The following is a 232,572-nucleotide window of genomic DNA, read 5'->3' as shown; positions in this document are numbered from 1 at the left end:
ATAATTAGCCCCAGACTACAACTACATGCTGAAATGCTAGTTTGCACAACTTTATTGTTATGTTATTTGGTAACTTCACTGTCAGTTGGAATTAAGCGCGGTATAAACACTTTTATTTGTTAGACAATTATATGTACCTATTTCAGAGTAAATTTTTTAATCTAACTGTAATCCGCGGTCACGGCGGTTCACTCGCATATACGTACAGTTTTGAGGCTAACTACCTCTTACATAGGTACACAAAACCCACCTTTTTATAGTTAGAATTAACTGTGTATGAAAGGATTTAGTATTAGATACATGGAATTATTCTTTCCTTAAAATAGCAGTGTAGAGACGAGGTTGCATGTTTTAGTTTGAAAGATCTGATAAATAAACTGCTTGGGGTAACTTCAGATGTCCAGAGTTACACAAGTAGCAAAGGAGCTTCTATCTGTTAGTAAGTTGCAACTGCCGCTGATGGATAACCACCCCGCATTAAGACCCTACCTGAGGTCGGCCGCAGACGCGTTCCCACCTTTGAGGACTACGTTTGAACGCCTTAAACCAGAATACATCAGGACTTAACATTGCTGTTATTACTCTGAAATAGGTACCTGTGACGGTAGTGCCTGTAGATTCAAACTAGAAAGGGTTATACTAACTCTAAAGTCTATATCCACCCAAAGCTGCAAACTCCACCCTCTTGTAATATACTGCCTATCACTCAAAGTGCACAACCGGATATAACACCCCCCTAGATAAAGCTTAGCTGTTCTAGTAACCGCAGTAGACGAACATCTCAGGAAGACGCTGTTTCCCATCTCCTCGGTTTAATCCCTTAGCCTCTTACAAGATCTACGTAAATAGAAGTGATGCTATTAGAAGATTGAGTTTTCTTCAACGAGTTTAAATCTTAAAGATCTTTAGTCTATACTATAATAATAATATTATAAAGAGGAAAACTTTGTTTGTTTGTTTGATTGTAATGAATAGGCTCAAAAACTACTGGACCGATTTTAAAAATTCTTTCACCATTCGAAAGCTACATTATCCACGAGTAATATAGGCTATATTTTATATGAAATATATTTGATAAATAGATTTTGAGGCGGTACAAAGTTTGCCGGGTCAGCTAGTATAATAATAATTCCATAATTATATTGAAAGAATAAACCTATTTCTTCTACCGATTTACTGTTTTTTTATTCTCGCGAAAAATACAACTCCAAAGTCAACAGCGTTTTCTTTTATTTTTACACGCTTTTTATTAGCTTCACCTGTATGTTTGTATGTTTGTTTGTATGTTTGTTTGTATGTTTGTAACCGACTTCTTTGGGCGCGATTTTGACCCACTTTAAACGGCCAGATTTCGTTCAAACTTTGTAGATTTATTTCACAATTATACTATTTACTGTTCCTTAATTGATTCCTAGATTCATTTAGATTTTCTACTTTTTAGTTAATTTTATCATAAAAGCGTGTTTTTTAGTTTTTTGAACTATATTTATTATTTATTTATGCTATGATTATACACTCTTAACAGCCAGTGACTAGGTAAATAAGGACTTATTATTAAAAAAAAACATGAATATAACGCAAAATAATTAATTACCTAGTATTATTTGAATAATAATAATAAAATAATTTGAATAGATTTCTAACAGTATCTATCTATATAGATATCTATATCTACAAGTAAATTATTTCTGTTATGTAATAAAAGATTCAAATTCAATAAAACCGCATTATTTATTCTTTCTGACAATCCATTATATAGTTTTCCGTTAGACTGCAACTCACCAGCAATTAAATCGACTTGTATTAACATTATTAAAATGTATTAATATACTAGATAGATTTCTACCTATTTCAAGTAAATATACACTTACATATCTATATCTATATCTATATCTATATCTATATCTATATCTATATCTATATCTATATCTATATCTATATCTATATCTATATCTATATCTATATCTATATCAACATCATAGAGAATTCTCGTGCTATTTAGTCAAAGCTACAGCCCGTTACTTGTCAGCCATATTAATAAACAGTAGCAATTAGCAATTACATACGCGCTGTTATTACCTTATTGCACACTGGAGGTTACCATCGCAATAACTGTTACAGCAATAACAATATGTTTCGAAATATATAGTGTTTGTTTGAGTTGTGTCCCTGTGAAGAATATAAATATGAAAGTTATTGGTTTTAGATGGAAGTATGTACATTACTTATTGAGTGAGAATATAGTTTTATCTGAGAAAAAATGCCTTTTGAAGATTGTATAAACCTTCTCTGTTCGATACTTTGTTTGTGCGCTACCGTCACATCTATTTCTATCTTATACCAGCAGCGTTGACCGCTGCAGTGTTTTTGTTTAAAGGGTTGTAAGAGAGACATACTTTTTCCATGCGTTCCTGCTTAGTCGTCAGCGGTAGCGGCGCATCCGTGGCCGACCTTAGGTATGAATATCTAATCCTATCTGAGGTTTATTACAGATGTCCATGAGCGGCATTAACCACTTACGATCAGTTTGATTGCATGCTCGTCTGCTACTCCTATATTATAAAATAAAACTAGTAACAGTAGTGTTAAGTACTGCTGTCTTCTGTCGTAACTAAGGGTGCAGGAGCCACTTGCCATGAGATGGACTGCATGCTCGTCTGCTACTTCATTATCTGGCTGGGGATAGAATACAGAACTTTTTGTTTGACAAAGCCGTGCACGTGATACAATGTTTTATTTATACACAATCGCTAAGACCCAAGAGCTAACATTTTTTTTATATCAATTTATACCTAACGATAAGGCAAACGGGCCACCTGGTGGTAAGCAGTCACCGTCTCTTATGGATGTTTGCAACACAAGAGGAGTCGCCAATGTGTCGCCGGCCTTGAAGGAGAGCTCTTTTTGCACCCCGCTTGAAGAGTCTGTTATAGCGTTCAGGGAATACCTCAGGAGTCATTCAACAGGAGTCATTCATCAGTCATCAGTCAGTCAGTCAGGAGGATTCATTCCACATTTTCCACGTTCGCGGCAAAAATGTCCGTGCAAACCGAACCGTGGAGAACCGCCACGGATCCAGTTGATGTGGATGGAATCTCATCCTTCGGCGAGTGGTACGACGAAGGAAGGGTGATATAGGCACCAGATCGAACAGTTTTAATTACTTACAATGTGAGTTTCCTTGAAATATACTCGTAGAGTCCCTATAATCCAGGTTGAGTTAATTTTCCCGATTGAAATGTATTTGGAGCATGTTCTAAAATTAATCCCGTGACGTTTTTGCCTGAACCCCTGTAGCTTTCACTAATGTCATGGTAATGACATGGGTCTCAGAATCAATCAATTTGCTTCAAGATTTAATGTTTAAGTTAGATTAGGTTAAAGTCAATTCCATAAAACCACGTTATTCACCACGGAAAATATAATAATTGGTTAAGTGCGAGTCGAACTCGTACAAGGAGGGTTCCGTACAAATTTTCATTTTTTAGTATATGTTATCATAGCATAGTTGAAGGTGGTAGAACCCTTTGTGGTTCGACTCCGGCGGCACCACCGCCACACCTATTTCTACCTAATAACAGCAGTGTTAAGCGCTGCTGTGTTCCGGTTTGAAGGGTGTGGTAAGGGAGACAGACTTCCGAGGCGTTCCAGCTTAGTCCCTAGGGGTAGCGGCGCATCTGTGGCCGACCTCATTTAGGAATATCTAATCCTATCTGGGGTTGATTATTGATGTCCATGGGCGGCAGTAGCCACTTACCATCAGGTGGACTGCATGCTTGTCTGCTACTCCTATATTATAAAAAAAAATAGCCGCCATAGAAGTAAATGTATTATGAAAATTTTAACTGTCTATTGTGCTTCAATAGATAAAGCGAAAAACGCCGAATAATAGCGCCGAATTGTAGTATTTTATGTTACAGAGACCACTCTTACACATACTCTGTAAAAAATCAAGTGTCTACCTATTAAGGCTCAAGAGAGAGAGTCCTGTGACAGACGGACAGACAGCGAATTTTAAGTAATAGGGTCCGTTTTTTGATTACGGATCCCTAAAAAGTGTGTTAATTTATGTCTATATCCTCTTTATAAGCCGGAGGATACAAAAGTTAAATGTTTATGCTCATTTAACTTTTGTAATACAATGTGTACAGGACCCCGGACGTGACAAAATTCGTAATGAATAACGTTGATGACGTCACGATAGGTGGTAGAATAAAGTCAGGTTTGGGAATAAAAAATGGCGTCTATTGTGTTGTGTAGGGATCATATTGTTATACGTCGTAACGTAAACAACGTCACATATTATGGTATTATATTTTTTTGGTATTAAGTTAAGATTAAAACTACTTCGTGACGGTTAGAGACGGTTAGAGTCAACTTACCCTGATGATGCTTCGTTTTGGAACGAAACACGTGTTGGTGGTGGTATGTATGGTGGTGTATATTTTTAATTTTAATTTTTGCATCTGCACGCATCCTTTGAGGACATACTGCATGGTTTAAAATATATACCCAGGGTGGTACATACTGCATGGTTTAAAATATATACCATCATACATATTTGTAGCGGATTGTTGCGAAGTAGTTTTAATCTTAAGTTAAAAGCATGGATTTCCGCAAAGTAACGCCTGATACAATTAACTATTCTTTTTGGTATAATATAGGAGTAGCAGACGAGCATGTCCATCAGTCAGTGGCTACTATTGCCCATGGATATCTGTAATGAACCCTGAAGTTGGCTACGGACTCCTCACTTAGTCCCCAGGGCTATCAATCCGTTAGCCCTGAGGACTGAGTTGGAACGTCTCGGATAGGTAAGTTTGCCTTACCACCCTTTTTTTTTTTTTGGGATTTTTACCGCACTAAAACCCCCCCGGTGGCCTTCCTCTACGTTGCCAAGAGGACTCCGGGATCTCCTACGGAACGCAACCGGAGTCCTCTGAACGCGTCGCCCCTTCGGGCTCCACCCAGGTAAGCTCCAGGACTCGCCACACCGTCTGGTGTTTACGACGGTATGCAACCACACACACCGCCGTCCTTCCCGGAGTTGCTTGCCGGACGGCTCGACCTCCCAATCTTGCCGCCCGCAACCCCGTAAGCCCCCTTTTAGTCGCCTCTTACGACAGGCAGGGGATACCGTAGCCCTATTCTAGTCCCGGGACTACAAGGACACCGCGCCGGGAGGCGCTATCTGCGCCTTCGGCGCCTCCTTCTCCGCGCGGGATCGGCGCGCTCTCTGGCCCGTTCGGCGTCCTCCTTGGTGAGCATAACGCGCTCGCAGAATGCAACCACGCTATCCCACGCCTCGCCAGAACGGACCATTGCCGCGACGACAGCCTCCGGGGAGAGGTCTGGTCCTATCCGTTGCACCAGGATCCGCCGCTCGGACTGCCACGCTGGACAGTGCTCGAGCGTGTGCTGCGCGGAATCCTGGGCATGCCCGCAGTGGTGGCACTGCGCTGTCGCTTCCCTGCCTATTCTATGCAGATACTCACCGAAGCAGCCATGTCCGGTGAGCGTCTATGTCAGCCGGTAGGTGACGCATTTCCTCCTTTTGAGCCATGCTCGGAAGTTGGGCAGTACTGCACGGACTACGCGTTGGCGTGCGCCCCGTGGCTCCTGTAGCCGCTCACGTCTTAACGCGCGCCAGCTGGCTCTCGTCCGAAGCATTTTAAACGTCTGAGGATCAGCCTTACCACCCTACAAAACAGCAGCGCTTAACACTGATGTTATAAAGTAGAAATAAGTGTGGCGCTGATACATTCCGAATCGAACCATAAAGTGCTCTACCACCTTTAAATTTCAAGATTGACGAACAGTTTAGCTCCAATATTTTAGTAGTAACACTCTATAGCAGTAAGTAACTTTTTTATTTCTTTTTTTTTTCGAGGGGGGAATCCTTCAAAAGGTACCCGAAGACGTGGGAGCGACGCCGGATTATGTGGGATTTTTACCGCACTAAAGCCCCCCGGTGGCCGTCCTCGGCGCTTGTTGGAGAACTCCGGGATCTCCAACGGAACACAACCGGAGTCCTCCAAGCGCGATGCCCGGATCGGGCTCTGCCCTAGGGGAGCGTTTGCTCCTCCCACAACATCTGGTGATTACAACGGTATGCGACCACACATACCGCCGTCCTTCCCGGGGTAGCAAGAGCAGTAAGTACCTTACCTACCCTTAGTACCCTTTTACGTTTTGACAAAAATGACTGTTTTGGTATTTGTTTACGTATTTGCCCATACATTTGCAATCAGCGCTCCAAGCGGACTGTATAAGACTGATTGGAAATTTATGGGAAATACGTAAACAAATATAAAATATACTAAGGGTACAGAAGTGAAATAATTAACTTTAACCTTTTCTTTGTTAATATCTGTGGCTTCACTGACATTTGACAATAACTTATGATAGAATCGGAATACGGACACGTGTTACAAAAAGGACGTCATCTAATGGTATTTAAGGTCCTCTAAACACAGAGCAAAGGAAACAAAGAGCTCACGACAGTTCGAGCGAAGGCAAACTTGAACTAATGGCGATCAAATGAAACCTTTGTCAGTGGGAGTAGGGATGGCGATTCTTTCAAAAAAGATCGATTCTTGAATCGACCCTAATCGAAGTGCAATTGATCGATTCACTAATAATCGAGGACAAAGAATCGATTCTCAAAAATCGATCTTCAATCGTTTCAGTTAAAAAGGGCGAACATAGCTAAAAAAAACACTGAAAATCTGATATCTGCTGAAATCCGTATCGGTCAGCAAAAAATGTATTTAACACATTTAACCAACTTCGAAAAGATCGACTTTCCGTTTTCTAGGATGAAAGATCGATTCACTGAATCGATCCATTACTGAAGATCGATTAAAGTAATCGATTTTTTTGGCCCAAATGATCGATTCTTCGTTTAATCGATCTCAGATCGCCATCCCTAATTGAGAGTGCCTACCTACTACCTACCACATATTATACACATTATCGGGGTCTTTTGGGGTGGGTCTTTAGGGTTCTATGTTTTGTCGATAAACTAAAATGATTAATACGAGTTGTTGAGTTAGCTAATGTCGGTCTCGGGAATTATTCGAAATATCAACACATTTTCCGTTCGCTTATGGCAATTTAAATCGGTTTTGGGAACAAGGCACTTAATTTTTCAATCATGAACGTTAAACGTACCGTGACAAAAGTAATAAATAATCTTCTAAAAACGATCATGACTTTTGACTTTGCCAAAAATGTTATTTATACTTTTCAGCCGCTTGCTAGAGGCAGAAAATAGGCGAGTAGGTTATTTAATAAAGATAAATTTAATATGTTTTGAGCTTCTTTTGGTACATTTTTTCTTTTACAAAAGTAGAACAATCAAATCATAACAATTATATTATTACAACTTATTTTGATATTTGTTACAGTGTTATGGGTTTGATTGTATGTATGGTCTACATCTTAGGTCTTTCTGTAACTGAAAGAAATGGCCAACATTTAGAATTACAATTTACGAGAAAAGAGAGTTTTTTATTCGTTCAAATACTAACCTTATTGTACGTTGATAAACTGTCTTTTTTTCGATTTGCCCTCAGGTACGATTATTTTTCTTTAGAGTGTATACTCTGTATATGTTATAGAATATCAAAGAAGCTAAATTAACATAAATCTATATGAAACGTCAAAGGGAATACCAAACAAAAACATTAACAAAGCTTGTTTACTCTAAGAACGTTCGGTATATTGCACGAATATAACATGATTAGCTACAAGACAATTGGGTCGGGAAGCAAGTTAGTGCTCATTACAGCACCCGTGTCGAGTAACTGAATTGCAATTTATTGCTTTCTCGTTGTTTTTCATAATTTATAAGATTAGCAGAGCGCCGTCGCGAGCCCTTTATAAATTTCAAATAAGCTTGATTTACGGTCTCCGTAAAAACTGATGTTTTAATTACGTTTGAACTTTGTTTTTGTTTACAAATGTAATATTGTTACTTTGTTTTATTACCGTACTCACATGTGACAAGTCAAAATACAGCGAATAATATTAAATACACGTAACATAATTCTTCAAATATTGTAATACATAATGCCATATCTATTTACCTCTAGTTCCTTCTCTATAATATGTGGTCAAGAAACATACATAAAAACTATATTTTGGATTATCGTCTACATAAAAAAGTTATACCAAGGTATAAAATGCATTTGACAGCAAGAAAGACTTCTTTATTAACTTTTAGCGAGAAATTATGACATTTCAAATTTTACAACCTGAGTTTAAATTTTTTCAAAGTATTGACGAAGTAAAGGCTATGAATTGAAATCATATGCACTTTACACCAGACTTTATATAATAGAATTCACTAAAAACACAAGTAGATTATGAATAGACTGAAACCACTTTCATACTTAGTATTAAACATTTAAAAAGAAAGCCAAGTTATTTTCTACTATTTACTTTTTCTTTAGACCACTTTAGACGTATTTTTCCTGAGTGCCCCACGTCTTGGACTTAGACATTCAACGGACACAGTGCCGTCCACTCTGAGCTACGTGATCCGCTTAGAGAGCTCTTTGCAGAATGTTATTAAATAATGACACCATTGATGTTAAGTAACGTATATAGAAAATGCGTTTCGACCGTTAAATTACTTTGTTAATTATTTTGTTTCATTTTTAATTTCATTAGACCACTTTAGACGTATTTTTCCTGAGTGCCCCACGTCTTGGACTTAGACATTCAACGGACACGGTGCCGTCCACTCTGAGCTACGTGATCCGCTTAGAGAGCTGTTTGCAGAATGTTATTAAATAATGACACCATTGGTCTTAAGTAACGTATATATAGAAAATGCGTTACGAACGTCAAATTACTTTGTACGTTAATTTTTTTTTCAATTTATACTTTCATTACATTATTTTAGATGTATTTTCCTCAGTGTCCTAGTGCTAAACTTAGACGTTTAACGGACAAAGTGCCATCCTCTCTGAGCTACGTGATCTACTTAAAGAGCTGTTTGCACAACTTACGGCAAATACGTTATCCATGTTATTAAATAATCATGCCATTAATGTAATGACATGGTGATTATGACTTAACAACGAATGCGTTATTAAGTTAAGCAAAGAAAATGCGTTACGAACGTCAAATTGCTTTTTATGTTATTTGGTTAAATTTATATTTTAATTAGACCACTTTAGACGTAGTTTTTCCTGAGTGCCCCACGTCTTGGACTTAGACATTCAACGGACACGGTGCCGTCCACTCTGAGCTACGTGATCCGCTTAGAGAGCTGTTTGCAGAATGTTATTAAATAATGACACCATTGGTCTTAAGTAAAGTATATATAGAAAATGCGTTACGAACGTCAAATTAACGTACAAACGTTAATTTTTTTTTCAATTTATACTTTCATTACATCATTTTAGATGTATTTTCCTCAGTGTCCTAGTGCTAAACTTAGACGTTTAACGTACAAGGTGCCATCCACTCTGAGCTACGTGATCTACTTAAAGAGCTGTTTGCAGAACTTACGGCAAATACGTTATCCATTTTATTAAATAATTATGCCATTAATGTAATGACATGGCATTTTTAAGTAATAATTCAAAGAAAATTCGTTACGAACGTCAAATTACTTTTTTATGTTATTTGGTTAAATTTATATTTTAATTAGACCACTTTTGACGTAGTTTTTCCTGAGTGCCCCACGTCTTGGACATTCGACGGTGCCGTCCGTTGATAGAAATCCGCTTAAAAAGTTGTATGCAGAATGTTATTAAATAATGACACCATTGATGTTGAATAATGTACATATATAGTAAAAGTGTTATAGGCGTCAAATTACTTTGTATGTTATTTTGTACACAGGGCAAATACGTTATGCGTGTTATTAAATCATGATACCATTGTAGCCATTCGTTTTTAAACAATGCTTTATGAACGTCAAATTACTTGTACGTTATTATGTTCCAATTTGAATTTCATTAGATCACTTTGGACGTATTTTTCCTGAGTGCCCAAACTTCTTGGACTTAGACATTCAACGGACACGCTGCGGTCCACTCTGAGCTACGTGATCCGCTAAGCGACCTGAGCTTTTATAGAGAAGGTAACTTTGGGATGATCCTACATACCTGAGATTTCTACAGGAAATTCTCAAACAAGTTTAGCCCGTATAGAAATCCGTACTTCTACGGTATGGATGTTGGACAGTTTAAACCATTCTCATTTTGTAAGAAGATCCGTGTCCTAAACTAATGGGTTGGCGATTATGATACATGACTTCGAAAACCCAGAGGTGCCAGATCCGTGACTTCTTGTAAAATAGCACACACCTTAAAGTTCTCCCGAGACCTGCACAAAGATTACAAACTTTTTTTTTATAATATAAGAGTAGCAGACGAGCATGCAGTCCACCTGATGGTAAGTGGCTACTGCCGCCCATGGACATCTGTAATCAACCCCAGATAGGATTAAATATACCTACCTGAGGTCGGCCACAGATGCGCCGCTATCCCTGAGGACTAAGCTGGAACGCCTCGGAAAAGTCTGTCTCCCTTACCACCGTCCCTTACCTTCAAACCGGAACACAGCAGCGCCTAACACTGCTGTTATTAGGTAGAAATAGGTGTGGCGGTGGTGCCGCCGGAGTCGAACCACAAAGGGTTCTACCACCTTCAAGCTACACTTAGATTTTTAAAATCAATTGTTAACCACTTGGATATTACGTAACGACTTAAACGCTAGGGAAGGTGGGGGACTCACAATATTTACGACGTTTTTCACTCCTCCGGCAGTTGAATTAACATTTTTATGGTTGAACAGCAAATGGCAAAACCTTGCCGGTCATTAGACACTCAGGGAAACTTTACGCTCGGGCGCGCTATCGAAATTGTTGTCCCTGATTTCATATTAAACTCCAAGAAAGTGGGAACGTTACGGAAGATTTATATTTTTACTTTGACCAACAATTCTTAAACGACGGTAAACAATCTCATTGTTAAATTGTACTGCTTTATCTTTTATCTTTATCTTTACGAACATCAAAGGTTTGTGAATTGAGATTGCGTTGCTACAATTCTAGACGTTGTGTTTGTTCTTTATTTCAAAGTATAGTTTGTAAATATAAGTTTCATTATTTATTTGTTCTACTCTATTCCATTTCCATTCTAGTATACTTTCCAGTGAATAATCCAAATTGAAGAATTTTTTGTACGCAAATATTTATTACTACGTAAACGTGTTAGGACGTTACAAACTTCACTTTTTTGCACAAAACTGCAATAACTATAATACAATATTCTTACACAGCAAACAACATTTTCAAACTATCAATATTCAATTCAATCCATCAATAGACTAAATCATTAACTTCTTGTGTAACTTCGTAGCAGAAAAGCTCACTATCGACAAATAAATATAACTTCCGAAACTTAAAACAAAATAAAAGAAAGAAAGGATACTAATATGTACTTCATTTCTTACACCAGAAAAAGCACATTAATGTCCTCCTTACCGAAACTTTCTCTGCATCTGTTGAGACTGAAGACATAAATGAGCTGGTAATGACTTTCGGATAACCAGCAAGCTAAGAATAAAGAATAAGCGCCAATTTTAGCTCTACAAAAGCGTCAGATGTTTATAAACTTTACAGTATGATTGTTCAAATACTCTACTAACAAAAAACCAACTTTAAAAGGAGCTTCTGTATTCAATCGCTATGTATGTAAGTTTGTATATCCGCGATTCTCTCGAAAACTACTGGTCCAATTAGGATAGGGTTTTGGTTACTCAAAAAAAGTAAAGTAGAGTAAAAGAAGGTTAAAGTAGATATGTATGTCTCATCCTTTGGACACGACCTGCGCCCAAACGACTTAACGGATTTTAATATAATATATCACTGGATTCAACCAAATTGTGAAAATGATATAAACTATGTTTTTAAGCAGTCTGGATTTTCGTAGGTGTGCAGGTCTCCTAACAATTCAAACCGTCCAGCAAGCGACCCCGGGAAGGACAGCGGTTTTGTGTGGACGCATATCGCTGTAATCACCAGGGGATGTGAGAGGAGCGTAATTGCTCCCCCCAGGGCAGAGCCCGATAGAAGGGCATTGCGTTAGGAGGACTCCGGTTGTGTTCTGTTGGAGATCCCGGAGTTCTCCACCAAACGCTGAGGACGGCTACCGGGGGGATTTTAGTGCGGTAAAAATCCCACATAACCCGGTGTTACTCCCATGGCGTCGGGTACCGTTTGAAGGTTTCCCCCTCGTTAACAAAAAAAAGGTTTCCTAACAATGATTTCGTCTGTAAAAGCAAATGATAATTATTTTGTAATACGCACATTAGAAAAATCAAAGGTGCCAGTCTGGAAGTTAAACTTAGGACCGAGTTTCTAAGTTTTACTAACAATTAATAACACAATGACATTCACAGTTTATCTATACGATTACCTAAGATATTGAGTGGTTTAGTAAATAATGACAGATGCAAATTAATTACGCAATCACGTAGCACCCGCACATTGTTTGTGTAGGTGACTGCCTTGATTCTTATGCCAGGAAATGTTTCTTCGTTCGTATCTTATAGTTCTATCGCTAGGAAGTTCAAGAATGCAAATATGAATACTTATTGGCGTTTTGTTTACTATTGAGGAAATTAAAAGAAGAGTAGTAGGTACTATTAATTATATACTTAGATAGTGAAATATTCTAAAATGACGTCGGTTAACATGTTAAATTGAAATTTATTTCTCACGGTACGTATATCTGACAACTAAAATAGCTTAAAATACTCTCTTTTATAATTTTAATATTATGACGACATATCGAATAGTGTGACGTCATACTGATTTAAAGCCATGGAAAGCTTTTAGGCTGGCTGACACGGGTTTACAGCGTTACAATTTTTTGTTACAAACTCATAATTCCACAAATTTTATAAAGTATACTAACGTATTATATGTAGTATTGCAAGGGACGGAAGGACTAATTTCAAGGGTTCAGTTTTGAACCATTTGAATACAGAATCCTAAAAAGCAACGCAAAATTTCAATAAACTTAAATTAACTTGTAAAAACAAAAGAATCTGCATTTGTTTACATGGTTGAACACAAAAAGAACGCTTAAGCAGACGCAAAAAGTGTAAATGTTAAATAATACCTCTGTTGCAAACTTTCGTAAGCAGATTCTCTGCGGAGTTTTAAAAAGTGCCGCAGGCGACAATCTTCAGAATTTTAGTTGACATCTAAGTTTAAATAGTTAATAACTGTCGCGAGTTCTCTGTTTTATGCGAGTGGTATTCGAGCCTCTTAAGCATAATGTTGCATAAATCTTCATTCTTAAGAAAATATATCCCAAGTTTCGGCAGATTAAAAGTTCTTTCCGCCTACCTACAGATAAATAAATAATGTGGTATATAAACAAAGTAACAACAAACTAACTAACCTAATTTATAATAAACCAGTTTAATTATAGATTGCTATAATTGAAAATGTATCAGTTAACGTGGATAGCGTGTACTGATAATGGGCTAATTTAATGAAAGTACGTATTAGGTTTAATTAAAGTTTAATTTTAATTAAAGGTACTTAAATAGTAAAGTACGTTAGTAAATCCTTATCCTTTATTGTAAATCCGAAAGTAACTTTGTCTGTCTGTCCCTTCTTCACGCCTAAACCACTAAAGCGATTGTAATGAAATTTTGTAAACAGATTGTCTGAGACCCGAGAAAGGACATAGGATAGTTTTTATCCCGGAAATACCACGGGAAATAGGGATGGCGATCTAAGATCGATTAATCGGAGAATCGATCTTTTGGAACAAAACGTCGATTATTTTAATCGATATTAGTACGAAGTGAATAGTAAACTATGCATTTGATCAAGTGATGATCTTTAGCAAAGTTATTGTTCACGAGCCCACGAAGGTCTCAAAGTTGGTACGACCAATTTTCGCCAGATGGCGCCACTTTCATTCCAATGAAGGTACGAATTTTCAGTTTGATGTATGTTCATATGTCATATTATTTTTTTTAAACGCTGGCGAAGCTGCGGGCAAAGACTAGTTTATTGTAATTCGAAGCAACATCCTGACTGAATTCGCAAAGTGTAAGACAGTCAATAGGGAGGCGTTCTTCCTTAGTTCTTAATGGTAACAATTACATGTGACACGACACACCCGATATTAAATGAGTTACTTCAAATACTTATACGCACAATTTTACCACAATCCTGTTTTTTGCTCCTTTGATAAAAAAACAACTTTAAAAACTTAGGCTTTTACTTTAGGCTGGTGGAAATTTGAGCAGCTGGGAATGCTCAAATATTTATACAATTTGTGAGCTTTTGGGGATACACTTGTCTTACAACTTTGCCTTAGTAACTGAACTATCAGATAAATTTAGAAAGTCTTAAAGATTATCTACTTTATGCATGAGTATAATAAGCATGCCTCACTTACCTCAACCTTTATTGCGGTAAAGAATAGCGGTTAATACTGCCGTTATAAGACAGAAGTAGGTGTGGCGGTGGTGCTTCCACAAGGGTTCTACTACCTTCAAAACTATAGATAAATTCAGGTATTCATCACTACTATAGTATATAGAGCAGTGACAATGTAGTTGAAATTTGGCCCCTCAGCCGGGAAATCCGAAACGACTCGTATATTCCCAGGCACGCACCTCTGCTTTATGTGTTTATTAGAATATGTATTTATTAGAATTTCAAGGTGGTAGCCCTTTGTGGTTCGACTTCGGCGGCACCACCGCCACACCTATGTCTACCTAATAACAGCAATGTTAAGCGCTGCTGTGTTCCGGTTTGAAGGGTGTGGTAAGGGAGACAAACTTTTCCGAGACCTTCCAGTTTAGTCCTTAGGGGTGGCGGCGCATCTGCGGCCGACCTCAGGTAGGAATACCTAATCCTATCTGGGGTTGATTACAGATGTCCATGGGCGGCGGTAGCCACTTACCATCAGGTGGACTGCATGCTCGTCTGCTACTCTTATATTATAAAAAAAATTAAATCATCACCTATGATGAACGAAAATCGTAAAGAACCTATACGCTTGATTAATTGAATAAGTCTTCAAAATAATATTTTGTATCTTAATCATAAGTTATTTTTATTGTCTCGTTATACTTATTCTAATTTTTCCAAAAATATTATATCATTACGTTAAACGGAACCTCGCGTGGCCTGTGCTCTTTATTGTAAGAACTTTAAAATTTAATGCTTTCGGGGTAAAAATACGTAACTGGTGCTACTTTCCTAAAATATTTGCGCAAAATTCACGTTAAAATACATTAGTTTACATATAACATACTTTTCATTCCATGGAAATAAGAACTTTGAAAAAGCCAGACTTTTCAAAATGTTTTATCAATATTAAGTAGGCCACGGTAAAATAGTTCACGAACCTATGTACTTTTTGATTAATCACTTTTTTGGTTTCATAGGTATTGACAAGTTCTAGGTGGAGCGGGAGGAGCGATATTTGCTCCTCCAGGGCAGAGCTCGATAGGGGCACCGCGCTCGGAGGACTCTGGTTGTGTTCCGTTGGAGATGCCGGAGTCCTCTACATTGCACTGAGGACGGCCACCGGTAAGGTTTTAGCACAAAATAAAGAGTTTTAGTGGGCAACAATCCCACATAACCCATCGTCGTTCCCACGGCACTGGAGGTTCCCCCATGACAAAAAAAAGTTCTAGTGTTATCAATAAAATATAAAACTATGAATATGTTGTTGTGATCGTTGGCCGAACTCGTTCGCATAAATGTTACGTCTGTGACACGCCCACTGGGAACATAAAGGATAAAAATATTCTATAGAAAACGGAGACTAACAGTGTATTCATGGATGTCAGTTTGAAAACCGGCGACGCTCATTCAGCCGCATTGGAGATCGAAGCATTCAATGGCAGACTTTAGTTTAACTATTATAATCCACAACGTCGATCACCCAGAATGCCAGTCTTCGGAAGATGTGATTTGTAAAGGGGTTAGCTGTGGAGTTTCTATCATTTAACTGTGACAAGTATTTAGTATAGTAGTATCGGATCGAGTCACATTCGGAAAGGAGAACCGTGCTCAGAAGTGAGACGGTTAAGACTTGACGACGATGAAAAAGATGCAATCGATTTATTTGTTTCTAGAACTATGACACTACAGACAGAGCGACAAACACACAAACAAGTATTAGAAGTTATTACGCATCTATTTTGCGTCATGTGTTAAAAAGAATAGCTACCAAATTATCATAATCCTAATGATTAATATGCAGTTAAACCTTAATAAGCCTAACATATCGTATGTTACCACAAAAAGTTTAGATGTTTTATATGGATCGTAGCAAGTACTTTGAAACGTAATTACGGTAGATAGCACTAATTAGGCCCTTTGATTTAGCAAACCAAACGGCTTTGCGCGCACAAAAGGCGCCCGAAGTGTGTTGGTGACGAAGTAAGCTTTCCAAATCCATCTAGAATTATTTTGTAAGCTGAAACTCAGACGTAAATATTTCGTGGTTTGTTTAGTAATGAGGCAAACATTTTTCTTGTAAATAAATGTAATTGGGGGCAAATACTGACAACGTATTTGCGCAATTGCCTTAGTATAGTTGAGTAGGTACATGATGTGTTTTAATGAAAATAATTAAAGGGCTTTATACGACACAGGGAATAGTTTAGGGTTGTTACTTTACAGGCGTGTTTTTTTTACCTTTGCGAGGATATGAAGGTATTGGTATTTGTTTTAAGATTTTAAACATGAGCTTACCAACATTTTTTGATCCCACTGCTACGGTATGACCTCAACATCTATTTCTGTCTTGACTTAAGCAGCCATGTCCATTATATTCTGTTCTGAGTAGAATAGTGTACAGTAGACTTACATGAAGTTTTCCAACTTAGTTCTAAGTAATGTACCTAAACTCTGTTATAGTTAAAACTCTAGCAGAATACAACTTGATATAAAGTGAATCAAAACACTGTCCTTTCCACAAATTTTGAATACAGCCTTTTATGCACGTTTTCGAGCAAAATATCAATTAACGATCAATCAATCATTGTGAATGCTATAGCAAATTTTCGTAAGCGTTTCCGCGCTTCGGAGAGCACGGTAAGCAGGCGATCCCGGTTATTATCATTAAGGGCCAGGAGGGTTAAAAATAAACCATTAACTTATATCTCTTTTAATCTGCTTATACTCGTAGTACGAGTACATATATTCGAAACCGTATCTAGTTGTTGAAGTAGTATTTTCAAGTTATGTCGTTAAAAATTAATAGTTTAATTCCTTCTGTAAACTTAGGGGGGTAATACATGAGCGGCAGTCTGCGGTGTTACATGAATAGTATACAAAGTACAATTTATGTCGACGACTTTAGTAGACTGTCACCAATGGTCAACGACATAAGCTGTCCTTCAAGTTGAACCTGTTATAAAATAAATAAAATTGAAGACGACAATGTTGTAGGTAATGCCTATTATTAATTACGCTCATTAAATTCAGTATTCTACCTACCAAAGATCGAATTTGACAATATCTAGTAGACGGAAAATGGCCTTTGATATGTAAAAAATGGATATTAGGTATATCTTACCTACTGGCGTTTAATAAACGGCATATGTGTTAAAGTACCTACCTACTGGATACCTACTATTAATTTGTTCATGTAATGTTTATTACGCTTAAAATAGCCGAACGTATGCGAATTGATGCCTTCGAGATGTGGTGCTGGAGGAAAATACTGCGAATATTCTGGACAGCTCACAGAACCAACGCTTCTATCCTACAAGAACTTCAAATCACATGTCGACTCTCAACCATCTGCCTCCGCAGAATTTTTGAACTTTTCGGCCACATTGCCAGGAGAAGAGGCGAGAACCTGGAAAAGCTTCTGATAACCGGAAAAGTTGAAGGCAAGAGACCCCGGGGGCGTAGTCCCATGCGTTGGTCTGACCAAATCCACACAAATCTCGACACCACGGTATACAATGCTCTACACATAGCCGAAAATAGAGGCAGATGGCGCGAGATCATAAAGATACAAATGACTAATAGAGACCACGACCCTCAGCATTGAGGAGAACGATGCAAGGAGGAGGTAATGTTTATTACATGTAACAGACATGCCTCCTTACCAAACAAAATTCTATTACGTCTGTTAAGTTCGCGTCGCTAATATTTCAAATCCAAACTGTCATTGCAATATTACTTATGATAAATGATTCGAATGCGACTTGCACCTGAATATTTGAACAAAGCAAACATTTCGCTGAGCGTTTCATAAGCCGTATACATTATACAGCGACTTCTAAGTAGGTAGGTTAGGTGGTAGAACTCTGTGGTTCGACTTCGGCGGCACCATCCTCACACCTATTTCGACCTAATAACAGCAGTCGCATTTGTCGGCGACCTCAGGTAGAAATCTAATCCTATCTGGAGTTGATTACAGATTTCAATGGGCGTACCCACAATGACCCACATACCATCAGGTGGACTGCATGCTCATCTGCTAATTTTATATTATAAAAAAACCACCGATCATGGACGTTAATTGTTATAAATTTATTAGTCCATAAAGAATCTTTATGTCAGTACTCATGAAAACCTGCCACCTTTTTTATACTCAGTCGTTTTATAAGCCTATGAAAGACTCAGTCGTATGAGAACACACCTGTCCCATATTCCGTGGAATAAAAGTAAAACATTGTTACGTAAACGCGTTTTATGCATGTACAGTCAGCTCCAGTAGTAGATAAGTAGACCAGAATCCCAAAACTAACTTTACGCTACAACTTTAGAAATCTTAACCTGTTCATCTACTTTGAGTTTGGAGCTGACTGTACATATAGTGTGGTTGTAGACCTATATAAGTACTAGCTGACCCGGCAAACGCTGTGTTACGCGTTAAAACGCGATATAAATAATAAAATGTTAAGGGTGAACAACCTTTATCACTTAGCGATATGAAAAATAGATAGTATCCGATTCTCAGACCAACTGAATATGCATATAAAATTTGGTAAAAATCGGTAGGGCCGTTTCGGAGGAGTACGGTAAGTAACTAACATTGTGACACGAGAATTTTATATATAAGATATATTGTACAGAGAGACGTTTATTTTTTTAAGTTATGTGCTTATTAAACTTAAGTATCACTTGCTTTAACCGAGAAGGAAATCATCGTGCGGAAACTTGTACGCCTGAGAGTTCTAAATAGGCTTGAGACTGTTTGAAATCTACCAATTCTATGGCCAAACCCCTCTCACTATATGAGATACTAGCTGACCCGGCAAACTTTGTACCGCCTCAAAATCCATTTATGAAATATATTTCATATTATTATAAAATATAGCCTATGTTACTCGTAGATAATGTAGCTTTCGAATGGTGAAAGAATTTTTAATATCGGTCCAGTAGTTTTTGAGCCAATTCATTACAATCAAACAAACAAACAAAGTTTTCCTCTTTATAATATTAGTATAGATGGCTTGTCAAGTCATAACACTCTCACGTTCTTATTACGTGGAATACTTTGTATAGCGAAAAATGACTTACGCCGCTTCCGCGAAAACTTGGGTAGTTACTATTCCCATCGCGCAAACTAAGTTGCTAGAAAGACCTTTACTTGTTGTTAACATAACTCTAATAAAGAGTTATAGTTCGCAAATCAACAACTTGAATATGTTTGCACCCTTCATAGTTTAACTGTATTTAACTAACCTCCAATCTTTTCTGAGAGTACCTACAGATTAGTATTAGCGATAGTAGCCACTTACCGTCAAGGGATGCATGCTTATTTACTACTTATGTATTATAAAAATAAATAGAAAACGTAGAAAAAAACTAAATGGCTAATGCAAATCTTGTTCCCTGATATGCCTTCACTAAACTATAACGGTATGTCAAGGCTCGGTATAATTCCTGGTAACAGCGCTGGAGTTAGAAATAGCTCGACATCAGAATCGAGACTAAAGGAGCTGGAAATAGCTCGACATCAGAATTGACACTGAAAGCCTCCACGTGACGTATCAGTATAATTGTAATATACAAACACAATTCAAAATGATAGCCGACAGAGTAAAGTTACTTAAAAATCAGTAACAAATGAAAAAAGAGACGGACTTATCAAAATCCTAAACTTAACATAAATAAAATTTATGCAATATTCATTACCATCTTATAAGACTATTTGTACATAAACAAATAGTATATACCGACTTCATACATATTTATTAAAGAAAATTGAATGAAATGAATGATTTTGTAGAAATAAAATTATGCTTGTGTAAAAATAGATAAAACGGTACATAGATCAATTCATGGAATACGGCAATAAGTCGCAAAAATTCAGCAAATTTTGCCGCTATTTATAGAATTGAAGGGTTATTGAAGGGCTTCCGTAAAAAACAAAATAAAAATGAATTCGCCAAATAACAAGCTGTTTATACCACGCTATAAATATAAGAAACATAAATGGTTTATTTCTTCCCATTTTCTCTGAAATTCGTTCACGGCATCCATTTTTTTCATCACGTTTATAAATAGGACCATAAGATAACAGGAAAATCTATTAGTTTTTGTAAGGTAAGAATTATCAAATAAAATGCATAAATTATTTTCTGTTATCTCAAACGACAACAGATTGAAAAATTGCCTGCCTACTTTAAAATTGGATGCAATGCACGTGATAGATAAGTAAAAATGTAACAAAAAATTACTGAATTGATTTTGATGTAGTTTTCTCTAGGCAACATAGTGCCTACAATACCCCAAGCGGAATCCTGGAAAGCTACCAATAAAGGTAAAACGCGGCCCGTTTAAAATAACATAAAACTTGATCTGTCAGCGGTATACGATTCATGTGCGTTTCGAAGATAGTTCCCAATTTCAGATATCAAGTAATTTATTCATGTAGATATCGTAAAACCCAAACTCGAACCAAAAACGTCAAACCTTCGCATACCTTTTCTTTGGTACATTCACCGAACTTTATGGTAATGAGACCGACACAAAATGTAAATTTGCACATTGTGTGCACAACTTTTGTTCGCGTAATTATTTCAGTTTCGTTCCCAAAATATATTTGTACTGTACTGTCGTAAATATTAATGTGGATTTGTGAAACGGCCCAATCCGGGCTTAATCATACACGCCACGCATGGAAATTGATTTATTAATGTCTTTATAAAATTGTTTTCTGTTACGATGTGCTTTTGTACGGCGAGTTCTGTCGTCTGTTTTTAATTACAAAAAAATCTAATTTACGAAAATCCGTTTTAAGTTACAACCTACGGTCGACCTGGGAGGTACCTCAGCCACATCTATTTCTCGAGTGTAGAAGTTATTGCGATTCGGTGGAAGAGTGTGGATGCCGGCTGACTTATGAGTCGCCATCAACCCATGACTGTTCCACTGCTGGGTACGGGTGTCCTCTGAGAATGAGAAGGATTAGGTCATAGTCCACCGCGCTGGCCAAGTGCGTATTGGTAGACTTCACATACCTTTGAGATTTTATATATATTTTTTTAATAATCTCTCAGGTATGCAGGTTTCCTCACGATGTTTTCCTTCACCGTTTTAAGCAAGTGATAATTAATTTCTAATACGCACATAACTTTTTGAAAATTGAGGTGCGGGCCTGGGATTTGAACCTCGGACCCCTCTTTCGAGAGGCAGTTTCTTAACCATTAGGCTATCGGTCCTTATGACTACTTCCATATAAGGCGGACATCTTTGTTTTCAGTAGTAGTAACGCATCTGTGATGGGACTAACGTGGAAGCCCTGTCCTATATGGATGGTCAACCTCTTTTACTAGTTCAAACTTTAAAAATCAAAATGAAGATATTATGAAAATCTTTTCCCTGCGAAATGGCGTAATTGATATTTGGTCAACATGTGCATTGGCAAATAGTGGATAATCAATCCGCAATTGTAGTACATTATCACTTTGTAGCACTTTCATTTAAAACGTTTTAGACGGAACAGTTATTGCTTTACACAATAATAGTAAAACCCATTCATAATATTTAATTCACTTAGCGTTTGTTGCGCTACCTCTTTCCTTTTAAGTCATAAAACGAACAGCAGCAACATAAATTTTCTTATATTCCTCATTTTTCGCCGTAAATCAACGTCGTTGAATGGAATGGAGTGTAAAAGGCGGTGTAACAAGAAAATAAGAGAATGAGGTTTGAGCAAATAAGAAATAACAATGGTCAAGTGAATAACAATAAAGTCGTTTGAGCGGTAAAGCTATGCAATTGAACCGCTACTTCGTTTTGCAAAATTTGTATTCTTAAACAGAGTGCTCATACAAAGTAATGTCTGCTTGAGTCAAGTGGTTCGGTCGTCGTAAGTAATGTAGGTTGATCTAAACGGTACCTATTAAGTAGTCTACGTTTAGCGATCCCTGCTCGTTTACATGGATATACATGTAATATATAGGCATTCTTTAAATATAAAAAAAGAAATGTCATAAACAGAAATATTCTAAAGCACTGAATATCTTATTCATTATCAACCCATTACTGTCTCACTGCTGGGCTCGGTTCTCCTCTTTGAATGAGAAGGATTAGGCCATACTCCACCGAGCTGGCCAAGTGCGTATTGACATGCTTGACATACCTTTGAAAACGTTTTCTTAGATTCTTCAGATATACCTCATGATGTTTTCCCTGGCTGTTTGAGCAAGTGATAATTAATTCGTAATAACTCCATAACTTTAAATAATTAGAGGTACATGCTTGGGACTTGGGACTAAATTTCCTTGCTAGTGGAAACCGTTGACCAGCGGTGAACTTTTTAAATAAATTCTCCGTATAAAATACCCTTCCTAAATATCTATTTCCTATTAATAATATTAAAGAAAAACTGACAAGTAAATCTTGTTAAAGAGCTTAGTATCGATCCAATTAGCGAGTATAAAGTGACTTTATAGCGAACTATATTTACATCTGCTGGACTAATTAACAAGGAATAGTCTCAATCCACCCAAGTAATATATGACTTTAGTTATATTTCAGTTTCGTAAAGATAAAACAAACAAATGTTAAAGTATTAGTGAGTACGTACTTACTTAATATTAAAAAGTTCAGTAAAAAGCGATAAAAGCTTAATACATTATACATTGTTATAAAAAAGCATTAGTAAGGTAAGTAAGATAAATGAAATCAAATGAAATTGATCGGAGATTCTTCCACACTACGTTGTTATGGGTTAACTGTACACCACTGCAGACTTTTGCTACCGTAAAAAGCGGAGTAAAAAGATGAAGTTTTAGTTACAAACTTAACTTCATTTATAATAATCTATCCAACTGAACAGACGGATTTTTAAAAATGGGCGTCAATTGATCTATCATTCTATGATCATTATATGAGTTATAATATAATTTACTTAACTCATTCTTATACTTATTCTGACTAAGTATAAAGTTTTCAGAGAAAATCTCTATTTAGCGATACTACCACCTTTATTCTGGATGTAATAAAGTGTATTAATATTAATAATTCATTAGTGCGTGTAAGTATAATTCTAATTGACGTGCATGTGTGATATCTATTTGGCATCATATTAATACGCCCCGCGGGCGTTTGTGCCCCAAATGTGATTATATTTCCATTACTTGTTTAGCTCGATAATCTCTATTTTGCATACAAATTCATGTTGATACTGTCGTATTTATTTCCGTAGAACTCATACATATCAATTTATTTCTGCACATCCTCATGGTTGACTGGGAGAAAATGCTATTTAGCATTAAGTCCGCCTGTTGTACCACAACTTCATTTTGGTCAATAAAGTATAAATAAATATCTAATAGCAGTGTGGCGCAGAGAATTTTAGTCGCAGAGGTCTAAACTTAGCTGAACTTATGATCGATCGAGATCCAAATAGAAATCAGAAATTTTGCTGCTTACTGTTAGATTTAGGGGTTCAAAACCCAGACAGGTATCTCTGATTTTTGGGAGTAATGGTATACCTATTTTTACCCAAACGCAGCAGTATTATGCGCTGACGTATAGGCACTTACCATCAGATGGACTGCATCCGTATGCTATTTCTACATGTCTGTATTAAAATCAGTTTATCAGATTTCAAAACATTTTCAACATTAAGCGCATTTCCATAATCATTATCAACCATTTAGGTATAACCACTACTCCGCAAGGTTTTCTTATTAGACGGCGGGCCACTCAGTTTAAATTCCTACAAATACCTCGGTACCTATTGTACAACCTTTACATTCATATACTAACTTTCATTCCATTAAAACTTATGGATACTTAGATTAGATACATTTTAAAAATTTAAGTGCATTCACTGCGCTCACATTTCAGCTCAAACAAGGCACGTCCATGCGATGTCTAGACGTTAGCCCTGCAGTCTGCCTGCAGTCCGCACCGACAGGCTGACTGACACCGACACTCGCAATTCGTCAAGAGTCCGCTCGTCCGTATCCCTGCCCTGTTATCCTTTGTTCATAGGCAAATAGAGAGAATAGTATGCTAAACAAGTCATACGATCCTCGGATAAAACATCAGTGAATGATAGCGCGTGAAAAAGGAAATATAAATGAATAAATGTTGCGAATGCATTATTTAAAATACCGTTCTAAATTAGATTTCTGCATAATATTTGCTAATTAAAAATTAATAATATTTGCGTAAGATTTGCTAATTAAATTAAAAGTAGATTTATAATTTACGTTACCGCAAAGTGGGTAATATGATACGGACTGTTAAATATTTAGAAGTTTTTTTTTTTTATTTTTTAGTTAAACAACTTACATATTTACGTATTACGTTGATAAATATCGTATTACGTTATTAGTCCGTACCCAAAGGGGAAAAACGGAACCCTATTTCTAAGCCTTCGCTGTCTTTCCGTCCGACTCTATCTCAAGAAAGAAAAACACTTGAAATATTTACTAATACTACCACTAATATGCGTTATGTACCAAAGATGGGAATAAACAATTCGGTTTCCGTTTTTAACAAACTTGCCATTAGCCATAAAACAGGATTTTAGGAGCACATGCCAGCGTTGGCCGTCTGCCACGAGACGGACTTAAAGAAATTTAGTGCCCACAAAAATTTAGCTCGCACAACACGACCTCCCACGGGACTCCACCGGTTAGATTAAAGTTTTGTTAATATGGAAAGGTTTGTACTATACAATTTCCCGGGAGGCTTAGGAAGACACATTTACTTGTAAGAAAGATAAACTTTTGAACTACTTTCGAAGAATTTGCGAACGGCGCACACGATAAGCCTCAACTTTGTGACTTTGATTAAGCAAACGTTATATTTTAATGATGGAAATTTTGCTCCAGAATGAAGATTTCACAATATTAATTTTATATGTTTTGAATTCAATCAAAAAGTTATGTAAATAAGGTAACAAAATCTTTATTACTTTTATATTTAGGTCGCAGACAGAAATTTTTATTTCTGAGGTTATTATTCACCATTGAATAATAACCTCAGGTCACGCATGGGATATCCATGTAATTTGATGAAGAATAGAAGATTAGCTATAGCTTTTAACTATAGAATTTATTGTATCAACGAATTTATTTAAAAAAAAATCCCCATATTGCAGACTCTACCAACATACCTATATACCATAAATATAAAAAGCCGATACTTGAAAGCTTCTATTAAAAATATTAGAGACATAACACCATTATTCGCTAATAAAATTGAGTAATAAATATCGGATTTAAGTTAAATGCGTTGTGCCATTAGGAGGCTTCTTCGGGATGAATTTTAAAATAAAGCTTACACAATCAAATGGTATATTTTACAGAACTAGAGAACTTGGGCGTTATGTTACATTATCCTGCCATAAAAATCTCGATAGCAGCGCCTCCTATCGGGTCTAAAAGTATGTTATCTTTGAGGTTTGAACCAACCATTCACATTTTCATAGTTTTTTGATTTTGTATCCGTTTTTGTTTGTATTCCATTGCAATTTTTATAAACATACGCGCCACCTGAACCTACATAGTACATCTATGAACAAATTCCAAAAGTTTCATAGCGATCCCAATAGTGGTGTAGTAATTTATTAAGAACAAAAAGTAAGGCATACATTTATTAACTTACTATACTTATATCGATATTGTCACTGGAGACTGAAGAAGATGAGTAATCGATTCAGATAGTCTAGAATCGGCTAGAAAGGTGCAGGTTAAAGGAAGCTTTTATCTAGCAGTAGCCTGTCAACGGCCGATATAAAGTACTTCTATAGATAGAACAAAAGATAAAGAAGAAAATCCTAAATATTTAATACGTTCGCAATTCAATCGAGAAACCGAGCTGGAGCTCACACATAATCTCGGCAAATGGCCGCATTAGGAGAGTGCGTGGCCCCGCCGCTGTAACGAGTGGCTTTGCGGAGCTGCGATCATTGAGCTATTTGAATAATACATGAAACAGTTACACCCCTGTTTTATGTACACTATGCTGGTTGTGCTATTCCGTTTAGTATAACAAATTAAAAATTGCTTTTAATTATAATCGAGGCAGTCAATTAACTATAATCAATGAAATATTTAATGAAATATTTGTCAAAATAATTTCACAATACCATAGTTTGTTATATGGATTACTCTTCTTAAACACGAAATCAAATTAAGTTATTTATCTCAATTCTTATTAATTATATTTTAGTGACACATTTTTTATAAGATAGAAGTAGCAATCAAGCTTGCATTCTTCCTGAAATTAAATAATCGCTGCCGCCTATGAACATGAGTAACAAAGTGTACTTGGTTGTACCTGAACGCTACCACAGTACCCTTAGTACGAGTTTTAACGTTTGCTCGAAAACGTTCAACAGTCGCAGGGCGATAGTTTTCTCACGGGAATGTAATTAATCAACACAGTTGTAGCCGCTAGGAATGATAAATCATCCAGCTTACGCGACTCCACTGTAGATCTAACGTTATGTGACACGTATGACAAAGCAAACACTCATGGTCTGCAGGAATTGATCTGTCATATATAAATGCCAAAATTTTTAACTTTATAATGATAAAAGCAATCAAGCAAAATATATAATATATTATTAGGAAAATTAGTTAGGAAATAATTTAAAAACAACTATTAGGAAAACTCGTCAGGAATTTATTAATTAAAAACAAACGTTTATAAACCGAGAACATTTTACTTCACAATTTTACTTTACAAAGTTAACAAAATAACAATTAAGCATACAAATTATAGCTTCGACAAGAAAAGTGGCAGAGTAACGTTCTTTACAATAGTCGGAAAATAACTGCCCAGAAAGCGATCTACAATGCCCTTTTATACGCCCCTTTTTACTGAATACCCTCATTTTAAGATTACATTTTCTATCATCTGTTGACGTTCCTAACACGGCCTCTCCTGACGGTGTGGCGTCCTCGACACACTCTTCTCATGCACCTGTAGACGCCTCGTAGATCCAGGAACTGCCTCGTACGCGTGCAGTAGTGGCACAGGCGCGTTGACTGTCCTGGCTGAAGTAGCAGACGGAGCTGTTGCCACGGCTGGACAAGGTGGTGTAGCGTCGTCTTCAATGTCAAACTCTGTAGATGAAAGAACGATATAAAGAAAACTGACAGAATTCAACCTTCTTAATCTAATCTTACCGATACAAAGTACGCCAGGGGAACTTTGATTCGGTAATACAACTGTTTCTGATGGTGAGGCATCCTCAACCGCTTCATCACCCAACAGCGGCATGCCTCGACCAGCTGCATTCAGAGGGTTAGATTGTTCACCTTCTGTAATTGAACAGACACATTTAAGGTTTCATACTTATTTGTGTGTAATGTCCTCAGATCGTTGTTTTTGAGAAAATAATTAGAAACAACAATTCAGAACCCTCATTACAGATGCAAGCGTGCACTCAAGCATCAGCAATAAGTAATTCAATATGAAATTTTGAAAAGAGATATAACTAAGATCTAGGCAAGAGAAAACAAAAAAATGAATGTCGTGCATATGTCTCAAACTGCGCAATTCAAAGCACAAGCACGACACCTTTACAATGGCTAGCCCGTTCAGAAAACGTTCTAACAAAGTAGCACGCTGTATTCCCAATGCTCACCGATACAATGACCATTAGCAACACATCGCTTTTGCGGTAGGAGAAGCAAAATCCGGCCGAATCCACCTCAGCCTCACCGCAAAGGATGGTAAAGTAAAGCATAAAGATGCTCACCTCTATGCAGGCCACGGCAAAAAGTTTATTCTTTAAGTCAATAAAATTGGACATAGTAATGTCTAAACTCAGCGGATATAAAACAAACAGATACGAGTACCAATCACCCGGGGCAGTTCCTGTCTACGGAGTGCACCCTCATGACTCGTTAGGGGTCTACGAATGAGACATAACTTTGCATGTGTGAATCGGTACCCATAAAAGGTTGTTCCAACCCAAACTTATAATAAAAACACAAAATGTTTGCCACACGAACGTCACACAAACAGTGACTCATCACAGGTGTCCGTGGGTTCACTCTGCGTGTACAGTTGTACACAGCTCCAGGACCACATGTCTGAGCGACTCCAAGACAGCGTCCGAGCACACAAAGCAAAACAGCATTCGCTAGGGTATGTTTCATATGCACCCGCAGAGTGAACTTTACTTACGAACAAAGTCCTACACATTAATTTGTGTAGTTGAGTACACTAACTAATACGTTTACCATTATTTTTCTTATTATTTCCAACTTGCTATAAATATTACACAGTTTGTTACACTTTGTTACATGTTCAATAGAACCGCGGTAAATGTGCTAAATACTAAAAATGTCTTATTACAAGCTCAGCCAATATCGTCACGCTGTCGTCACTATTATAGCCCTAACACTCGGTACCCAGGCATTACATGGACTTAGTCCACAGAGGCCGCAGCGGGTCTTACACTGTATCCTTCCAAGTACCACAACCCGTCCCGGACAGTACCCAGGCATTACATGGTCTTAGTCCACAGAGGCCGCAGCGGGTCTTACACTGTATCATTCCAAGCACCAAAACCCGTCCTGCAACTCAGTACCCAGGCATTACATGATCTTGGTCAACAGAGGCCACAGCGGGTCTTACACCTGTATCTTCCAAGTATCAAAACCCGTCCTGTAACAGTACCCAGGCATTACATGGTCTTGGTCAACAGAGGCCACGGCAGGTCTTACACTGTGTCTTCCAAGTACCAAAACCCGTCCTGTACGCACGATACCCAGGCATTACATGGTATTGGTCAACAGAGGCCTCGGCGGGTCTTACACCGTGTCTTCCAAGAACCATAACCCGTCCCGTGATTGAAGTGACAGTACCCAGGCATTACGTGGGATATAGTCACCTCGAAAGCATAACAATCTTTCGAAGAATCTTCTATACCAATCCACAACCCGTTGTTGACCTCCAGGCATTACATGAATGATCTTGGTCCTCTCGAAGTCGCGTTAGGCCTTACACGCTCCGTCTTACCAAGTCATTACAAAACCCGTATATATTGAGCCGATAGCAAACATGGTAACGAGTACGAATAATACTTGACAGAACAAATTTATTTGCACATTGTAACAAAAGTGTAACAATAATAAAATTGTAATTTAATTGAACTCACCCAGGTTCAAATTCAAATCGTCCATTTTCTTACCGAGGACCAATTTAAATTCCATTTGAAGTACCCTTAATGCCAGTATCGCACGGTAGACTATGCAGCACATGTTAGCACCAGCAGTGCTCGCACCGCACGGCATCGCCCGCACTGAATAACAGCGCCCGGCAACGCCTAGTAGCGCCCACAGCACGCTGCGGAGGCCGCAGAGCACGGCGGCGCCCGCAGAGCACGGCAGCGCCCGCAGAGCACGGCAGCGCCCGCAGAGCGCGGCAGCGCCCGCACAGCGCAGGGGCGCCTGCACAGCGCAGTGGCGCCCGTAGAGCGGCAGCGCCCGCAGAGCGCAGCACCCGCAGAGAGCGGCAGCACCCGCAGACCGCAGTGGCGCCCGCACAGCACAGTGGCGCCCGATAAGAGCGGCAGCGCCCGCATCGCGCAGCACCCGCAGAGAGCCGCAACGCCCGCAGAGCGCAGCACCCGCAGAGCGCAGCACCCGCAGAGAGCAGCGGCAGAGCGCAGAGAACGGCAGCGCCCATAGCGCACAGCTGCCCAACACCATACGACGACACGCACAAGTCAGCACTGGGCTTCAACGTGTCACTATTTCATCTGTACACTGAGAATAATTATTTACAAGACAGTTTACATAACATAACGGAGTGCAGTGAATTTAATAAAAGTTTCATCATCATCGCTCGGCTAAACCTGACCCCGATTTACGTACATGTTAAGTCAAGGTACAGTTTTCCATCATTAGCCTTCAAAGTCTTCAATCTTGTAAACTTAACTACATAGGTACATATAGACAAAAGGGACTAAAATTAATGAGAATTCCGCGTACAGTAACTAAATTAAAATAAACGCCAAGAATATCTACGAACGAGCTATTAGCAAAATCCAAATCTAATAATTTAATAATTTTTAACAATTAAATAATTTGAGTACAAATGTTTTGAAAGATTACCAGAAGCCAAAGGTAACCTACAAGAAAGTTAATATTTTGTCAGTGTCACATAAACATAAAATGTTTTAAAAAACTCCAACACTAAATATTAGCAATTAACTCTGAAATTAAGAGCAATAAGAAAATATTGGTTTGATCTTACCAAATTGCCAATTGTGTCTAACTTGCCAGCAATAACCTCCACCTTAGGCTCCACTACATGCCCGAGCATTCCACCAGCAGTGAACAGACTCGAGCCGCGCCACGGTCGCCACGGTGGTGATGCACATGGTTGACGCAATATGTTCTTTTGCCGCAAGCCGCTGTTATAACGCTAAAACCTTACCAATATCGCCCCTTGAGTACAGCCACAATACTCACGACTTCAGTTGTTATTTTACCGATACACGTGGTCTGCCACTCTTCTTGCTTACTTATTTAATTATTAAGAACAAACATACAAGGGGGGTGGATCAGAACGTGGGGCGGATACAATCCCACTTCTGATATTAGGAAAATTAGTTAGGAAATAATTTAAAAACAACTATTAGGAAAACTCGTCAGGAATTTATTAATTAAAAACAAACGTTTATAAACCGAGAACATTTTACTTCACAATTTTACTTTACAAAGTTAACAAAATAACAATTAAGCATACAAATTATAGCTTCGACAAGAAAAGTGGCAGAGTAACGTTCTTTACAATAGTCGGAAAATAACTGCCCAGAAAGCGATCTACAATGCCCTTTTATACGCCCCTTTTTACTGAATACCCTCATTTTAAGATTACATTTTCTATCATCTGTTGACGTTCCTAACAATATCATTTGATTTAATGAGGAAAGAAAACATCTTAAAAAAACAACAAAGTTACTAAAAAACTAAACTAACTAACTAAAAAAAACAAACAAAGTTTTCCTCTTTATAATATTAATATAGAAAATCGTAATAGACAATTCAATTACGCACAAAATCATTTACGATTTTCGAAATAGTGCGTTCCTAGACATGACCCTCATATTCCGTTTAAGAATCCGAATTTCATACAACCCACTGCTCTTAGTTAAGCAAAATGTTACACCAAGAATATTTAACAGCGTTCGAAGTGTTCTTCGGAAATTGATAATAGATTTCCATCCAATAACAATGATTAATATCAGTTCGATAAGCTGTACAAACGAAGTGGTGGGCGAAGGGTGATTGTTTTCTTACGGACGTGTAATTAATCAACGGGCCGAGTTGCTGAGAACGATGAATCATCCAGGTCGGGATCTACCGGGACGCTCCTGTAATATTATATACTAGGGTTTTTATTTAAAGAACTTAAAGTTTTTACTTTTTGTTAAGATAGATTCTTAACAAAATTTTGTTGAACAAGTAAAACGGCTACATATGCGTACAAGTAAGATACCCATGTCACTGTAATTATATCTCATAATTATGTTTTCTGTTTTTCTCAGACTTTGTGCAATTTTTTTCTTTCCCATAATTGTTTACTTTATATTGTAATCTTGTATATAACTTGTCATTTGTTTGTTTAATACTTAGCCTTGTTTAATGCAGTAGTATTAAGTTTTAAAATAATAAGATAAAATATATAAAAAATGTGTGAGTAAAGACTCACACATACCGTATATCTATTATATATATATATATATATATATATATATATTGTCAAATGGATAAAGATCCATTTGACAAAATGGATAGATAATAGGAATGGATAGTTATTTTCCTTTTGTTCACTCAAACAGCCGAAAACTATCTCATGCAGTCCGTGTTCCGTCGACATACGCTACAAGTATACTACCGTTACATACCCAGATAAGTGTACACAATCCTCAAAGCGTCGGTATGCCTCAGATTTCAGAGCACCTGAACCTAAGAGCTAGTAGACTGTTATTTGGTACAGACAAGCAGTTTGATACACGCGTTTAGGAATGGGTCTTCTCATTGTAGGTTTACTGATACAAGGCATAGGGAAGGGGAACATTTACGCAAAATTCATGAATAAACGCTAAACCCTTTCTACACTCACAGCCCCACACTAGGATTCCGTGTCGTGGGTGCCATGGACAAACACATATGGTCTTCTGCTGTTGCTTACAAAATTATTTGCTATCATTGTTGTTATTGTTATTAAGCGATAAATAAAAACTCTTCATAATTAAGCTGTATTCGTTATATCTTTTCAGTATGTTTTTCAGTTGCAGTTTGATATAACAAATTCTTTCGTTTGCCAATCATCTATAAAAATATCGAAATTCTGAAGGTGGTAGAACCCTTTGTGGTTCGACTCCGGCGGCACCACCACCACACCTATTTCTACCTAATAACAGCAGTGTTAGGCGCTTCTGTGTTCCGGTTTGAAGGGTGTGGTAAGGGAGACAGACTTTTCCGAGGCGTTCCAGCTTAGTCCTCAGGGGTAGCGGCGCATCTGTGGCCGACCTCGGGTAGGACTATCTAACCTACTACCTATGTGGGGTTGGTTCACTAATTTTATTAGGCAGAAATAGATGTGGCGGTAGTGACTCCAAAATCGACCCATAGAGCGTTCCACCACCTCTGTAAAACTACACAGTAAAAACATCAAAATGCAAAATAAAAACCAAGCGAAGAGCATTTTTATATATAGACTAGGCCTTATACATATACCTTATACATAGCCGCAAGGCTATTTATAACTAAAATCAATACTTCAGCTATTATTAAAACGTTCATTAGGTCATATCAACAGAGGCGATATTAAAATTCATACAAGAGTACTCATTGGCTCCCATCATCGGGTTCGAGGGCTATCGTTGATTTGTTTTCAGAGTACGAATGTAAATAGACTACAACTGGTCCTTAGGATTGAAGGTACGTATTTATACAGCCTTAATTGCAAAAAATCTAACAAACTTTTTATATATTAAATAAATACAAAGGTTTTTTAAACCGCACAGCACTACTTAGTATTTCTAACGCTCAGAGGTTTTTTCCGCTACTGTTTACTATTATTACTAACTGTTATTAGTGTAATTATCCTTCTTTAAATACTTTCAATAATGAATGAATTCCTTAAATAATAATTGTAATGCCATAGATTAAAAAAACAATTATTATATAAAAACAAAAACCCGACTGCTTAAAAATATCGCTTGCTCACTCCCACAATTTAGTCGAATCCAACAATACCTCTTATTTAAAAATCCGTCAAGTCATTTGGGGTAAAGAGTGTGCCAAAGCATGCAATATATACAATATACATACATCAAAAACATTACCCTCGGCAGTCGGGTAAAATAAAGAGGCTCTTAATTTCATTATGATGAATATCATCAAGGGAATTTAGTCAACAATTACATTTTTTTCTACTTATTAAGACCGCGTAGAAAATCTGTATTATTTTAAGCAAATTTTTAGCACTCTATAGCGTATTCATACTCTCAGTTTGCTCTTAATAAGCGCAAATGGACTTTAATTATAAATGATTTTTTGACATAATTAGAGCTCGTGTGGGATTCAATTATTCCGCTTGCAGTAAAAGCTTTTTAATAGTATTATGTTTGATATTGTACAACTATTTTGGTATGTGACTATGAAAAACATAGTTTTTATTTAATATTCAAGTTTAAAGATAGAAAGTTGAATACTTAAAGTCAATTAGAGATAGGTTGTAACTCTTAAGGATTAAATGGGAATGCCTTATCTCTTTAGGGCTTATATCTCCATTGCTCTACATATCACTATATAATGGATCTATGAAAATAAAAGGATAAACGCCAAAATGCTAATCAATACCAGTTTCCTGTTCAATCACTGGCCCCATGAGCCCCCCTGTTAATTTTAACTTTTTTGAGTAATTGCTGTTATAGCGGATATGATACAAACAATTTTGTGTGTGTCTATATATGTGTTAATCTTTTACGATATAAGATAAATATTCCCGTGTGAGACAAACTTAGTAATAGGGTCCCATTTTTACCCTTTGAGTACAGAAACAAAACTTTATTATGTGTCCAACCAAAATCGAATATTTAACTTCCATTATTTATGTAGGCACAGACCACTGAACTCACAACATTAAATGGACTAAACAAAACACAGGCACGTATATACCGTAGAAAATCCTAACGAACTGTAGGGGCTACCGTAAAATGAAACATGTAAAATTCACCAATGAAATTAGGTGGCCTCTATGCTCCCAACCGTGTTCCGGGACTCCACGTTCTATTCCGAAATTGACAGTGAGCGAAAAAAATTCGCGTCCCAAAGTGAGTTTAATGAAACCTTCGGCCATCGGGCCCTCCCTGAATGGTTCTTGGCTAATTGAATTTTTATGAATCGCGCACCTATTCGCTTGATAAGAAAATAAGAATTTGCACGTTTCTCTCAAAAGTAGGAGTATTGACAAATAATTGTATTACTTATTCAGCTGATATTGAGTCTTCTATCGTTTTCTTATTGAGTGTGCTGCATACACAAGTTACAAGGGGTAACTTAACTAAGTATGATATACGACTTTTATTTTTCTGCTATAATTCTGAAGTCGTATAAGTAAAGTATATTTCAAAAATGTTAATTTACAATTATGCAGTATAGGCTAGAATTGCTCACTGTAGCCTGTGGACACCTGCAATCAACCCCAAATAGGGTAGTGGTCGTCTCCGAAGTCGATCAGAGAAGCATAGCTACTCCTGAGTACTGATTTAGTACATCTGAAGGTGATAGAACCCTTTGTGGTTCGACTCCGGCGGCACCATCGCCACACCTATTTCTACCTCTTAACAGCAGTTTTAAGAGCTGCGGTGTTCTGGTTTGAAGGGTGTGATAAGGGAGACATAATTGTCCTAGGCGTTCCAGCTTAGTCCTTCAAGGGTAGCGGCGCAACTATGGTTGACCTCAGGTAGGAGTATCTAATCTTATCTGGGGTTGATTACAGATGTCCATGGGCGGCAGTAGCCACTCACCATCAGGTGGACTGCATTTTCGTCTGATACTCCTATATTATAAAAAAACATGCTGTATTAGTATCCATGACTTACTGTATCCTTCAAACAATAACTCTATAGCACACATAAACACTGCTGTTATAAGGCAGTTGTGGTAATGTCGAAATAAACCAATGAAGGGTTCTTCGACCTTCTTTGTCTATATTGTTAGTATTAAGTACACACTCACACATAATCATTTATACATACAATTCGACTATGTGCACATAAAACATTTGTAGGCGGAAACTCGTTATAAATAGAGTCATTGTTATCAGGTTTCGTTGAATAAGGCTTTCAGTTTTGCTAGCATTTAACATACAAAGGTCGAATTCGAATAATACTCTTGTGCAATGTTCAGGTTAATCTCTCAAACATTTGTGGGGCTTCGGTACACATTTCTATTTATACCAAAATCAAAAAGTTTTGTCTTATTTAAATATTGTCTAAATATCGAAACAATTAAAAAAAAAACGCAAAGGTGATTTATTTTTATTTCACATTTTCAAATCTAAAGAAAAGACTATCCATTCAATATTGAACATTCGTACTAAATTTATTATAATAGTCGTCATCATCAATCATCAAAAGATAACACTTTTAAAAATAGTTTGCGATGTAATCTTTTCCTAGAAAGAAGGATTGTATCTCTAAAAATCTAATATTTATAGGGATTTTTTGCGTAAAACCATATTTGTATTTTTATACTGCTACCGGACAAAAATTTGCAAATTTTGGCGGCGAACGTCAATATATATTTTCGCTTAAAAAAGAGTGTATATGTAACTATATAGTGCGTAATGACGTCACCACTCAGTTCCTACCCGTATTGTCACATATGTGGAACAATTTGTCTACGATCCCGCCACGTCGCAGTCATTTTACTAACTGTCCCTTATGACTTCGGCCTCGATTAATGTGATCGGGGGCGTTAGAGTGATTTTCTCGTAGAATAATTCTTTCCTTACTAGAATAACCATTGGAATGTATTTAATAGAATATAAATGTATTTAATGTTATTTAGAAATGCTTTTGTTTTAAGTATTAAAGTATTTTAATATAGCGCCATATTATAAGATTTTATCTCGTTTGAAAATGTACTTGGTATCATAAATATTTCCCTGCTTTAGTTTTTTTATTAAACATAGTTATACGAGTAAGGCAGACGAGCTACAATACAAAGCAGTCACCGTCAATTATGTATATTTTCAAAATTAGACGAATCACATTAAAGAAATTGATAACAAAATTCAAAATTCACTCCACAGTACATAATTGTATACTAGTGCAAGTATAACTTATTTAAAAGTACAATTACACTTGTATGCAGTATAAGGCTATTTGTATGTAGGTTGGAGGTTCTATTTTTGCTTGCAGGGGTACGGAGTGACGCAATCGCCTGATATATTTACTGCACACGAGTCTCTCGCGAGAGGTTAACCTCTCCCTACTGAAATACTACGTGTCTCAGAAACGTTACTTTGTTTGTTTGTTTGCCATTTTAATTAAGGCAGTGATAGCCTAGTGGTTAAGAAACTCGGCCTCTCGGTCGAGGGTTCCGAGGTTCAAATCCCACCTCTGATTTTTCAACGTTATGTGCGTATTAAAAATTAATTATCACTTGCTAAACGGTCAAGGAAAATAGCGTGAAGAAACCTGCATACCTGAGAGATTTATAAATAAAAATCTCAAAGGTATGTGAAATCTACCAATGCGCACTTGGCCAGCGCGGTGGACTATGGCCTAATCCTTCTCATTATGAGAGGAGACCCGTGCCCAGCAGTGGGACAATAATGGGTTGATGATGATGATGATGAATTTTAACTAACGTAATCGGTGGTGAATCCTAGGTTTTCGTTTAAGAAGGACTTGATCCAGTTGAGTCTTTGTTAATGTCGCCCTCTAGAGGATTATGTCTACGTAAAAAAGGTTTAAGTACTTGTAAATGTTAGAAATATATTCAAATGAAAAAGTTGAAAAATCCAAAAGTGCACGACTCATAATGCTCATTTAATTATGAAATATAAAAAAAAAACTTAAGTCATTCAAAATTAATTGCCGAAAAAACAGCTGTAGTAGGAAGAAGGTACTGCACAAGCGCCCCTGGTGGAATAAATGTACATAATATCTATAGATATACAGTCTTGTAGTTTTCGTTTTGTATTAATTGCAATTAAACGACACTGAATTAATTAATCATTCGCATTCAGTGACCTACAATCGTCGATTAGAGTTTTTTAAAAAAAAAATAACTCAAATGATGGATTTTTTCACAAGTTACAGTGTTTTCAGGTTTCACACATGACGGACAGGAAAATGTTTTGACCTATTTTAGTGTTTTTTTCCAATTCTATTGCAGTTAATCAATTTTTAAAAAGTATGGAATTAATCTCCATTAAATTATCTCGACAATAGTATGCAAAATATCTTGATTCCGTGAGCTATCAAGGCTATAATAATAAAAATAGCTGCCAAAATGAAGCGAAAAAAATTTTTCGATCGTAAAGCACTCTCTGATGCTTCGCATCATGAGTCGTGCAATAACTAAATCATTATAGTATTATTTTAATTAATTATTTTGCGTTATTTTCGTGATGTGTTATTTTTGTAATAAAAAGTTCCCATTTATATAGTCACTGGCTGCTAAGATTGTATGAATTGCCTTAAAGAAAGAAAACGCTCTTGACGTTGGAGTTGTATTTTGCATTGGTAATAATAAAAGTTGTAAATTAGTCGAAGAAATAGTTTTATTCTTTCATAACGATAAATATAAGTATTCAGTCCTTTAAGTAAGATGAAGTTTGAAAAAATTCACAGCTTACGATAAATATTTTCACGGCTTGCGCGATTGTCGCAACTGTGAGTAACATATATCGATCTCTTTTGAAATAAATTCCAAATTCAAATATATTTATTTGCAAGAACATGGGTAAGACATAAAATAACAGTAAAAGTATATAAGTTCGCCAATTTCCACTTGTCAAGGCATGCAAATTTAGAAATTGTGATTACAAATAAATTCGAATAAATTATTTTTCTAATTATGACATTAGTTATTATCAATTGTCAAAATTTACATTTCAAATAAGTCATCATAATAATACCAATCGTTTATTATTAACGTTAATTATGATCGTTTATTACAACAGTCTTCGAAAATATCTTTAATATAGTCTGATCCATAATTAGGTGTCCAAAATGTAAACAAAGGTGTTGACCTATCAAGAAAATACGTTTCAAATGGTAGTTTCTTATTTTTGACAATATTAAATTAATACAACAATAAAAAATAATAATCTAAAAAAATGAAGATCAATTCACATTTTCTAATATTTATATTACCTCAATTTCGAATTACCTCAATTCCATACAGTAATAATAATAAAAAACAAGGTTTATGGTAGAAAATTAAAATGTGATAATGGTAACACAATCGGAACCCAGAACATTTCTTGTGCCGTCATTTTTAAGTTTCGTAGCTAATGTTATTCATTTTCGTGACTGTAATTGAACTCGAATGTATTATTGTGTTCATAGCGCGTTTGTTAAATTGTGAATAATTGTAAAGTTTTCGTTTTTTGTAGAGTTTGTTAAAGTTTCTGTTTCTTGTTAATTTTGACAGTGACATTTGTTTGTTTACATTTTGGACACCTAATTATGAATCAGACTATAGAATAATAGGCTTTTTGTGTCAAAAATGTTTTTAGTGATTTTTTAAAGTCAATTTCACATTGATATAAATAAAACGGTTATTCCACATCCGCGCGCGACGTCGTAAAGAAAAACGCTCCGCGAGCTCTCAAACTCACCAGTGCACTGTAATCTAAAGAAATCTCATGAAGATAAATGTACTTTGAAGTGACAAAATAAAGGCACAACACATACGTCATTTGACGTAGATTTCGTTAACCAAAGTTGGCACGAGGCGCAACTTTTAAAAAGTTCCTTCAAAAGCAACAAAAAGAATTTACATAAGAAAATACAAAGCCAAACTAATGTTTTAGTGACTGCATGCCAGGAAATTACGCTCGAGACTTGCATAATAATGTCCAGTAAGTTCTCTTTTTTCATTAGTCTTATTCTTATGTTGTTCATTGTATTTGCATACTCTTGATAATTGTGGAGAGAACAAATTTGTACTGTATTTCTAGCCTACGAGGCGTTTTTAGCTCTGAATCAGTGACATACAGTACCCTTACCATGAGTTTTTACGTTTTGTAAATATGACTGTTTTGGTATTTGTTTACGTATTGGCCCATACTATTTCCAAGTTATGACATAATCCGCTAGGGGCGCTGATTGGAAATAGTATGGGCAAATACGTAAACAAATACCAAAACAGTCATATTTGTCAAAACGTAAAAACTCATGGTAAGAGTACTGGGTTCTTCTTTACCCGCACAGCACGAACAATGGCAATGGCATCAGTCAGGCCACAAGTCAGATACTGGCATCCCGTTGTCGTGCTGTTTGTCGACATCTTTATATATGTATGTGTTGTGTAAAGCTTTCATATGCGAAAATATTAATAGATATATTCTTTATCCTTCTCATAAATAAGTAAAATAATTAAGTCAAAACTCTACCTTCTCGTGTCACGTGGTTATCCGAACATTTGTCAAAGGGAAATTTGTGTCACGTCTGTCGTCTACCTATTTTTCAGTACTATCCATGTAAAAACTAATCATCGTACATCATAAATACTTAATTTTATCTATTGTTAAATATATAGCTAGCTATTACTCGTCCTTAATTCTAGCTAGTATTAATGAGAACTAAAATCAATGATGTTATTTTGTTCTTTACTACAATATTTTTCTTTATTTATTACCTTTCTTTATTTTATTATTTTCTCATATATATATAATTCAAGCTAGTAGTCTAGCTTCAACAATACCATTAGTGGAATGATTTAACAACGTTACATGTTTGGTGGATTAAATGGACATTGAACAAACGTTTTCGATTTTTATCACTAGCCAAGAGTCATTAGGCTTTGTTCGATTTGATACGATATTCTACTTCCGGTGTACGGTTATCCGTAACTGCAAATCTACTCTAATCCGTATTGGATTAGTGAGGCAGACATAAATGGGTTACATTGGTGCTTAATTCTATTTTGTCTGTGGAGAATAATTCTATTTTATCTATCGATAGTAATTTATTTTTTAGTAAATTTAGTTAATCGTATTTTACTTAGAAACCAATCTGAAAGTGATAGAACCCTTTTTGGTTCTACTTCGGCGGCGGCACCGTCGCGCTTATGTCTACTTAATAATCGCAGTGTTAAGCGCTGCTGTGTTCTACTTTGAAGAATGTGTTAAGGGAGACATAGTTTTCCGAAGCGTTTCAGCTTAGTCCTCAGGTGTAGCGACGCATCTGTGGCTGACCTCAGGTTGGAATATAATTCTATCTGGAGTTGATTACAATTGTCCATGGGCTGCAGTATCCTTTTACGATCAGGTGGACTGCATGCACGTCTGCTACTGCTATACTAGATATAAAAAAATCGAGCCAATATTTTACTATCTATAACATGTTTATAAGTATTTCATTCTGTAAACACGTGTCATATATTCTAAACTATATCGTTATCAGTTTATATTTTGCTAATATATTTCATACCTCTACGTTAGCTACATGTTAATTTCCTGGTAATCAAGTTATCGTAAATATTGACAGGTAGCAATACAATATTGACACAGGTTGCGGGATCAAATGCCAACATTAACTTCGGGGGCTTTCGGAAGCCGTTCAATTCTGACGCGGATTTATAGAATATTCCAAATATTGCTTATTTGCAAACAGTATCTACAGTTAAAGTAGGTAGAACCCTTTGTGGTTCGACTCCGGCGGCATCACCGCCACACCAAATTCTGCCTAATAACGGCAGTGTTACGCGCTGCTGTGCTTTCGTTTGAAGGGTATGACAAGGCATACATACTTTTCTGAGGTGTTTCAGCTTAGTCCTCAGGGTAGCGGAGCATCATTAGCCACTCGACAGCATCATTAGACAGTAGCCACTTACTATCAGGTGGATTGCAGGCTCGTCTGCTATTCCTATATTATAAAAAAGTCTGCGTAAGTAGGTACTTCTGATTAGTATTCTGCCTTAGATTAGCATAGCATAGCGTAAGCAACACGACTTATTTAGAAGTAGACCACAACTCAATAAATGGTATAAATTCCAAAAACAAACATGAACTTATACTTCGTTTAATTCTTTTGGGAAAACAGCTAAAAGTCTATTTTTACCGTGTAACAAAGTTTCGCGCGCCGATGTAACACATAAAACACATATACATATTGGTGGTATTTTCGTTTGCTCAGTTAATATTAATTTGAATACGAAAAAAATATTAATTACACGATAAACCACGCAAACGATTTTCTAAACCTATATTAAGTCTCTTTGCAAAAAAGTTGCTATAATGGTTCCGTGTACGATTTCATTATAAGGTTTTAAAGCCACGAAAAAAGCCCAAAATTAACGTTAGTAACACAAATAATCACAACAAAAGCAATTAAGATGTGTTTATATAAATTTAGCTGTTGTTCTCCACTTATAATGTTTGCTTTGTGTGAAGTTTGACTTAGTCATCTGCGAGAATTACACGCAATTATCCTTGAGAACACTATTTAACTTTGAGGAAATTGTCTACAACAATTCCGGATACATATCCATGTCTTTGTTCAAGTTATACATATGGGATGAGCCTTAGAGGCTGTATACAGACAGATTTGATATCATAATTGAAAGTGAGATTAGACCGCAAATTATTAAGGAGAGAAAATTAATAATTAAGTGAAATATTTAACAAAAACTGAAGTTTTTATCAAAGAGGACCGTGAATGTATCAAAATAACAAATTATGTCACATCTCGTATTGGTAGGTACTTAGAATTTCAAAAATCTTTAAAAGACACGACAAATTACATGTGCAATAGATACATAGGTATACTTGTCAAAAGTATAGATGAGAATAGTCTGTCAAAATATTGTTCATTTTATTAGGTACGTATCACAGAAATATATAAATATTTTATACATACAATATAAAATATTGACTTATTGACAACATCTACCAAAAAATGTGTACAATACATTTTTTGTTTCTTAAAGCGATTTGTAAGACACATAAAAATTATCAAGGCCAATAAAAACATAAATAAGCAATAATAAGTTAAATAAGAAAATATATTTAATAACCATATTCATAAATATAAAATCCTCGATAAAATAAATAAAAGCTTTGCCGACGTGAACGCTACTGACACAAAACGCAACGAAGCGTTTATTTTTAATTGCGCTCTAGAAACTTTTGTCACAACTCACCTACTGTTTCTAAGTACAAAGCCCAAGTTTTAACGTCACAAACTCAGTTTTTCGAACTCCTTCAATTTATCAAACGTTAATTATTATATTTTATAAATTTTTTGCTTATTTTAATTATAGGACTTCTCAAACTTTTGTTGTTATTGTGTTTGTGTCTCGTTTCGTTTACTTTTTATGAATACTTAGAAATTCTAAACATAACTATATCCACTAAGTAGTCGTTGCTTTAGACCGTAGTCCACCACACTGGCTAACTACAGATTGGTAGACATCAAACATCTTTGAGATCTATATTTTTAAGCCTATAACAAACATTAACATTCATCACGATGTTTTCCTTCACTGAGTTCGCAAGAAACAATTAATTACTAATACGCATATATCTTTAAAAGTCTAGTGCATGCTTTACTGAGTCTCCCACATTGAGAGGCCGAGTTCCAACCAATAAGCTATCTTTGTATATTATATCACAAGTGTAGATGCAAGTGGTTTCTGTTTTTGAATTCCATTAATGATTAAAAATTTCATCCATAGTTCATGTAGCTAGCTAGATACTCCACGTTAAGGAGTAGATCTCCTTAAATGAGAATCACACTTTGAAAGTATTGGTAGTTATAAACTAAGTAATGCGTAATAAACATAAGCAAGCAAGAAAGTATTGTCAAACCCATGACGTTGAAAATAGTATAAATAATAGTGTTTGTAATTTTTCAAGAATCTAATTACATTGGATATTAAAATTCTGAAACTTATTACATCGTTAATCGATTTTGCAACACTGGTATCGTGTTCTTGACATTCAATTTAAAGGAACTTGCTACGACAAAGTCCACGTCGTGGCTACAAAGAACACATATGCATAATAACTAAGGAAGAAAAAAGTTAATACTTTTTAGGTTTTTACGTTTCTATTTTGTGTCGTGTTGTTTATGACAATAATATTTTATTATGCCGCTTGTTAATAGTTTATTAGTTTATCTAATTAGCAAGTTTGCATTCGTAATAAATTTTTAGCTTAATAACATCAGTAATATACTGTTCGGTCGCCAGAAGGGAGGAGTCACCATGATCAAATCGCGGACAGTTCTCCTCTAATACCTTGCTTCGTACTCAAAGGTCAATTCAAGTTGTCATCTAAGATAGAAGACTCACGGGTCTTTCACGCGTCTTTCACCTGCGGCTTAGTCGTCAGGAGTAGCGGCGCATCTGTGGCCGACCTCAGGTAGGACTATCTAATCCTATCTGGGGTTGATTACAGATGTCCATGCGGCAGTAGCCACTTACCATCAGGTGGACTGCATGCTCGTCTACTACTCTTGTATTATAAAAACAAATACATATTCATATTCGTTGAGAGTTGCGGTTATTTGCCCGCACGTGGAGGCGGTTGGAAAACGCTGTGTGAATTCCGAACCTTATTCTGTTCTCCTTTGGATCATCAAGTACGGTGGCAAAAGTCAACGCATTTCACTGCACCATATTTCATTCACTCATTTTTCCAGTCACTAGGAGATTTTGTAAATTATTCCCATCTCTAACGTTACATATTTTTAGCAAACATGCGTTACATTACGTTACATTTAACAATAGCTTGTTGGTGTGTGTTATTTGGTTAAGGCCGTGATTCTTCCGCTATTAGCACGGAGGGTCCCTGAGCGACAAATGTGTGTCATTTGTACCTGCTATACGGGAATCTATTGTTTCGCATATTCCATAGGTATATTATACAAATGTATACCTAGCTATTCGGAAGACATTTGTGGGTTAATTTATATCATGCTCTGGGAACGAGTATGCAAATGTTTTTAAAAAAATGTTGCTAACGGTCACCAATCCAACTTACGACAGCGCCCGACGTTCCTTACCTTTATACTTTGGGGACGATTTACACTATGCGTTTCTAAATAAGAAACAAGCTCTACCTTAGTAGAACAGTTACATTATTTATTAATAATTATTTCCACCCTGTGGTTATCGTTCGCACATTAAAACTATTTAATTAATAACAGATTTATCACCGATTATCAATTTTATTAAGTGTGAAAAATGGAGCTCTTTATCATTTCACCCTACCTTTGCTTCCTTATAAGAACACTCAAATTTACCTTACAAGCAACAAAAGTATAGAAAATATTTGCAAATTGGTGTAACTAGCTTTTTGTTGTATTCTATTAAGCCTGTACCGTGATTCTTGCCTATTAGTGGTAAGAAGGGTCCGCCACCGACAAATCGACCTCATTTGTATCTGCTACACCGCAATCCACTGTTTATTACACGGCTGGGTCATTATATTGTTATTTATTTAATATATCCACGTTTATCTCGAGAAGGAGTTATTTTGAAATGAAAAATTATGAAGTTACACTTTTTACGAGAATTTTCATTGTCATTTGTCAGTCTATGATTTTCACTGGTACAAAACTACTATTTTGTTACGATAAGTAATATACTATATTATGTAAAAAAAATATTTGGTTTATTAATTTAGATTAAGCTCATATAATGTTAAATTTTATTTTTTATAAAAATGTATATTACTACAAAAAATCACGAAGCACTATATATCTATATCACGTGGAGAAGGTTCATTTTTATTATATATTATGTAAAATGACGTACTTTAATAATCAAAACAATAAGATCGAGATGTATTTTTATAACCGTTATGATTTTTTTAGGTTGTACTTTGTCATTATTGGTCATCATTGGTATTACTTTGTCAAAGTTGAAATTATTACTATTATACTATATAATTATTATATTAATACCAACGAGTTATGTGCGTGCAATAAATCAATTTACACAAACTTTAAAATTTTGGGAGAATACCATAATAGAATAATAAACATACCTGTGTCTTCATTAAACTCAATTGCTCAAAGATGACTTCAGAAACCACCAGTCGGCACTTGACACGCCAAATAGACATTTGCGCTAAAAAAATCAAATCTATAAGCTAAACAGTATTAAATTAATAATAACACACTTTGAAATGGTATTCGCACACAAATGTTGTTTACTCCTAACTTTTGATATTAAATACATATCTCAGTCAAATGTGTTTAAGCAAATAGGTTACGTATGAAACCTTCTAAGAGCTTACAACCTACACCAAATATTCGCATATGAATATGCAAATAGGATACCGTGAGATATTAAGATTTTAAAGTGAAATGTACACGCAAAATATTCTTGCAGTAAAATCTTATCAAGTGTCTTCTAACTTCTTTACCAATAACATTTTGATCTATGTTTCGTCATCGTCGTTATCATTATCACCATCATCAACTCATAATTGTCCCACAGGTGGGCACGGTGTCTCAGAATGAGAAGGATTAGGCCATATTCCACCGCGCTGGCCAAGTGCGAATTGGTAGACTGCACATACCCTTAAAAACTTTTTTTTTTTTTTAAGAATTATCAGGTATGCAGGTGTCCTTTCGATGTTTTCCTTCACCGTTTAAGCAAATGATAATTAACTTCTAATACGCACATAACTTTGAAAAATCAGAGGTGCCTAGGATTTGAACCTCGGACCTCTCAATCAAAAGGCCGCATTTCTTAACCACTAGGCTATCACTGTTTCGTCATAGCTTTTTTTTTACAGGGAAATAATAACTTTAATGGTTGTAGAACCATAGTAAAGAAAGACTCTTTCTTTAATATGATAGAACCTTCTGTGGTTCGACACCGGCGGCACCACAGTCACCCCTATTTCTGCCTAATAACATTGTTAAGCGCTGCCTCGGTCCCTTTTGAAGAGTTTGTAAGGTAGACATACTTTTCCGAGGTATTCTAGTTTGGTCCTCAGGGGAAGCGGCCCGTCTGTAGCCGACTTCAGGTAGAAATCTATTTTTATCTGAGGTCGATTACGGATCCATAGGCGGCAGTAGCCACTTACCATCACGTGGACTGCAAGCGCGTCTGCTACTCCTATATTATAAAAAGAAGTCTAGGTACTTAGATAATTTGTGTGTGTTCATAAATAATAGAGTACTTGTAAACATTATAATTTGGAATCTACGAAATCCCGTCAGTAAATATAGCTTTATATCAACAAACACGTATTAGATATCGAACAAATGGCTGCAAGTAAAATTCTGATCGTTATATTATTTGCCCGGTTACTTGAAACACCTGCCTTCGCGTCGCTTCTACGATATTTATACAGCATTATTTTTAGTTTACTTCATTTTTAAATGACCTTTGCAGCGGAAATATGACGTAGGTGCTAGAACTAGTTTTATTTTTACAGTCTACAATGAGGACATCCGTTTCCGACGCCTTCCCAAGTATGACTTAAAATAGTAGCTAGACAATTCTTTTAAAAGAAAACTACCCACCTAAAGGTGTAAATCGGTACTGAATCATAAATCTCATTATTATCTCTTATATCTTGGGTAATGTTAAAAAATAATTCACCAGACTGATACAGATAGGCTTTGGACACCTATAAAATATTATAAAGTATATTTTCTTAAAATGTTACAGGTTTTACATCTGTAACATTTACATTAAGCTACAATTAATTTCTAATAAACATAACCTTTCTAATAATATTGACTAAGAAATAAAGCTTTGGAATATGTTTGGAATCGTACTCACCTTGAATGAACAGGCTGAAATTCACTTGATTCATACATCTATTTCACTAGTACACGTCACTCACAATATAACACGATCTATCGTTGGATTACAACAGTTCCAAGATTTAATTCAGCAAAGTGTTGACTTGGTACATCAGTGTAATCACAGAGTCGATTGCACAGTCAGCGGTGCCAAACGTTCACACTTCGTGGATCCAATCACTTGTGGAAAGCAATCTTCCTATGTACACCACCGAGACGCTGGTCTCCATTAGAAGTAGCTATTACCGGAACCGTGGAAACTGTTTAAACGATTAACCAAAGTTTACGATAACGATTAGAAGTAGAAGAAATACGCTGCCGTTTTTCTTTCGTGACTTCACATATATGCCAGTGGTATGAAATTCCATCTTTAATCCTAGTCTAAGTTAAGATACGATATGATTTTTTACAAGTCTTGTAGTACTACTGTGTATTAGTAGTACTTTTACCATTACCCACAAATTGTATATTCGCCTATATACTAATAAACGCCGTGGTAGATGAAGGTAGATATGTCTTATTATAATCATTAATAATTTCAGAAAAAATCTAATAATATTCGAATACTCCTATTTATCAGTTACATAATCCTGTTCATTTAATCTTCAAAGAGACATAATTATAACCTCATTATTTTCTTGAAAAACTTCGAACTTTGGGATAAATTACAAAGTTTTGAGATAAAATCTTTTTATTGGCCTCTTAAGTTTTAAAAAACTCTTGCTTCCTATAAAAGCCAAATTTAAGGCTACAATCACGTTTTATAATCTTCTGAATTTTTTAATTAATTTCCGACTTATTTTGTTACCAGGAGTATTTCCATTTTCTTCTGTATGATGTTTCTGTGTCTTACATAATTATGTGAGTTTTCTTTATAAGATGAAAGTAGTTATGAGCGGGCAGTCACCTTAATGGTCATTGCCGTAATCAGCTCCACAAAAAAACCACTGTTGGTTCTTTTTGAAGTTGATCAGAGATGCGTTGCTAGTCTAAAGGAATAATATGGTTGCCTTATAGGCTTATACGTAAGTCAATCGGAATCTCCCAGTAGCCTTTAAGTTTATTAAGTCATAGGGAGGTAACATACGAACGACGGTAAGACATGGTGGATAGCCACGGCGTGCGACTGTCGCTGACTGTCGCCGCCTGTGATTTGCGGCTGCCAATGACCATTAAAAAGCAGTGATAAGCCTAGTAAAACGCAGTGATAGCCTAGTGGTTAAGAAACGCGGCGCCTCGATCAAGGGGTCCGAGGTTCAAATCCCAGGCCTCCTCTGATTTTCAAATTTATGTGCGTATTACAAATTAATTATCACTTGCTTAAACGGTGAAGGAAAACACCGTGAGGAAACCTTCTCGTTCTGAGAGGAGACCCGTGCCCAGCAGTGGGACAGTAATGGGTTGATGATAATGATGAATGACCATCGGTAACCTTACGGACAGCAACATATCTGCGATCAATACTATTGTATGTGTACCTACGAGTATTATAGATGTCACAATGTGCGGCAAAGTGGGCTGTTAGTTCGTTACTATCATTGCTAATATATCTAACGATATACCAGTAACAGACGATTTATTGTTTTATCTTTAAATAATCTAGGCTAAGACACAATTTTGTATCTACAACCCAAATTACGCTTTTTGGCACGTTTTTCATTCAACAACATACCGATATCAAAGTACCTATTGCAATACAATAATATAAACTATTTAAGAATATCGCATGTATTGTCTTCGGTAGTTTTATTTAAACACATTTATTTATTTATAATTATTCCATTGCTGAGCACGGGTTCGTGCTGACAAAGAACAGATTGCTTGACTTTACTTACCGTAAATAACTTTTTCAAGAACTCATGTAGATTTCCTTACATTTTCATTCATTAGCTTAAGCGAATGATCAATAATTTTTAATATTTCAAAATTTATGCTGGAATGAACCTTGGAGCATTGATTGAGAACCGAATTTCTAACCTCTACAACATCACTGCGTTATCAGTGTTACTTTCGGTAATTTCCTTTGACTCTGTCTGTCTAGATTTTTACATGATTCAACCTCATAATAAGTCAACCCAAATATAGCCTGTTTAAGATCATCAAACTAACATTTAAAAACGTTCTACTTTTTATATCTTTGTATAATAAAATAAATCAAATTTATTTATTCCTACAGATCCCATTTAAAATTACGAGACAAGACATAAATAACAGGATACCTAACGTACACTTTAATCAAATTTAAAATCAGGGAGAGTACGGTTTCAGCGAACCAATTTAAATTTGTCAGGATTCCAAAGGCAATCCACTCAACGACCTCGTGTAGTGCTGACAGCAAAACGTTTATATTATCCAACTAGAAATATGTGACGGTCAAAAGGCTTTTGTGTTATAAAATGGCAAATCGACGTGCACTCTACCTGTAGCATTACCATGAGTTGGCATAGAAACGCCACTATAGAAATGGTAAATAGAAAACTATTGTCATTTTGCTAGTGAATAACATAACTACTATCGTTACGGTATTTCTTGACAACGTCTGTCAAATTAATGACTCATGGGACCGAATTTGTATGGCAATAGATCATAATGACATTCGCTAGCGATTTGATTTCGATAGGTTTTTTACGTATCGAGTTACGTCACTACGGATTTTAGTTCTACGAGTAACGACCAGAGGCGCTGTACCATTTTTTCATACATTTATTTTACGCAGTCGCTAGCGAGTAATACTTTTGTAAACTCATGGTAGTCCTATTGATGTCAAGCGCCTACGGCCTGAAACAAATCGAAAAAGAAACAAAAAATTAAAATGCGTGATAGATTTGAGTGCCTATTCACATGTTTTGAAGGTGTCATCATTTGTGGTTTGATTCCGATGGCACCACCGCCACACCTATTTCTGCCTAACAACAGCAGTGTTAAGCGCTGCTGTCTTCTGGTTTGAAGAGTGTCGTAAGGGAGAAATACTTTTTTGAGGTGTTCCAGCTCAGCAGTCCTCAGGGGTATGTGTGGCCGACCTCAGGTAGGAATATCTAATCCTATCTGGGGTTGACTATAGTTTGATATAAAATGGACTACATTTTTTCATCGGGAAACTCTACCTATGCCTTTTACATGATTCACTGCAGACGCGATGTGGCGTGGTTATTGTATATACATGTGGATAGTGACTTAGGACTTTCATTACTCTTGACAAAAGAAGACTTGTTTCGGAATATTCAAAATTTCATCTTTTTGAAGTAGTTCGCCAATATTCTATCGTCTTCTTTGGGACTCTTAAATGCGACGGCTACGAAAGCTTTGATACCTCTTGAGCACTAAATTGGAACGTCTCCTATAAATATAATCTCTGAATTTGGTGGACGTACAGTCGTGCGTCTAGAATTACCCCACTTATTCGAACCTACCTACTAAGATATTGGTGTTGCACCTGTCACAAAAAATGTGGTAAAAAATGATAGTAAAACGTTTGTAAGGTTGATTGGAAGATAATACTTTAAGCATGAAGCACACGTTTGTTCTTATACATTTGTGTAAAATTTAAATTGGTAAATAAGAGTTCTTCTACTGTTACAATCCTTAACATGAATATCATCCAAAATTAATTTCGTTATTTCGTAGAGTGGTTTAAGAGGTAAAACCGTTTTATATATAGTTTAAAACATGACTATTTCATTTCCACAAAAGCAGGTAAGCTCGGAAGCTTATACATTTCTCGTTTTCCTGAAGCTCGTAAGCTACAGAACTGAAGTTTCTAAATTCAACCACTTACATACCTACAGTATTATGTTAAAGGGGACTTGAGCGTGTTAGCCACGGAACAAAAAAAAATATTTTGTAAGCTGTATAACCAGAATCAAAACGATGAACGTTAGATACGTTATAAATGTTTTATAAATAAATACTAGATTGTTTAATGGTCAAAAAAAAACGTTAGATCCGAGTTTATTTAAAATCAAAATCTTATTTTTAAATAAACTATGTTTTCTTTATTTAAAAAGGAAATGTTCGTTTTTAATAAATTTAGATTAAAGTTAGGTAATGTAAATTAGCATATATTACAGAAATACTCATTGCAGAAGAGCTGTGAGAAATGAATAAATTAATAAATATAGGACAATTTTAATACAATGTCTTTAATTTTGAGAAAATGTTACAATTCTTATCCAGGATACCTGAATATTTTATTGCATGCATTGCAAAGTTTTAAGTTACGTTTATGGAGAAATCATTAAAAACCGTTCTCAAGTGCGAATAATTTCTGGAAATGCTATTCTGAATGAACTGTATGTATAATTATACCAGGTAGCATTACCATACCAGGAAATACATTTGCACTTCACATTCAGATCTCAACTACACAAATCTCAAGTGACGTTCACTTTATTCGAGAGCGTTCCGTATACGAGATGTAGTTGTTACTTTCGATTCAAGAGAAATATCTTTTCTGACTATCCTGTGTTGTGTATAGTCAAATTTTAAACATCATTTTTTTCTGTTTTTAAAGCTCAAGGGGTCTACCACCATCTTTTAAAAACCATAGTTAAGGAAAGTTTTATTTCCTCCTTAAAATAGTAAAATATTCCGTCATACACAGTTGAACAAACTTAAACCCTTATTAATTTTTCGCTTATCCATTGTATAAAACCAATTGAAACTGTCATATTTTTCTTAAAAAGTTAAATTTCCTGCAAAAAAGTAATAGTATGATTAAAATAATATTGTGTTAAGAGATGGTAGTAACCCCCACACTGTTTCCTACGTAGTGAGTATATGATGTATGTGTGATGCTATACTTAAGGATATATATAGGTATAGACTTAAAGGTGTGTGTATAATGAGTTTGACCACGAAATCATGTTATCTATAGAAATAATTGCCTTCTCTTATTAAAACTTAAATTAGTCTGTACTTTGCTACAAGGTATAATATTATAATGACGTCACTAACCTAACCATGTATAAAGTCATTCAAACCATATATATGCTTTTCAGCTCAATTACGGAGTTAACTGGCTTTAGGCAATCGCCCGATTTGACCATCACATACATACGAGCGAACAAGGAAATTAAATAAAAACTTATGAAAATAACAAACACAAATTGCATTATTGTAATCTTTTTATTAACAATAAAATGAATCACGTGCCATACTTAATTGATTTCCCGTTTTAGATCCACAAGCCTGGGTACTGCAAAATTCTAACCACATTCCATCTTCGTTTCTTTCAATCGTTCATCATTTTTGACAATTTTTGCAAGTTAAAATAATCACTTATGATTTATGAATTATGAATTTTCGCTTTCATTACGCACGGGTTTCACTATCAGCTATATTCGAGTAAGGAATTAAATGATAAAATATGTTGTAAGCATCTCTGCGTCGAGTGAAAATATTGAGCTTTGTGGGCGGTGCCTTTCAAGAACTCTTGTTTCTTTGCTGAAAACTCGCTTATCGCTATCGCTTAGCCGCTGATAGTGAAACAAGTGTAGTAATAACACATTGATACATAATATCATCTGAGAATTAAATGCCTACGTAGTTACATAATAAAAAGCACTTGCGTCTTCATTTAATTATATTCAATTGCATAATGCACTCTCTTACAAATTTATAATCGAGAAATATGTAAGAAGAAAAATTTATGGAATATATAACAATAAATAAATTTTTATTTACAGTTAAAAATTGTATTTCCTATCTATTAAGAAATTAAGCGTAGGTATATTGAAAATACATAGTTGTAATAAAGTAAAATACAGGTAAAAATAAATGGCATAAATGTTCAGTTTTTCAAACGCATTCCCAATACGTATGTTCATGAAAAATATGAAAATCGTACCATTAGGGTCTATTCACACGTACCACAACCGCAACATAACTGCGTGAATGCTTTATAATGTGTAATTTGAACATGAACCACATTTTGCCGTTCAAATCAACTGTGTGGATGATACTGTCATCCCAACTACAACGCAACCACTTGCGAGAAGGCGAATACTCTATAAAATGACATTTTTTATTACTACAAAGTTGGAAGCCATCATTGCTGACATTGTCGCTATGTGGTGTAGTTATTGTTACGTGTGAATAGACACTTAGAGGTTTTTAACGAGATGAAATTTCATGATGGTGTCGTTATGAAAAGCGTATTTTATTTTTTTATCGTCATTTCCATCGTGCTCGTATAGGACTCGCGTTTTATAACCATAGACTCGGCTATAATGATATCATAAATTCAACAAATTTCTGAACATTATAATGAAATGAAAGTAATACGAGTTACGACGAAAAAAACGTTATTCGACATTCAATATTAATTCACAGTCACATTTAACCAGAACGAAACTTATCAAATACTGTTAGCTTATAATAATTCGAACACTCGAGCGGAGATTGGCTTTAGTTTTCGTTAGTTATACATAAAACAACATGAATCAACCCCTCACTACCTTTCCTTACCCACACGTTAGCTCGTGGCTCAACAGAAACGTCCCAATGAAAAACAGCGTCTTATAACTAACGTATCGTACTGTAGATAAGTATTTACATCCTTACCATTGAATTATAAAATTATTTTCTTACGAATTGGTACTGGTTTATATTTTAAATAGTTCAGTATGCTACCATACCTGAGTTTACTTAAAAAAGTTCCTTAGCATTTACATTTTAACTGACGTAAGTAAGTGTCAACGATATTATAAACAAAACGTGAAGAACAAGGAATTTAAGTACAAAACATTCCTCAGTTTCGATTATTAGGTAATTTTTACATTAAAATATTTAACTACTTAAATATTATTTGGCAGTAGTGATTTTCGAATTACCAAAACGTTGTAAGTTCCTATTACTACTCTTATACATACGTAGGTAATACTCACTTTAATAACAAATTACAACATATATGTACTGGTCGATTTATTCGGACACAACTGTACCAGAATGCAGTAATACTTATTTTCAAGAATGTACATAGATTATATACCAAATTTATTGACAATGAAGGACTATCTACCGCTAGACTGTCGTAACAAACTAGGGAATCGTGAAAATATATCATAAATTGAACAATTGTATTTTGTGTTAGTCTTCCAGGATTTTACTATAATTAAAGCTCAAATTTATTCTATAAAACGACCGTTTGGGTAGTATAACGAAACGCCCCCAGTACAACCTTCGCCACTATTATTCGACACACAATTCGAGTTTACGAACTATAAGTTACATTACAACTTTTGTACACAAACCTCCAACAACTCGACATATTCCACCATTAGTAGATAACACCAGCTAAACAGATAAAACAATATCACAACATGAATTTCTATTCCATAATAATCTTAGCAATCGAATAAAACAAATTAGTTAACGTAGACACGAGGTATGTACATTGTACGTACGAGACGCTTAAAACTCGAAGAAACAGCGCCCTTTAGGACGATCCAGCAATTAAATTTCAAACTAACGATCAAGTATTCGTACAGCGGGCGACGCCGCACACACACTTAACACACTCGATGTACTTATACAATTTTAAAGATAATATTGTCTCTGCAAAATCTCACTCCACGAACACTCGTCAATTATTAGCGAGTCGTATATACTAGGTATATGTATATAAATTTGATAATGTTAATTCGTATTTAAATATTCCGTAATATTATTAATTCATCGTAAAAACACTTAGTTTCCAGTTCATTCGCTTACAGGATCCCGCGTGGGTTCGCGTCACGTCACGTCACGTCACGCCACGTCACGTCAGGTCACGTGACGGTGCGGCGCGAGTGAGAGCGGAGAGTGGCTCAGCACACGGAGAGATGCAGGGGCATGGGCGGTAGCGGCCGCGGGGAGGCGCGCCGTTAAATGATGCTCTCGCGGTTGCGTTCGTTGTCCTCCTGTGAGCTCACTGAGCTGCCGCCGCAGATTTGCATCTCGATTTCTTGCAATCTGACAAGGTAAACAACAATAATTAGCGATACTTTAGAGATTAAATTTCTTTCTTCCTAAATATATTAATACATTCAGTACTACCCGTTTCTATTTCAGTCTCGTAGTAGTTAGTCTGGATCCATTCTAAAATGCTTACATGAGGCATAAGCAATGAAACTGTGATTACCTTAAAGCAGAACTTTTAGGCTAAGTTTAATTTGAGGTTGACAACAAATGTCTATCAGTGAGCAGTGATCACTTCATAGGTATTATTAGATGTATGGTACGCTCGTTTGCTATGGCTGTTTACTGACGTATCTTATGCAGGATTAACTACAAACCCACGCGACGCTAAGAGCAAAGCTACACATGAATGGGATTCAATTTACTCTTGTATATTACATGCATAATATCTATCTGAAATTGCAAATATTTAACTATTTTGTTCGCAGTGTATGCATGCTTAAGGACAGAAAAGAGGACGTGATATTTGACCTATGCCTTGTCTATAATCTGACTGTCATCATAAATAAGATGTAATTTCAAGCCCCAGTATATCAAAGACGATCAGAATGGCAATCTGCCAAGATCTTATATGGAGATGGTTCATATTGCGCGGCGGAGGCTGGCGCACTTTAAAAATGACTCTGGCAGCGTTATGGATTTTAATAAGTCGACAACTTTTGGCTCAAGAAGTTTTGATCAACGGGGTAACTAAACTAAATGTATTCAACATTTAATCAGGTATATTTTTGCTTTCAAAATATCGAATATAAAATGAAAAACTTATACTTCCAAATTTACGCACCAAATATTCGTGCTATACACTTTTTAGGACAAAATAATATCACTCAAAGACGAAGACAAAAATGCCAGAAATGCCTTACAAGATCTCCAATATTCATAAGGACGTATCATATGACGGGTAAATCATGTAGACATCATCATGATGGACGATTTCCATCATGTTGTTTTGCGGACATCGTGGTGATGCTAAACAAAAAGACTTACTAACTAACGGGATACGTCCTGCTGCTGGCTGAGCTTAGCGGACATCGCGGCGTTTCGACGGTGTACAGCCGATCCCGGAGGCGTTTGATCTCGCACTCTGCCGCTGCCGGTGCCGCTGCTCCGCACGCTCGACGCGCAAGTCGCTACGTGAAGAGGACTTACTGACGAACTAGATACACTCATTCTGTTTACCTCTGGATCACTTTCCTTTGTTTCTGGCTGAGTTTAGCTAGCATGCTGGTGATTCTACACGAAGGGGGCTTACTGGAGAACTGGGCACGCTTTTTATGCTTACCTCTGGTCGACTTCCCACTGCTGCTGGCTGAGTTTAGCGGACATCGCAGCGTTTTCCGTCTCGACTGTGTAGAGCCGTCCCCGGAGGCGTTTGATCTCGCATTCGACGCGTCGTGCGAGTCGAGCATCACGCGCGCCGCGAGACTCGCCGCCACGCTGCCGCCACTACTTCGCGTACTAGTCATGCATGAGCTGCACGATGGACGCTTCCGAACAAACTAAATACGCTCCTTCTGCTTACCTTTGGCCCACTTTCCTTTGTTTCTTGCTGCGTTTAGCGAGTATCGCGGTGATTCTGCAAGAAGAGGGCTTACTAACGGACTGATAAGCTCTCTATGCTTACCTCTGGTCGACTTCCCACTGCTGTTGGCTGAGTTTAGCGGACATCGCGGCGTTTTCGGTCTCGACGGTGTAGAGCCGTTCTCGCAGGCGCTTGATCTCGCACTCGAGCGCGTCGTGCGAGTCGAGCATCACGCGCGGCGCGAGACTCGCCGCCACGCTGCCGCCGCCGGCGCCGCTGCTCCGCGCGCTAGACGCGCATGATGCTACAGGTGATGCTACACGAAGGGGGCTTACTGACGAACTGGAAAAAATATCTTTGTTATAGTTGGATGCTATTTTTTCTATTTCTAACGTCTTATATGGGAGAAGTATTTATATTTACTCTAAGGTGTTATCTTAAAAAAAAAGTGGAACGTCGTCAATTCCCAATGTGTGCAGAAATCTTATCAGAATACTTCACCATTCCAGCCAAAGTTAAGCTATATTCAAACATTCCCTTGAGAATATTGCAGGGAGACTTTTCATAACCTAGAGAATATGCCAAGTAATAATAATTAGCATACTGGGCTATCTCTGATCACTTGATACGGGTACTTAAAAATGTTCACCCCACGAAATTATTTCTGAATGACGGTGCCCATGTTACCTACGTATGTTTATTTTGTTATTTAGTGAATTTAATAATTGTAAAGCATTCTACATTTAGCAAATAATTGAAACTTTTGTATTATTGAAATTGGAATAATTGGCAGTATTTTGTGGAGTTACCTATAAAGCTGGTCCCGGTAGGAAGGCGGGTGCGAGGAGTGCAGCGGCGGGGGCATCGGGGCGGGCGGCAGCTGCATCTCCTCGATCGGCACGCGGCCACTGGTCTCCACCAGCCCCGGGGTTGACTGGCAACGCCCCATTGCCACTAAAACATGTACTTTCAGTTCTAGCGCATAGAATCGCATTACTGAAGATCAATTTGACCCGTTCTAGTCACTTTCGATACAACTACTTTCGATATATATTTCTACATTTATTACAAATCCACAATCTACAAAAATGTTCTCATTTATATCAATGTCTGTATTTCCTTTATACTGTATTACTGTATTTACTGGTAACATTTCAAAGATTTATTTTAAGGATCATATATTTTTAAGTAGTAAAAATAGTTAATTTATTTATATATTTTTACCACGGGTTTTGCACAGATATTCTTTATTAATATAAAATGAAATTCAGAATAAAATATAATCTTACTTAATACAGTGCACATTCTACCTTTGTGCTATCTTTCAATTTAAATTTTTCCTCAGCAATGTATTAAAGTCAAGCCGATAGGATCAGTGGAATAAAATTAAAGTATGAAACTGATCGTATTGCAACTATTAATTATATGACTGTAAATTTGACTTTAGGAGGAGTATAAATTTATCCTTTGCCTATTCATTTGGCAATTTATTTGATTATATAAATAGAGCTATGGTTTACGGATTGTTTATTCAATTTTTGAAATTTAAATATTCGAAAAGTAATATTAAACAAAAACATGTAATTTAGGAATGAACTTAAATTTTATATTTAAGTATTTGTTACACAATTTATGTGATTTTACAATTAAGACACACTATAAAATATTTATTCTTTGTTACTATTTTTACAGTATTTTCAGGTACTTACAATAAAATTGTGAGTCATTATCATGCTATAAAATTGTGAGTCATTAACATGATATAAAAATGCAATGTGACAATATACCTTTTTCTAAGGGCGCCTTCTTATACTTCTCAAGTCTCTTGACAGCGATCGATTCTAGACGGACTCTGGCGGCGGGGTACTCCTTGAGGACATCCCACATATCCTTCTTGCTCAGTACGAAGAGGTCCGAGTATCCCACGGAGCGAACCGACGCTGTCCGTCGGTTGCCTGTCGACGTGTCATCCACACACTCGGTGCCAACCGGTGTTCGGTCCACAACACATGAGCTGCCTAACTTTGTCTTCAAAAACTCCACAAAGCCAAGGCAACTCATGAGAATCGAGCAGACCGAACACCAGAGACAAAGTAAAAGAAGTCCATAAAACGTGGTCAGTCCGGAGAAAAACGAAAATTGATACCAAGATAACCGAGAGAATTAAATTTCAAACTAAAAAAAAGCCTTTCTATCGAGGTCCGGTAATGCTTCAAGACAAAGCGTTCAGGATATAAAAATTATCAAAAGAGAATAATACAAGATGATTTTATTCGTAAAGAAACTAAGCGATTCTACTAGTTGTAAAACGCCTATTATGGCAATGATAGTTAGAAAAAAAACCGCGTTCAGGTATGACGGAATCTTACTCACAAGTCGGTATATACATAGTACATTAAAATATATTATTGGGGTTCATGCACCAAGAGGTCACGCCAAATATATGAAGTAATCGGGGTGGATGCAAAGCGATCGGGGACACTGCCTTCAATACAACCAAAGGAGATGAAAATAAATAAACCACATGACGCGCAATGCTACTAAGTCTGAAAAGGGAATCTAATATGAAGCTAATTAAGTCGAAGTCAAAGTAAAGAAAGCTTACAAAATTATAATTAGAAGTCAAATGACGTACACAAAACAGTTTTGCAAGAAATTTGATGGAAATAATTGAGCTCAAAATGCGGAAATTGGTAAAAGAAATAATAAAATGTAGAAGCGTTTCCCTATTAACTGATTCATACAGGACTTTGTTAGCGCTCTTATGGACATATGTACCATTAGTACGTTGGTACTTTTGATGTGGAAACCACCAAGAACCCAGAAGAGCGCTAGCGTCCGCCCAAGAATGATGTCCCAAAACCTGTTGGTAGCGTCGCGGCCGCTCCCTCGGCCTGATTGCAGCGTCTCCTCGAAACGTTTGCGATTGCTTTTGAAAACTTTTGAACATAAAAAAGTAGATAATGGCGTGGCGTCTCGGGCCGTGGCGATATTTACCAAGTTGTTTACCTGCCGTGCCCATGTTCAGAATGGAAATTTCGCCAAAATAAGAACCAGCCTTGAGTGTCGCTAACACTGTCTTTCCATTGTCGCCTACCACCTGTAGTTTCCCTCGGTTCACTATGTACATCTCCTTCCCCACTTCGCCTGAAATAAAATTTGAATCTGAATACTTTTTTATCGTGCCATAATTTAACGTGGTGTTAAAGAAAACATTTTATTTAAGAAAGGTCTGACAATCTCGACGCCAGAAGAGCGATTATACCGGGGGTACGACATTAAATATTAAACACAACCCTTTTTAAACGGCGGCACAGTATTTTTTAACGAAAAGCTTGCGATTCCTTTTTGTGCTTCCAATCTCATTGTTTCGCTTGAAAATTTACGATTAATCGCGATTTGAGGTTTAAAAATACATAATACCCAATTGGTAAATGGTGACTTATCCACGTGGAAACGGTAAATGATTCGTATTATACGTAATCCTAACTTTGAAACAATTTCTTTAATTTAGTTTGTAATTGAAAATCTCACCTTCACATTTTTTAAGTGCAATATCGAGTTCCTAGAGTTTATAGTTATATCAAGCATTAAAAAGATAGGTCATGAAGTATTTCGATTGTAACATTTCTGACTTCTAAAATATCAAAGCGTATTGAAAGGTGCGGAAAGGAAAGGAAGTAGATAATACAAACCTTTTCTGCAGATATAGTCACCCGGCGAAAAAAGGACCGGTCGTAGTCTCAGCACCAACTCGCACAAAAAGCCCGCCTCCGTATTTTGAAAGATCTCCACCCTTACAACAAAGGCATATTTGAGTATTCAATTCAATTTGGACGTATTTTTAAACAGAATGAATACTTTCATTTAGAACAATCGCACATAACACAATAAAGAATCCAAATCGACTTGGCATAAGGCAGTAAAATTTTCTAGTGGTACATTTTGATAAATTCAAAAAAAATTTTAACAAAAAAATAAAACCGACTTCTATGACACTACAAAGTAAAAAATAATTGAAATAAATGTTGGTTTAGTACATATTTCTGAAGTCGGCGCTCAATATATTTCGTTTGATAACAGCGTGTCCAATATGAGCGCCGACTTCAGAAATATGTACTAAACCAACATTTATTTCAATTATTTTTTACTTTGTAGTGTCATAGAAGTCGGTTTTATTTTTTTGTTAAAATTTTTTTTTTCACCCTTTTTAGTGATGATATGCTAACGTTTGTATTAATATTATGTAAAATTGTATAAATGTGATCATGAATAAAGGTAAGGTCTGAATAGATACGGATTGGACCCACCCGCTCGCAGGGCGCTGCCGCGCCCTTCTCGCTTGGTTTTATATTGTCTTATATGTTCCAACCTAACCTAACCAATTCTTTAAGCTTTATGAGATACTAATTATTGGCTAGGTTAGGTAGGAACAGATAAGTAAATAAATCAAACTAGGTGGTAAAACTCTGCGAGTGAACCGGTCCAATTTACCTTAATTCAATAGTTAAGAAAAGAAAAAGGAGTTGATGGTCAAATTTTTCATCATATATCTCTGTCTAGCTACTTCATTACAATAAATGTCTAATCTATATACTTTACATGGGAGGCACCTCTGCATCATCAGGATTGAAGAATTGAAGGTCATATCTTCCATCATATGTCTCTACTCTAAGACCTTATCATATATTCGTAAGCTCCAAATGCCTAATTTGTTTGGTTGAGGCAGGAGGCACTTCTGCATTATCAGAGTTGAAGAGTAGAAGGTCAAATTTTCCATCATATATCTCTACCTATCAACCTTATTGAATATTCATAAGCATCAAATGCCTAACTTGTATGGCTGAGGCAGGAGGCACCTCTGCATTATCAGAGTTGAAGAGTGGAAGGTCAAGCTTTCCATCATATATCTCAACTTATCGACTTTATTAAATATCCATAAGTTCCAAATGCCTAACTTGTATGGTTGAGGCAGGAGGCACTTCTGCATTACCAGGGTTGAAGAGTTGAAGGTCAAATTTTCCATCATATCATGATAACCTAGACACTCAATGTTCATTTTAAGTTTCATGAGAATTGAGTGGGCAGAAGGTAAGTTGTCATAAAATATGTAAAAAGCAGGGGTAGTGATGATGAGTTCCACCCCATAACTTAAATTCTAATCATCAGAGCGTACTAATGTTAAGGTAGGAAAGTACCGCAATGAAACTCTCTTTCATATGAAAAAAAGAAAATTAAAATTGGTTAAGAAATACTCGACTTATTCAAGTTTATATGAAATCGGGTTTTTTCAATTTTCCGGGAAAACTGGCGGAAATTTTCAAATTTCCTCGAAATGGGACCCCCTGTGAAACTAGCCGCATACAATGGTGTATGAATCATGTCGATCGGTCGCGGCATCGCGAAAAAATCGCCGAACAAACATAAAAAAAAAAAAAAAAAAAAAAAAATATATATATACGGTCGAATTGAGTAACCTCCTCCTTTTTCGAAGTCGGTTAAAAAATAGATGATGATTGTATGACATGTGATATATGTGTGGTCAAAGCGTCGTTAATATATTTATTGTGTCTTAAAAAGGCTATAAAATTCTTTATTTTAATACTATAATCTAGAATCGAATTGATGTTGAGTTTGTGCAGATATATATCACTAGAATAAAAATCTCCTAAAATTGTTTTTTGCCTAGAATTAAAATAATAAAACCTATAACCTACCTCTCTGGCAAGTAGTTTACAAACACTAAGAATTGTATGGACTACTTTTATATATTTCTCACTGTGACAATAACAATTATCATTTAATACCGCGTAACTAACGACATTGCCATAATTCATATCAAGCATCACTGTTAGTTCAGTTCCCCTGTGTTTGTAATAGCTGCGATAACAGCGACACCTGGTTGTCGTTAACAGCGTAAAACATTCACAGCATCCGTGCAGCACAATGCCAATTACAAACTTCTAAAGTGACGTCATAAAGGGTTAATGTTATACAATGTTGTGATATGGAGAGTGAAATTGTTCAGCAATTGCGGACGCTTATGGTCCTCGTGAATGGGTGATTTTGATCTGGTGAATAAAGTGAAGAAATATTTTACAGGCGCCCCATAAATGACCATTGACCACGTGTAGGTCTGTAATTTGAATTACACGTAATTTAACAAGTACACAAAAGGCCAAGGATATTTTTGATTTCTGAGAACAGATTTCGGTGAACGCAAAATCAAACCTCGGACCTTTATTTATTGGTTCGGTAAGTAACCGTTGTGTTAGACAATCAATAATATATATATAATCGATTGGTGTAATTAATTTTGACAAGAGGATATGACACATGATCACTATTGAAGTTTTCGAAATATCCTTAGCTTCCAATGTATGATCATTATTGTCTATTGTCCTAAAACTATTGATGTTTTTTCCTTGGTAAATAATACGTAATGTCTTAATATGTGTACTTGCTTAAATAATTCAAACTTTATTTTACGGCATTTTTTTCAGTTTTTAACAGAATCATCTGCTTATATTAACTACAAACCAGCAGGCGACAGTCAGTATAACAAAGAATTTATTACCACATTGTCTTGGTATCTTAGTTTTATTACGTCTAGTATTGTTTGTATTTCGTGTAGCATTATTTTAACGATACATATATCAAAATCTTCTCATTTATTTTGTTCTTTGGTGTAAAAGATACATGATATTTTCATACTGACTGCACTAAAAACAATGCACTACTATTTTATGATGATTTTGCAATCTAATTTTCGATAGTAGCAACGAGTTTGACTGACAATAATTCAACGATAATATTGCTTTACTAATGAGACAAGTTGACTAGACTAGACTAGACCACTCAACATCTTAGCATAATAACATAACAACACACTTAACATCTGGTACATCATGTTGCAATTAGTTCCCATAAATAGTTTGCGTGTGATTGTTCTATTACATAAGACATAGCTAGACTATTAGAAAGCGACAAACAGGCCATGATCTTCTAGATCCATTTTTGAGAAAAGGTAGGTACTTATTATATTCAAAAGGTATACAAGTATAGCAATTTGGAGGATTTCAGAATTTGTGTTGGTTTCTAAATTATATTATTATGATGAGTAATGCATCTTTTACATTATGATTTTTATAACCGTATAATTGTTACTTAGTTTGATAATTTTGCATACATGAAATTAGACGATTATCCAAACAAGCGAAGTAAAAATTTCATATTCGCTAGTCTAAAACCAACAAAAAATTGTGGTGAACGCACAATAAACTGCGCCATATTGTAATGCACAATAGATACATTACGTAATGTAGGTTGTTCACGTCACATTCAAATGGGAGTTCGACTGAAAAAAACACGCTCGGAAGAGCCATTTGGCGACAGAAATTTACGGATCGTATAAACGAACACTTTTGCATAATTCATGGACATAAAAAATGAATGTTTCTGTTTTTAATTATACAACACGGGCATTAAGCGCGGACTGCTACTTCTACGCTACATTAGCGTGGATGGATTCATAATTTTCAAATCTGTGCCTTCGTTTTCAACGCTGTTAACGCCAGTATTAAAAGGCTTTAATGAGGTAATAGAGTTTGGTCTAATAGTTGCTCTTTAATATTTCTATCATAAGCAGTATAACGTGTAAAAGTACGCTGACTCTTTACTCCAAGTTTGAATCAAAACACGTCCAAATTTAATGATTAACTATAAGTTTCGAGTGTCTTAATTTCTTTATTGCTAAAACGGACATACCTCTTCAAAGTATCAAGATGGACGTTGATAGCGATTTCGGCCTTGAGCTTGTCCGGCAAGCAGGAGACCGCCTTCTCCTCGTCGGAGCACTTTTGAGTCAGCCACAAATAGTCGAACCACTTGATCACCTTCACCTGCAGGTGTGTTGGCACCCGTCGCATCCGCATGTAGGTCTTCACACCGTCTAATTTTGCTGCAACAAGCAATATTAATAATGTTATTGTTGACATTATATCTTAGGAATTGAACAAAAGTGTTGGAATTCAAAGAAACAATGTTGTTATTAGTGCACTTGCGACACGTCCATCTCTCGCCGCTACCGAAGAAAGATTGACTCGAGACGAATGGAGAGTTGCAATATCATATTTATTACACAAATGTTGGGTAGTACAAAACATCTTATTATAAAGACTTCGACCAACATACAATTAAATGTATATAAATTTACAGTACCTATAATCATAATGGATACTAATTAAATAGACTAAATAAAGAAGAGATTTCAAATAATCTAAGTTCTTTAAGAGAAAAATATATTTTCTATTGTAGCGCTAATGGATCCATTAACAGAAAAGCATAGCCCTTTTTAGTTCAAAGTATTTACTTAATGTAAAATTGTTTACGAATAAATAGAAGCTAATGATAAAATTCTATCGAAGACCATTTGCTAGTTAATTAATTATTATTTCTTGAAACATACTATTGACATGACGAATGTTTTTAGCATTTTTTACTTTAAATGAATAGCAATATTTGTACCACATTAAAAGTCACTCTCATATACACTCGTAAGTGCGATTAGCATAACTATAGGTGGTAAAATATAATTTTTCAATTCAAATTTTTAACGCTGATGCTGCTACTGAACGCAAAAACGCGATGCAGCATTAATGTAGTTACAAAAACGTGGATTTGCGATCGTACGATCGAACGCAGAAAATCGTTTATATGGCATTTGTGATGCATAGGTCGCTGCTTCAAATCGGCTCGAAGGACCATGAAAAGACGGTTCGTTTTTGTCTGAGCTTTGTTGGTAATAACGAAAAACTGGTTAACTGGGTTTTATTCTATGGATTCCTAATTATAATGCTAACTGGTTTATCTAATGGTTAATGGTATTAAATACGCTCTGTCCTTATTACTTGCTGGTTACGTACTAATTAATATGGATAAATTCTAAATTAAAGAAAGCGATTCCGCGTCAAATGCAACTATGCAAAAACGCGTAATCGCAATGTTCGAATGCGCAAATCCGAACAACGCCTACTTGTACCGTCAATGCACCTTATAAAGGTATTGCGTCCTGTTATATTAAATCTGTGTTACCATACCACTATTATTGACGGCCGGGGAAAAGCAGTTCACTTTGGCTTGCGAACCCACTCGCGCCCACTTTACTCGACATGTGTTTTAAGCTCTAAGAGTCCCTTGACAGCAACGAGCGACCCTCGACTCCCTTATGTCGCGGCGAAAATGTGAATGAAGTCTAAGGTTACTGTCTTAACACGCAACGAGCTATTGCGAAGTGAGAAAGTAAAACTAATCGATCGAACATGCAGTCCACCTGATGATGAGTAGCCACGACTAACACCATAAGGAACAGGAATTATAAAAGACAACCTCAGATACATAGCCAAACCGATAATCAATTTCATAGAGAACAGTAGTTTTATCTGAAGCTTCATTGCCACGTCTGATGACTAAGATTATCGCTTTAAATACATTTTTTTTATAATATAGGAGTAGCAGACGAGCATGCAGTTCACCTGATGGTAAGTGGCTACTGCCACCCATGGACATCTGTAATCAATCCCAGATAGGATGATATTCTTACCTGAGGTCGGCCATAGATGCGCCGCTACCCCTGAGGACTAAGCTGGAACGCCTCGGAAAAGTCTGTCTCCCTTACCACACCCTTCAAAACGGAACACAGCAGCGCCTAACACTGTTGTTATTAGATAGAAATAGGTGTGACGGTGATGCCGCCGGAGTCGAACCACAAAGGGTTCTACCACCTTCCAAATTATTACCTTCATATTAGTAAGTCAGCTGGTATCCGTACCATTTAAGTGAGACGCATGATGCTCCACACTAGGGATAGGTGTGGCGGTGACACTGGTAGAACCAAATCGATTCTATTTGCTGTTCAAATTTCGAATAGTCTCCTTTGACTAAATGGTAAATTATCAATTAGTTTCATGGCTAGATACTTAATTAAAATAAAACAGTTCTTCATGTTACATTGCAGTAAAAACATCAAAAATAATACATACGAGCACCCCCTTGTGTACTTCAACACGGAAACCAATTATTAAACTATGTAAAAGATAAAAAAACGCAACTGTAACAGCACGAAATGAAACGCTTAAAAGGTTAAACTCTACAATTCTATTAAACAGGGGTCGAAATTTAACTGTTTTCCTCATTTTGTGCACTGTAAGCTTAATCTGAGATTCCAATTTTAGAAAGCACGGAACACGTTTAGAGTTTAAGCAATTTCGTGTTCAAAGCTACAGCAGCTTTAAAACGATAGTGGGGGCTTTAGAAAAGTCGGTCCTCTAATTCGGTACCTGGAATTCGCAGTACTGGGAATCTCTAACCAAATAGTAAAATTTAATAAACAGGTATTTTCATGAATTTGACATCACTATACTACCGTTTTTCTAGGCTTTTTTCAGTGAAGTGGCAAACGAGTACATAGTCAATCTGATAGTAACTATTCTGTTACCAAGGATATCTGGATATAGGATTGAATTCTACCCGAGCTTGGTCAGAGAAGCGTTGCTGCCCCTGAGTTGCCACTAAATTACCTCTATAAAATGCCTCTTGTAAGTGTCAAGTGTCTCTCCCCTATCACACTTTTATGATTATTTAAACAGCACTAAAACATGAAATGCCACTTACCTAAATCTAAAATAAATGCTGATACGATGCCCATCAGTGAAGCAATGATGGATTCTGTGACAGAACACGAGATTCTCATTTCTTGCGATTTCCCGTTTTCACCAAACTACGTAATCTGTTTCCCTACTGTCAGACTGTTTAACTACCGTCAAACCTTATTATTATTATTTTTTAACCCCAGATAGGATTAGATATTCCTACCTGAGGTCGGCCACAGATGCGCCGCTACCCCTGAGGACTAAGCTGGAACGCCTCGGAAAAGTCTGTCTCCCTTACCACACCCTTCAAACCGGAACACAGCAGCGCCTAACACTGCTGTTATTAGGTAGAAATAGGTGTGGCGGTGGTGCCGCCGGAGTCGAACCACAAAGGGTTCTACCACCTTCAAAATTAGTGGAAGAGATCATCATATCATATTATGTATGTGTAATTATTCGTAGCATAATATCTGATGTATGATATACATTGTGGGTAACTAAATACCCTTGTATATCTACGTAGTTCAAGTTAAATTTATTTAAAGTCAGCAATATTTATATGTTTTAATAAAGCGCAAACTTTCAAAATGAAATAACAAAGATATTTTACATCAAAAATATATGCAACAATAGCTCCACATTCAAACAAAAAATATGTCACCACTAACAAAGGTTTTACAAAAACTCAAAAAGCGAAAATTATAACTCCAACATTTTTAACACCGCATCAATTAAGAGGCTAAGTTTACGATAAAAACGATATATTGCACTGTGCATAAGTTGAGCATAAATTTCCCAAGTGTGATTCACATGTAGGTCAGCCAGAGGTGCGAGTGCATGCTAATTAGGTATGTGACATAATCCCACTCGGTATATTTGTATGCCGTTTTTAAAACTGCTCCAAAATGCCAGAAATCCTGACATCTACGAACGTTTGTTCTGCATCGCTTTGACCTTTTGTTTCAACAGTTCAAACGAACGTATTGCAAGTCAAAGATTAAATATCATATAATAGAAGAAGGAAGTTTTTTCGTATATTTTGTATATTTTTACATGTCAGCAACTAATTCGGTAGCTGCAGTTTTCTCCTCAAAATAGTAAAAGTTTAATAAGCAGATAATTTTACAGAAGTATTTTTATAGAAATAAAAAAATGAGCGTGCAATCCACTTAATAGTAAGTGGACCATTCCTTTCGAGAATATCTTTAGGCAACTCTCGATAGGATTGAATCGTACCTGCGTTTAGCCACAGATGCTACCCACGAGGGTCTAATTGGAGTAACTCACACAGATGCAATTAAGAGTCTTAACTCACGATAAAAACGGTATATTCCAATACGCAGAAAAGTCGAGCATAAACTTCAAAAGTGTGATTCACATGTAGGTCACAGTCAGAGGTGCGAGTGCATGCTAATTACGTATGTGACATAATCCCACTCGGTATATTTGTATGCCGTTTTTAAAACTGCTCCAAAATGCCAGAAATCCTGACACCTACGAGTACAAACGTTTGTTCTGCATCGCTTTGACCTTTTGTTTCAACAGTTCAAACGAACGTAATGCAAGTCAAAGTTTGAATATCATATGACAGAGGAATCAAGTTTCGTTCGTATTTTCTTGAAAGGTTTTTTACGTGTCAGTAACTTTACAAACGAACACTGCAGATTAAATGGTGCTTAGCATTTCAAAATACCGTAAATAACTTTGTGCTTATGTTTTTAAAGCATTTTGGTGTCGTTATTATAAAGTTAGTATCATTATAATCAATATATTATTTGGAATGTTGAGCACATGAACACATCCCAAGTTCAGACTGGACGACCTTCATACACCCTTGAGAGCTATTTTTAGAGAATTTTCAAGCGTCAAGCTTCACGGTATAATCCAACAACATTAGAGGGTATAAAATTAATTTTCAATTTGAAAAAAAATTAAAAGAAGATATACATGCCTGTTGATTGCACCCTGGATCTATAATATTAGGACTCAATCCCAAAAAAGGTAGAATCATGAACCACGTACTGGGTGTCGCATTTTAAATTCTCCGAAAAAAAGCAGCCATAGCCACTGACAATACTATCTATATTCTTAATGTGACACTTTGTTTATAGTTGTAGTCTTCTTTCTTTTAGAATTATTCACAACAATTCACAATTAAAAAGATATTTTCAGACGTGCAGCATGTAACGCTCTCTAACGCGCTCTTCCCTTAATGGCAATTTGCGCTTAACCGTCGCAGAGACAATTTATCAATTTTGAAGGAAAGCTTGTATTGGTAACACTATATAGGGTATATTTTTATTGCTTGCTATCGTACTTATCTGTATAGAAAATGAAAAGATGAAACTTCACACAACATTTCCACGTAATATTTGACTTTGACAATTTGATAATAAACATAATTTTGGCTGTCTTCAATCTGGGTAATTGGTTAGTCAAATTCCCTACTTCTGTATGTTGTATAGACGACTTACACGTAAAATAAATATATTTATACGCAAACGCTTTACTACAACTTATATGACAATACCACACAATCGACCCCAAGAAGTTATTGTTCATGCCGCCTTTGAAGTATCTATTAGCAAAAAGCTAACCCAAACGTCATTCTTAGGATTTACATTAGCTCTAAACAGAAACAGTACTTTACGCTCTTTTATGTGTTCTGGGTACTAAAACTTGTTCGTAAACACGTAAAATCCGGGATAAACTACCGTTATAAAGGATAATGGTAATAAACGGCTAGCTTCCCGTGATGGATCACGCGTTAACTTTTATTTGGTTCTTTGAATATTTTCTCGCAGACTAAGGGTAATCACTCTCAGCGGTCAAAGTCAACTACGGAACAACAAAGTGTAGTCACTATAGTTATCAGTGATTTTTGCAAACTGTTTCCGTTAATTATTGCCTGAATACGGTTACATAAAACTCTATGTTCATTCTTGAACAAACCATGATAGTTAAAAAACTTTTAACTACATCCTTGAATTGATTATGAGTATTTATAACCATTTATTGATACTCAAAATCAAAAACAAAATTTCTTTAAATCAGGAATCTTAAAACTGATACAAAAATAAATTTGATTTCTTTAAAACAGCATCCGCAAGTAGCAGTAGTAAATAACTCAGCATATCTTTACACAAGACTGCAGACGTAAATAAAATGAATACGACGTATACAGAGGCAAGCCTTTCTAAATTCCAACACAAACTAAAGCAGGCCAATGGAGAATGACGTTTCACTCCGCACTCAGCACTAGCATTATTAGAGAGCAGACATTTAGAGTAATTTAATCTTCCTCAACTGTACTGTACGTAGCCCGTAGACCGTAGACCGCTACGCTGCTACGCCGTAGCGCCTAGCGGAAATAAGCCTCGTGCACGCCACCACATAAGTTTCTCTCGTTAAGAGAAACAGGAAAATAAACTTTATTTCTTTATGAAACTGTTTTAAGTGTTTGTACTTAAAATTTATTACTCAATGTAAATATACTCAGAATAACAACGTACCGTCGATGTTCAATTTAATATAATGAGTTGACCACCTATTAAATTTGGTTCCATTATAAGTGAAAAATTAGAAAAAAAATTTAAGTATTTCTAGCTTTATATGTTCAGTATAATTACATAACAATGGGTCCGACCTATTCATATAAAACTATAATCAATTTATATAGAATTACAAGGAAAAAAGTTTCTTTCATGAAATTCACCTGCTTGTTCCATACATATTCTGTCTAAACTTCGATAGGTACGGAACGTTAGAATTTCCGATTTAGCAGTGGGGCGTCCTGCAACAATTTGAATACAAACTAGGCAATGCAAGACTGCACTGCGTACCGTTTGCATTTGAACGTCCGACCTCGCCTACAGCTTCCGACATGTTCGACATGACATTCCGGAAGACAATGGGTTTTGTTAACAAAATATCCATCGAATGGGTTTGGGGTTTTAGATAAACATTTAAAATCGGAACATAGTAAAGGAGTCGTGAAATGTAAAGGACATACGATTGCCAATTTAAGATATCATTTATTTTGAATTTATGATATTTATATAGTGCAGTAGTCTTACAATGTGTCATTATTTAAAATATACATAATATGAGTATATGAGCATTAAAGAGAGACGTCGTTATATTTAACTTGTTAAAGAATATTACTTTATTTTTTTAAGCCGAAAAATCTTTTAAATTAGTAAATAAAATTGGTCAAATTGCAAACTTTATCGTTCGAGTCTTTGTCAATCGTTACAATAGTAGAAAAGTTGGTTCAAAGCTTTAATTGGAGATCCAAAATTATTGTCGAAAATTTTTAAAAGTCGTTAAATACTTCCCTAGAGATTCTGTCCTCTCAGATTAAGAGGAACGAAAATGAGACGATTGTAATGCATCATGCTATCTCTAATAATATAAATACTAACCAAATGGTATGGTTTAAGCATTGTAGTAGTTTAATTTTATTTAGCAACTTACATTAAGCACACACACTTACTGAAAAATCTATACGGGCGGGATATTACACTGGGTAAAATTGTTCCCGCTTTTGTATAATTTATATAACCGAACCTAAGAACGTATCTATATTAAAGTGATAATAAATTGACAATATATGATATTTAAAGAACTTCTAGTACGCCCTTATATCCATTAATACGTGGGCGGTGCTATTAATCGTAAGCTTATCCGTACGACCTTTAAATATCGCAAAAATTCGCTCGCTAACCTTCAACCAAGGTGAAGGCCTGAGTAAATTACGGAAACTGAGACCGAGATATTCACATGACAGTTGTGACAGCGTTGCCATTGTTTGCTGGAGGCGCGTGACCAGCGACCGGCAGTGGATCAATTATCGTCGAATTGGTAGGCTTGGGCGGCTAGAGCTCACAGGCAGAGCCGCGATCGATGTCGGGCGGACGCGGGACGCCCTCCCGCTGGGATGGGGCGCGGCGCCCGACTTTCGCCGAGCTATTTATAGCATTCACGCCGCTGACCTATTTCGCTGCAGCGCCGCCGAGGAAGGTCACGGATTCAGCCTGCTCTCTGCCGTCGCGGCGCCCATTGTCTTTCAACCGAGCTGCAGTGCTAATTAAAGTTGTTGACACTTTGCCACTCTCTGTACAAATGCTTATTCTGCTGCCCGAACCGATTGTAGACGAAACTGTTGCACGTGTTGTTATTTTCTTTGTCTATTTCTATACAAATAGAAAATGCTACAGTTTGCAAGATATTACGTCTTTTAAACCATCTTATTTGTTATCCGTAAAATCGTGTTCTTCATATATTTTTTAACGTAGACACCCTACTTTAACAAAATCAATGCTTATGTAGTAAAAGAACTAAATACCTATTTTAACCGCACTCTACAATGTTTCCTTATTGAAATTCCTTCTTACAGTAATAACACTCTCTTTCTCCTTTTTAAGATATTCGCTAGATTTATGTAATCCAAAAAGTTTTTAAAAATATAAAACTTTTTTTTCAATTGCCAACTAACCCGTAAACCGTTTACATTTCCACAAAAGTAGCCTAACAAAAAATACACACAACTTCACCAACCAATATCAAGCTTACAATTACGTCAGACAAATCCCTCAAACATTAAAGAATTTCGTAGTAATAGCATTAAATGAGATTGTTTTGCCGTGACGGGGGTTGGCGACGTGCCGGGACGTGTCGGCACGTTCCCCTGCTTAGCGCGGCAAAGCGCGGTCCGCGTTCACACCGCTCTCCAGCATTATCATTTAAACGAGACCCACGTGTAACTGAGCTGAACTTCAAACCCTGATCAATATGTACTTGTACACACATCCTTCCTATTAAACTTCCTATTAATAGACTTAACGAAAAAGTAAATCAGATATTGTTTTTTATATTCTTATCTAAATTTTATGCTGGACATATATTAAAATTCTCCAAGTATGTTTCAAGTTACAAATTTTATTATTCAATATAAGTAACGGACTTAAGTATTTCAAATGATAGGTTTTAGTATTAAATTATTTATTTCTAAAAATGTAACGCATAAAAATTGTGTCACTTTCGGACATTTGCAACAATGCCAATGCAACGTTATCATAAAATGAGACTTTTTGTTTTTGAAGAGATACTCCGCCTTTTTGTAATTTACTAGCGATTTTCTTTTAATGTTCAGTATTGTACACGAATAAACCAACAAAAACTTATAAAGAACCTGTCTCGCAAGTCTGTCTGAAAAGGGTTCTATTACAGCCGTGATATTTTTTCATATTAGTGGTCGCGTCAATCGTATAGAGCATTAAAACGTCTTTAATCCTGTTCGCTTGACGGAGGTTGAACGCGACACGAGTGATAAATACCGACACGTGTTCCCTTAACGCAGTTATGTGTCACGATCTACCTCGCTTAGACACTTAGCATTGTCACGGTAATAAATAGACCCACGTCCAAGAAATCCAGCAAAAACGTGTGCTTTTTGCAGTACATTCACGTGTCACTCAAAGTATTTTGTTATTGCTTAAGTTGACGTTGTAAAAAGATAAGAGTGAAGTACTTATTTAATAAACAATTTGTTAATTATCTAAAAGTACATATTTATATTTTCAAAGTTCATGCCGTTAAGCTATATTATTGAATTTTCTTTCCTTATGTTATATAAGACGCCTACTAGAAAAAATTAAAGGTTTTTAACTACAGACATAGAGCGTGTCATACAAAAGTATTCTCCTATACAATTTGTATATCTATACTATTTGTATTGATATACTTATATATTCCATTATTCTTGTATTGCATGAAAAAAATATGATTTTGTCTACCACGACCCGTCACTGACACGGTCAATGTCTGTAATACTTACAGACAAACGGGGATATACTTTGGTGATATTCATAAATCGATAATAACGATACCATAGCGGTTACCAAATAACCGATATCAAGGCACATAAAATGCATGGAGCTACGAGTATATGACGCCGTTCCCTCGTTACGCGATACTGATATATCGGCGACATTGTCCTCGCTTCATTGAATCGTTCCGATAATATCAAAGAATGTGTTACATAATTACAGTTTTGTATGTGTGTGTAACACGAGTGTGTTAGAACTAGTTAGAGTGTGTTAGTCTAGCGAAGCGTGTTACACACACATACAAGCACTCGCTTGTACGTGTGTGTAACACGCTTCGCTAGACTTACATATTGTCATTGCGCTTTTAATATGTCGCATTTATGTTATTTGCTTCTTACTTTTCGTTTAATTAATTTTAATTTTAATTTTCTATTAGTGTATAATTTGATTTTTTTTTAGTTTAATTAGTATTTAATTGTATTGTTTCAAATATTGTATATAACCTTATTCCTCCTCCTCCTCGCGTCGTATTCCTCATTACTGAGGGTCGTGATCCCCCCGTGATGGAGTCATTTTTCTCTGGATGATGTCACGCCATAACCTTATTATTATCCAATAAATAATTACTTAACTTTTCGTTTTTTTAATATCTCATTAAACAGCTAATTTTAGAGATACGTACCCAAAGTACAACAACGGAACCCTATTAATAAGATTGTCAGACGGGCAGCCAGCCCGTCTGACAATCTTGATCCTAAATAGCCAGACACTTGCATTATTTCAAGATAAATAAAAAAGTTCATAATGAAAAGGTTCAAATATACATTTTATGTATGTCCCGAAAAGCGCCACACATGCGAAAAGGTGTGGGGCGCTTTTCGAAAACTGATAAATGGAGCACCCCACGCTTTTGTCACAATTATACTATTTACATTATTTTCTCTTCTTTAGTTGATTTTATCATAAAAGTTTAAACTATATTCGGTGTACCTATTGAACCGAAACAGGTGGATAAGTAGTCATGATACTTAATAACAAATAATAAAAATTGAAAAATAATTGGTGGTGGAGGTTTGATAACCACCAATTGTTTGCGTACACGAGTATCTGTGACTTATATTAAAACACATGGGACTTATTAATTGTAATGTCTTAATAATTTACGAAAATAAGCTGTAATTTCAAAGTACCTATCAATATTTGTTTAATAATGCTTCATAATGTTGGCGTTAGAATTAAAACTATTTTTCCCTTAGGTGTGGGAGATAGTTTAAATACAGATTGCTAGCAAACACATCGATCTCGTTCACACACTACTGTATCTATTAATAGAATGCCAAGGCTAATATAACAGAAGTACTAAGTACATAAATACAATATTTCTTGTTCTAATCTAAATAGCTAGTTGTTTAAATCACATTTGATACGAACATTAAATCTCAAGACTACAGTTAATAATAAAACTCTTAGCTAGCCAAAGGGGTTATCGTAATTATTTTTCACCTTAGTATTTTATGAAACGCTATGGGAAACAAACATACCGACCACCATAATAATATGGTAACTGGCTATTGCTGCAGATATAATCAGCTCCAGGTGTAATTAGAGATGTCCCTGTAGTACCGGGATAGATAGTAAGAGGCGACTAAAAGGGGGCTTCCGGGGTTGCGGACGGCAAGAGTGGGAGCTCGAACCGTCCAGCAAGCAACCCCGGGAAGGACGACGATATGTGTGATCGCATACCGACGTAAACACCAGACGGTTTGGGAGGAGCCAAAAGTGCTCCCCCAGGGCAGAGCCCGATCGGGCATCGCGCTCGGAGGACTCCGGTTGCGTTCCCTCGGAGATCCCGGAGTTCTCCAAAAAGCGTTGAGGGCGGCCACCGGGGGGGTTTTAGTGCGGTAAAAATCCCACATAACCCGGCGTCGCTCCCACGTCGTCGGGTACCTTTTGAAGGTTTCCCCCTCGTAAACAAAAAAAAAAAAAAAAAGGTGTAATTAGAGAACTACTTCAAATCAGCCATAGATTCGTTGCTACTCCTGTACACTCAGTTCGAATTCTTCGTATAAGGGTCCCTCCACCTAACATTGTTATTATTAAACAGAATCAGAACACTTAAAGACCTAAAATGTAACATCTTTACATTTTGTGCACTATTTGGCATTTAATTAATTAAAGTAACTGATTTGAAGATATGAAGCTTTTTACACTTTTCACCAGTTCGCAATTCTCAGCATACCTTCATTACGACGCCAAGTGGTATTTTACTGGAGTAATTACAGACATTTTGCCGTAACAAGGTGGCCAATCTAATAAACATTTCATTTAAATGAGAAAAATCCAAGACTGACGAAAGGGATTTTAATGAAATCCTTGTTACTCTGCTACATCCGGTTCTTATAAAGTTGGAAAGGTTGTTCATTGCAGTAAGATGGAAGTTATATTAAGTTATATAAGTAGAAATATACAGGCTAACAGCCATGTATTTATACATAATAAGTTATAAGCATAATTGTTAGAAGTTTGTTTTAATTGTTAGAAGTATTCAAATATTTTTATATTTTATTACTAGTATTATAATAATTAATTATTTTGTTTTATTTTCATGATATGTTATTTTTATAATATTAAGTTTTTATTTACATAATCACTGGCTGGTACGATTGTATGAGTTAGTATAAAAAAGAAAAAAGATCTTGACGTTTGAGTTGTACTTTGCGCGGGAATAATAAAGTTGTAAATTGGATTAATAAATAGTTTTATTCTTTTACAATAAATTCAAAATTGTTTAAATAGTATAGAGTTACTCGTATACGCAAGTATTATCATCAAAAATTAAGTAAAAGTAAATTCGAAAAAGCATTTAATTTCATTATAGCCCAGTAGCAAATATGTGACCAAAATCATTACAGAAAAAAATTAATTTGCATGATTCTATTTATGTTATTGACAACACTATTAAATACTTTTCAAATGAAACAAATAGCAAACAAAAGAGAAAAGAGACTGAACTCTTTATCACAGACTATTTATACATACATATATATCTAGGTTTATCCATATCATATTAAACTTTATTTAATTTACGAAACCGTTTATAAATGTTATATTAATATTTTACATGTAATGAAATTTCAGTCCTGTAAAGCTTTACCTGAAGCCACACAGAAAATGAAAATTGTTTCGAAAGTCGTGAACTCGCCTACGGAAGTTATTCCGGAAATAAACTGCGTTTCCATTTTCAAACATAAATAATTTGCATTTCATTCGAAACGTAGAAATTCTAATCAAGCCTCGAGAAGGAAATGTATTTTTATCGTTCGATATGGTTGATTTCTAAGAAAAAAAATGTATCCGTTTTTTTAGTAAAACAGTTGTCATCTTATAATAGTTTTCTATACAAAACGATTCCAATACCAATTTTTCCATTGCTTCTCAACCTTTTTTCCTTTTTTTAGGAATAGGCCTAAAAAAAAGGAAAAAAGGTTGGTAATTCCTTTTTCATAGGAATTGGCTAACTCTAGTGTTATCAATAGAAAGAAGTGTGGTAAAAATATCATTCTTTTTTCAATATTATAAAAGTATGTTTTAAGTTAAATTAGGATAATTTTGAGTAATAAACATACTTATTATACAATAAAGAAAATTTAAACCAGTCATCAGCTATGGAATACAGGTGGAAGATCTAAGTACTAATAGAAAGCGAACATATTTGTTTGTTTATTGGATCAAACAAACGAGGATATCCTTATGTTAACCGAGAGCAAACAGGTCTTTATTTGCCAACATTTACCCCTACCGGAAATCGAACCCACTCCGACCGTCGGATGTACATCATTTTGAACTTGCATGGTCGTGAGTAAGTTACTGTTCTGTACCTAATTTCCAATATAGTTACATAGGTATAGAATCATGTATTAGCCTTTTAGTTAATTACTGAAAACAAAGACATTATTAGACTAATTAATGTAGGCTTCATTGAGAGATGCCAAATTTCCAGCACCGGTCATTATCTATATATATTTTACGCAACTAAAATGATAATGAAATACAAACGTGTGTTTTCAGAAAGTAAGTGTGTGGTTAATGATAGAATCGAATATGGGACATTCTTACTAAATCCTTTGGGGGCGACCCGAGGTTGCCAAACTCAACAACGAATCTACGAGCTCTATCAGGTGAGATTAAGACTGCAGTCTTATTTGCGGTTGATTACAGATATAGATATATAGATCTATAGGCATATATTATCATATAGACTACATCGTCGTTTGGTTCTTCAATTTCTTAAAGAAAATTATCCATCATAGTTATTTTGCTACCTTGTAGAACTACGTAAAATGCTTTAAGGTGTCAGAGACACCTTAGATTATAATGTTTTGTAAGGGCTCTCCCTTACAACACCCCATAATCTAAAAGCTAACTCCGCTTAGCACTATTTTAAAAGGCATAATAATCGTAGCGGTGGTGCATCCTAGTTCGAAGCAAGAAGTATGCTCCCTTCTACAAATTCAAGCCATTAAGAAGTTAGTAGATACGGGATCTATAAAAAGTCATTCAACTTGCGTTACGAAGCTATAGCGACAAGTAACCTCGACCTTACACTGGATAGTGTCAAGGTCGCCCCCGGAACGTGCATTCATGTCACAAAATGTTGTAATATCCATTCAAGTGGATATTATTAAAATGAGAACAGTTTAAGCCCTTATAATATGAGTATACTTATTAATAGGATGACAAATTCGAAAATCTGTTAGCAAACATTGTCTACTGACCGCTTATGGTTACACCGATTGTAACAGGACTTTCACGAAATGGTACCTTTTTTCCTGGCGAAGGTAAGGGAATAAAGTACCTATATAGTACTCAGAATAAATAAAGAAGGTATGACTGCAAGAATTTTTTTAAAGTATACATATAACACGTTTTTCAATATGCTTTGACTGTAGAAATTTACGCACTAATTAATTTATAGTTGAGTAGACTACTTTTAATAACATTAATGTATCTAAGTTTAAGTTTATGTATCTTAGTAAGTATCTAAGTTTAAGATCAGCTAAATCAATTTTTTGCTAAGATCTGTTAAACATAACTACAGAATGTAAAAAAGATATTTTACGAAACGTGAATTTCCATAAGAAGAACTGTACTACAACATAAAAAGATCTCCCCGCTAGAATTTACATATCAACATGAATCGCTAACACGGCGCACGTGGTTTTTTGGCATCCTTTGTGTATTTAATTTTAATATTTTTTGGTTTCGTTGGCACCAGCTCAGCGACTTACAAACGTAAATTGAACATTCTTCAACAAAAAACTCTTAATATAAAAGTTAAACAGATAAGTATGGTTAACTTTTGAACTGATGAACTGAAAGACTTTTGGTTGGCAGCGTACTGTTTACTGCACCTGCCTTAATAAATATTCTGCTTCTAGAGATTCATTTTAATAACCTTCTGTGGGTTTAATAATAGACATATAATGTCTACTAACTTTTTGGATGTATAAACTTACGTATGTTTTAGGACAAACCACTAAATTACTTACTAAATTACACTAAATTTCAAAATCTATGCACACATGAACACAACTTTATCTTTCATAGACTAAGTTGTAGAACTTTTTTATTGGAATAACAAAGGTCCTTGCAGTCCACCTGATGTAAAGTGATCACTTCCACCCGTGGACATCGGTGACTTTATATAGAAGATGTTCTAAGTGAAGGCGATCATAAATGAGTTGTTACTCCCTTACCATGAGTTTTTACGTTTTGACAAATATGACTGTTTTGGTATTTATTTACGTATTTGCCCATACTATTTCCAATCAGCGCCCCTAGCGAATTATATCAGAACTTGGAAATTGTATGGACCAATACGTAAACAAATACCAAAACAGTCATATTTGTCGAAACGTAAAAACTCATGGTAAGGGTACAGAGGACTAAGTTAGTAGCCGTAGTAGTTAGTCAGCCGACATCCACACCCTTTTACCGAAACAGAGTGCATCCTAGAAATAGGTGAGTCCGTGGCATCTCCCCGGTGGAACCATACTGGCTCTAACACATTTTTAATAATATGTGTTAATTTCCTACCTACATAATACATAATTTCACACCTATTTCTATCTAATAACAGCAATGTTAGGCGCTGCTGTGTTCCGGTTTGAAGGGTGTGGTAAGGGAGACAGACTTTACCGAGGCGTTCCAGCTTAGTCCTCAGGGGTAGCGGCGCATCTGTGGCCGACCTCAGGTAGGAATATCTAATCCTCTCTGGGGTTGATTACAGATGTCCATGGGCGGCAGTAGCCACTTACCATCAGGTGAACTGCATGCTCGTCTGCTACTCCGATATTATAAAAAAATATGGAAAAAAAATGTCTTAATTATAATATAACGTGATTCACTTACCCTGAAACTCCTTCCTCGCGGTGCTGACAGATGTGACGATGTTGGCCACATGGCCGAGGACCGTCGCGAACAACAGCAACCCGAAAAGCAGTTGGGCGATTACGAATACGTACTCGCCCTTGCTGCGTGGTCGCGGCAGGTCACCTGCGACAATACTCTGGGTTAGAAGAGCGTCACAATTATATCTAGCACGTTATTTATACATTATTTTATAGCATTGGACTGGATTGAACAGGATATACATGAAGTCCTGAGAATTGAGGTGGTAGTTCCATATGTTACTTAACCGTAATTCAGACTAAATATTATATTTTTATTTATACAGATACATTTTTAACGTTAACTAGCTAAGGAATACAGCTTTTAAAGATTCTCGTATTTTGATATGCAGAATATGATTACAATGTTTATTTAACTGTTCTTAGTGGAGTAGTGAAACTTCACAATTCTTACAAATACAATTGTTTTTTCTTACAAAAATGACATATTCTTGATTAAACTGAATAGCCGCCTTATTTAATTGTTCTGGTGCTTAAAGTACATCTTACTAATCCTGATTATTTTTCTACGTTCATGAGAGATACAAGAAAAATAACTCTCTTTTTAAGTAATGTGTGTTTCAAATAGCAACTGTCAGTTAAAGAAAGCTCCAATTACGTAAACTTGGATTCCACAACTACTCGTATATACTGCACAAGCAAAAGAGTCAAAGTTTCAACTATATTTCCGTACACGCAGCCTGATAATACCTAGAGAGATTAACATATTTGTGTTTTACGACGTCATAGTCTTGATTGAAACGTCACGGATGACGTCATTGTTCACGACCGCGGCACGCAGGCGGCGAAATACGTTTATACTCGTAGATGGGTCGACGAGCGGTCGTTGGACCCATTCGCTAGATAAAATTCCGCATTAATGTTTTTAAGCAAGTGGAACCTAATATATAAATATAGCTAGCACTAGCTGACCCGGCAAACGTTGTTGCCATATAAATAAAAAAATGTTAAGGGTGAACAACCCTTATCACTTAGGGGTATGAAAAATAGATAGTAGCTGATTCTCAGACCTACTGAATATGCATATAAAATTTGGTGAAAATCGGTGAAGCCGTTTCGGAGGAGTACGGTAACTAACATTGTGACACGAGAATTGTATATATAAGATTGGGTGGAATTGAACTGCGATCGCAAAAGTGATACTTGGAATCGCTGTTCTGTAAAAAAATCATAAGCTATAAAGATTTTTTTATACAATAGCAGTACTTTAATCCCAAGTTTTTAAAATCCGACTTCAAGAGAAGCAGAGACAAGTTACTGTTTGTAATTCAGTTTTTCTATCTGAGGTTCTAAGGGAATCCCACCTCTGAGTTTTCGAACTTATGATGAAGAAAAACGTTGTGAGGAAGCAAACATGACTGAGAGTTCTTCAAAAAAGTTCTCAAAAGAGTCAATGGGACAGTAATGAGTTGACGACCAAAATACAACTCGTTTAAAGTTATTCATGCTTCTGAGGCGTTAAAGATTTTTCTGTAATTTCACCCTTAAAATTTCCTTTTTTACACATCACAATGAATTGGGTACCCATATGTAAACTTAACGAACAAAAAAAACAGACTCCAAACTATCTAAATTCATTGTCTGTGATCCGGAATCACCAAAACTTCCTACATGACCGGATTAAACAGTTTCGTAACATCTTTTAATGACGTCACTTCCGTAACGTACAGCGGTAAGCTACAGGAGGTCAATAACTTACGTCTCTATTTACGGTAGTAGTTTCTGCTATCTTAAGAAGCCTTGAGGGCGAAAATCAAGTTTCAGTACCTTGTTTATATGCAAGAGATGTTCGTTATATCGCTTATAGAACTTAGGTAAATTTATTTACCTCTATTTTAGTATAGTACACATACATATTAATGATATTTTGAAGTTATTCTCAGATAAATAAATTATTCAATGTGTCCGCGTTGACAATGCCTATTAACGTGCATTATTGATAATTAATCTAATATTTGGCTTATTAAAGTTCAAACTTTCGATTATTTTTTTATAATATAGGAGTAGCAGACGAGCATGCCGTCCACCTGATGGTAAGTTATTACTGCCGCCCATGGACATATGCAATCAAGCCCAGATAGTATTTGATATGAACTAAGCTGGAACACCTCGGAAAAGTATGTCTCCCTTACCTCACCCTTCAAACCAGAACACAGCAGCGCTTGACACTACTGTTTGTAGGCAGAAATAGGTGTGGCGGTGGTGCCGTCGGAGTTAAGCCACAAAGAATTCTACCACCTTTGTATGATCTATTGCTGCCCAATAGAAATGGTTAAATTTCGATCTTAGGCAATTTATAGATTGAATATTATTAACGAACGTAAGTCACAAAATATTTGTCTCCCCTTATTGCGTATCAGCCCATATCAGCCTTGCTACAGTTATTTTGTTAGTCGTGGTATATGTCTGACACACATAATGTCTATAATTATATAGAAATAGATGGACACAACAGAACCTAATTTGGAACGCCTTATATGCTTCGATGGTCTATGCTTGCTATGCCCAACTTGGCTATTGTCCCATCAAAACTAAATCAATTGGAATGAAATGAAACATTTATTGCGTAATTATATATGTTAACTATTGTAGTACATTATAATAATTTTAATCAAGCTATTTAATTTAGCAATTTGAAGCTAATTTATCTTATACGAGCTTTTGCCCGCGGCTGCGTTACGAAGTAATATTTTATATCCCCTATTTTATCCCCTTGGTGATAGAATTGATCAAAATCCTTTCTTAGCGGATGCCTACGTCATAACATCTACCTGCATGCCAAATTTCAGGCCGATCCGTCCAGTGGTTAGGGCTGTGCGTTGATAGATCACTACGTCAGTCAGTCATCTTTGAGTTATATATATTTAGATTAACCTAGATACGAGTACAGCATGGAAGGTTGAAAATGGACTAAATTTATTTGCTAATACATATGCACATTACACAATACTCATCTTCATAATATATTCCGGGATACGTGAAAGTACTTGAGTTATTCTAGCAATGTTGGCAACTTGCATGCAACTATCAAATTAAATTACGAGGCCCAGGTATGCCACTCCATGTATTAAGTTAGTTAAAAGTTCGAACGCTCACTGCCACCGAAATTTGCATGCAGTTCACGAAACTAACTTTATTGCAAAAATTATTGTACAAACCGTAATTTAAATGTTTATAGTGTAATTAGGATGTTGTGTGGTTTCAGCTACTTTTATTTAATTACTTTTTGGAGTTATTTCCTTTGTGTCATTTAACTACACAAAGGAGGATAGTTATTATCAAAGAAATTAACAGTGTTTGTCGAAAACACCTATAGATCAACTCCAAATAGGAGTGGAATTCGGCCATAGGTGAGTTGCTCTCATGATTATAACACAACTGTACCCTTCATCAGCGCCCCCAGCGGATTGTATCAGAACTGATTGGAAATGTATGGGAAATACGTAAACAAATATAAAAACGGTCATTTTGTAAAAACGTAAAAACTCATACTCTAAACCTTAGTACCGTTATGTCACAACAAGACAATTGCACTCACTTTTTGTAAACTTATCACGTAGTCTGTTGTATCCGTACTAAAAGTAATACAGAGAGACCCGTGCCTATCATTGGGCAGTGAGCAGTGAACAGTAATGAGACCCGTGCCTATCATTGAATAGTGAGCAGTGCACAGTAATGACTTAACAACAGAACAAATATTGTAATTGTAAACCCACAATGTTTTATTCGTGTTCTACTTTGAAGGGCTTACTGATAAGGGTACATTCGCATTCAGTCCTCCTTAGAGAGTACAACATATCTTCCATCTACTTCATGCGAGACTCATGTACTATTAGGAGTTAGTTCCAGGTGTCCCCAGGGAGCAATGACCTCTTAACACCAGCTGAACTTTATACTCGTATGCTAGATCAATATAAATGCTATACTTTGATACAATTGTTAATTGTTTCAAAATATGTAGTAAATTATGAAAGCGATAAATGAAAATAATATAATCGACATGTAGCAAACGAGCTTGCAGTCCACCTGATTGTAAGCGACCACATGCCCACATATCTGACCAACTCCATATATAACAAGTTAGCTAAAACCAATCAAAGTTGCGTTGCCACCCTTGAGGATTCAGAGGGTCACCTACTATACATATGCTATAAATATATGCAACTCAAAGGTGACTGACTGACATAGTGATCTATCAACGCACAGCCCAAACCACTGGAATGGTTGGAACCACTCGGGCTGAAATTTGGCATGCAGGTAGATGTTATGACGTAGGCATCCGCTAAGAAAGGATTTTGATCAATTCCACCCCCAAGGGGATAAAATAGGGGATGAAAATATTACTTCGTAACGCGAGCGAAGCCGCGGGCAAAAGCTTGTACAAGTATAAGTCAGCTGACATCATCCTTCACCCTAAACACAGTACTTCTGCACGCTAAAAACAGGTATGGCGTTGGCACCCCCGCGATCAAACCATAAGGGCATTTGGAGTCATTCTTTCATGTTTAAATCATTGCATAACCTTAAGTGTTACTTCTTAGTATTACCATAACAATTAGAATCTTCATATAATTTTAGTGCGACGATCTAGGCGATGGTAATATATCACTGAACTTTTATCCCTCAACGCCTTCAAAAATCATCTTAAGTCCGTATAATTATGCAATACGAGTGTGCCCTGGAAAACTTTGAAACTGAGTAGCGAGATTCATTTCTAAGCATCAAAATCACGGTTCATTCAACTTGAAGCTCCCCACAAGGTTTTCAGAACAGCGCTTTGTACCAAGTTTGTATACGTACTTAGGTTATACGTTTTCAGCATACGAAACACCTTTTTATACGATTTTTGTTACAGTCGCACTGCAATGCAGCGTACTAATTTATACCACAGCTTCAATTTTAAATGGATGGTTGTTGAAAAACAAAGTCTTTCAAAAAGTGTTGACTTTTTGAAAGACTTTTTTTAAAACTTTAATTTATCCTACTTTACTAAAAATAAAGTAATTACTTCTTCAGACTTAATAGAGAACCAAGAGCTGGTGCGTATTTTGGTTAAAGATTAAGTTTGCGCATAACACGCAGTAACGCAGCCAGCAGTCTTGAGACCTTACCGAGAGACATTGATTTGGACTCATTGTTTTATCTTTAAACTAGCTGACCCGGCAAACATTGTACCGCCTCAAAATCTATTTATCAAATATATTTCATATAATATGTTACTCGTGGATAATGTAGCTTTCGAATAGTGAAAGAATTTTTAAAATCGCTCCAATAATTTTTGAGCCATTCATTACAACCAAACAAACAAAGTTTTGCTCTTTATAATATTAGTGTAGATTTTACATAACCTTAAACATTACTTTGTGTTACCATAACAACAATTAGATTATTACTAATTGACTATTGCCCGTTATTAATAAGCAATCTACCCAATGTTTTACCAAAGATCAACATCTGACTATCACTTAATACAAGAAATTGACAAATTTCGATCTTTGGTTATACTAATTTGCATAGATTTAATATTAACAACGGACGTATTTTTTTTTTATAATATAAGAGTAGCAGACGAGCATGCAGTCCACCTGATGGTAAGTGGCTACTGCCGCCCATGGACATCTGTAATCAACCCCAGGTAGGATTATATGTTCCTACCTGAGGTCGGCCACAGATGCGCCGCTACCCCTGAGGACTAAGCTGGAACGCCTCGGAAAAGTCTGTCTCCCTTACCACACCCTTCAAACCGGAACACAGCAGCGCCTAACACTGCTGTTATTAGGTAGAAATAGGTGTGGCGGTGGTACCGCCGGAATCGAACCACAAAAGGTTCTACCACCTTTACAAAACGTATATCAATAACATAAATTAAATTAGCATTAACAACTAAAATTAATCAATGCTAGTCTACGGGACAATGCTGCGGAACTTAAACGAACCGACCTTTATTAGTTCACAAACTGAGACGGTGAACTTCCGTTTGAATACCCGATGCCATTTTCAATCGAGTCGAAGACAATGCAATCGCAATAAGATACTCCGGACTAAATAGCTGAACGTTTTTATGTTTTCCATTTTGTATTACATTCATCAGTACTCTGATAGCTGAGTGGTATTAACTTCGATCACTCGTTCTGAAAGGTGAAGTTCTAATTTCAAGTAGTGTAAGTGTGTGATTCCTGTTTATTAATCCACTTTTATATTTTTTTCAAAAAAATATGAAGTCCACATTAAGAAGTTACTGCCGCTCATGTATCTTCATCTGACCGTCTCCATCTAGAACAAAATTCTACTTAAATCTAATCACAGATAATTTGCCTAGTTATGGACTAAAATACCGCCTAATATCTTAAATCAGTCGGCATCCAAACTTCCTTCCAAATGCAAGAACTTGCTTCACGCTAGAAAAAGGTATCACATACTTCCCGAGGCAAATCGAACTCATAATCCTTGCTATAATTATAGCGCTCAGAACCAAACGCTTCGACACTCAGCCGCCTAAACACATATTAATAAAATTATCTCTATTAGTGAAGTCAACTCGGGCTAAATGGGCCGGTTCCATTAAAACACGGAACTATATTACCGTACATCCGCAGTCGACAGTCTGCTGGTCATCCGGCGTATAACTCAATACTCAATAACTGTATAACTCAATAACTAATAATTCAGTTACGAATTCAAAGATCCCTCGAGCCTGATTGCAACTTTTAAAATTCAAATTATTTGTTGGGTTTTCTTTCTGCTTCGATTTTACTGAAGACACGAAGCGTTTCAACGTTTTCCTCGTCTATAACGACTCATATGTAGATAATATTACTTACGATTAATGTTGATTTTAAATTGATAACAGACGATCTTAGACAACACTACTTAATATCTGATGGTCTGTAAGGTTATTAAGAAAGCAGCCATTAGTTAAGTACCTACTTAAAAAAGACGCCTTCTTCATTCACAACCCCACATACTGTGTGTGTCTATGGCACCCACATCCCCTGTGTCATGGGTGCCACGGTGTACATCTGCAGTCGCTGACAGTCTGCTGGTCTTCCGGCGTATAACTCAATAACTGATTCAGTTACGAATTCCAAGATCCCTCGAGCCTGATTACAACTTTTAAAATTCAAATTACTTGTTGGGTTTGCTTCCTTCTTCGTTTTATTTCATTTTACTGAGTATACAAGGCGTTCCAACGTTTTCCTCGTCGGAAGAACTCGAATTTTAGCTACGAATCTTAACAAAGTCTACAAATAATACAACACTTTATATCAGATGGTCTACATGCTCAGATAATTCGTAATAAATAGTACATACTACTTACTTCAATGATATAAATATTACTTTGGATATCGATCATAGAAACAAGACAGTCTTAAAAATAACTTATATGAGTGGATGCATTTTATCCTATGCTATCTCTTTAAGAAAGATTTAAAACTCTTATGCGTGGCCAAATGCGTCTTCAAAGATTTGACATTTATTTCATAACTTTATTTCAACTCTCGGGCAACTTTTCTCACGATATTTTCCTTCAATATTGCAGCAAATAGGTAATAATATATTTTTCAATTCTACGTGAATGACAAAATTGACGGACCCCAGATCCTCAATGTGAGAGTAAAATTCATATCATCAGGCTGTCATTTCTCTTTTCAAATTACGGTGCAGTGAGTGAACATATAAATTTTGTACATGAGTAATTAATAAAGAGATGTACCTAAATATACGAACATAAGAACCCTTTTAACCTTTAACCACCTCAACATCCAACAATGTATTATTTTAATAGAAAACACACAGCGTATAAAAATATGAATAGCTATCCATTAGGCAACTTCGCTCTACAAAGAACACATTTTTCTGACACAAGATCATTTCATCAAAACCACAACCCTCCTGGCGGAGCGGTCACCATACCAGTCTGATGCGCAAAGGTTTCCGGGTTCGATCCTCGGCCAGACAGATACTCGTATCTGAATGATGAATTTAGATTTCTCTTCTAGTCTGGGTGTTTGTGTATTCGTCTTTGTGTGTGTCCATGGCACCCACGATACAGGGGATCCTAGTGTGGGGCTCTGAGTGTAGACAACGAATATTTATTTATTTACATCAAAGCTCACAGTGGGCCCTCATTTATTTAAATCGTAAAATTCGGAAACGTAAAAATGGTAAATTTTTGTGGTATTCATATAACAAAAAGGTGATTGTTCTCCCCTTACAAAAATTACCCACATGGCGGCATTGTTTCTAATGCAGAGCACATTTTGCGGAGCATAAATATTTATTCTGGTACGAGCTACGTTCGCACATACGATTAAAATTCGCGAGGGTAAATAATTCTTGGATATGCCCATGAAACACGTACGTGGTTCAGGCTCACATATCCTGATTACAGTGTAAACGTTGATCTTATGAATGCTTGATCCTTGCGTATGTCTTTATCAATTAATCCGAAGCTTCCTTTGAAAATATTAGAGTGCTATACGTCTTTTATTATTGTAATTTTATCAAAATATACCAGAAGATAGCATATTTTCAGAAATATATAAAATTCGTGTTTTTAGTGAGACTATTCTATTTAGTTCTAAGTAGTTAACACATTCCGCGCGTTACGAGCACTATTTTGCCGTATTTGGCGATCGAACTATGCGGCGATCAGTTGTCTTTGTTTTGCGCGCGGTGCGGAGGGGGATTTTATAGGTTCCCGTGCACGCACAAAAGAGATAGGCATATTTGCGAAATTCTTGCTTCAAGTAGGTTTTAATTTTGCAGAAAAAAAGTACGGCATATAATGTTGCCGTAACGCACAGAACCAAAAATATTTATCACTCGTGCGGTACGGCGAGTATGTTGCCGTAATCTTGACGCCGTACCGCACTGTTGGGGGGCGCGCGCGCAGCTCAGTGCGCCGTAGTGTTGCACGCTGCACGATGATTGTACGTGTTGGCTGGGTAGGTAATGCTTTGTCGAAGCTCGAAAATAAAAATTAAACGGTCTCGTAAGAAGCTGGATATGAATAGAATGGCAAAGATAGAAGAATAAGAAATGTCATTACTGCTACAAACAAATGAGGAAAGAACTAACCAGCCGAGAACGAAAAAAGAAGGTGAAAAGAGTAGGTACACACTGTTTGTTAAGAATGAAAGAAACCTATTATTTGGAGTGGTATAATAAAGTAAATACTAATTAAAACTGAACCAAATAATCACTACGCATGCTGAATTATTTTTGATCTCAAATTGTAATCAATGTTCCTACTATTACCTATGTTTAAGTTGTTGATTTTGCATGACTAGAATAAATGTTGTTTTAAAAATCAAATTGTTGCCGTAAAACCACCAATTTAGATTTTTTTTATAACTTCTGAAATATTAGGTAGAAATCCCGGCGGCGGCGGCTGTGTATATATTGGTGTATAATCTATCAATTCGTATAGTATTTTTTTGGAATCTATGGGTTTTCATGTTTTTATGAACCTTCGAAGTCAAGTGCTGGTACGGCAAAATACAAGCCGTAACGCACAGCTGGCTCTACTGGTACGGCAAGTATAGAAGTCGTAATGCATGGGAAGTAAATTTCATTTTTGCACTAACGCAGGCAATGTGTTAAATAGGTACGTGCGTAGATGACATGGCCGTTAAAATCAATTTGTTACTTAAACATATTACAGTATTCGAATGTTTATCATTATAATTTAATATTCAGAAATGCAGATAATTAGATAAATATAAATAATAATAAGACTGTGTTAGTATTTATTGCATTACGAATAGAATTTTACCAATCTGAAAAATATAAATAGTGTTTATATTTACAGTACACAAATACCACGAGCAATAATTAGCAAATTATTACAACTAAATAAAACAATTATTAACTTACAAAGAGGTACGGACGGCGTCGGTAAATTAATAAAAGCGTGTGGTAACAGCAACACGCGGTCAACGCCGCAGCCCTGGCGCTATTAATTTATTCAAGCGCACATTTATAATTGCATACCCAAATAAAAGTGTCGCATAACTAATAAACAAACGGGTTTCCGCTTGTTAGTACAATCAACAAAGGATTGTTTGTACATTCGTTGATTTTGTTATAGCGCGATCCGTGAAAAACCCGAGACCGCACCGCAAATATATTTCCCCTGTCGCCCTGAACGCCAGATTAAGCTTCGAGGTAAGTATTTTATAAAACACTTGTAAAAATTAAAAAGTGTGTCAGAAAAATGGAAATATTTTTTTAAATCATTATCAGTGTAAGCAATGCTATGATTTGGTTTGACAGGTTTCAGAATTAAGACACGAAAAAGACGAGGCGTTTCAACTTAGTCATTGGCTACCTCGGCTAGAGCTAATTATATCTGGAATTGATATTATATGTTCATAGTACATGCTCATATGCTTCTTCTACACGAATATTATAAAGAGGAAAACTTTGTTTGTTTGTTTGGTTGTAATGGATAGGCTCAAAAACTACTGGACCGATTTTAAAAATTCTTTCAACATTCCAAAGCTACATTATCTACGAGTAACATAGGCTATATTTTATATGAAATATATTTGATAAATAGATTCTGAGGTGGTACAAAGTTTGCCGGGTCAGCTAGTCTATAATATAACAAAGTCAGTGGAAAAGTAAACAAATGCCATAACACAGAAGGAAAGAATTGTTATGAAACATTTTAACCACAGCAGCTTAAGCGCGCACTATTATTTCTGCATACCAACGATAAATCAATTTTGCAGTAAGCCCGAGCTGTATAAATGGCTGGATGTTAAGTAAGACGTCCATAGAATGTTTAGAACATAACTCATCTCGAAGAACGTTAAGATATAAGAGTTTATAACTGGCAAAACAGCAAGCGGGGAAGACGGATGGCCTCTCAAGAAATGACAACGAAAACTGGGGTCTCTAAACAAGGCTATTTTATTTTAGCAATTGTGTTTATTAAAACGGCGGCTCCGTGCAGAATTTTCAAATCCCCTCTAGGGTTTATAAGTAGATTGAAACGTCACGGGGAAAAGGCGAATTTAAGAAGAGTTAAATGTTTGAGATCGTCTCTTAATTCGCATTTTATGATAGAAACTAAGTAGCTTTAAAATATTCAATAATCCACTATATTGTGTTCATTGCCCATGATGTAGAAATGTCTTTGAGTTTACAAGAAAAACGTGAACTCTAGTATTATTAGTATTAGATTATTAGTATTAGAGAAAAGTAACCATTTTTTTGTTCAATTCTTCCTTCGTTCCAAAGTTCAATATATATACTTTTATAGTTAAGCGAACCTACGTACCTATTATAAAATAAGTTATAAACCTACTTTTACTACAATACTTTAAATGGCGAGAGGATGTGGTTGGTTCCTTTTCTTTCTCTCTCGTCTTTCCTTGTTTTGATAAATGCTAAATAATTAAATGACATCTTTATTCTATTATAATATTGTATGTCCATGAGGCTGGAACATGGCTGATAATTACCCAATGTACACCTATGTTTTTAAACCTACGTTCCACAATAAAGTTATTTGATTTGATTTGACATGTTTTTATGGACACAAGGATATTCTTTCTTGCACTTTCTTCTTCATAAATGAAGCACGTTTATGAATAAAAGACCTTTTATTTAATGGTATAGTAATTGACGTTTACTATCTTTTCTATCTTCTATCCCACATTAGTCCACTGCTGGACATAGGCCTCTCATCATTGACGGCCGCATTGACGGCATCATTGACATCATTGACGTTTTATCTAATGTATTATAAGGCAAAAATGGTTAAAAACGATAGTATCGCGGCGAACGCGAACTATGGAAAACTCACAGCATTTATCATTTGAACTTTTAAAATACTTTTGCAACTACCCAAGTTAACTTCAATCTGTAATTTGTTATGCCAAAGCTAAAAACCACCTTCGAAGTACCATTAAGTAATTCCAATATACTTATATCGGAGCTTATGCAGCAGCTGCAGTAAGCTATATAAAGCAGTAGCACTACCATGAGTTGGCATAGAAACGCCACTATAGAAATTGTAAATAGAAAACTATTGTCATTTTGCTAGTGAATAACATAACTACTATCGTTACGGTATTTCTTGACAACGTCTGTCAAATTAATGACTCATGGGACCGAATTTGTATGGCAATAGATCATAATGACATTCGCTAGCGATTTGATTTCGATAGGTTTTTTACGTTACGAGTGGCTCACACTACGGAATTTAGTTCTACGAGTAACCACCAGAGGCGCTGTACAATTTTTCATACATTTATTTTACGCAGTCGCTAGCGAGTAATACTTTTGTAAACTCATGGTAGTGCTACAGAAGTAAGTATTAGTATTAGCTTTACACTCTGCACTTGGCACGGAGTCACGGATAATAAAGGATAACAACGCCTCGCAGGCATTAACGCCTTTTATTGCACTCGCAAAGTACGTTAACCCTGTCATTATGCAAAAATCTTATATATAAAATTCTCGTGTCACAATGTTAGTTACCGTAGTCCTCTGAAACGGCTTTACCGATTTTCAACAAATTTTATATGCATACTCAGTAGGTCTGAGAATCGGCTACTATCTATTTTTCAGACCCCTAAGTGATAAGGGTTGTTCACCCTTAACATTTTTTATTTATATGGCAACACAACGTTTGCCGTGTCAGCTAGTTATACATATATAAGCCTTTGGAATCTGAGATGCAAAACACGCCTACTTTTTATTCGGCTTTCTGTTCGGTTTTGGCGATTAGATAATACAAAGGCTCAATAAATTTATCACATTGTCATCCATTTTTCTAACTTTGTTAATTTTAGTGAATGAAATGGTTATAAAAAAGGTTTTACGTATTTATTTAAATATATATTTGTTTTAAATTTGATGGGTATTTTATGGCTAATAATTTTAAAATTAAACTACTTACAATCGTCAAAATGATTAAATGATTTCTATAAACATAAGAAATTTAAATTTACTGTGGTATGTTTTATAATAATTATTGTTATCTACACAAAAATATTACCATGAAACATATAGACATAGAAGACTCGCTTTCAAATACCAAATTGCTTAATTTAAAAAAAATAGTACCAATGTTATTAACGAAGTTGAATGCAAATAACGAAAATCCTATATCGAATGAAAATGTCATCTCTCTTTTAAACAAAACTGAAAAAATGATGACACCGAATACCGCCACGTGTAGGTACACGCCGCGATTCGGTACCAATATATTTTGCAATTCTTTTCGAATATTGGAACTTTGATGTTATGTTCGGAAAAAATATAGAATCCATAAAACTGAAACCGAAATGTACCTATCGGATATATTCCGTGACCCGCGAGTTTATTTTTCAGGTACATTTTTCCTGGGAGTTTGTAACGGACCCACTATGGAGTTATGAATACATGCATCAGTAAAAAACTGACAAATACTCGCTGTCTAAAAGGAATAACTAGTGGATTAATATAAAAATGAAAAACCTGAACGCCTAACAATACAGCCTATGTCACTCTCTCAATTTAAACAAATCCACCGACACCGATATATTAAAATCAGTTGAAAAATAAAAAAATGTCAATTGAAGGCTCTATTACATAATATGTAATATTATTTTTAACGATACACAATTGACAGCACGTACAAGTCTCTTGATTAATCTCGTGTAACAGTAACCATTGTTATATATTAATGTAGCGCCCGTTATTCATAATCAATCTATCCTAATGTTTCCTTACTAAACGTCGAAATTACCAAATTATGTTAAAGTATTAAGAAATTATCAAATGTTGATCTTTGGTAAAACATTGTATAGATTAAAACTGAATAAACATTACCTACAAATGTTTGTTTAGTGTGTTGGATCAGTAGCGACTCACCGTGGTTTCGCCGTACGTATTAAAATGTATAAATTCGTCAAAAATATTAGTCTGTTTATTACCAACTAGCTGACCCGGCAAACTTTGTACCGCCTCAAGATCTATTAATCAAATATACTTCATATAAAATATAGCCTATGTTAATCGTGGATAATGTAGCTTTTGAATGGTGATAGAATTATTAAAATCGGTGTAGTAGTTTTTGAGCCTATTCATTACAACCAAACAAACAAACAAACAAAGTTTTCTTCTTTATAATATTAGTGTAGATGATAAATTCTCCTGTATATCGACGGTTTACCGTATAACTAACAACCAAGCCAATCTGCGAACACTGATAACAGGGTAGGACAGGCCGCAACAAGCTTATCCCGCACCGCAAATCGGCACATGTAAGCCGGTGTAATAAACTCGCATTTAACTATTACTATACCGATATTTTGCCATCTAAACTATTATTAAACGTAATTGTTTATTTAATATATGATTTTAGACTAAAATTATCGTGTAATTGAGACATTTTATTATGTAACCGGTACTCACGATATGCGTTTTTTATTGCCGATATTTCGACCTAGTTGCATGGATCGTGGTTACGGCGAAACTGTTTCGTGACCGTGACCACGATCCATGCAATATAATAAAATTAACATTATAAAATTGTTTTTTTACCTCGTTATTTGAATTATAACTTAAATTCAATAACATTTCATAATGACACGGATTATTTTTAACCAATTAAAAAAACATACTATTTGTCACGTACATTAAAAAAAAGAACAAACATTCAACTACATTCCTATATACTAATTACGGGTTTTTATTTACGGGGTTACTTTTCAGGGAAAGAACCAATTGAGTTTACATCTAATGTGTAAGACAAACAGGCAGGCAGGATGTGTAACTTGGCAGAAAAAAGAATTTACAGTATAGTTACGTAGGTACATCCGCATCACACACCACATCACAACAGCCAACACAACCGTCCAGAAAAGGATTACTCAAAGTAATGTATAGAAAAATATGAAGCATTGACGTGAACATAAGTGGTAACCGTGGCCATAGATATCTATAACCAACCGCAAATAGGGTTGCTAGCTGCGGTCGGTCAGAAATGCATCGCTACCTCTGCGAACTAAGTGAGAACGTCTCTTGTAAGTGTTTCCCTTACCACATCCTTCAAACCAGTACCCTTACCATGAGTTTTCAAAACATCCCACAATTTTACGTTACGTTTACTCAATAAATTATTCTGTTCCGTTTGCTTCAGTAGACTGAGTAAATGTAACAATAAGTAAGTACACTAGTATTTTTGTCTGCCTCACATGTTCGCAAAAAAGAGAGACAAAACATACAGCGCCATTTTGTCAATTTAGACATTTAATGTTACGTTACTGACACTATAGTTCTGATACAATCCGCTAGTGGCGCTGATTGGAATTTGTATGGGAAAATACGTAAACAAATACCAAAACAGTCATATTTGTCAAAACGTAAAAACTCATACTAAGGGTACAGAAGGCAGCAATACGACACTACTATAATACGAAAGAAATAAACGTGATTGAGCTGCCGTAGACGGGTTTATTTTTAAATCATTGCCTCTTTAAATAAACAATTTAAAAACCGCATAATCTTTAATCTTTCAGTCAATATTTAACACGAAAAGGAATTAACGAAACCCCCATATTTTATACGCATAAAGGCTAACTGAAACAAAATAAAACTTCATAATGAACGCGGCTAACCATTTTGTTTTCCAGGTATCCGTATTAACGACATACTGAGCGGTGCGGAGAATGCTTAGAGGCGGATTTTAAAAGTTATGTTTAAAATTAAAGGGTTTCCCTTTACAGGACGAGGTTTGGTCCACGTTTATCTACGTACTTGTGGTTGCAATTAGGCCCAAGATAATTTATTAACGTGTACAGTACATTTTAGTTAAGTATAGCAACTTAAAAATAAATTAAGGGCAAACGTATGACCTTTTGTTTTTTTGAAGTCGGTCAAAAAGCAAACCAAAATAACTTAAAACAAGACAATCCAATTTAAAAATTTTCGTAGTACGTCTATATATTGATAATGTCGTTCATAATAATATGAACAACATCATCAATTCAATTGCTGATATGTTTAGAATAACCCCTTAGCACTTCGTCATGCTTTATTTCCTAGCTGACCCACTGAAATCTGTTATTACACCTAAAAGTCAATGTAATGATCTTGCACGCTCTTATATATTAAAAATCGTGTCACTTCAATTATATCTTTATTATGACTGTCTACAGTTAACCTAAGTTATATTACCAAGCAGTGGTTAAGAAGCTCAGCCTGATCGAGGGGTCCGAGGTTCGAATCCCAGGTCATTTGATCCAGGCACCTCTGATTTTTAAGGATATGTGCATATTAGAAATTAAGGATCACTTGCTCAAACGGTGAAGGAAAACATCGTGCGGAAACCTATATATCAGAGATTACTTTAAAAAAGTTTTCAAAGGTATGTGAAGTCTACCAATTCTCACTTGGCCAGCGCGGTGGGCGTATGGAGTAATCCTTCTCACTTTAAGAGGACACCCGTGCCCAGCAGTGGTACAGTAATAGGTTAATGAAGATTCTTAATAATATCTTATTAAGAATGCTCCACATAGTACATTATAATAAGAACATCTACCACTTATACGATATTTTCTGAATTCGCAGATCTCAAACTAAATACAAATAAAAGTTTGTGGTGTATGAACTTCCAAGAAGACTCCACATAATAGAAATTCCTCTTGTAATTACATTCTCAGGCTACGTTTTATTACCACTTTAAAATTGCAATCATAAAGATATTGCAAGCCATTCCATTCTCCCATTCATTCCTCCATATAACTGAAGATAAAAATGTAAGAGAACTGACATTTACTTGAGTATATAATAAGGAAACTTTTGATTTCCCTTTCAAAAGTTATAAAGCTGTATATAGAGCCCTTTATGAAATACATTTAATGTAATTCCTGTCCTATCTCAGATCGGATATATATTGTAAATACATCAGTACACCTAAGATCTATTATAGAAGGTGTGATATAAGTATGTTTAATATTGAAACAGATAGTGCTAGATCGTCCTTGTAGATTCGGAATCAGAATAGAGCTACGGAATCTCCCTTTCGTAAGAAACTAGAACTAGATTAGAAGGAGGCATCTGGGGTTGATGGCGGTAAAAGTGTAAGTTAGAACCCCAGCCAGCAATCTCCAGGAGGATGACAATGTGTATGTATGTGTATGTGTAAAGACGTAATCACCTAACTGAAAAGGAGAAGCGTAAACCGCTCCACATGAGCAGAGTCGGTCAGGGGCACAACGAGTGCTATTAACGTACCGGTGGTCCCGAAAAAAGGCGTCCAGAGGAACACCGTGGGGTTTTACCCGGTAGAAGTCCGGCATATCCTCTCCGCTACCCCCGCAGCTGAGAGGAACCAATGAAGGGTTTCCCCACGAAAAAAAAAGGGGGCACAACACTCGATGGAACCTGGTTGCGGTCCGTTGCCGATACACAGCCATCGGGAGGTTCTACCCTTTTGAAGATTCCCCTTGTTAATGTAGTGTCCAATTAATATTTAAACCTAATGTATTGCACCTATAACTTGTGTCTCCAAAATATTAATAAATCAGTATCGATTAAGCATTCGAGATGGTTTGATTACGATCCTCCCCGTACAATCTTACATTAAAATTAAGAAGGTAGTATTAGATACTTGAACTTATAACTTCCAAAAAGAATCGGCGTTTTTTATATGCCGCGTCATACAATTTTCTACAAAATACCAAATGTTCCCAGAAATAATCATTGACAAAATATCAACAAAAAAGATTCAGTATTTAATACATTAAAAGTCATTAAACGAATACGTCGAAGATATAAATTAAATCTACATAGTAACGTATTTATCGGGAAAGAATCAGGTGAACCGGCGGCGGAGTACGGATTCCAGCTACTAATTTAATTATACACTTTTCAAGCATTTTGGAGATCGTATTAACTGGAATTCATGTAGATTGTGTTGATAGTAATGTTCTTTATTCTACTTAAATCTTTTAAATTTAAATGAATATACTTATACGACACGAGACACGACACGACACGAGATACGAAGGTAATTTCCAATTAAGAAAAATTACATGTAACAATTCATGTTTTTACCGAAAGATTTCACTATATATGTAATACACACTATATATATAATAACTACTACTTCTGTTGTATATTTAACAACTTCCACAAAACTACAAATTATGCTAATTTCATAGGCGACGTTGATAACTTTACAAGAAGTGACCTTATCACTAGAAATAGAAAAGTTTTTTTCGCATGATGGTTATTTATACTTTTATAACACCCACGGCAAATGGTATCCTAGTATGGCCCTAATGAGTACGTTAGAAATATTACACAATTTAAAATAAAACAAAGTCTAAACCATTTTAAGAAGTAACTAACTTTAACGCCGCCATTTTGATTAAGTATCATAAACATTAAAGCATAATAACACAGTGTACCTTCAAGTATGCAAACGTGAATTTGAATGGTTGTCATTAAACGAAATGGTGCTAGACATTCAAACACCTCCACAGTTTCATGGCAACATTATCAAGTTTAAAATATACTTCATTTTAATGTATATTCATACGCATAAAGATTACCGTTCTACGGAATATTAAAGCCCATGGGATATAGGCATTAAAAGATAATGATCCGTTCGATTGTTCTTATAAATAACGTAAACGATATCGTTATGTAATAATGTTCTCTTTCTCTTTTTGTTTTGGTGAATAATCTTTCAAATGATGAATTTGCCATAAATAGAATAATGAATATAAACTTAAATAACAGTTTAATAAAACATACTACACCAGTCCTTGTTGCCTGTCGCACTGGTCGAAATATGGCCGAAAGTTAAATCTAATAAAAATTAATTCTCAATTGCGATAGATTATATTATTTTATTTTTAATAATGTACATAGTTCAAAAACAGCTTTATCTTCCACAAAGACTATCTAGGTAGTTACAGCATTCAATTTAGATTTATTTCATAAAACACACAGCAAAAATGAGGTTTCGCTTGGCTAAGCCATATTTAAAAGCAAAGCCAGTTTTTAACATGTACCAACTATTGCATTTAAATTTTTATCGTTATATCGTATCTTTATAATAACATATAAACAGAATATATTTATAAAAATAACTCACTGTCTCTTATTCATAAAGTCACACAATCCAATGTTTGTTGTGGCAAAGTTTTGTGTCCGTCCGTTACTCCGAAACTTTACGTTATAATAATCTACAACAACTACTTTACACCAGAATACCTGAGCAAATATAAGCAACACAGATAGCAGAGAAAGATATACAAACTTTATAGTTCAACTTTCCTACATTTGTCACCTTAAATGGAAATATAGTCCCATTAAAAATTTAAATCGATTCCCAACTAGTTCGCGACAAAAAGTACAAGAAGTGAAGTTTGATCCGCGACGTATCAAAATGTTAATTGAATCCGTTGTTAGGCGATAACAGTTTAATATTCGCCAGACTTGTGTGCTAAGATCAGAAATACCATAGTATTCCGTTTAAAACTGACTTAATAAGTCAACTTCGTTTTGTATTCCTAGCTTTTCATTTGGCATAACCATTCCCGTCGTTAGGAATAAAAACATTTTAATTGCTTAAAAACTTGTGAACAACCATATAAACTAATTAATTTTAAAACGTTTTTGTCGTTAGAAATAAAAACATTTTAATTGCTCAAAAAACTTCTAAACAACCATAGAAGCTAATTAATAAAAAAAAATGAAATTCCACTTAAAAAAGAACACTGGATACCCAGAGCATTATTAACGATGACGATTTTGTAAACATCTTCATACACACAAAAAATATCATTTTTCCCTCCTGAAACATAGTATCGAACTACTTCGAGAACGGTTTAAAATGTAGAATATCTTTTATAATAAAGCAGTAGCAAGCGAGGATGCAGTCCACCCTGTTCAACCCGCCTGTTGCACGTGGATATCTATAATCAACCCTAGACAATAGTTGTTACAGATGCGCTGCTACCCCTGAGGACTAAATTGAAAGGCCTCGAATAAGTACATTGTATGTTTAAATGTCAAGAATTGTATTTATTACTATTACTATAGCTATTGCATTGATAGCTTAGTGGTTAAGAAACTCGGCCTCTTCATCGAGAGGTCCGAGGTTCAAGTCCCAGGGAAGCACCTGATTTTTCAAAGTTATGCGTATTAGAAATTAACGATGACGTGCTTAAACGGTGAAGGAAAACATCGTAAGGAAACCAGCAAACATGTGAAATCTTAAAAAAAACTTCATATCGTTGTAAATCTCATTCTTCACCTTCTCATTCTGAGATGAGACCCGTGCCCAGCAATGGGACAGTAATGGGTTGTTGATGATTATTACTATAATAACAACATATTGAACACAACAGCGCTTTCCTCCCTTAGTATACTCCACCCTGGAAGTACCTGAACTTTGTAAAGGAAATGTGAACACTCCCCGTCGCTAAAGTGTTCAAATTCATGAAACTATTACCTCGTTAATTAATTGAACAACAATGTCATAGTTTGCGAGCTGCATCATAACATGACATAGCCATGTATGCCTTATTATGAACATTTTTGATATAATGAAAATAAAACAAGAACAACTCATTCTAAGTAGATTATTAATCAAAAAATCACACAGATAGTTCTGTATATTCACAATATTTGTATTAGGTGCCTGTCCCTGTAGTCCCGAAACTAGAATAGGGCTACGGGATCCCCTGCCCGTCGTGAGAGGTGACTAAAAGGGGGCGTCCAGGATTGCGAACGGCAAAAGTGGGAGATCAAACCTTCCAGCAAGCGACCCCAGGCAAGACGGTGTACGTGTGGTCACATCCCGTCGTAAACACGAGATGGTATGGGAGAAGCGAAAACTGCTCCTCCAGGGCAGAGCTCGATCGGGGCGTCGCGCTTGGAAGACTCCGGTTGTGTTCCGCCGCAGATCCCAGTATTCTCTTACAAGTATCTAGGACAACCGCCGGGAGGGGGGGGGGGGGGGTTTTGTGCCCCTTGTAAACAAAAAAAAGCTGCCGGGGACCTGAACTCCAGTAAGTTGCCGGGTCGCAAATGTAATGCTAATGCTCTCTCGTGACCAGGCACTGAACCGATTGGTAAGAATCCGACATACCGCTTCCCCTGAGCAAAAGGTCACCCGTGAGAATTTCTCCGCGTTTAAAAAAAGGTGCCAAGGACCTACAAATAGTCACAGCGTCCAGGACACAAACCAGGACATAAATGTGTCAAAACGGAAAAGACATTTAGTTATAAAAAAACTAAACAAGACATGGAGAGGAAAACTGTCTACTACGAGTCGAGTAGTAAAAATACGACAAAACCCAAAAATATTTTTAAACCTATAGGGTATTTCGATTTCTAAGATTATTTCTAAGAATCGATAATTTTATTTTAACGCATTAAGATTAATGATAGAAGCTCAAAGATGGATGATAAAGGATGCCTTAATTAGCATAGACCATTTCGAGACAATGAGTGTAGAGAGGTGATAAGTATCGTCATAAATCTTAATTAGGACTTATGGATTAAAGACGTAAAACCCTTTCACTGCAAGCTTCTTTTTTCCCACTTCTGGGCAGAAATCTCTTATCACAACTGAAGAAAGTTTGGGGCGTACTCCGTCACACTGCTGCAGTGAGGGCTGTAGAAGGGTGCAAGTTAATAGCCAACCAGTATCGGATAAACAAATCAGGCCTCTGACAAGATTTAACGATTTCTTACCCAATGGTAACAATCTGAACTGATGACTTAACGATCTTTCACACACTTTTTTTTTATAATATAGGAGTAGCAGACGAGCATGCAGTCCACCTGATGGTAAGTGGCTCCTGCCGCCCATGGACATCTGTAATCAACCCCAGAAAGGATAAGATATTCCTACCGGAGGTCGGCCACAGATGCACCGCTACCCCTGAGGACTAAGCTGGAACGCCTCGGAAAAGTCTGTCTCCCTTACCACACCGTTCAAAACGGAACACAGCAGCGCCTAACACTGCTGTTATTAGGTAGAAATAGGAAACTGCAACACAGTAGTCACCCATCTAACTTCAGATCACGCTTAGACATTTCTTAACTTTGTAGACCGATTGACATCTACACGAATGCGCGTCGCTTGCGTCTATTCCGATAAAAGTACACAAGGCGCGTCTATGCGCGCTTCAGATATGAGTATGAGCACAGACCTGTATTTGTTTATGAATGAAAAAAATATCCCGCAATATAGAAAATATTTGCGACAACACAGACAGCGGTCTACTCATAAAGTTGTAAACGAGTATCCCCTTGATAACCTATACATGCTAGAATGTCGGCGGTATAAATAAACGGTATCTTTCCTGCAATTATCTGCCTATTTATGGGCGGAAAATGTCGACCTCCGGCAAAGTTACCTGCCTATAGAGCGGAGAGTCTGCGCAGTTTGTTATTAAATCCCACTGTAGCAGACATGTAATAAATTTACCTTGTTTGGCGAATTCTACGGTTGAAAAATGTAATTAGGTATCCGCGTCTTATAACATGGTAAATATTTTTAAAGGATTTTTATTTATCGGCTCCATCGACATGCATTGGCACAAACATCCACGGAACTCTAAATTCAAAGGTTAGTTTGCCTCGCCGGGGTTCAAACCCGGGACTCTCTGCATGGGAAATAAGTGACAATAGTTCAACCACACTTAATTAATTCATAGTTTTTATATTTCTATAGATATACCTATGTGATACGATGGAAAACGCAACATTCAAGTTGATGTATTATATATTTTTCGTTTCTGTGTTAAAAAGCTCTTGGAAAAGTTAATTTTACAAAACAGCCTTAAGACAGGAAAATCATAAAAATTACATTAGCCATATAAATAAGTAAGTAAATAACAAAAATAAACCAAAATCGATTTACAAAGCGCTACCTATAGACACTCGACTGAAAAGCGCTCGACTCGAGTGTGCTTCAGGATGCCTTTTTAGAGCTTTTGCTTATACAACAAAATAAAGAAAGTGCCTACTTTGTGTAGCAAATCTCTTGGGATTTCCTATTTTATAACTCAGTAAAGGTACACGTAAACCGATTGATCTTAGCGGTGCTCTATGTAAGCCGACTTAAAACGCGACCAATTTATTCTATTTCATACACTAAGTAGAATATTCGTCGGGATTCTACAGTTTTAAATTGATGTTTAAAATTGTAAATGTAACGTTTATTTTCGGCTATAGGTATGTGAAGTGGCCACCTTAGTCCTTAGACTCCTGAGTTCTAAGGAAACTAAACTAAACTAAAACAGGTTTTATGGTGGTAACACTTTTCCTATAGTCACTTACCATCAGGTGAACTGTACATTAATTTATTACTATAATCTTATAAAAAAATCTTGTTTTGTTAAGGATCCAGTCAGTAAGGACCAAAGTCAGGGGTAGGATACGTCTATGTAGATGGTAGAACCCTTTGTGGTTCGACTCCGGCGGCACCACCGCCACACCTATTTCTACCTAATAACAATAGTGTTAGGCTCTGCTGTGTTCCGGTTTGAAGGGTGTGGTAAGGGAGACAGACTTGTCTGAGGCGTTCCAGCTTAGTCCTCTAGGGGTAGCAGCGCATCTGTGGCTGACCTCAGGTAGGCATATCTAATCCTATCTGGGGTTGATTACAGATATCCTTGGGCGGCAGTAGCCACTTACCATCAGGTGGACTGCATGCTCGTCTGCTACTCCTATAATATAAAAAAAAATGTAGTAGTCAACTTCGAATGAGAAATGGACTAATAGGTATATTTTTGTGAAAATAGAAAAAAATACAGCTAATCATAAGTATTTATTACCCATAGGCAAGAGGTCCCAAAAAATTGACCAGACGAATAGAAATCTAGATATCTTTAGAGACTAAGTTGGAACGTCGTATTACGGAGCATGATATTCAGGTCTTGTAAGTCATGGAATAAATGACCACGAAAGAATTAGCCCTATATGTTACAACTAAAAAGTTAAGAAAAGAATTAATATTAACTTGAACACTTTACATAAAATATGTACAGAAGAACGGAACAGGAAAGTATTACAATTTTGCAGTTGTTCCGCAAGGGACAAATGGCAGCATCTTCCTAGAACCACTTAAAGTAAAATAACAATTTTCACAAGCATAACAAATTTCAGAGCCGAGACAGTAAACAAATAAAACGACAGCCTGAATGTGATAAAAGTCTAATTTAAAAGTGGTCTGCCTGTCTACAGTGCTTAAGAAGGATCATCAACGGAAGTAATGGCTCACAGTCATCCACCACAAGGCCAATGGCGATGGCATATAGGCGTATCAGACGAGCATGCAGTCCACCTGATGGTAAGTTGCTACTGCTGCATGGACATCTGTAATCAACCCCAAGTAAGATTGGATTCCTACCTGAGGACTAAGCTGGTATGCCTCGGAATAGTATGTCTCCTTTACCACATCCTTCAAACCAGGACGCGGCAGCACTTAATACTGCTGTTATAGAGCAGAAGTAGGTGTGGTAAGTAGTATGGTGTCGCCGGAGTCAACCCACAAAGGGTTTTACCTTCAGGCATTCAGCGACGGTCGTATATTATCTCCATCAGTTATCAGTGACAAACTCCGCATGCCATTAGTGACCGTTGACGATGGTCATCGACATGACTGTCGTTATTAGTCTTTGTTTGTCGTATGAAGGTGGTAGAACCCTTTGTGGTTCGACTCCGGCGGCACCACCGCCACACCTATTTCTACCTAATAACAGCAGTGTTAGGCGCTGCCGTGGTCCGGTTGGAAGGGTGTAGTAAGGGAGACAGACTTTTCCGAGGCGTTCCAGCTTAGTCCTCAGGGGTAGCGGCGCATCTGTGGCCGACCTCAGGTAGGAATATCTAATCCTATCTGGGGTTGATTACAGATGTCCATGGCTAGCAGTAGCCACTTACCATCAGGTGGATTGCATGCTCGTCTGCTACTCTTATATTATAAAAAAAAATGTTACTTTCCTCTTGCACTTGGTCATGCCAAGCTTTCCATAAAACTTTTCTTCACAAACAACATGAAGGGATTGTCAACCTTTAGTGATTCCTCAAATTTCCAAAGGCATAATATTTCACTAGACTACCATAATATCAGTTACTTCCTCTTCTTTGCTTTAGTAAAAACAATGGAGCGACATTCACGAGACTTTTTGATGAATATATTGTAAGGTCATAATAAAAAGGTGTCACGTAAAGTAATCTCTCCTACCATCAAGTTTAACGACGTCGCTCAGGGTGTGAGCTTAAAGTATCTGACAAATAAAATAGCTTGCGACATCGCATCCTATCTTATACATTGTCAAGACAACTTTGTTTCATTCAATATACGGAATACAAGGAAAATATATATTCTATACGATTGAAGCATAAAGTCGACGTAAGGGCAATTTCATATAGAAGAGTTCTATCTGAAGATAATAACAGATGTGTTGCTACTTTTGATCAATAAGATAGTTCTAATATCTAAGTCAGCTTGTACAGTCAGCTTCATTAGTAGATGAGCAGATTACGAGTAAAATTTCAAATATACCTTTACATCCAAACATTCCTAAGTAGCCAAACACCCCTCGAATCATAATAAGATGAACATCGTAAAACTTCAAAATTAGATAAATAGTAATTCGTCAAAAGTAGCTGGAAACCGTATGTGCAAAATGGCTAACGTCACTAATATGATATGTCACTTTTCAGATACTTTTAACACCCTAGTGTTCATCTACTTTTGAAACTTTACGGCGTCTATCTAATTATAGTGCTAGTTGTGTTTGGCTACTTATGAACGCTATCTATTTATGGGGCGGACTGTACACTTTGTCACTGATAAATTAGAATTCTATCTCGTTAGAAATCGGTCTGGCAATGGTTCTCATATTGAACCATAGGCTAGTACCTATGTTCTTTCCTTCGATGAAAACAATAAATATAGTTCTAAAAACTAAAAAAACACGCTTTTATGATAAAATCAACTAAAAAGAAGAAAATAATTTTCAATCTAGGAATCAATTAAGGAACAGTAAATAGTATATAGTATACTAAAAGTATCAATCTAGTAACTTTGCGATGAACTTTCTCTAAGGCGCTCGAACAATCTCGCCCCGAACATCGTTTATCCTGATTTTGGTAAGGACAATGGTACAAAATTATTAAAATCGTGTGGTTTTTGGTAACTTTTCTAAATTTTGAATTAAACAGAACGTTCAAAGTGGATAGAAATCGGGTTCAAAGATTCCGTTACTCTGTTACGTACATACATACATACAATCCAAGCTAATAAAAGCGTGTTAATAAAAGAGTAGAAAGAAAGTTCCATTTAATGCATTATAAGAACAATGATCAAAATTACGCTTGAAATCTCGGCCCTTTTGTCCGTTTGAGGAAAAATCTACCGGATTTCAGAGCCCATTGAACTATCGCTCTCCGTTGCTCTTGAGGCAAACAGCGGCTTATTTTGATATATTAGGTCGCCGACTAAGTGAACGTTGGTCCAATCCTAATTAATGTGGTCCCGAGTTCAAAGCCAATATCGTGGAGCTTACACGTGCTTTGTAAGCGCGTATTACAAAGTCACATAGAAGTGGGTTGGTAAATTTAGAAATAAAGGCAAAAAGGATCAGATTTCTTTCTAATCTGACTATTGAATAATAAATCCAAAATAAAAGATTAAATAAAATAAAAGTAACGCCAACTACTTTTAAATCCGGGTTTAAGGATAAGAAGGGTATTTATACGTGTTTTATAACAATTAAACGGGAACATAAGTAAGCACCTAAATCAAATTACGAGTAAATTATGATAACAAATATTTTGTATAAGAATAAGGTCAAGGAATTAAATGTTACTCATAATTAAACCAACGAGACTTCGTCATATGCATATTATCTAGTTACTAAATTGAATTAAGCTGACTTCAGGTAGGAATATCCAATAAAAAGGTGGTATAACAATGTGTCTATTTATTAATTGGTGTTTTTCTACAAGTGAACTTTACTCAAATCCACGTGTATAAAGCTATAAACTTTTAACTTACATTTCTAACGTAACTACTCATAAGACTTAGTGATACAAGTATTACAAAAGGTCAAAATAATTGCTGAGTGGATACGTGTACTCGCCAGCTTCTACAAACATTCCTTAAAAGGTTCTCACAATATATTTCTACACAGAATCCTCTTCCTTTGTTCGTACACTGACGATGCTTAGTCACTTTTACGTAACACAATGAAATATAATTGTGGCGAACGGTTACAATGAAAGCCAAAGTCAGCAATGCAGACTTACTGTTACAGACTTTAATTTGTATCTTTTTAACTCGCTTTCATTAGCTTGGGTTACGGAATCTTTGAACCCGATTTCTATCCACTTTGAACGTTCAGTTTAATTCAAAATTTTGAAGAATTATCTAAAACCGCTGACAAAACACGATTTTAATAATTTTGTACCATTTTCCTTATCAACATCCTCAAGATTAACAGGAGCGCTTTTCGAAAACTGATAAATAGAGCACCCCACGCTTTTTCACAATTATACTATTTACTGTTCCTTAATTGATTCCTAGATTGAAAATTATTTTATTCTTTTTAGTTGATTTTATCATAAAAGCGTGTTTTTTAGTTTTTTAAACTATATTTATTATGATAAGCGTTTCTTCTCCTGTCCTATATTTAAACACAGCATTTCGTCTCTTTAGAGGAGGGCCGTTTTTTGACTTATTTCAGAGGCTGCATTGTTTACATTTGTTATTATAGAAAGACCTTTTTTCATTGTAATTTTCTAGTAGAGGGCAGCAAATTCAACTTCCGCCGCAGCCTGCCGAACCCACACTATGACATTGAACTTAAAGTGTTTTTGGCTACGGATAGGCTTTAAGATTTAATACAGACAGATAGCTTTGTCCTTTGATTTGAAGAATTTTAATATTATTTTTTCATTTAACCTACACCGGAAAGGCTGATTTTTACACGCTTTATATTAGCTTCACTTGTATGTTTGTCAGTGAGTAACTCCGTTTTTCAGTAGAAAGAGATCAACATACATCCTTATCTTACCCTGCATGTATGAAAGAATGAAATAGAATACTTTCCTACTTTTTGCTTGATTTTATCTTAAAAGCGTGTTTTTTAGGTTTTTATTAATTTTAAGTGGTTATTAATTAATTTATTAATATGAGTACACCTTCTCTATGTGTACAGATGGCCGCATTTTATTGGTTCTATTTAAAGAGGAAAGGCGAACGTAAAATTTAATTCCTCCGTAACTATTGGAAATAAGCTCCTTATTGCAGATTATGCACGGCGGAGAGAGAGGCTACTACTAATTTGTATTATACTAGCTGACCCGGCAAACGTTGTGTTGCCATATAAAAAAAAAAAATGTTAAGGGTGAACAACCCTTATCACTTATATGATTCTCAGACCTTTTTTTTTATAATTATACCTAAACGATGAGGTAGGTGGGCTACCTGATGGAAAGTAGTCACCGTCGCCTATGGACATTTGCAACACCAGAGGAGTCGCCAGTGCATCGCCGGCTTTGGAGGAAAGCTCTTTTTACACCTTTTTTTTTGAAGAACCCCATGTCATAGCGCTTCTACCTATGAATATGCATATAAAATTTGGTGAAAATCGGTAAAGCCGTTTCGGAAGAGTACGGGAACTAACATTGTGAGACGAGAATTTTATATATAAGACTTATTAATCAATAAATAGTTCCTGCAGAGTTAACAAAATAATTTACGTACCCATACAAATCTTTACGTTGTTCTACACTATGTTTATGAAATGCTTCAGTATTTCTATTTGAAATTTGAATAATCTGTAAGCACAGGCCCTGTATGCAAATTTGTCTATAAATATTTTAGATATAACGTTATAAGGTACCCTTCTCGAGACCCTTCTGTTGCTAGAGAGCAAGAATCTCGTAAGAACATGGCACCTAAAACCACCTTTGGAGATAATACCCTATTTAAAGGTAAATTGGGGCCCTTCCTGCACGTTTTAGAAGGGTGCGTGTGATAATGAAGGAAACCAGAGAGTTACTGGCACGCGTTGCCTAGCTTAGGCAAGAAGAGAGTCGGTGAATTTATAAGATGCTTAAGCATATTTTGATGTACTTCTACAGTAACTAAACAGTGTTATTTGATACGACACGTGTGGCACCGTTCTCACAATTCGTTCCGGCTTCGCTTCCCGGTCAAAAAATGTAAGTTATGGTTAGATATTAATAGCAAGGTGACTCTTATCCACGTTTAAAAAAGATTGACTTTAAAACCAAATTGCGTGTAACCATCACACAATACATAGCCGCGTGTAAGTAACTAACTCGTATGTTAAAATCCATCAAGGGGTGTTTATTGTAGAGCGTACACAAATACATGTGTATCCTGTATACACATACATTTGTGTACGCTATACAGTACCTACGTATCTACATACATACATACTGCCCTCAATAAATATTGCCGTCTTTTGATGCACTCTGTCAAAAATATATAAAGAAAACTATTTTTAACTATAGTAATAATAAAAAGTATAGCAAAAACTCACCTATCGTCGTAAGCGCCAACGTGCACCAATAATAACTTTGAAGGTACTGTTTCACTACGTCCGCAGTCTCTGTATCATGATACACCCAGTTTTTACTACCAAAACCATTGTTTTTATATATAATATGGTACAAGCACCCATTCCAATGGAATATCACTAGTAAATAATGAATTAAACTGGTCGATCTAAACAAATTAGGATAGTTCGTATGCCGTTCCGTGCGATCCATGAACGCCCAAAAACGGTAGATTTTCACGAGTCTAAAGGAGCGTAGGATGGAGTTGAACCCGATGGACAAGTAGAGGAAGTCCAGCGGCAGCAGACACAGGCAGTCGATGTAGAACGTGGTCGAGTTCATGTAATGCGCACGTAACTTTGCCGAGTCCGTTTGTAACACACCGTCTTCTAGATAGCCAGTCCGAAAATGAAACAAAATATCGGCCAAGTACAGAAAGTCCGAAAAGTAATCCAAACAAAACCACACTATCAGCGTCTCGCCTGAAACAAAGAAAAAACACAATTAAGAAACATTGTACAATTTCACAGGTCACAATGCTGTATTTTAATTCGTTTACAAGACCAATAAGACTCCGTTGAAATAAATACAAGCCCATAAGCTAAATTAATTAAAGTTTGCTCAGGTAAATGAATTAATTTGTCCCTTTGAACAAAACTTTTTCAGTCAACTCCCAAGAATTACGAGCAATTTCAATACCAAACGGAAACTTGAAAGGACTCCCGAATGAGATTACGTGTTGCTGAAACTCATCGCAGCTGCGAAGATGTAATGAAACAATAGGAAACTCAGACGGTGAAACATCGTAACGTACCTTTCAAAGTATTATATTGTCTTCGGTGCGAGACATTTAACTCGGAAAAGCTATTTAGGTAAGTAATTTAATTCTCCGCGGAACAAGTTGCGGGAACTATGCGCGGAGTGCGCTAAGTCGGTGCAGCCCAGATCGTCGCCACTAATCTGGGCTGCTATCTTAAATGCAGACGTCTTTTGCATAAGAACGAGAGTCAAAATTGGATTTTTATCCAGTTAAGCGCCTTCCCCAAGACTTAAGTTCATCCGTCGATAGAAATGACTTGAGAGTGCATAAATCCATTCTTTACAAACTTCGCGTCTATGAAATGAAGTTGTTTGTAAACAATTATTATTTTTTTGGTCTACTATATAACATATAATAAAATGATAAGAAACCTCTTTTATAATATTTATTTACTGAACATAAAAAGTGATATAATGAGCAAATAAAAAGTATGGGCTTCATTAGAATTTAAAAGCAGCTCACGTTTGTCAACATCAAACATACCGGAAGTAGCAAAATAAACTCCTAAAACAATATTATGCAAATATACAGGTAACTCTGTAAATATATATGTAGGTATATAAATTGGTTGGTGTACAAAGGCCTAGTCCTCTGATTTGCTTAAACTGCGCGCCGATTGGCTTCGCCTGAAAACTAGTTGGATGGACTCTCAGATTTTAAGAACACTTAGAAAATCCGTCTATAAGTTTTGGTGCTTTCTATCAATATCATATACGTCAAATATTTTAAATAAGGTTTTTAATTAAATACTAGTCTCTTTCGTATTATTCTTCGAAAACCCTTTCATTGGAATCATAATTGGATAAATAATTGGATCGCCGTATTTATGGCAATTATGTGTACGCAAAATTTCAGCTAAATCGGTTGGGTTTAATTGATTTAAAATTCATTTAAAAGTATATTAAAATAAAAAAGATTTAAAAAGTAAATATCTTACAGAATTTATTGCAATACTTTGTCGATGATATCAAAAATAAAACAATAAAAAGAACTTTAGACGACCAACTCACCATTAATTTCCTGGAAGGCGAACCTATACACGATGACCCAAAGGTTGTAGAGGAAAGCGAGGGAGACCACCATGGACCAATAGTAGCACAGTCTGCCGGCGGGGTCGAACACAAAAGACCAGTTCGACCCCGAGTGCAACCGTCCACTCGTGTAGGTTGAGCGCCGTCGACCCCCTCTGCTGCCACTGGAAGAAAACGCAAAGATGAAGTTTACTGGTCTTAAAGCGCAAAAATAAAATATATGGGTAAATAAAGCAGTAGGTACGTACAAAGAGCTTTTTTATATAATACTAGCTGACCCGGCTAACATTTTGTTACCATATAAATAAAAAAATGTTAAGGGTCAACAACCTTTATCACTTAGGGCTATGAAAACCAGATAGTAGCCGATTCTCAGACCTACTGAATATGCATATAAAGTTTGGTGAAAATCGGTAAAGCCGTTTCGGGGGAGTACGATAACTAACATTGTGACACGAGAATTTTATATATAAGATTATTGAAGCAAACGTGTTTGCACCACTTGATAGTAAAAGGTCATTGCTGCCTATGGTAAAACACTGTAAACCGATTCATATAGAACAGTTTTAATAAGGTTGTTCACTGAAGTTCAATTCCAAAGTTCCAACGTTTAGTAACCATTAAAGCCCAGTACTTATTACAATTCATACATAGGCCAGAACTCCGCCTAATACACCGGTACCTCTTAGTTTTTAATTGAATATCCTCAAGGAAATATCTACGTTAACACGCCTAATAGTCGCCGAATGACAAGGTAACTGCATCCAAGAAAGTTAATGTAGTCTTTAAAACGTTTAGTTAAATAATACTTTTTCATTTATTTTGATATTGCAGTCAATGCCTAAAAACATTTTTTCCTTATATGTTAGAAAAATGATTTCAGCAGATCATTAAATCTTAGACATGGACCGAAGCTATAGGGTTTTCCACTATCATCGAATATTAATTAATGATTGACTATACAATTTGCCTTACTCTTCCGAGCTATGTAGATGTTTTTTCTTTGCTTTAAATAAGAAGAAAGATAAGTAGAAAGAGATTAGAAACTCCGACCTAAGTAAGTAATTTTACAACGACCATATGTAATTCTCCAATGTACTTTACTTCTAAATTGAATTGCGTTACTAGAGAATGCAATGAATTCCGTTTGAGTGGAATAAAACTAGAACTAATAACATCACCGACAAGCAAATATTTCATTCCTTCAAGCCAAAGCAAGTGCAAATACAAGCTTGTGTAATTTGCACAAAGCTGCAGCTCTATTTACATTAGCTGATTGTTTGGAGGCACGATAAGATATTCGTAATTCTGTCGGTATAATTGAATGAGACCAGCACCTGAGAGCCGACCGCAGTGATATCGAGTGTTTCCAATTAATCTGTCTGATACTCGGGGGCCCAGATTCGTAACGCGATGCTTGCAATACGAAATTCGGTTATCTTGATCGGCGAGGTCTCAAGAGTTCAGCTTACGGTGCCTTTCCCCTTTTTAGGGTGGGTTAGGGTGGTTTAAGTTTGCGTTAAAGTTAAATATAACAGTAACTTTAAAGTAAAAATTCTGTGTTGCATCAATTGATTTGTCATTAACGTCATTTGTGTCGCTGTCACCGCAATTTTTAGTCGACATTGACAGATAGGGAAGTTGACAAATAACACACTAACTTGAACCAATCGAATTCGAGCGGTTAACGTTAAGTATTAGTTATGACGTAATTTCAACTAAAATGGTGCAACTGATTATTTTTTAATCATGGATTTGACGGTTGGTCAGGCTTTTTTAACCGACTTCAAAAAGGACGCTCATATTAGACACGCTGTTTACATCGTTATCCAACTAAATATATTGAGCGCCGACTTCACAAATATGTACTAAACCAACATTTATTTCAATTATTTTTTACTTTGTAGTGACATAGAAGTCGGTTGTATTTTTTGTTAAAAAAATTTTTAAATGTTCAAGTTACATGATGGAATCCACCCTTAATATTATAAAAATAGTCCGCAAACTAACTTGTTACGAAGTTCTTTAGCAACCAAACTAATCCGTAACGGTACTGCTCTTACGTATATTAAATTTTAAATTCATAATATTAGTCGAGGCAAAGCATGCATTTTATATTTATGTTATGAAATGTTAAGCTTGGGAATTTATTCGAGGTTGCATAAGGAATCACATTTGTTGGGGTCATTGATTCCTAACCTAACAATATATGGCAGACCACATGTAATGTAGACCAAAATATGGTGAGTGTAGTAGTTAAATACTTTAAATTTATTGTCGTCTAATCAACAATTAATTATGGTGTCGACCTAAATAATTAATATTCTATAGTGATCGGTTAAATGATACCTCTCGGATTTCAATCACTAATAGTGATAATTATGTTAATTAATCTCCATACACAAAACAACAAAGACATAGATATTGTTTAATTAGATGTAATTAATAGAACTATTATCTGATTGCTGTGCTATGACGTGAACACTCATAACTCATACATAACCTAACAAAGATGTATATTATTCAATTAGATTTAATTGACCACCACAGTATAGAGACTACATACCTAATACATACCTAAACTCAACCAAAATATGTCGCGTACATGCAAAATGTAGAATGAACTTCCTTCTGAAGTATTAGAAGAGCGCTATGACATGGGGCTCGAAAAAGGTGTAAAAAGAGCTCTCGTTCAAAGCCGGCGATGCATTGGCGGCTCTGGTGTTGCAAATGTCCATAGGCGACGGTGACTGCTTTCCACGTTAACATTTTTAACTTTTATAAATAAAAAATGTTTACCTATCGGTCCCATTACAGTGGGGTGGTGGGGCTAGATGATTGTGTGAGTGATGTGGCGCGGGCGTGGCGGGCGTGTGCGGCGTGTGTGGCGTGCTGCGCCAACCGCTCAGGAGTGGCGCCTCACTTGCACCTAGCAATTTTAATCTGCAACAAAAGATAATTTTATGTTATTAATCTAATATCAGAAGTGACGTGAAAGTTATAGCGGTTATGATGACACTTTAGATTATACTTACAAACCTTTTTATTACAAGCTTTTATTTAATTTCACCAGTCGCGGTGTTCGTAATGAAATCTTAGGCTAAGGGCATTCAACCATATAACAGCCCTATATGTTTAAACTCTTTGATTTGAACGTCCATAGCCTTACATAATAATTATAAAACCGTGGATACTTGGCCTGAGTTCAAACCCGAAATCTTTGCATCTTTAATATTTTATTTTGTCGTTGAATAAAATAACATTGAAATTTTGTTGTTTAGCATTATTCTTAATTAATTTACGAATAAAATACTTAAAACTTAAAACATAGTAATAAAGTTTAACTAAAAACCACGCTTAAATCGCCCAAGGAAAATTGTTAATCCTGACGATTCTGATGAGGACTATGGAACAAAATCGTGTATTGTCATCGGTTCTTGATAATTGTTCAAAATATCGGATTAATATGACCGTTCAAAGTGGCTAAAAATCAATTTCAAAGATTCCATTACATACCCAGATACATACATATATAATACAGGTGAAGCTACTAAAAGCGTGGTAAAAACACGGTCTCTTTCATATAATTCTAGCATAAATTAACGTTAATTTAATATAGAATTCACAAAGACATAATTATTTTCTAATTTATGTCTCCCGACGCTGCGCCGAGCACGAGAGCACTATTTGTTATAATTACAGGAACCGGCGTCATAAAACGATACATTTTTGTTATTCTGTTTATTAAAAAGCTGTCGACGAGGGTAAAATGTGTACTCGTCATGCACACGCTAACGAGTTACGAGAAATACGGCCAGAAGAATGAAAAATTATGGACGTCAATTTTACAGAGTGAAACTTGTTATTTATTCGTTTATTTGCACATCATAAATATAATAATTGGCTAAGTGCGAGTCGAAATTGCATGCGGAAGGTTCCGTACCATCTGTTTATTTTAAGTATTTGTTACCACCGTTATATATACCTTGTAAACAATGTATGTGCCTATTACAGTTCAAGACATAGCCCTGTGACAGACCGACAAACGGATAAATTTTACCTTTTGGGCACGGAATCCTAAAAAGCATTAAAAACATTATAAGAACTCTGCTTATCCAAAAAAATATATAGACATAATTGTACATATTTTAAAGATAGTTAGAATAAGCATGCTTCGATCAGGGCAAGGTAGCACTGTCACACCTATTTAGGCTATTCATAAGGGCTTCAGCCCTTCTTGCGTTTTAGTGGAATTTTGTGGATGCCGGCTGAATTACATGAGGCGATCATCTTAGTCCTCGAAAGATGCAATGCATCTGTGATCGGCTTCAACGATAACTATTTACATTTTTTTTATTATCTGTCCACTATTATTGCTGCGCTACTTAATTCAGTACCACATATTCATTTACCTAACAAAATTTACAGACGCATGGTAAGTAGGCCAAAAAACTAAACGGAGCTTAAGATAGGCAACGTAATCACATTATCCCTTGCTATACATGTATATTCATAGAGGTAAAAAACGAAGTTTGGAAGCTCAATCGGCTTAGGGTGCGGGGCTACCGGTAGAAATTGCTTTTCCAATGTGCCATTGCGGATCGAGGCCAAAAAGCCTTCAGTGGAGGCTGTCGTACCGTGAAATGAGATATAAGCCGTTCAAAAATTTGATCGGTTTGTTGCCGCCAATGTTGCCACGTGCTCACCGATATCACCGGCTTAACATAACCGTGGAACGTTACATTCCCGAGATTTAAAGGCGCTTAAACGGAAAACGGACGTTCTGTGAAAATAAAATCAGTTTCATTCGGGGACGCTTTAACGATTTCGAGCGAGTTGTTCGCTTTGAAAGTTGTTTGTAAAATGTCATCGCTGCGGTTTATGTAGTAGAAATAAGTCGTGTTTTTATCCGGGACAAAAAATGCGAAAACATTCACTTTATTCATAAATACAATCAATATTATTTTTTACATCGAAATTTATGAAAAAGAAAGTCGCATGCTTGTCCACTTTTTAATTTATCAAGACGATAAACTAAGGTGTAACTTTTATATAAATCAATTAACCTTTATCACACTCCAAAATCATATTAAATTTCTGCGACTTTCTCCACTTGAACCATTGAGAGCATAACTTAAAACACCAGAAATACCGTTAAGATCTCACAAATTATTTTAATAACGGAATATCGAATCCCCACTCATGATTAAGGCGCCCTCGGACCGAGAGCCCTCACTTCCCGACGAACAAGAGACAGAACCTCAAAACGAACGCTCCACGCTCATTTAATGGGACAACGCACGTTAAAACGAATAATGTTTAATAATTTGACACTTTATAAAAGCTCATGACATAATAATGGCCATTAAGATGCTTTCATGTCTCCTTTCTTATAAATATGACGCAAAATAAGAAAATTAAGTTTTCCACGCATCAAATAAAACTAAATAATTTCGCAGTTTGCTGCAAACAACCCAATGAGATATCAACCTTTCAAACAGCACAAATACCGCGCTAAGATCTTACAAATTATTTTAATAACGGAATATCGAGTCCCCACTCATGATTAAGGCGTGCTCGAGCCGAGAGCCCTCGCTTCCCGACGAACAAGAGACAGCCCCTCGAAACGGACGCTCCACGCTCACTTAATGGGACAGCGCACGTTAAAACGAATAATGTTTACTAATTTGACACTTTACAAAAGTCCGCGACATAATTTTGGCCATTTTACCGCTTTTAACTTGTAACAAAATAAGTAAATTAAATTTTGGTCACCCTAAATAATTTTGACAGTTTGCCGCAAACAACCCAATCAGATGTCAAACTTTTAAGACAGCACAAATACAGCTAAGATCTAACAAATTATTTTAATAACGGAATATCGAGTCCCCACTCATGATTAAGGCGTGCTCGAGCCGAGAGCCCTCGCTTCCCGACGAACAAGAGACAGCCCCTCGAAACGGACGCTCCACGCTCACTTAATGGGACAGCGCACGTTAAAACGAATAATGTTTACTAATTTGACACTTTACAAAAGTCCGCGACATAATTTTGGCCATTTTACCGCTTTTAACTTGTAACAAAATAAGTAAATTAAATTTTGGTCACCCTAAATAATTTTGACAGTTTGCCGCAAACAACCCAATCAGATGTCAAACTTTTAAGACAGCACAAATACAGCTAAGATCTAACAAATTATTTTAATAACGGAATATCGAGTCCCCACTCATGATTAAGGCGTGCTCGAGCCGAGAGCCCTCGCTTCCCGACGAACAAGAGACAGCCCCTCGAAACGGACGCTCCACGCTCACTTAATGGGACAGCGCACGTTAAAACGAATAATGTTTACTAATTTGACACTTTACAAAAGTCCGCGACATAATTTTGGCCATTTTACCGCTTTTAACTTGTAACAAAATAAGTAAATTAAATTTTGGTCACCCTAAATAATTTTGACAGTTTGCCGCAAACAACCCAATCAGATGTCAAACTTTTAAAACAGCACAAATACAGCTAAGATCTAACAAATTATTTTAATAACGGAATATCGAGTCCCCACTCATGATTAAGGCGTGCTCGAGCCGAGAGCCCTCGCTTCCCGACGAACAAGAGACAGCCTCTCGAAACGAACGCTCCACGCTCACTTAATGGGACAGCGCACGTTAAAACGAATAATGTTTACTAATTTGACACTTCTAGAAAAGTCTGTGATAAAACAATGACCGTTTAAGCGCTTTTATCTTATCTTAATTTTAGCATTAAAAGGTATTTGTAAAAATTCGTGTGTGAAATTTAGTGACACTACTAAATGTTTATCGTAACGGCCAGCCTGTGCTTGGTAAATTGAACATACTTCAATATGTATACCAGACGACCTCAGTAATCATCATCAACCCATTAATGTCCCACCGCTGCGCAATCAGAATGAGAAGGATTAGGATTAGGTCCACTGCGATGGCCAAGTGCGTATTGGTGGCCTTTACATACCTTTGAATTCTTTAATTTTATAAATCTCTCAGATACACAGGTTTCCTCACGATGTTTTCCTTCACCGTTTAAGCAAGTAATAATTAATTTCTAATGCGTACTTAATTTTGAAAAATCAGAGCTGGCATAGGACTTGAACCTCGGACCCCTCTAACGAGAGGCCGAGATTCATAACTAGGCTAAGGCTGATGATGAATGTAGAAAACACTTAAAATTATAACCTAATATTAAAATAACTCACCGACGGATAAAAATACCAGGCGATAAAACGAGATACTGTCAGATAAACGCCAGTTAAACACAGTAAACGACTTGAATGGGATAAGCGCACAGTCTAATACATAAAGTTAACAGAATTGATACTTTCCGAAAAGGATCTTACTGCGACTGCAAAGATTTTTATTCGACGCTAAAACGTAACTCTCCTCTCATATGGAGGGACGGCCTTTGTCAAGAGAGACAGTAATAAACTTTGCTTTAAAGCCTTATAATACTTTCAAAGTGAATGTATTAGTGAGGGTGACGTTATTCTTCTTTCGGTCTTATGAACGTATATATTTGGTTTTTAGGTGCGATAAGAATGTAATAGATGTTCGGAAATACAAAAAGCTCGTTTGATATTTAAAATAATAGCTTTCTAAATTTACACTACCAATCTCACGCTAGGGTTCAGTATATCATGTCCCTGTAGTACCGGGACCAGAACAGGGCTACGGTATCCCCTGCCTGTCGTAAGAAGCGACTAAAAGGGGCTTTCGGGGTTGCGGGCGGCAAGAGTGGGAGCTCAAACCGTCCAGCAAGCGACCCCGGGAAGGACAGCGGTTTGTGTGGTCGCATATCGCTGTAATGAGCAGGGCATGTGAGAGGAGCGTAAATTGCTCCCCCCAGGGCAGAGCCCGATAGAAGGGTATCGCGTTAAGAGGACTCCGGTTGTGTTCCGTTGGAGATCCCGGAGTTCTCCACCAAACGCTGAGGACGGCCACCGGGGAGGTTTTAGTGCGGTAAAAATCCCACATAACCCGGCGTCACTCCCATGGCGTCGAGTACCTTTTGAAGGTTTCCCCCTCGTCAACGCAAAAATATATATATATCAAACATCTAGCCTAATCGAGGTGGAACATGCCTCGGAGAAGCATATCTCCTTATCACACACTTCAAACCGGAGCACAGCAACGCTAAACACTAGAATGAGGTAGAAAAAGTATGGCGGAGGAGCCTACGGAGGCGTCGTAAAGAGTAAATCTATGGACTACAGCAAGTGGCTACAATCCCAGTGCTGCGGTCCATGAATTCCCATACACTTAGGATGGCCCAGAGTTCCATTCATAACAGATATTGAATGCCTTTAAAGCCTCTGACACAATTAAATTTGTTCAACCATTACAACTGAGGGTGAAGGCTTAACGTACCCTCCGAAGCATGCACAAAAAGCACATTAAATTTACCCAATCAAGTCCATATTTGTAGTTTTGCGATAATCTACACATCCGCGAGACTATCATCACAATTGCAAATAAATATGTAAAGAAAAAGTTTATTTTAATGTATTATTTTTCTCTATGAACTATTTTACTATTGTCTATTTATTTGTGACGTTTAATTCAATGTCACATAAATTTAAATATAAAAATGTGTTTGTGGAATAAAAAACGTTAAATATCGTTTCTCTATTTACAGAACAACAACATTCGAACACAAGAAAGATCACTATTATAAATATAACTTTAATATTAATTTAGCTTAATTAATTTTATAAACATATTACTGCCCATGAAAACTAAGCTGGAATGCTTCATGAACCCCACTAAATCAAACGTAAACGATTTGGCTACGTTAGCAATGAGCATTGAACGACCTCACATGGTATACTCTTACAGTATGCATCGTATATGTCGGCGATATCCCACTACCGCACTTTATAAATAAACTGAACGAAACGACTTTAATATGAGAATCACTTTTATTCACTTTTATTTACAATTTGGGCAGAGTAACGGCTTACACGACTGATTAAATGCGAATGTACCACGCTGTACCAGCGCGTGGACTTAAATACTACTCGAGTCACAAACAGCATAAGAACTACCTCACATCACTTGTTTTGTTATAACAAATGACGTGATTCACAATAAATTTAACTGTTAATAAAATAATATTATATTGAAAATATTGTTTTAAAAATACGAGAATAAGTATTTTAATATTATTATAATTTACATAATTTATTTGGTATGACTAACAAAGTGTTTTGAAGTACTACCGGAAATCGTCCATATTTAATCTAAATATTAATTCCACATTGACAATCAAAATTGACATAAATTAATATTATAATGAATTTTATGTTACTCCAAATAATTTATCTTACACAAATTACATTTGTTTTAATAAACAAGCGCGTTACAACACGCAAACATTCCTTACAAGTTTTCATAAATCGCCAAAAGAGGGCGCTACTAGTAGGATGCAAATTAAACTAAGTTTTGTTTATAAAACAATAAAATTGGAGTCATAATAATCTAATTGATTTTTACCTTGAAGGTTTGCAACAATGATGGCCGCCGAGATATTTGAGTTTGAAATTTTTCAATTTTCGAGGTGTTTTTGGGAGGTCGTATCTCTTGGGATTTTTATTATTTTGTTGCCATTTTTTATAATTTTCTCGGATATATCCTCAATTTTGCCAAATCGGATTTATTTTTTTTTTCAACAAGATGGCGGGTCGTCTGTTAGGCGATTTGTAAAATGTATGAAAAAAACAGATTTTTTGAAGTGAAATATTCGGAGGTTGGCAACGTTTGAGCGATTTGGTTTGTTCGGGGCGGTCGTGGGGCTCGGTCCGAGGTGTTGCCAGGTTTGAGTTTTTTTTCCCCACTCTTACAATTTTTCAAACTTTTCATTCAAAAATATGAAAAGTAGAAGGAGAAATATTTTTGATGAAAATTTTTCACTGGAATATTTTTTTTGGCTGTCGTAATGACATTTGACCATTTTCGTCGATGTCGACTGGCAACACTGGCCGCAGGAATTTTTTTTCAGTTTTACGAAAAATCGACTTCCTCGACCTGAAGGAGTGGTGGGGGGTGGGTTTGATGTATGAGTGGAATTTTTTATTTGCCTCCGTGTCTATGGGAAAAATCTGAAACTTTCAAAATTCAAGATGGCGGCCGAGCTGGATTGGGCAACTTTTTTTTTTATTTTGCACCTATCCAAGATCGGTATCGTTTCCGGCTAACTTGAGGGCGACTGATACGATGAAATTAGAAAAAGTTGAAAAAACAAGATGGCCGCCGAGATACTTGAGTTTGAAATTTTTCATTTTTCGAGGTGTGTTCGCGGGGTGACACTGATGTGTTTTTTTAAATATTTTTTTTATTTTTTTCGTTTTTTTTTCTCGGATATATGCTCAATTTTACCAAATTGGATTTATTTAATTTTTTAACCAGATGGCGGATCGTTCGTCAGGCAATTTGTAAAATGTATGAAAAATCGCATTTTTTGAAGTGAAATATTTTGAGGTTGGCAACATTTCAGCCTTGTATGGGGCGGTTGTGGAGCGTGACTTGAAGTGTTGCCAGGTTTAGGATTTTTTTTCTTCGTTCATACTTTTTTTGGAACTTTCCATTCAAAAATATAAAAAGTAGAAGGAGAAACATTTTTAATGAAAATATTTTACATGGGTATTTGCCAGGGGGGTCGTAATGACATTTGACCATTTTCATCCAAATTAACTGGCAACACTGGGAGCTAGATTTTTTTTTTCACTTTTTTGACATTTCGAGTAGCCCACCCTAAACTATTGGTGGGGGGTAGTAATAATGTATGAGATATTTTTTCGGTATATTATGTTGGTTATGGGAAAAATGGGAAACATACAAAATTCAAGATGGCGGCCCTCCTGCGATTTTCAACTTTTTTTTTATTCTGCGCGCCTACCTAAGATTGGTATAATTTTCGGCTAATTGTGGGACGACTGTTACGATAAAATTAGAAAAAATTGGAAAAACAAGATGGCCGCCGAGATATTTGACTTTGAAATCTTTCATTTTTCGAGGTGTGTTTGTGGGGTCGTAGTGCGGTGGTTTTATTAATATTTTTTCGATATTTTTGATTTATTGGCCGGATTGTATCCTCAATTTTATCATATGGCAATATTATTTTTTTTAATCAGATGGCGCACCTTGTGTCAGCCATTTTGTAAAATGTACGAAAAAATGCATTTTTCGAAGTGAAATATTTTGAGGTTGGCAACATTTGAGCGAGTCGTTTTGTATTGGGCGGTCATGGAGCTCGGCTCGAAGTGTTGCCAGGTAAAGTTTTTTTTTTCATTGTTCATACATTTTTTGGAACTTTCCATTCAAAAATGTAAAAAGTAGAAGGAGAAATATTTTTAATAAATTTTTTTCACAGGACAATTTTTTTTGGGTGCCGTAATGACATTTGACCATTTTCATCTTAATCAACTGGCAACACTGGGATACAGAATTTTTTTTCACGATTTTCACTTTTTGAGCACTTGGGCGGAAACCGTAGACAGAACATATAAGTCATGTATGGGAGATATTTTTTATTTCAAATGGACCCTATGTAAAAAATCGAACATCCAATGTTGCCATATACAAAAAAAATGTTTTCATACAAATGCATTTTCTACAGGATTATCGAAGATTTCAAGCTGTTGCCGCCATTTGACGTCATTTTTTTGTATGAGGCGCTTAATGGCACTTATAGACTGTACCAATGTGTAAAAAAATATTTCAGTATTGCCATACAAAAAATAATAATTTTCATACATGTGCATTTTTGTATGTCACATTTCAAGCTGTTGTAAATTTTTAACAACGTTATAATGTATGACGTGTTTGTATGTACTAATAGACTGCACATTTTGGTAAAAAAATATTTTAGTGTTGCCATACAAAAAATATTAATTTTCATACATATATATTTTTGTACGTAATATTTCAAGCTGTTGTCTTGTATTGGTAACATTAGAATGTATGAGGCGTTTGTTGGTACTAATATTGTGCACATTTTGATTAAAAAATATCTTAGTGTTGCCATACAAAAAATAATAATTTTCATACATTTGTATTTTTGTATGTGGTGTTTCGGGCTGTTGTCTCCCTTTAAAGACCACCACCATCATGCCCAGCATCACTTAACGTCAGTTTTCTGTATGAGGCGTTTAATGGTACTTATAGACTGTGTAAATTGGTGGAAAAATATTTCAGTGTTGCCATATAAAAAATAATAATTTTCATACAAGTGCAATTTTGTATGTCATATTTCAAGCGGTTGTTTCCTTTTGATGTCATTTTAATGTATGAGGCGTTTGTGGGTACTAATATTCTACATATTTTGATAAAAAAATATTTTAGGGTTGCCATACAAAAAATTATAATTTTTATACATATGTATTATTGTATGTGGTGTTTCGGGCTGTTGTCTCCCTTTAAAGGCCACCACCACCATGCCCAGCATCACTAAATGTCAGTTTTCTGTATGAGGGGTTTAATGGTACTTATAGACTGTATAAATTGGTGAGAAAATATTTCAGTGTTGCCATATAAAAAATAATAATTTTCATACAAGTGCATTTTTGTATGCCATATTTCAAACTGTTGTTTCCTTCTGAGGTCATTCCAATGTATGAAGCGTTTGTTGATATTAACAGTTAAGACATTTGGGTAAAAGAATATTTCAGTGTTCCTATACAAAAAATAATAATTTTCATACATATGCACTTTTGTATGTAATATTTTAAGCTTTACTATATTTTTGCCAACCTTATAATGTATGACGCGATTGTGGGTACAGCATTGTAGGTACAAAAATATTTCAGTGTTGCCATACAAAAAATATAAAAAATACATGTGCATTTTTGTATGTAATATTTCAAGCAGCTGTCTCCTTATGACGTCATTCCAATTAATGAGGTGTTTGTCGATTTTAACAGTATCAATATTATGGTGAAAAATTATATCAGTGTTGTCATACAAAAGTTCATATGCATGTATTTTTGTATGTAATATTTCAAACTTGTATTCTTTTGATATCATTACAAAGTATGAGATGTTTGTAAGTATTAATAGTCTTAACATTTTGTTAAAAAAAATATATCAAAATTGTCAAACAAAAAAATATTTTTTCATACATATGCATTTTTGTATGCAATGTTTCAGGCTCTTCTCTCACTTTAATGACCGCCACCACGATGGCCGGCACCATTTTATATTTTTACTTAGTATTTATTGTAAGGTCACTTTTATTATTATACCTTACTGCGTTAGTTCGACATTATAAAAACAAAAATTAAATTAAAATTAGTTTAAAACCTTTCACTCGAAAAATAATGCTGGCCACATATTTAATTGGCTGTAACGCTATACTCGTGATTTAAAAAAAAAAAACAAAAGGGTATTATGGCGGGAAACGGCAGATGTCAAGGACGATGTTTGTACAGGTCTTGGAATGAAATAAAAATAACTAAAAAAAAAGCTTGATTCAAGCCTTTCATTGAAGACACCAACAATTTAGCCAGTGGGATCGCCTGCGTAAAACTGCGTAAGTTAATTTATCGGATATATTTAAATACAACAAATTAAGAATCGATACAAATGCTGGTTGGTTCAGATTGTCTTAAGTTTTCTATCTGAGTTTATTAAATAGGCAAAGGCCTAGCCGGCCGTTTTACAGGAATTTGAATGGGGCAAATAATTATGTTTTCATTTTACCTTATTTTGATATAAATCATAAGATTACTATATTAGAAGTTCTTACTTACACAGTCGAGATATAAAATGGCAGTACCGTTGTTATGAGCAAATGTTATATTTGTTTAGAAGAGCTTTAATGTTATAATGCAACTTTTGCAGGCTTCAAATTATTAATATTTTGTCATACATTTAATACTTAACGTTTCAGAGTATGTGTTAAATATTTAAACGTATATTACGAATAATTATAACAGTCATATATTAGTACTACGGCTTATTGTGCTGATAATATTCGAAAGTAATTATTGATTTTTAAAGTTATCGATGTTATATTGTTTAACATTATATTATCCGTATAATAATAATAAAGGGATTAGGTTATTGACATTTTGTTCTATTTGCGTTATTCCTAAGTGTCCATTACGTTACTAACAATTGGAAAAGTATAGTTACAGCTTGTACTTACTTACTTACTTTTTTAAATAAAATTAACAGCAAGTTTTATTTTTGTTTTCATGTTTATATTGAAACAATGGTGAATACCTGTGGTCTTTGGAATGTAATGATAATGGACCGGGCATTTAACACTAAAGTATTTAAATCACTTGTTACCATTTCGGAGGAGAAGAATTCATAGTCAGAGTTCATAGAAGAGTCATAAGATATGAAAGAAGAAAAGCAAGACAAATTGTTTAAATTATTTGGAGAGAAGTAATGGTTATCAATTACAGGGTTTATAAGTATAAGTATATTTCGAAATTTATTTATGAGTCGTTTAAAAAGGTACATATATGATCCAATCTTAATTAGCTAACTTATTGGTATGTTAAGAAAGCAATAACTCATCATCAACCCATTACTGTCCCACTGCTGGGCACGGGTCTTCTCTCATAATGAGAAGGATTAGGCCATAGTCCACCGCGCTAGCCAAGTGCGTATTGGTAGACTTCACATACCTTTGAGATTTTTTTTTTATTATAAATCTCTCAGGTATGTAGGTTTCCTCACGATGTTTTCCTTCACCGTTTTAGCAAGTGATAATTAATTTCTAATACGCACATAATTTCGAAAAATCAGAGGTGCGTGCCTGGGATTTGAACCTCGGACCCCTCGATCGAGAGGCCGAGTTTCTTAACCACTAGGCTATCACTGCCTATAAGGCTAAATAACTGGTTTGAAATTATTTATAACTTGAGTTTTTGAGTATTCTGTTTATTTGAGTTAAATTGTTTGTATGTGTTAAATTGTTTGTGGCTTACGTTACCTATATGAATTTTAGTCGTGATTATTCTTTTTGGAGTGTAGCCCTACCATGCACATAGTGGGAAGGGACGTAAGATGTTAGATTCTCTTCTTACATAATAATTTATAATTATTTATTAACAGACTCAGAGAAACATATTTTGTGGATGTTGTATGTACTCGAGTAAAGGATATAAAATGTAATAATCTTCTACATTTTTGTGAGTTATTAAAGAGGGTTAAAATATAAGATTTACTAAAGAAGGGCCATAATCTATGATGTATATTTGGACATTTTCATGATGCCGTAATGACATTTGACCATTTTCGTATTAATCCACTGGCACACAGATTTTTTTTCATGATTTTCACTTTTTGAATAGTTGAGGGAGAACCGTTGACAGAGGAGAAACTTTTTACTTAAAATGATCGTTACGTAAAAAATACAATATCCAATGTCGCCATAATCAAAAGAAATGTTTTCATACAAATGCATTTTCAACAGGATTATCGAATGTTTCAGACTGTTTCCACCATTTGACATCAAATTTTTTGTATGAGGCGCTTAATGGTACTTAGGTATATACTGTACCAATGTGTAAAAAAATATTTCAGTGTTGCCATACGAAAAAAATATGCACTATACGTATGTAATCTCTTTTTTTGGAAAGCGTATATGCTGTAAATATCATATTTTTAACTCATTGTTACTTTAAAAAGCTATAATCCGATGAGTTTATTTTTTTACGCGAAAAAAATGCTGTAAGTTGTGGCATAAACAAAATTAATATTAAAATAAAAAGACGTATTTAGGGATCTGATCTAAAACTAAAACACTTTAAAATCTTACTTTATTTTTTATTGCAGGTAATGAAAATGTAATTCTTTAACGTTTTAAATATAATTGAAATGACTTAAGAAAAAAATCGTACATTATAACGGGATCTTAAAAAACTGAGATCGTAATTTTAAATAATTTTCAATTAAACGTTATAATTAAACTTTTCTGGTTTTTTCAACGCCTCCACTCAGCTCACAAAACCTTTCATCTCATTATTGATTAATTTGTCTGTTTCGTTATCACTCTTCTTTTACATCAACATCTTCCTCGTCCGTTACTTCTAAACAATATTTTTAATTTAGTACAAGGCTTTATCAGTCCTTCTGATGGTAAGTGGCTACTATCTGGACTGCATGTTCGTCTGCTACTCCTATATTACATAAAAAGGTACCTATTATACTTCCCTCAAGATACACCTTTTTTTGTTCACAATATGAGAAAGCTTCAAAAGGTACCCTATGCCGTGGGAAGGACACGGGGTTATGTGGGATTCTTACCGCACTAAAACCCCTCCCGGTAGTTGTCCTCGGCGCTGCGTAGAGGACTTCGGGATTTCCAAAGGAACACAACCGTCCTCTTAGCGCATTGCCCCGTCGGGCTCCGCCGAAGTGAGCATGACGCTCACCAGTCTATCTGGTGCATCTACCATCTGCACGATGGTATGCGACCACACATACCTGTCGTTACCCGGGCGGTTCGAGCTCTCACTTTTCCCATCCGCAACCCGAAAGCCCCTTTTAGTCGCCTCTTAAGTCAGGCAGAGGATACCGTAACCCTATTCTGGTCCCGGAACTACAGGGACAGATGGGCGTTATGTACACCCGCGGCGAATCCTCCTCCGAGCTGAGCGCTCCCTAGCTCGCTCGGCGTCATCATCATGCTATATCTTAGAGCTATCCAACAATGGCGCTGGAGACAGGTCCGGTCCCACTTTTGACGCGGGGATCCGCCGTTGAGACTCCCACGGTGGGCAGTACTGCAGCGTGTGCTATGCGGAATCCTCGTAGTGCCCGCAATGATGGCACTGGGCCGTCATCCCTCTATCCTGTTTAGATACTCACCGAAACGGTCACAACCGGTGAGTATCCGGGTCAACCGGTATGTTGCATGACCTTTCGCGAAGAGCCAAGCCCGAAAGTTCAGTACGATAGCATTGACCAACCGTTGGCGTATGTTACGTGGTCCCAATAGCCGATCATGCTAGCAATCTCCAGATACACCTATACAGGATGAATTTTTCAAATAGGCCTTCAGGGCCAAATCCGAAACTATAAGGAATAGCGAAAAATGCTGAAAGGAGTTACGAGGCCGATTTTGATAAAAACTAAAACTGTATCATTAGTTTCTTAAAATATTTTCTTCCTTAGCCGAGAATCGAACGAGTTCATTTTGAAAAATAATACATCCTCTATATTATTTCACTATCTGATAGTGTCTCTTATAAGGATCAAATTGTTAGAAGTAATGTTATAATTGTGACAAGTTAAAGGAAAAGGAAAATTTTGAAGAGAATATATATTTTTTTCATATATTGGCATACTGATCCTTAAAGATATACATCACGTATGACTTATGTTTAATTCTGAGGAGTATACATTAGTCATAAAATTGAAGAATTTGTTGGTTAATCAACTAATTCTTCGATGTTATGACCGTAACATACGGCTTAGTATAACTAACTAATAGGTTGGCAACTAAGTTCCCGTCGTTTTTAGGATTTATATTTTAAATAAAAATAGATAATTTATTAATTTGTATTTTTTTCTTTTTCATTGTTTACTACTTCGGTTTAACGTTACATATGATTTTCTATATCTCTTTGTTAAGTAATCACTAGGATTTTACTTGAAAAAGTCATACTCCCAAATTGTCAATTTTAGATTTGCATTAAGCGAAACTCCGCGCCGAGCAAGTTGAAAATCTATTATAATGGTCCTAAAGATAACCATAACTAAGTCAAACATAAAAATATAAATTCTAGAAGAACAAAACGTCCGCTTCTGAATGATTTGAAATATTAGACCAAAAACATTGTTAATACGCGAGATGTTTAAATTAATGAATGGCGAGAACTTAACTACCAAATTAATTAGAAAAACTATGTATATTCTTAAAATTTACGCTTTTCCTTTAGTTTGTCATTTATCATTTCTTCCCAGAATTTGGTATTCCAGAATTCTCAGAATTGAATTTGACGTGAAGTTCAAAAACCAGTCTAGATTTTTACAGGTTATATATATTCGATGGTCCGATATAATAACGAAAGTCGAATAGGTAAAGTAAATCCTTTAGTTCGTATAAGAAAAACAGTGGTTGTGGATATCCAATAACATTAAAACTTTTAATTTTTAAAACAATAATTTTTGAGGTTTTCACCAGACTTATATATTAGCATCTGGAACCAGCAGCTGAACGTAAATTCAAAATAACAAAAACGTTTGAGGAGACAAATAACATTACGTGGCAGTCACCCATCCATGTACTGACCACAAATTTAACCTACTCACCCCTGTTAATATACAATTATTTTCAACTTAATAAAAGTAAGTTATTTGTGCTTGTGATGTATGGAAGTAACGGACGAGCATGCAGTCCACCTGATGGTAAGTGGCTACTGCCGCCTATGGACGTCTGTAATCAACCCCTGAGGACTAAGCTGGAACGTCTCGGAAACGTATGTCTCCCTTGCCTACACCCCTTAAACCAGAATACAGCAGCGCTTAACACTGCTGTTATGAGGCAGAAAGAGGTGTGGCGGTGGTGCCGCCGGAGTCTTACCACAAAATGTTCTGTCACTATATTTGATTCATGATAAAAAAATAATCTTTTACTTTTGTAACATTAGTACAGAAAAAGATAGTAGGTATGTAGAATTTGTTAGGTTAGGTTAGGTTAGAACATAAAAATATATAAAACAAGTAATTTAATAAAAAAAATCAAAAACCCGACTGCACTAAAAAGGCTATTTTATCCTCGTAGTGCTCATTTACGCTATAGGTATAAAAAACCTTTGAGTAAAATTCCAGCACTCTAAAGTTCAGCGGTTTCCTTTGCGTAGAACTCTGGCACAGCAACACTACTCATTTAGTCATACTGTACTGTCATAATGTACGTGTTATCTCCTTTTGATTTCCTTTATTTTGATACACTACTCGATAGGTTTGGTTAACTTTTTTTAACACGTGTTACTATTTCGCGAAAAAAAAATCACCATTTATAAAATATATAACTTCAGTTATTCAAAGTTCCTCACATTAATTTACCTCTTTATGGGTAGAATTTCATTATTTTTATCCAGCAAGCCAGATACAAAATTTGATAGTGTTCGCTTCAAAATTGACGGTTATTCAAATGAACTTTCAACCCCTATTTTACCCTCTACGGGGTTGATTTTTAGGGAGGGGATAAATGGGTATGTCCTTGTTCCTATACAGGAAGTCAAATACTAATTTTTATAGTAGTTGCTTCAAAATTAAAGGATTTCAAAAAAACTGACATCGCCTATTTTACCCTCTTAGGGGTAGAATTTTCAAAAGGCCTTTCTTAGTACTTATTTACGCTACGTAGAGAACCTATATAGGTGGCGATACCTAAGTAGGTGAAGTCCCTGGCGAAGAATACAGTTACCCGGGGTGAGGACATGTTGGCGGTATCACTTGATATGGCCAACATGTTCCCCTCAGAGAAGATTGTCGGGGACTACTTATTTAGGCGTATGGTCGAATACCCTGGCCAAGACCGATGGTGTCGGCGGGAAATATCGTGCGGAGTTCCACAGAGTTTGATGCTGGGTCCTCTCTTGTGGAATATCGGCTAAAACTGAGTGCTACAAAGAGCTCCCCTTCCCTAATGATTGCCTGTAGCGGAAACCTTGGGGATGCTTTTCTGCGCGTCACCGCCAGCATGGTATTCATAGTGGGCCGCATACGGCAGTTGTGTTTAAAAATCTTGAAAAATCTGAGGCTGTGCTTCATGGTGATCATGGCGATGCTTCATGGCCCTCGAAAGGCGCCGCTCCAGGATGCTCATATCGTCGTCTCCGGAGTTCGTATCGACGTGAGGCCATTGCGGACGTATCTGAGATTCATTCTGAATAGCCGGTGAAATGTTGGACCCCGCTTTGGATGGATCCCTCAGCACCTAAGATCGGCGGCGACCTTGGGTAGATTTTCATGTGAGGCAGCCTACGTGATGGCGGGAAGTTTGCTCTGGGATTTGGGAGCGATGACCTTTTCGTCGCTACGTTATTTGCGCGAAGAAACACACCAATCCTGGAGCCGCCCGCCCGTGCGACAGGAACTGAAGAGACGCTGAGCTGCGCCAATGGGTTACCGAGACGTGGAACTCAAGGTTGGTGCATCCTAGAGCCGTCCTGAGGACTATTGAAGCAATTCGTCCGTTATTGAGAAGTGGTTATGTAAGCGCGAGGGCGTCCTGTCTTTCCGTCGGACACACGTACTCTAGGTATGTGGTTGTTTCTGGAATTATTTGTGCTGGATCGGGCGGGTGTCGACGGCCAGATGCCATCACTGTGACGATTACCTCGAAGAGATAGCCCAGCACACGCTAGAGGTAGTGCTGGTGGTTCGCGCTATGGTTGGAAGTGTCTGGTTGCCGGGTCGTGAACGTAATGCTAATGCTTTCTCGTGAACCGTCTCTGAACGTCCAGAGGAACGCCGCGGAGTTTTAGTTGGTAAGAGTCTGACATACCCCTTCTGTTCCCCCGATTTTCAGATCTGATATGCAAGAATCCTCATGGATGCTCTTCTGGATTTCTCCGCGTTAAAAAAATGGGTAGAAGCAATAATTTTAAGTATATCTACCTAGCCCTTTTTCCCTTTAAATCGCTTAATTTTTTACAATTTTTTTATATTCTAAACAAAGACTGTAATTATAATATTTTATTTATACCGAAAATACTACTACTGTCACTGAGCAGGGACTAAAATTCTCGGAGCGCGACAACGCTGTAACCCGTGCTGTGTTTAAATGTTCTGATAGTGAAATTAGTGTAATAGGCGCAGTACAATAAAACGAACGATTTTTACAGGGTTACTGCATTTTAAGGTCGAAAAAAACATTTCATTGAATTTTTCTACGCTGTAAATGAATTTAAAATGCTCTTAGAGCTACGAGTGTTATGTCATTCAATACAGAAAAAATATCTGATTCCAAATATGTATATAACGTATTTCCAGATTTTTTGGCGTAACAGCAATAACGCATTCCTGGGTCGATATGCACTATTTTATGTAATATTTCAAGTTGCTGTATATTTTTGAACGCCTTATAATGTATGACGCGTTTATATATACTAATAGACTACACATTTTGGTAAAAAAATATTTTAGTATTGCCATGCAAAAAATAACAAGTTTTATAAATAGGTATTTATGTATGTAATATTTCAAGCTATTGTCTCCTTATTATGTTTTATAAAATGTATGGCTTATAGACAAAAAAATCAGGACCCAAATTTTTGGTATTTTGCAAATATTAACTCATATCCTTTACAAACGGCCCCAAAAATTAACAAATTTTCAATAAATATATAGAAATAAGAATTGTAAAAAATCTTGCACGCAAAACTAAACAAGACATTTCCCCGCGAGCTGCTTGCAGCTCGCGCACCCACGCGATACCTAGTGTTATAATATAAACATAAGATACTGATTTGCGCCCATACGGCCATACTGATTCCAGCGCGTCCCTTGCGCTGTTTTACATTACAACATAATATCAAACAAACAAAAACATTACAACATAATATTTTCTTTCTTCTTTCTTCTTTCTTCTGATATCATAAAAAAAGGCGTCACTCATCACGAGTTCTAGCCAACAATAAGGCATCACCCATCCTGGGATCTAGCCAACAAGACCAGGATCAAGGATACGCATGGTGGCCAGCCAGCGTTTTAGGAAGGATATTTGGATAGGATTATAATATTTAACAAGAACACACGTGAACGCACATACATAAAATAATCATGAAAACCAGTTATATCATCATAATGCCTTTACAGTTTCAAAAGTTCTCATTTACAAGATTATCCGCCCATACGCATCTTTTTTTTTTTTTTTTTTTTTAAAAGAAAATAATTTGTTACAAAAAATAGAAATGAAGGTTCGGCGGTCCAAATTGTGGCGTTGTGGCACCCATGGACCACGCGCGCTCCCCGACCACTCACTTGCAGCAGGTATCGACAAACCGCCCCTGATGTCTCTCCAGCTAGTGCCATCTCTTACTTAGCGCACTCGAACCAACCCTCCACTGGCCATCCGCGGCATGGCCATTGTGACAAGTCAAACGTCCTCGTGTGCTGTTCCTGTAAGGCAGAAAAACAAACGGCGAATATTAGAATTTCCGCTCGGCCAATCCTGATTAACTTGTATTAAGGTTATTCACCACGCTAAAACTAAAAGACTAATGATGAATAGTTTATTTCAACCGTACTCAATTTCGACCTCTTTTACATTACTATCACTTTTCTAATTAAACAAAATTTTACACAAAATCGATCGGTCGTATTGTCTTTATAAGATTCAACATTTTCTACAACACCATTTAAACAAAAGAATTAGTCCCTTAACATTAAACTCAAACGCGTAAAATAAATTCTAACGAATTATTATTATATATACATTTTTTTTTTAAGAGCTTAGCTGACCAATTCCTTCTAATTACTAAAATTACTTAGACCAAACATCAAATAATTCGAGACATTTAAGCACTACATGTGATCGATGGATACGCATAGCCCAGTAACCTCCTGTTACTTTTCATTGACGCAAATCCACTCACATGAATACACATAGTTTCTACTGAAACTTAACTTCCGCCATAGCTGCCCACCGCATACTACGGCTACACGACAACCTCTGTACAGTCCGATCAACATGTTTACTAAAGTTCTCAAGTCATTATTGTAACTACTTTAAATGAATGTAGTCAGCTTAGCACCAATTACCCCGTAATATACCCTATTTGTATGTAGAAAAATAAAATGACAGAATCTGGAAGTTCATAAAGGACATTAAAACCCAAAATTTAAATGTTCTAACCTAAATCACCTTCATCTTGCTCAATACACACCGTTAAATTTAAACACGAGCGCCACTGAACGCTACGGTATCGTATCTTCGCTGAACCCATATCACAAACACATCTATTGAGCCTTTACCAAAGACAACTCTATTCGCTTCATCAGAAAAAGAAACGAGGGACCTAATGAATCGGCTTGAGAGTACAAGCTTGGACTTTGGCCTTTTGATAAACAGGAGCAAAACTAAAATTATGATGATCGACCGTTCTGAGTCACTACAATGAACAAATCTGCTCAGCGACTTCGAAATCGTCAAGGAATTTCAATACTTGGGATCAGTCATTAATGATAAAGGAAACTGCGAAACTGAGATACGACGCCGCATCGGTATGGCTAAAACGGCAATGAACCAACTTACCAGGGTCTGGAAGGACGGGAATATTACTAAGCGTACAAAAGTTCACTTAGTTCGTGCGCTCGTCTTTCCAAATTCCTCTACGCATCGGAATCTTGGACGCTGAAAATAGCAGACAGAAAAAGAGTGGACGCATTTGAGATGTGGAGCTGGCGGCGAATGCTAAGAATCCCGTGGACAGCCTTCCGGACCAACGCATCCAACTTAAAAGAATTACACCTAGAGCATTCCCAACGTCTCTCCAGCCTGTGCCTTCACCGCATACTTAAATACTTCGGTCATATAGCCCGAAGAAATAATGACAACCTAGAAAAGCTACTGGTGACAGGCAAGGTGGAGGGCAAAGACCCAGAGGACACAGCCCAAAACGATGGTCAGACCAGGTATCGGACCATCTAAAGATACCGGTCAGCGAGGCGATACACCAGGCCACTAATCGCAATCTCTGGAAAGACGCTATAAAGCAAAGAAGTCACGATCCTCAGCATTGAGGGACCGACTATAGAGAGAGAGAGAGAGAGAGAGAGAGAGAGAGAGAGAGAGAGAGAGAATCTCCATCGAGCAACGTGTAGACTTAAAATTGCATTAATACGACAACCTTCAGAAATTTTTCACAAGAAATAATGAGTGTACCCGCAAAATCGTAAAATTCGTAATTCGTAAGTAAATTCTTTCCAAACAGTGGTCAAATACTGGTAGCCAAATTATTAATAAACCGTCAAGTACCTCAATTTTTAACACGCTTTTATTAGCTTGGGTTGTACGTTTGTATGTATGTATGTACTAACAGTAACGGAATCTTTGAGCCCGATTTCTATCCACTTTGAACGTCCAGTTTAATTAAAAATTTTGAAGTATTATCAAAAACCACGAATACACGATTTTAACATTTTTGTACCATTGTCCTTATCAATATCCTCAGGATTAACGATTTTCGAGGCGAGAGAAAGCGCCTTATGCAGCGTTCAGGCAAAGTTACTAGATCGATTTTAAGCTTTGGAAAATAATAATTTTATTTCCCTATAACTCAAATGTACTGAAACATATCTATAATGCCATCTTGTAGAATGATTTTTTAGGATTCCGTACTCAAAGGATAAAACGAAACCCTCCGCTGTCTGTTCGTGAGTCACAGGGCTTTATCTCTTAAACCGTAATAGATAGACACTTGATTTTTTTTTACAGACTATGCATAATGATGGTCGCTATAACAACAAATACTACGTGGGGTGCTTTTCGAAAATTGATAAGTGGAGCACTCCACGCTTTTATTTTTTACAATTATACAATTTACTGTTCCTTAATTGATTCCTAGATTGAAAATTATTCTCTACTTTTTTAGTTGATTTTATCATAAAAGCGTGTTTTTTTTTTTTTTTTGAACTATATTTATTAAAGTATAAAGTCACTTACCGAAAAGGCTCTTACTAACTCACCGCCTTGGTTTTACCAGAGTGAAAAAGTATCCTGCCTTATAGCGACCCGTAACATTGGCCCCTTTACGGTACGTTCGCGGTCAACACAAGTCCAGTGTCGTTGTAATACCACCAATAAGCAGCTATAGTAGATTCTTAGCCTGTGGACACTCAAACATTAGGTGAACATTATAAAATTACAAGATAGAAATAAATTAAAACAATAGACCACCCAAGTGGTTATAAGTATCAAAATTACAACGTGTCGCCCGTATGAAATAAACTGTCATACTACACCAGGGTCCACCCCAAAATTACACTGCTCCATACGTTCAGTCCCGCCATAATCAAAGCATCCAACGGCTGTCAAACGCTTTACCAACGGCATGGCTTCCTAAGGCTTCGTTCAAAGCAATCCCAGGAAAATCACCAAACACGCGCGCCAAATGTGTGCGCCCTTGCCCCGAACCAATAAACGTCACCATTGATCTCCATCATGACCATGTGGACACGTAGGTCCATCCAACCGCTGCTGTCGGCGATATCCCACTACCGCACTTTATAAATAAACTGAACGAAACGACTTTAATATGAGAATCACTTTTATTCACTTTTATTTACAATTTGGGCAGAGTAACGGCTTACACGACTGATTAAATGCGAATGTACCACGCTGTACCAGCGCGTGGACTTAAATACTACTCGAGTCACAAACAGCATAAGAACTACCTCACATCACTTGTTTTGTTATAACAAATGACGTGATTCACAATAAATTTAACTGTTAATAAAATAACATTATATTGAAAATATTGTTTTAAAAATACGAGAATAAGTATTTTAATATTATTATAATTTACATAATTTATTTGGTATGACTAACAAAGTGTTTTGAAGTACTACCGGAAATCGTCCATATTTAACCGACTTCAAAAAGGAGGAGGTTATCAATTCGGCCGGTATCTTTTTTTTTTTTTTTTTTTTTATGTATGTACAGCAATTACTCCGCCGTTAGTGGACCGATTTTAATAATTCTTTTTTTATTGTGTAGAGACGAGCTGCGAGTTGGTCCCATTTAAATATGGTTAGGATCCATCGATTGGTTCTGGAGAAAAAGAGGGGAACTCCTCCACCCATGTAAATATAACAGCCATAACTTCGCCGTTTATGAACCTATTTTAATGCCTTTCATTTCGTGTGTGGACAATTGCTACAAGTTGGTCCCATTTAAATATGATGAGGATCAGAGTGGGTTCTGGAGGCAAAATATGTAACTCCTCAACTGATGGGTATAATTGAGTTTTGTTTGAAGATATTTGGTGTAGGTTCTAATGAAATTGAAAAACCAGTTTATCTTTGACTATTTAAGGGTCTGATAATGTGGCTCGGAGTCAAAATATGTAACTCCTCAACCGATGGGAATAATGGAGTTGTGTTTGAAGATATTTGATGTACGTTCTAATGAAATTACAAAGCCAGTTCATCATTGACTATTTAAGGGTCTGATAATGTGGCTCGGAGTCAAAATATGTAACTCCTCAACCGATGGGAATAATTGAGTTGTGTTTGAAGATATTTGGTGTAGGTTCTAATGAAATTACAAAGCCAGTTCATCATTGACTATTTAAGGGTCTGCTAATGTGGCTCGGAGACAAAATATGTAACTCCTCAACCGATGGGAATAATTGAGTTGTGTTTGAAGATATTTGGTGTAGGTTCTAATGAAATTGAAAAACCAGTTTATCTTTGACTATTTAAGGGTCTGATAATGTGGCTCGGAGTCAAAATATGTAACTCCTCAACCGATGGGAATAATTGACTTGTGTTTGAAGATATTTGGTGTAGGTTCTAATGAAATTGCGAGGCCAGTTTATCATTGACTATTTGAGGATCTGATAATGTGGCTCGGAGACAAAATATGTAACTCCTCAACCAATGGGAATAATTGAGTTGTGTTTGAAGATATTTGCTGTAGGTTCTAATGAAATTGCAAAGCCAGTTCATCATTGACTATTTAGTTAGGTTAGGTTGGAACATATAAGACAATATAAAACTAAGCGAGCAGGGCGCGGCAGCGCCCTGCGAGCGGGCGGTTCCAATCAATGTAAATTCAGACCTTACCTTAATTCGTGATCTCGTTTATACAATTTTATATTGTATTAATATAAATGTTATTATGTCATCACTAAAAAGGGTGAAAAAAAATTTTTAACAAAAAATACAACCGACTTCTATGTCACTACAAAGTAAAAAATAATTCAAATAAATGTTGGTTTAGTACATATTTCTGAAGTCGGCGCTCAATATATTTCGTTGGATAACGATGTCAACAGCGTATCTAATATGAGCGTATCAATATATTTCGTTGGATAACGATGTCAACAGCGTATCTAATATGAGCGCCGACTTCAGAAATATGTACTAAACCAACATTTATTTGAATTATTTTTTACTTTGTAGTGACATAGAAGTCGGTTGTATTTTTTGTTAAAAATTTTTTTTAATCTAAATATTAATTCCACATTGACAATCAAAATTGACATAAATTAATATTATAATGAATTTTATGTTACTCCAAATAATTTATCTTACACAAATTACATTTGTTTTAATAAACAAGCGCGTTACAACACGCAAACATTCCTTACAAGTTTTCATAAATCGCCAAAAGAGGGCGCTACTAGTAGGATGCAAATTAAACTAAGTTTTGTTTATAAAACAATAAAATTGGAGTCATAATAATCTAATTGATTTTTACCTTGAAGGTTTGCAACAATATGAATTATTAAAAATAAATTACAAAATCAATGTTTTAAAATCAGTCGAAAGAATCAGTGCAATGTCTAAGAGACATTGAGGTTAGATCAATAACAGTATTGTAATTACGAATAATTATTTTAAACATTAAATATTATAATATAAACGTAAGATACAGATTTACACCCATAAATAATTATTTTAAACATTAAATGTTATAATATAAACATAAGATACTGATTTGCGCCCATATATACTATTATAATTATATTATACAGAAAATTAATACTCGCAGACTGTATAATTTCTGCGCTGTAAATACAAGCTTCGAACGCTATGTAGTTGTGTATTGTACGTGTGAATGTAATAACAATCTTCATTTACTTAACGGCGCTTCAGTGAAATTAGATATTTGAAATAAGCCATACTATGGAGAACGTGTGGATATAATTGGAACGTGATTTCTTTTTCAGAGTTAGTATGCAGTGCACTTGTGTGTTAGTGGCCAATGCCGCCAATGGATATCTATATTCAACACTAGATAAAATTATGGCCCTATCTGAGATCACAAATTATAGTACAGTAACGTTGTTTGTTACAGTAAATAGTAATGTATATGCTCGACTCTATACTTTACTATCCTGATTCACAACGTTCATAACAGTACCCTTACCATGAGTTTTTACGTTTTGACAAATATGACTGTTTCGGTATTTGTTTACGTATTGGCCCATACTATTTCCAAGTTCTGACACAATCCGCTAGGGGCGCTGATTGGAAATTGTATGGGCAAATACGTAAACAAATACCAAAACAGTCATATTTGTCAAAACGTACAAAACTCATGGTAAGGGTACAGAGCACAGGGGCGAGTAACATAATAATTATAAAACTGAAATAGATTTAACAGTGCCTCTAGAAACAACGAAGACTTCTACCACATACACTAAGTACATAGAGAAAATTGCACATAATTATTGTATCGAACAAGTCAACACAGCGAACGCGATTTCTCTTTTATAATTGGAGGCACTTTAGCTGTATCCATTCTAGGCCATGTGAAATAATATTGCCTTTGTAGCGAGCGTCGAGTTACCTACATCACCGTTTTCTAATAGCGTATGGGCCATATTCGTGTTACAAAGCGTCGATTTTAATATGACATCAATTCTGCTAACGAGGACACCGTAATAGTATTACGCTTTCAAGTAATTAGCTTTAAATCACGGTTCTTGAGTCATATATCCTTTATTTTCTTAGCTTACTTTATTGTAACTGTTACGACGTACGAGTACACTAATAACTACCTTGTGTTAAAGAATCTTTTATCATCGTAAACCCATTACTGTCCCACTACTGGCCACCACCGCGCTGGCCAAGTGCGTATTGGTGGACTTCACATACCTTTGAGATTTTTTTAATAAATCTCTCAGATATGCAAGTTTCTTTCCGATGTTTTCCTTCACCGTTTAAGGAAGTGATAATTAATTTCTAATACGCACATAATGTCGAAAAATCAGAGATGCGTGCCTGGGATTTGAACCTCGGACCCCTCGATCGAGAGGCCGAGTTTCTTAACCAGTAGGCTATCACTGCCTTCTTTATAAAGACAACAACTCGACTTCTTAGAAATATTCCTATAACACGGTCATAACTTAGGAGATTCCAACAAAACCTCATATGTTAAATACCGTCAAGCCATTTAATTTCCGAGGCGTGTCTAAAATTGAGACCTACTTACATATGCTCGAGAAACATTACCTTCCGAGGCCGGGCAAAAACACTGCCTGAGTAGGTGTATGTTATTTTTATCGACACTAATGTTCGTAATGTGCAAAACTTGAATCATTTGAATATTTGAATCTTCGAATCTTTGAATCACTTGAATCATTCAATACTGCGCTCTATCGAGGACTTTTTGAAAGTCCTCAACATGCAACTAATCGAGTGCTGCGTTACGAGGGCATGCATCCTTTTCGGACAATTTCGTCGTGATAGGTCAGAACCTGTGTCGTTATGAATCGAATTCAATATAAAATACTGAACTTTACAAAAGGAGATGTTTCATTTTCGGCCATCTCATGTACACTATATCTAAAAACACGAATAATTTGTATAATTGAAGAAAAATACACATATTTTGATAACCTAAAGTATACCTGTTTAAAAATATTTAAAATAAGCATTCCTCATTGAAATATTAAATATGGCGGAATACTGTCAATGTCAAGTTTTCAAAACTGTCGATGTCGGTCAGGGAACCTATGTGTACCCCACACATACTCTTTGGATGTCGGTAATTCTGTATTTCGCTGCTTTTGTCGTAAAGTTATTGTTACCTTAGTACTTTACAACCTGGCTTAAATTGTAAACTCAAACATGAAGTCGCGGGCAAACTTCAAGGTGCACAACTTGGACCATTTGCAATATTGCGCTCTATCGAGGACTCTCGAGACTTGGAAAGAATCGAGCACTCCGTGACGAGAGCATGCATCCGTACGAGATATATTCCAAACGGATATTAAAATACACTTCAACAGTTAGGAGATTATTTACGAACACGAGTGCTCGTTAAAAGTAAAATCCTTAAAGTACTCGTAATACTCGAGTGTACTCAACATAGCTTACAATAAAACATCGATACAAGTGTGTCATAATGTTTTTTTAGCGTTCCGTACTAAAGCTACTAAGCCGATGTCTGTCGGTTCTACATAAATCTTATACCTATAAACTATACCTACCGTAAATCTTTTTTTTTATAATATAAGAGTAGCAGACGAGCATGCAGTCCACCTGATGGTAAGTGGCTACTGCCGCCCATGGACATTTGTAATCAACCCCAGATAGGATTAGATATTCGTAACTGAGGTCGGGCACAGATGCGCCGTTACCCCTGAGGACTAAGCTGGAACGCCTCGGAAAAGTCTGTCTCCCTTACCACACCCTTCAAAACGGAACACAGCAGCGCCTAACACTGCTGTTATTAGGTAGAAATAGGTGTGGCGGTGGAACCGCCGGAGTCGAACCACAAAAGGTTCTACCACCTTCAATTTCTTCGGAAATTTTGTTAAAAGACTTATGCTTATAGAAATCCCGGAACAAGAAAATAAATAATTGAGATCTCCTCATAATATGCATCAATGATCACAACAGAGATAATTTGCAATAAGTATTATACAGCTCTTGAGAGCCTTCAACAGTTCGAGGAATACGATCTCTGACCGGCTCTTGGCTCTAAGATTTCCATTGCGAATGTTAATTAATATCTACTTAGAACGCTTTAAGGAAGTCTTTACCCTGCCTTTACCCTATTGCTTCTTATACAAGCCCGTACATTATTAATAATATCTTCCAAAAGTATATCATTCTTCGTGAATGAAAATTGTGTTAATGCAGCTGGAAGTATAAATAGAAATTTCAAACACATTTACCATAACATATTATTAAATGCGTTCCAAACAATAGGAATGTAAGGAAATGACTAGAATACATTCGTCCTGAAAACCTGAATTATTATTTCCAAAAATCTATCTACGCGAATACTTAGGAACATTTTCATTTATAACTAATTAACACTAGCTGTTCCTACGACATTTTTTTATAATATAGCAGTAGCAGACGAGCATGCAGTCCACCTGATGGTAAGTGGCTACTGCCGCCCATGGACATCTGTAATCAACTCCAGATAGGATTAGACATTCCTACGTGAGGTCGGCCACAGATGCGCCGCTACCCCTGAGGACTAAGCGGAAACGCCTCGGAAAAGTCTGTCTCCCTGACCACACCCTTCAAACCGGAACACAGCATCGCCTAACACTGCTGTTATTAGGTAGAATGAGTTGGGGCGGTGGTGCCGCCGGAGTCGAACCACAAAGGGTTCTACCACCTTCAAAACATATTTCCAACACACCAATTCTCGGAACTACAACTTCCAATGACCCCTTATTAATAAGAGACTATAAACATTAACAAATTTTCCCCTTTTACAGCCAAACTTACGCTTAAAACTCTCACGCGTACTAGTTTAAGCACCGATATATATTTTGCATAATTACCTGAATTAGCTGGAAACACCGAGTTAATAAATATTCCCGTTAATAACGTTTTGACGCTACGCAGTTCAGAACTTCGTTTATTATGCAAATAGTTAATTATGGGAATATTAACTTGCGGTCAAGTGCTGGTACGAGTAAACACGTACATATATTGGTAAATACACATGCAAATTACGGGATTTTTTAATAATTTCAAAAGTGCGTCATGGTGAGTGGCTACTGACGCTAGTTACTGCTCATGGGAACTAAAAACAGGGAAGGAATTAGACAGAAACAGGTGTGACGTAAGTGCCGAACTACGAAGGTCTAAGCACAGTTTAACTAAAATATATCGTTCAGCAACTACTTTGCGCCTTCATTGAGTATAATGAAGTCCTTTGAGAGAGTAGACATAAAATACAAATTTTTGATATAAATAGTGACTCCTGAAAATTCAGGCTTCTAGCTTCATATACAACGAAGTTACAGGGGGTCTAAAATGGGCCGAATTGCTTCGAGAAAAGAATGGTACGGCCATGCCCTTTTTTTTTGGCTCGACTTGGCGGAGGCACTGCCGTGTCTCCAGATTTAAGCTCAATTTTACCTTAGTTATGTGTTAAAATTTTTTAGTCCATTTTAATCGTAATAATAATAATAAAGAAAAATGTATTAAATATGACACTTATTTCTACTACTGTACTACAAGTACCTACTACACTCCTACAACTACATCATATTTCCGACGCGATGAAATGCAATGCAGCGGATTATGATAATGACAGTTATATTTCAGCCGCTCGTATAAGAGAAATTCATAGAAATATAAATCACAACTTAAGAACCAAAGACATAAAAAAGTTTATAAATTAGAATTCATTACATAAATGTGCCATTTCAAATAACTACAGGATACTACAGTGACAAAATAAACAAACAATTAAAGATATGTTATATACTACTACATCTTTTTGCAAAGACGTAGTGTACATTAGTGAAATATGTCGTATGCAAGACATACGCATAAGTATAAAAATAAAGAAGGTTGAACCCTTTGTGGTTCAACTCCGGCGGCACCACCGCCACACCTATTTCTACCTAATAATAGCAGTACTTAGGCGCTGCTGTGTTCCGTTTTGAAGGGTGTGGTAAGGGAGACAGACTTTTTCGAGGCGTTCCAGCTTAGTCCTCAGAGGTAGCGGCGCATCTGTAGCCGACCTCAGGTAGGAATATCTAATCCTATCTGGGATGATAACAGATATCCATGGGCGGCAGTAGGCACTTACCATTAGGTGGACTGCGTGCTCGTCTGCTACTACTATATTATAAAAAAACAAAAAAAAACACTATAGCACACTTGTCCGAACCAATTAATGTATAGTCTGGACCAATGCCTGTATAGTCCTTGCCGCAACGTACCGCAGGGATTTTACATAAATTGGATGGCCTTTTTATTGCAAATAAGCTTGCAGTCCACCTGATGTTAAATTGATAGTCACTCCTATTGACATGTTTACCGACATTAAATGTTGCAGTAGTCAATACCACAGATGCGTTGCTGCCCCTAAGGATTAAGTTGATAGCCTCAATCTTAATGCAAACCATATCTATCGATCTAACAACACAGTTATGAAAGACAAACATAAATAAAAATAATTATACATATAGTCTGATTCATAATTAGGTGTCCAAAATGTAAACAAAGAAATGTCATTGGCAAAATCAACATGAAACAAAAACTTTAACAAACTCAACAAAACGAAAATTTAACCAATATACACAATTTAACAAACGCGTTATGTAAACGAGAAAACATTCAAATTCGATCACAATCACGAAAATGAATAATATCAGTTACGAAACTTAAAAATGACAGCACAAGAAATGTCTTAAATTCCGATTGTGTTACCATTATCACATTTTAATTTTCTACCATAAACTTTGTTTTTTATTATTATTACTGTATGGGACGAAATTGAGGTGATATAAATATTAGAAAATGTGAATTAATCTTCATTTATTTAGATTATTATTTTATTATTGTTGTATTACTTTAATATCGACAAAAATAAGAAACTACCATTTCTAACGTATTTTCTTGATAGGTCAACACCTTTGTTTACATTTTGGACGCCTAATTATGAATCAGACTATAGATACATACACACGCTCTAACACATTACTCTCCGTCGGGTAAAAATAAGTATGACGGTTTAATTAGACTATAATACATTTAGAGTGGGTTGCATCATGTAACTTTAACAATTACAGAAGCATAACCAACCGTCAAATCCATGGTTAAAAAATAATTAGTTGCACTATTTTAGTTGAGGTTGAAATAACTAATACTTAACTTTAACCGGTCAATTTCGATTGGTTAAAGTTACTGTATTTGTCAACTTCCCTATCTGTCAATTTAGATTAAAAATTGCGGTGATAGCGACACAAATGGCGTCAATGACAAATCAATTGGTGCAACACAGAATTCTTACATTCCACCGCTACCGTCAAAGTTACTGTTACATTTAACTTTAACCGGACCTTTGATGCAACCCACCCTTAGTAGGTAGGTATACATTAATCATTGACGGTAACTTGACATTGTCTGTCCAACAATTAGTGCGCAACTGTACAACAATTAGTGCAACGTGCAAATTAATTGCGTTGCACACTCATGTTACTAGCGAAGGCATGAAATACATAAAGTTTCTTAATCAAAAGTATAAATTAGATACAACATTAATTTCTAAATAATATATAACTCAAAGGTGACTGACTGACATAGTGATCTATCAACGCACAGCCCAAACCACTGGACGGATCGGGCTGAATTGATCTGTTTGTACTGTCATAAACAATCTTGCTTATTTTTCAATATATATTAAAATCATAAAAAAGTATAAGCAAAAAGTATAAATAAGTACAATTTTATTTACGAAATAATGTTAATCTTTTCTAAACAAAATCCAAATCTATACCCAATCTAAATGTGTACCAAAGCTAGTATCAAAAGCCAAATAGGGCAGCAGAAATAGCAGCATTTGCAGTTTATGTAACCGGTCTGGAACATCGGTAGCAAATATAAAACGTCCCCGCTTTCAAATAGCAAAGTAGCCATCCGGTGTGAAACGAGGCTCTAGTTCACAAGACATATCTCCTGTACCCTTAGTATGAGTTTTTACATGTGTTCGCAAACATTCACCGTTTACGTTTTTGGACACACGGCACCCGCGTGGACCGTATCGGAACATAAATTCGCATTATGAGTTTTAAAAAACTGCATAGTCAATTGTAACGACATTTAATTTAACAAATATAATACAATTTATTTATTATTACATTTTCAATTTAATTTCGATAGCGTTTTTGTTCCGTTTTTGAAACTTATACTGTGGAATTTAAGTTCTGATACGGTCCACGGGGGCGCTGTGTAATCGAACACGTAACGTGAACGTTTTCGAGCAAACGTAAAGACTCATACTAAGGATACTGTAGCATTACCATGAGTTGGCATAGAAACGCCACTATAGAAATGGTAAATAGAAAACTATTGTCATTTTGCTAGTGAATAACATAACTACTATCGTTACGGTATTTCTTGACAACGTCTGTCAAATTAATGACTCATGGGACCGAATTTGTATGGCAATAGATCATAATGACATTCGCTAGCGATTTGATTTCGATAGGTTTTTTACGTATCGAGTTACGCCACTACGGATTTTAGTTCTACGAGTAACCACCAGAGGCGCTGTACAATTTTTCATACATTTATTTTACGCAGTCGCTAGCGAGTAATACTTTTGTAAACTCATGGTAGTCCTACTGGTGTCTACAAGCCGCACTCGCCTTGAATAAACATATTGAAAACTTAAATAATATTATTCTAACCGAATACTAGCGCAGTCGTGATTCTTCATGCTACTAGCCTAGATAGCTGTAGTTTTCACTTGAATGAAAAGAACCGCTGAAAATATTATTTCGAAAACTATCATAATACAATGCAATAAAATTAATAATATGTGTAATTTATAAACAATGAACTGATGAATTTATATTTTCAAAAAAATAAACTTAAATTAAAATTTCATTACATTACAAATACTTTATTCTGATATTTTTATCCTAGCCGTAAACACCGCTTCATAATGTTTTGCTCTGCAAAAGAAAAAACTTACAAAAAGCTTTGCAGAAAATCCTTTGTAGAAGCTGTCAACCTCACATACATAATAATTTAAATGCGAACGTTGGTGTGTTTTTTCATCCACTTAACCAGTTAGATTATTTAAAGATACCTTGCTTAACTAGTTGTTTTAACTCCACGATCGCGAGGAGAGGTCTTGCTCACTGGCGACGCATGGTTTGTTTAACCGTAAATGACGGTTTAATCCGTTAGATTAGTTAAGGATATGTACCTAGTCTTGGCCACGAGAGGCATTGCTCGCTGGCACTTTTTATCATATAGATCAGGGTAATCATTTAGCTTAGAAAAACTATACTAGGTTTGAGTATCGCAAGAGCGTGGAGAGGTCTATCTTTTCATTTACTTTATCATTAGGGTCAGCTAAATCATTTACATTAGTAAATCTGGGGGCACTGGATGCCCGCAAGTCGAACAAAAAAAGCGGCGCGGCCGTACCATTTTTTTCTCAAAGCAATTAATAACATTTACCCATTTGTTTAAGCGTTACCAGCGCGAGGAGAGGTTTTTTTCGCTAATAACACTTACTGATTTATCATAAAGGTAAGGTAAGCTAACTACAGTTACGTTATTTAAAAAACCTCACCTACGTTTATTCGAGCGTCGCGAGTACGATGAGAGCTCTTGCTCGCTATCGGCACTTGCTATTTTATCCCAAAGGTCTGCTTAATCAGTTAGATTATTTAAAAACACTCACCTAGCTTTGTTCGAGCGTCGCGAGCGCGAGGAGAGGTCTTGCTCGCTGGCGGCGGAGCAGCCAGTGCCGGCCTGCAGCGAACCGCGGGAGCCGCCCAGCCGCCGCGATCCCAGCCGACTCGACATCGTATCTGTAAATAGAATCAATATTTAATTTTGCCTAAAAATTGCTTGACTGTACCTGGGGAAAATTAAAATCTTCTAAATGAGTTACTGAGATGCCTTCGTCAAAGTATTACTGTGGAATAATTTTTAAGCCTATTACAGATTTTAATAACTGAAAAAGAGAACTTGTATTTGATTTATCGTTCCATACAATATCTTATTATATTTGATTTATCGTTCATAAATAAATCCAATATTTTATACGAGAATTTAAGTGCACAAACACGTAACATTGTGCACATAGCACTCCCTTGAAGTTGAAGACTCTTCTCAGAACTTCTATCCAGAACAAATATATACGAGTACTTACAAACTTACATACATACATACATCAACATCACAAAAATACACACACATCATGCCATCATGAAATAAACAATTTCAAAACACCCATTTCTCGTTTAAGTACACACAATCTTATTTTTAAAGCATCGCGCGAGATAGCTAATGCCACTGTCGACGCCGAAATAGCACACAACTTGTAATTGCAAATTCCTCGCTCAAAACATTTCTAAAGCTTGGCATTTCTGTTGCACTAAATGACAGCGCTGCATGGCGCTAACAAAGCATTATGATTTCGATCGTGAGACTGTTTCTGGCTACACAATAGATGGATTTACCTTCAAACTATTTTCGTTTATTTATTTATACTTTACAAAGCACAGAAACCTAGAACAAAGATGAATTTAAAAGCATTCTCCAGCGAACCTCAATATCTATATTTTTCTAATACTTCTGGTGATTAAAACTGCGATATTACGGTACGCGAAGTTCTATAAAAATGGAATTGTTTTTATATTTTTTATAATAAATGCACGATCAAAATAAAAGAACCTGATGTGAAAATATACAGACTACTTTTTTCACGCGTAAACAATATTTTTATGAATTTGGTATGTAAAAATAATTACCTTATCTGAAATACCCTGAAATACATCTACAAATTTAGGATTCCAGCGTTAAAATAAAGGCAATACGGCAATGCTCTCAAGTAAGCCGTGGGCTACCCCGTGACGAATAAATTAACTACAAAAGTCTTTCATCAGAATAACTTTTCACATTTATTCTAGTACAAGCAGAGCTATGTTCTTTTTATTAAAAAGAAATACCAAACGAGTGAGCAGTTCATATGATTCTGGAAGTGGACCTATTTAACAAATCCGTAATTGGATTTGTATCCTGCCTGGCCACATATGCGTTGCTACTGCCGAGGACTAAGTTGGAATACCTCATATAAGTGCGTCTCCTTACCACAGCCTACTAAAACTACTATTTACTAACTAATTACCTATGAATTGTGAAGGTGGTAGAACCCTTTGTGGTTCGACTCCGACGGCACCACCGCCACACCTATTTCTGCCTAATAACAGCAATGTTAGGCGCTGCTGTGTTCCGTTTTGAAGGGTGTGGTAAGGGCGACAGATTTTTCCGAGGCGTTCCAGCTTAGTCCTCAGGGGTAGCGGCGCACCTGTGGCCGAACTCAGGTAGGAATATCTAATCCTATCTGGGGTTGATTACAGATGTCTATGGGCGGCAGTAGCCACTTACCATCAGGTGGACTGCATGCTCGTCTGCTACTCCTATATTATAAAAAAAATCCTACAATTTACTATTATATGGTAGAAATGGGAACGGCGGTGATGAAACCGGAGTCACCCCACAGTTAATTTGACCACTTAGTAAACTTAACTTCTAAAATTAAATACAGAAGTTACAGAAGTTGGTACAAGTTAAACTTGAATAACAAGAAACGTAAATACGCGCATCTATAAATAGGAAAGAAACCTCGAAAGTTTTAATATCTCACAAACTACAAAAAAGAACGCCAGGCCAATAAAAATGGGTCACCTCGGAATGGAATAAAATGGATAAATCTAATAAAGCCACCTTTTTTTATAAACTTCAACTATTCATTGAACTACTGCCTTAAAGTTCAAAGTAGGTTCGAATAACTTCGCCTAGCCAACACCACATCATTACATTCAATCTTTTACATGTAGTTCACGTTCTTAGTTCATCTGTAAGGCTATAAGTATATGGATATAGTTTTCGCTATGGACTTTTAAGTTTCCTTTCTATCAAAGATGTGCGAGGTGGCTACGCTTTGTGTGTCAAATCCACCAATAGGTGTGGTTGAGTTTGACTGAAGGTAAATTAATCAATTCTATGAGTGGATTTGACACATATTCATGGCGAAGCAGAACTTCGCACATCTCTAGTGGAAGGACACACTTATCCTATTAATGATGTTATTATATTAAATGGTCAGTCTCGTTTTGTAAAGTTGAATTTGTTATATTAAAACGCCTCTGCTAAACATAAATAGACGTATTAATTACAAATATATACACTAGTGCTATTTCAATAAATTACACGATAAACGCTTTTACATTTAATGTGCAATATAGAGTTCACAGAGGCCTTTTAATAATAGCTTGGTGACGCCGATAGAAACTAAATAGAGAATTAAATTTCATTCAAAAACAATAAACATAAGAAACTGTAGAAAGATAACTCTCATTAAGAAACAAAAAAGTATGAAAAAGAATCGGAATAAATATGATTTACTATAATGCGTATTGCGAGTTCTTTAGAAAACAGATAAAACTACACAGTAAGAAGTCGCGTAACATTACCCAGCAGAAAGAAGCTCAGCGTAGCACGTAACCGCCTACGAATGCTACGAGCTCTGACGTCACCGCTGTGTACGTGTGTGTAAATAGGCACGTAGATTGTTTCATTCGCAACGACTGTAGGCAGTGGTTTTGGTAAATTTTAATGACATGTTACGTCGCACTGCGGAGTGCTGCGGAGACTTGTTACTCAGCTGCTTTCCGTACGTTACGGCTGCGGATAAACCCGGATTAAGGACTTACCTGCCGGCATCGGAGGGAAGATAAAATAGTATAAACACAAATCAACTGGAAACTTTTGGGCTTCGCACCAAATTGGGAGATACAGAAAAATACGGCGGCTACTTTGCGATAAGCCTGTTTATTCGCTACGGCACAGTTACGAACATTCCGACTTTATTATTAACGTTGGAAGGAATTTGTAAGAAATTCTTAATTTTGCCAACTCTGCCGGCCTACGCTGAAATAATTGAGATTCTAAATTTGTTATACTTGGCAAAAGTCAGCGTTTCATATGACTACGTCATAATTGCATATTTGAGGCCGGCGTCACTCTGATAATCTGAGGTTCAAAGCTTAAACACCTGTGATTTTTCGTCATAGTAAAGTTTAATTAATTATGACATTGATAAACTTCATTCAGTGATAAAATTATTGTGGATGAATCTTTCACATTTTATGCAAAATTTTATTTTTCCAGTAATTCAATTTGTAACATATTCGTAAACACTGATACATAACGTACGAAAATCAAAGGGATTCAAACCCTCAAAGCCTCAAAGCTACAGAAGTAGTGTTATTACAAATGACTAAGTAATTATTATAAGTAGATTAAAAATCTCGTAGTATGTAATCGAAATCATATAAGTCACGCAGATATTATTATATACGTCAACCATTTTTCCGATGAAGAAACGTAGTGATCATAATCTCAGGTACATTCTAGTTATAGAGCACTCCACCAATTTCGCACAAAATCGTGAAAATAAACAAATTGCTAAAACTGTTTATAACATCCCTGTACAATCTTAAAATTAATCTTATAATTTCCAACGAAGGAATATTTTATTTCTAAAGCAGCTTATTAGACGGGATCGTTTCGTGCAAAGATGATTTATGTTGGGGGTTCATCCTATATTCGCTAATTACCAAGACGTACCGTTACCTCGTTAAAATTTGTGGCTGGAAACAATCAGCCTTACATCTTCGAAGACCTAATTTCTATATTAAATTCACGCTATAAGCATTTTAGAATGAGGAAAACTGTTTCAAAACGCACGGCAGCGATTGGTCAAGTTCTAAAATGACATTCTATTTCAATGGTTCATATATTATGAAATCATATTTTAATTCAAATAAAATGTAACGTATCTGGATAGCTTCCTAATCATGAAATAATAATTAGAAACGATTTAGTATGTAATTAAAGTTTAGCGATTAAATACAAACAAATATTTTCTCTTCTTTATGTTTGTGTAGATACAGATAAATTTAAACTTTGCCGAAGCCACAGTACACGAAATCTTTTTAGAAGCATGAACAAGTAAGCCATATAACACAACTTAAATGAGTTCTTAGTACTATACATTGGAGTTGAAGAGATAAAAATAATTAGAAATACTAAATGTTCGTTTGAATTCGAACGGAGCTCTCGAATTTAACGAATTTAAATGAAACTGCAAAAATAACACGTTAGAATAACGTATAACAACGGTACCGCATAACATGCATATTTGTTTTAGGTCTAGATCTTTGACCGTTTATAGAAATTTCTGTCTATAACATACCTACATAACATAGAGAATCTATTGAAATTCATCCAGTCATCGTCAAGCTTCAAGCATTTAAAAAAATGTGTATTCGAAATATTTGTCACAACACTTTTTTTCAGAACGTTTTTTTTAACGTGACAGAACATACAGGAGTTACATTATGTATATTTGTCAAAGAAAATAATATTGTACTAAATTATTTTTAAATCACAGATTTTCAAACATTTGTATAAAGTTTTGATAGTCTACGACCACATCGTACAGTATTATGTTCATACAGACAAACAGGTGAAAAACATCAATAACACACCTTTCATTTATAAATATCATTTATTAATCGATAAGTTAAATTAATGAAGCAAGTGAAGCTGGAGCTATTTCAGGACACACTTTTTATGGTCTGAACCCATTTATTTTATACGCCGCTTTTTACATAGCGTTTGTTTAATGACCTGTTTAAATTCATAATCGTTGTACGCGTGATAAAAGAGTCAGATAATAATACACGAGGCGATCCAACTTAGTCCTTACAGCCCTTACCATGAGTTTTTACGTTTTGACAAATATGACTGTTTTGGTGTTTACGTATTTGCCCGTACAAATTCCAATCAGCGCCCCTAGTGGATTGTATCAAAACTATAATGTCAGTAACGTAACATTAAATGTCTAAATTAACAAAATAGTGCTTTATGTTTTGTCGATCTTTTTTGCGAATATGTGAGGCAGACAAAAAGACTTGAGCACTTACTTATTGTTACGTTTACTCAGTCTACTGAAGCAAACCGAACAGAATAATGGATTTAAACGTCACGTAAAATTGTAGGATGTTTTGAAAACTCATGGTAAGGTTACAGATAGCAAAGCAAAGGACCTAGAGTATGTATCTATATTTAAAGATGTTCATGGGCGGCCCTTTACCATCGAGTTTGACTACACGCTCGTCTGTTACTTCCATAATATGAAATTGCAAATAAACGGTTTGATAAAATTGGCACATACTTAACTTTTAAACCCTTTGTGGTTCAACTCCGGCAGCACCACCGCCACACCTATTTCTACCTAATAACAGCAGTGTTAGGCGCTGCTGTGTTCCGTTTTGAAGGGTGTGATAAGGGAGACAGACCTTACCGAGGCGTTCCAGCTTAGTCCTCAGATGTAGCGGCGCATCTGCGGCCGACCTCAGGTAGGAATATCTAATCCTATCTTAGAGTGATTACAGATGTCCATGGGTGGCAGTAGCCACTTACCATCAGGTGGACTGCATGCTCATCTGCTACTCCTATGATATAAAAAAGAGAACTCTTCAAGAGTCTCCTATGATATAAAAAAGAGAACTCGCTTAAGGAAGGTATAGTAAGAAACATACGTTATGTTTCTTACTATACCTTCCTTAAGCGAGTCCCAAAAGTGTGAAGCCTAAAATACCAGTACCGCATATTTTTACATATTTATACCCAAACGTTTGTGATAGCCCCCGTTCTGTTTGTACAGTATATACCGTGTTTTAGTTCGAATTCGAAACGTTATTATTGACTGCCATTGACGCTCCCATATTGAAATGGATATCGGCTATCATTTGAAAGGTTTGTACTGGGTTTATGAAACAGTCCACGTTATCAATATTTGCTGACATACGAATCTTCTGCACAACGCTCGTTTGATTAATAAATTGCTTCCATTTCGTATTTATTTAGAACGGATTTGTTTTATAACTAGAGAATATTTAAAAATCTATGCTCAATAACGGCAGCGGAATGGGAATAGTAGATTTGGATTTTTTATGCCCAATCAAAACGTGATCAATGTCGCAGTATAGAGAACTACTGGTATAGAAATCGGTTCTATTTTTGGTGTGTGTGCAGCGTAAATAGTATGGGCCTTGTTCTGTGACTTTATGTACAGTGGATTATTGTTATTTATTTGCATTTTTTCTGTAAAACAAAGTATAAATACTTTCGTAAAAACAAATACATAAGAAGTCTAACTTCTTGAATGATTATTATTAAGTAATAGAAAATGTTATGTAGAATAGCTATGTGATAAGCAGCTAGGTAGGTACTATATTGCAACATTTAACATTTCTTTATAAAAAATCGAATGTACCTATATCAACATGAAATAAAGCTATTACATATATTTTTTTCTATTTACTTATCACATTTGCGCCTGCATTTTACGGGATGGTAACTAGTCGCTACGGTCCATAGCATTTGTAATGAAATGAAACCTTGCCTCCAATCCACATTGATATAGCCAATGTGGTCAATGTGGCTTACATTGAAAACCATGTAGAAGTGATATACGTTCAATAAAAGTAAGTTACTAACACTAAAGATTAAGTTGAAATGCTTCATGTGCGACTGTGCCATACCTCACTCTTAAAACGGGAGGACAGCATCGCTTAAACTTAAGTTATAAGGCAGAAAATAAATCTTATAAACGCTAATTATTACAAAAACAATAACTATTACCATACAAACAGATCGCTCTTGAATTGTTCTGTCTGCCACTTAGCCATTATAGAAATTAATCGTTTTGTATTCTTCCGATAATGGATTCCTTGGCTTCCTGTAAAATTAATGTTGTTTTGCCGGCTATAGTAAACTCGGTTTCGTTAGCACGAGTCACGTCCGAGTAATTTTACTTCGTTTAATAAGCGAATACATTTTATTACTGGTAGATAATACTCGGATGATATTGGAAAGAAAAGTTTCAGCGCTCCCATTCATTAAACCAAGTTAAAGAAATTTTATTCGCCGACGAGAGTTCTCCACTGCCGCGTGATAAAATATACTTGAAATATTTTTTAGTAAGGTTTAAGTGCACATTGAGGCTTGACATAGTATTGGATTAGTTGGGCGCCTACTAGTAGTATTACTACTAAGGCGTTGTGATCCTATAGCAGCCTTCTAAGGTCCTTTGATGAATATATCCTACCCCTAATTGTTGCTACTCCCATACTATCTGAATCCCGCGGTTTTACCGTCCTCCATCAACCCAATTGGAGCAGCATGTTGAAGTACCAGTTGTATCTAACAATAGACATGGAAAGGTTTGCAGCTAATGTGAACACTCCTTCCATTTTAGACAATTGCTTACTTCTGCAAAATAGGTGCTATATTTTTGGCCTTATATGCGGTACAAGATTCAACTAAAACTGTCTCTATAACTATAACTAAACAATACAGCTTATATTCCAAATTCGGTTACTGAACAAAGACGTATTGAATGCACAGATAACAATTTCTGAGCTAAACCGTTGCAACTACTTGTTGCCAACTGTAACCAGGACGAGTTCGCAAGTTTAGCAACTTTTCTGTCGAGACTATTGCACTTACGGCTTTCGGAACGAAAGCTAACAACGAACTTAACAAAACTCGGCCCCGCTACGGGATGGGGGATGTAGAGATATCTGCACAAAAGAGCTTACGTAAGTAGCTTGCATTGTACGGACCGTAACTTAATTAGTAAATTTTGTTCGCGAAATGGGAAGTTATAACAAAACTTAATGTTAGTCACTGATATAGTTTATGGAGACAAAGCAGACGATGTATCTTCAATATAAACATACGGTTTTAAACAATGATATGTAGATATTCAGAGCGATGCACACTGTTGTTATTAAGCAGTAATAGGTGGCGGTGGTACCGCCGGAATGAAACTTTCAAAACCTACCTAGTATAACCTCAATTGTCTCACTTTTCATAAGTCTTATTCCACAAATAAGTAGGAAGGTGGTAGAACCCTTTGTGGCGGTGAACTCCGGCAGTACCACCGCCATACCTATTTCTACCTAATAACTGCAGTGTTAGGCACTGCTGTGTTCCGGTTTGAAGGGTGTGGTAAGGGAGACAGACTTTTCCGAGGCGTTCCAGCTTAGTCCTCAGGGGTAGCGGCGCATCTGTGGCCGACCTCAGGTAGGAATATCTAATCCTATCTGGGGTTGATTACAGATGTCCATGGGCGGCAGTAGCCACTTACCATCAGGTGGACTGCATGCTCGTCTGCTACTCTTAGATTATAAAAAAAAAAGTTAAAACCAAAACGTATTATAGTACTAATCTTCGCCCTACTATTATTTTCTAATTTACATCATATGTATAATGACCGTATCTACATACATGCATTCATATCTACATGCACACATTGATACTTACATGCATCCATACGTACGCGTACGTACATATCATTATATCAAGATTATCCGTATTACATTCTAGTTACAAGCTACAAGTACAACTTCAATGCCATAGATTAGTAAAGATTACTCACTCCTAACAAGAAAATGTAACCAGTTTTGACAATTGAAATTATCACTGTCATCTATTTTCGTGTTTGAAAAATATTAAAATGTGTAGTTTTTAGATCATTTACGAATGAAACGATATTTCTCCGCACCTTTTCTTCGATATCGTGTTTTTTCTCCACTTATTTGCGCATGTCGGTATTGTTCCGCATAAATTACACTATGACAGCCATTAAATGGCTGACAGAATTATCAGCCGTTTAAGCCATTAATGGCTTCAATTACAAGGCGGTGAGATATCTATACTTATCTTTATTCAATGCAAATACATTTCTGGACTAGACTATTGCAAAAAATTACGAAAATATTCCAAGTAACGTCAATCGCTTTGCGTTTAAACGAAGCACCAATTACTTGCACATCATCATCATCATGATCATCATCAACCCATTACTGTCCCACTGCTGGGCACGGGTCTCCTCTCAGAATGAGAAGGATTAGGCCATAGTCCACCGCGCTGGCCAAGTGCGTATTGGTAGACTTCACATATCTTTAAGATGTTCTTTTTTTATAAATCTCTTAGGTATGCAGGTTTCCTCACGATATTTTCCTTCACCGTTTAAGCAAGTGATAATTAATTGCACATCGATTGAGGTAATTACAACACCGTGAAATGCCCACTCCTATTGTTGTCGCTTATTAGTATCTCTTGTATTTCGCGGCGAAGACCTATTCATTAGCATTCCTTTGTTCTGAAGATCGTAACGTTTTAATTAGTGCCATCAATTTGTTGCCAGACCAAGATGAATTCAGATCAACTTGTTTATACGAATCATTGAACATGGTACAAAATTTATTATCTGCCACCAAATTTTTAAATAGGCTGAGTCTATTAATACAGGTACTGTACGAACAATTTATAATTATTAATTTAAAAAACAAGCTAATCATCCAATTCATTCTAAATTTAAAATTGAATAAATGTACGAATAAATATAATTTATTAGTCCAGTACCTGTACAAATAGTCACTTTGTATAATTTATTAGTCCAGTACCTGTACAAATAGTCACTTTGTTTTAAATATTACTTTCGGCATAATGGCACAGTAACTTGCATCGCTGAATAAAACTTTTTTTTTTAATATAGGAGTAGTAGACGAGCATGCAGTCCATCTGGTGGTAAGCTACTGTCGCTCATGGACATCGGTAAAGAACCTCAGATAGGATTAGATATTACTACCTAAGGTCGGCCATATATGCGCCGCTACTCTTTAGGGCTAAGCTGGAACGCCTCGGAAAAGTATGCCTACCTTATCACAACCTTGAAACCAGAATGTGTTCTGGTTTCAAGATTACTACTGTTATGAGACAGAAATAGGTGTAGCGGTGGTGCCGCCGCAGCGGGTTCTACCACCTTCAAAAACTGATAGTGAAGACAAAGATAATAAGATATCTAACCTAATTTGAGAACAATCACATAAGTATACTTATAAAAAATAAGTTGGGATGCGTTATATCATCTAATATTCCCGCCGACTCTTCAAACCAAAGTACACCTTGTTACATAATACAATTCTAATAGACAGACAAAATATTTTTTGACAAAGAGACATAAAGAAGCGTGTACCAAGTGCGTCACTAAATTCCATATTTATTAACATTCGTATTTTTGTTTGATAAGTAAGTACTTAAACATACGTTCGTACGTTCAAAACCATTTCAATTTTTCGTATATATCAAATAGAATTGGCTACTATACCATTCTTTAGAAAATTCCGTTGAACCGTGAACGCTGAGGTGAATAAGAGAAATCTCGAAGGGGCAAGAAGTCGCGCCTGGAATACGACGCCTGTTATACCTTTCAAAACTTCCGTGTATGATTTATCGATCATAACTCGAGTTCTTGAAGTAGCGTTAGTGGCATCTTTTTACAAACAATAAGCAAGAGACCCATCTGGCATGAAGTTGGCGTGATGGATCATGCAAGCTATTATAAGTTTAACTAAACAGAGTGAGAAGTAGGTCATAGGTTTTGCACTAACGTTTTGTATACACTACTATACTACTTGTCCGTACTATACTATTTGTCCGTTCATATGTATTTTGTACATCACCCATACACACGTTTCTGTTTGGAAATCTCCGCTCCTGTAAGTAATTCTCATCTAGTTAGCGCCTACACATTGAAACTATGCCCTTTGCAGCCCTTCAGCCCAGCTCTCGCCCAACCCAACCACTTCCTGTCCTCTTTTAGCTCCTTGTCGCTAGCTGTCACTGACAACCGCCGGCGACTGCCGCCGTCTATTGCAAGCGACTGCCACTAATCATCGGTGATAGTCGCCGGCGAATATGGTGGTTCGGCCAACCCTTAAGTTTATTTCATCAAACTCATTGATAAACAGAAGCGTAAACACTTCCATCTTGAAGAGCAGCGTGACCGAAGAGCCGCACGGATCCGTCAAAAACATTAAAATTTAGGTATTTGGATCGATACCAGCCTACCTCACAACATTTTCGTGATATATTCCAAAGTTAAAAATTAAAACTCATTGCGCGAAGACAGATGACAACCTAATCAAATTTCGCGCGAGTTCGAGAAAGTTCTGCGCAAAGTTCTCTGATTCAATTAGCAGATATGCGGAGCCGCGGCCGCTCGTTCTGCACTTACCGACATCAACACTCTAAGATACATATATTATATTTATGTTTGTTTGTTATTAGTTGCTGTAAGAAGGAAAATGACGACCCACTTGATGGAGCTGTCATCATAGGCTCCTGTACCCTTACCAGGAGTTTTTACGTTTCGACATGACATGACATCGGTCCATACGATTTCTTAGTTCTGACACAATTCGCTAGGGGTGCTGATTGGAATTTGTATGGGCAAATACGTAAACAAATACCAAAAAAAATCATATTTGTCGAAACGTAAAAACTCCTGGTAAGGGTACAGGTTCGATCTCCGGCTAAACTAATATCTAAATGATAAATTTAGATTTCTGTTCTGAGTATGGTTGTTTGTGTATGTGTCTTCAAGAGAATGCAAAACGCATTAAATATAAAGCTGTAATATAATCCTGTATTGTATGACACGCAGTGTTCGAGACTCGATTCGCGGTCAAGCAAAAGTCCACTCTAAAACGATGCATTTTGATTTCATTTTGGATTTTATGAGTGTTGATAATAGCCAGGACATCTTAGTGCGTCATCAATACATTACTGCCCTTAGGACTAAAATATGACAAGATTCTTTGAACAACAGCCTCTCCCTTATCGCTTAGAACCAAAACAACATCCGACGAAACCCATTAGCGCATCTCCAGATAAAAGTTACCAACAAAAGAATATATTTACAAAGAAATTTGCTAATGGTTTACTTTCAGAACCCTTTAATGCGATCATTTACGCTATCGCTACTTTGTTGCACTATTCACGGGGACAATGTAACTTATTCATGCATACTATTCATGCTCACGAGTACTAAAGAAACATAACAGAACAAAAATTGCATTTTTCCTTTTATTTTCTTTGTTTTTGTTGGGTATAACATTGTATAAAGAGATGAAATATGTTTTCAAAATATTTTGATGTATACAATTAAAATAGATTAAAATTTGTCCAACGCACAGACGTGTTTTTGACATTAGGTTTCTTGTTTTATTCTAACATTTTAGTAACAAAGACGTTATCAGTTATTAATTAAAACTATTTACAAAAGTAACAGATAAAAATTACCAACAAAATAATATAATATTTACAAAGAAATTTGTTAATGGTTTACTTTCAGAACCCTTTGATGCGATCATTTACGCTATCGCTACTTTGTTGCACTATTCACGGGGACAATGTAACTTATTCATGCATAGGTACTATTCATGCTCACGAGTACTGAAGAAAGATAACGAAACAAAAAATTGCATTTTTCCTTTTATTTTCGTTGTTTAGTTGGATGTAACATTGTATAAAGAGTTGAAATATGTTTCCTAAATAATTTGATGTATACATTCAATTAAAATAGATCCATGAAATAGATTAAAATTTGTCTAACGCACAGACGTGCCTTGTGACATTAGGTTTCTTGTTTTATTCTAATATTTTAGTAACAAAGACGTTATCAAATATTAATTAAAACTATTTACAAAAGTAACAGATAAAAGTTACCAACAAAATAATATAATACTAGTTTTATCCCGCGACTTCGCCCGCGTTTAAAAGAAAATAATATGACATACTAACATACTGAAATACAAACTGAAAATTCGTAACTTCATTGGAATGACAGTGGGAAAAATTGGTCGTACCAACTCTGAAACCTTCGTGGGCTCCTGGACAACAACTTTGCTAAAGATCATCACTTGATCAAATGCATAGTTTACGATTCAATCCTAACTAATATCAATAAAATAATCGATTTTTTGGTCCAAAAGATCGATTCTCCGATTAATCGATCTTAGATTCCCATTCCCGTGGTATTTCCGGGATAAAAACTATCCTACGTCCTTTCTCGGGTCTCAGACTATCTCTGTTTGTTTGTTCTCGTTCGACACCATTTACTATCAAATATATAAAAAAAAACACATTTTGTCAAAAAGTGGAGTTGGCTGATGTGCGAATTAAGGTATCGATATCTAAATACTTTTGGGTACACATTAATCCGTACTAAGTAACACAGTATTCTTTGAAAAAAATACTTTGCAATATAAACCTTAAGATAAAAGGCCCTTACAGAGATTACATTCCAATCTACTCCACTATTGGATAAGTAAGCTCGCAAAGCATAACACAATTAAAAATGTTAAGAGGATCACTGTAAACTAATTCTATTAATGTTTCTATCTTCTATTCCCAGTATATTTTCACCTTTTCGCCTGAGGCGCTTAGATAATTAATACTACTTCACCTGGTTTCCAACTATTAACCTTATGTTCAAACTTCAATACGTACAATACGTGACCTAACTTACTGGTACTCGTATTAATTAATCTATTTTAACTCTCTATAGAGAACACAAAACTAATAAATAGATGTGTTACTGTCTAGGTTAATATAATAATAATAATAATAATGGTAGTAAACTGCGATTACTGAAACTTACGTACTCAAAGAGGATAAATTTATATAAAAACGTTTTGACGTGACAACGTCTTAAATTAGGTTGCGGCTGGGAGTCACTTATGAAAAAGTGTAACGCCCGGTAACGTTACGATGAGTCACCGAACGAGAGAGAGAGGCCCGCCGAATGCCTTGCGTCTCTCTCCCACTCAACTATGATCGGTCTGCCGCGCGCGCAGCACTAGAGACTAAACAAAATATATTTCTATAGTTAAAATTTGTGCAATTCTTATTTTCATTCAATTCCTTGTTCCTATTGTGCAATTTAATTATATTCATATCAATAAATATTCTACCGAGAAAAAGACGTTGTCACGTAAAATCTTCGCCCGTAAAACCGACTTTACAGGCAACCATTTTTTAAAAACAAAATGACTTTACAAAAATATTGTTTTTTGTATTTTTCTTAGACTTATTATTTTTTTGCATATCAATATCATGAGAAAGGGATTTATTTCTCGCGATATTAATATGCAAAAAAGTAATAAGTCTGCTAGCTGGAGGCACCCGCCATTTTGGATCATCATTGAACTAATACTGCGTTGCCATTCAAGCAGAAAGCTTGTAACAAACGCACGTCGTGATCAACTGTCTTACTACTGGGCACTAGTCTGGTCTCAGAGGTAAAGGGATTTAGGTCGTAAGCCATCACGCTGGCCAAGTGCGAACTGATAGACTTAACGCACTTTTGGAAACTTTTTAAAGTACCTACCTCCCTTTTTCCCTGTAGCTCCGAGATCAGAATAGGGCTACGCCCTGCCTGTCGTAAGAGGCGACTAAAAGGGGGCTTTCGGGGTTGCGGACGGCAAGAGTGGGAGCTCTAACCGCCTGGCTAGCGACCCCGGGAAGAACGATGCTATGTGTGACCTCATACCGTCGTACGCTCCACACGGAGTGGCGAGCTTCATAAGCATCTGGACGGAGCCAGACGGGGCCACGCGCCAAGAGGACTCCGGTTGCGTTCCTTTGGAGATCCGGGAGTCATCTACGCAGCGCTAAGGATGGTCACCGGGGGGTTTTAGTGCGGTAAAAGTCCCACATAACCCGTCGTTGCTCCCACGGCGTCGGGTACCTTTTGAAGGTTTCCCCATCGTCAACAAAAAAAAAAAAAGTACCTACCTCAGATTCTAGATCTATCCTTATGTACCTATTACTATTACTGCAAAATCTTTAGAAGGTCAAAAATTCACCGAAATCGATTTTTATTCCAAAATTTTCATTTTATTTGTAGACTATATACGATTCTTTTTTAATCTGTCAGGAATCGTAATACATTATATTTTATTTCAACGTTAACGTAATACACGTACGACGTTAATTTCATTAAGCAATATGGAGGAAGTTAAAACTGTATGTGATAATAGCGAGCGCGGTACCGAATATGATCAGCAATACCTCCTTAGGGACGCGTAAGGGTTAAATGAAGTGGAAAGGGTTGCCTCTCTCATGCCAAAATATGAGAACGGTTTTGTCACGTAAAACATTGCGGCAGTTGAAATAAAAATATCAAAGTTAACAGATAAATGTATCACTTTTGCCCGTCATTAATAATTGATCTATTCTATTTTTTGCCTGACAAACATTAGCAATTGACATTTTCTACGATTAGAAAGTACCAAAAGTTAGTTTAGTGGGAAAAAAATGGATAAATTGTTTAATTGTAACAGGCGTTAACGATATTATTACAATGTCATTTTTCGATATTTATATGAAACATTTTTTTCAGTAGAATTTTCGTATTATAATTTTCAAAATTACCAAAATTTGAAGTACCTATGAAAGGACTACGAGTTCAATGATAGTAAAAATATAATGTCACAAAATAAAAAACAAAGTATCAGAACAAATCTGACGCAAAAAAAAACAAAGTCGGCACGAGACCAGTATACATTTCTGTGCACACGCCTTTACTGGCGCAGCACGTCGCTCCCATGACAACCTCACACGATCAAACATACTCTTCCTTTTTCATATAAACCAACAGAAAAACTGGGCATTTTTCAAACGAACAGCCTATGAGTCCCTCGACACGAAACGTGGTCGTTTATTTTGTGAGGAAGATGGGACACCTTCCGACAAAATATAAGAATGGAGTGTGTGTCCAATAGAATCAAATGCGTACGTGTCAATTTCGTGTCATAACAGGGTGTTTAATAATTATACAGCGTTTTGTTTGTATTTAACTAAAACTTTCCAAGCAAGTCTTGTATTTTTCGTTTATTACACGCCAATTACTAAAATAAATCGACACTAGCCTACATACAGTTAAGAAGTTATTTTGTTGCAAACATGAAATAAAAATGTACTTTGAATAATTACAAGAAGAGTAAGAGGTATTTCCGATTTAATTCAGAAAAGATGATTTAAGTGTCAATCATTAATAATGTAATTAATTTTAGTCTTTTAATTTTAACATTAAAAACAATTATTCTCATTTAAATAAATTTACGCTAATTATACACAATAAATAAAAAAAGAAACCTTATAAAGAACTTTTTTAACGAAATTTTTCAACGAAAAAAGAATATTAATAAGAAAACCCGTTAGCAAATTGAAAATCACTGACCAATAAAATAAACCCTAGTGTGATAAATGAAAGGGCCCGAAAAAGTCGAACTACTCGGTTCATAACAGTTACACCTGTTACACGGGCGATATTTTATGAACGCAGCGTTATGTGAATGTATGGCTTCTGAATATTTCACCAACTTTCCTATTTTCCGCTTTATTTCTTTTAGCCACTGGTTATAAGGGTTACACGATACATGTACGATGCTATATTTTTATATGTTTAACAAATTATATGATGTTATAATGGGTTTTATTCAACCTGATCATTGATGTAATTAATCTTTCTTTGAGAAGCTTCTCAAACTATATGTATAGTTGGAAGGAGTTTTGTTTCTGGTTATAGCCCCACTACTTAATTCAAATAGGTTTCTACTTCTTTTAGAACCCAGTGAAACCATAGATTTAAAAAAAAAACGCGAAATTTTCCTTCAACGTTAAAACAAGTGACAGTTGTTACGCACAAACTTCGAAAACTTTGATATACGTGGTTGGTTGGACCCCAAGTATGGGAAGCCGAATTAAAAGAAACTAAACTAATACACTTAGAACTTTAACTTCCGTACTACTATCCTAGAACCTATCTTTAATCCAAGATTACACTACACGTTCACTATGAGATATGACGTAGGCAGCCGCACGTAACATGCCGATAGCAGCTGACAGGCGGTTGCGTGTGATCAATAGTTCACGCTACATCCTGTCATCTAACGTCTATTGTGTAACTAAATGTATTTGTCGCAGTAAATTAATGAAATTTCCGCATAGGTAGGAGGAGTAGTAGACGAGTATTTTGGCCAAGGACGCATTGATAAAATTCACACCCGTTTTATCATTTTACAGTAATTAGTAAGTTTGGCATGAACGGTTTCCTCGTGAAGTTTTCCATCACCCTCGATGCAAGTGATACTTAGTTAACCTAAATAGCATATAATATTAAAAATCAGAGATGCGTGTGTGCTTGATTTGGACGCCAGATCCACAGCGTAATAAGCTGAAGTTTACACAACGAGACTAATACACTTAATTATGTGGTTATACATAATTGTAGTATTTTTTCTACCATACTACTACTGTAGAACCTATCTGTAATCCAAGATTACACAGCATTACACGTTCGTTGTGAGATATGACGTAGGCAGCCGCACGTAACATGCTGATAGCGGCTGACAGGCGATTGCGTGTGATCAATAGTTGACGCTACATCCTGTCATCTACCGTCTATTGTGTAACTAAATGTATTTGTCGCACTAAATTAATATTGAGGTGTAATTTCCGCCTAGGTTGGAGAAGCAGACGAGTTTATGGTCCACATACGCATGTTATTAACGATCATCAAATCTACCCGATGTTTTACCTATCGATATCGGTTGTAGACTCCGGTACTGTTGCTGAATCTTAGGCATATTTTTTGATGTGAAACATCTATAGCGGCACGTAAAACCGATTTCTGGCGTGGCGACGCATGCCGTGGCCACGCATCGCCACGCTATACGATGGTATATATAAACAGTCTATATGCAGTACTGTGTACGGTGTGGCGACGCGTTGCCATGCGCAAAAATCGTAATATTTTATTTTATCTTTATGACATATTTAGTTCCTATCACAATATGTTCTTTTCTGCATATTACTTTTACAAAATAATGTCGATGTTTCACATCTGCCAGGCGTCCCGTGACGGCTCACATTGTTTTTTTTTTTTATTTCAGGATGCTTCAATATAATTCCAGACAATTTTAAGTATGGAGATTTGCCAACGTTCTTTGGTAAGTGGTAAGGGAAAGTAAGGTAAGATATCTATAAGCAGCTAAACCATAGAATTCCACCACACTGAATGAGCATAAATACTAACATGCGAGTTCAACTAGTATTATATCCAAAATATTAAGGTATTGTTTCATTAGATCCTCTATAATTTTATTTCCCCTGGGACCTATGAGTCAGGCCAGAATTTAAAATATTAGTTGTAGAAAAAATAATAAATTGAACGTTTTATAATTTATAGCAAACTAAAAGGTATTTGTAATAAAATCTCAGCTGTATTTTGTAAATATCAACGTTACTGTAAAAACGTTGCCTCCGCGTAAGATATTAAAGTGGAAGTTTCTCTCCGAGCTACAAATGCAATTAACTCCGCATCTTTGTTTTTTTATTTCGTTCACATGAATAGGGACATGGAAAAAGTATCGATACTTTGTGGTGTGAGCACTTCTCCTTTCAATACTGATACTTTTGCACTCGACACTTTATATTCGATACTTTTACTGGAGAACAGGTATCGTATCGAATAAATCTGGCTATTTATGGTGGGCTGCATTCGGACTTCCCGCGATAAAAAGTCATCAAGGTCGAAACACAAATAGACCCTGTAGTTTGATGTCGCAAAAATAGTGTCAAAAACTTTCGCAGTACGTATTTTGTGACCTAGGCTGTGATAAAGTGTGTTTGTGAAAAAATATTACTGATTTCGATTTTTGAAGTGTCGATCCTTTTATTTGGATACCTTTACGAGTACGACACTTTATTTCGATACTACTCATACAGTATCGATACTTTCTATTTAAAACCCAATACATTAATGTGCTATTTCTGTTCAATGTAATACAGTTCTCATTATAATAATAATAAAAACCTTTTTAGTTTCATAAGCATACTACACATATATTAACAGTCATACGTTTTGTAATTCAATATCTTTCCATCTGGAAACATATTTATCTACACATTTAAAGATAAAGTTTTAAAACTGCTTGTTTTGGTTATTTACAAGCACACAAAGATACCCTTACTTATGTACCCAAAACAAAAACAAAAAATTATATATGGAGGCGTGACTCGAACCAGTACGCACATTGCATAAATACCTCATTAATATACAGTTACAGTATTTATTAATAATACAGTGCGAATAAATAAACATGTTCGTTAATTAAATACATTTCCACTTCGTGAAATTTCCCAGACTTTTTCCGAGATAAAATCTGTTACAAAGATGCACTGGCCGGAAATTTCCCAGGCAGGTATCGGATGTCTAATTAGCACTCTACGACTAAATAACACCGTTTTATTGAGATCTCATCACAGTTATATAAGGATCTTGAAACTAATATTTAAACTGAGTGTTCTTCGCTCAAATTGCAAAGTAATATGTAGTCTAATTGTAACGACTAATACTAAATATAAATAGAAACTAGCTGACCCGGCAAACGTTGTTAACGGCAAAAAAAAATGTTAAGGGTGAACAACCCTTATCACTTACGGGTTTAAAAAATAGATGTAGCGAAGATAGATATAGATGATAGATAGTAGCGAAGTCTGTCGAATCCAATGTGAAACATTCCAAAATCAACAACTACTTAACGAATTAAAAATTAATTAAAAAAAACCTTTTCCCACGGACTAAATTGTGAATCTAAACCATTCTCAAGTCCCCTTGAACACACACAACAAATTTCATCAAAATCAGTCCAGTCGTTTAGGAGGAGTTCAGTGACATACACACGCACATAAGAAATATACAGGGTGAATTTTTAAAACGGGCCTTCAGGGCCAAATCCGAAACTATAAGGATTAGCGAAAAATGCTGAAAGGAGTTACGAGGCCGATTTTGATAAAAACTAAAACTGCATCATTAGTTTTTTAAAATATTGTTTTCCTTAGCCGGGAATCGAACTAGTTCATATTGAAAAAAATGACACCTCTATATTATTCCACTATCTGATAGTGTCGCTTATAAGGATCAAATTCTGGGAAGTAATGTTATGTGACAAATAAAAGGAAAAGGAAAATTTTAAAGAAAATACGTATTTTTTCATACATTGGCAAACTAATCCTTAAGGATTATACATAACAAATTATTTATGTATAATTCTTTAGAAACAGACATAAGTCATACCATTGAAGAATTTGTTGGTTAATCAACTAATTATTCGATGTTATGACTTTGACATACGGCTTAGTATTAGAAAGTAATAGTTTGGCAAATAAGTTACCGCCGTTTTTGGGATTTATTTTTTAATGAAAATAGATAACTGATTAAATAGTAAATTCTTATTGTTTGTCGTTTAAAAGTTCGTTTCAACGTTGAATATGATTTTCTATATCTCTTTTTTTAGTAATCACTCGGATTTGACTCTAAAAAGTAATTGTCGCAAATTGTCAACTTTACATCTGTATTAAACGAAACTCCGCCCATAGCAAGTAAATCTATTTTAATGGTCCTAAAAATAACCTTAGCTAAGTCGGACATAAAAATATAAATTATTGGGAAACAAAACGTCCATTTCGAATGATTAGAAACATTGAGCCAAACAAAATGTTAATACACGAAATGTTTAAATTGATGAATGGCGGGAACTTAACTGCCAAATTAATATGAACAAATATGTATTTTCTTAAAATTTAGGCTTTTCCTTTAGTTTGTCATTTATCATTACTTTCCAGATTTAGATCCTTATAAGCAACACTATCAGATAGTGGAATAATATAGAGGGTGCATTTTTTTTCAAAATGAACTCGTTCGATTCCCGGCTAGGTAAAAAGTTATTTTAAAAAAGTAATGATGCAGTTTTAGTTTTTATCAAAATCGGCCTCGTAACTCCTTTCAGCATTTTTAGCTAATCCTTATAGTTTCGGATTTGGCCCTGAAGGCCCGTTTTAAAAATTCACCCTGTATATATAAAGATAAAGATATATAATTTAAAAGGTACAAATTTACTATGTACGTAATAGGTGTTCATAAAATCAAACTGTCCATTTCTGCCTACCAATGATCGATTGGATAGGTTTGGTAGACAGATATTTTCAAATCTGGATCTTAGGTATGCACCTTCGATCACTAATAAGAACTAGATACACAATCGCATACAAAAATGAACTTCAAAAGTGGCGTCAAACGTGTTTATAAAATTCTAAGCGACAGAATCTAAAATTAATGCAAAATCAACCTTATCACTATTGTTAAAGGTGTTTTTAAAAACTGCTTACCAAAAGCAATAAATTTTTACGACATAAGCTAGCTGTCATAAGCTATCACTTTGACAGGTTTGTGCACCCAAATGTCTATTTGGGTGCTCTTTTCGTCGCGCCGTTTTTTTTGTCGCTGATTGTGTATCTAGTTCTTATTAGTGATCGTAGGTAGGCACGCATAAATACTCCTAATTTGTACTGTTCGTAAGATATGGCAAGACTCAATACTTAAAATGTAAGGAACGACACTAATCAGGGCCATCCTTTTTTATGAATATCAATTTTAATTCGAATCTAATCTTAACCAAATTGGTAATTAAATAATATTATTTACATAACAGACATTGAAATTCTGACCTATACAAATAATTGACTAATTAACCATTATGATTATTACGTTATATTAATTCTTTAAAATAATTAACTTTGTATAATTAATTATATCTTGACTATGTTACAATTGATATAATTATTACTATTAATTTAAAAATATTTGTTTAATAATGATAAAGATATTTCGGTGTTAAAAAATAAAATTGTAAATATTATATTGCAATACCCTAGCAGGGTCATGCTTGCACTATAATTAATTTGTAAGACCTTTAATAATAAGCATGAGCAATAAAGAATTTGAATTTGAATCTAATCATAATTGTATGTGGCATCAATAATAGTTATATATCAATCATATTAAATATCAGTCGTCACTTGGATTAAGTGGAATATTCGTTACTGGTTACTCTCATCAATTACAAAAAAACAAAAGTAAAATCACAATACGACACCACAGAATTCCCAACCCTCAACGTAGCTTGAAAAGAAACAGCAATACTATGTGCCGATAAATGCTATGTGCCGATAATGGCGGATATTGAGACACTTAACGTTCGTCACGTACCGTCACGTTGATTGCTCAGCATGTTGAGAATGTGCTTCACCGTCAACGTGTTACGAGTGGTTCGTATAGGAAAACTACTAGATTGAAGAAAAAAAGAATATAAATTGCATTGATATTAAAACAGAATTTTAATCAAATAAATTTAAATACAATATTCTTTGTGACGAAACCATTCGTCTAAGAATAAATCCGCGCTTAAGAGATAGACGGTAATGGATCGATAATGAATTCTTTCTTTTAAAATATGTGGAAAATCTTGAATACTCGTTATTATTAATCAATCTATCCAATTTATGCTTACAAAAGATCGAAGCTTTATCATGTGTTATATTAAAAGATTGACTGGTCAATGTCATAAAAAATAATAAAACAAAAGTCTCAAACGTACTAGATACTACCTATTATTTCACCGAGTTGTCAAACCGCTGACGTCAGGAAATTACGAGCATAATGTAATTCCGGTAACACAATTGTACACAAAAGCACCTTGATTGTTACGTAAATGGTCGGAACAATATTATTTGTTAAAAATGAGACTGTCGTGAACAGGAAAGCAACTTGGAATTTAAAATGGGATCGGTAAGTAGTCCTTTGTACAGTTTCAAGGAAATTATTACCAAAGCTGAGCTCGTCTTTGACTACCCTCAGTGTCGTGAAGGTATTATAACTTATTTTATATTAGATACTGGATTTTACTTGTACGAATTCTAAGTTGAAGTCAGGAAACAATCAACTTCCTTTGAAGACAAGATTTTATTATAATTAGTTAACGATTTCATTATATTCTTTCATGATACAAAAATACTGGTTTGGCTTTATGTGTTAACGAGCTTTTGCCCGCGGCTTCGCTCGCGTTACGAAGTAATATTTTCATCCCCTATTTTATCCCCTTGGGGGTAGAATTGATCAAAATCCTTTCTTAGCGGATGCCTACGTCATAACATCTACCTGCATGCCAAATTTCAGCCCGATCCGTCCAGTGGTTTGGGCTGTGCGTTGATAGATCACTATGTCAGTCACCTTTGAGATATATATATTTAGATTACCACAGCTGAGCTTATCTTTGACTACACTCACTCTCGTGAAGGTATTATAACTTATTTTATATTAGATACTGGATTTTACAACTTGTATGACTTCTAAGTTGAAGTGATTGATTGCTTCCTTTGAAGACAAGATTATAATTAGATAACGATTTATTATAATTAGTTAACGATTTCATTATATTTTTTCATCATACGAAAAACTGGTTTGGCTCTATGTGTTAATAAGTCGAGCTAGTCGAAGTAGAATTTAAAGAGATCTGCCTAAGTTATCTTTAGTTTCTGGAGAGTTATGTTGAAAAATAACAAATAGCGGCCAAACCGACGTCCTATACGCACTTGGCCAATTGCCTAAATCATCCCATTGTGCGAAAACCCGTGCCCAATAGTGGAACAGTGCTTTTTTGATATTGATTCAAGTTTTGCTGATGATATCTTAATTTAGGTTAGCTCAAATTTTGTTAAACAATACAAACGAACTAAATATCTCATTATACAATACTTTTTGTAAGGCGCGAAGATCCCCGTAAAACAAACGACTCATTTACAGCCTCGGCCTATCTCATCCTCTTAAATAATTCATATGCATAAGCTTCGTGAAGACCAAAATTATCATAATGACTCTTATCGCCCTATTTAATTTCCCCAGATATTAATTAAAGACCTTTTCGATTCCTCGCCTCACCTCGTTCACCGTATAACACTTGAATTATTCTGGCCCGAATAATAAAATAACCCTTACTCGTACTAATTAAAGAGTTAGGTAGTATTCACTATTAATAAATTATCTTACTGGCAAAAGATAAAAGAGTATGAAACGAAACCATTTTTGTAAAAAGTAGTTCAACTTTTCTAAGCTAAAGTGTTTCGTAGAATAACAAAGTTGTGTTAGTATTAATTCAAAGATCATAACGGTATTAAGAACAACAAAGTAACGAACAAAGGTAATAAGAATGAACTGTTTGTCTTTAGCAATTTATATATAGACTAGCTGACCCGGCAAATGTTGTGTTGCCATATAAATAAAAAAATGTTAAGGGTGATCAACCCTTATCACTAGGGGTATGAAAAATAGAGATAGTAACCGATTCTCAGACCTACTGAATGTGCATATAAAATTTGGTTAAAATCGGTAAAGCCATTTCGGAGGAGTACGGTAACTAACATTGTGTCACGAGAATTTTATATATAAGATGTACTACGTTACCACAATTCATAATGTAAGAGAAAATTCATTTCCTCATTTGATTTAACAGGAAAACGTTACAAAGCTTTAACATACCAACCAAAGGTACCCATTTACGCGTTTTGCAGATGAGTAAGCACGGAATTTGTGAAAATAAATTAATCAAGAGCCAGGCCAGCCTACGTAACGTAGATTTACGAGTAACCTTAGCCCCTCCCACCCGCACTACACAACTCATCAATTTCCTCAGGACACACTTGGAATCCTGTTAATTAAACTATGCCGCCAAATTAAACGTACACATTCGAGGTATCGACCTCGCTGAGGCTAGGGAAAGTATGCGCTGGGGTTACGCGTTAGGAAAAGTTAGAACTAAGCGTGCCTGTTAGACTGGTCGCAAGTTATGAAACTGTTTTACCTTCTCATGTATATTTACAGTAAATAAAGAGTAGTACTTTGTACTACAACTTCACAATTTAAAAATGTAACACATAGTTGTAGTGATAAAATGTGATCAACCCTGCACTGTTATTAAACACTATCCTTATATTAAGCAACGAGCTTTTGCCCGCGGCTTCGCTCGCGTTACAAAGTAATATTTTCATCCCCTATTTTATCCCCTTGGGGGTAGAATTGATCAAAATCCTTTCTTAGCGGATGCCTACGTCATAACATCTACCTGCATGCCAAATTTCAGCCCTATCCGTCCAGTGGTTTGGGCTGTGCGTTGATAGATCACTATGTCAGTCAGTCGCCTTTGAGTTATATATATTTAGAAGACTAGCTGACCCGGCAAACATTGTACCGCCTCAAAATCTATTTATCAAATATATTCTATGTTATAAAATATAGTCTATGTTACTCGTAGATAACGTAGCTTTCAAATGGTGAAAAATCCTTTAAAATCGGTCCAGTAGTTTTAGAGCCTATTCTTTACAACCAAACAAACAAATAAAGTTTTCCTCTTTATAATATTAGTGTAGATTATGTTTCGTAGTTACTGCTGCTAAATTTTAACGTACGTCGAAAAAGGAAGTTCCTAAGGACTATATTGAAATGCTTAATATAAATCCACGTACTCGTATATCTAAGGCCCCCTTCATATGTACAGACATTGACCGTATGAAATAATATGTTTTTTTTTATAATATAAGAGTAGCAGACGAGCATGCAGTCCACCTGATGGTAAATGGCTACTGCCGCCCATGGACATCTGTAATCAACCCCAGATACGATTAGATATTCCTACCTGAGGTCGGCCACAGATGCGCCGCTACCCCTGAGGACTAAGCTGGAACGCCTCGGAAAAGTCTGTCTCCCTTACCACACCCTTCAAACCGGAACACATGAGCGCCTAACACTGCTGTTATTAGGTAGAAATAGGTGTGGCGGTGGTGCCGCCGGAGTCGAACCACAAAGGGTTCTACCACCTTCAGATGTTTCTATACAATACGTATAATTATAAATTAACTATTAATGTGTAATTGTATACTTATTGTAACATGGCCTTGCTATGGGCAGAGCCTATCTATAATGTTGTATAGAGATTTATTATGATGTTTGCCACGTCTCTAGCCTGTCTCATCTCATAAATGCTCATTGATTGTAAAGTAACACAAACGAAACTGCAGTGAAATATAGTCTTATGCATAAAATTCTCATGTCACGATGTTAGTTACCGTACTCCTCCGAAACGTCTTTACCGATTTTCACAAAATTTTATATGCATATTCAGTTGGTTTGAGAATCACCTACTATATATTTTTCATACCCCTAAGTGGTAAGGATTGTTCACCCTTAACATTTTTTTTATTTATATGGCAACACAACGTTTGCCGGGTCAGCTAGTAATAATATAATATCATAGATTAGTAAAGATTACTCACTCCTAACAAGAAAATGTACTTAGTTTTGAGAATTGAAATAGTTGCGTATAAAAGTTTTGCCACGTCTCCGTGCTAAAATTTCCCTAAAATATTTGAAATAATTACTTATTTATTATGTAAATTAAGCAGTATTAGTTATTTATTCGTAATTTTTCTCTAAAAATGTTTTTTATTTGTCAAGAATTCAAAAATAGTACATTACAATACGAGGACGAAAAATTTTTTTCTGACAAGTGTGAGTTTGCAGGCCGAACCGCAGGCGAGGACTGCAATCACACGAGTCAGAAAAACATTTTTCGTCCGCGTGTTGTATAAAATTTTATATTACGGGGTCGGAAATGGGGGTTTTGCGCACGCGAAGCGTGCGTAAAACGTCAATTTACGCACGCCGTGATATAAAAGAACTTACTAATAAGCCGTTTGTGACTTCATTCAATTTCAAGGCGGCGAAGTATCTTTACTAATCTAAGTATAATATACGTACCGAAAAGGCTGTGCCGGCTGGCGCCCAGGCTGGCCGCGGGCGGCGAGCTGACCGCACGCAGCGCGTCGAACGCGCTGCCGCCGCCGCCGCCGCCCAGTGGGCCGCCCTCCAGCGCGCCTGCAACAACACCTGCTTTAACACTATATACTAAGTAGTAGTTTTTTAAAACCAGATTGTGTACATAATAAGAAATTATTTTTGTGTTTTTGTATAAATAAATATCAATTTAAATAAGACTAGAAAATGGTAACTACAGTAAAAACTGCGCTAAAAATGGTAACTGTAAAGTATATACTTTAGTTACAAGTATACAAATAAACTATTTTTATGTTTTTCCGAAGTAGTTGTCATTTTCTAAAGTCTTATGAAAGTGGAAGATGAGTTGCACGATATAAAAGAAAATTATTGCGTAGGTGTCTTATATATTCTCATGGTCTTTTTGAATTTTATTTTCGTTTTGTGTCATAATAGAACTGCTTTATAACAATTTGTTTAACATTATTAAATTCAAATACAGTTTTCAGCAATTAACAAGTGGTAGTACTAACAATAGAAGCCCAAAACAAACAAATAACATGAACATAAATTATAAAATTTTGTCGAGCCATTGATTAATCAAAATGTAGCATCCAACAGCACGCTAATCGGTTCACTGAACGATGATAACGTTCGTTTCATTTTTGAGACAAATATTTTAATTCAATAAATTCATATTTTACTAACAAGAAATTAATTCGAAACAGCGTGATTGAAGTCAGAAGGGTTCGAATGAAGCCAACATAATGCTCGTATATACAACAGTCACAGCAAAGCAATAACAAGACTTGCCTCTTTTGACAAGCTTTGTTGAGGGCGCCATTAAAGGGGCTACATTCGATAAACGTAGCTGACGTCGCATTTCGATATAAGACGTTTATAGAAATCACGCGCCAGCTTTCACTAGCGAGCCGATTCAATATAGGCGTACATTTGTCAGATTAAACGATTTCGAGGCAGGGCTTGTCAACATAAGCCAATACATTTCAACGTAGCATGTCACTGAACGCCAAATGACGACAAGAATAGGACAGGAAATTGATAGGTCTTTCCAGTTAGGCGTGCTTCCTTGCGCGGTTTCTCGTTTACATTGTTCTGATTTTACATAGAAATCCTACAGATTTTCAGGTTAATAAGTAATCCAAAGATAGATTTCATAAATTCAGCAGTTATGTAGATTAGTCCGTATTAATGTTTTTTTGTAGAAAATATGGACTACGGACGGAAAGAAAGCTTAGCTAACGGCAAAGTAAGTAAGTTCCAAGACATTTCAGCTTAGTCCTCAGAGGTAGCAACGTATCTATGGCCAACCTCAAGTACGAACCTAATCTTATCTGGGGTTGATTACACAAACCATGGGCGGAAGTAGCCACACACTATCTAATAAACATCTTTCGATTCCTACTTCTTTATAAAAAAAATCAAAATTAAAGACCGCTTTCATTCTAATTGGATCTTACAGTTTCCAATAACGTATCGGTGGTGCTTCAGGATATCTTGGAATGTGTTCGAACGACGCACAAGGGAACCATCGTCTTGCTTTATGCGTTGTAATGTGTCGATACGTCCCATGTCTTGTACACTAAATTACATGAAGACTGTATTAAGACAGCCACGTTGGCTGTACGTGTTGATGTATACATACGAAGGCCTTGCTATTGATTAAATTTACTGTGTTGAGTAAATTTATTGAACACATTAATGGGGTACAATGTCGATCTAACTGAGGTAAAACAGAAGCAATCATTCATGATGTCGATTGTCGCTACTGTTGGTAGCAACCGTCACCGACTGTCGTCAACTATCGCCGGCTGTCGTTGACTGTGTCCGGTCGTCAACTGAAACTGTGGCTCATGTATTAAATCATTGTTGCTCATATAATACCTTATTAACGCAAAAAGGCTATCTATCAATGAAACTTTAGATAAATCACGAAATATCTCAGGCATACGGGCAATGATCATGAATGAAATGAAATTAAATATATTTATTTTGTATAGGCCAACGGCGGCACTTACAAATTGTCAGTTACAATATTTTCTTAAACTACTACCGGATCGGACCTCTAATGAGAAGATCCGGTAAGAAACTCAGTGGGTTTGTGTTTTTTAATTTTAAAAATAATTATTTTCTTCCCTTTTTTTAAATGGCATTATTTTTAATAATTAAATAATGCATACACTCATATTATCCTGTATAGAATGATCATAATTTTTAAGTAGTAGTATCGATGCTTATTACTGTAGCATAAATACTTTACTACTATGATATAACTGAAATAATGTAAAACACGTAAAATACTTTATAGATACATAATTTAGCAGTGCTGTATAAAGGATTATCCTGGCATATGAAATTCAGCAAAAACATCAAAGCGCTACGTTAGAGGGAATATTTAATAAAATACATTTCGCCCCTAAAGTCACATTCGTACTTGTCTGTCAAATTGACTCAAACTCTTCTCGACATAACATCAAGAAGTATGAAAATAGTAACGTAATAATGATCATCTCCCACGAAAATGGCGGATATTTTGTGTACGATTGAAGGAATATTACAACATTTGATTGAAATATTGCATTCCAATATGACTGTCTTTTTTATGATATTCCAGTGGGAATGAAGAGTAGGTACAAATCTGGTCCCTGTAGTTTCGGGACTAGAATAGGGCTACGGTATCCCCTGCCTGTCGTAGGACGCGACTAAAAGGGGGCTTCCGGGGTTGCGGGCGGCAAGAGTGGGAGCTCGAACCGTCCAGTATGCGACCCCGGGAAGGACGGCGGTGTGTGTGGGCGCAGACCGTCGTAAACACCAGGTGTGCGGGAGGAGCGTAAATTGCTCCCCCAAGGGCAGAGCCCGATAGGGGCATCGCGCTTGGAGGACTCCGGTTGTGTTCCATCGGAGATCCCGGAGTTCTCCGCTAAGCGCTGAGGACGGCTACCTGGAGGGTTTTAGTGCGGTAAAAGTCCCACGGCGTCGCTCCCACGTCGTCGGGTACCTTTTGAAGGTTTCCCCCTCGTACGTACATGCAATCTATGCAATGCCGGTGGACATCTGTTTTAAATACGATTAGAGTCCTACCTGAAATCGGCTACAAATAGATAGATACATGTAGGTTTATATAGGTGGTAGAACCCTTTGTGGTTCGACTCCGGCGGCACCACCGCCACACCTATTTTTACCTAATAACAGTGTTATGCGCTGCTGTGTTCCGGTTTGAAGGGTGTGGTAAGTCCTCAGGGGTAGCGGCGCATCTGTGGCCGACCTCAAGTAGGAATATCTAATGCTATCTGGGGGTGAATACAGATGTTCATGGGCGGCAGCAGCCACTTACTGTAGGTGCACTGCATGCTCGTCTGCTACTCCTTTGTTATAAAAAAAAAGATCTTTTACCGTAGATAGATATATATTTTTTTCAAATCAGACAAAGCTTTCAACTTCACATAATTATGTTATACTTCAATACGAATAAACAGAATGAAGATAAAAGTAAGTCCTTTTCGTACATTATTTTGTTCAACGCTATGCTATTGTACGCTACTTAAATTATCACACTATTGATTAAGCGGCCGAGTTCTGAACACAATAGGTCTCGATAGTTCTGACATAATAATGGAGGAAATTTTATTTTCGCGTATTTCTTCTTTGTTTATCGATTCATTATATTTCAAGGGTCTTGAATAGACAGTATTGAATATAGAAGCGCTCGCAGATTGGAAATATGCGATTCATCATTCATGCGATGCTTGAGTATTACTATAAATTTTCGTTACCATGCTAAGTATATACTGACAGACTTGACTTATGCATTAGAATCCTTATCCTTACTTATATTATAAATCCGAAAGTAACTCTGTCTGTCTGTCTGGTTGTCTCTTCTTCACGCCTTAACCACTGAACCGATTTTAATGAAATTTTGTACAAAGATAGTCTGAGACCCGAGAAAGGAAATAGGGTAGTTTTTATCCCGGAAATCTCAAGAGAACTAGGGATGGCGATCTAAAATCGATTAATAGGAGAATCGATCTTTTGGACCAAAATAATCGATTATTTTAATCGATTAGTAAGGATTGAATCGTAAACTATGCATTTGATCAAGTGATAATCTTGGTTGGTACCACCAATTTTCGCCAGATGGCGCCACTTTCATTCCAATGAAGGTACGAATTTTCAGTTTTATGTATGTTAGTATGTCATATTATTTTCTTTTAAACGCGGGCGAAATCGCGGGCAAAAACTAGTTTCTGCAACTAAACCTGCAACAATAACAATAGAATACAAATCTTATTAACCATTAATGTTGTAATCTAAGCTTGTACTTAAGTTCACAAAATGAGACTACTCTTGTAATTACAAAAATAAATAATAACATACAAACAAAATAAGAACCTATTCACAACATGTGTTACTGAAGTAGCAAGTTAGCAACATTACAACCTTCATAAAAATTCCCGAACATTATATAACCCAAAGGAATAGGCATAGTCAACTAGAAAAATAACAGCAATAAATTTACTTAACATGGTCCATAAAAACAAAGGACTGGACTTTGGGAAATAAGGCGGAAATGTTCTGGCTCGCTGCGTTATTATATAAAACGCACATTGTTGCAAACATGTTGCGAAATTGAGCGAGATGATAGACTGTATGGAGGTTCAGTTGAAATTGGTAAAGTATATGATGTAGTGCTGATTCACCCGCACACACACCCGCTTGGCAGTGGTGACCATGTGTAGTCTGATGCGCAGAGGGTTACGGGTTCCATCCCAAGCCAGATAGACATCTGAATGATGAATTTGGATATCTGATCTGGTCTGTACCGTTACCTTGAGTTTTCAACACATCCCATAATTTTACGTTACGTTTACTCAATCTATTATTCTGTTCCGTTTGCTTCAGTAGACTGAGAAAACATAACAATAAGTAAGTGCTCAAATCTTTTTTCTGCCTCACATGTTCGCAAAAAAGAGAGACAAAACATAAAGCGCCATTTTGTCAATTTAGAGTCTAAACATTAAATGTCTCTATTTTAGACATTTAATGTTAAACTACTGATACTATAGTTCTGATACAATCCGCTAGGGGCGCTGATTGGAATTTGTATGGGCAAATACGTAACAAATACCAAAACAGTAATATTTGTCAAAACGTAAAAACTCATGGTAAGGGTACAGAATACACAAATAACCATTTGTTTGCGTATGTGTGTCTGCGTGTGTCCATGGCGGCCATGACACTGAGGTTCCTGGCGTGGGGCTGAAAGCGTAAGCGTCTAAATAAATGTGGCAGAACCCTTTAATATATGTTCGAAATCGAACCATATCGACTTCGAACAACAGAGCCTATCGTTCCTGTGTTTGTGTGTTCTGGTTCGAAGAGTATTGTAAAGCTATCCAACGTATTCCTCAGAGATTACAACGCATGTGGCCGACCTCAAATATAACTTCCATACTACGTGGAGTAAATTTATTCGTGGTTCATCTGCACAGACACCACTGTCATAAGTAATGTTATGTTAGGCGCTGTTGTATTCTTAATTACAGGATATGATAATATTGACATAGGTACGTATTATATCGTCGTATCGTGGACTTATGTTTAAGGATTGCAAAAACAGCGATAACCTAGTTATTACTACACCGCTTCTCTATTGTATCTCAGGCACATGATTTTCCCGAGTTATGTGAGAATTAAAACTTAATTATTGTCACTTGCTATACCGGTGAAAGAACATGTTAGCCAAGTTCTGTCTTATTAAAACGCTTTTATTAGCTTGTTGTATATATGTATGTATGTAACGAAATCTTTGAACTTGATTTTTACCTCTTTGAACGGTATCCGATTAATTTAAAATTTTAAACAATTATCAAGAACCGATGACATTACACAATTTTAAATTTTTTATCCCATTCTCCTCAGCAGGATCGTCAGGAATCAGGATTAACTATTTTCCTTGTGCGATTTTAGCGTGATTTCTTAGTCTTTAAACTATAATTTTATTTTATTGTTAAAGCATAAATAAACTCTAAATAAAACACACTTGTTAGACTTTGACACCTTGACTTTCAATCGAATGGAAAATTACTTTTGTTGAAAACATTGTCCAAAAGAGAACATAAAAGTTTGGAACGGTTATCCGACTTACAGCACTTATCACGACTTTTAGTTTACTTTAATACTTTTAATAGTAGTTACTTCAATTCCTTACATATACGTTAATACGCGCTATTTAATTCCGTTTTGCCTAAGTGCGTAGTGCCTAATAAAATAAAAATATAATAGCCTAAAAACGTTGATAAAATTACTTCCAACCGACATTTGCACTTTCTCTTGAAATTCTCTTTAATCAACAAATAAAACATAACTTCTTACATTTACAAATATCTGTAACACATTATTTTTAACACTTTACGGTTTTCATTAAAAAAATCAGTATCTTCATTTGAAAGCATTTTACTAATAATAATCAATAAAGTAAAACTAAATTGAGTTTTGTCAAACAAATTGTTACTACTTGCCGTCACAATTATTAATCTAATAATTACGCGAATGCAGCTTGTATCTAAATTTAATATTTTGGTTATTTTTGTTTAATTTATTTCCATAAATACTACGCTGTATTCTACAGTGCCTAATAATATTGTTGATTCTACTTATATCAACGAGCCACGAAGAAGCGCGTGCTCCGCATCAAGTTACTTTATTTCTTCAAGATACCTTATAAATATTGAATGTTCCGCTCTAACCAACCCCCGGTGGTAGATAATAATATTGACTTCGCGCCGTTTCGTAATATTTCACGAACTAGGATAAAACTATTGTTGCGAATTTACTCACACCCTATTTTACGGAGAAAGAGACTGCCAATTTGCTTCCGGTAAGGAAGGATAGCTTATTGTGGCATTTCGGCTGCTTCGTAGGAGAGGTCAAAGAAAAGTTTTACAAAATTTTATAAGTATTTTAAATTTCAGGAAATATATGTAGGACACGGCAGTGGCCTCATCAATTGTTATCTATTGTCTGACACAGAAACGATACTTTTCAAAATTGAAATAAGCATTCTAACTTATAGTAGGGGAGCCCACGATGCTAAATGTGTAGAACCTCGAGCGTCATTGGGACCTATACGATTGTGTATACGATTAGACATTAGAATGAAGAAAAGGTTATATGATATTTTTCGACTCAGCGGGGGGTCTTCTTTTTCTGACGATTTGAAAAAAAAATGTATGAGAATGTATGAAGAATAATGTATTTATCTAAAAATGAGCCATTACTTCCCAGGGATTTATGCTAAAAATTGACACTATCAGATAGCATAATAATACCGGATGTTTTATTTCAAAATGACTTTTTTTTCACTACTTCGACGTGTGGTAATCGGCAGGTTATGATGTTTCCCGTCTTCTATCTTTATTTCCTTTATTTATTAAAAAGAAAATTGACCACGCTCGAGCATGTCCAGTGATCGATTTTTTTGATTCTGCAAACCCCCCGACATAGAAAGCTCATTTATGGTTTAGGATACTCTACAGGGTGTAAGGTATTTCCCATATCATAGTCTGACGTGCTCGAGACACTCCCGAAATCCCTTCTTGGGCTCCCGAACCATTACAGATTGATTAACGGTAAAAGGTTTCCATTGATAGAAATTAAAATAAACAAACATTTACATATATAATAAAGCAAAGCCATAATATGTTCTATTCCCCATACAATAGATAAGAGAAGGACCAAACATATTTTAATATTTTTATTTCCGGACAAAAGACAGTCTCTTGCCGTTGTTACAATTTTTATAGCTTCTAATATATGAAATAGATGACTGGGCGAGCAATATTGCGCTTCAATCTTGATCCTCTAGATTCCAAGGCGTCCAGTAATGCGATTCTACAAATTTATGAGTTAATAGCGAACTGTGCAAGTGGTTCTGCGGGTAGAATATATCTTACTCGACCGTCCTCGCTGTGACGGCTCTGTGGGTGTTTCAAGCTTAGACTTGGGATGCTGACACGATTCCTTTCAAACTTGATGTACTTTTGTTTTTTTTACGTAGTGGAAGTAGTAAAGAGGTTTATTAAAATTATGTTGGCGTCATTGCTCTGAGAGAATATCGACGAGCCTTTAACAACTCTTTAAGAGAGTTTATTGCTCGACTGCTGCTATAAAGCAGAAATAAGTATGGTCAAGCCGTACTACGGCCGTCAAGACCCACGCTAAGATCTGTCTAAGAAATGTAAAAAATATAGTATATTATCTACATTATTTAGCTTTTTGTGGTTGTTTATCAACATTTACATAGGTATAGTACTTTTGTTAACAAATGGATTCAATAAAAATATATTGTGTCAAGACTCTGTCACCAGTATCTTAATTTATCATTGGTTCTGGTGATGTAAGTTAACTTCTTTATACATTTAATATTTAAGTAAATTATTAGTGTTATGAGACTAAATGGTCTCCGTTGCTTGATAGCTCGACAATACACGACCTTATAACAGAATACGCAGAGTGCAGTATGAAATAAATTAAGCAATCAGCAATAATCATAGAAACAGCGTTAAAATTACAGTTAAATAGTTGAAGTAACTATTGTAATAAGTCTGAGAAAACGAATATTATTACGTTCATCATAACATACCTACATTGGATCTCAAACATTTAACAATAATAATTTTGCAAAATATCTTCAAATCCCATACAGAATAAACGTATATTTAAAATGAGAATGAGATTTAAAATAAGAACAGAAATGATTAGTGAGTACAAAAGTTAGCTTAGCTGGCTCTACTCCAACATCTGGTAAAGAAATAAGTTCACGCACACACTCAAAGCAGAGTATAGTGGGGAATTTCAATGAAACAATGAATACATGTCGCGAACTTCACTAATGGCTATCAAGAATTTATTACACAATTTCTTTGATATGATAGACACACTATTTAAAACTTTTAAAGATTTTAAGTACTAATTTACATACGAATGCCTAGTAGTTCTTTTTTTTATAATATATGAGTAGCAGACGAGCATGCAGTCCACCTGATGGTAAGTGGCTACTGCCGCCCATGGACATCTGCAATCAACCCCAGATAGGATTAGATATTCCTACCTGAGGTCGGCCACAGATGCGCCGCTACCCCTGAGGACTAAGCTGGAATGCCTCGGAAAAGTCTGTCTCCCTTACCACACCCGTCAAACCGGAACACAGCAGCGCCTTACACTGCTGTTATAAGGTAGAAATAGGTGTGGCGGTGGTGCCGCCAGAGTTACCACCTTCTATAGGTAATAGGTATGTAAGGGATCAGTGTATGTACAAGATCCCTTACATACACATAATCTTTATTCATCTTAAATACAGTTCTTTTGCAAAGTAATCTCTAGAAACAAAGAAATATATTTTGCTTCTCAAAAATCTGATAACGTTAAATGTGAGGTGAATGCACTCAAAACCGTACCATGTACGTTACTAGTACCTATCCAATAGTACCTATCTAATAAAACGATCCGCGTGGTGGAGTGCTCACCATACCGGTCTTAAAAAGGCTTTCGGGTTCGAACGTCGACCCGACAGACATATAAATTTTGAATTTTGATTTCTGTTTTATTCGTCTTTATGTTTCTCCATGGCACCTAAGACAAAGAAAGTCCTAGATGGGTTACGAGCGTAGAAAGTGTCTTTTTCCACCTGTACGCCATAGATTAGTAAAGATTACTCACACTAACAAGAAAATGTACCCAGTTTTGAGAACTGAAATAGTTGCGTAAAAAAGTTTTGCCACGTCTCCGTGCTTAAATGCCCCTAAAATGTCTGAAATAATTATTTATTTATTATGTAAATTACGCAGTATTAGTTATTTATTCGTAAATTTTCTCTAAAAATGTTTTTATTTGTCAAGGATTCAAAAAAGAACTTACTAATAAGCCGTATGTGGCTTTATTCAATTTCAAGGCGGCGAAGTATCTTTACTAATCTATCCTGTACGCATTGGAGTAGCATAGTGGATATTACAATTCAAACCCCTTCAGTGTGTGAAACTAGTCCAGCACTGGGAAAAAAAGGTCGCAGACAAAGAAATTCGAGCTCAAATTCTCGATCCGCGTCAAATCGAACACTGGCAAAAAGCGATTTTCAAATATTTCACACGTAAATAATCCTATTTTTCTCGGCTGACTGAATCATCATGACATTCCACCCGTTAAATTCATGCGTCCGCGTTAATCAGGCGAAGTGCGTGCTCGTTTTCCACTTCGTATCACAACAAAAATAACTACCTATTATGAATATTTAAATTAAATTTATCGCTGTTTCATTCGAAGCGGATTTCTGTCGTATCCCTTGATTAAAATATAAATTACGAACTGTTGCACCCTCTGCCCCTCCGCACGTCGGAATTTTATAACCGCAAATAAATGAGCTGCACGAAGACTATTAAGGAGACGGTTAGATCAAATAATATTTTATGAGAAATCTACGTACCTACTTATCAAATATTAAAGCGAAATGAACCAAGCTATATGCAATTTGTTATGTTTCAAGTACATGTAATATCAAAGTGCAAATAAACATAAAGTAGTTTCAAGAAAACAGTTTATTTAAGTAACGTTAGTTTTGCAAAGCAAATTAATTTGTTCAGATATTTCTTCAATGGAAATTAACAAACAATCACACTTTTTAGCGCTAAATAATAAAAAAGCTTAACGTTTTCAAAATATTTTTACGTAACAATCCTATTTATTTTACAAATCGGGTACGGGAATTCTCCTACTATGGTTTAATATTAAGCTCAATAGTCCATAGTCAAAATAATAACGAAAAAAAATACGATCATGTTGATCATCGGTACAGCAGTACTGTAATATCCGGAACACGCAAATATTTATGAGACAACCGAAAATATTTGTTATTGATTTTGATGCGTGCGTGGAAATAAACTCCGTGTATTTATAGTTAAATAAAGTAAATAATATATAAGTATAACTACACACAAAATTGAAACAATTACATTGTATTATTATAAACTAAGCGAAGTCAGGAAATGCAATATAGATGAAATCTAGTACCTATAATATGGGTAGCAGGCAACAACGCTCGAGACGCAAAGGTAGTCAGTATGCCATGCAAACGGTTCCAAGTTTGATTCCGAGTGAAGCAGATATAAAAAAATCGATTCTAAAATAAGTGCATTAAATTAAAATAACTCTTACTCTAAATTATGAATTTAGATATCTGTCCTGCCTTGGTTTTTTTTAATATATATATATATATATATATATATAATATAAGAGTAGCAGACGAGCATGCAGTCCACCTGACGGTAAGTGGCTACTGCCGCCCATGGACATCTGTAATCAACTCCAGATAGGATTAGATATTTCTACCTGAGGTCGGCCACAGATGCGCCGCTACCCCTGAGGACTAAGCTGTAACGCCTCGGAAAAGTCTGTCTATTGGTATTTGCCTTTATGTTTTTGCGTACAAAAAGCTTGTATGTATGATACTGTACATCAACAATGCTTGAAGCGTTCCACGAAAACAATGCTCAACAGCCGAAGCAGTGAGTGCATCCCTCCTTGACGTCGGTAACACGTTAGACGGCATCCTTTCGTTTTGAGACAGTACTTCACGTACTTCAATCTGTAGCTTTCCGTAGAATTCCTAAGATGAAAGCATAAACCTATCTATATTTACCTCAATAGACAATATGTACATTGCACTCTTATTATGGTATTTGTTACATATACCGACCGATTTTGAAAGTAATCTTAGAGTGTAGGTATGTATGTGCATTTATATTTATATTACTTTTACATTGCCGCCTAAACTCTTTGTGGGGTCTTAAAATTGCCTTTGTAGCGCGAGTGACACTAAGTAGGTACATCAAATTTCGAAAAATTAAAATGGCGTCCAACTATTTTATGATATTTTACTTAGGTGGTTGAGTATTATAAGCGCATTTATCACTCACACTCACAACACAATTATTTATGCCTCAGAAATTACATAATTACTTATCATTCCAACCGTTATTATGCAACTATTGGAATTATTATTCATATTCCCCGATATTATTCATAATTTAAGTATGTACACATTTATTTAACCCAAAGCTAATTATGTTTTCGTTTACATTTTACCAGAGTGATTTATTCAATGCATACTCGATAAACATGGTTTTAAACTAAAAGCATTTTGAAACCATTTTGTAAGTAGCTCTATGTTGTAAAATATTTCGAACCTATCATTTTAAAGTTTTTGGTTTAACTTCTGAAAAGGCTGAGCATAAAAACGATTTAAATTAAAGAACACTGTTCAAAACGGATAAACAGTAAAAGTCGGTATCACGCCGACTTTTATTATTTAATAAATTATTATTTCTGAACGAAAATCAGCTTTTAAAACACCCCATAAATAAAAACTTTATCAACAACTATTTAAGTTGTCACAATAATATGTGTAATATTTTCATACTTACTCATATACACAATATATGAATAAAACAACCTTGCAACAATATGAGACCACGATTTATGATGGTATATACCTGCGACGTGCAATGTGCACCGCCCTCACCGCCTTACATACAAGCACTGTAAATATACACGAACCGCGACCGAAATGTGTTTCACTGTAATATATATTTAGTAGTATATTTCTGTTCATTTTTCGCGCATTTTACCTTTCCACTAAAGTCAGATCGTGACCTAACATGATGACGTCATTGTTCGCGGCGCGCTTACCATCGTGTCTTGTTCATGGAACTTTTTGAGTACTGAATGTCACACTAAATACGAACCCTAACACATATTACGTCTATTAAATTGAATCGAAAAATGAATCCCACCAATACATCACGAAGTAAATTTCTGGTATCCCACAAAAGTATTTCCAATAAAAATGAATAAAAGCTCCAACATAAACAAATTCACTTTGATGTGTCGCTTTTGTCGGAGATTTAAGGTAAAGTAAACCAAGCTTAACGTTTTTAAATAACCGTAAAAGCCATATCCTCGTCAACAATTTTGAGCGGCGGTTCCCATTCAATCGTAACTGGTTCTGATTTATACGGGATCTGATTATTGGCATTTCCCTTTTCCAATTTCAAATTAAGGGCTTAGGTACGGCTTAGGTGGCAAATTTTAAGAGGGATTAATCCGATATATCCCCATCCCCACTCAATTATGGGATTGTACTTTGTGAATATTTTCAAACGTTCATTTTATTGGGAGGTCTCTTCAGGTTATGATTTTAGTAAAGAATTGAAGAAGGCTTTTACTTGAGGCAACATTTATACCGGTGTACATAACGTCTCGAGACCTTACAAGTAACTGTTTAAGCGAGCCGAATAGTACTTTGCTTTATAGTAGAGTAAGTAAATCAAAGTAGAATGATGTTGATTACGAATATATAGCAGTTATTAGTTACTAATTTGTAGTATAAAGCCCAAATAAAATTTAATAGATAGGTAATTTAATAGATAACCTAAGAATCTAAACAGATATACTTAATCGGAATTTTACTTGTAGTATTTTTGCATAAGACTATAACTGATTTCGTCTGTCAAAAACCTATTTTAACGGTATTTTCAATTAGAGTTAGAGGACTTTATTGTACTGTAAATATCTAAGTTTTTCCGTAAAAATGAAATACAGTGCCCGAGAGTCCGTCCAGAAGAAACCGCGAGGGAAATCTCGTTAACAAATAAATTACAAAAGTAAAATACGTTCTAATGTTGAGAAATCATAACATGGTACTTTCATTTTTATTGATTGTTTTAAAATCTTTTTTAAGACAACAAGTAATAATTTTTCAGCGAGTATAAAACTCGATTTAAGTATGAAAGAGTTTAAAACCAGTTTTAACTAGTTTTATGTTGACTCTACTTTAAAGCTTATCGCGATAAAATCTGGTTCAGGATGCTGAACCAGGATTTAGGTGGGTTATAACACCGTTGCACATTTTTTCCAAAAGATATTTTATTTTGGTTATAAAATTTTAATGGCTATAACCTTTTTTTATGTTCCACTCTTAAACATCGCACAACTACAAATGTCTGGAACATGCAGTACCACGATAATCCATATAAACCGATCATAAGACCTCCGACAAGTTTTAACGACTGGTCCACCTGCGGTAACTTCCGAGGACCTCTGTAACACGAAACTGCACCATAAATTTTAGCCGCTGGCGATCACCAATCCAACTCCCAATTGCTCAACTTTGCTTAATTTTATTGATCGATTGCAATGTACAAAATCGCTTAACTCTATTTAATATTTTAATGAATATCTTAAATAAAACGGAATGCTCATACGAGTTTCAATTGATGTAAACAAGATTTGCTTCCCCTCCAACAGTATTATCACAGAATCGTGTAATTCAAATCACAAGTATGAATACATTTAACAAAACGTTGGCAAATAATCGTAGCCATGATGTTCATTGTTTCGCGGCGGGCGCGGGCGGCAATGAAAAAGTACATTAGAACATGTGAAGTACATTCGACAACCCACACTTCTGAGCCATTAACGTATAATGTCGACACGTTACCTACATCATAACGCAATTTAGATATTTCGATACGGAATTCGGGAAGTGTATACGTGTGAGCGTCACCCGAATATGAGTCGGAAAAATATAGAGTATTTTCCGGTCCACGAAAGCTTGACGATGGTTATGAAAACCGTTCGGTACGTTACCAATATATGGAGGTTATGTGTTTTAACGTTTTGTTTTACGATGAAAGCATATAATTTGAGAAACTTGTGTTATGAAACGATATTCCTTAACGCTTGCGATATGAGTTGAATGGTAGAAATCGGCATGTAAGAAAAAGCAGTTTGTCCTCTTGTGACGTTAAAAATTATTTGCTTTTGTTTGAAATTGTACGTAAATAATATTGTACAATTATTAAAAAATATGAAAATTCTAGGCATATGACTCCCAGCACAAGTGTATTGGAAATATAGACTTAGAAAAGTAAGTAAAAAAATGCAATTCTTGATACAAGTATTTACTGACTTTACATGCACTTAATGTAATAATTTATTATAATATTCTAAATTATAGAAGAATGTTGCTGACTTAACCTTCCTCATAAGTGATAGCTGTACTATGAAGGGATTATACTCTGCTAACTCTCTAATGTAATTTTGAAGCAGTCATTTGTGAACGTTATAGTTGACAGTTGATTAAAATAACAAAGGATACACTAAAAATATATAAGAAAATAGAATTAAAAATAATTGACTCAAAATTACTAAGCTTCAAGTCACAGTGAAGGGTTCAAACAGCACGTAATTGAATGTCATGTTAGGATATGACTTAAGAATTTCCAAGAAAATAAAATGAGAGCGAATAATCTTGCAATTAGCTGAAGCTGAAAGGAAAGTTTGATTTTATTGTTTTGGATTAAAGGAAGCAAGGGCCGCTATACAAATGAATCCTTTTTATGTGTATACCTAACGATAAGAAAGACGGGCTACCTGGTGGAATGCAGTGACAGTCGCCTATGGACATTTGCAAAACCAGAGGAATCGCCAATGTACGCCGTTTTTAAAGGAGAGCTCTTTTTGCACCCTTCATGAAGAACCCCATATCATCATGTAAATTTTCCTTTCCATCATCTAAATAAATCTTATCTTGAACTGACTCCATGTCAATTATTTTTTGTAAAAACTGAAAACACAATGATTTTGTTTTCTTAAATTGTTAAGTAAAGCGAATAAATGTGTATAAGAGAGTTGAAAGCCTATATATTTTCATAGTAATAAGTTCATTCATGTCAGTATATTTTTTATTGATTTAACTAGCTTTTCAATATAATATAATACAGAAATTTCAATCTTTGCATCTACTCTTATGTCTTACACAAGAAATTTAAAAATGCAAAAGGTACTATTTCTGCCACAGTTTCTTTGTTAAATAGCGTACGTCATTAAATTTACAGTTACTTGTACTAAACGGCAGTGGAGACTTCCTATTTTCATTCTTGTTATAAATAGCATCTACTAGAAGAGACAATTAATTTAAAAGTAATACCATCGCACAGTTTTTACATTTTATTACGTAAGGTACTCACGATAACCGTTTTCATGCCGATATTTCGACCCAATTGCATGAATCGTGGTCACGGCGATACTCGAAATATCGGTAACACGGAACAGAACAATATATAAAAGGTTCGTAAGTACCTGTTACATATACATTTGTGGTGAGATAGACTTACCTATTTACATGAAGCGTTTTAAATTACTATTAGTAGAGACGCACTAAGAGTTGGGAGACACTTATTCCACTTAGAGTTTATAAAAAATAACCATGTTACCGGATTTTGTGGCGAAGCGTTCAAATACCGGTCGAGCACACAAAGTGTTTTAAATTTGATTCCAGACTAGGCAAACATCAAAATAACAAGTTATTTTTTTTTTTCAATAAACATAGTTTATTTATCTGTATCAAATACTTAAGACTTAAGACTCGTAACATTCTAGTATGGGACTATTAATTTAAAACTCTTTAAATTTAAGTTTATCTATGTCACTAGCTCTGCCTGATTGTGCAATAGGATACAGCATCATTGACGAATAAAAAATGGTATAATATATTTTTGTTACAAAGTTCCTCCCGGTAGGACCCTGTCCACAACATAATAATACTCTCTTAAAAGTTCCTAGCAATGTGACTTAGGAGTATTCCGAAGGGTTAAAACTCCCGGAACCGATAACCAGAGGGTTGAACGCAAAGTTGTATTCCCCTAAGTTATCCCAAGTCACAATTCCCTCTTATGTGGGTTAAATCATACTTTTAGGTTGCGATTAAAACCGCCTTTGAGTTGCTCAAGTAGATAAGCTATATTATTACTGGTTTCTTTACTTAATAAATACAAACAGTCTGTTAATTTTATTCTGCGTAAGTTGAAAATATTATTAAACATTTTAAAAATAGGTTTTTTTTTGAAAACAGAAAAAATCCGTCTGCTTGGGATGTAGGGCATACCAAAGAACACATACACTTATACGCTTGAAAAACATTACCCTCTCCTTCTGGGTTAAATTATTTTTAATTTAATACAAGTAGTAATCTTGTAGATAAACAATTAAGTAGGTATCTACATACTTGACACATAGTAGTCAGAAAATAAGCAGATTAATCCTGTGTTAATTAATGCTGATTAATGTGAAGCTTAGCAAATAAATGTGTTAAATTGTAAAGTATTCAATAAATTGTATTTATATCGTTATGCTTAATAGTTAAATGTTGTTTGACCCGATCGTATAGAGGGCTGGAAGGTTTATTCACTTTACGAGTTGGCAATCGTTTTGAATCGTTACATATAATGTACTGGCCGCATTTAGCAGTATCGTAAATATATATTAAACGATATATTGCAAAGATTGCATTTTTGTGTACAAATTCTTAATATACGAATAATAAATAAGCAGCTCAATTAATCGACGAAAATAATAACTTATATATAATATTGTCTGTAATTCTGCGAAAAAAAACCGTCTTACCGTCCTTATTTATTTCTTTCCTAAAACGATACATTTCGCGTAGCGTAGCGTTCTTAGGGACATATCAGCTGAAAATGGGACAGTTCCTTTCAAAACGGGATGTATGGTCACGTTTGGTGTACCGCACAGCTTCGGTTGATGTAAACCAACCGCTATCAAAGCGTGCTCATAATAAATTCACTTACATACATGTTGCTACGTTACTGAAGTCGAACTTGGCGCTCGACAATTCAATTGAGCACACATATTAAACTCAATCGAAGCCGGCTAGCTATTGGATGTATATTCAACATTTACACGTTTCAACCATAGATTAGTAAAGATGACACACTCCTAACAAGAAAATGTTCCCAGTTTTGAGAATTGAAATAGTTGCGTAAAAAAGTTTTGCCACGTTTCCGTGCTAAAATGTCCCTAAAATATTTGAAATAATTATTTATTCATTATGTAAATTACGCAGTATTAGTTATTTATTCGTAAATTTTCTCTAAAAATGTTTTTATTTTTCAAGAATTCAAAAAAAGAACTTACTAATAAGCCGTTTGTGGCTTCATTCAATTTCAAGGCGGCGAAGTATCTTTACTAATCGATGCGTTTCAACATATAGTGAGGATAGGTACGGAAAACTGGCCGAGCCTCGCTCGATTTGGTTATTCTAAACTTGTCAACTGCACGGGGTTCCCGAATTAGACTCGCTGTGTTCGGGGTTAATGCTTATGAATATTATCGCTCGGCTTACATATACTGCCTGTTTGATGGGTCAAATATAGATGCAAACTCTGTGTTGAAAGCATTTAAATCTTTCTGATGTTATAATAACTGTAGACGGCGACTATTCGAGTCGATGGTTATAATGAGAACGAAACAGTATTCTGTACATTGTGAATATAAAAAGTGAAAAAGAATAAGTTAAAATATTTACGTTTATACTATCACCTCAATAGCATTACCATGAGTTGGCATAGAAACGCCACTATAGAAATTGTAAATAGAAAACTATTGTCATATTGCTAGTGAATAACATAACTACTATCGTTACGGTATTTCTTGACAACGTCTGTCAAATTAATGACTCATGGGACCGAATTTGTATGGCAATAGATCATAATGACATTCGCTAGCGATTTTTTTCGATAGGTTTTTTACGTTACGAGTGGCTCACACTACGGAATTTAGGTCTACGAGTAACCACCAGAGGCGCTTAACAATTTTTCATACATTTATTTTACGCAGTCGCTAGCGAGTAATACTTTTGTAAACTCATGGTAGTGCTACAGATCCTCAACAAACAAGAGAAATGTCGACTGTAATTACATCCGCTTGCTTCGTTGACAAATTCAAATTCATATACAAGATGTACTTTGTTTTCTGTGTGCTCTTTCTAGTCATATACTAAACCCGAATTTTATTTACGCACATAAACGAAATTTGTATGTAATATGAATAGATATATAAAGTAAATGATATTTTTCAAAAGATGTTTTATGATCACCGGAATCGCCGAATTCCCAGCGTAGTACCAATCTACCGTCTTTAAATTGTTTTCTTTACTTAAAAGGCGTAAACGTAAACATTTACATATACTATAGTCTACGCAAGGTCGAGTCGCAGGTCCTACGCAAACATACGTACATACCGAGCGAGCAACCCGCTGCTATATGGCATAGCCCTTTTAACGAAACTGCCTCCAAATCTCTCATATTCTTCTACAACACTCTTAACTTATTCATACAAGGGACGCAGGGAAAGGTGACGGTTGCTAGGGAATGAAATTTCGAGTATGCATACGGCAGGGTTTCTCAAATTCAACCCTCAGGGGTTAGTTAGCCCTAGGGGGTTGGTGATAAAATTTACATAATGACAGCTGTTAACTAACTCATGTAGGTAACGGATAGTGGACATGCGACCAAATCAACGGAAATTGCTACAAGAATCAACTCAATCTGCTTTAAAAAACAAGCCACTCTTTACTTTAATTATTAAATAATAATTCTTCTTTAAAATATTACACAACAACAACATATAAATAAAATACCTTGGTAAACAGAAGATTGTCATTGTGCTGAAAATCGAATAGAGGTACGTGGAGTTACAAGTTTGGGAAGCCCTGGCATTCAGTGTAGGTGCCTATTTTGTAGTGTAAATTTGCTGAACCAGGTAACGCGTTGACAGTTTGGCCCGAGGGACCAAAATGACGTTATTAGATTAAAAACTCGTAACAAGCTACGCGAGTTGGTGATTATCACTGTACACGCAGTAACGCGGTCAAATTTAATATTAAAAGCCACTAGACATAAGTAGGTACTTTATTTAAAACTGTAGTTTATGCTTGTAGTTCGTGTAACGATTAACATTAGTGAACTGTTTTTAACACACGTACACAGTTGAGTCACGGGTTTCGTTCTGGTTCGGGGGGGTTACTACCATCTCTTAAAACAATATTATTAACCGACTTCAAAAAGGAGGTGGTTATCAATTCGGCCGGTATATATTTTTTTATGTATGTACACGAATTATTTTAATCATATTCTTACTTTTTTTGCAGGAAATTTAACTTTTTAAGCAAAATATGATTTCAGTTGGTTTTATACAATGGATAAGCGAAAAATTAATAAGGGTTTAAGTTTGTTCAACTGTGTATGACGGAATATTTGACTGTTTTAAGTAGGAAATAAAACTTTTCTGAATTATGATGCTTTTTAAAAGACGGTGGTAGTAGTAGTAGTAGTAGTAGTAGTAGTAGTAGTAGTAGTTCCAGTCATACTATGTAACTAAAACTTTTGGCGCACGAGATGGATAAATTTGGTTGTTTTCTTATTGAATAATGTTTTCGTTTCAGGTAGAACTCTTGTTTTATATAGTTAATTGCTCACTATCCAGTGGACTGTAACTCGTCACACTTACAATATTTTAAAAAATATATTAAAAAAAAAAAATATCACAAATATTTTATAAGAAATAATAAGGATAGCCAAACCAGAACCACATGAAAATGGATAACGACTGATAATGTTACACATATAAGCGATCTGAAAAAAGCAATCACAAGATCACACTTGTGGAAATGTCCCCCTCGTCATAATAAATTGTTTGGGGTGCTATCAGATTGTTTACACAACGTATGATACGTATATGATTCGTATTATTACATGAGTTATTGATATCGATGTTTATAGTACAGAAAGAATACTATGTCAATAAACGTAATTAAATACGTAACGTAATTAAATAAAATACCCTCATCTATAAAAAATGTGAATTCATTTGACGTATTCAAGAGGAATCTATACCAATACCTAATACTGTAGTGCTATACATTTTTAACTAAGATTTAACATTTTTAACAACTATAATTTAAGGAATACGTGAGGTGTATAGAATCTTTTGATAAAGCGCGACGACGAAATGATTGTATTACCTTACTATGTTCTCATGTAAGTGACAACTGGCTTTATGAGAATAAATTTCTTTAAACCAAAACCTAATTAAACGCCGCCTTTAACAAAAGTTGTATTTGTTAAAGGTTGTTAAAGGTAAAAGTTTTGCGAAGTAAAATAGTATTTGCAATAAACTTACCTTATCTATTTATCTTTATATACATATCTGATCATTTATCAATCATACTTTTGAATATAGGAACATACATTTTCAAAATTCACTCTTCATTCAATCAATACAAAATTAAATACTTACTCGTTTTCATTTTCTTAAAAATCTTTCATAAATGTATGAGATTGAGCGCAACTTTGTCAATTTTTAACCGACTTCATCTAGTGACGAGAGCAACTTTTAATATTACGTCATTCCATTTAAAGTCAGCTGGCCGTCGAGAGAGCGACCCAAACTTTCCAGCAAAAGCCATTCCACGAACCTGAGTCCATGTCCAATTAAGCCGTAGGTCATTTCATTAAAAGAATTAATAAGCTTCGGAGAAGTCGTCGTTGCTAAGATATAATTATTGAGTAACACTGAGGAAAAGTAATTTTAAACCCCACTAAGCTTATATAGTATATCTGTTATTTATGTGTACGCTTTACTAATTAACCCTTATTATTACTAATCTTCAAAAATGTGCGCAAGGCCCTCCCCCGTCCGCGCTGGTACACCATTGAATCAAAATACGAACGAAATAAAACGGATCAAAAAATAAAAACAGATTTCTCCCTTAGGTTTTCTTTATATTATTATTATTATTAAACCATTTATTATCATGGTGGCCATAGTACAAGGCGTTAGGCGTAATACAAGGCGTACTCCGGTGGAGTTCCGTTGGAGATCCCGAAGTCCTCTACGCAGCGCCGAGGACGGCCACCGGGGGGGTTTTAGTACGGTAAGAGTCCCACATAACCCTGTGTCGCTCCCACGGCAGCAGGTACCTTTTGAAGGTTTCCCCCTCGTTAACAAAAAAAAAGGCGTAATACAAGGCGTAAGAATGTCAATACCATTTAAATTACGTTTCAAGAGATAGAGCCTATGACAAATGTAGAGACAGCGGAGACTTGGTAATAGGGTCCCATTTTTACCCGTTGGGATCGAAACTTTTAAAAACTCATACAACTTTTTTATTCAGTCTGTTTACTTTACTTTTTAGTGGTACTGAAGTGAACTATTTTGTAGAGTAGTTATTTCCAATTCACTTATAATTGAATGTCGGCAATATGCTACGCCTACAAAGGGATGCATTGCTCTAACAACTTTATAGGAAGATGCCGACGGCTATTTCTAGGATTAGATTTATTATTAGCTTCCTACAACTTCATTGTACCGCACTACAGATTTAATTTTGCGCTACACGTACTCGGATTTATTATTTAAGCATTTTCTACGAACAATACTCGTAGAAAATTAGTTAAATTATATAAAACATAAAAAATTTGGAATACTAAAAATATAGTGGATTACACAATATTAATTAGCTATTCTTGCTTCTACTTGATAAAACAGTTATCTAGTTACTTCATTCATGTTGATGAAAGTCATGACACTAAGCCAAAAGTTTTGAATTGATTATCAAGAGCCTCCAGTGATTTTATTGTCTAAGTAAAGTTGTGTTCCTGACAGAGTTTCGAATTCCAGTGCGAGCGACGAAATATCAAGCGATGAACAATTAAAGATATATTATGTGAAGAAATGTACGAACGAACTAATTGGTCTTATATGTACGAGTATGTATTAGTAATGCCATAAAACAGAAATATTTTTGCTTGAGTTTCAAGCTCCGTAATTTTATTTTTATATGTTTTACGTTGAGTCGTTAAACTTAACAGCACCTTTATTTCCTACGAACATAATTTCGAGCGATTAACTATTTAATTTCTCTCTATATATCTCTATATAGCTATATATCTGTCTATAGCAGTGCATTTATTACCTACATTTTATTTCATATTGTTAATTGTATCGTATATCTCATCACATAGCATCATCATAACTCATAGTTTTATTTTATATCGTAACCTGACTGTGGTAAAACATGTACCTAACCCTATTTCGGGTGCTTCTAAGTTTGTTGGACATAATTCGACATCGGCGACCCTTATAACTAAGTTTCGAAATTATACCAATTGATCGAGTCTACGTCAAAAACAGCAATACTTCTACACGAAAAACATGCTAACTTCATCTTTATGTTATGAATTATGAAAAACTTTACAAATACCTTGATTAAAGGCTGGTCTAAGAAATATTAATACCAAAATATTGATTATCGTATTACGAATCAAGTACCTAAGTATGTTTGTGATTTTGAGTCTAATTAATTTAAGTCCAGGTTGTTCTAAGATCATATATATATTTAGAATTTTAAAAAAATATTTTTAAGTAGTTAGATAAGAAAACAACCATATTGATTAAATCCAGGATATTAGAAATAGCATCTTCCTGCGAAATTACGATCTTACTGCGATATTTTCTTGCATAAGGGAGGCTTAATCCGTGAATTTTTAAGGGCTAATGTAGGAATTCAAACTCACTGTGGAATAATCAGCTATGTATAAGATGGAATCAAATATATCTTAATAGAGAGCAAACGAACTTTATCAATTCATTTTCAAAATTGAATAGCGGTAATAACTCGGCGCATAGATTGAATATTAAGACCAGGAACAGACCGTTATAGATAAATCTCGTTCGCAAATTGTAGGAACCTTGATCGGAGCTAATCGACGGGATAACAGGGGAATCCTGCTGTAAGATTTATTCCTTTAATTTGACTGAATTGACCTATAAAATGTTTAAAACATCATACATTTTAATTTATTTCCCGACTACAAAAGCTATACGTAATAGTCGATTCATAATATGTATTTACGTAAAATGCCTAAAATATAATCACCATACTAAATTCCCAAGCCGTCATTTCATTTAAAAATACACCACTGCTGGTATATTTATGATTAGCAGGTAGATCATTACGCATGCATAGGCGAACACAATTTTGGTATTCCTGGCTCAGAATTAGCATATAAATAGACCATGGGACTAAGGCTAAATATAGGAATAGTTCATTTCCTAGTATTTATATGGATATTGACACTGTTTTACCTTATATCTTTTGTGCGCTGTTGGTAGCCTGCTGTGGTATGTCTTTACCAGCACTTTGACGAGTATCATCTCGTTTTGATGGTTACAAGCTATTCAAGCCCAATTTAGTCCAATAATAGACGTTCGTAATAGACGAAAAACATAAGATATAGGCACAAAATACGATCAATTTCATACCCAATCAGTGTTGGCAACCGTACGATAATTATCGTACATGTACGATAATTTGATACCACCGTACGATGTACGATTGCGAGTCATTATCGTACGCAAATGTACGATAATTGGCTACTTGAAAGTTTTTGGGAAACTGCTTTAATGAATTCATAAACGTATGATATATGCATTTCATTGATAATATTTTCGAAAAAGGTATTCGAGTACTTTAGTACTCATATAACGTGCTTTGCACAAAAAAAAAAAAAAAAAAAAAAAAAAAAAAAAAAAAAAAAAAAAAAACGCCACTCACAACACAAAATTAAACAACTTTTTACTTATCGAGTATGCGAATTTATGTAAGTACTCGAGTACTCACTCGAGTGGACGCGTTCTTATGAAATGTACGATAATTTTTCGCCAGATACGATAATTTTACGCCCCTGGTACGATCAGCGCCATCTCCCAGGTTGCCAACACTGTACCCAATTCCTATTTTCACACTTTTACTTAAATAATAAATCCTTTAATATGCCAGAATCTTTACGAATCACTACTCGGTAGTCGCCATGGCTGAGAGAGTTCCTAATAGATAAATCTTGTTCGCAAATTGTTCTTGACACCTTGATCGGCGGAATGACAAAGGAGAAATTGTGAGAATTAATTCGTCTATTCCAATTGAGTCGTCATCACTCGATAAAGTATTTTGACAGTCGTGAGTTAAATCTGATGAAGATTTCTATAGTAACTTGGAATAGGCCCAGTTGCTCGGGGCCAAATGTTGCTACTTTACAACACTTTGGTTTAGTTTTATTATTTTATTCATATAAAAGTAAGTAATCAAACAACGCTGATATAACGTATCTGTATGAATCCATATAACAGGGTTCTAACTCTTTAAAACATAAAATAGAGACTGAGATTTCTAGATGAACTTACAAGAAACCCATAATAGCGTGATATTTGTTAATGAATGTTAACATTCCCAAATCACATATTCGTTTATATAAAACGAATTTATGCAGAGCAATTTATGTAACGTTAACTCTAATGCTAAGCACGTCTTCCAATAGGATACCTTAGGATACTGTATCAATTCGTTTAGTGAATAGGTATAATGAATATAAGCAAAGCAGAAACTTACAAGTGTACATACCCGTGAATGTGGCGCTCGTGGTGCGATCGGCTAGGTCGGGGCGGGCCGGCGCGCCGCCGCCCGCATGCTATCAGCTGGCCCGCGCGGCCATCTTGCGCGCGCGCTCCTCCACTCACCGCTTTGCGCCTGCGCAACGAATTTTATCAAGTTCACATTGATTCTTGATATAACTGTATAGTTTCTATATTCGTTATACATTGACTGTATAATAAGTACCCACTTATCATAAAGAATAAACTGACTAGATCTACCCTTAGAGATACTAATATATCCACTTATTCAGTACGTTTACAGGTATACCACTAAGTTTATTTTCAGAATAATGTACATTTAATATTAAGCTAATTTCTGAATAGGCATAGGAATAAATTTTGGTAATTCGAACAAATGTAGATATTATTAAATTGGCTAATAAAATTACAAATTCTGAATATTCCTTTATGTTCCAATAAACTAAACCTCTGTTTATTTTACTATATACTTCAATTTCTAATAACACAAAAATATATAGGTATGTATGTATGTTAATAATAACGATATTTATATAGAACTTGTTCTGATTTTGTATACTGGCACATTTATATATAGTTTATACCTACCTAGATAGACCGACCACGACTGAAGCAGCAATTTGTCTTTGTTCGCAGTCTGAAGTAAAAATGTTTCAAAAAAATCTCATAATTAGCTCTTCAAAACTAGGTCAAAATGGACTTAAAACGAGTTCTAAAGTTTTACAGAAGTCTACAATACGTAACCACCAGCGACCCGTAATTTGTAAAGATTTAAAACATTATTATGTTATACAGTTTATAGAATAACAAAATTGTACGTTTCACTTTATAGTCTAAAGTTACAAGGAAACAAAATCATTTAAAATAAATTTAATTTCATAATCTACTATATCATAAATTAAAAGTTCATAATATATGGATCGGATAACAATATTTTATCAAAAGTAGTAATAAGTAATTCTCTTTATGCTTATAAGATATTCGTTACATCCATCGTATCGTAATTACTTTAATTAATGTACAATATTTATTCTCTTTGCTTTTCATACCGGCACGACATTCGCGGCAAAGGTTGACCAATCAATTGAACTGACTTTTGAGTCATTTTTATAAGTAAACGACTATGTAGTTTCATAACTGTTTGAAGGTGGTACAACCCTTTGTGATTCGACCCCGGCAGCACCGCCGCTACTCCTTTTTCTACCTAATAACAGCAGTGTTAGGCGCTGTTGTGTTCCGTTTTGAAAGGTGTGGTAAGGGAGGCAGACTTTTCCGAGACGTTCCAGCTTAGTCCTCAGGGGTAACGGCGCATCTGTGGCCGACCTCAGGTATACCCTCTAATCCTATCTGGGGTTGATTACAGATGTCCATGGGCGGCAGTAGCCACTTACCATCAGGTGGACTGCACGCTCGTTTGCTACTCCTATATTATATAAAAAAACAACATCAACTTTGCGTTTCACTAAAACACCTTACAACCACAGAGGCTACCCAGATAACACCTAAGCATAATAATTATCTCATATCTAAAATGATTGTGGTATTAAAATCCTACTCAACACAAAATGAAAGATCCACTACTCAACACGAAGTGACTAAAATTTAAAAGACTAATAACCAAACCTATTCTGCTTTCAATCTGACTAGATAACGTGAGATAGCTAGTTATTGCATAGGAATCAAAAATTCTAATACTAAATTCCCCTTCAGTTCTGACACGTAATATTTCCTATCTTGCGAGCATTTGAATAATTCTCTCGAGATCTGCAGTTATGAAAGCAAAATAATTCATCATGCCCGTTAACTGTAGCTAGGTGATATAGCACAGATTCTTCAACTTTTATTACGGTCTTCCTACTCCATACTGTTTACATCCCCTGTCGTTTATAACCCAGGCAAGATATTTTTTATGATCCATTATATGCAAAATTCTATAAAATATCGTTTATATGCAAAATATGTGCTGCTATTGCACTGCCACCTTTTCTTTTAACATCATTAATGACATTATCGAGCGAGCGTTGTTTATTTATACGACGTAATTGAGTCATTGCGGTTTAAAGACTTGAAAGAAACGACCGCCAACGAAATAAACATCGCGAAACGAAACGTACTTTTTGGAAATGAATAAACATTTGAAATTTCCGACTCGTCCGCTCGCCGACTGTCACGTGCGGAACACTTGCTATTTATTTCTACAGCGACTGCTTGTGACACACGCTCATTCCCGAAATGTTTTCGTTGTTCAGGCGAAGTGTGTCGGCACAACGAGAGATGCCCTGATACGCGTCACATTCCATTTTCGCAGAACTCAACAATTTACCGTACTTTTTCAACCGCTATACTACACGCTCCAAAAACCTTTTCGCCTGTTATCTGGCGAGTGTTCTCGTACTGTCATTTTCTTTGTCTGTTCTTCCTTTTGTTGAAATCATTTTCCTCCTCAATTTATGTCAGCTTTATCCTGATATATCTTACGACTATCGTATTATCATCAGTTCACTGCGGTTCCCAGGCCCATTAAAAATAAATCAGATCGTTTCCAAGACATGCGACGGCATTCTAAACAAACACATGTGTGGTGAATACTTGCAATTGATTTATATGTACGCCTTTCATCTAATGGAACTAGCAAACCAGTATAGAGTCCATCTAACTTATATAATCAACTAAAAGTCCCTCATTAAATAAATGATACTCGTAAATGCGTATTCCTAAAACTATTTTGAAGCACCTAAGTAAGTCAGATCTTTTTTAAGTGTACCTAGTTACAGTTGGCCTAGCTGCCTTTATAGTTTCGCCGAGCTTAATAGCAAGTCAGGATAGAGCTCTACTAGAACAAAAGACCATGATCTGGAACGCCACCAATTATCGGTTCTTTGGTTATCCGCCTTCTTTGGAACCAAGTTAGTCTTACCATACATTTTATAAAATAAATAGAGTAGCCCTACCCTTGTAGCAGCAATTGCTACGAATATAAGGCAGAAAGTAGATCTCTCTCTCTTTGCTACAGCAGATCTACCTATACTAAAATCTTTTATAATAACACATTTCAAAATTGATTTTCGTTTGTTACCTACTTAATTAAGATGGACGTTTGAGTTACAAAATTAAAGAAAAAATATCTTCTTCTTATTTCTACGTTAATTTCAATTTACATTTTTTATTGAAATTATATGACTTTATCACGCTGTAAATAATTCTACTGGCCTCTACGGACTAAAAATGGACGCTTCATTTTGTAGGTACCTAACTTCCGAGTGTTGTTCGATTTCCGTTTGGTGCCAAACATCTCTGCCTGGAATGGACGCCTGGAATGGACACAAAAATGTTGCGCATTTGTGAATTGAAAATAGAAATGTATTAAAAGATGTGGATAACGTATGCAGTTGTGATAATTGTTCTGAACTTTGCCTACGTATTCGTGTTATTGTTTGAATATACATGCATATGAGGAGTAGGTTATAACCATACAGAATTATTGTTTAATTATTTAATGCAATATCACAATTAACTTTGAGGATAATGATAACTTGAACATTCGACTTAAAGTAGGTACTTGTTTTTGATTAGGAAATAAACTTTAGCTTCGAATTTAGTTAATAATTCATTGTATTGCACTCGAATTTTACGGGACGAAGACTTTTTTGAAAATTAAGTAAATAAAATACCTATATCTGATTATTATAACGTTCACATGTTTATTGCTACCAAGACAACATTATTGTTTTTTTTAATTTACGGCATATTTTTGTACCTTTCATCATAATTTTAAATAATTTATCGTAAAAGTTAAACGATTTCATCAATCAAAATCAAATCATCCAAATACGAGCTTTCGATGCAAAATGACCTAAATCGCTTGCAATTCATCAATACCACAGCGCTTAAAGCTTTTGACACCATAATCGCAAAATGAATTTAGTTTCTTTGATATTTTATTTTAAGTGGCAAACAACAATGCATTCCACCTGATTTCAAGTTGTCACTGCTACCCATGGACATATTATGTAAACAATTCCATATAAAACGGCGGTTCTACCTTACCTTACCTTACCTTAGATGTATAGCCACTCTTAAGAAGTGAAATGATCGTCTAATATGACAACTAGCCGGCATCTTGATACCGAAACGCAAATGCTTCAATCTAAAAATAAGGCAGTGCTTCTATAACATTTTGAAATATGTGTTATTTAATATCTACTGTAGAGTATTTATCTACTCTAGAAACTATATCTGCACGCTTCCAAACGCTATAATCTTCTTAACTATCACAAAGGCAGAAATCTTTATTGTTAAATGAGGGAACTCGGCTTCGCAGAAATAACTACTTTACCTACGAGCAATGTTTGCATTGATGTGGTGTAGTTTGAAGGATTTACAGGAAACGTATTATTGAGACTCAATTATGCATTTGTGATCGATTGCAAGAAGCAATAAAATACATCATTTTGTATTTCCATTAAGTCATAAATAAAGTACAATCTTATTTTGAATTCAAATTTCTACCTATATTTGTCTACCTATATTTCAACCTACCTACCTACCTACCTACCTAATTAACAAGAACACACATACCTACGCTTACTTATATTTAAATTTATCATTTAGATTTGTCCGTCCGGAAGAAAATCGAATCCAAAGATAGGTAGATTATATGATCGTGACAATAATATAGTAACCACTATGTCACATGGTTAGTCAGAATGCATTGTCTCTCTATAAATATTGAATAAATATAAAATAAAATGGTTTGGTCAGCTCGTAACCAACATAACATTTATATAACAAGCTTATGGGAGCCCGGCGAGGACACTTCCGCATTTCGCTTAAAAGCTTTCAGACAATCCACTAAACTACCTGCTGTTAGAATCGTGCTCTATGCATTTACCTACTTTAAGTAGTTTTCGCCTGGTGGTCGAAATTTGATCATTAGAGTCAAAATTCGCCCATACCGAATCATATTTTTTTAAATAATCTTTTTGTCTCCAATTTTCTAATAAGGCTTGTAAAGCTAGGTACCAACAACAACAAAACAAGGAAAATCGGCTGATAAACAAACCAGATAAATGTTTTTAACTTTGCCCATAGATATATGATCATTTTGGTTCACTCAACTGCTCGTTATTTTGTTTTAAAATAATTTATTTTAGTGTACAACCACTTAAGTTCTTCACTGACAGTAAATAACGAGCTTATTTATCTTCAAAGTGTAAGTACATTTTATTATTCCTCAGATTATAATATAGGTATACTAACTGTACAAGAAACAATAGGTTTTAAATTACATTCGGATTGTACCTTAAATACAACGCTGTAACAAGAAAATTCGAAGGTTGTGCTTCTTCTAAGCAAATACTTAAAAATGGAATATTTTTATAGTAAAAGAATTTGTGGCACTAAAAATCGAGAGAGGAATCAGCACACGGTCGTTGTAGTCGTCTAGTGGAACACAGGGTACATCGCAGTCGCTAGGTAACCTTGCTCTGCTATTTCCGGTTTGGATGACAAGGACGCCGGTCTAATAACAGTACGGGAGACGAAATATTTTCAGAAATATCTTTCTACTTTTACATAATGGACAATACATAGGACAGTGTATAAATTTCTTTGTTGATTGAACGGCTAAGTTCTGCGTTCGAAACAATAGAGAGCTACGCCGATTTAACAATATTGAAAAAAACTTTTCTATTTATTGAAATACGATCGTATGTATAATGTTTATGTATTGTAATTTATATTTCTTTTGTTGCAGCTTTAAATTTACTTAGATACTAAATTTTATTCTATGAAATTAATATACCTAGAAAGGGAATGTAAATAACAGTTAACTCCATTTTTTATTTAACGCTAAAAAGGGCAGGAGCTAACTATTCCATTTTTCTATTCGAAAATATATCAATTCTTAGCTATAAATGTTGTATTCGTTATATAAAAATAGCTTTTATCTTAATATATACTTAGAATGACATTGGGTAAAAGCAAACCATCGCAATGGTTAATTTATTTCTATAAGAAATACGTAACAATATACATATACTATGTGTTAGGTATGTACGTAGATCTTCTTTGTCAAACAATCACCCTGAATGAACAACACCTGTTACATTACATTTCTATAAAACTAAGCAAGTAAACATCCACATTTAACAATAACGATAATTAGCACCGAATATTTATCTCACGAGAAAGCGACGAGAAAGAAAACGAGAAAATCAGGCGGCGTATTCATTTTGATCAGGGACAACAGCGCACGTGCGCGACTTTATCCCCTCCGGGTAGAGGTTAAAATACAACGGCTGCTCCCCGGGGGCGGGCAGCTTCGTAATTCATTCATTTTTATTCCGAATACCCCTCGCTCGAGCTGTTAACTCACGCAAAATCGTTATCGACGTACAACTATTACCATGCGGAAGAAATGACACATGCAACGCACCAACTTACACATGGATTCACGGTCGCGGCTTCTTTACATCGCGCCACAATCGCCGGTCCCGGGGATTGTTTCACTGAGCTACCGAGTGAGAGCACAAACACTCCGCGGAGGCCCCGACGCGGGGGTCGCGCGAGAACGTGGCGCGGTTCGGGACCTGGAGCCAGCACGAGGGCGTGTTCGCGGGTCGCAGCGGTCGCGGCGATACGCGGCGCGGGTGTCGCACGGACGCGGCGCGGTGCGGTGCGGGTACGAGCGCTCGCACGGGCCAGCGCCGACACACGACAGCCTCCGTCGCAATGACGAAGCGGCCGGGTACGCGCGCGCGCTCTGCGACGCAGCCTCCCGATTCAGTACGACCATCTACGACATCTCACGACCGTGGGGTGAACAAACCCCGCCACACTTCTCCTTCTAACACAGTGGTGAGGTTAAAAAGGATTTAGACTTTCTCAGGGTGTTTTACGGTTGGATTGTCCAATTCCTCGGACGCTTCTAAAATATAGACACTGTAATTATAAGAAGACCAATAAATGAGAACATAAAGGACTTACGTTGATAATATCTAGATATCTAGAGTAGCTTTTCAGACTACTTTGAAAAAAATCAAACCACGTGTAGGGCAAAAACTTTTCCATACACTAGAACTGTATTGAGTTAAATATAACTGTTCAATTTAGCGAATATTTTGTTTAATTACATTTTTATTTGTTCACAAGCTATTACTATTCATTCGTGCGGGCTTTAATAACATTAATTGCAATTAAAGCAAAGTGATAGGTATAATTGATTTGTCAATGGATGGGGCTTTTAGCAATTATCCCACACACTACAGCAGCCGTGGCTGCGTGCATTCCCATCCACTGTTTTACGGACAATTAAGCAAAAACCGTAAAATTTAAGATTAAAAATAATTAAAACGTACATTTTTTTCACTTGTATCACCTACTTCCGTTAATGTATCTTTCCAGAAAGTTTTTCTCCAATTCAGTTTAATAATTTTCCAAAACGTTATTAGGTAAACCGTTATTCGGCTTCGACATCAACGACGTAGGTACTGAAATGCGTTTAAAAAATGAACAATATATTGAAATACACAAACAACACAATTTTATTTATCTGTATACGTTTGCACACAAACCCTTTTGATAGAATAGTTTTACGCTGATCGAAAACGATTAAAATGGTGCAAATTGATATGCCTGGGGAACACCAGATGACGAGCAAAAATACCTCCGTCCCGCCGGTTTCAACTTAGTTTGTATAGAACTATCGCTTTTTCTATTTTCCTCAAAACAAAAGGTAGGAACGTCATAACACGTTTAGAATTCGTGAAACAAACTAAATAAAATTGAACGTAAATTCTTTTCAGGCTTTATATTCGTTTCATATAGCTTGACGCTTACGAAGGTGCCTTGGTAAATTTTAATTTATAATTTGTAATGGTAGATCAGAAACAGCATGTTAATAAGATGTTAATTCCAACATACTTACTTTCTTAAATATTTTAAACGAAATATTACGTATAATATTACTTTATTAAAACGTTAAAATATATCAATATTGTAAAATATTTTTTTTATAATATAGCAGTAGCAGACGAGCTTGCAGTCCACCTGATGGTAAGTGGCTACTACCACCCATGGACATATGTAATCAACCCCAGATAGGATTAGATATTCCACCTCAGGTTGGCCACAGATGTACCGCTACCCCTGAGCACAAAGCTGGAACGCCTCGGAAAAGTATGTCTCCCTTACCACACCCTTCAAAACGGAACACAGCAGTGCCTAACACTGCTGTTATGAGCCAGAAATAGGTGTGGTGGTGGTGCCGCCGGAGTCGAACCACAAAGGGTTCTACCACCTTTAACGTTAATTGCAGTCAATTACAGTAATAACGTTAATTACGTTAACAGTAAAAACGGTATTATAAGAGTTTTTAATGTAGGTAGGTACCTTAATAGGGAAACCATTGATTATGCAGTCGATTTGAATTTAAGTAGCCGATGCCAACATGTATGTCAATCACCCCCAAATAACATGAGAGTTGTATCTAAGCTAGATCATAAAAGCGTTGCAGCCCTTAGGTTAAACCCATCATAGTAGTATGTTTGCATTACACCCTACAAAGCAGAACACACTAATATTACACCGCTATAATAAGGTAGAACCTCGCAGAGTAAATCTCTTTACATGAAATAAAAGCCTTTAATATAGTATTCCGTTTAATCTTCCGCTGAACATACAACTTAAGCAATAGTCCTACCTAGGTCTTCTAGTTAGGTACATCACTACGATTATGCACATTGTTTTGGTCTCGTATTGCCACACATTTGCATTGTCATTTTGTTTGGAGCGAGTCGTCTAACAATGTAACACAATTAAATGTCTTTTCATTAAACATAAAGCTCGCAGTCCAGGTTTATCTAACCGTAAAACGCACCGGCTTAACTAACTACGCTATGACACGATTACTAAAACTACCAGACCTACAATGTAACCGAACTACAATTCCTTTATATAAACATGCCCAAAAGTATCTATACACGACATATGAAAATGCAAATTGTATGAATTCGCATAGTTATAGCTTCATTAAACACATTTTACTTATATTCGTCTCAAAATAAATTCTACCAATATTGATTAACTAGAATTTATAGCTATATTATAATATTGATGATTACTTCTTATTCGATAGTGCTGCATTTGACTCGTCAGCTCGTCACCTATTAAAATATAATATATCGAATCAATATATTACAAAAAAACGAATAACGAAACAAGTTTCTTTATCGTGTCGTTAAGACAGCCGTCGTAGACACAGCGTAGCGCTACGCTGGCGTTCGAGACGCTAAGTTTTTATTTCCCGTAGATTTCTACGAGCAGTTTTGCAGCAATTTGCTAATTCCTCCCTATTTGCAACGACTTTGCATTATCGTTCTGAAGATCTAGAGAAGGAAAAAATGTTAATGTTTTGTCGGATCTGTTTTTCTTAGTGATAAGCCTTAGAATATATCGTGCCTATAATTTTCTTATTGCAAAAATCTCTCTTTTTCTCTCTTTGATATTATCATCCATGAAAAGATATGTTAGAAAAAAATATAGTAGGGGAAATAGAAACGCTTACTTTTAAGTGGTTTGCCTTTTTTCAGTCGTTCTACTTTAACATGATAGTACACTTCGTAGTACAAGGTATAAACCTATCTTAGCACTGACTAAATGCTATGCTAATGCTATTGCTACATTGCAGTTATTTTCGTTTGAAGAATATTTGTTTAAGGCGTTCCAACATAGACCTCAGTAGAGTAGCTAGATTCGTGTCATCAGTCCCAAATAGAATTTTCCCAAATAGAGTTCATAAGCGGTAATGATAATTAAAAAAAAAGTAAAACTAGTAAGGATTAATCAGGGAGATAAGAGTAACACCACACTACGCATACCAAGCTCTAACGTAAAGCAGTTTTCGCGTGTCGGCAGCGTTTATGACGCGAAAAACCCAGTACTTAAAGAGTAGAAACTTATTTGTAGTTGGCTTCAGGTAAAACCTCTATTATCTATATTGAGTTGCTTAGATATCTATGGGGGACAGAGACTTGCCATACCACATAACATCACAATATAAGATGAATTAATTCACTACAAACTAATATTTCCGCGGCAAAAAACAATGTCTTGAGTTTTCTTCAATTTGATTGAAGTTGAAACACCACCATACAACAAAACTAATGATATTGAGAAAGTTCCACGTTTTGTTACAATTGGTCACAAATTAGTTCCGTAGTTAAGACTTCGGAACCTCCATTTTCAACCTTGGCATCTTTATTAGAGAAGCACCGAAATACTGTATTTTTATTAAAATTACCTAAAGTACCTACTAGTGAGCGAAAAGTAGGTTGAAAAAAGTCTATTGCATAGACATACATATTAAGTCTCATATTAATTTATAAACTACAAAAAATGTACGATAATCTTCATGAATTTTGAGCAAACGAATTTTAATATGTGCAGTATAAAAAACTTCACGTTTTTTTTAATAAAGGCCTACTTTACTCATTTCACTCAAAGCGGCAAAACATAATTAACCCTCATCAAAAATTTTGTTTGAAATGTGGATATGAGTGCATCATAATCAAACGAGATGAGTTTTCATGAAAGAAGTTTTAATGTATATATTGCACAATTTATACACAATTATATCAATTGGTATAAGCTTATTTTTACTTGTAGTTGTAGAAATGTGCTTATGTTTGTGTCGTGTGTCTAAAAACTTTTAAACGTATATAGTAAAACCCTCTGTGGCTTCATTCCACTGATTTCTGGTTACAACTTAATACTCAGAGGGAGCAGCGCTTGTGGCCAACCTCAGGTGGGCTCCATAATAGGCGACAATTGTCATATAACCTTGGCATTGCAATGCAAAGAAACCATAACAAAATGTGAATTAAATAAAATACGAATCTTATTAAAATATTTTTTAATTACATAATTCTAACGAACAAAGCTACAAATTGTGTTTAATCTAGATTTATAATACTACTATGTATGTTTTCAACCGACATTTCAAATGCATCTTTACCTTCAGTTAACTTATCAAAGAAATTGCTTGTATTCTTTTTATATAACGAGTCAAAAAGATTATCAGTACTACCACGAACAAAGCTCTTACGAAGTGGACTACTTTTAGGAGTTGAGCAATTATTTTTCATCAATACTTTATTTATACAAGTCTTCATTTGTGGCAGATTATTTTGAAATACAAGTTTCACTAAATTACTATTGACTTTAGCTGTTTTGGCGACAGGGGCTTGAGAAATTATTTGATCCACTATATCAGAGAGATCACTTTCACGACTATCATCTACGCTATGATTGAAGGCATCTAAAATATTATTATAATCTACGTTTTCTTTATCAAAATCCAAATTAAAGTTATTGTATTCTTGATTTATATTCGATATATTTTGTAAACTTCTACCTAATGATTGTTTCGATTTACTCAGTCTAATTTTCTTACGGACAAGATAACTTTCAATAGTATTTTTAGATGTTTTAGCTTTAGAAGTATTTTTTAACTTTCTTTTTAGCCTGTTAACTGAAACGCTAACGTTAAGAGCCTTGCTAGAATTAAGTTCTAGTGCCTTAGCTGTTAAACTTAAATTTTTCATTGAATCATTTAATATTTGCACCGCTAAATCTTTGATGGGCTTTATTTTTCTATTGTATTTCCTTTTGGGTTTAACATTTTCATTATTTTCATCATCTTTATCTTTTTTCTTTCTTCCTTTGGTTTTCTTTTCTTTGGGTGGCTTCTTTATAGATTCCTCGTAGCTCTCAACCAGGTCTGGATAAAACTGGCGCATTAAGTCTTGCCGTTCAGTCGTAGTCCATGGTGCTGTGACGTCATCGTCTTCTGTAAGTGAACAAAGATAATACTGTGAACTCGAGAGTTCCACAAAACGTCAAATCAACATGAAAATGAATTAAGATGGATTTTAGATTGATTAACCTTCGAATTGGTCGTCAGGAATCAAAGCATCGTACTGGCCGTCAATATCGCCCCATACTACATCATAGCTAGGGATACCTGAAAAGGACCAAATCTTACATTTTCCTTTTTTTTTCTATGTATAACTTTACTCGTATGAAAGTCAAAATATAATATCTCACCTCTAGGATTCCTCTTCTTTTTTATTGATAAAGGTTTTAAGGTTCTGCAGGGAACATGGTCTTGAAGATGCCATTTAGTCAGTAATGGCAGAAACTTCTCCACGCAATAGCGCTCCGACCAATCCAACTTATTCGTCATTATTTTCTACAAAATAAATGAAAATAAATGTAGGTACGTATAATTATTTTACTAGTAATTATCAATTGTGATAAATTATTATTAAACTTTGTTTATGGCGATCTAAGAAGCAAATAAATTAGCTTGCAAGTAAACTGTGATCTATTCGTGCTTAGTAGAAGAACAAATAAGTTTTGAAGGTGGTAGAACCGTTTGTAGTTCGACTCCAGCGGCACCACCACCACATCTATTTCTGTCTCATAACAGCAGTGTTCAAGGCTGCTGTGTTCTGGTTTGAAGGGTGTGGTAAGGGAGACATACTATTCCGAGACGTTCCAGCTTACTCCTCTGGGGAAACGGCGAGTCTATGGTCGACCTCAGGTAGGAACATGTAATCCTATCTGGGGTTGATTACATATGTCCAATTGTCCATGGGTAGCAGTAGCCACTTACCATCAGTTGGAATGCAGTCCATGCTCGTCTGCTACTCCTACAGTATAAAAAAAAACTAACATAAACATATAACTAGATTTTACTAGAACATAACCAATACCATTCCAGTTGAAAATTCAATATTGAGAAACCTAACATTGTTGAATAAGAACAAATACCACAAATTGAATCAAACTCGGAACGGGTATTTTCAGGGCGTCGAGGTCTATATTTTCAGTGGTTCCATCTAAGAATTCCTTCATAACTTTCGGTTCGGGAAACGGCATTCCAGATGACAGCGCCCGATTACGAAGCGACAGTTCACGTTTCACTTCTGCCACTCTCGCCCTGCAAACGAAATTATTACTGGCGAACGAATCGACACAAGATGCTCGATAGCTTGGAAACATTATCTATACATGGGTTATTATAGTATATTTAATTTATAATAATATAATTAATAATGTATATTAAAAATATTTATATAGAAGAAGTGACACTCGTAGTAATAATTAAATATGATAATAAAAAAATTATAAAGTTTGTTCATCAAGAAACATAGGCGACGAATAGATAACCACTTGGGAAGTCGGCTAAAAATGAGTAGTATTATATTATTTAAAGTGAATACTGAACAAGTCAAATTAATTATCATTGACTTTAGCGTTGAAAGAAAACATCGTGAGGCATCATTCTTACTACAATTTTTAAAGTTGTGTGAAGTCTACTAAAACATACTTGGTCAGCGTTATGGCCTGGGACAAAACGCTTCTCATTTTGAGAGAACTTGTCATCCCAATAGTAAATATTTGATGACGATGACTGGGCTTTTTAAAGTGAACTTACTTAATTTTAAAGTATAACTTACTATCATTACAGACCAATACAAAAAACGAACAGCGACGTGACCGTATAGCTCAAATATTAACCCAGAGGGTTCCCTCTTCATAACTTCACTCTAGACTTACTCTAGATTTGACAGATACCAGTCCTACGAATAACCCACACGTCTATCGGCCCTTTGAATAAAACACAACTTACTTATGCCCTTTATCTTCACAGCCACGATTTGTAGCGCAGATGGGACAACCTTTCTTGACGTGTGTGCGTCCGACGTGACCACATCTATCGCAACGCCCCGGCGCGGACGCCCAACGCGTTTGTTCTTCATAGTAACTTGGGTCACTTACCCACCTTAATAACCTAGGAATATAAAAATTTGTAGACATTTTTTTTTTTTGGTATATAAATCGTGAAAGCAATGATCGATGGTTAAGAAACTCGGCCTCTTGATCGATGGGTCCGAGGTTCAAATCTCAGGCACCTATGATCTTTCAAAGTTATGATGAGTTGCAAATTATTTATCACTTGCTTTAACGATGAAGCATCATGAGCATACCCAAGAAATTAAAAAAAAACAAAGGTATGTGATGTCTACCAATTCGCATTTGGGCAACGAGGTGGACTATGACCTAATCCTTCTCATTCTAAGAGGAAACCCGTGCGCAGAGTTGGAACAGTAATAGGCTTGATAATAGTATACATTGTGCCAATAGTTAAATTTATACAGGTTGCTGGGTCCGGGCATTGCCCTACTACTCGTCACGGCAACATCGCCACCTCTTACTCGCCCACAAAATTTCCTAGAAAAACACTCGAGCGATTCCGAATATTTCCGCCTACAAACTCATTGACTCGAGTTTTAATGTTAAAAAGATTTAAGAAAACTTTTATGACAAAAACGAGCTTTTGCCCGCGGATTCGCTCGCGTTACAAAGTAATATCTTCATCCCCTATTTTATCCGACCTTGGGGGTAGAATTGATCAAAACCCTTTCATAGCGGATAAATACGTCATAACATCTACCTGCATGCCAAATTTCAGCCCGATCTTTCTTGGTTTGGACTGTGCCTTAATAGATCACTGTGTCAGTCAGTTACCTTTGAGTTATATATATTTAGATATAATGATATTATATGTATGCCTAAGTCCTTATTATTATTATAAGTATATGATTCCATTGTAATTATTGTGAAACGAGTAAGTATTGATCTAAATAATTGATTTTCGTGAATTATGTTCCGAAATGTTACCGGTTTCAATTATTGCCCGCATTATTTAGTTTCCGCATTAAATTTTGCTCACCAATTGGTCAGTTTCCACTTAATTCAAGTTTATTGTTAGTACTAACGGTAAATAAAGATTAAACCATGTTTTAATATGTCCCGCTTTATGTATAAATACTCGTACACTACAAATTTATAAGAAGGTAAATAGCATATTTCGAATTCATATGGGTACACATAACAATATGAAATTGAACATTAAATATTAATTGATCGAAGTTTGGTCCTATGTACACAACAGTAACCAAAATAATAGTTGGTCGGATCGAAAATTCATTGATTGTCAATCTTGTAGATATATTATTTATACGTCGCGACTATAAACGTATATATTTAATTAATTGTTTTATTACGTACGTAATGACTGTCATACCGAATTCCACAAGCGAATTAACATAATGTAGCTTGTGTAATTCGCAACAATTAGCAATTGTCAACACGTGTGTTCAATAATTAGATTTAAACGTTAATTAATTTATACCTTGGTTGACGAGAATACCAATTAAACACTACGACGAAATGACTTCGTGTTAGATGTATATTAAAGATAGCAGTTAATAATTCATAATAATAGAAATAATTGGCCAGGTACGAGTCGAATTCGCATATGGAGGATTGAATACCACGAAATTTTGATTTTTTATTTTTGGAATTTGTTATCACAGAATGACCGTGTAATCAATAGATGAAGCCAAAACGCCGAAATATAGAGGCCTCAATTATATATATTCTCTAAACATTTCAAGTGTTTAACTTTTTCCAATTCAATAGACACAGCCCTGTGACAGATGGACGGGCAGCGGAAGCTTAGTACGAGTAATAGAGTTCCGTTTTTACCCTTTGGGTACAGAACCCTAATAAAGGAAGTTAAGATAAATGTATTATATAAATACCTGTTTATAATTTGATCTTCAGCTACTGTGTGTAAGAAAGATAGCGCAGTATTAATCATAGTGCCACACGCGCCTACACCATAGTCACAACCGCACAGTATAGCAAGCGCCACCATTTTCTTTTGGCCAAAACCTAAAAAATAATTAATTATTAATTATTACGACACCAAAAGATGCCCTTTTTTCTAATAAAAACAAGCCACAACAAATGTAGGTCCCCATTAGACTAAATATGAGACAACACTCTTTCTTCTGCATTTTAGACACAAAAGTTTTAAGCTCTTACAAGTAAAGATCTAGAAAATTTTATAAGCATTTCAACCCAAAAAGTAACAATTAATCTTATAATTCTTTATGCCTAAAATAGATGTTAGTCTATGCATTAAAAAAAAAACAAAAAAAAACTTCAAACCTCAAACAAAACCTCTTATAATATGCATAACCATTGCACAGTCCTTACCATTATCCCTAAACATTTTACCAGCATCATAGTAATCGACGGAGCCCTGCATAGCTCCTCCGCCAGCTGCACTCGAGACACTGAAGTTGCGGTAAACTCGATGAGCACCATAGGCAAAGCAATCTGAATCTTGGGACACCACTGCATCTACAAGCTGATGAAAAAGCATATATCTGTTCATTTGTTATGGCCTTTTCAGGTATGACACAGTTTTCCAATTACTCTCAAAAGCATTTTTAAGAAATATGAATTTAGTAAATTATTATATCATCATCATCATCATCAACAACCCATTACTGTCCCACTGCTGGGCACGGGTCTCCTCTCATAATGAGAAGGATTAGGCCATAGTCCACCGCGCTGGCCAAGTGTGTATTGGTAGACTTCACATACCTTTGAGATTTTTTTTTTTTTATAAATCTCTCAGGTATGCAGGTTTCCTCACGATGTTTTCCTTCACCGTTTAGCAAGTGATAATTAATTTCTAATACGCACATAACTTTGAAAAATCAGAGGTGCGTGCCTGGGATTTGAACCTCGGACCCCACGATGGAGAGGCTGAGTTTCTTAACCACTAGGCTATCACTGCTTATTTATAAATTAATTAATTATTAAATAAATGTACTTTAATTTACATAGCAACAGCAATAAAAACAATTTATTATTAAAATTAATCTTTCTATAAGTAATCAATTCAACTTTAATCAGAATGCTAGGCAAGATTTTCCCAAATCTTTTAGTAAGATCTCTGTGCCCACATGAATTTTGCATAGTTGCAAACATATATTTTTCATTTTCAATGAAAAAGGACTATAAATACAAACACCTTGCGAATTTAATCTTGCACAAGTTGCTTCAGCTTCTCCACTCCCTTTAATACAGCGGACACCCATGCTCCTTAAAAGGTTCTCACACTAAAAAGAAAATAATAAAAAAATACTTCAAAAAGTCCTCCATATATTTTTGTGACAGAACGACAGTGAATGAATTTGTATGAGCTTGATATTATTACACAAAAAAAATCAAAGCAAAACAAAAGTATAATCATATGTACATTAAATATATGAAAAATAGTTGGTGTCCATACACAAACAAAAACATAGCTAGTTTTTAACTTCCTTCCAATAACTTTTGTAACTAACTCACTTCTTTAAGTACTCCCTTAAATCTCTTACGGGTAACACTTGGCTCTTTGTTGGTTGCCTTATCAGACTTGGGGGCTGCACCACGGAACTGTATTGCATTCCGAGCCGCCATAACATCCCTCTTAAGCTCTGGAGCATCGCCATCAAGCACAAATATTGGAATTATATCCGCTCGAATTAAGAATGCTGTTCTAAAAAATAGGTTCCTGAAATAAATTTTGGAAATTTGTTTAAATTGCTATTTCATTTAAAAAGTATTCAAAAAGAGAAAAATTACCTTAGGTATAGTTTTGGTTGAATATAATAGTCTGTAACATTTTGACTATCACAAACCCATCCTGCTAAGTCTACGGCCAATGTTTCACCTCTTATCTGTAAAAATTCAGTGTATACTTGCACATTTTTTTGTATTTTAAATAATAAAAATAAAAAGACGGCATGCAATACAATTAGTACTATATGCTAAAATTATAACGTAGTAAGTAAGTTAGTAGTAAAAATTAATAGAATCTAAGGCGCGAACCTTAGATTCTATTAATTTTTACTCAAAATTTAACTTACTTCGTGTAATGACTTCTTTTCACTGTACGGAGTCAAAACCGTCCATAAACCTTTAATACCCATTTTATGAAAACAGTAATAATACTTTTTGACAAAGAGCCAAAATAATATTTTAATACAAACAAAAATAATTCACATAATGTAATGTTATCGATATTGTTATTCAAAATATTGCATTCCGTTATCATGCTGACATCTTTGACAGATCAAGGCAAAGGAGTGGATTTGGACTCTAGCCTTTCGATACATTTGAGCCACCCATAGACTATAGTAATTTTTTTCATTGACGTTACCATTATTATAATAGCAAATCTAATGAGTAAAATCAATTTACTAATAACTTATTATAAATACTCGCTTAATTTAGTTTACGTAACTTCATATGCTTTTATTTAAACACTGAACGCAATTCAGCTGACAGATAGTAACTTTGACTTTGACAAGTTTGACATTTATTTCGCTTTTGATATCGTTATCACGAACATAGTAAACAACGATATTATTGAACATTTATGCAAATTCATTAACTTGATAAGAACGAAAAGTAAAATCATGTGTGACGAGAGCCTTGTAATTGGGCGCGCATGTTATAATCCGGTCGCGTACACTGAGTCGTTATCAGTGTATTTAGTAAATTTATGTGTAGCTAAAAAAAGGCGCGACAAGTTAATGAATTTTATCATTGTTACTACATGCTGATAAGAATATAACACTGATTTGAATTCCCATCAAATCTGTTCATATAATGATGTCTTATTTACGACGGTTAAATAAAATTTGGTAAGTGTCAAACATCTGTGTTCCTTGTATAATTTTTAACATATTTTATAATTAAGTTTTCGTATTATTATATTAAACCAAGAAGCATGTGAGTTGAAATATTTTGCATCAGTTTACTTCTGAGTAAACATGTTTGTAACTTTATTTTCTTATTGCATAGATCTATTATGCATATTATAATCCCCATCTTATTTAACGTAATATATAAATATCCTGCTTACCTATATCCACATAACCATTTCAGTTTTAATATTAAAATTAAAATGCAGGATAGTGATATTATTATCATTGGATAAAAGATACTTTAATCAAGGCCTTGTATGTGATTTGAAAAATATCTTAATGTATTAACCAGCAGTTTTTACTACACATCCTAATTTGAGAAATGTGATATACACTCCAGGACTCTCCAGAAGTTGTAACAGTTCCCAGACACAGGATATACTGTAAAAAGGCTGATACCTATGACTATAGAACAGATATTATTTTTGAAAGATCAAACAATATAACCTAAGAAAAAATGGAAATTGAAATATTCCTTTCTCCCCATTTAGTGCAAACAAATCTTATGTTTATGGTTATTTTATAGGAAAAACTTTAATTAAGTTAAACCATTTAAATAACATTCATATTAAAATTGACTGAGAATCATCAACCACTTATAAAAATTTTGCTTCACCCATAATTTGCCAATTTCAGCTTTATCATCCCTAATCAATATGGGGTGAGACACAACCATGCAAAAACTGTGCTGGAAGATATTCAGCGGCGGAACATTGAAAAGGTGCTGATAGCTAACCGGGGGGAGATAGCATGCAGGGTTATGCGCACCGCTAAGAAACTGGGAGTTAGAACAGTAGCCGTGTACTCTGAAGCTGATAAACATGCAATGCATGTGGAAATGGTAACTAAATTATATTTATATACACCAGCAACACTTGTAATGATTGTTGTGGTAATAATTAAGTCATCACGCAAAAGATAAGTTCCAATCTATTATATAGTAAAGTAAATGACAAATAACATTTTTTTACTGGCTCAACTATGGTATTTTATTAATGGCATACACAGAACACTTAACACCAATATTAGAAAAAAAAATTAGTACTCATAGTATATCATTTCTAGAACTAGAAGTATATCATTGTTATCAAGTGCTAATTTTTGGTAAATACTAACCTTTTTTTTTTACGCGGAGAAATCCTCATAGATTCCCTTACGCCCGGGGGAGCGAAAGGGATATGTCGGACTCTTACCGACTAAAACTCCGCGGCGTTCCTCTGGACGCTCGATGCTGGGTCACGAGAAGCGTTAGCATTACATTCGCGGCCCGGCAACGTCGGCCGGCGCTGATGTTAACGCCAGCCACGTCCCGAGAGGGAGGGGCCCCTCTCACTGGTGTCCCTCATGAGATGTGCATGCAGAACGCACAAACGACATCTCGAGCCCTTAAAAAAAACCTAACCTAACCTAACCTTTCCCATTTTACACACAAACCTTTATTAATTATTCCAGGCTGATGAGGCATACCATATTGGACCTGCACCATCTACACAGAGCTATCTCAATGCAGAGAAAATACTAGAGGTGGCTAAGAAGTCAAACAGCCAAGCAATTCACCCAGGTTATGGTTTCCTATCTGAAAATGTTGAGTTCTGTGAACGGTGTGCAAAAGAAGACATTATATTTATCGGACCTCCAACTTCTGCTATCAGGGATATGGGTATCAAAAGGTATGTCTTTAAAATTACCTTGTCAAGGCAATTAAAAAATCTTTCAAACTTTATTTGTAACAGTATTTGAAACCAACAGGTATATTTCTACTGAGTTCTATATTGTTATGTCTTATTGTGTTGTTGTGTCTGTAATATTATTTCCTACAAATTGTATCATAGCATCACTGCTGAATAGATAGCTGATAGCTGGCTAGCTCAATCTCAAACCTACATTGTAGAGCACTCACCATGTGTGGTCGCATACCGTTGTGAACACCAGATGGTGTGGGAGGAGCGAAAGCTGTTCCCCCAGGGCATCGCACTTGGAGGACTCCGTTTGCATTCCTTCAGAGATCCCGGAGTTGTCCAATAAGCGTTGAGGACAGCCAACGTCGGGGGGTTTTAGTGCGGTAAAAATCCCACGTGACCCGGCGTCGCTCCCACGTCGTCGGGTACCTTTTGAAGGTTTCCCCCTCGTTAAGAAAAAAAAAAGGTTCAGTCCCTAACCAGACAAACATCTCAATGATGAATTTGGATATCTATTCAGGGTCTGGGTGTTAGTGTATTCGTCTTTGTGTGTGTCGCTGGCACACTCGTTAATCCTAGTGTGGGGCTATGAGTATAGATAGCATCTTTTAATAAAAAAGAAGTCTATCCTGCTTATTTTTTTTATTTTTACATTTACAGCACATCAAAAGCAATAATGTCCGCAGCTGGAGTACCCATTGTGAAAGGTTATCATGGTGAAGAGCAAAGTATTGAAAAACTGCAAGCAGAGGCCCAGAGGATAGGATTCCCACTTATGATCAAAGCTGTTCGAGGTGGTGGTGGAAAGGTACATTGTAAGCTTATATGTTAGTTAAAAAATAAATAACTAAATAAAATAAATAGATCCTATATAATTTCCATTGAAATATCATTTATGCATTAAGTGACACAATTGAAACAAATAAGTATGTAACACAATATGTTAATTGATAAGGATTCTGAGTATATAAGGTACTGAATGGTATTCAACAACTGGTGAGATATTGCAGACCAATCTTTGCAAAAAGGTACATTTGATTGTTTTGTCCAGTTTGGTCACCATGTTGCATATTCAATTTCTAACTAGACAGATTTAAGTGGAGTTACATGGCCACTGTTTTCTTATAAGTTTCTTGGCTTATAAGAATCTTGTCAAGGAAGGTGTGAACCTAACTTTGACAAACTTTTATAGAAAACATGAATAACTCCCCAACAAACACCTTGTTTATTGTACATCTAGATACTATTAATAGTTAACATTGGTTGCAGGGTATGAGGATAGCAATGACAGAAGCAGATTTCTTGCCGCAACTGGAGTCAGCGAAGAGGGAGTCATTGAAATCTTTTGGAGATGACAACATGCTTCTGGAACAGTACATTACAGACCCAAGGCATGTTGAAGTGCAAGTAAGTCTAACTTTAGATTTAATGTAACTAATAATACAAACGCAAAAAAGTTTACATAAGAATCTTAAACTTAAACAAAATTTTAATTAAAATGACTTTTATATTTTTTCTAACTGCTTTGCTATACAGGATAATGAAGGATAATAATAATTTAAAAATTAATGAAAGTGCTTTTATTAATTTTTAAATTATCCTCATCATTAACATTAGTCTTTAAAAATTTTCAGGTGTTTGCTGACATGCACGGCAATGCTGTCCATTTGTTTGAAAGAGATTGCTCAGTACAAAGGCGACACCAGAAGATCATAGAAGAAGCACCAGCAGTATGTAATTTTTGTTTTTAGTAATATTAGTAAATTGAGTATAGTATTACTTATTAGTAACAAAAGTGACCAGTGTAAAAGTAACAAATGATTATTTCATTTGTTTTTATTTTTAACATATAACATAAGTTCTGACGTCTTATTCTTAATAATAATAATTTACTTAAAAGGGGAAGAGCAGTATTATAATAATGAGATATATTAAAATAGAAAACAAACTATATACGGTGCTACAAGCTGCGCCAAACAAAATTTTAGTTTTTTTTTTATTGGTTTAACTTTAATTTTTCCTCACCTTGTGCTGCACCGTATAATAATTAATAATCTTCTTAGGGAACGTACCCATATTACGTGACCCGGTTTTACAATTCGAACCCCCTCCCCCCTTGATAGCCACCCGTAGTACTTACTTAGACCCCTTCCCCTTTTCACATAGTTAATAAGTATTTTGAAGGACCCCTTTCCCTAAAAAGGTAACATAGTATGGTTATGTTCTCTTAAAACAACGAACTTAATGTGTATGCAGCCGGGACTATCAGAGGCAACGCGGCGCGCTATCGGCGAGGCAGCAGTGAGAGCAGCGCGCGCGGTGGGCTACGTGGGCGCGGGAACGGTGGAGTTCATCCTGCACCGACAGACACACGATTTCCACTTCATGGAGATGAACACGAGGCTGCAGGTCGAGCACCCCATCACTGAGATGATCACTGGTGAGTGTCTGCTCATATCACTATAGCATACATATCATTCGGGTATTAATCTGATAAAGTTTTTAGAAACCTCTGATAGTACATTTTGGAGATTTAGCTGTGAAAGTGAAACATGTAAAATCAGTAATATATCATTAACGGAGTATGAGACAGAGAGAAAGACAATGAGAGTGGGATAGCAATAATTTTATTTATGAAATTGAAACATGTAAAATCAGTAATCTATCATTAACGGAGTATGACACAGAGAGAAAGACAATGAGAGTGGGATAGCAATAATTTTATTTTCTTAAATATTTTCACAACCACTCCGTCACCACGAATGACACGTCTTTGTAAATAGGTTTTGATTTTTTAACTATTTACTCAAATATTTGTGAAATATAGCTCTTAAACTACACAAATGTCAATAAATGACTGCTTTCTCATCAGTTAGCCTAGTCATCACAGACCTGTATTGTTTAAATACAGGTATGTGGTGGGTATCTATCTGACCTCGACATTAGAGTTCAAAAATGTCAGTCAAATGTCGATGTCTTACATTTATTGTCTTATTTGTATAACTAGAGATATTATTTCGTTTTATTTTCTAGGCACGGACCTAGTAGAATGGCAACTACGTGTTGCCGCAGGGGAGCCTCTACCACTTACCCAGGAGGAGATCATTCGTCGAGGCCATGCGGTCGAATGTCGCATATACGCAGAGGAGCCCCGCGCAGGGTTCCTACCGCGAGCTGGCACATTACATAGACTCACTCAGCCCACACCTGAGGAGAATGTCAGAGTAAGTAGAACTAAAATAATAGAGCATTCATTACCGTTACACGATAAATGAAGGTAGAAAAAGAATGAGTATATTGTACTGCCTTTAAAGTAGTGTTCCCGATCGATAGTGGATAGGATGTCGATATTCTATCGATAGTAGTCCGATAAAAGGACTATCGATATTTTAATCGAAAGTATCGATTAAGTCGATAGTATTGATTCTTTTCCGATTAGAAGAAATGATAGTTCTATCAATGGCATGGGCTTTTTAGATTAAAACTATCGATAGCGGATCTAATTCTATCGATAGTTTGACAACACTACTTTAAAGAACTTTTAAAGTAGTCTAATCTAAATATAACATAGTTTTCAAAGCACAGGGGATTAAGCATGTGCTAAATAAAAATAACAGTAAGTAGTTACTGCCGCCCATATAGGGACATCTGTAATCAAATTATAGGAGGGTCCCCTCGCTACTTATACAAGCTACGCGGTAACATCGTTAGCGTGATTCAGAGGACTTACAGCGCCATCTAGTATACAATATAATAAAAATAATAAATTTTAAAGTATGTATGTTGTACAACAATTCGTAAGATGGGCAAACTAGAACTAATAAAATCTATAATTACAATTTCGGTTTAGCTTTCGAACGGGCTCGTACATGTTTTGTGTATTTTTTTTTCTTGACTTGTTATATTATTATTACAAAGCGTATTTTGCCGTTTTTGACTTATCTGTAGCTGCATGGTGACACTCTAGAAAACTAGAAATATATTGAATTCGTGTATACGTGTTCTATTGCATTCGTGTATTGAATATTCAAGCAGAAATGTAAATTCGGTAAATTAAATCGTTGCGTGATATCTAAATTGGTACTGCTTCCTATTATTTATGTAATTTATACTGCATTGCAGGTAGAGACTGGTGTGAGAGAAGGTCAGGAAGTGTCCGTCCACTACGACCCCATGATCGCCAAGCTTGTGGTGTGGGGACGCGACAGGAACGAGGCCTTGGCAAAAACCAGACGCAAGCTCTCCGAGTATCAGGTATATGTTTTAGTTATACAAATAATTAGATTAATTGAATTAAGTTAAGCATGAAATAAATTAAATGTCATGGAGACCTTTGTGGTTCGACTGCTATAGCACCACCTGTATTTTTTCTAGCAACTATTCTAAACGTTGCTTTAGTTTGTTTTGACACGACATACTCAAGTTAGTCCTGAGGGCGATACTGGTAGCAACGAATATATGTCCAACTTCTGATAGGGTTGCAATCCTTTTTAAAATCAATAACATATATGTAGTCAATTATCCATCATGCGACAGTAACCATTTAATTAATGACGTAAGATAAGATAAGAAGCTAGTTCTTTGCTGGTAAATTTCGCAAAAAAAGTACAAAAAAATCATAATTAATTTGCAAATAAAATTTTATAAAAGTCTGACTTTCCCACAACATCAACAAAGCATTAAATTATGATCATACTACTATGTATTAAATTAATTCAACATTATAACTCAGGTGGCGGGCCTAGAAACGAACGTGAACTTCCTGTTACGCCTGAGCGGTGCGAGCGCCTTCGTAGCGGGCGATGTACACACCGCCTTCATCCCGCAGCACGACGCCGAGCTGTTCCCGCGATCAGACTCCGATCTCAGCGACGATCGAGCTATACAGGCGGCGCTTGGACATGTGAGTTTTACGTTTAGTATCTTTCTATAGTTGGCATTGAAAGAGGCGCTTGTAGACAGGGGAATAGACAAGTTTACGAGCGCGCTCATAGCGGACGACGTGCTCACCGCCTTCATCCCGCAGCGCGACGCCGAGCTTTTTCCGCGCTCGGACAGCGACCTGAGCGATTACCGAGCTATACAAGCGGCACTTGGACATGTGAATTATACGTGTATAGCTTTATACACTTCCAAGTACACTTTCACATGGTATAGGGGGTAATATAGATCAAGGTACAGATAAGTTTACGAGCGCGTTCGTGGCGGGTGATGTGCACACCGCCTTTATCCCACAGCACGACGCCGAGCTGTTCCCGCGCCTGGACAGCGAGCTCAGCGACGACCGAGCTATACAAGCGGCGATGGACACGTGAGTTACACGTTAATTATCCTATTATAGTTGACATGGGGAAGGGGCTTGTATAGACTGGAATAGCTGTTCCAGCAATCAGACTGTGATCTTTCTAAAGTTATAAGTATAAAAGGGATTGATTGACACGTATAGATTGAATTTAATGACAAGATTACGAGTGCATTCGTGGTGCGCAACATGCACCCTGTAGAGCTACGCTGTGCTGTCAGAGCGCGGCCGACTGCGTGCTTAGTGACGATCAAGCTATACAAGCAGCGATCGGACACATCAGTTATTAGAAAGCAACAACATTCATACAGAAAATAGACAAAATGTAACATATATTTTTTCCTATCTCTTTTGCACCTTATAAACAGGTTTAATAGGCAGGTTCTCAAGCCGTCTGCAGACACATCTTTCCAAATCAGGTGTAACTTGTTGTGATGTTTACATGTCGTTTATTGTTTACTCTTATTCAATATCATAAAAATGTTCAATAAAATTATGACCTGATATATCATGAAATTAAAAAGTGTGAAATCTCTTTTAACAGCTCATCAACTCTCAAAGGAACGCTGTATCAAAGGACACGTGGAAAGGGATCTCAGTATCGCCGTCCGCTTTTAGACCAAACTTCCAACTGCAGAAAACTGTTAACCTCACATTTGAAGAGAAAGGTATGTTAGGTCGTATCATTAACTACAGCTGACTGTAATAAAACTTCGCTTACCATGAGCCGATCCTAATATCTCATAATCATGTATTACTGAAGTAACAAATTAGCGAACAAGCTAATTGATAATAAGTTCCCACTACCGCCCATCGATACATGTGATTAAATCAGATAGGATTATCTGAGGTTGATCACAGATGTCGTTAAATGGTCTAATATAAATACTGTTCATATCATAGACTTAAAATAGACAGTTTAGTTTACCTTTTTTATATTTGGCTACCTCTGAAAACTGAGATAAATTAGTTCATATAATGCCTATATTTGCCGCATCAATCATATAAACTGAAATACTTAACACTAATACTATAAATGCTGCATCCGACGACGAACTTTGCAGTTTTCTATCACGTTCAAATATACATATGGAATTGTTAATTAAAACTTATTAATATTTATTTACAGAAATAAAAGTCACAGTCCAGTACCAAGACGCACCGAACACATATCTGGTGAAAGTGAACGACGGCGAATGGCGGCAGGTGGAAGGCAGAGTGGTGACCACCGAGCAAGGGTTGAGGCTCATCACGAAATTGGGTGATAAGACCAGCAACGTCGGGTTGCTCATCTACGACCAAGAAGTGCATGTTTATGACGAAGTAAGCGGATTTTGTTGAAATAGCAGACGAGTTTACTAAGGCCGCCTATCTGTTATCTGGCTCATTATGTCTATTATTAGATTTTTTAATTGAAGTAGTACGTCGTACGAATTTACAATACGCCGCTCATCATATCTATAGTCCGCGCCAAACTGGTAGTCTGCTCTAAAGTTGCTGCGAGCAGGTGTATTCATACAATTTGCTATGGCGACGCGATTCATTTCTGTATTCAGAGAGGACAAGCAATTTGGCGCGGACTATACTAAGACCAAATAGTATTTGGTCTTCTTGCTAAGGTCGGTCATAGATGCTATGTAAACTGTTCGAATACCTCGCGTTACTGAAATTTAACTCTGAAGTACCAATGAGTTTCTATATTTTTTTTTGCATTATTGATGGCGATAGGAGTTAACTATAGGTATTATTGATGGCTGACGGAGACTCAAAAGTACCTCGAGCTCCCTATCAGTTATTACACAACTGACGACTTGAGTGAACCTCGTTCATTACGGTGCCCCTGCAGTTACACTGAGGTTTCTCAGAATTCAAACATGCTAAATATTTCCAGAACGGTCAAACAGTGGTTCGCTTGCCGCGTGCGAAGTACCAAGCGGCAACAGGGAGTGCGGACAGCGCGGACGGCGCCAGTTCGCCCACGCCCGGCGTGCTGGAGAGAGTGCTCGTAGCCAAGGGAGACAAGGTAACTAGCGATATTCTCACTAGATTAGACCATCAGGCGCACTAGTGTCCATCGTAAGAAACTTGATTGTGACTTATGTATTACTTGAGGCACGGTTAACCCTAGTATGTATTTGCGGAAGTAGAGATCTAAAACGTCTTACACTGCTCGATGGAGACAGCGCAGCCATTATTCGCTATGCTCTTTGAATAAAACTCGCCACCTAAGGTTGACTGTAGCTATATTGCTTCCTGAATTAAGTTAATACGTTTCTGATACACTTCATGTGTCTCACACACTTCAAACATACTTCAAAACTACTTAATGAACCATGATGGATTCGACTATCTTGATAACAACGTTAATTTATTGTTGATACTTAATAATATTTTTTTTAACAAAAGACACACGGACCCGCAAAGGGATCCTTGTTCGATCTACAATCAGATCAGATTAATTTATTTTTTTCTGGCTTTAAGTGTTTGTGTAATTTCTTTGTATATCCATGAAACCATTGAGCTGTCTAATTTTGTACATAAACATCATTATAATTTTCTCATCTTTCGCAGGTGGTAAAAGGCCAACCGTTATTCGTGGTGATAGCAATGAAAATGGAGTACGTGGTACGTTCGCCGCGAGATGGCGTGGTGGAGGCCATCGCCGGCTTCAAGCTGGGCGAGGCGGTCGGGAAGGGCGCTCAAGTGGTCACACTGCAGGGGGAATAGGGAAATACAGTGAAACCTGGTTAAGTGAGACATCAAGGGACCTGCAATGTCGTTTCACTTATAGAGGTATTCCACTTACCCAGTGTCTCAGATATACAGGTATAAATAAATATCTGTCTCATTTACAGAGGGTTCCATTAATAGAGGTGAGAATACAGGTTATTTCACATTTTACAGGTCTTCCCACTTTCATAAACGGATATTAACTTCAGTTTTTCACGTAATGATAACGACTGTAGCTTTCGTTTTGACATTTTTCAAATAAACATCTGTATGATAGTAAAGCGAAACTAAAACCACAGTATAAGGATATAATACTGTGCTAAAACTGAAGGTAATTGAAGCTCAAAATTTGTACTTACGTACTTGGAATTACGTGTGGAATTTGTGGGTAGAATAAGAATGAGTAAACAAACAATGTTATCTCAGTTACAGAGGTTTATGCATATAAAATTTACTCGCTGTCTCAGTTATAGAGGTAACTATGATGATAAATCGAAAGAACAAATCCCAGATATAGAGATTTACCTCGTCCCACTAACAGAGGTAATTCAGAGCCAAAGTGTTGGGACCTCAGCATGAGTTCCAGTTATAGAGGTTTCTCACTTATCCAGGTCCCACTTAACCAAGTTTCACTGTATAAATAGGCTCGATGCTGAAAGTGCACTCTAAAACCATTTAGGTTGCTTAGACTTTAGGTTCTGAGTGTACTATGTATTTGTATGTACATTTCACAAAGCATTATCTTTTATGCATATTCATTACTTTAGTTAATAGTAAATATAAAAAAGTCTTACAAACGTTTATTTTTATAATTATAAATTAACCAAAAGGTAGTGTAAGCAAAATTGCAATTTCTAATGGTTTCATTACCTTTTAAATTAATAATATGTAATAATAATATAATTATATTTTAGTGTCTGAAATTCACTGAAATATATTTGTACCAACAATCACGATCTCTGTGTATACTGTTTATATTGAAAACTACATTGACAGCGACATTCTCTTATTATCAATTAGGTTGATTTTTCATTTATTGTTTCCAATACATCAATTTTACTTGTACTTTGTATGTATCTACCCGTTTTATAAGTATAGTGGTATATTAATGCCTAATAATTGTAAGTGCCTACGCTTTGTAGATAATAAACCAATGTACTCATTTATACGTAATTTAAGAAAAGTGTAAATACCCATTTTGTACAATTGCATTTAACTTTTTTTTTATTTTATCTTCTTTATAATTCTACTTGTAATTGTTGATTTTGGTGCTAGTTTTATTTTTATTTGTATTTTCAATAAATTTTTGTTTAATTATTTACGTGTCGTGTTAATTTTACCTAAACCAGAATGTTAGCTCGTTTAAAATTATAAGTAAAAAATATAAAGGGAAATATTGTTTTAATTGTTTGTATAGTATGACTATGGACTATGTGTTGCTATGTTATTTCGCGAAACCTAGTCATAAATTTAAGGTATGCAAGTAACGGGGGCGTAGCTCAGATGGTAGAGCGCTCGCTTAGCATGCGAGAGGTACCGGGATCGATACCCGGCGCCTCCAACCTTTGTTTGGTTGGTTCTTTTTTTGCACGTTTCGTATAATATAATAAACACATTAACTTCTTACATTTTTTATTATTATATATTATTTTATTTAAGAAAACTATTATTTAAAATAAACTTTGCAAGTTATTCTAACCTTTTTTTGATTTGATTGTAAACAAGTAGAGGTAGGCCTGTAGTTTAAAAGGTGAATCGGTAAATACAAAGTACAATATGAAAAATATTAATATAAATAATTATGTAAAATTTCTTACTTCCTCATATATCACAAAATAATATTTTATATGTGTATTTATTTATTTATATACTGTTTTTTTAGTTTTGGTATCAAGCAAACGTTCATATTATTGTACTATATTAAAGTTAAAGTAAATTCGTTATTTTTAATGCATTGAATTTTATATCATTTGTATGCATAGTGATTTATCGCATTTTGTAACAGCTTTGAAGGTGATAGCACCCTTTGTGGTTCGACTCCGGCGGCACCACCGCCACACCTATTTCTACCTAATAACAGCAGTGTTAGGCGCTGCTGTGTTCCGGTTTGAAGGGTGTGGTAAAGGAGACAGACTTTTCCGAGGCGTTCCAGCTTAGTCCTCAGGGGTAGCATCGCATCTGTGGCCGACCTCAGGTAGGAATATCTAATCCTATCTGGGGTTGATTACAGATGTCCATTTGTCCAGGGCGGCAGTAGTCACTTATCATCAGGTGGACTGCATGCTCGTCTGCTACTCCTATATTATAAAAAAAAAAGCTTTAGACTAAGAAATAAATAAAATATCTGTAAACACAATATTGACAATAAATATACAATAGTAACAATATTGACACATAACACTGAAGCAAGGGAGACAAAGGTAAGTGAGTAAAAAATCAAAAACCTAACGGATGCAAAAAAACTTTTTTAAATACATATATTCAAACGTCTATCTAAGGACACTTGGTATTTAAGAATAATATAACTTAACCTTTAACCATTCGACCGTTTAAAACATTTGAAGTACCAAAGAAATTTACAAACATACAAGATACGCGTGAAAAATATAACTCTTCCTAAGCAGTCAGGTATAAATAAACATCCAAAGAATACTTATTCTATTGTTATCGTAAATGTAAGTAGTTCGTGGGCTTATAAGTTCTCTGTCACTTTGCATTACTCATTAAGTTAAGTACGTTAACGTAATTAAGAACTGGAACGGAGTAAATGTCAACGTGTACAATACGTTAGGTTAGCTTTAGAGGAGTTTACAAAGAAAAAACGAGATTTTATTGATGGTTAAGAGGCAGGAAAAATACAAAACTGACACGCATATTGCGTAAAAATGTGAAACTATAAAATCTAGCTGGCAGTAGGTATTTATGAATATTATGATATTTGTTTTATATTTACGCGGACGCTACTATGTTTCTAACTCAATGCTCAGCTTTAGCAGAAACCGGTTATCAGTAGGTATTGTTATTTCGGTTACACTAGAACCTGTTCCGACAACGATATAATCGCGGTTTCTCTCAATCAGGCCCTTATCGTGGTAAAGATATGATACTCATTGTGCTA

At 35.7% G+C, this 232,572-nt stretch overlaps 3 protein-coding genes and 1 non-coding gene across 8 annotated transcripts; 2 read left to right on the top strand and 2 right to left on the bottom strand.

Annotated features, from left to right (window-relative positions):
* Positions 1 to 52,608: 52,608 nt before the first annotated feature.
* Positions 52,609 to 207,645, bottom strand: LOC140747400 (cyclic nucleotide-gated channel alpha-3). 5 transcript variants are annotated; one of them, XM_073079831.1, is made up of 15 exons: positions 207,505 to 207,645; positions 201,038 to 201,175; positions 175,645 to 175,761; positions 148,681 to 148,810; positions 115,132 to 115,275; positions 112,312 to 112,496; positions 110,466 to 110,963; positions 80,858 to 81,001; positions 64,735 to 64,927; positions 60,663 to 60,763; positions 59,965 to 60,114; positions 58,755 to 58,922; positions 57,777 to 57,921; positions 57,070 to 57,309; positions 52,609 to 55,439 (listed from the first exon to the last, which is right to left on the bottom strand). In XM_073079831.1, the coding sequence occupies exons 2-15, from the start codon at positions 201,045 to 201,047 to the stop codon at positions 55,352 to 55,354; spliced, it is 2,313 nt and encodes a 770-aa protein (XP_072935932.1). In that variant the 5' UTR covers positions 201,048 to 201,175; positions 207,505 to 207,645; the 3' UTR covers positions 52,609 to 55,351. The 5 variants fall into 5 exon arrangements, with proteins under 5 accessions (XP_072935932.1, XP_072935934.1, XP_072935933.1 ...); XM_073079833.1 differs by having other exon boundaries at positions 58,755 to 58,907; XM_073079832.1 differs by having other exon boundaries at positions 59,977 to 60,114.
* A 4,312-nt stretch (positions 207,646 to 211,957) lies between these two features.
* Positions 211,958 to 219,075, bottom strand: Gen (XPG-like endonuclease). Its single transcript, XM_073079825.1, has 11 exons — positions 218,901 to 219,075; positions 218,617 to 218,711; positions 218,341 to 218,545; positions 218,019 to 218,108; positions 217,195 to 217,348; positions 216,735 to 216,867; positions 214,757 to 214,918; positions 213,895 to 214,063; positions 213,166 to 213,310; positions 213,005 to 213,082; positions 211,958 to 212,908 (listed from the first exon to the last, which is right to left on the bottom strand). Exons 1-11 carry the CDS (start codon positions 218,961 to 218,963, stop codon positions 212,013 to 212,015), a joined length of 2,190 nt encoding a protein of 729 aa, XP_072935926.1. The 5' UTR covers positions 218,964 to 219,075; the 3' UTR covers positions 211,958 to 212,012.
* A 278-nt stretch (positions 219,076 to 219,353) lies between these two features.
* On the top strand, positions 219,354 to 230,222 carry Mccc1 (Methylcrotonoyl-CoA carboxylase 1). Its single transcript, XM_073079823.1, has 15 exons — positions 219,354 to 219,680; positions 220,380 to 220,584; positions 221,196 to 221,413; positions 222,083 to 222,230; positions 222,692 to 222,829; positions 223,057 to 223,152; positions 223,679 to 223,862; positions 224,456 to 224,646; positions 225,545 to 225,676; positions 226,155 to 226,325; positions 227,269 to 227,392; positions 227,854 to 228,047; positions 228,616 to 228,747; positions 229,296 to 229,458; positions 230,092 to 230,222. Exons 1-14 carry the CDS (start codon positions 219,646 to 219,648, stop codon positions 229,449 to 229,451), a joined length of 2,124 nt encoding a protein of 707 aa, XP_072935924.1. The 5' UTR covers positions 219,354 to 219,645; the 3' UTR covers positions 229,452 to 229,458; positions 230,092 to 230,222.
* A 720-nt stretch (positions 230,223 to 230,942) lies between these two features.
* Positions 230,943 to 231,015, top strand: TRNAA-AGC (transfer RNA alanine (anticodon AGC)). Its single transcript has one exon. It is a non-coding gene; the product is annotated as a tRNA-Ala (tRNA).
* Positions 231,016 to 232,572: the final 1,557 nt, after the last annotated feature.

The sequence above is a fragment of the Epargyreus clarus genome, unplaced genomic scaffold (genome assembly GCF_041222505.1).
Source record: "Epargyreus clarus isolate Ecla_fem2 unplaced genomic scaffold, WU_Ecla_fem_2.2 ptg000014l, whole genome shotgun sequence".
NCBI classification, from domain to species: domain Eukaryota; kingdom Metazoa; phylum Arthropoda; class Insecta; order Lepidoptera; family Hesperiidae; genus Epargyreus; species Epargyreus clarus.
The sequence above is the reverse complement of the archived record's forward strand: the minus strand, read 5'-3'. Positions and strand labels throughout refer to the sequence as shown.

Excerpts from the sequence above, each read along its gene's own strand:
- Gen (XM_073079825.1), bottom strand. The coding sequence starts at position 218,963 with ATGGGTATTAAAGGTTTATGGACGGTTTTGACTCCGTACAGTGAAAAG. Across the intron at positions 218,546-218,616 it reads CAACCAAAACTATACCTAAG|GAACCTATTTTTTAGAACAG; the intron begins GTAATTTTTCTC and ends AATTTATTTCAG. Across the intron at positions 216,868-217,194 it reads TAAAATGTTTAGGGATAATG|GTTTTGGCCAAAAGAAAATG; the intron begins GTAAGGACTGTG and ends ATTATTTTTTAG.
- LOC140747400 (XM_073079831.1), bottom strand. Across the intron at positions 112,497-115,131 it reads CACTGTAATGGGACCGATAG|TGGCAGCAGAGGGGGTCGAC; the intron begins GTAAACATTTTT and ends GTTTTCTTCCAG. Across the intron at positions 57,922-58,754 it reads GAAGGCGCCCTTAGAAAAAG|TGGCAATGGGGCGTTGCCAG; the intron begins GTATATTGTCAC and ends TACATGTTTTAG.
- Mccc1 (XM_073079823.1), top strand. The coding sequence starts at position 219,646 with ATGATGTCTTATTTACGACGGTTAAATAAAATTTG. Across the intron at positions 221,414-222,082 it reads AGGGATATGGGTATCAAAAG|CACATCAAAAGCAATAATGT; the intron begins GTATGTCTTTAA and ends TTACATTTACAG. Across the intron at positions 226,326-227,268 it reads TACAGGCGGCGCTTGGACAT|CTCATCAACTCTCAAAGGAA; the intron begins GTGAGTTTTACG and ends CTCTTTTAACAG.